At 43.9% G+C, this 278,603-nt stretch overlaps 18 protein-coding genes across 28 annotated transcripts; 10 read left to right on the forward strand and 8 right to left on the reverse strand.

Moving 5' to 3' along the window:
* Window positions 1-2,469: 2,469 nt before the first annotated feature.
* On the reverse strand, window positions 2,470-16,487 carry LOC131556903 (glycerol-3-phosphate acyltransferase 3-like). Of its 2 annotated transcripts, none has more exons than XM_058803823.1 (12): window positions 16,332-16,487; window positions 9,238-9,308; window positions 7,346-7,636; window positions 6,890-6,964; window positions 6,496-6,585; window positions 6,087-6,180; window positions 5,685-5,800; window positions 4,892-4,947; window positions 4,436-4,521; window positions 3,714-3,842; window positions 3,235-3,314; window positions 2,470-2,792 (listed from the first exon to the last, which is right to left on the reverse strand). In XM_058803823.1, the coding sequence occupies exons 1-12, from the start codon at window positions 16,485-16,487 to the stop codon at window positions 2,678-2,680; spliced, it is 1,359 nt and encodes a 452-aa protein (XP_058659806.1). In that variant the 3' UTR covers window positions 2,470-2,677. The 2 variants fall into 2 exon arrangements, with proteins under 2 accessions (XP_058659806.1, XP_058659805.1); XM_058803822.1 differs by having other exon boundaries at window positions 7,346-7,616; window positions 9,236-9,308.
* A 6,884-nt stretch (window positions 16,488-23,371) lies between these two features.
* ABRAXAS1 (abraxas 1, BRCA1 A complex subunit) lies at window positions 23,372-30,435 on the forward strand. Its single transcript, XM_058803642.1, has 9 exons — window positions 23,372-23,462; window positions 24,520-24,610; window positions 25,505-25,541; window positions 25,982-26,048; window positions 26,698-26,891; window positions 27,482-27,601; window positions 27,916-28,000; window positions 28,469-28,577; window positions 28,722-30,435. Exons 1-9 carry the CDS (start codon window positions 23,376-23,378, stop codon window positions 29,147-29,149), a joined length of 1,218 nt encoding a protein of 405 aa, XP_058659625.1. The 5' UTR covers window positions 23,372-23,375; the 3' UTR covers window positions 29,150-30,435.
* Window positions 29,810-32,232, reverse strand: MRPS18C (mitochondrial ribosomal protein S18C). The gene is made up of 6 exons (XM_058803643.1): window positions 32,158-32,232; window positions 31,992-32,053; window positions 30,873-30,956; window positions 30,384-30,441; window positions 30,011-30,070; window positions 29,810-29,929 (listed from the first exon to the last, which is right to left on the reverse strand). Exons 1-6 carry the CDS (start codon window positions 32,207-32,209, stop codon window positions 29,853-29,855), a joined length of 393 nt encoding a protein of 130 aa, XP_058659626.1. The 5' UTR covers window positions 32,210-32,232; the 3' UTR covers window positions 29,810-29,852.
* Window positions 32,233-32,394: 162 nt separating this feature from the next.
* On the forward strand, window positions 32,395-46,904 carry HELQ (helicase, POLQ like). Of its 4 annotated transcripts, none has more exons than XM_058803695.1 (18): window positions 32,395-32,616; window positions 32,982-33,715; window positions 34,063-34,241; window positions 34,786-34,986; window positions 36,026-36,098; window positions 36,592-36,689; window positions 37,245-37,343; window positions 38,013-38,158; window positions 38,810-39,049; window positions 39,718-39,859; window positions 40,161-40,265; window positions 40,776-40,995; window positions 41,727-41,884; window positions 42,260-42,358; window positions 42,700-42,873; window positions 43,426-43,539; window positions 45,185-45,319; window positions 46,708-46,904. In XM_058803695.1, the coding sequence occupies exons 1-18, from the start codon at window positions 32,588-32,590 to the stop codon at window positions 46,792-46,794; spliced, it is 3,033 nt and encodes a 1,010-aa protein (XP_058659678.1). In that variant the 5' UTR covers window positions 32,395-32,587; the 3' UTR covers window positions 46,795-46,904. The 4 variants fall into 4 exon arrangements, 3 of the variants coding, with proteins under 3 accessions (XP_058659678.1, XP_058659677.1, XP_058659679.1); XR_009274662.1 differs by having other exon boundaries at window positions 32,417-32,616; window positions 32,977-33,715; window positions 42,764-42,873; window positions 46,708-46,810; XM_058803694.1 differs by having other exon boundaries at window positions 32,417-32,616; window positions 32,977-33,715.
* Window positions 46,905-53,985: 7,081 nt separating this feature from the next.
* Window positions 53,986-66,573, forward strand: HPSE (heparanase). The gene is made up of 12 exons (XM_058803641.1): window positions 53,986-54,211; window positions 55,652-55,797; window positions 56,800-56,925; window positions 57,659-57,832; window positions 58,276-58,447; window positions 58,959-59,006; window positions 60,386-60,479; window positions 61,115-61,221; window positions 61,737-61,851; window positions 63,482-63,600; window positions 63,734-63,880; window positions 64,616-66,573. The coding sequence occupies exons 1-12, from the start codon at window positions 54,006-54,008 to the stop codon at window positions 64,773-64,775; spliced, it is 1,614 nt and encodes a 537-aa protein (XP_058659624.1). The 5' UTR covers window positions 53,986-54,005; the 3' UTR covers window positions 64,776-66,573.
* Window positions 66,574-69,563: 2,990 nt separating this feature from the next.
* On the forward strand, window positions 69,564-78,753 carry COQ2 (coenzyme Q2, polyprenyltransferase). Its single transcript, XM_058803832.1, has 7 exons — window positions 69,564-69,789; window positions 69,872-70,038; window positions 72,816-72,937; window positions 73,168-73,253; window positions 74,146-74,279; window positions 74,736-74,924; window positions 77,378-78,753. Exons 1-7 carry the CDS (start codon window positions 69,564-69,566, stop codon window positions 77,489-77,491), a joined length of 1,038 nt encoding a protein of 345 aa, XP_058659815.1. The 3' UTR covers window positions 77,492-78,753.
* Window positions 78,754-85,977: 7,224 nt separating this feature from the next.
* On the forward strand, window positions 85,978-89,208 carry LOC131557061 (placenta-specific gene 8 protein-like). Of its 2 annotated transcripts, XM_058804069.1 has the most exons (5): window positions 85,978-86,053; window positions 87,667-87,795; window positions 87,943-88,067; window positions 88,686-88,789; window positions 89,057-89,208. In XM_058804069.1, coding segments are annotated over exons 2-5 (345 nt in total). In that variant the 5' UTR covers window positions 85,978-86,053; window positions 87,667-87,680; the 3' UTR covers window positions 89,058-89,208. The 2 variants fall into 2 exon arrangements, with proteins under 2 accessions (XP_058660052.1, XP_058660051.1); XM_058804068.1 differs by lacking the exon at window positions 89,057-89,208 and having other exon boundaries at window positions 88,686-88,793.
* A 1,132-nt stretch (window positions 89,209-90,340) lies between these two features.
* Window positions 90,341-93,741, forward strand: LOC131557130 (placenta-specific gene 8 protein-like). 3 transcript variants are annotated; one of them, XM_058804180.1, is made up of 5 exons: window positions 90,341-90,353; window positions 92,497-92,644; window positions 92,852-92,976; window positions 93,329-93,432; window positions 93,595-93,741. In XM_058804180.1, coding segments are annotated over exons 2-5 (339 nt in total). In that variant the 5' UTR covers window positions 90,341-90,353; window positions 92,497-92,535; the 3' UTR covers window positions 93,596-93,741. The 3 variants fall into 3 exon arrangements, with proteins under 3 accessions (XP_058660163.1, XP_058660161.1, XP_058660162.1); XM_058804178.1 differs by lacking the exon at window positions 93,595-93,741 and having other exon boundaries at window positions 93,329-93,436; XM_058804179.1 differs by lacking the exons at window positions 90,341-90,353; window positions 93,595-93,741 and adding an exon at window positions 90,358-90,445 and having other exon boundaries at window positions 93,329-93,436.
* A 7,953-nt stretch (window positions 93,742-101,694) lies between these two features.
* Window positions 101,695-120,273, forward strand: ABCG2 (ATP binding cassette subfamily G member 2 (Junior blood group)). The gene is made up of 16 exons (XM_058803565.1): window positions 101,695-101,881; window positions 107,598-107,810; window positions 109,118-109,177; window positions 109,664-109,778; window positions 110,516-110,668; window positions 111,104-111,261; window positions 111,635-111,786; window positions 112,244-112,339; window positions 113,344-113,594; window positions 115,227-115,309; window positions 116,149-116,238; window positions 116,837-116,961; window positions 117,874-118,028; window positions 118,746-118,835; window positions 119,540-119,637; window positions 120,123-120,273. Exons 2-16 carry the CDS (start codon window positions 107,605-107,607, stop codon window positions 120,271-120,273), a joined length of 1,983 nt encoding a protein of 660 aa, XP_058659548.1. The 5' UTR covers window positions 101,695-101,881; window positions 107,598-107,604.
* Window positions 120,274-127,523: 7,250 nt separating this feature from the next.
* PKD2 (polycystin 2, transient receptor potential cation channel) lies at window positions 127,524-149,200 on the reverse strand. Its single transcript, XM_058803352.1, has 15 exons — window positions 148,807-149,200; window positions 143,651-143,764; window positions 140,986-141,119; window positions 140,404-140,654; window positions 139,916-140,140; window positions 138,759-138,987; window positions 137,133-137,303; window positions 136,544-136,725; window positions 135,469-135,589; window positions 133,537-133,635; window positions 133,091-133,212; window positions 132,318-132,435; window positions 131,918-132,081; window positions 130,974-131,121; window positions 127,524-130,219 (listed from the first exon to the last, which is right to left on the reverse strand). The coding sequence occupies exons 1-15, from the start codon at window positions 149,198-149,200 to the stop codon at window positions 129,986-129,988; spliced, it is 2,706 nt and encodes a 901-aa protein (XP_058659335.1). The 3' UTR covers window positions 127,524-129,985.
* A 367-nt stretch (window positions 149,201-149,567) lies between these two features.
* SPP1 (secreted phosphoprotein 1) lies at window positions 149,568-154,579 on the reverse strand. Its single transcript, XM_058803925.1, has 7 exons — window positions 154,457-154,579; window positions 153,173-153,239; window positions 153,023-153,073; window positions 151,547-151,651; window positions 151,351-151,395; window positions 150,829-151,086; window positions 149,568-150,374 (listed from the first exon to the last, which is right to left on the reverse strand). The coding sequence occupies exons 2-7, from the start codon at window positions 153,224-153,226 to the stop codon at window positions 149,847-149,849; spliced, it is 1,041 nt and encodes a 346-aa protein (XP_058659908.1). The 5' UTR covers window positions 153,227-153,239; window positions 154,457-154,579; the 3' UTR covers window positions 149,568-149,846.
* A 33,848-nt stretch (window positions 154,580-188,427) lies between these two features.
* On the reverse strand, window positions 188,428-193,500 carry MEPE (matrix extracellular phosphoglycoprotein). The gene is made up of 5 exons (XM_058804121.1): window positions 193,490-193,500; window positions 192,701-192,772; window positions 191,096-191,149; window positions 190,863-190,955; window positions 188,428-190,762 (listed from the first exon to the last, which is right to left on the reverse strand). The coding sequence occupies exons 2-5, from the start codon at window positions 192,758-192,760 to the stop codon at window positions 188,783-188,785; spliced, it is 2,187 nt and encodes a 728-aa protein (XP_058660104.1). The 5' UTR covers window positions 192,761-192,772; window positions 193,490-193,500; the 3' UTR covers window positions 188,428-188,782.
* A 2,168-nt stretch (window positions 193,501-195,668) lies between these two features.
* IBSP (integrin binding sialoprotein) lies at window positions 195,669-200,552 on the reverse strand. Of its 3 annotated transcripts, none has more exons than XM_058804089.1 (7): window positions 200,517-200,552; window positions 199,376-199,449; window positions 199,247-199,297; window positions 199,056-199,127; window positions 198,818-198,871; window positions 196,758-196,859; window positions 195,669-196,462 (listed from the first exon to the last, which is right to left on the reverse strand). In XM_058804089.1, the coding sequence occupies exons 2-7, from the start codon at window positions 199,427-199,429 to the stop codon at window positions 195,896-195,898; spliced, it is 900 nt and encodes a 299-aa protein (XP_058660072.1). In that variant the 5' UTR covers window positions 199,430-199,449; window positions 200,517-200,552; the 3' UTR covers window positions 195,669-195,895. The 3 variants fall into 3 exon arrangements, with proteins under 3 accessions (XP_058660072.1, XP_058660073.1, XP_058660074.1); XM_058804090.1 differs by having other exon boundaries at window positions 199,376-199,440; window positions 200,517-200,549; XM_058804091.1 differs by lacking the exon at window positions 198,818-198,871 and having other exon boundaries at window positions 200,517-200,539.
* Window positions 200,553-209,059: 8,507 nt separating this feature from the next.
* Window positions 209,060-211,910, reverse strand: LOC131557133 (dentin matrix acidic phosphoprotein 1-like). The gene is made up of 4 exons (XM_058804184.1): window positions 211,836-211,910; window positions 211,695-211,736; window positions 210,991-211,245; window positions 209,060-210,844 (listed from the first exon to the last, which is right to left on the reverse strand). Exons 1-4 carry the CDS (start codon window positions 211,887-211,889, stop codon window positions 209,603-209,605), a joined length of 1,593 nt encoding a protein of 530 aa, XP_058660167.1. The 5' UTR covers window positions 211,890-211,910; the 3' UTR covers window positions 209,060-209,602.
* A 15,688-nt stretch (window positions 211,911-227,598) lies between these two features.
* Window positions 227,599-240,474, forward strand: SPARCL1 (SPARC like 1). Its single transcript, XM_058803922.1, has 11 exons — window positions 227,599-227,807; window positions 230,888-231,005; window positions 231,108-231,161; window positions 233,636-234,778; window positions 235,463-235,532; window positions 236,199-236,326; window positions 236,908-237,028; window positions 237,768-237,904; window positions 238,357-238,505; window positions 239,418-239,566; window positions 240,089-240,474. Exons 2-11 carry the CDS (start codon window positions 230,952-230,954, stop codon window positions 240,115-240,117), a joined length of 2,034 nt encoding a protein of 677 aa, XP_058659905.1. The 5' UTR covers window positions 227,599-227,807; window positions 230,888-230,951; the 3' UTR covers window positions 240,118-240,474.
* Window positions 240,475-242,565: 2,091 nt separating this feature from the next.
* NUDT9 (nudix hydrolase 9) lies at window positions 242,566-248,510 on the reverse strand. Its single transcript, XM_058803842.1, has 8 exons — window positions 248,295-248,510; window positions 247,451-247,687; window positions 246,340-246,435; window positions 245,775-245,861; window positions 244,771-244,882; window positions 244,455-244,601; window positions 244,122-244,206; window positions 242,566-243,179 (listed from the first exon to the last, which is right to left on the reverse strand). The coding sequence occupies exons 1-8, from the start codon at window positions 248,393-248,395 to the stop codon at window positions 243,004-243,006; spliced, it is 1,041 nt and encodes a 346-aa protein (XP_058659825.1). The 5' UTR covers window positions 248,396-248,510; the 3' UTR covers window positions 242,566-243,003.
* Window positions 248,511-249,087: 577 nt separating this feature from the next.
* On the forward strand, window positions 249,088-261,055 carry LOC131556570 (17-beta-hydroxysteroid dehydrogenase 13-like). Its single transcript, XM_058803264.1, has 7 exons — window positions 249,088-249,444; window positions 251,275-251,382; window positions 253,219-253,350; window positions 253,988-254,094; window positions 258,394-258,531; window positions 258,793-258,909; window positions 260,326-261,055. The coding sequence occupies exons 1-7, from the start codon at window positions 249,235-249,237 to the stop codon at window positions 260,411-260,413; spliced, it is 900 nt and encodes a 299-aa protein (XP_058659247.1). The 5' UTR covers window positions 249,088-249,234; the 3' UTR covers window positions 260,414-261,055.
* Window positions 261,056-264,440: 3,385 nt separating this feature from the next.
* Window positions 264,441-271,468, forward strand: LOC131556657 (estradiol 17-beta-dehydrogenase 11-like). 2 transcript variants are annotated; one of them, XM_058803429.1, is made up of 8 exons: window positions 264,441-264,734; window positions 265,176-265,313; window positions 266,943-267,050; window positions 268,123-268,254; window positions 268,892-268,998; window positions 269,695-269,832; window positions 270,095-270,211; window positions 270,916-271,468. In XM_058803429.1, exons 1-8 carry the CDS (start codon window positions 264,525-264,527, stop codon window positions 271,001-271,003), a joined length of 1,038 nt encoding a protein of 345 aa, XP_058659412.1. In that variant the 5' UTR covers window positions 264,441-264,524; the 3' UTR covers window positions 271,004-271,468. The 2 variants fall into 2 exon arrangements, with proteins under 2 accessions (XP_058659412.1, XP_058659413.1); XM_058803430.1 differs by lacking the exon at window positions 265,176-265,313 and having other exon boundaries at window positions 264,450-264,734.
* Window positions 271,469-278,603: the final 7,135 nt, after the last annotated feature.

Consider the following 278,603-nt stretch of genomic DNA (forward strand, 5'->3'; position numbering starts at 1 on the left):
TACCAAATGGAGGAGAGAAACTTCTGGGCTTTTTTCCTTTTTAAGGAGACAAAGGATCGTTTGTTCACACTGTCAACAGGGGGCACATTCCTACACTCTAATAGTTGAGAAACCTGGTTCCTGCAAGACCAGTGAAAGATAAGAGGAGGAGTAACACAAGTGCAAGATCCTTGATTGTGAAAAATAAGCTATTTGTCAGCTTCCCACTCATGTTGTGGTCATAAGAACATGTTCTTTTCTACTGTCACCATGCCCTCCTAGTAGAGGGGGAAAACATACTTATCTGTGGAGACCTTCTGGATAATAATCAATTCCTCCATAACCTTGGCAGTCTAAGGGCAATATACAATTTCAGGTAAAAGCAATTGCCAAGGCCTCTGCTGATATATTCTGTATTTCGTTTGCATTTCAAGAGAAAAGAAAGGAGGAGGTGGAATGTAAGTAGAGAAAATAACACCAAAAATCAGAAACACTTACTTAAAGCAGGACAAGACAAAGTAGTCTCTATTTCAAGTCAGACTGGCATTTTTACCAGCAGGTAACAAAGTACACTCCACTTGTAACTGGCATGTTCTTGGGTTCATCACTTGGTTTTATTTCCCCATTCTATATGCAAGTACCCACTTCACAGAGTTTTCACCTTGCTTTGCTAATACAGCCCAAAAATTACTGAGAAAATACTGACAATCCCACCATCCTCTCACAAATGATACATAATACTCATACATTCAGAGGTCTGAGCTTTACTTTTACACAACTTGGAGCCATAACCATAATGATGATCACATATTCCGAGACTCCTCTTGATGAGCTGGAGAAGTGTTGCAGGACAGGAAAAAAAAGGCATATCAATCTCCTAATTTCTTATAGAAGCAGAAAATTTCTCTTCCAGCACTTGTTCTTTATCTCCCCATATTTTCCTGTGTCTGGCACCTTTTTTTGCCTATTCAGTCTCCCATTTTACCTCTGAGAACAAAGAAAGTACAGAGTAGCGCAGGAAGAACGCTCTCAACACTTCTCTTACTGCAGTCTCTGTTAGTAACTCTCAGAAATCAGTCACATAGAAAGACAATCTCCCAGTTTTAAACACTGAAAACATTTGAGAGTTATCAGGATTTCCAATCACATTTCTTCACATTTTTATACCTAGAAAATAAATCAACAGCTTAAACAGCCACAGAAGCACATCTTACTACAGTTGGGAGTAAGTAGACCTGTTCCAAATCAGGAGAGCCTGAGGCAATTTTCCTTACTGCCTGGTGGCTTTCCTTTTAGCCTGCATGGCTAAAAGCTGTGCAAAAGGGCAGATTCTCCTACTGCTTACCCATGACACCAGCACTTAGACTGACTGATTCACCAAAGAAATTCACACACCTGTAGCAATGCCAGGCCTGGCCAAAGAGGAGAGCTCAGTTCTGTGCTACTGTTAGCCCCTCCATGGGATATTGTTTTTCTAGACTCTCTAGGGCTGGGTAGAGTTGTATCTGTGCATCTGTCCCTCTGTATTTGTGCAAATACAAATACATGTATATAGCATGTATTTGTGCTCACCAAGATTGATCCTCTGTCTTTTCTGAGACTTCAGCCAATGGGCTGCTGTCATGTAAACATTATTAACTGTTCTTACCAAGGTCTGTCTTTAGAGCACCTTGGCCAAAACAGCAGCTATTTGTGTGTTTCATTAGGGACATTCAGATGGTTAAAGAAGACTGATCCTTTGATATGAGAGCTACTTACCAGGAGGGCAAATATTTTATAGCAATAAATGCTATAGGAGACTATAGAATATTCCCACTGCCTACTCCTTAAGAGCACTTGCTCTGTTCCTGGAGGTTGGGCTTGTCAGAGGCCAAATCCCCAGCCTTCACACCCAGTGGTAACACAAGCAAGTAGCTATCTAGAAATAACATCAGCAGAGGACAGTGGATGTCACATCATAGGCTTTCTTTAATTTGTGTAATGCACACAAACAGACTCAAAAAGGGATCTAACAAAACCACAAGATATGATTTAAAAACACAGGATATTTTCTGTTACACTGTCCTTGGCTGTGATTAATTTACCTCAGCTTCACACACCCAGACATCAGGGACATGATGCCCTGGACACTGTTCTGCTCTTTGTCATAGCAGAAAATATTCTACAATGCCATCCCTGGTCTTGTGACATGGAGGAGAAAGCCTCTGCTTTTTCCCTCTGACATAAAACACTTCCTCTCCAACATGCAATTCAGAAAACATATTTTGGTGAAATGCTTCATGTCTTTTGACATCAGGAGATCTATCTCTAGAGCAACATGGTTACTGTGGCTCACAGGAGCATTGCTAGGCTAAGTCGCTGAGAGAGTCTAGCAGTACGGGGGTGATTTATTATAAGTAACCATTTAAGTCCTCAAGGTATTGCAAATATTTTAAAGTCATACTTTAATGAACATAATTAATTTTACTGTAGATTCTTCTCAGCATCAGGGAGAACTTTATTAGCATATTTTATGTTTTCCTGTTTATAAAATTAGAGTACTTTGCTTTAAATAAGGATATTTCTTTATTGTTTCCCTGCTGTGTCACATGCAAAATATCTTATGGGAACAGAAGGAAAACACGTTTGGCTTAATATAAAGCCAGTCTATTTTCTGGTAGAGATAAGTCATGGAAAAATGAGATAAAATAAATAGCATTTAACAAACATTTCCGTTTCCCACAGATCCATTTTCTATTACTATCTGGCAATATTTTTTCTGTTGCTCTTCCTTGAAAGACTCTTTGACCTTTTTCCTTTTCAGTCCTCCATCCCTGAAAGATACAGAAAAGAAACAGCCTTAAACTCACTTCAGGGACAAAGCAGAAAAACTTTACTATATTTAGACTATGTAGTCAAAGCAGTTTCCACTCTTAATGTTGACATCTGTAAGACAATGCTAAGTGATTTATACTGCCAAGATTTACAACACCACAATGCCCTTCTTTTAACCCAGCATTTAACAGGCAAGTAATTAATTTTCACCTAATACTGCCTGCTGTCTAAACCCACCTGTCAGCTCTGTTTCTCTCTATCTGCTATATTATTCTAATTATTCTAATGTAATTGTTCAAGTAATAAAGTAACATTTTCTGAATCAGAGTCAGTAAGGGTGGTGGACTACAGTGTAAACAAAGCAGGTTTTAAAGGATTCCATGCTAATATTTCAGAATACAGAGCACCTTTAAAAACAATTCCAGAGGTGTTGCTTCTTACCAAGGAAGCACAGACATTCCTGCCCGAGCAGCAATGACAGCCTTGACTCTGTCAGCAAAGTGAACAGCATCTTCTTCTTCCTGAAAAAAAAATATATGCATTAATTGCTTTACAACAGACATTTTCTCTGTGCCTCACTTAAATAGATAGGTTTTGTCAGAGAGCAGGCAGTAGGATTTATGAGCCAAATGTAAGCAGTTCCAGCTGATCCTGGTTTGCCAGTCTGGTACCAAAAAGAACTACATGGGAGGCTCTCTGGTTTCTGGGACAGCCTCAAACAACACACAGCCTGAAGTCCCAGGTCTGGCCAGAGCAAGGGATGCATCCTAGATAAATCCAGCACTTGGATTGTAGTGTTGCTTCCTAGCCTCTGTCCATTAAGTTATCAATAAGGATTCAGAGCACCTTGTGTAGTAATGCACACCTCCTTCCAGACAGTATTTCACAAGCACTTTCAAAACATACAAAAGTGTAAGAACCTCTTTGACCATCGGTGGCAGGTACCACACATTGCAGACAATAGCCCAGCTGGTTAACACATTAAAACCATAGGTCATAATGGAATGCTTTGTGCTGTTCCAGAAGGCATCTCCAAAGCGGGGGTCATACTGGAAGACAAGAAGAATAAGCTGCCTTGGTTTAAATCACATAAATGGCTCTTTTTTTTTTTTTTTTGGCCACAAAGTCACAATTCAACTTATTAAATAACGGGCAAATCTAATCACACCTCCTGAAAGCATCAGTAAATTCAGAGTAAAGTTCCAACATTTATTACAAGTTTCTAACAGTTAGCATTTACAAGCAATGCATGATGTCAAACTGTAACAGACCTGCAACACAACTGTAGCAAAAGATTTATTCAAAATGTAAAATCTTGTCATCTGCATATATGCTGACTACAAAGGTTTCCTTGACAATGCTCACACCAGTTTTAAGAACTTACATAAGATCAGGTAACATTATAGTGCCAGAAAAAGTAACTAATATTTCCAGATCTAGAGTGACCTGGCTAAAGCTATTCAGAATGACTTGAAAGTACCAAGAAAACTGCCCTTATCCTCAGAGCACATAAGAGCCAGGACAGAAATTACACGTTTCCCAAACCACAAGTTTCTGTCTCTCAGGGCTTATTCAGTACTCCCTGATGTGAGAAGCATTTGCAACCAATCCTTCCATGTTCAGAAAAGTGCAGTTACAGTACCTTGATTGCTACTGGATGGATGGTCCCTCCTACCTCAAAGCTCCCCTTCTTAAACATCATTACAGATGTGTTGTTAATGCAGGTGCCTGGTCAGAATTAAAATAGATGAAGGGCTTAATCCACTCTGAGAAAAGTATCAGGAAATTAATCCTAAACTGTCTTAAGGAGACTTAGTTCTTAAAGAAGAAAGTAAGCTTTAGTTCTTAAAGAAGAAAGTAAGCTTTAGTTCTGGAACATAATCTCAGAGCCCTGTATGTCTTCATTCTCTTATATGCTAAAGCAAATAAACTGTCATAAAACTGTTGTAAAATACTAGAACCTGACCTTTAATATCTCGTAAGAACTAATTAATTCTACAGACTAAAAACAACCACAGTTCTAAAGACTGGATATAATAAACTGCACTCAATGGCAAGAAGTGAGATGAGCAAAAAAATCAATACAGTTGATTCTTACCTTCTGGGAAAATTAAAATGGGTAACTTGGCCTTATCTGCAATGTGTTCTCTAAGTCTGTGGGGAGAAAACAAAATTTCAATGTATACTTCATATTTGTTTTGTTCAAGAGTCTAAACATTCATTACCTCTCACATAGGACAAGAAAAGCCCTTGCCCAATTGCCTTTCACCCTGTCAGTTGCCTCATCTGGAATATGTTCTGGTTTCAGGCCTTTATCTCAGTATCTCTTGAATTTAAAAAGTAGATTTTCTACAAAGCTCTATGAAGTTCCATTTTAACCAGAGAATGGTGGTTCTTGAAGCATGTGAAAATAACTTCCCAGATTCCAGCTATGAATGCAGTCAAACATTTTTTAGACTGAAAGATATTCCAAATTTCTAGTTTTCCTGCTTTCTAGGTTCCCAACATCAGTTTTACATGTATTTAAGGATTCCCCACGTTTATTTGACAGGTCACTATCTTACTATATTTGCTGCATCACTTAAAACCACAAATATCGCCACTAAGCAGATTACTGACACTAAGATCGGTCATTTTCCAAGACAACTGTCTTTCCTACAACTCAAAAGCATGGAGCTCCTCTTTGGCCTGCATTAAAGGACAAAATCAAACCACCATACATTAAAAAAAAAACAACCAAAAAAACCCAAAAAACCAAAACCAAAACAAAGCAAAACAAAACCAAACCAACCCAACCCAACAACAAAAAAAGATGATGACAAAAAATGGCAACACTGATGACAAATTACCACACCTGACCAGACAATGAAGCAAACACCTCACTACCTTACTTTTTCCTCACCAGGTGACGGTCTTTCATTTCTGAGCGTTCAAACAAGACATGCTGAGAGGTTCTCATGCAAGATTTTTGAATAAGTCCCATAAGCCCTCCGTGTACCTGGCCAACCTGCAAGTCCAAAAGAAACTTGTTACAAAGCAAACACACACACACACTTAAATGATTAAATTCTAAACACAAATGCAAACATTTCCAAGCTTATTGACAAATTATACCAATCCCCTTGGTCATGCATGTGCACACACCTGCTTGCATCTAGTTTTTTTCAGTTCAGAATGTGAGTTTGAATGCTGTCAAATCCCAAATATTCTATAAGGAAGTTCACCCTCTTACCCAATGCTCCATCTATGGACATCTCAACATTACTGATATTTACCAACTGTCTTGCTCATACCAAGGAATAGCATCCATCACTGGCCAGGATTAGGACATCCAATGGAGATGTGTGGTTGGCTACACAGATGCCTCCTTTCTGTGGTTTGTTTTCCCTGCAATGACAACCATAAAAGTAATTAATGTTTATTTTCCAGACTACAATCCCAGTCAGGTGGCAAGCACTATCTAAGTGTCTGAAGAGTACTACATCATCTACACACACCCTGCCAATACACAGCAGGAAACACAGGAGGGCATGTGAACATCCTGAGAGAGTCTGGATGATCCAAACAGCTTTTTGGATCAAGTTGTACCATCACCAAGTATCCAGGCAGTAATGGAATAAGAATCCTGCTCCAAAACTTGAGATGTTAAATACTGCAAGAAACAAACTCCAGACTAATAAAGGGCAAGGTGGCAGCACTCACCTGTTATGGAAATGAACAAGGCCACTCAGACATCGGACACCTAAGGTGGCACATATCATCTGGACCTGGTTGCTCAGCCAGCCTTTAACTCTAAAAGAAATGAAGCCATAAATACATTTCTAGTTCTATGGAGCCACACATGCAATGTAAACTCTCTGAGTTATCCCAAATTGCTGTTACTACAAAGACCATACTAAGGTTCACACTGCATGTCTGCTTCCAGATGCCATTGCCATAACTTTCTCTCACAACACTCTATAATTTTACAGGAGAGAAAAAGTCAGCCCGTGATAGTCCACATCAATCCTCTGGACTTCAGCAGACTGTTCCAACTACTAGTTCAAATCCTTAAAGAAATACAGAAGAACTGAAAGAGCCCTCAGCAAATACCTACCTGCCATTTGGAAACTGTCCCACTACAGTAGTGGCCAACACCAGCAACAGGATGCTGAAAACAGACAAGCAGATGCTACAAAGTAAAACAATCTTAATTAAATGCCAAGAAGCAAAACTGGAGGAGTAAGCAAGAAGGTTTTCTTACTTGGCTCTTTAATCCATTTCACAATGCTTCCTTCCAGCATTTAATAGCATCTAACTAGCAACAAACTACTTGCTAACCCGCACAAACCCCTTAATCCAGCTTTGCTGGATTTTAAATGCAAATTAATTACTAATAAAACATATGTAACATGAGAAATTTACTTTTTTTTTAAGGGATATTTGAGTTTAGTTGGCTTCTTGGAAAGGTCATGCCAGATTCTCCTTCCTCCACTAGCCAAGAGTATATTATTTCACACCTTCTGTAAAAAGTACTGTGAAATAGGATCCCAGCAAATCCTGTGTGGCTCACCGGAAAGGCAGCAGGAGGCAATACCGAATTAGGATGCCAGTGACCCACACAGCAGCCAGTTTCCAGCTGACATGATGCAGGTTGGCATTGGTTCTGCTGAGGAGATTCCAGGACAGCAGCTCCTCAGAGGAGAACCGTTGAGTGACTTCATCCTCTGCAACTGCCTCACAGCCCTTCTTGGAGAAGTACATGACATCAGCAAGGCTGAAACATCCTCGGCATCGGCCCACAACCTCCTTCTCCATGGGAGTCTCATCTCTCTGGATGATCCCTGCATGAGGAAATGAGCCCTTCTTCCACAAGGTGAAATGAACAACATGGATTCCAAAGAGAATATCAAGAAATACATATGCTTTTTAGAAACAGCTCTCCTACTCAAGCACAATAATGCATTGCTATGCCTTATTGATGTACTGACAGTTCATTCCACAAGTTACTTCTCTAAATGCGGGGGGTGTATATATGGGAAAATATATGTCCAATTGTGTCAGGAACCCACGCATTACCGAGGAAACCATGGGCCACAGCAACTACGTCCAGATATGGACAGCAATCCTATGCCATATATCGCCCCTAAGTTGCTGAGGAAGAAGAAAAGGATTCTGATCAAGCTGCAAATAAAACCTTGACCACAGCACCTACTTCATTATTATTTACCAAACAACATAGGCACTCAGACCTAGAAATATATACACTGCCAAAACAGCAGATCCCTTCTGGTGCCTTGACTCAAATTCAGGCAGAGTTTGTATGATTGTTCTTGCTGATGTTGATTAGCTTTATTGTTTCCCAGCTGTAAAAAACACCTTCCTCTGCATTTTTTTTCTTAGAACCTTCTATCTCCCCCCATCCCTTCTCTGCTTAGAGTCACTTCCCTACCAAAAAACTTGAAAGTGCCTGGGTTTCTCCCCTCCCAGACACACAAAGCATTACACAGACACATTGTGCAGGAATAATAACAACACATTCTTGCTCTGCTATTTGTAAAATCACACCCCACAGGACAGCAATGCAGCAAGTCTGCTGAGGTCACTCTGAGACCAGATTCTCATCTGGCTGGTTACAGTGACTAAAATTCTGTTGGTTCATACCAGCTAACACTTGGCTTTTTTGTTTGCCTCCCCCACATCTTTTTTGTTTTTTTTTTTTTTTTCTTTTTGATGGGGTATATTGGATGACATTAAATATGCATGATAAAAATACATTAATTTATCTTGATCAACCTACCTCCCCCTGAACAGAATCACAAAGTTTTCCTCCATCTGCACTTCAGTAAAACCTTCAACTCCCAGGAAATCATCAGAACAGAAAATTATTAGCTGACAAACCAAGCAGCCTACATGACTAATCACTAAAAATGGCACTACAAGTAAAAAGATAACTATGAGAACTTAACTCTTTGATCAAAGAAGGAAGGAAAAGTAGTTGGGAAAAAAATTATTTGGATTTTATCCTCATGTCTAGAAAAGAGTACAAATTCTATCTGTGATCCATGGGATGCTGTAACTCTTTTATTTGCGAGCTTGGACTTTTTGGGTGCTAGGAGTTACAAGAAGCAAAAGATAACTATGCAGAGCCATGTCAGGCACAAAGAACACTAATTTATCCCAATCCAGTAAAGAGAGAGCTGATGGAGCCCAAAAGCAAAAAACACTTATGAAAACAGGGATGCTTCCCAAATGCTTATCAGCAATGTCTTTCTATATCCACACTAGTCTCTAATTCCTTTTATTTACAAAACTCAGAGATTAGATATTTTATAACATGCTTATGTAGGTTTATAGCTTCAATGGATATTTGCTCATCAAACTCCTTTCTAAGTAAGATTGTTAAATAGCTGCCTTTTTACAAGATAAATAGTGCTGTGTCCCCTTCATCCAGAGATCTTACCAGTGGAGATTAAATTTTCAAGTGCCATCGCCTTCTGCTTTTTTACTCCCTCCTCAATCTGCAGGGTGGCCCACTGTTCCCAAAACAAGAAAAGTAGATGATGATGGTTTTCATTTCATCATTTCCAGACATTCTGCAATTACCTCAGGTGAATTGTCTGAGCCTCTTTTACCCCTGCCAGGTCTAGGATTTTCATTTTTCAAACTCAGCCTGAAGCGTGCCCTTCAGACCTCCTGTTTCATTTGTTACACAGACTACCTTCTGCCATTTCCAGGAAAAATTGTTTGGCTCAAACTGCTTTTCAGGACACAGGCAGTTGTTTTTTTTTTTCTGTAGGTCCAACAAATTACTGAGCTACCTATGAAACTCTATAAGATCCAATATACCCAAAACTCTATCTTCTCTAGTTAGCTGCAGGCAATAAGATTATACAAAATAATATCAGACATTAGAGGTATGCCAGAAAAATAGACCTGAAAATTTGATTTTAAAGAATAAAAGAGATGAATTCATTTTGAGGGCATTCAAGTGGTTTCTGCTGATAGAAAACAGAGCTGGCAACATTGTGTATCGATAGTATTTCAGAAGAGCAGCTGTGGTAACAAGCTTTCACCCTTCCCTGTATTCATTTTTTTGGGCTAAACCATTTCTTCTCCTTGCATAGAGCATCATAAAACTCTCCATTAGCAAAATCAAATATAAAATTATGCCTGAGTTTTGAAGTTTTCCTAGTTTTGAATGTTTTCATCATACATACATAGACATATAAATAGTAGCTCCCATGAGTACTAAAATCTGGCTGTATTTCTGTCAAGGTACCTGCCCTAACAAAGGGCATAGGAGGCTTGAGTGTAGGCTCTGCTCATTATTAAAGGCTCAGTAACCCACTCAGTTTATGCCTTCACCTGCTATTAAAGGTTCCCATCTACAATACATAAGGATCCATCTGTTTCATATAAACTCTTGCTAAACAGTGTATTTCCCTCTAGCTATGTGCAGCCACACAAGTCGCCACAAGGCTGATCTCAAACAGTCTTCACTACATTACAACATGTCTCATGTGCAAACATCAACCAGCTTTTTGCCACCCTTAAGTTTTGCATGCTCTTTCTGTAGCTATCAAAATTAAGTCAGTAACGAAATCAAAATGGACACTTTGCCTTCACATATCTAGGATATTTTAGTTACCCGTAACTGACCTTTTTTTTTTTTACCAGCCATCATAAAAGAAAAGAAAAAAGTGAAGGCAGAATAGGCTTTAATGTAGTATTTTAAACTCCATACAAACCTTCTTTAGTAACACCATAAATCAAACAACCTCCCCAAAAAAGAAATTTAAAAACCTACACCACAGAGCATCATCTTTTCTATACTTCCCAATTATTCTCCTGAAAAGGTCAACAGGAACATCATCTCTCAATCTTTTGCAACACAAGGAGAGTCATTCAGAATGGTGGAGCCAGGTGGAACCAGGGGATGTCATGAAAACAGCAGCCCACACACTGAGAAATGAAAGAACATACAGAACAGGTACAGGAACGTTGCAAAAGAGAGTAAGTAATGGCAAATTTAACCTCTTTACAAAATACTGCTGGTCCTCATCTCTTCCCCAACATCCTTTAGGATAGTTGCATGGCATTAGGGAAGAAAAAATATAAAACATAAAATATTTGAAACTGACAAATAAAGCCTTCTGCCTTAGTCTGTGCTTTCCTGTTTCCTGTCTACCACCCTTATCTTGCCTATCATTGTCCTCCTACATAAAAAGCACCTGTCAGCTGGCCAGGACTGCCAGAAATGAGCTTGCTCATACTGTCTTGAAGGATCTGGAATACCTCCAGGAGGCTGGCTTTTAATGCCCAGACAGAAAAAGGGTGACAGTCACTGACCAAGCTGGCTCCAAAAATACATGTTAATTAATCTAAATGAGCAAGACATGTCAAAACCCACAAAAATTTACAAAGCTTACTAGTAAATTATAAAATCTTGCCTCCTAGCACAGAGAAAGAGTGAGGCAAAAGTGGCAGACTTAAACTAAATAGTCAAGGCTATAAAGGCAGCGTCCCAGAAAGATGAAGAAGAGCTTTCAAAGGCTGAACAGTTACACAGGGCTCATTAGCTTGGGAAAGAGCTGGCTGAGATGGCTGAGACAGGCATCTGCAAAGTCTGGACTGGCACAGAGGAGTTGCTTAAGGAGCACTTATCCATTTTCTCTTCTACTACAAGACTGAGGCTTACCATGGGAAAGCTTTGGGCAGAGTATGTGAGTATGAAAAAAGGCAATATATTTCCACAAGCCATCATGGGACATGAAATTCTCCTAACTCATGGCTTGGCATGGGAGACTGAAGAACAAGCAGCGAGGAGGGAACACAGCTGTAGAGTCACCCAGGCCTTAGGCTTTCAGTCCAGCCATTGAATTGACACCTGTCAAAGCCATCTGTCTGGGTCAAACTCTGGACTGACTAACTCTGCAGTGGCTACTGTGCTGTTCTGCCTTTGGTAGCATCTGTGTGTAGAATTTGTTTTCCAAAATGAAGTAAGGCTTTGTGATCACCTTTGTATTGCACAGTATTGAGACAGAGCTGTCACGCTGTTCTCTGTTGCAAAACAGTAATGAAAGGATGTTTTAAATACCTTACAAAAAAACCCACAGATGTTGCAACTAACACAGAATTTAAGTATTAAATGTAGCAACTTCATTCCTACACCTGCTGACTGAATGATAACTCAGATGTTGTGCTTTCCCTCACTCCCATTTCTGAGGTGATGAGGATACCAAGTCCAAACACCCAATGGCTGATCCCACCTGAAATACTCAATACTTGACAGGTTAACTCCAACAGTGCAACAGTAATTTGTTTGAGCTTTCTGTAATTTCATTCTAAATAAAATGAGGGTGCCCAATACTGCTTTATGTTAATTACTGCCTTCACAGGACATGACATGAAAGACAATGTGGAATGTTCATTTCCTGAAATCTCATATCTTGCACGATTTTTCCTCCTTTTTTGCTTTTGTATTGAGTACAGCTCAATCCTCCGTCTTTCCATACTAAGTAATAATTCAGTTTTGCCTCTCTTCCCATATTTTACTACCTCTTCTCCCATATTCTCACAAAAGGTTTTTCTAATCACTCATTACATGAACTTTTCTCAATCTTTTCCTCATGTGTGACAAAAGCTCATGGGCAATTCTTCCATGTAAAGTCTTCCACTACAGTGTCAAAGAGAAGCTTGGTAGGTTTTCAGCATGAACTAAAATCACCATCTAAGATCAAGCACTTGTGACCTCTTCACTCAACAGTGGTTTCTGCCTGGCATTATTTCCCCTTGCCCATTACAAACATGAACACAGATCAAATAGTGTGAGTGTTACACTCAGTGTCTGAGATGATCTGACTGTCCACCCTCAGGCTGAGAAAAGGACTCACAAATCTCCTGGCTGCTCCATGGGGACTGATGAAATGGGTTGAGAAGGGGTTGTTTGGGATAAAAGCACTGATATATAATTTGTTTGGGTTTTGATGGAGAGGCCAGCAAGGATAGCCATGTATTTAAAAGCACAGCAGTGCAAGTTTTCACCAGCTGAAGCGTCAACAACATCCGCCATGCTCCAGTAGGAGTTCACAGCATACGAGCTACCTCCATGTACAAGTGAGCTCTCAATGCAAAAACTACTCACAACTTTTAGATGGCTGATTTCTTTTTCTCTAGAAGCAGCAATGCTCCAATTTCATACAGAAGTTCAGATCTTGTAGAACTCCAGAACATTTCTTGGCAAATAGAGCTACAGCTGTTTAACGTGTTTCTTTGACTCTTCACAGGGCTCTGAGAGCATGGCATAGATTTCATCCTAGCAAATGCATCTTCTTTTGCAAACACTAGAGTAACATTCCTGGAACAGCTTTGCTAATATCCTCATTTCCAACAAACCCCAGGATGGACAAAGCTCAGAGAAAAGACATTATTTACAAATAAAAGTTTACAAGCATATGTGAAAGAATAACCCTAACAACACCCAAACCACGTTCACCTTTATAATTTCTATAAATACTTGAAGGATAATTTAAGGGTAATAATAAGAAAAATTATGGGCTAATATATATGCAATTGAGAAATTACTGTATTGGAGGTCTTTTGCTATTATATTATCCATATGTCCTAAAAAAAAAAAACAAAACCCAACAAAATCCAAACAAAAACCCAACCACAAAAAGCACCTGCAAACAAAAACAGTCACCCCAAATTTTCAAACCTTGAATCTTGCTTTTATAAAATGATTTATTTTCTTTCTAAAATAACAAGTATCTAGATTCCTTGATGGAAAAGCAGCAGAAGGTAAAAATTATTTCCATGCATGATTACATTTTCCCCATTTATTCCAATCACCACTCATAGTGCTACAACACTTCAGTGAAGTCAACAAATCAAAGTGACTTATCTCATCATATGCCACCATTACTCATTGCTTAGTGATAGATCTGAAAATCTGAGTTTTATTCTGAAACACCCTTTTTGCTCCAAACAAATTAAGTAAGGTCTAAAGATACATTTTCTTTGAAAACAAAATTTAATTTTTTTTTTTTACTTTGAAGTCCTTGATTTCAGTCTCCACTCTTCTATTTTTCTCGAGTTGCCAAACATGGAGGAAAATAAAACATAATTTTCCTCTGCTCAGCTGTAAGAAACAGATATAAAAAACTCCTCAGGCGAGAATGTTTCTATTAATTTTGCTGGTCTACATAACAGACTAAGTAAAATGCAACACAATGGAGTGACCAGCCATAGTGCTCAAGGTTGGATTTTTGCTGCAGCATCACCCAGTTCTTTGGCACTCCCTCGAGCAGTGACATTCCTGCAATATAGACAGCAGTGTGCTAATACATGACTAAGCATCTTCAGCATTTCCAGCTCAGCTCCCTGGGAAGGCATCCTGTTGCACCATTCCAGAGGACAACAGGAACCACAGATGGTCTCTGTGCATTATCCCATGATCAATATTGCAGGAACACAACATCACAGCTAGAAACCAGCCAATACCTCTCCAGGGTTTCAATGTCAGATTTTTCGTATCTCAAACAAGCCTGCCATAAAGCTGTCTTATCTCAAGCTGCAATTTTAGCTGTATTCTGGTGAAAAAGCCCCAGGACTCCAAGAATAGGCTCAGCAGTTCCATGCACAAGCTTTAACCCAGAGTTTTCCAGTCCTACCCTTTCTTCCTAAGAGCCTAGTGTGCCACATTACAAGCAAAGGGGACCTAACACGCCCTCCATTCTTTCTCCCTCTCATTTTCCACCAAGATAGCTCTTAACTACTTTTGTGGCTCAATGAGAAGCATTTGACAATACTTCAAAGAAAACCACTGGAATTAATTGTAAGATGAAAACAGCAGAAACTTTTCTTTTGCCCACAGGACAATTAGGGAACAACTTTGAACAAAAGAACAAAATGAGCCAGCCTAAATAGCAGTGCATGGAGTTGTGCTGCTCCTGTTATTAGCTGCTGTGGCAGCAGGGAACGAGACACAAAAGGCTATAGCTGATCGCATAACAATTAACTTATTTATTTTTCAGTACATTGATCCTCCACATTGTGAGCACTGAATTATCACTAATAACCTGTTACAAAAAGTGTGGAGAGAAAAATACTTCAAGTGCTTTACCAAAGAGAAGTACCTTCCTACATAAAACACACACTGAGTGGGTCAAACATCTCTTGGAGTTGGGAAATGCACAGGGAAAAAAGAAACCTAGAAATTATTTTGATGTCCACCAACTGCAGCAGCGAAGTTGTCTAAAGACAGGTTTGATATTAGAGAAACTCTTAATTAGGGATTTAATTAGCATACCACTGTCTGATTAAAAAATATTTCACATATAAAGGCCAATATTACATACAGCCACCACAAGCAGTCATTGCCCACTGACATCAGTATCTGAAAAAAATAACTAACCCCTAAATTTTGTAGTCATCTGCACTATGCTAAATGATGTTCAGACAGCTGAAGACAGACACTGCTCAAGAGCTCCTAATCAGTATTAAAACAAACAAACAACCCTCCCCAAACAACAACAAACAAAAGAGAACATAAAGATAAGACAGAACTGGCAAGGTAAGACAGTCATGATATTAACTGTATCACACTGTTACAGACATGTTCTACTGCAAAATTACTGCAGATTATTCCAAGGGCTTAATAATAATAGCAAAAATAATAGTAACATGTTTCCTACCACAAGTAGAAAGTAAATTCACAGAAAGCAGGTTTATGCCAGAAGCACAAAGTCAATCTACTGGAAAATGGAAATGTTTACTGTTCAATATGATGAATTCACAGCACCTACTTCTGGCTAGTAATGGATATGAAACACCAAACTTGAAAAACTAAATGAGATTCTGGCTTACAAAAAGCCCCAGAAACCTTTTATTGATAGAAACAGGATCAGAATCTCAGCCATTATCTGTTTATCTCTAGAAAAATTCCACTTTTAGAAGGTTGCACACAGATTCCTTTAAGTCTTGTACAGCAGAACTTGTAACTGCTGGATCCCCCAGATTTATAACTGCGTGAAGCAAACACACAGAATCGGTGTTCTTACCTGGAATATTAATTCCATGCAATTAAAACAATCCAAACAAAACCACTGAAACTTCCATACATCTAAAATACACATTTTTATTACTTACCAACTCCACAAACTAATAGATCTTTTTCTTTATACTTCACTTGTCATGAGTATTCTACTTGCATGAAGCATTCTAACAAGCATGAACTAGAAGAAAATACCATGGAATCTCTACTTTAACCAAAAAAAACCTCAAACCAGAAGCAATGATAAGTCAGCACATAACCAGATACCATTAAAGATACCCCTCAAAAGATTATCATATGAAATAAAGCTGCAAATAACACATGCAAGTTAATGGATTTTGTTCTCTTCTGAGTTTTATGGCATTTGATATAAATGCCATAAAAGTCAGAAGAAAAGGTATGTGTTTGCTACAGAACATGCTTAATAAAAATTTTATTTTTATTTTTTATTAAACATATCCTGTAGCAAACATACACCTTTTGAACTCACATCTCAACTTACCTCTAACATTTTAATTACAATTTTCACATAGCAATGACAAATCCCCAGTGACACTCGAAATATCGAAGGCAACCAAACGAATGCCACAAACAAAAAAATCCAGACAGACAAAATCTTGCCTTCTGCAAGGCCATGACCTTCTCTATTTTCTTCCATGTTTGCCCCTCCAAAATGACAATCAGCTGCCTTTCTGAGAATATATGCTCATCTGTAGTGGAGAATCTAGCAAGCTTCAAGAGACAGAGGCAAAGAAAAATGACACATTCTAAGAGCCAAAGCTGTCTCTAAGAGAAGGCTGTTGCTCACTGAAGACTGACACTACTGATACTCTCAATGATAAAAGTAATTTCTACCCTTTGTCGCGCCCTAACTCCACCCACTTCCTTGTAATTGATAAGCGTTTGCTCACCAGGGGAGAAGAAAGAAAAAAACATGATAAGTAATAATATATGTTAGATAATTAGATGCTGCCAATAAGGAACCTTGTCAATGTGACAACCGGTTTTCACAGGGTGTCCTGCCAATAAATTACAATACAGAACTAGGTGGGTGTGTTTTTCAGACTGCCTAAAATCTTCTCTTATTCATACACATGAAGCATTTCTCCAACTGATGTTTGCACAAATCTGTGACTTATTCACTCAGATTTTCTATTTCATGGTGAGATAACTGGCTTGGTTTGGTATTTGAACAAATGAATGAAAGAGAAGCTTGACATGCAAGTCGGGCTTTTTCTATTTTATTTTGTTTTTTAATAACACATTTGAAATGAAGATGCAAGTTTCAGCAGGCAAGGACTGACAAGACAATAAACCTGCTCCCTCCACTCTATCAGAAATTCACCAAAAAAGCCTGTATTACAGGGTTACAAAATACACTGTGGTGAAGTAACAAGTCATCTATCTTTGGACATATTCAACTACAGAATTGAAATGCAATAGACAATCCTGTTTCTCCTTCTAGCCTATCAAATTTCAATAATTTAATTCAGTATTTTTTAGAAATACCCAGCTCAACCCCTTACAGCCACCCTTCTCTTGTCTTTTTGCACGCATCACAGATGATATAAAGGTGAATAACTCTAGAACCTCAGGGAAGCCCACCAGATTCTTGTTTATAATCTTCCCACAGAATAAATGAACCAGCCTTGGTGGAAAGAGGATTTAGGGCACAACTTCCAAGACAGTGACGTGCTGGTCCACAAAAGATTTTCCCTTTGCCAATACATTGGTGTGTTTGTCTGAAGCCGGGGCTGTCCTTTTAAAATATTCCCATCCCCAAACACCGTTGCTTGGTTTGTGTTGTGAAGCAGCTAGATTCCTTATAAATGGAAGCAGATGCAAAGATCCTGTGTAAAATGTGCATCCAACACTGTCCAGGCAGGAAGAGAAGCACAGATGTCAGAGGGGGCTGCACCACCTCTAATTTACTCCACACACCCAGGCACCGGACTCCTGACACTCACAAGCCCATGTGAATCCATGGCACACTTCTTGTACCACATAGTGAGTCTAGTAGCTTCTGTACCTCCAGATTTGCTGCTGCATGATATCCCTCAGGTCTTTCAAATCACATTGCAATCTTTTCCAGCAATATAACTTCTCTTTTGCATCTTTTCATTACTTAGCTTCCTCACCTTTCTCTCCCCTTGCTGGCCGCCTTCTGAGCCTTCTGTATCCTCTACAAAACCTCACTGGTTTGTTTTTAAAGTGTTTCTGCCTTCCCAATGCTCTTTCTCCCAGTGACAACGTTAAGCCCCTCACTCTCCACCCTGCTGCTGCCAGGTACACCATTCACCACTATTTCTTATCTGCCCTGCCAAAAGGCTTCTCTAGGAACAAAGCTCCACTGTCAAACAGCTTCGGTCACCCATTTCTCTTTAGCTACTATTCCTTATTCTCCTTTCTGGTCTCTTCCTCAAGTGGCTTGCCCACCTCACACACATTCCCTAGCAGGGCCTGTGGAGAGCTGGAGGAGAGGGCGTTGATCCACCTGGCAGCACTTGTGAACAGCTGCCATCAGCCTCGGCACAGGGGATCGGTATGCACAGAGCCTAGGTGCTAAAAAGCCCGTGGGCGGGAGGGTGGAGGTAATTTCTGGGACCTGATTTGAAGCAGGAAAGGGGGGCAAAATGAAGTATTGCAAGGAACAGGAAGATGTGACGACTCACTTGGTGGGATGCCTCAGCAGCAAGTTTAGGCACACACAAGACAGATAATTTCTTATAAGCATAAAGACAGACTTGCCTAGCCTGGGTGGGAGGAAGAAATTTCCTCTCCTGGATAAGGTAGAGTTGTTTTTCATTCTGTGAAACCATATAAAGAAAGAACTGAAGAGTTTCTATTTGCCTCTGTTGAGGTGGACAAACCATCCAGCCCAAAGGTACTACAAGATCCATATGGCCAAGGCTCTTCTTACAATTACTTTTTGCTTTATCCACTTTGTACCTCCTGAAATAATAAAAACCATTTTGATGTTCTTACTACTCTGTTGCCATTGATGTCACATGGTTTGGAGAGAAAAAGAAGCAAACACACAAACAAAAAAACTGCACCTCAACCACCCAAATTGGGAATGACACCAAAATCAAGGAGATTCTGCACATCTACGTAGTAACAGTATGGAATAAAAATTGTAATTCAATGGAAAATTGTCCCAAAACCCACTACAGAATAAATCTGAGTACTAGAACTTGTCCAGTCATGACCAAGGAGTTTAATTTTGTTAAATTTCTGCCAAAAATGGCTGCTGAAGGTTCTAAAGCATCCTTCTGCTCTTGAGACCATAAGCATAAAAACAACTGAGACATGATGGTCTAAGCACTGTATGTCTTAATCCAAAACACTTAAGACTGCTATAGAAGTGAATATGGATTTGAATTTTATCTCTGCCCTGAATGAAGGTCATGAACTTGCTCACAATGTGAAGAAGAAAGGAAATTCTTTATTTCTTCAGGCAATTCATAACATATTTTCCTATTTTTGGTCTGAAATTTGGCATAGCTTTTTGTACCCCATCACAGTAATTGATGATGATGATGATGACATTATTGATATTATTATTATTGTTGTTGTTGTTGTTAATTCAGAAGAGCCATGGAATGTCATTTTTATCAAACTCCAATGTGAATAGATATGCATCCAACACTAAGCTGAGTAACCACAGTTTGTAATGTGGCTACATAAATTTCCTCAGCAAAATAATTTCTTTCAGAATTAGTTCTGCCATCCACTGACTAAACAGAGATTCTGCACGTCAGTCTTCTGCCCTTTTTATCCCTCTTACCAAGAGCTAGCCTGCTGCAATCACATCAGTTTAGAAGCTGTGAGAGAGGCTTTATCCAGAAGAGGGAAAGTATTGCAAATAATGAAATAAACATGCAGCAACAGAATGTAGCAGTGATTTGTAAGGTCCAGTAAATAACAGGTGATGAATTTATACCAAATAATCACAAGCACTTTTTTATGATGAAGTACTCCATATGTTAGGAAAAGCCACCAGAAAACATGCTGTCCATTTGGAAGAATGGAACCCAACTTAGAAGAAAGTAATGTGGGTGACACAGGAAGAATCCAAGAGCAAAGCTCCCTTTAATTTAATGAATCTCAAATTGACACCCACAAGCATAACAAATTCACTTGAAACAATTTCTGGTCTCCTACGGAAATGACAAGGATATGGAATGGGCATCAGCTGACTACTCCAGGTTCTAGATCCCTTGAGGTCATCCTACTAATTTCATATTGCAAAACATTGCCTATTGCCTAACTGCCAATTGTAGTCAGGGGAACTGGAATTATGACCCATTTATTTTTCCAGTGCAAGAAGAAGCAAACACAGCACTGACCTGTGTCTATTTGTAGTGCCTCACATGGAAGGGTTAAATCAGGTATAGACAGACCTTTCCTGCACAGGAGTCAGCTTTTAAGCAGGTTCAAATATACTGTGAACAGATTAAAAACTGCAGTGGGAAGTGATAGCTTTCAAGGAGTGCTACTATGGTTTTGCCTTCCCTCTGATACACAAGGGGAACACAGCCTGGAAAAAACACTTGCCATGGTCTTCAAAAAGAAGGAATCACATAGTCACATAAATTTTGGCAACCACTCTTTCCACTTCCTTCCTGTCCAACACTAACCATTGCAGTGACTCCAAAGGGATGTCAGGGGAGAGTTTCCAGCCTGCCTTTCTTGTAACGCCTTTCTTATCAGAGCAGCCAAACATCACATGTCCCCAGCAGATACTGCTCCAAAGCAGCACTGGCACATTAGCTCCAGCCAGGTGCTGCTTCAGATGCTGAAGTAACACACTCCTTAAAGATTAACAAAGAGGTATTTGTACCTGAGGCAAGTGACAATGATCATGACTGTCAATCAAGGTCAACCTGCTATCACTTGATCCTTTTTTTAGGAAATATGCAGGGTATAATTTTTACCGTTTGGAGTAGCAACATTGTCCAAAGCTGCTTGCAGCCAGTATACAGAGGTACATCCTGACATTGCCATTAGGCACGGAAAGTTGGCATTATTGCTAAAATTACTCTTCTGACACCAGTTGTAGGGCTTCCTGGCATTTCTCTGTGAGTTTTGCCATGCTACAAAGCAGAATGATCTATTTAGAAAAGCCTTGTAAGTCAATGACACAGAGTCAGACAGCAAACCTGGGCTGATTTACCAGCATCACTTAACATCCAAGGATACCAGGATAATGTTTTTCAGGATAAGAAAGTGTTCAAACAGGACTGATCAGAACATTCTACACCCCAGTAATTCGGCTGAATGTACTCAGAATGAAAACTACTAAGAACATCTCTTTTTTCAACTAAACTTTAACCAGCTATAACAACAACAAAAAGCCTTTATTAGTTTTGCTTATGTCTTCTCAATGTTTCAACCCCACATTCATCAAACTCCTTACCTGATTGCTACTCAAGGGCGAAATAATCTCTGGTAGTTTTGTTTTGATATTTATCATGACTGAAGTTCATGCTTTACATGTGGAAAATTCTCCAGAAGGCCAGAATAACCTTAGAGGTAACTATTGCATAGCAAGCAGTGTCAGGTGCAATATTTATTAATGGAAAACACACTGTCTTCATGCACTGAAGTGAAAATATGTGCTCTTCTGCATTCTCACTCTGAGCTATGTCTGCTACTCTTTAGGTCTCTGTAGATTCCATCTATGCCACTAAACAGGAGTATGTTTATATCTGACCACAGTAATGCTAGTTATGCTTTACCTTAGGCCATCAACAGATTAATTATGAAAACACTGAAGAAGTATCTTTAAGTACTGTATCACTCACACTAGGATGCCTGTAACAAATTTAGCTCTGACTACAGAAGCATTATTGTTTTCATACAAGATAAATTCAACAATTACAGAAAGCAATTGTATCCTGTGGCTTACAACAGGCTTGAGTCTTTGCATCTCAAAACAGGGAAATCTACTACTGTTATGATTACATTTGTATGCCTCAGCAATGTATAAATACCCACAGATGTGTAGGCATTGCATGGCTGTCAATACCTACCTCATGTATTGTCCGTATTAATCTTGTATGTGGTTTGTGTTTAATTGACACTGAATGCAATAAACTAATTTGTCAATGCCTAAAACTTATTGCACTGATTAAATACATACAATTTTCTCCCAGCTCTGGCTTAGGAGTGACAGCAAGCACAACACAGGGTCATTTGGGAGAATTCCTGAACTGAGTGAGCATTTTTTATCCACTTTCAACATTTTCTCCCCAAACAGCTCTAGAAGTTTGTTATATCATCTGTTCTTGATGCCTCTACTACAGCAACATGGTCTATAATGGAATCTTTTGCTGTAATATATCCCTTTAGATGTGTTGTACTTGTTACCCATTTGTTTAACACTACATGGTTTGCATTGCAAGAAATGCATGCTAGCTCTTCCCCATCAACCTTGCCCATCATTCTGTACTATCTAGAGACTTGTCATCCCCTTATTCAGAGATCCAGATCATTTATGACTGTGCTGAAAAATGAAAGTCTTACCTGGTCCCTCTCTCTACTGTAACAATAGTTCAAAATCATAACAGTTTTCCCTTCTAAACACTAGCATCATTCACATATATTTCAAATAATACTTAAAGAATTTTATTTAAATATAAATATGCCAGAACTCCTTCTAAATCTTGCAAAAAAAAAATTAAGGGAAAAGAAACCACACTGAAAATATTCATTTTATAGGCAACAAAAAAAAAAAAAAGTGTGAGACCTAAAAAGCATGGAAATACCTCTTGAAAGACCAGAAGGTCCATACATCCTATTTCAAGAGTCAGGAAATTAACGTCTAAGGCTAAGATTGTGCTTACCTATAGTCCTGATGAGTGATGAAATCAAACACTTGCTCTCCTGAAGTAAAGGAGTAAAACCCCTGCAGCCTTTAGACCAGACCTCTGATCACATTTTAAAGAATGTTGTCACTTGTAACTCTCTCTTCCTGAAATTGTTTTCTAGGACTTTCTTCTGGCTGATATGTCAGGAACACCTGCTATAATGGGGGGAAAAAATGTTAGTACGAGTATTAAAATAAGTAAAATGTGACAACTCAAAATACAAAACATGCATTCTGCAAACAGTCTACATCTGAGGAAGAAGTGGTACAATTTGCTGCTGTCAGACCATTATTTAGCATTATCATTTTATTACCTCTTTATCACATTTTATTAGGTCATTAACTCAGAAGACTCTCCCCACATTCTCAAAGAGCGCAGTGCATAGACATACAGCTGTATGTCCTGTTTCGAAAGGCACAGCCTTGGTATTAAATGTACCTTCTTGCTGACTAGGCTTGAAAGCAGACAAAGATCAAACCTCGGAATATCTTCTCTCAAGAACCTTTTCCCAACTCGGCATTTTGCAGCAGAGGAGCGATGCCGGGCCCTGCCGCGGGGCCGCGCTCCCTGAGGCTCGGGCTGAGGCAGCCGGGCCCGGGCCCGGCGCTGCCGCCGGCCGCCGCTGGGGGCTCCCGTCCCCCCGCCCGCCCGCGGCCCGTCCCGCCATTGCTGGCATGGAAGGCGAGAGCACCTCGGCCCTGCTCTCGGGCTTCGTGTTCGGCGCCCTCACCTTCCAGCACCTCAGCACCGACTCGGACACGGTGGGTGCCGAGGGAGGGCCGGTCCGGGTCGGTGGGAGAGGAGGGAGGGGCGGGCCGCCCCCGCCGCGCTGCCGCCGGGCCTCCCCCGCCCGGCCCTGTCGGGAGAGCGCCCGGCGGTCTTTTTGTGTGCGAGCGGCGGAGAAACGCGGGTGTTCCGTGCTCGAACGGGGCGAGGGGCGGCTGCAGCGCCATGTCCGCCCCGGCTGGGGCCGAGCGCAGCGCTGGCCGGGCCGCCCGGCCCCAGCTCAGCGGGCAGCATCGCCCGGCCGCGGACTGCCCGGGAGCATCGCAAACCGACCGGGACACAGGACTGCCTCGCTGAGGATTCCTTCCTAACTGCGGGCCAGTACTGAAAAATGAGCCAGAACCCACTCTGTTAAAATTAAAAAATGGAAAAAAGTTCGTTTTGACAGCATTTTTCCTCTCCTGAAGACAGCGCTCACACTTGCTATTAAAGAAAATCATGATAGAATATGCTGAGTTGGAAGGGACCTACAAAGACCATGTAGTCCAACTTTTGGCCCCGCACAGGACACTAAGAATCCCACCACATGTCTATGAGAGTGCTGTCCAAATGCTTCTGGAACTCTGCTAGGCTTTGGTGCTGTGATCATTTCCATTGGGAGCCTGTTCCACTGCTCTAACATCTTCTGGGGGAAAAGCCTTATTCTGATATCCAACCTCAACCTCCCCCAACTCAGCTTCATACCGTTCCCTCGGGTCCTGTCACCGCCGACAGAGGGAAGAAATCGATGTCTGAAGCTCCGCGTCTCCTCTTGAGGCAGCTGTAGAATGCAATGAGGTCTCCCCCCACTCTCCTCCAGGCTGAACAGACGACGTGACCTCGGCCACTCCTGCTCTGGCTTCCCCTCTGGACCCTCCACTATCTTTGCAGCCCTCTCTTGGACACGTTCTAATAGCTTTGTAATTTTCTTACATTGTGGCACCCAAAACTGCACACAGGACAGGGGGTGAGGCCGCACCAGCACCACGAGCAAGAGTGTCTGTTCAATGTTACTGTTAATGAGGTTTTTTTTCTCTCTCTTCCCCTCTAAAGGAAGGTTTTCTCCTTGGAGATGTGAAAGGTGAAGCCAAGAACAGCATCACAGACTCACAAATGGATGATGTTGAAGTTGTTTATACAATCGGTTAGTGTGTCCACATTTTTCATAGCCTGCTTGGTTTTGGGCAGTAAATGACAGCTTTCAGTTTTGAGGGACAGCAATCTACAGCAAGATCAAAGCTCCAAGATCCTACATGGTTTGCTGATATATTTAAAAAAAAAAAAAAAAAACCAAAAAAAAAACCAAACTGAAAACACACGGAAGGGTTATTTTGTAACATTTCAACTACTAAAAAGATTACAATTTTACTGCAGAAAACATAGTAATTTAAAAGAAATAATAGTTCCTAGTTCCTTGGATGGCTACTCTTTGCCAAATATCATGGTACATTAAACATAACGTAGGGTTTACACCCTTGTCTTGGCTACATCACAAACTCTTCTGGACGACTGTTGCCCTGGAAAAGCTTTGTCTATCAGTGGTGTGAACTGAAATGTATTAGCATCTATTACCTCATTTGGAGCTTATAAAATTATGTGTGTGAAGGCTGCAAGCTCTTTAATAATTTCACTAAGCAGGTGCCAGATGTATCTTTTGTTATCATCTTGATGTGATTGGTGTTGATGTGCATTGAATAACTCAAGTGAAATCCTTCATACTACATATTTCTCCTTCACTCAGCAGAAGGAGAAAAATACAAAGCACCCAGATTGATTTTTCAGTTGACATAATAGAAAAGTATACAAAAAATACAGTTTATATGAGTGGGTCCCTATACTTTTGACAAAATTAATTAGAATATATTTTAAAATATTTTCTTTCTTCACCTTATTTAATTGTATGTTAATACATTCAATTTTAAGAAATTATGTAAAATTATTTTTTAGTCCTTCTATGAGTTTCATGCTGATCATAGCATGCAGAAGAATATACATCTTGAGCTGATGAACCCAGAGTAATGTTACTTTCTCTTTCCAGACATACAGAAGCATATTCCATGCTACCAGTTGTTCAGGTAAGAATCTCAAGGAAACAGATATTGAAAAGTTAAAATTAACCCTAACCTGAACTCTTCAAGTGTTCAACTTACATTGTCTAAGAAAATCACCCAGCTGTAACTATAGTAGCCATATCAACCTCTTGGAATTACAGATGCAAAATGCCTTATGCTATTCCTATTTTGGTTTTTTATGTCTTTTTTTTTTTTTTTTAATGTTTGTCTATGCATATAGAAATAGAGATAAAGCATATTGCACCTTCTGGTGATCTATGATACCATATAATCTACAGAACAATGTCAACACACTGAAAAAAACCCACCATTCCATACATTCTAACCCCTCACCCTTAATAGTATTAATTTAATTTTTTTTTAAAGTGAGATGATTCTCAGCATGGTAAAGTTATTTTTCCAGTCTAATTTCTTCCCCTCTAATTGTCTTAATTTTCTTGTAGCTTTTATAATTCTGCAGGAGAACTGAATGAACTTGCCCTGAAGAAAATATTATCAGGCTGTAAGAAGGTATTTTATTCTTAAATTTAAACCATACTGAGGAGCTCACTCAAATTTTGGAGGCTGTTCTGGATACCTCTTGCATCAAGGTTTTTTCTTTTCTCATTTTAAACCTTTTATAGTCCCACATGCTGCTGGTCAAGGCAGCTACATCCTTTTCCTCCATAAAAAAACAGTTTAGCTTATCTTTGACTAGGATTTGCCTACATATGTGTCACAACTTTATTTTGAATTATTAATTTCTCAAGTGAACACTTCAAGGATCCCAAAGGAATTGCACCAGTTTCCACCTTAAGATCAGTTGAGGTCAGCTCACAAGTGGTTAAGGACCACTACATCAAAAAGAACTAAACTTTTTTCCACAGAACAGTTTTACAAGGGGAAAGTAAAAGCTGAAAACAAACAGCGAAACAGAAGAAAGCTTGCAGTTTCACCTTCAACTTAGGCTATGAAACAGACAAATTCAACACGTGGTTTTGAAGGAAAGAAGATGGGAAATAAGCTTAGAAGTTTTAAAGGTTTCAAGTTAACTAATTGCTTGACTATGCACCTACTAGCAAACAATTCAGACATGACTTTGCACTGGATGAAACTTACTTCAGTGACACACAGGGACATCATGATTCAACAGTAACTGTGAATTTTCTTCTGCCTGCAGAGTGTAATAGGATGGTACAAATTCAGACGTAATACAGACCAGACCATGACATTCCGGGAAAGAGTTCTTCATAAAAACCTGCAGTCACACCTATCAAATCAGGGGCTTGTATTCCTCCTTTTAACCTCTAGTGTGATGACAGAAAGTTGTTCTACGTACAGACTGGAACATGCTCTGCATCGGCCTCAGGAAGGGTAATGTCTATAGCATGTGCTAAAACTTGAAAGTTTCTCTACTTTGTTGCAATTGACTCAGTAACACTGTATATTTTACCTTTGAAACTTACACTTTTAATAAGATTGTTCCTTATGTTGCCACAGCCCAGTTGAAAGTTTACCCTGGAATTCTATTCTGGGATTGCCCTTTTTATCTACAGTGCCAGCATCACCAAGCAGACACTGTCAGTTTATTTACACACATAAGCTACACCTGATCAAATTGCTTTGTGTACAGGACCTCAACCATACATGGTGTTCATCAAAACATTTAAATTGGTGTTAACTTTTATCTTCAGAGAGATTCTGCTCGCAGGCTAGGCTTAGCAAGCAAATGTTGAATTAGTGTGTGCTGTAGTCAGAAAGAGGGGGAATTATGGGCATTGCTCAGCTTCTGATTGCTCTTGGAGTTTGCCTTTAGTCTTATCTGTACATGATGTAATACATTTAGCAAGGATTAACCATACTGTAACCCTTCCATTGGATCCTGAATGGCCAAAAATATTTAACTTTCAATGAAACATCTCTGGATATTAATAGATCATGTTTTCATACTTATGCATTTTAAGACTTTTCCAGAAAGTTCCTTTGGTGGTCACCAACCTGGGCATGGCAGAACAGCAAGGTTACAGAACAGTGTCCGGTTCCTGTGTATCCTCTGGTTTTGTGAGAGCCATGAGACAACACAGGTACAATACATGTTGTATTTACTGACACCTGTAGCTTCCCACTACCAAAACTGCACTTTCTTTTTTATAAAAGCATTTAAATGCTTTGCAAATGTTATAGTCATACTCTGTTTCACTTGACCTGTTTTCTACAATTACTTACCATTCCAGCATACTGGGAAATTAATTCAGTCACATATTTTGCCAGGAGCTGTCTGTCTCAACACAGGCATCTGGCATTGAAACACAAAATGCTTCTTTACTCACTAAAGCTCCTACTAAGCAAGCACTGGAATCACTAGCTTGCAATTGTACTGTTCTACTCCTGGTCACAGGTCAGAATTCTTCCATGAAGATGGGTCCCTACAGGAGGTTCATAAGATAAATGAGATGTACGCCACCTTGCAGGAGGAACTGAAGGTAAGCCAGGCAGGCCTGCTTACCTTCATCAGTTCTACAAAACCAAGGCAGCCAAGGGCTACACATTTTGCACTGCATGAGAAAACAAAGCTAATCTGAAAGGTCAGCAAGTTCTACTTACTGCACTGCACACCACATTCTCAAAGCTGAGTATTTAATTTCCCATTTGAGTATAGTACAACGTTTAATCTTCAAGTCCATGAATAAATTCTCACAAGAGGATTATTTTGAAGGAGTACTCTCTGTAGTTTGTTAGATCTCCTTTGCCTAGATGGGATCAAATAAAACATCTTGCACCTGGTTCAACACAAGGTTTAAGTTATCTGACAGATCCACCTCTAAACCATTACTTAAGCTTTTTACTCTATGTCCAACTTAACCATGAGTACCTTCAAGGATTGTTGAACAATTTTAAAGTCAGCTACTGTGAATACTGTTAATCTGATCAACATGCTCTTCTCCTTGCAGAAAATATGCATTACAGTAGAAGTCAGTGAACGATCTGTAGAGAAACTCTTAGCAGAGGTGAGCCAATTAAAAGAAGAAATAAAGAGGAAAAAGCAACAAAATTGTTCAGGTAAGTCAACCAAATATGATGCAAGCCTTGCCCTTCCAAGTTGACTCAAGTGGCAGAAGCAGAAAACACCTCTGAACCTGAGGCAGCCAAAACACCAGAGGTGCAAGAGGTTCTGCAACTCTGACTTTGATTTTTTTTCCTCAGGAGAAGACAAAAACCACCCAGTGGAGCCAAAGGAGAATGTTCTCCTTTGCCAGGCACTACAAACATTTTTCCCCAATTCCAGACTTCAGACGTGCATTGTTTCTTTCAAAGGCCAACAGATATCCAAGAACTGCTGTAACACAGACCATCACATTAATGTCATGGACAAACTGACTCTCATGGTAGAGGAAAGAGACTTCACTGAAGCTGAAACAAGGCACCTAAACAAGCGTAAGGGCAGGGAGACCACATCAGTTTCAAAGTCATTCAAGAAGTCCAGATCATTGCAGCTTCACCAAGAACCACTTCAAGACCAAGAGGACAGTGACCAGGAAAGGAAGCTTACATTGAGTAGCACTGAAACAGACGAGGATGTGTTTGAAAAAAACAGAGATGCAAAGGAATACCCACACTCTCCCACTTTCTGATCTGTCAGATGACTTCATGCCAAAAGCTACTGCTGGTGTACTCCAGTGATGTATCAATCTCTAGCACTGCAAGGATGTATGTAACAGGGCATTTTTGCAGGTTGTTTTTTGTTGGTTTTTTTTTCCCAGTGCACAAATTCTGTTCAGCATAAAGATAAATCCAAGACGACATTCCCTCGCTTTGCCTTCCAGAGTTCCATGTGTCTTCTCTCTCTCAGGGTTCAAAGCCTATGCTACAGGATGCTATCAGTGAGATAAGCATGTCATATGCTGCCTCAAAGTGATACAACTTCAAGCTGCTGGTGAAGAAACAGTGCTACCTACCCTCCTGATGCAGGGAGCATCAAATGAACACGTTACAGAATCAGCTGTCTACATGAACTGCCACCATTTAAATACATTATCCTCAGGAAACCAGTGCTTGTTTACTTCTCCACATCTTACAACCCAGCAAGGGGAAGAACAGCCACCTGAGCTTCAGCAAGACTGGTGAGCAGAGGAAGGGGTCCACATAGCTGCCAGTTTCTATTATTGCTTTAATCTTCCTTCAGACAATAACTTTCAGAGACTTCATGAAGAAAAATAAAAGAATGACTGACATCCACCCCTCAGTCAACCACACATTATGCTAGCAAACCACATTTCCAGCAAACAAGTACATAAACATGAAAAACAGTTTTATTGTTTATTTCTGTACAGTATATCACTCTGGATACTTGATGTTACATAGCTTGGGGTCTGTGAGAAATTGGGGGTTCTTAAACATAACTGGCATAAATCCTGTTAAAAAAAAAAGATGGAGGTGTTCTTAGTAGAAAAGTAGTCTTGAGTTAGAAAACTCAAAAGCAAAATCATACTTACCAAATACATGAGCTCTTTTAATGGCTTTTGTAATTTCCTTCTGCTTCTTGTTGCACAAGCCTAAAGAGATGAATTATTTTCAACACTAAGCAAGTCATTAGAGCGTAAAAGGCATGTTAGTGACAATTCCCCCTAGCTTTGATTAAGTCCTTCTAGAAAAATGCATGTGTGCTTTTACTGTTAAATACAAAATGCATACAATTAAAGGATATTTTAATTCCTTGATGCAGGCTACTAAGTCAGGGAAATACTCTTAAAAAATGTATGGAGGTGGGACTGGTTACTTTCAGAAAGACTGCTGATGCACAGTTACTTAGACTCACAAAAATATTATTATTGCCCTGTATATGATTTAATTTAATACTTCACATACCTGTGATATGTCTGCCATAAATGGAGCCAGTATATGGAGAAACAAACTGGGAAAGAAGCTAGTTAAATTAAGAAAAATCAAAGTCAGTTAAAGAAATTTTCTTTGGAGCTTTGTGTTACTACTTGTACTCTATTTTTCATTTTTTTCATCTGTTTTTTTCAAAATTCAGTTCTACCTGAAGAAAAAAGTACAGCTTGGAGCTAGACAGTATTTTCTATGCTTCCATGCTTTGTGGCAGCTGAATTGTAACCAAGGACTCCATTTGTTAAACAGCAAAGTTGTAACACACAGTGAGTAGATTAAGCATCTTAGCATAACTACATTATTTGGCCCTTGACCTACACACATTCTTACTCATAAGTTTTAAACCCCTCCACATATGAATGGATTTTATAATTATTTTTCTTAATCACTTTGGACTTACTATACACACATTTAAAAACAGTAAACCAGTTCCCTTCATCCAAGGACAGCAATTTTAAAACTCACCTGCACATTCTTATAGTCCACATTTATTCCACATAAGACACATCTCTTTGGAGGGTCTTTGTAGGGGTTCTCCATTTGTATGGGCTGAAATCAGAGAATGATTAACTTCTGTAAGTTTCACATGAAAACAGAGAACATTTGTTACTTTTAATCCTTTAATCAATATTTGTCTTGAAACTAGAAGAGATATTTAGTGCACCACTGAACTTTTCAATAACTTTATAAACTCACTTCTTGGTACCTCGCAACTTCAAAGACTTCTCACAAATAAACAGCCTTTTATATTTTAGTAGCAACGACACCAGCAACTCTATTAAATCATTCTACTTTTAGTCAAAATCTGCAGAAGCTGGTAAAAATGTAGTTCTGTCTGACAAGTCACAAGAATCTTTTTTTAAAAAATAATTTCACGGCAAATGGCCTGAGGAAGTTTCCATGTGCTCACACACATTTTAAAGAGAGAGATTTAGAAATACTTCCCAAGGAGCCTCCTTGGGAGGTATTTCTGAATAGCCTCTTCAAGCTTCAGAATACACCCAGCACAAATTACAAGATATGAAAGGTGATTTTTCACTTTGCACAGAGTCACAGAACAGTCAGTGTTGGAAGGGACCCGTGGAGATCATCCCAGTACAACCCCCTGCCAGCGCAGGGTCACCTGCAGCAGGTGACACAGGAACACCTCCAGGTGGGGTTGGAATGTCTCTATAGAGAGGGAGTCCGTGTCCTCAGTGGGCAGCCTGTTCCAGGGCTCTGCTGCCCTCAGTGTAGAAAAGAAGTTTTCCCTCATGCTGAGGTGAAACTTCTTGTGGTTTTAGTTCATGGCCACTGGTCCTTGTCCTGTTGCCGGCTCCACGTCCGAGCTACTGAGCAATCAGGTTTAACGGGCTCTCATTAAGATACTGAAAAACACATTCGTGGGGCCTGAACTCCCAGCGCCTGCTGACCTCCCCTGCGCTGCGCTCCCCACAATGCACTCGGGATCTGATGAGCCCCGAGCTACTCAGCGACCAGAGCAAAGCGTTCCCAGCACCGCTGGTGTCTTGTGGAGGGGGAGCAGCGGGGGAGCAGCGGGGGAGCAGCGGGATAGCAGGGCGGAACAGGTCGGGGACGCCTCACCTGGTCCGAGCGCTCAGGCTGCCCTTCATGCTGCAGGCGGCGCGGTCGCACCCACAGCTCCGCTGCAAGGGAGAGCGACAAGGTTAGTGACTGCACGGCGCGACAGCCCGCACACGCGACCGGCCCCGCGACCGCCCGACACAGAGGGGGAGCGGGAGGGACGCACCGAGAGCCAGGCGCGGCCAGCGTGCCCGCGCTGCCACGGCCTGCGCCGCCATGACACCCGCACCGCGCCGCCGCTTCCGCCTGCGCGTCACCGCCGCCGGCCCCCGCTGGCCAATAGCAGCGCGGTCTGCCCGACTCGGGGCAGGCGATTGGCGGCAGCCCGGCCACGTGCTACCCGCGGCGGGTTGTTACCCGCAGTCCCCGCTCCCGCCATGGTGGCTGTGCCTCCGTGGGGCGGCCCCGCGGTCCCGCTCCGTGTCCTGCCGGGGCCGTGAGGGTCCCACGCGGCCCCCGCGCAGCCCCGGCCATGGCGGAGCCCAGGCTCGCCGTGCGCAGGAAGAGCCGCTCCAGCTCGGAGCGCAAGCGGAGCCGGGCCCCGGTGCAGCCCGTTGCCGCTAGCTCGCCGGTGGCCCGCAAGAGACCGAGCTCCGATGGCGAGGGACCCCCGGCGGAGGCGCTGGTAGGGGATGGCGGGATCCTGGGGCTGGTGGCGGGGCGGGGCAGCTCCTCTGGGGGGATGGTGTGCGTCGGGAAAGGTCGTATTTTGTGTGAGAGGATATGATGCCGTCTGGCTTTTGCTTTAAAAATTCATCTCTCTGTGCACATATTCTCCTGCTTGTAGGTTAGCTGTTTCACTTAGTCAAGGCATTTCTTCAGAACCTAAGCTGGGTTTTCCTCACAGACGACATCACACAAAATGCTCTTGTGTTAACCTGGGGCAGACTTAAGCGCCTTGGCTCTGATGTTTGCCCTCTGCGTGTTATTCTGCCTTCTGTGGCGTGGCCTCAGGGTGTCAGTAACTCCTGTTTCGTTTTTGCAGTGCAGCAATGACAGCGAGGAGGATATGTTTGGTGACTACGACAGCTTCTATGGAAACGATTCCTTGATCGCTCAAGTGGACGATGTTGAACACAAGTACCTGCAGGATGAAAACATGGATGTGAAAGCAGCTGGAGAGGTTGTACCTGGGAACCTTCAGTCAGGAGTTCACCAGGAAGAGCAGGATAACTTCTCTGCTTCACAAAATGTGGTTGTCCTTAAAAGTGACAAAGAGGGTGCCTGCCAAATGCAGGACAGTGACCCAGCTGATGGCAATCAAAAATTAACTGAGTCTATTTTAGATGACTTGCCATCATCACAACTCCTGTATTTTGAAAAAATGGATGAACTTTCTTCTGCTTCCAGAACATCTCCACTCCCAAAAGGGAGAGATGAACGTGTGGATTCTTTCTCGGACAAAATCAGAGACCCATTGTCTTTTTGTGCTGGTGCTGAACACAGGAACAGACCTATCGATTCTTCCTCACACTCCAAGTGTGTTTTATTTAAATCTGAGAGTCTCAAAGATCACCTGAAAAGTGCTATGACTGGAAATGCCAGAGCCCAGACTCTGCAGGTCTCCAAGACCAAGCAGCTCAAAGAAGCTGTTTTATCTGAAGAGATTTTTGTGGCTAGGAAAGCTATTGAATCTTCTTCTCTTGATATAGGCCCTTTTTATGGATTACCTAGCAAGGTTAAAGATTTATTCAGACAACTTCGAGGGATTGAAACACTTTATGGTAGTGTAACCATTGGTCTGTTGGAAAAAACAAAAAAAAGAACTGCTAGTGGAGTATTGTCAGTTTCACCCATTATACTGTAAAAATATTTAAGGTAATGCTTAACATAAACCACATTGGCAAGTAGTTGTCCTGTTTTAGGAAGTGGCTGTTTTGGTGTTTTGGATGGATGGTATCCATCTGGGTTACAGAATAGTTTAGAAGTGACCATCACTGAAAGCTTTAAGTGCTTTTTTGAGGAAAAGCTCTCAAGGGCTAAGCTCAGAGTGTTCTGAATGAAACACAGGCATTTTCATGTTAACTAACATTCCCCTGGGGTTGCTGATAGTTCCATTTTCATTTTGCAGAGTGGCAGCATGATTGCCTAATGTTAGAATCCCTACAGCAAAGGAAGAACTTGATATACTCATTGCCAACTGGTGGTGGAAAAACTCTTGTAGCTGAAATAATAATTCTCCAGGAATTGCTCTGCAGGCAGAAGGATGTTCTGATGATCCTGCCATATGTTGCCATTGTCCAAGAAAAGGTCTGGATACAGTGTTTCTGGCACTGCATTTTTTGATATAAGTCTTTCGTGATAGCTTTGTTTACTTGCTCATGTGCCTGGTTTGCAGTAAGGTTTTTATGAATGTATGGTGGGAAGTGAGTGACCTTCTAAATGCTGCTCTGAGGGTCATTAATTTTGGAATGGAACAGACACAAATTATGAGGTGAAGGTACTGAGTTATGAAGTAAAGGGTGCTGAATTTTGAAATAATGGCTTTTTGGGATGTTTTCTTTAGTTTGTGCAGCCTAAGAACTGTGCTGCCCAGCTTGCTGAAGAAGTGATCTTGAAATAAAAATGTATTTTGGTATAAAGGGAAAGTTAGTTTTAGAGAACAGATGAAACCCAGCTGTAATATGTGTAGACAGTTCAATTTTGTAGCTGGAGTAGATAATCTTAGCTAATATGTTTCACTAATTCAAGCAGCTGATTGTGGTATGGCTTGGCTGTTCTGTTGAGTTGTTGAGGCGGATCTGCAATCCAAAATGAGCATGAATTTGTTCTCTAATTGATTTTTCTTTTGTAGGTTAGGGGTTTGTCGAGTTTTGGGATAGAATTGGGTTTCCTGGTTGAAGAATATGCAGGAAGTAAAGGAAGATTTCCACCAATCAAAAGGAGAGTAAAGAAATCTCTTTATATTGCTACAATAGAAAAAGGACATGCTCTGGTGAACTCCTTAATTGAAACAGAAAGAATCGATGACCTCGGCCTGGTTGTGGTGGATGAGGTAGGCCACAAGATGTGCTCCAGTTTATCAGGTGCAAGTGCTTTTAGGGTTCTAAGCAGCAATTATTTAGGAAGGAGCAGTTCTTTGCCTGTTTGGTTTTGCTTAGAGTATTCATCATGAAAATTACTTTTATTTTCTGTGTTCTGAATTGGCCCATAATTCTATTATTTTGAAAATTGTTGTTTGCTCTTTTCTTAATGAAGCATTTATTGCTTTTTCAGAGTAATAGATTTATATTGAGAAATCTACTGTGGGAGTCGTTGATGGTGAATTCCTGCATAACTACTTGTCATTTAGAAGTCTCCAATGGGTTGAAATAAAGCATAAATAATTTTAATTTTATGGAATGTACTTTATGAAGCCTAGACCTTAACTCATAGATGTGAAGCCATGCAACTTTGTGTCTGGCAGTAATGACCCAGTGAAACATTGACAAAAATGACAAATACCAAGTAACATTTGGCTGTGAGATTTGCCTTATGCAGTGCTGGGGCTGAGTTGCACTACCCAGGATTATTGTGGGGTCGAGTAACATGTATAATGTCTAATGGGGATTTTAATTCCTGGAGTTCTTCAGCCTGACTGGCTATATTTTAGCACTGTAGCTTCTAAACAGAGGGCAGCTGAAGCACTAACTTCTGTTTTTTCTAGAAGCTGGCTGCTAGGAATGTTTTTACTTTAAGTGTTGCTTAAACCACATTTTGTTTAAAATTGCCTCAGTCTGGTGAATACAAAGATCTCCACACTGACTGTTTACTGTCAGGAGTTAACTGTGTCAGTTGTGGTCTAATTAAATGGAAGGTAAATCTTGTTGTCTATATTTCCCCACGAGTCTCTTGTTCTGTGATCCCTAAATGCTTTTTAAGTGAGGTAATACATCTGAACCTAACAATCCAAATTTAAACAAGGGATATCTTTAGGAAGTCCAACAAAAACAGTTCTGTAGTATTTCTTTATATCTATATATTTTCGTGGTTTTTTAAGGAATACTCTCAACTCATTAGCATTCTTGCCTTTTCTTTTTCCTTTCTGTCCACAGCTGCATATGCTCGGGGCGGGAAGTCGAGGAGCAGTACTGGAAATTACTCTGGCGAAAATTCTTTACACCAGTAGTAAGCCATGGCTACAGTTAATGTCATTAACATTTTGTAGTTGTGGCCTCCTAGAGACGTGACTCTCACTTTCTGGATTTGTGCTGTTTTGGCTGCTTTTGAAAAACATGGCATGACTCCATGTATTAACAGCATTTACTCATTGACGTGTTAATTGACCCTCTAACGATGTTAGGGTGTTTTTGAAGCTCTTTTGATACTTCTCTGTGAAATCCTGGGTGTTGTCAAATGTCTTCCATTTATTTGTAGGAGTCCTTTAGGCATGCAATTAAATGCTTCTTTTTTTACATTTAAGTCTCAGTTACTATTTTGTAACTTTAATATTATTTCTTAGTTAGTTAGTATTTCTTTAGTAGTGGCCTTTCCCTTCAAACCAGCTACTTTGGCATTTTGGAAAGATTGATGGTGAAGGAGTCTCATGACTTAGATACTGAACAGAAGTGTTAAAAATTGGCAATGTGACAATAAATTCATTTCAACTTCTGTTTTACAGAAAAGACACAGATCATTGGCATGAGTGCAACGTTAAATAATGTTGGAGACCTGCAGAAGTTCCTGCAAGCAGAGTACTACACAAATAATTTTAGACCGGTCAGTATACAAGATACCAGGAACTAGTAAAGAAGATATTTGCCTTTAAAATCATAGTAAATCTGTTTAGAATTGTATCACACCTTTTGTGCTTAATTGTACAGTATAAGGCCTGCTATTGCTCTCTAATTGCTAACAATGCAGTAAATAGCACCATGCACTTCTAAATACACAAATGCAATAACCTTTGTAATGCTGTGCTAAGGCATTTGCTTCTTTTTAACCTAAGCAATTCCTAAATTGCAGCTACTGTGCTGAGTCCATTTGGTATAACTAGAATATGTAGTGCTGGTTCTTGTATGCTGTCAGGACAACATGGTTTATAAATAATTAATGGGATACAATTGTGAAATTCTTCAATATGATTCCATGGTTTATCAAGGTAAATAATCAAAACAATTAAGTTCTCTTAAAAATTCTAAAGTGTATGCTTATGTGCAAGTATGTGTATGACATGTGATGCTTAGAGAAATCTGTATCTGTACATCAGTAATAGCTTTAGAGAAAACTGAGTAATTTAACTAAAGTTTCTCTTTGTGGTTTCTACCTTGCTAGGTAGAATTAAAGGAGTACATAAAGATACGAGACACCATTTATGCAGTTGACAGCAAAACAGAAAATGGCTTTACTTTTTCACATCTCCTTAATTTCAAGGTAAAAACAAAGTGCTTATAGTTTCTTAGAACTGTTGTGAAATGCATTCTTTACACTGATTTGCTTACAGGGCTTTTACTAGAGAAATTACTTAAACATGATAATTCAGTTGTGTTACCCATGAGAAAGAAGGGGTAGGCTTTGGGAATAAAAAAAAACAGCCTTAAAATACTGAATGCTTAACTTGATTTGCACTTCTTTTTGACTCTTCAAGGCAGAGGTTTCTTCAGTATTTTGGCCTGCAAAAAGTAATGTGTTTGAGTATTCCAGATACTCAATGTTTTTTGTTTGGGGGTACAGTTGATCACTCTTGGGCAAAACTGAAGGAAGATACCTTTTAGGGTTTTGCCAGCTTACTACTGCCTTGTAGGGATTCTTTCAACCTTTACAAAGGAAAATGTGTCTAATGGTAGACTGTATCTCAAGTGTTGCTAAAAGAAAATGAAGTATTAAGGGAAAAAGCAAAGAATTTGATACGTATATCCATGCATCCCTCAAGTTAGATGTCTTTCAAGTGAGGATTGGGAGAAAAGCTTATCCTACAACTTCTTGGAATTACATTACATTAAATCCAATGGGAGTATTCAAGCAATGGTTGAGAACAAGTGTTGAATATTTAGATTACTTAATTCCTAGGTTTAAATATTTGTCAATCTGTGCTTATTACAGTATTCTAGTAATCTGGAGAAAGCAGATCCTGACCACATCATTGTGCTCGTTACTGAAGTTATTCCTAAATATTCCTGTCTAATCTTTTGTCCCACTAAAAAGAATTGTGAAAATGTGGCTTCAATGGTGTGCAAGTACCTCAAGAAGTAAGTTTCTATTTTTTTTTTAATTATATGTGAAATAATTGCTTACAACTTAGGGTTTATTGTCATCTAGCTTGCAAGTGTTTTTCCCTGGTGATTAGAACTAAATGCTTTGAACACGGAGTCATAAATTTGCTAACTGCATAAGTGATAGCAAACTGCAAAAGACTTATTAAATAAATTTTTTTTAAAGTTCTTACTTTTGTACCAAAACAGTTGAAAAAGGTGATTGCCAGAGGGAAAAAAAAAATAAAGAAAAGAAGGAAAAACATACTAAATTAATCTAACTATGTCCCTTTGGCACTGGTTTCTGGAAGCTTAGAAAACAAACATTTGGTATTTGGTCATGTGCTTTGGTAGTCAGTTGAATATCTCTGTTCCCATACCCACTTTGGAAATCTGAGTTGTAAAATCTAAAGCAGCCAGTATTTGATCTCTTCTGCGTCTGTGTTTCCAAACAAGGAAGGCTCTATTGCAACTAAATCAGCCTCCTGTGTATTGCTGGAAAGTTAGTGGAAATAACTATTTCTTCAACTTAGATGTTAGAGAAATGAATGATGAACAGAATGAGGCAGTAAGCATGTCTCTTGGTTTTTATTTTCTTTTTGATTAATGATTGGTCAAAGTCTAAAGAAATGCTTTTCCTCCTCCAAGAGAATTTAGAGCTCACAAGGAGAAAGAAAAACAAGATCTCATCGAGAACCTGAAGAGTATTGGAAATGGAACTGTCTGTCCTGTTTTGAAGCAAACAATCCCTTTTGGTATTGCCTATCACCATAGTGGCCTTACAAATGATGAAAGAAAAAGCATAGAGGAAGCTTATTCTGCAGGTGTCCTGTGTCTGCTGGCTTGCACAGCCACTCTAGCTGCTGGAGTGAACCTACCAGCTAGGAGGTTAGTAGCCAAAAGTTTTGCATTGATTTTTGCTTTGTAAAAAAAAATTCTTTACTAAGTTGGAAATCTTAGCACTATTTAAAGTGTGTTTGTGCTTTTACCAGCAAATTGGAAATATAAAGGATGTCGTGTTCAATTTGGGACACAAGACTGCAGCATTCTTGTAGGAACTGTGAATCAGTAGGAAGTACCTCAGAGTATATCACTGAAGAGCACTTGTGTAAATGGATTAAGGAAGTTTTGATAAACTGAAAAATGTTGTAATACTTTTAGTAATGTTATTCAAAAGAACAGTGATTTCTTTAGATATTCTCCCAGGAGCAGTGTTTAAATGGTAAAATAAACCTTTTCTGAGGATTTGCAGTTGGAATGTGTTTTAAAACAAAAATGTGTTATCTTTTCATATGCAAGTTCTGATGATAGGGCTGCTGTACTCTGTGTGACCAAAGATTGCTTGCTAAGAATCCACTTCTGTGGGCACATTTAATGCACCTTAAATGGTTTAAGGCTTTACAATTGATTTACACATCTGTCCAAAGAGCTGCATTTGATTTTTATTAGTTATGAGGTAAGGGGCCTATATAAACAATGAATTTGAATTCATAACATTTTATTGCTGCTTTAGTAATTTGAATGTAAAGCATAACTTATTCAAGATGTCTTTGCAGGGTGATTCTCAGAGCTCCTTATGTTGGCAATGACTTCCTGAAGAAGAGCCAGTATAAGCAAATGATTGGCAGGGCTGGTCGAGCTGGTATTGACAGTGCTGGAGAAAGTATTCTCATAGTGCAAGAAAAAGACAAACACTTGGTAATTTTTACAAAGCTGTTGGTAATTGAAATTGCTGAGTTAAGATGGTGGAATAAACAGGAGGAGCCAAGCTGCCTAGCTCAATTTTTGTTCACCTCTTAAAACTTTAAGTATTTGATTTATGCAATAATACCTTTAAACTTCCTTTATGTGGCTTGTTTTCAGATGGGAACTGTAAACTTTTGATGTTTACCCTTATTTTCTTTATAAGGTGAATCATGCATGTCAGTTTGATTTTTTGAAAGTATAAAATTAATGCATGACTATTCCTCTGTACTAATGTATTCCTTGCCCCTTTTAGGTTCAGGATTTAGTTCACAGTCCTTTGGAGAACTGCTACAGCAATCTTCTGCTGGAGCTGACCAAGGGAATCCAGAGCCTGTTGTTGTCTTTGGTTGGACTGAAGGTATCTGTTAACTCTTCTCTGTGAGTAACTTAAGTGCTTGGAAAAGCTAAGAAAATGTTACCTGTTGATCCTGTAGGAAAAGACAGACAGCTTAAACATTCAGGCTTGCAAGTTCAGAAAAGCTTTAATCAAATTTTTGTGCTAATCTGATTAGATCTTCTCATTTAACTCAATAAGTAATCATCTAACACAATGATTACCTTGTGTGTAAAAGTAAAAATTATATCTGTCTTATTATAAAATAGAATATTAATATTTCTATTTCTGATACTTGGTTCAAAATACAAATAGAAACAGTGGAAACAAGTTAACATGATGCAGTTGCTAGAATAGTAGAACAAATGGAGAGCAGTCCATCAGATCCGCCACTGTGAATCTATCATTCTGTTTGTTGGGATATATTCTATAGAAACACAAGCTCTTTCTTTATTCAGTAATTTTTTCCTATGTCTTATTAAACATGTGAAATTATACCTTTAAATATGCTAATCATTTCCCAAACTGCTGCAGATAGCAGTTACCTGTGAGGAAGTGGACAATTTTGTGTGCTATACATTGCTGGGTGTTCAGCAGCAGCTGCTGTCTAAAGAGAAGAGCCTCTCAGAGATAATTCAAGATGGGCTGGAAAATCTAATAGAAAAAGGACTCCTAAAAGGAAGAATATCTGAGAAAGACCACAATTCCAAATCTACACTGACAATCACACCCTTGGGTAAAGCTGTATATAAGGGTATGGTTTTTTTTTATTCTTATTATTAAACTGCAATGAAAAATAAGTTGTCAAGAAAGAGTTTTACTACATGATGTAGACTGAAAATGGGAGTGAAGCAGCATATAACTGAAAGTGATGTGAATGAAGTGTGATAATATTAATCCCACTGGGAACAAAACCAAAACTGTACCCCTAAAAAAAAAATCATTTAAATAATTGATTTAGTGTTATAATTGAAGAGGCTCAGGACCTTGTTTTACAATTAATTGTTATGAACAGGTTATTGTAAACAGAAGGATTTCTTGGAAAGCTTAAGAGGGAAAGGGAGCATATGACATGTAGACCAATTGTAACAAAAATATATCAGGAAGTTCTGTTTTCCTATCGTATCATAAATATTTTGGGGTGTGGAATGTAGTTGAAATAGGAGGAGTCTGAAGGGTTCCTTCAATCTACAAAATTATTGTAGGATTTCAGTAAAGCCAAGACATTTCACAAGCACTCCAAAACCACACAGAATGAACACACATGGAAATAGGTGATTGCCTTTCCTCAGCTTTGCTTCACTACTCATGTTAGGTTAGAACAGTAATTCAGGTTACAGATATTTCTCTCCAGTTCAGATGGCATAACAAGCTTTTGTGGAAGGTAAAGACAATACTGATTCTATGTTAAAATGTACTTTATACTTTATAAATTGTGTGCCTGTTTATAAATGTGCTTATTCTTACCCTGTGTGCTTATTCTAGGCTCAATAGACTTGGCATACTGCAATATTCTGTACCGAGACTTGAAAAAGGGTTTGCAGGGGCTGGTTCTCGAGAGCAATCTTCATCTCCTGTATCTGTCAACTCCCTATGATATGACTTCTACTTGTAGCCCAGATTGGATGATATACTTGAGACAGGTGAGAAATTGCTAGCAAACATCCATTGGGGCATTCGGTAATCCTGTGTATTAAATTTCCAGGGGGTTTGTACACATAGGACATGAAGTGAGGTAACAATCTGATAGCAAATATGCTGGGTTTTTTTTACTGGGGGTGCACTAAAATCTGTTTAATTCTGTTAAAATGAGGCATTCAGAGGTGGACAGTTACAGATAAATCAGACAAGTAGGCAAAGAAGCCTCAGAGCTGCCTGTGACTGGTGACTGTAGTACTACTCTACAGATTCTATAGAGATATTGAAAAACATTGTTGCACTGTGAACAATGTACTTGTGTTTTCTATGATATTAAAAGAACTAAATATCTGAAAATTCTTTATAAAATTTTATTTTAGTTTAACCAGCTAAGTGCAGCAGAGCAAAAAGTAGCAGATATTGTGGGAGTACCTGAAAGCTTTATTACAAAAAAGGCTTCTGGTCAAGCTGTCAGAAAGGTAGGTTGGCAATTTCTCATACCTAAGATGACAGTTTAGTAATTTCATTTGATTATTTGCAAATTCCAGATTATTTTTCTGTTAGTGTTATTTATTGCTGTTCTGATTATTAAAAGCTTTTTCAACCATTTCCTAAAAACCCTGTAACCTTATGGATTCCAACATTAAAGTTCTTTTAATCTCATTGGTTGGTTTCCTTAATGTTTTTAATGTCTTTGTGCATAGTATAGAAATGTTTTAAAGCTGTGAAGGGAGTAGAGATGAAGTGATTTGCCTTGTAGTACTAACAGAACATCTGCAGTGTGATACTGGCTCTGAATTCTAGCTTGTCTTATTCCTAGAATGTGGACAATGCTGTGGTGAACAGGTTCTACCTGACATTTGTCCTTTATTCCCTCCTGAAAGAGACCAATGTATGGAGTGTTTCAGAGAAATTTAACCTGTCCCGGGGATATGTGCAAAATCTCCTCAGTTCTGCAGCTTCCTTTGCATCCTGCCTTCTACATTTCTGTGAGGTACTGTGTTAAAAGAATTTCAATAAATTCTCTGTGGCTTGGTTTTGCAAAATCTGGAGTTTTGTTATCTTACTTTAGAACTGAATACACAGGTGTGGTATTTCACCTTTCCTGTGCAAAAACGTTTCTTCACCTTTCCTGTGCAAAAACGTTTCTTCACCTTTCCTATTCTATGTTATTTTTTCTGTTATTTTTTCTGTTGAGCAAAGCTTAACATTGTCATACAACGACACTTCTGATAGTAAAAGCAAGCTTTATGCACTGAGAATGTGAAAATATACAAATTGTACAGGGCATTGATCACTGCTAGTGCTGTTGGTGAAATAACTGAAATAATTTATTGCTTAGCCTTCAGAATTGTCCCACGTTTGGGATGTTCAGCTGAAGGATGCTGAATACACCTCTGCAGCTCTCTGAAAGGATGACTTAGAGAGATAATAGTGCTTCCCTCATCTAAAAGACAAATATTTACTTTTTGCCTTAGTAGAGTTTTGTCATATTTCCCAAATACAGAACTTAAGAGCTGATTTTTAGCAATCTTTGTCTCTGCAGGAATTGGAAGAATTATGGGTTTATAAAGCCCTGCTGACAGAGCTTACCAAGCAGTTGACATACTGTGTTAAGACAGAACTCATCCCTCTGATGGAGGTAGCAGGGGTTCTAGAGGTCAGTAAACTTGGCTCGATTAAACTTTTCAAGTTAACTTGTGTGCTAAATGTTACTGTGCCTTTCAAGGGTATCTGGAAAACAAAGTAATTTGTTACTGGGAATTCAGCATAATGCAGGTATTCCACAACAGTCTGGAGGTTGGGGGAAAAAGTGATCTGTTTAGGAAATGGGAGCTGGGGCCTAAGGTTTTCTTCTGGCTTCTGCCACAGCAACTATGAAAATACTGTATTTGGACAATAATTTAGCTGTACACTCAGTTGAAAGCTGGAGTCCTGTGTTTTGGCCACAATAACCCCCTGCACTGTTATAGGCTGGGAACAGTGTGGCTGGACAGTGCCCAGGCAGAAAGGGACCTGGGAGTACTGGTCCACAACAGACTGAACGTGAGCCAGCTCTGAAGGCCAAGGGCATCCTGGCCTGTGTCAGGAACAGTGTGGCCAGCAGGAGCAGGGAGGTCATTCTTCCTCTGCACTTTGCACTGGTGAGGCCACACCTTGAGTGCTGTGTCCAGTTCAGGTCCCTCAGTTTGGGAAGGGCGCCGACTCGCTTGAGTGTGTCCAGAGGAGGCAATGAGGCTTCAGAGGGGCTGGGAACACAACCCCTGTGAGGAACAACTGAGGGAGCTGGGGGTGTTTAGCCTGGAAAAAAAGAGACTCAGAGGTGATCTTATCACTCTACAACTTCAGAAAGGTGGCTGTGCTCGGGTGGGGTTGGTCTCTTTCTCCAGGCAGCAACTGACAGAACGAGAGGATGCAGTCTCAAGCTGGATCAAGGGAAATACAGGCTGGATATTGGGAAGAAGTTTTTTACAGAAAGGGTGATAAAGTTCTGGAATGGTCTGTCCAGGGAGTTGGTGGAGTCACCATCCCTAGATATGTTTAAGAAAAGACTGGATGTGGCACTCAGCGCCATGGTTTAATTGAGGTGTTAGGGCATGGGCTGGATTTGATGATCTTTAAGGTGTCTTCCAACCCAGTCATTCTGTGGAGAACAGAGTCCAGGTTTCTCTTGTGGTAAGGATTCTTCAGTTCCTGGGAGTAAGGAGGAATAAGAATTTACATATTTAAGTTAGAAGATCCTTACAGAAATATGCAAAGTCATGTTGGGACTGCATGTATTTTAAAGAAGAAATTTAACTAGTCTCTGAATCAAAGACTCCTATTAAAACAAAAGCTCTTTTGGGACTTCAGTCCAAGGTTCCACTCCTAGCAAAATGATCTAACTTACTTATCCAGCATATTGTAGAATCAGTTTGTCAGAAAACCATTGAATTTAGTGGCAGTGAGGTTTTAATCTGACAAGCCAAACAAGACAGATGCCTCCAAAGAATGCGGGACTGTCGCTCCTGTCAGTGACAGTGAATGCAGAAAACATGGCCACAAGAGAAGCATTGGTATCATCTAGGCTCAGAGGAAATAAAGGCAAATGGATTCATAAGAGGTGGATAAGATTGCTAGGGTGGTAAATCTTAGTGGCAAACCTGTGCTTTTAGGCTATAAAGATTCTCAGTGAGTATTCAGGTTAGAAAAAGAGAATTGGATTGATATGCAGAATGAAATGTTGGAGATTGGTGCAGAGATTGGCACTTACCAGTAATTCCCATTTCCTGTTCTGATAATCTAACACAATTTTGTACTTTCAGGCACGAGCAAAACAGCTTTACAACGCAGGGTACAAAACTTTAGCACACTTGGCTAATGCAAATCCAGAAACTTTGGTGAGGATGATTGAGCACTTGTCGCAACGTCAAGCCAAACAAATAATTTCATCTGCAAAGGTGAGTTAGAAACAAAGCTATAAAAACCTGCTTCAGAACTCCAGTATGTCAAAAATGGATTTTGAACGACACTAAAAGGGAGGAAGGATTTAGTTTAGTAGTAAAGGCATTAGTGGACATTTGTGATCCAAATGCTGATATGTACTAAGAACAATCTGTTGTGTACAGCCAAGTGCTGCTTTTCAGAGGGGAAGCAAAGGGCAAGAATGTGTGACAGATTGTCTGATACTTGAAATGCTCTGTTCTGCCAGTATCTCAGGACTTACCTTACAGAAGTTCTAGTGGTAATTATGACAAAAGAATAGGATTTGTAGGGTTGTAGAAATGCAACGAGGTGCAGGATTAACTTCACCTATTTAGGTTGCTTTTGTCATGCCCTTTTATTCTTTCCTGTCTTTTCCATTTTGAATATGCAAGTTCTGTAACAAACACTGAGTTGTGTCTAAACAAAAACTGCAGGAAGTATTTTATCAAGGGATGGTATTCTCTCTCTATCTCCATTCATCATTTGCTGTTGCAATAGTATTGGCTTCATGTTTGAGTCTACTAAAAGAGCAAGCTCATGGTGAAGTAAGGGAATGTCCAGAATAAAAGGATGAGTGATTGGTGTAAAAATAAGGCAGTCAAAGTTTTGGTTTGCACATTCTCATGAAGTAAATGTACCAGCTTTGAGGGTTGTGTACTTTAAAGGTCATGTTCAGATAATGTTGTAGGCTCCTTGCTGCTTTTTTTATTTGCTGCTATGGGAGCCAAAAGAAAGGGACATATGCAGATTGCTTATCTACATCAAGGACAAATCTAGCAATCTACCCTACTCTCCTGCTCAGATACTAAATTCATGGAGTTTTCTCTAACTGGGAAGTTAGAAGAGTGCTTGAATGGGGTCCTGTTCCTCTCCATGCCAGCAACAAACAGTCCAGGGCAGTGGATTAAACAACTGCTAATATTGGGAGTCCTGTATGTCTGGTGTAAAATGCTGTAGTAAGAAATTTCAAATCAAGGAAGAAGTCAGCTCGGCAGGCACAACTTAAAAATGTTTATTCTAACATGGAAAATGAATGTCTAAGGTAAAAAATGTTCCTTAACAGTTCCAGACAAAACTGTTCATATTCTGTAAAACTGGTGTATTATGTGGTGGCAGAATCCAGAAAACCATTTGTGTGCTGTATGAATTTTTGTGTGACTGCTTTCTATATGGGTGTCAACTAATTAACAAAAAAATGCTGGCTCCTTGAGGCAAAGCTGCTGTCCTGGGAGGAGCAGCAGCAGTCTTTTACAGACCCAGGTGCAAGTTTGGAAGGAAATGTTGGTGTTTTAATCTAAGTGCTATAGCTAATACTTGTATTTGTTTTCTAATTTTTGTTTTTCTCTGTGTTTTCCTGTTGTAGATGCTGCTGAGTGAAAAAGCTGAGGCTTTACAGGAAGAAGTTGAAGAACTCTTAAAAGTGCCAACAGATATCCCAGGGACCCACTGATTGTCATGGAAAAACTAACTAATCCAAAATTCAGATATTTTTATAGTTTTTAACTCTCCTGTTTAAAGCTGCTGTAATTTAATAAATATTTAATATCTTTTGTATACCACAATTTTGAGTGATTTCTGAATTCAGAAGTTGACTGTTGTAAACAAGGTGTCCTGACAAGGGCAGGAATGATGCATCTGACTCCATCTTATCAGAAGGCTAATTTATTACTTTATTCTACTATATTATATTAAAGAATACTATACTATACTAAAGATTACAGAAAGGATACTTACTGAATGCTAAAACGATAATAATAAAAACTCATGACTCTTTCCAGAGTCCCAACACAGCTTGGCCCTGATTGGCCAAGGAGTCAAAACAACTCACACCAGAGTCTAATCAGGCAATCACCTTTGGGTAAACCATCTCCAGACACATTCCACAGAGCACAACACAGGAGAAGCAAATGAAATAAGAATTGTTTTCCTTTTCTCTGAGGCCTCTTAGCTGCCTTTCAGCTTCCCAGGAGAAAAACCCTGGGCGAAGGAATTTTTTCAGAGAATGTGAATGCCACAATTGGCTTCATTTCAAGGTTTTGATTGTGAACTTCTTGAGCAATAGGACAGAATCATCTTCATTCCTGGTTTTAGATATAGCCCTAGGAGTGCTTTGGGAATTGGACTGACTGCTTTGTGTGTACTTCTGCTGGGAGCTTATGCTCACAGCTGACTTAAATAATATCTTTAGATATTCCCTTTAGGACACCTGCATTTGAGTGAGCTACCCAGAAATGCCTGCTTGCAGGATTCTCTGTACTCTAAGTGTAGCTAATGGAAGGAGCTGCAATTCATAACAAAGAAGTTGTCCCAGAGTTGTGCAAGGAATCATAAATGATGCCTAGTTTAAGCCTTTTTAAAAAATGCAGATATCAAATTCATATTCAGCCTCTGGCAATTCCCTGAGATAATTCTTTCAGGATGCCTTTGAAGCAATCTTCCAAACAGAAGGTTTACTTTTCTAAAGTTTTTAATTTCTTGCTTAAATGTGAAGACTAAATAAAGATGAGGTCTTAAAGAACTGAAGTTTGAGAAGCCCTGTTAAGTTCTGAGAGTCCATGAGCATGTGTCAGTCACCCTAGTCAGGATTTTTAAAGGCATCTGAACCTGATTTGCTCCAGCAAAATGTTAGGCTTCATTAAAGTAGTTTTGAACCTACTTTAGAACCTACAGTAGCCTGAACCTTCCTCAGTTGTGACATGGTAAACTTCTAAGCTGCTGTGTAGCACTTGACAATGGCCTGCACATTAAGACGGACTTGAAAGCTGGGGCAGCCTGATGTGGTCAATTACAGAATCATAGACTGATTTGGGTTGGAAGAAACCTTAAAATCATCTCATTCCAAACCCTCTGCCATAGGCAGGGACATTTCCACTGGACCAGGTTGTTGAAAGCCTCACCCAGCCTGGCCTTGAACACAGGCACGGGGCATCCACAGCTCCCTCGGGCACCCAGTGCCAGTGCTTCATCACCCTCACAGTAAGGAACTTCTTCCTAATATCCAATCTAAATATCTCTTCTTCTGGTTTAAATCCATTCCATCTTGTCCTATCACTATCTACCCCTCTAAAAAGTCTCTCTCCCTCATTTATTGTAACACCTGGAGTCTTCTCTGTGCTGAACAACCCCAGCCCTCTCAGCCTGTGTTCACAGGAGAGGTCCTCCACCCCTCTGAGCATCTCCATGGCTACCTCTGAACCTGCTCCAACAGTGTGTCCATGGCTTTCTTGTGCTGAGAAGCCCAGATCTGGATGCAGTGTTCCAGGTGGGTCTCATGAGGGCCTGAAAGTAGTTTTGAATTATGGTAGCCAGTGTAGCAGCACACCTAAGCATGGCATTTCTGTGTAAAATTTGGTCTCTTCTCAGTAAAGGAAAAATAAGATAAACCTTGGTTAAACTGGGGAGTTGATAGGTTAATTATGTTGTGGCTCTAGAAATAAACAGAAAGGTTTTTAAATCCAGTGAGGATGTTAGATGTTGAATGCTTGATAGACAGTGGTCATGGTGAAAAACTGTTGAAAATGCTAATATTCTACTGCTCATTCTGTTGTTGCATTAGAGAAATCATAGGTAACAAATGAATAAATTCTTTATAAACCTTTATTTGGCATAAACATGCCTCTAAACCAATACTTGTGATATTTCATAGTGGCTTGCATGGTTTGAATAAATGCAATATTTGACTGCATTCGGTATTAAACCAGGTCAGGAATTTAAAACCAGCACTTGTTAGAGGGAATGTGATTCATTTCCACTGGTACACTGAGTGCCCACAGGGGAATCCTGTTACTGATATTGGATTTGGAAACATGAAAAAATGTGAAGTTGGTCCTCAAGAGCAGAAGCAATATTTGCCATGACTTCAGGCTATATCTAAATCTATCTCTTAATGACCTGCCTTTTAATTAAGATCTATTTTTGACCAAATGATAGATAACATTAAATTCTCTATTGGTTTGTGTTACATTCGAAAGACAGATGATGCTCACTCCAGCATAACAGCGAATACATATCTAGCAGGAGATGTAGTACCCACATAATAAAACACAACTACCTTAGAGGGTTATTGGTACTTGATGGGGCTTTTCCAAAGTTTGGTACAGTTTTGTGTGGATTTGATGGAGGAATGAACCCTAGGAAGTTACTATAAAATTATTCACTCTGAGTACTGAGTTACTGCAATAACAGATGTTATGGAAATAATCCATTAATTGCTGCATCTATTACAGAATAGTTAATGAGCCAGTAACATCTGTCACAATTCTTTGCATATTTGTACTTTTGTGCTAATTAAAGTGTACATTTTATGTATTTACATAGCAGAGGGTAACAGCAGCAAAATATTATTCCTGCCACTTGCTAGTGCACCCTCACACTATACATGACTGTAATGTCCAGCACTGCTACAAGATCAGGTTTTGATGAGATACACTTTTAGAAAAAAGTTAACTATTCCCTACAAATGTTAGAGCTCCCATGAAAATGGTAGGAAAAGCTGGTTTGAAACAAGAGAGTGGTTTTAAATCTGCATAAAGCTGGTCTGGAAAGAAAAAGAAGTTTGCAATTGCTGTCTCTGCTGTTCTCTTCACACAGACTGTGCTCTGCCTTGATGGATGAGTGCAATTCCCTTAAGGCTTTATCTGTGACCTTAGAGAGGATCAGAAATTAAATGAAGCTGCACTAATTTGCTCTGAAACTTTGCTATATGTAGCTTGTCTTATTTTCCTGAAATCAAGCTTATCAGGCAAAGCAGTACATGTATTTCATACTGCTTGTTTTAATGTGATTAAATACTTTTCATATAGAGCTTTCTTACCTGGACTTTTCCCCTGGGTGGAGATGGGAGAAGAGAAAAAAGGGTAAAATACAACAGATGCTGCTCATGGTATTTTTGTACTGCCAGATGATGCTCAGTGCTTCAGTGGGCTGATTTATATAACACTCAGGTGTTGGAATCAATATGCATTAGTTTGGTAAGTGTCTGTCATGGGTGAATGTGCTATCAGAAAACTTATGCTGAGGATGGATTCAAGATATTTTGGAAAGCAAATATTTCTCACTTGCTTCAATGGGATGTTTGTATCCTAAGGCCTATGTTAAAGGAAAAGAAGCAATATTGATGAATTTATCTTATTTCCATGTGATATAATTGTAGATGCTTCAAAGCTAAGTAGGTCATAAAAATATGCTCTGTTGGATGTTCCTGCCAATGTCTTCATAACCCACAGTAAATTGGATGAGAGCTATTGTGTGTGCAAGTCTGTTCAGGTGCAGAGAAATGTTCTGACCTAAAACCTCAGAGTGTATTTCTTAGCCTTTATTTCTATTCACTCCACTTTCCAGCTTGCCCACATAGACCAGTTCTTGTGTTTGTGTGATTCCCTTTCTTCCTCTGTCTCCCTGGAAGGACTTAGTAAGAGAGTCAGGCTTAGGATAAGGTTTAGCTGTTAATTTTCATAGTGTGAATGAGACCTATTGTGTTCCTATGTTCTGAAAAGCCATTTCCATATGAGTTAGTCCTGCCTAGCTCTCACTTTGTCCTTCCTTTTAAAGCTTCATTTCATCTCTGTGTGCATATCAAAGAAAACTGCTAAAATCTAGACCCAAGGTGTCATTTCCATCTCTGACTAAACAGGGTGTGCCATCTCAGACTCCCAAAACCATCTGAGTTCAGAAATAAAACCAGCAGGGAGTACTGAGAGCTGTATTCTGTGTCAGGACAAGGCCTGGCTGCAGGCTTGGGGCAGGGAGGAAGGATAGCTCACAAAACCACTCTGATAGGCATCTCTGCTTTTACAGTTTCCATGCTTTCTTGGCATCAGCTTAGCCTTAATTTCATCTTCCTGAGGCTTCTTACATAGAAACAGAGCAGCATCCTGACACAGGTCAGCTCTGTTCATCTGCCCAAACATCTGTGTCACAAGAATTGTTTGTCTTTTGCAAAGGCAGTTCTTCCCTTCTGAATTCCCTTAATATACAGTTAATATGTCAGTTATTGGTGCTTGCCCAGGAACAGCAGAGGTGCCCCTGCTAGCAATAGCACATTGCTGCTGCTGCTGTTAGACAGTTGAAATTCCTGGAAGGTTTTTAGCTCTTTCTAGTTATGAAAGTCTAGTCACCACAGGGTGTCTAATGGCGTTACTGGGAGAAGCAGAACCGTCTGATAGGACCTGCAAGACCAAAGCATTTGAATGTCACAAGGCAGGGGATAGGTTTTGTGTGAAATGAGGAAGAGGGATCGGACACTTATTTGGAGCTGGCTCCAAGTAACACTCAAGTGGGCTTAAGCCTAGTCCTAGTTCTTAAGTGCTCCCCTTGTAGTTCACAGGGCATTGCTCAAATTCTGCTGATTTCCTGATTTCCATAAGTCCAAATACATCTATACTGGGCTCCTCTACACTGCAATACTTAAAAATGTGTATAAAACTATGTGAAAAATGCCCAGGCAAAAGCTGCTACTTTTCATTTAGTACCTTAAGCTAATGCTGAAATGCATTGTTTTCCAGCAACAAGGTTTCACAGGCTGCTCAAAACACAACACATGCCAGACTTCACGTACACACATCTGTACACAGCAACTGATCCCAAAACATAGCCTTGACCATTTGAAATACACACCTTGTGCCTTTGCTGTGGAAGGGCACCGTGCAGTAGTAAGTCACCCAAAATGTGTCCTCTCAAAGAAGAACATGAAGGAAATAAAGGCAGAAGTAGGGAATTCCAACAGAAAGAAATTGTGCACAGGCTACCCCTTGCCTGACAGCTCCTGACCTTTCCTCCTGCACCTGTGGCAACAACCTTAGCTAGAATTGCAGCAATGATTTTTTCACACACTGAACTACATTCTTGTATCCTTAGTTTACCCATGGGGCGGTGTAGTTTGTTTGGTGCTCCAGTCATCAGCTGATAGATGAGTTATTCCTCTGGCAGATAGTCACCCCAGCCCTTCCTGGGGTGTAGCCATATAATTGGTGCTGCACTCCCAAAATGGGAAGCATTACCCCAACTGAGACAGAAGTGTCACTGATGCTTCCTTTTTGGCAGGGCCGTGGATGAGCTTATCAAAAGCAGAGTTAATTTAGTCAAGTTCTTCTAGTTCCGGACCAGAGTTACTTAATAGTACAAAAATGTAGAGCAAGCAGGAACAGGAAGGGCCAGGCAGGCCAAGCACTTGAGCCACAGATTAATGCCCCAACTTCGGTGTGTATGGGAAGCACTGCACCTGAATAAAGTAACAGATTCACAGCCTGTTCCAGCAGACGGCCATTTTCAAAACAAACTTCCTAAGAAATATGGATGGTTCAGGACTAATTGGTGTAGGTGGGAAATGTAGTGGTGGTGTTAAATGTAGTTGTTTAAAAATTCTGCCAATGTTTCAGTAGTGCACATAGAAACTTAGAAATATTCTTGTAACCCAGGAAGCAATTTGTATTCTGGGTTGCATCAAAGGGAGAGTGGGCAGTAGGTCAGGGGAGGTGACTGTCCTCCTCTACTCCAGACTCCATCTCTGGTACTGCATCCAGCCCAGGGCCCCCCAGACAAGAAGAATTTGGATCTGTTAGGAAGCCACAAAGGTGATCAGGGGGCTGGAACAACTCTCCTTTGAAGAGAAGCTGAGAGAGCTGGGGTTGTTCAGCCTGGAGAGGAGAAGGCTCTAGGCAATTTCCAGTACCTGAAGGGATGACAAGAGAGCTGGAGAAGGACTTTTTACAAGGGCATGGAATGCTAGGACAAGAGAGGAATGGCCTTAAGCTGAAGGAGGGTCAGTTTAGGCTCGATGTTACAAAGAAATTCTTTACTGTGAGGGTGGTGATGCACAGGCAAAGGTTGCCCAGAGAAGCTGTGTGCACCTCATCCCTGGAAGTGTTCGAGGCCAGGCTGGATGGGGCTTTGAGCAACCTGGTCTAGTGGGAGGCATCCCTGTCCATGGTGTAGGGTTTGGAACAACCCAAGCCATTCCATGCCACTAAGCCATACCTGCTCCATGGCTGCAGCTGGCTCTTCCCTGACAGGCCTCCCCGGCAAGGTCAGCTGCTGCCAGAGAAGGAGTTTTGGTACAGACTGGACTCTGCAGGGAGCACCTAGAGGGCAGACCCAGAGCCTGCCTGAAACCTTTTGGTAACAGCAATTCCAAATTTCATACCTCTGCAATTAGGACAAGCACTTGTTCCAACAGTAAGGACTGTTGCAACAGTCAGGTTTCAGCCTGACAGGGCTCTGTGCTGCTGGCAGTCGGTGTCCCGCAGTGAAGGCCTCAGACGGGGTTCCAGGCTGACATCCCAGCCCTGCAGAGGCAGCGTTCAGTGCTGGTGACATTTTCCAGACCGCTGGCTGTACACGGAAATGCCCAGGGCGGCCCGGGCATGGCGGGATGTTGGAGGAGCGGCTGCAAGGCTGCGAAGGTGCGAGCAGGCAAGGAGCCGGCTGTAAACGCAGGTTCATTTTGCAATGGCTGAGGCGTTTGGGTAACACCGGCTGTCGGGCGTCTTGCTGCTCATTTGAGGCTCGAAGATGCTGCTGGAGCTCTTCCAGAGGGTGAGGAAGGTCCTGCTCACGCCAACGCGGTTCCTCCCGGTGGGGAGCGGAGCGCTGCAGCTCCGGGCCCGCCCTCCGAGCTCCTCGGGGTGGTGCCGGCGGTGTCGGCGCGGCGGGCCGGGAGCGGGGATGCTGCTGCCGCCGCTGCTGCCGCCGCTGCTGCCGCTCCTGCTGCTGCCGCTCCTGCTGCTGCCGGCGCTGGCCCAGGGACACCGACCGGCTGTGCTGCGGCTGGGGCTCCGGGACAGCCCCCGAGCCGAGGTGAGCCCGGCTTTCCTCTCCCTCACCCTGGATGCCAGCCTCGCCCGGGACCCGCGCTATGTCGCCTTGCTCAGGTGAGTCGCCTGTCGCCCAGCTGGGCAAAGGAGAAAGGGTCCTCGTGGGGAGGAGCGGGACATGCCGGCAAAGGCGCTGCGGAGCGAGCCGGGGGGAACGGGGAGTCTCTCACCCCTAGAAATGGAGTCGGGGACAGGCTGCTGGATCCCGGCTGCTTCGGGCTCACTAATTCCCTCCTCCCGGGGCAGAAGGCGGTGCCTTCCCCAGGTGCGAGCCGCGCCGGCTCGCTTGTGCTCGGGAAAGCAGGGGCTGGCATGGGGGGATGCAGGGAAAGCTCAGCTCGAGAATGAGCCTGGTAGAGGAGCTGCTTTGCCAGCAGAAAAAAAGGAGAAGGAAACGGACGGAATTGCGGTTGTTTGCATGGAGGCTTCGGGGTGTCCTTATCGCCCTCCGCAAGCACCGGAAAGGAGGCTGTAGTGAGGTGTGGGTCAGTCTCTTCCAGCTGACAGCTGACTGGAAGAGAGGAAACGGCCTCCGTTGTATCAGGGGGCTTCAGACTGGATATTAAGAAAAAATTCTTCACTGAGAGGGTAATCATGCATTGGAACAGGCTGCGCAGGGAAGCAGATGGTGAAATCACCATCCATGAAAGTGTTCAAAAAACGTGTGGATCCTCCAGTCCTGCTTTCCCACTACTTGCACGTTTTTGTCCTCACTGCGCTGGTGAGAAAGGTGTCACCAGCTTTACTGGAAAGTGCTCAGGTCTCCAACATCCAGCCCCATCCTCACACCCTGGGGTTCAGCCTGAGGCCAGCCCTGCCACCATGAGGAGCAGGAAGTACTTGGTGGCCTCTAATCTGCTGTTTGTCACCACGGAGCAGATAGCACCTAACATGCAAAGTGCCCTCCAAAGCCTTGTGGCTTCTTCCCCCAGAGAAGGCTGCCTGTCGGTGCTGCACATCCTGTATGGAATGTGAGCAGGTCACAGTTATGTTCTTTGGTACACCTGCTTTGATAGAGGTAACACCTGTCCCAGCAGGTACTCTCAGTCTCCCTAGGGTACAAAGGCAAGTGCTTTGGCAGCTGTGATGGAAGCTGGGGCTGATGATGTAAAGTCAGTCTTGCGCTCAAATTCTCCCAGGACATTTATGTTGGTGTTGCACAAACAAAACCAAAAAATCTAGGGAAGGAGGATGTTTAGGATGAAAAAAAACAAGATTGTTTTAAAGTTTTGCCTTATTTGCCCCCCAGGGTTTGTTCCCTCAGGTATGCTCTCCCCTTGTTGCCCATTAGAGCTCTGCTGGCTCACTTGGCCATCAGCATCCCTTTTGTACAGTGCAGAGGGCTGGAATGCAGTAAGCCATCAGGAATTCCTTGAGGCTACTGGGTAGCCCCAGGTCACCTACTGCAGCATGTTCCTCAAAGTGCTTGCCATGTTTACCCTCTACACAGTCTGCATAAATATAGTGGTTTCCTAATTCTTGGCATTCCCTCCACAGCAATTCCAAGCTGCGTGCCCTGGCAACGGCCCTGTCCCCAGGTTTCCTGAGGTTTGGTGGCACTGAGACAGACTTTCTTATCTTTGATCCCAACAAGGATTCAACCTCAGAAGAAAAAATCCTCTGGGAATTTCAGGCACAGCAAGGTAAAGTGGGCATCAACTTGTCAGACTTGAAACCATCCTAGGTTTTGGAGGGTCTTTGACACAGGCTGAGGATGCTGCCAGGGCACAGCAGCAGCACTGGGGACCCTCCACAGTCTCAGTATTGCTATCATCCATGGAGAGATCTGTGGACCTTCAGCATGGTTTGTGGGAAGAGCTGTGCCAGCTGTGGGAAATTGAGAAAGGATGTAGGGGAACCTGTATCCTCTCTGGCATCTCCTGAGACTCTCCCTTTGCTGCCCTGTGCTCCCTGCAGCAATCTTGGGAGCTCCCTCACTGTGTGGAAGAGGGTCAAGTTCAGCTCAGAAACTGTGGCTTCATTATGAAAATTAAGGAACAGATGTTCTGTTTCTTCTCAGAAATAACCTGAGGAGAACAGAGTGTTCAATCTCTCTCCCAAAACCAGAGAGCTTGGCTGGAGGTGCAGCCTTGCTCTCCTGTTGCTTTGACAGGGAAAATGCAAACCTGATGAAGCCCTGTCAACTGCTTGAGCTTGGTATTTTCTCTTTGAACTTAGCAAGAGTGTCAAGAGGTGTTTCAAATGAAAAAAAAATCCTGTATATTCCTGTGGCACATAGCATAATTGTGCAATCCTACATTACTGTATGGCCAGTGATGCTCAGTTTTGAAGTCAAGTGGTACTTTCACCTCATAGCACTTTGCTAAGTAGCCACTTCCTGTGACTCTGGCTCATGCCTTCTTCTCTGGTCATGGCCTGTTCCTGGTTTGCATGCCAAGAAAAAAGCTTTGAAGGAAATGTGTCTTATGGCTCCTGTCAGTGAGCCGTGTGGGGAAGTCAGCACTTTCCCCTGCATGAGATGGCCAGTGCAGGAAGGATTGCCCTGCCCCTGCCACACCATTGCATGCCAGGCTGGCTCATCTGCTCCTCAAGCATCACAGCCCATGCTTTGTCAGCTCACTGGAACAAGGGTTTGCTGGCTGTTGAGCTGAGGAGTTAATTCCTATCAACCTTCTGTCCTGCAGAGGCTTGTGGCTCGAGGCCTGCATTTGCTGCTGTTGAGAAGGTGCTGCTGGCCCAATGGCCCAGCCAAGAGAAGATGATTCTTGCCGAACAGAACCGGAAAAAGCACAAAAACACCACCATTACAAGTAAGACTTAAAAAGGGGGATGCAGTTCTCTGCCCCATGGTAAAAGAGGGAAGAGGAGCTGAAACCACTGAAAAAGAAATATTTCACCCACTTCGAAAAATATTCAGAGAAATCTTTTTCTACTGTTTGCCATCCCACCTTTAATAGCATTCAGCTGCAGGGGTTGGGTGTGACAGTGGTCACAAGGGTTTTGAGGTGAAGAGAGAGGTGAGAATGTTGATTCCATTATCAGAAGGTTTGATTTATTATTTTATGATATATATACTACATTATAACTATACTGAAAAGAAATAGAAGGAAAAGTTCTCAGAAGGCTAGCTAAGCTAAGAATAGAAAAGAATGAATAACAAAGATCTGTGTCCCAGACAGAGAGCGAGAGCCAGCTCTGCCATGAGTGGTCAGTAAATCCAAACATCCACACGAGACCAATCAAGGATCCACCTGTTGCATTCCACAGCAACAGATAATCATTGTTTACATTTGGTTGCTGAAACTGCAGCTTCTCAGAAGGGAGAAAAATCCCAAGAAAGGATTTTTCACAAAAGACGTCTGTGACAGTTGGGAGGTTCTCAAAGCTTGCAAGATGTGCAGTGAGGCCTGACCTCTTCTGTCTGACTGGAAAAGTTTGTCACATCTGCAGCATCAGGCCAAATAAATACAGGCAGTAAAGGTTGTTACTTGGCCAGAGCTCAGCTACCTTAAGATAAACACCCCTCCTTTCTCCTCTATGCAGAAAATACACTGGATATTCTCTACAGCTTTGCAAACTGCTCAGGGTTTCACCTGATCTTTGGACTCAATGCCTTGCTGCGGAAAGGTGGCTTGCAGTGGGACAGCTCGAATGCCCAGGCGCTGCTGGACTACTGTGCTTCCCAGAGGTACAACATCTCCTGGGAACTTGGGAATGGTAAGTGCTTGTTGGCCAGACCAGCCATCACCTAGAAAAGTAGGGGTGGGCTAGTAACTTTGGATATTTTGGATGATGGCACATCAAGGCACGGTGATGTTTTATAAAGAGACATTAAGGTCTTAATTTTCAGGGGGATTTTACAGAAAGGCAAAATGAATGAGCAAATTGAGATGATTTTGCTGCTCCTATCAGGGCTTTGAGATGAGGTGAACAATCCCCCACAAGGTGCAGGATGTCACCTATGGCTGGGACAGAGTCCTGGAGAGCAGCATGCTGAACCCCCCAAGCTTTTGGTTTCATGCTCACCTTCAAATATCTCACTCACACTATGCCAGATCAGGTGAAGCCTTAGGGAACTGGTGCTTCCCACGTGGATGGAACTGCCCTAATTTGTGCCCCAGAAATAGAGAGGGGTGTTGATGTGCATGTGTCTTCCTCAGAGCCCAACAGCTTCAGGAAGAAATCTGGCATCCACATTGATGGCTTCCAGCTGGGGCAAGATTTCATTCACTTACGCCAACTGCTGAATAACTATGCCCTCTATCAGCATGCCAAGCTCTACGGCCCTGATGTTGGGCAGCCCCGAAAGCACACGCGGAGACTGCTCAGAAGGTAGGAGTGTGAGCTTCCAGCAGCATTCCCTGCAGTGGGGCAGCTGTGGAGAATTGTGGCTTGTCTGCCCCTATATGCAGGAGGCATGAAGAGGCTTTAAGGCAGGGGTTGAACAATTTTTTTTACCTTGACAGATGACAATTATAATTTTACCTGCATGCTTGAGTTCAAGGCCTGAATACTCAGCCAGTTAAACTCAGCTGCTGGAAGTACATCAGTGATCCACACATTTTCCCATTGAGTACTGGCTCTAGGGTTATGCTAACAAGGGCTTTTTAGCCTGAAAAACACCCACATGTTATACAAAGGTCAATTCATCCTCCCAGCAACCTGCTGAGGAAGCCAGGCTGCCCAAAGCCTGCTTAAAAGCCATGGCAAGCCTGGCCCCCAGCATTCACCATCAGTACTGCCAGCTGTGGGGAGAGGGGAGGGCTGTGCATGGTGTTGCACTAGTGGGAGTAATGACTGGTAATACTAATCCCCTTTCCTCCACCATTCCCTCTGCTTGCAGCTTCCTGAAATCGGGAGGGAAGGTGATCGACTCTGTCACATGGCACCAGTAAGTACCATTTGGATGCCACTGTCACTCTGATTACTGCCTCATTTTCTTTAAAAAATGTCAATTTGAACAGAGTTATCAGTCTCAACAGAAAAGAGGGGGGTGAAATGCCCCTTTTTGCAGTTTCTCAGGGGCCTCTCCACAAAGTTCTGTGTTCAGAAAGGAGATGAATTGAGGGAGCACATGACAGAGATGCTGAAGCCTCCAAAGGGTCTACTTGGTGCAGAGACCCAAAAGCAGTGGTAGGTGTTTGTCACAGGGAATGCAACATGTGCAAGATGATAATTTTGTTTCCTCTATTTATATCTAGTTGATTTAAAGAAAAAGCCCTGTAGGTCTGGCTGACCCCTGTCCATGGAGAATTGCCAGCAGCTCCTCCTGCTCCCTTGAGTTTGCTCTTGGAGTAATTTCAGGCTCTGTGTGGGTAACTCACGCTCAGATCCCACACACAGTGCAAATAGCACTGGCACCCGGCCCTTTCCTCCTGTGCAGCGACTTTGATTGGTAGGTTTAAAGTGCTCACGGCAACAGTGGAGTAAACTGGCCTCAGGGCCATGAACTCCACAAGTTTGAAAGTCATTTCCATGTGAAGGCAGTTTTCTTTAAAGAGTCAAATGCAGGACATGACATGCAGCAGTCAGACAACAGTGAGAAAAGATGTACACACTCATTTTTTATATATATGTATACATACATCAATTATCTATGCATTTTCAGCTGCTAGAAAGGCATGAAACATGTCCTTTCCCCTTCCTGGGCTGCTGTTAACTCATTTAGGATTATCAGGTTTTAGCTTCCTCTTGTGGCTGGAAGGCTTCAGCTGTTTTTGGTCAGACTGAGTGAGAGCAGGATGAACTGCAAAAACCACCATTCCAATTTTTTTGGACAAATAAGACTTAAAAGCTCTTCTGCTCATGGTGGAGGGCACCATTTATGCCATAGGGATGCCCATATTTCAGCTCCCTCCAACTGGCCAAAATATTCCAGCAGATGGACAGATGCTGTAAGCTGATATTTTTAATATATAACTTGATAGAGTACAGCAAGTAATCACATAGACTCCTCAACAGGAGAAGACTTACAGAAGCTGGCTCTTGGTAATGTTTTCCTTATTCTTAATAAATAGAGGCAAACAAACCTATTACTTCTGCTGGTGGAAATTTCTGTGATATCCTTACTCCACTGAAGTAATTATATCTTGAAGTGCCTTAAATACAAGTGACAGACCTACACATTTGGAAACAAAAAATTAAAAAGCACTGGACAGAAAAATCATGCTGTGGATAAATGTACCAATCAACTGAATACTTTCAGTGGTGTTTTGTACCACTGGTGGTATTACTCCCTAATTTTGTCTATGTTTTTTCCCTGATTTTCAGTTACTATGTGAATGGACAGAGCGCAACAAGGGGGGATTTCTTGAGCCCTGAAGTGTTGGACTCCTTTGCCACAGCCATATATGAAGTCCTGGAGGTGCCTCGTCCTGTTCAATCATTCCCATGTTCAGTTTCCAGGGGGTTAACAGAATCCAAAATAAAGCACTACTTCTTACTAGCAATAGACAGGGATACTCAAAGCTTGAGTTATGCTGGCATTGTATATAAAAAAAATAAAATTAAAAGTAATGATACCAAAAATAAGCTCCAACAGTTTGCTATGCAGCAAACATGATGCCAGGTGCATCACACACCTACAACATTCTCATTTATTGATAGAGTAACTACTCAGGGATGTAATTTATAGTTATCCCATCCCCCCCAATGTTTTTGGGGGGATTTTTGTTTGTTTTTTTTTTTCGGAGGTCCTGACAGCATTATAACTTAGAATATAGCACTACTCAGCACAAGAGGAACTATGGGACCTGAATTTTAGTGATGTTTGTCCTGTTTTACATGGGTAACAAGTTTGGGGTTTTTTCAGGGGGGAATGTAAATCTACTTCTAGTCCTTTCGATCCAAATTTCTGTGACATTCCATCTCAGAGCGTTATCCCTTAAATGTAAACATCCTAAGTAAGCCTTTGGCTAAAACACAAAATATTTTTAATTTCAGTAGCCAAAAAATTAACTGTCGTCTCTTTGTCTTCTTTCCTAATGCCACGCTGGCCAGATTGTTGGTCAGACTGTGCCGGACAAGAAGGTGTGGCTGGGAGAGACGAGCTCTGCCTATGGAGGAGGAGCTCCCAGATTGTCTAACACCTATGTTGCTGGTTTTATGTGAGTACTGGGTCTCAGATGTGGGGAAATAATGTATTTTGACAGCTGAATGGGGCTGCCCCACAGGAAGAATGTGGCCTCCTCAGGCTGCCTGGGGATGAGTGTGGGCAGTTTTTTTCCATCCTATAAGACATGATGACTTTTTATCAGGGTGTGGTGGGCCAGCAAGTCAAAGTCTGATAATGACAGACAACCTTGTTGTTAGTGTGATGATTTCTCTCAGCCTTCAGACCCTCGGCCAGTTCAGGAGAACCTGCTGTCACTCCTTGTTTCCACCACCTACAAACAGGGGAATGGAGCAACTGTTCCCATCAACTTGGACTTCAAGAGGTGGACTGAAATTATTTTTTCATGTAACCAATGCAAGACTTGAAATTAGTTGTGTGCTTTTAAGGAAGTCATCATCACTCACTAAGTTATGTTTTCCCGCTTCCCGATCTGGTTTGAGAGGGGCAACAGAGTACTGGTGAGGTCAGCACTTTCATCTGCATGATATTTGCCTCATTTTTTGGCAGGTGGTTGGACAAACTCGGGCTTTCAGCCAGGCAGGGGATTGATGTGGTAATGAGACAGGTTTTCTTCGGGGCAGGGACCTATCACCTGGTGGACGCCAACTTTGAGCCTTTGCCGGTATGTGAACAGCCCCTGGATGCACCTCTGCACAGGCAGCTCTGGGTGTGGAGGGGCAGGTCAGCTATTTTAACAGCATCTTCTTTTGCTTGGATGGCCACAGGTATCCTTGCACCTTAAGCTATCTCATGTTGCACTACAGGTTAATGTACTATTACATATATATGTATGCACACTAGATATTCACTCCAGCTGCAGGGGGGCAGCCAGTCTTCAGCACAGCAGAAACTGATTTGTGGGACACAATGCTCTGGTTTGTACATAGAAGCTCCTGGATCTCACAAGGTTTTTCTGGATGGCCTGTTTTGGTTTGACTACTCCTCAGCTGAGTGATGTGTAGTTTATAAACAGAAGGGAAAAGAGATATTAAAATCAATTATATTCCATGTGAAAACCAGGCCACTGTGAAGTCAACACTCAAGTGTTATAGGTCATGAGCATATTCATCCTACAGTTGTGGCTGAGGGATAATTAAATTGAAATATACATTTAGTATAGTTTTATTTATTAGGAAATATACTTTGCTGTGATGAAATTTCATTATGTGAACTACACATTGTTCTTGCAGAAGCGACACATTTCTTTGTACTACTAGCACTTAGAATGGGGTGAGAGGACAGCATTTTCCTTTTTAGCTTTCCTCTCATTTTTCTGCTTCCAAATTGTGATTTTCACTGGTGGTCGTAGAGCCAGCCTAAAAGAAAACCCAGCATACAGGGATTTTCCATCCTACTTGCTCAGCTGCTTCCTATGCCAGAGGCTGCATCATCAGGCCTGTGACTTTGGGCTTTTCATTCCCTCATTAAAATAGATTTAATTTGGACTGAAACTGTGTGCCCTTTTCCTCACCTACAGACAGTACAGATGTTAACCAAGCCAATAATGCTTCAGAGGCAGGGAAATCCAAGCCCATCTGTAGTTAGCACAGAAATGAGGAAGCACATCAGTGTCAGAAGGCTACATTTCCTTGCAGAGGGATTCAGAATGAAGGCTGATAGCAAAAGTAATTTCCTGGGCTTTTGGTGAGTCAGAGGAGAAACACAATAGTTTTCCTCCTAAGAAGACCTCAAAGACCAACAAACAAGCTGGGAGAAGCTCTCTGAAAGCAGGAAAGACCTGGAAAAAATGAGTCTGCACTGGTCATTGCCCTGCTCTGAGGCATAATCCTGGAGTGTCAGAGTGATTTGTGACTCAGATTTAGAAGTCAATCCTGATACCTGTTCAGAAGTACAATGTTAAAGGGGTCAAAGTTTAGGAGTTTCTTCCTGGTGTTGCACTTGTGCCTTAGGTACAAGCTTTCATGCAGGAAGGGCAGCTTGCACTCCTGCACTCGGTCCCAAGGTTCTCTGTACCCTGCAGAAGGGCATTTCCAAAGCACAATCTCTCCCTGACAGAGCTCTGAGAGTTCCTTATGAAGGGGAAACTGTGTCTAAGGCACCTTCTAAACACAGCTGCTCACAGGCAGGGCTTCCCTTTTAGCTGTGGTGTGTGAATTTAAGTAGATGTGAAAAGCTTGGTAAAGCAAAAAGCTATGGAGAAAACCCCTTGACATGAGCTTCAAAATTAAGGTTAGATGTGTGGAGCACCTGGCATGTACACAATTTTTTCCATGTGTTTTTGTGCCTCCCAGGACTACTGGCTCTCACTGCTCTACAAGAAGCTGGTGGGTACCAAGGTGCTGCAGGTCAGCCTGGCAGGAGCCAACAAGAGGAAGCTCCGTGTCTACCTCCACTGCACAAGCAGCCTCAAGTAAGCCTCCAGAAAGGGCGAAATAGCCTGGAAACTGAGCCCGTGGCCACCCCCGGGCCAACAAATGCCCTTTGGGACACTGCAAGGTCACACATCATTCTGATCCCCACCATCACCTTCTCTTGCCTTGCAGCCCAAAGTACAGAGAAGGGGATGTGACACTGTTTGCTTTAAACCTCTACAACGTCACCCAACATTTGGAGCTACCAGATTACCTATCGAGCAAGCATGTGGATCAGTACCTCTTACTTCCTCATGGCAAAGAGAATATTCTTTCCAGGTAAGTTGCAATTCCTCCAGTCCCTGAGGAAAGACTGTGAGTAAGCTTAGATGGTCTTTAAAACCTCACCTTATTCAATTTGCAAGGGGAAAGAAGAGGTTACCATCTGGGGTTTTTTCAGTAAGATCCGACTTCTGTTAAATCAGATCTCTAAACTCAGGCTGCTGAAAGCTTACTAAGTTATAAGGACATTTACTTGATGTTAATTTGGAAGTTTATCCTAGCAGGTGTCAGTGTTCTGGACCAGCTGCTAAAGTCTTGTTTTGTTTTGGTTGGTTTTTGTTTTGTTTTTTTTTGCACAAGCACAGGTATATTGCTTTCCCAAGTGCCAGCTCCTGATTTACAGCAACATGTTCAGACTTTGTATGAGGGTGGGATCTTTTTGATGTCATTGTTAATGCATCCACAGGGAAAAGATCTGCTCTGTGGGCAAAAAAGAATATTAATATTTTCAGAAGAAAAAGCAATTTAAATTTGTACTTTTCAAAGTCTGTCTACCTCTTGACCTCACTGGAAGAGAAAGAAATGTACTTTTAGATGTGCTTGTGCTACCTCTCTGAAGGAGTCCCTGTAGTGGGAGTGCTGCAGATGTCTGTGTGTGTGTGTACACACACATTCAAGGGAAGTTTGGTTTGGCTTTGGGCTGAGTTAATGTTTACACTTAGGCCCAGGGCAGCTTGTACTCGATGGCAAACAGAGCACAGCTGCCCAAACAGCTTCTCTGTCCCTCTGCAGGTCCATTGAGCTGAACGGCCACGTGCTGCGGATGCTGGATGATGAAACACTGCCAGAGCTTGTGGAAAAGCCCCTTGGTCCTGGCGGACTGCTTGGCCTTCCAGCCTTCTCCTACGGCTTTTATGTTATCAAAAATGCCAAAGCTATTGCTTGCATTTAAGTGGTCAACACACACACTCAGGATAAATGTAAAGCATTTGCCTAGTAGGAAATTCTAATCCTAGAAATTCACATTTAATTCTGGTAAGGGATGCAAATGTTGCAGCACTAGCACAACTGTTAGCTGGGGAAGACTAAGGTCCCACTGGGTAACTGGTACAAGGAAGATTCCAGGAGAATTATCCAGGTAGAATAAGACCAGGCAGGTGCTGGTTTTGCTCTTAATCTAGTCTGTCACTGTGCTTGAGCGTGGAACCCTTCTCAACACCACGCAGGGAGCTTCTCACACTACCTGGGGCTCTGCCTACCCAGGCACTGCAACCTCCCCTCTCCCTCTCCTTTTGGCAAGCACAGCTCCTAAAGCAGTTTCTTCAAAAGCTTGCCTTTAGAAAGGATAAGCAGAGTTTTATTTGAGCTGTACAGCTGTGACCTCACACTATGTGGGGAAATCTGAGAGGGGGTTGTGGTTGCTGAGGGTGTCTTGGGGTGGAAAGTCTGGACACACAAAGCAAACCAAGGTCAGGGTGCTTGCAGGGGCAAAGGCCTTGCAGAGACACCAGATCCTCTATTAGATTTGGGGGAACAATACACATTTTTCTCAAGCTAGGATTGTTCAGTCACAAGATGGAGCTGTGGCTCTGTGCTTTCCAAAGGCAAGTTGTTGATGCAGGAAATGCAGGCTGCTCCTGTAGGGTGATCAAACTCTGCCATCACACACTTCTTCCCTGCATGAAAAGGAGAGGAGCCCAGCAGGCCCTTGCAATAACCCTCTGTGCTCAGGAGGCTGCACAGTGAGTGCTCATGACCCTTCAGCCTGCACCACTCTGCAGGCACTTGAGCTGGAAAGGACTTTCCTGAACCTGTGCACAGGTAAAGCTCTCAAACTCTCTCTGCTTCACACTCCCTAATGCACCCAGGTCTCTTTTGTCTTGGGGAAATGGGATAGGAAAGGTGCTGAGGAAACCACTCACCCCTCAACCACCAGAGTTGCTATAGAGCATCCTGGGGACAGAAGTGCCCAGTCAGGCTGACATCCTTCCTACTGGAAAAACAGCACTTTTGGACAGAAATCAGTGTTGGTGGTGGCTTTTCTCCCCAGCTGAGCCTTCCCCACGCACACCCTGTTGCAGGTGGCTGTGCCAGCAATAGCTCCCTGTGGCACACAGGCTGCTGGTCCCCAGGGCAACAAAAAGCCAAGGCCAGTAGTTGGGGCCTCCTGCATATATTTATTTGCATCTACTTTTCTTGAAGGTATGTAGCCCACACCACTCTCAATGCCTTATATTTATGAGCACAGCAGGGAAGAACAACCCCACACTACTGTACCTCCTTTTTAAGTTTTAAAAAGATGCTACTAGCTACATGGGGTTTAATGCAGGGCAGGGAACCCTTTTTAACAAGATGACTTTCAAAGCTGATGTACTTTTGTAGCTGTGATGAAAACCTGCACACTGAAAAGGTTGTACTTGAGTTCAGTGTGTCAAAGGAGTGTGTGCATCCATGGAGCAGATGCATTCCGTGAAGGGTTATATATCAGGGGATAACATAGATCAGAAACCAGGAAGGCTGAGTTTGTTTACATTGTTTAAGTTCCATAACAGAAGCAAAGAGAGTCTAAGATGGAAAGTCTTACATGCAGTCAACATAAAGTTAATAATATATTATTATTATTATTATTGTAAAAATGTAAGTTGCAACTAAAACATCAAAGTTATTTGCCTGGTAGCTTCTTTTTAGAACTTTTCTAAAAATTTTGTTTATTCCAATGCTTATGAGTTTTGTATTTGAAGATTTTAATTAAAGCAATTTATACCAACTTTTGGCAATCTTAATTTTTTTTAAGACTCCTTTTTGACATACTGATAGCAGGACACTCCCTAGTTTTCTTTTGGTATAACTACCCGTGCTTCTTTTTATTATCAATAAGAGTACCCAAGTACACAAAAATGAAAGAAATCCTACACAGGTTTGTGTGTTTCAATCGTGTTTGCCAAGCAGCTCAGAAGCCCTCCGCCCAACGTGACTCAGATGTGATACATGTGCTGCTGACTGGCACACAGGAACTATCAGGAGGGGCCCGGGATGTTTGCATATGCAAATGACAGCTGCTGCCAACCGTGTCTCCTCTCTGAGCCCTGTTCTTGGTGGTGGGGTAGGGAGGGGAGGTTTGATTTACAGCTCAGTAAATCAAAAACCTTGCTCTTTACAAAGTGTTGCACATCAAGCTAATAGCCACTGTTAGCTCTATACAAACAGAGCTCGAGGGACAAAAGTGCAGGGAATGGGAAAGATGCTGGATCCCAGCACTCCAAGGAAGCCATGGTCTGAAACAGATGAACATCACCCTCACAGGACCAGTGCCTGCCCCACCCTTATCTCTGGGGCTTTTATTCCTCTGTGAATGTCATAAACCTCGGGGGATTGAATACACTGTGTACACTTATTTGAGAACAGGGAGAATCATATTTCACACTCATTCCAATTCACTTTTGCCCTTTTGACTCTTGAGGTCAGATTACTTACATTGAATCTCCTGGAAGGTGGAGTAAGTTGCATCACACTTTGGAGCAGGGGATCATTTGGTGTATGTGAAAATAAGGAAACTGATAACCACCTTAGAGTCAGGGACATTTTGGCCATCAACTCAGATTTCAGCTAACAAGACAGCAGGGCTTTATTAGTCTGAAATGAGCTATTCCCTCGATTATCTTTCAGTGAAGGCCCAGGCCACTTTATTATGAATGTAAATACAGCAGCAGTAACTGTAAAAGTTTACTTTGTAAAAGTTTACTGCTCTACTTCCCCGAGCTCCTTAAAATTTTTCTGCAGACAGTCCAGGGTTTCCTTGCCACTTCACACATATAAAAACCCCAAAGCAGTGTCTACAGAGGACATCCAGCTGATGACAATGAGCATCCACTTTCCTACACACATGGCAGGCAGATAGGCTGTGGGAATTCATTGCCAGGACTCACTATTCAATCACACCTCAGGTACTTGTCTGTGACTGAATAAAGCCCATGATGACTTTCTCAGCATGATATGGAACCTAGATTATTAGCTACTCTTCACCAGAGCTGAGCAGTTCTCTCCTTTATGGTCCTGTGCAAATCGTTTTACAGCTGTGGAGTACTGCTCATTAAAACAATAAAACAATGGCAAAACGTTGGCAAAACATTAAAGTCACTTCTCCATTGCATTCATATTTCACTTCTTCCTGCTAGTCAGCATCTTGGGAAATCAAAGTTCAAAATGGTTTCCATTGTTTTCTACCAGTGTGTGAGTCATTCAAGCTGAAGGAAGTGTGTAATGCAGAAGAATTTATACTCTAGAGGGACAATGAACTCCCCAAGGAATCTTTTAGCAGCAGATCTGAGGACACACACACTGAAACCATGCCATGAAAAGCAAAGGTTTTATGGTTCTCTGCTCTCTGGTTTGTGCAATAACTCATAAGTTGGTGTTATGACCCTGAAGGTGAGGTAACAGGTGATGTTCTTGTTAATGGGGTAGAGAAGAGTGAAATGACACATGAATGACCAGTGTTTATATATAGCAGGTTTAGTTTAGAACTATGGAAAGGAGGTATGCAGCCGTTTCAGATATTATCTATAGAAATATAACCATAGAAAATATAAAGATAGAATTTAAGAAAATATATAAAGAAAAGAAAGGACAAGACAGACAGTGGGAAGATATGAAGGGAATGAGAAGAATGTGTCTTTACAAACAAACTGTGAGCATGCCTGTAGGAAAAGCTAGATGCTGATAGGTGAAAGAAGCAACGGGAGTAACCATAAATTTCAGACAGAGACTTTCTCATCTAAGGCTGTATTAAAATCCTGGACTTGGAGATACAAAGAAAAGGCGGGGGTGGGTATGTGTGTGTGTGGGTGTGTGTGTATATTAGAAGGGGATATGTATGAGGTGATTCGGGCAGCCGGTACCTCCCAAGTACCTCAGTCAATGGGGAAAGGAAGAGGGTCATGCGGCCGGGAAAATAGGATTAAAAGAAAGCTACGTCCTCCAAAAACTTGAGAGATGCCACGGGAATGCCCATGGCCTCTCCCTTTTTTTTTGGAATAAAGTCAGAGGACTTCTCTGTCTCCTTTTTGGACATAAACCTCCAGTGCTGTGAATTTTTCTGCACAGATACCACCTGTGGACCCAGCAACAAGACTTAATCGATGCATTGAATTTTCATATGCGATGATCGCAGTCTTGATCCATCAGGGGTGGGGGAAGCCCCTGAAACATGAAGTTCAATGGGTTAATACACAATCCAGTTCAGGTGGGAATGCTCAGGTACCTCCCCTGTTGCTAAGCGAAGGTGGGCTTGTTACGGGCACCCGGGCTGTTCCTGTGCTGGTCTGAGATTTCCCAACACACATCCCAAGCCCTCTCCTCCTCCCGTCCGGCTCGGGGAGCGCAAACCCGGCCTCCGCCAAGGGCGCGCTGCTTTCGGAACCCGCTGGGTGTGGGAGTCATTAACCCCCAGCATTTCAGTCCCTCACACAGACGGTGGGAGAACTGAGTGAACGAGGAGAAGATACACAAAGGCCACATGGGAAATGTGATTTTTTTTCTTTTTTAATTACCTACGGTGAGGAAAGGTCTTGGAGATGACACGAATGTTAAGAACGATCACGTTAATAAGTTTCGAGGACGAGGATTTCCCGGAGAACGCACTAACCCCGCCCCGCCTCAGCCCCGGCGCGGTGTGCCCGGGGTCGCCGCGCATGCGCAGCGCCGCGAGACTCCGTCCCGCCGGCAGCGGGGCGGCGCTAAGATGGCGGCGGCGCTGCTGGCGCGGTGGTGCCGGGGTGTCTCCGGGCTCCGGGACACACTCGGGCTCCGCGCCGCCCGCCTGCCCCTCGCCGCCGCCCCGCCGCTGCTGCTCCGCCGCCTCGCCGCGCCCCCGGGGCCGCGCAGCTTCTCGGCGGCCGAGCTGGTGCGCGCCGCGCCGGCCCCGCTGCAGCCGTACTTGCGGCTCATGCGGCTGCACCAGCCCGCCGGTGAGCGCGGCGGGGAGGGCCGGGGCCGCCCGTGGCCTCCCGCTCCCCGCTGAGCCCGCCCGCGGGTTTTGTCTCCCCGCAGGGACGTGGCTGCTCTACCTGCCGTGCACCTGGAGCATCGGGCTGGCGGCCGCGCCCGGCTGCCTGCCGGACTGGCACATGCTGTCGCTGTTCGGCGTGGGAGCCGTGCTCATGCGAGGGGCCGGCTGCACCATCAATGACATGTGGGACCGCGACTATGACAGACAGGTAGCGAAACGCGGGGCCAGGCCGCTCACAGTGTGCAGTGACACGACAAGCGGGCGTGGCTTCAAATTGAAATAGTAGGTTTAGATTAGATATTAGGAATAAGTTCTTCACTCTGAGGATGGTGAGGCATTGGAGTAGGTTGCCCGGAGAAGTTTTAGGTGGCCCATCGCTGAAAGTGTTCAAGGCCAAGTTAGATGGGGTGTAAGTAACCTGGTCTAGTAAAAAGTGTCTATGCCCACAACACGAGGGTTGGAATGAGGTGATCTTTAAGGTCCCCGTCCAACCCAAGCCCTTCTGTGATTCAGAGAACTGAGCATGCACCCATTCATCTCCATGTCACAGAATCAACAGAATTTTTAGGGTTAGAAGGGATCTCGGGAGATGATCTAGCTCAATCCCCTTGCCAAGGCCAGCTCATCTACCGCAGGTTACACAGGAGCACATCCAAATGGATTTTGAATGTCTCCAGGGAGAGAAACTCCACTTAACACATGCTGTTTTTTCTCAGCCATGCACCAAGGGTTCTGAAGGCACTGAAATATGTTAACATCACTAGTGATTCCTTGATGAGTGCAGGCTCCAGCTTCTGGAATTTCTCCATGTTTCTGTCTGAGATGCATGCAATTAATTTGTTTACATTTCCTCCAAAACCAGTAGAAAGTATTTTTTTCTTTGTCTAGGACTGTAGTAAGTCTTCTAGAATACTCACTCACCTCTGTGTAAGATAAAATACATGCTGTTGTTTGCTTTAGGCAGTACTTGAACAAGTTTATTTTTCAACCTTGTTTTGCACCACAGAACAAATCAAGTAACACTTTTTTGCTACACTTGCTAGTGACAATCTATCCAAGAATTACTTCCCCCACCCCTAATTTTAGGAGCAGGATTTCCTTTTATTGTTGTATTGTTAATTTTGGCTGTTCACAGTATCATGCCCAGCCCTGAGCTAATCTCCTTCTATTATGTTGTATGTTTTCAATTTATCATCTCCCATTTGTTCAGAAGAGGGAAATAAGTAAAAGGCAGTGCCCAGTGTGAGATTCTAAAACGTGCACAGGTTCCAGCTTGGAGGGGAACATCCTGATGATGCTGTTTACTCCTCCTGTTTTTTTTTTTTTTTTCCTGTATTGTTCCTGTGGTTTTGGAGTTTTGAGTTTTGGCCCTACAAGACACAGACTAATGAGCCAATCCAGTATGTGGAGTTCTTAGTATGGCACTTGTGTTTGTGCTGTTGGGAAGGCAGGGAATCAGAATGGGGTTTATGGAAGCTTTGGATGGTTTAGGGTTTGGAAGGTGTTAACAACTACATATGCTAAACAGATTTGATGTGAGGATGTGATAAGTAAGAAACGAATTTCAATATAATGGTTTAATTTGTGCATTATGTGATGTGGTCAGATAGAAAGTTTTAAAAATTGCCTTCGCAGCTTTTTCTGGGGTACCTTAAAAGGCTTCCTTCAGCACAGGTGCTATAAAGGCCAGGCCAGCAGCAGGAGTTGGTTGGTGTAGGTGATGGTGTGTCACAGACATCTTTTGTGAAAAATCTTTTTTTTAGGATTTTTCCTCTTTCTGAGAAGCTGTGGCCTCAGCAACAAAATGTAAACAATGGTTATCTGCTGCTGTGGAATGCAACAAGTAGATCCGTGATTGGTCTCATGTGAATGTTTTGATTTACTGACCACTCACGGCAGAGCTGTTCTTGCTTTCTGCCTAGACACAGAACTTTGTTGATTCTTTCCTTTTCTATTCTTAGCATAGCAAGCTTCTGAGAACCTTTCTCTATTCTTTTAGTGTAGTCATAATGTAATACATATCATAAAATAATAAATCAAGCCTTCTAAACATGAGGTCAACATTCTCGTCTCCTCTTCATCCTGAAAAACCCTTGCAAGCCCTGTAATAATGGTGGTTTGGGGTTTAGATTTTGTGTTACTGATTATTTGGGACATATTTTCTTTAAGTGAAGGATCCCATGTTTGGTTGCACTGTGCAGTGGAATTGGTCACAGCTGTGTTAAGTGCATGTTTACTGCTCCAGAAGCAGTATTTGATATTAGCATAGCCTGATGGCAGAGGGGAGAACAAGCTAAAAGGGTTTATTTAAATTCACATTATTCAAGCATAGGTAAGATACTTTTTATGTACAGAATATTCTGTAAAAGTTGGCTTTTGAACCTCATTGAATAGACTTGACACCATTTTCATCAAAATGCACAATTTCATGGAATTGTTAGGTTGAAAGGCACCTCTGGAGATCATCCAGTCCAACCTGGCAAGGCAGGGTCACCTGGAGCAGGTGACACAGGAACATGTTCAGGTGGGGTTTGGAATGTCTCCAGAGAGGGACCCTCCACAATTTCCCTGGGCAGCCTGTTCCAGGGCTCTGCCACGCTCAGTGTAGAGAAGTTCTTGCTCATGTTGAGGTGAAATTCAGTCATTTGGTGTTCTTTTGGTGTTGGTAATCTTTGGCAAGTATTCACCATTCATTTAGTTTAACTTTTTTCTGACACTTGTTTCTTTCTTCAGTTTAGCTTGTATGATTTCTTGCTCCATACAGAATTTCTAAATTCCACTGTATCCCAGTTGGGATTAAATGTCTTTTTGCAGCTGTTAACTCCACATCAATGGGACTGGATTCTGAAAATGCCATTAGAGAGAAACAAAAGCAAACAACAGAATTAGGACTTTTTCATTTCGCTTCAGAAAATAGGAAAAAAACATTGTAAATTGTCCATCAGTTACAGATGTACCTAGTGGTAATATTATTTCCATTTTTAGGTTGCAAGGACAGCAAGCAGACCCCTGGCAGCTGGAGATATCTCCACTTTCCAGTCCTTGGTTTTTCTCGGGGGACAGCTCAGCCTGGCACTGTGTGTGCTTCTGTGTCTGAATTACTACAGGTGATGTATGAGTTATCTTTTGGTTTGTAAAGTCTGCTTCTTGGTCCTGAGTTAAGCACAGAGATTTTGAGTAGAAAAGGTGTTGGGGTCAGAGGGAGGATGTTATTAGTCATGGAATTGTAATTGAAAGGAAAGAATTAGATCAGTACCATGTACAGCTCCTGCAGTGCTGCACTACATCTACTGATCTTTAGCCTGGCAAACAATAATTCTCTTGGTACTTTTTACAGTATCATTCTGGGAGCATCCTCTTTATTCCTTGTGATCACCTACCCTCTGATGAAGAGAATAACATACTGGCCACAGCTGGTTTTAGGTGAGATGGAAAGATTTTTTCTCTTTTTTTAATTTCAGATGTAGTTTTTGGGGTGTTTTACAAGTTTGTACTTGAGCTTTAGCAATCTGACTTATTATAACTTTATATCAAAATAGAAATACCTTACAGACAAAGCTCTGTTGTGCCACAAGCTTCTTAATTCGTGACAGCCCCTGGCATTGATGTGTGGTTTTGGGGTTGGATTTTTTTTGTTATTAGAAATTAGTTCCTTGTTTTGATGCAGTGATAGGAGGTAGGAGAGTAGGGTGGAAATAAACATTTTGTCATTTGAGAGTGAGCTGTAGTTTTGCAGTTATTTCAAAACCCTTCTTAAATACAGATTTGTCTGTACAGCATTTCAGTCTTCAGCTTCTAAAATTACTCCTGAACAGATACTGATGGTGCTTGTCTTTTGGGTTGAGCTACTAAAATATACCTGTGCATATTGGCTCTCACATTCCAGCTGTCTTCAGCTTCGATTTTGACCAAAAATTGTCATTTTCAGGCTAGAAGTACCATAGTTGGCTGCTGTGTACTGTTTTGCAGCCAGTTATCCTGACATGTTTTGTTACACTGACACCTGAGCATTTCACCTTCAGACCTGTTGTTAGAGTATTCTAGAATAGTTCTGTGCAAATGTTTCCCTACACTAATGAAGTCATACTCAAATTAGGGAAAAATGTGTGGCATATGTAATTTTTCTTGCATGTCCAGAGTATTAAATGTCAAATTATTTATATTTATTACCTGCCTGAAGATAAGTGGTAGAAAAATAGAGATGTTGATATTATACAAAAGGCTGCTGATATGATACACTCTCAGATAAATTGTATTTAATTGCTGCTGGCATTCTTGTAACTTCCATTTTTTAAAATTCTCTTAATGTTTTTAGGATTTACATTTAATTGGGGAGCCCTTCTTGGCTGGTCTGCCATCAAAGGGTCATGTGAGTGGTCTGTGTGTTTGCCCTTGTACTTTGCTGGAGTCATGTGGACACTGGTGTACGACACCATTTATGCACATCAGGTAGGGTGACAGTGAAACCTTCCAGATACCCGTGTTTAAACACACAAGTTTGTGTGTTTTGTTTACAAATTTGTTGTCAAACAGCAGAACTAACCTCTTGCAGTTCTTCACCTGCAGCTGAGCTGAAGCAGCCCCAAAGAAGTCCCAGCCCTTCAAATTTTTATTGCTGTTTGCCAAGGTTTTACAAGTCAGGTGGAAAGATGGAAGTACAATACCCTTTGTGCTCTTATGCTTTTGTGTTGTGGAAATATTTTTGACATTGGTATTAACTCCTGGCTGCTAAACAGCTCTAAGGCCAGCCTTCTAGTTTAAATTTTAGTGTGGGGACCTACAACTGCCCTTAAATTGGGCTCCTAGTAAGAAGCATAGAAAATGTAAGCAAGTCCTTCATTTTTATTTTTCTTATGAAGTGGCATTGGATTATGGATTTTGTGGTAATTCATCTTTTCATTCCAGGATAAGAGGGATGACATCATGATTGGTGTGAAGTCAACTGCACTGCATTTCAAGAAAGACACAAAGCAGTGGCTCAGTGGCTTCAGCCTGGCAATGCTCCTGAGTTTGTGTGTGACAGGGGTGAATTGCAACCAAACCCTCCCATATTACTCGGCTGTGGCTGCCGTAGGGGCTCACCTGGCACACCAGGTTTGATGGATTTATTCATACTTTTTCCATGAGGAAGTTCTTACTAACAAGTCAGAGGGCTTTTCAACTCCTATCAATTAATGAGCTACCCATGAAAAGCAGTTCCTGTAAAGAGAACTAAAGTCTTCTGACAATAAGCTTGGTCTTCTGAAGTACCTTTTGCAGACCTTTTGATTGAGGAGACCTTCAGTCCTGACCACAAACAGTGGAGCACTGAGTTTCAGTTTGTTTGTAACCAAGAGAAGCACCACACATTAAGCTGTGATCTCAAGGAAAGGGTTTTCTTCTCACTGCCAGCAGCAGCTGCTGCTAGATCCACCTCAATGTGCTGCAAAATACTGTGATGTTGACTGCTCTGATTCAGTTCTTGCAGTGTCTGGCACACATAATAGCAGATGTTAGCATTATAATTTTATGTTAATTGACAGTTCTAAAGAGTTCTCTTAAAAGCAGAGAACAATCCAATTCAGTCTTGTAGTTGCATTCATTTAGAAATTTTTATGAATAACAGAAAGAAAGAGATTAGCTTTGTCAGTAAAGGATGCAGATAGAATCTTGTTATCTTGTTATTTCTGAATCCTAACAACTGTGTTACACAGTGTTGTAGTAGGTGACAAGTCAGTCTATTCAAAAATTAATTGCTGGTTTTGATAGGTAAGTGATGGCAGAGTATTGTGTATTGCAAGTAGTAAAACCATTACTAGTCTGAGAAGTTAAATTTGGAATGGTGATGTGGAACTTTTTATAAAGCACATTGATCATAATGTTGCATTTTAGTGGGTGGAGCTCATGCAGGTAATGGATATTAAACATATCAGTGGGTAAGAGAATCCTTGTGGTGATGTAGTCTGGCACTCAGCCACTGTTTTCATAGTGACTGTGCTTGGAAATGTATGAGGAAAAGAATCCTATGTCCTCTGCATGATCATTTACAGTTTGAATTGTCAGAGAGCCTTTGTGCTGTTGTTTTGTCCTAAATGAGAACCACTTTTAAGGATCTTTGTAAGTGAGGATGCAGACTAATGAGTATAAATGATGGGAGATTCACAATTGTGTGGACTGCCAAAGTCAAAAGAGCAGAACTGTTCTGTGTACCACAGAGTAGCTTCTTTTTGAGGAATTATTTTAGTATAGTCCTGCTTAAATATTTTTATGCTTATCTTCTTGTTCAAGATTTCTGATTGTGTCTTTAACTGAGTTTAGAAAGCTGAGTAAGATGCTTGAGGATCAGGATTTCCAAGATTTCCTCGATTCACTGAATTTTTTCTGGCTGAGGCAGAAAAATTTGGTCATGATGATATCAAATTGTATCACTCTCAAGAGGTGTGCCAGTAGAAAAATAACATCTTCTACTTTCCATGTGTTTCTGAAAGAATAGCTTAGCTGCTGTTTAGTTTAATTTGCCAGTTCAGTGTTTCAAGTTCCTAGTGTCTGAGGAGCTGACAGGTTCTTAAGGGCGTGGATCACATCATATTTGAGAAGCTTGTGAAGAGTTTTTTTTATTATTTGACCAGGACCCAGCCCTGTTTTCTCTCTACAGCCACAAATGAAGCAGATCTCCTGGCAAAGGTTTCACTTCTTTCAGTCAAATACTTCTTTCTATTTTAACTTTTTCAAAGGCTGAAGTGCAAAGTTTGAGGTTTTTAGGGCTCCTTCTCTGTTTATCCTTTCAGTCATTTTGCTCAACATTTCCTCTTGTTATTGTGCTCAAGACTTCTGCACCAAATTTTGATTTTGGGAATATTTTTTCAGTAAATTTGCTCTTGCTGTACCTTGTGAGTTGGGATTTTTTTGTTGTTGTTTTTTTTTTCCCCACTTTTATTTGTGACGCACAGCAGAGAGCTGCCATGTGGGTAAGCCAGGCCTTCTGGCTGCTATTGCAGGTGTCCTGGTCCTTGTTTGGAAGGGAATTGCATGGACTTGGCTAAGAGCAACTGGACTGAAACCAGCCCTGTGTGGCAAGGCAGGCTCTGGCACTTGCTCTGGTTCACTGCTGGCTCTCCAGTGCCTTGTCTCTGCTGAAACATAGCACAACACCTTGTAGCAGAGATGGAAAAGTGCATTCATTTTTATTTAAAGTTACATTGAAGAATTAGGTGGCAACCTAATGAGGAAAATCTCAAAACTTATTTACATACCCAGATATTTTTGTACTTTTAAGTGTCAATCCAGACACACCAGTAACTGGGCTTCCATTGAGATGGTCTGGGAATCATGTTCTTATGAGATCCTTGACTTTTCTGCTGTATGTTGAAAAAAATCTGTCAAACACAGATGCCAGTCATGCAAAAAAAAAATTAAACATCGAGTATTCCTGTTTCTTGTGTAGTTAAGGGTAGACTTTAGAGCTTAAGAATAATTTTTTGAAGTTGCAGATAATTTTGTGATGTGTAAGATATTTATGAATCTGTAGAATAATAGTAATCCTTTAATGTTATACTGTACTTTTGCAGATTTACACTTTGGACATAGACAAGCCTGAAGACTGTTGGAAAAAATTTGCTTCAAATCGTACTGTAGGAATTCTGCTCTTCATAGGGATTGTGCTTGGAAATCTGTGGAAATGAAAAGGCTTAAATGCAAAAAGCCTTCAGAAAACAGATAGTTGAAATCACTATACTGATATTTTAGTCTAACTGAAGTGTAGATACTGTAAGAAGGAAAACACTTGTAATATAAATATAGCTGCTTTATATTGTTTATTTATAAAAGCTGGTGGAAACATTCTTATTTCTGAAATCATGCAATTTTGATAATTTGATAATAAAATTGGAAGTTTTGGTTATCTGGGAATAACTTCAATCTGCGTAGAAGCTCCAAAAAGTGAGCTCCAAAAAGCTCTGCTGGTCCTGTGTAGTAGCAGCAAACTTCTGTCAAGCTCTGGAGACTGTGAACCCAAGATTTTATATGAAACAGGTGTCTCTTAGTGACAGCACGGGTAAAAATGCAAAATTATTTCCGGATGTAAATAAATTTGTCTGTACAAATGTATGTATGTTTGATGGTCTGATTTATTACAAAGGTAATTTTGAGTTTGAGTTGGAGCTTGCTTCATGGAAGAGTTGCAATGACTGTTTTCCTTCTGGGATGTCTAGAAACTGTCAGGACTCTAAATGTGTGAGGTCCACAGTAAGGAGTCAGTAGAGAAGTATTTAAGAAGATTTTCTGCTCTTACTGTGATTGCTGCAGCAGGTGCTTTCCATGTGAAAAGGACAGGCTTCTGCAAAGTTGCCTGCACAGAGTGAGCTAAGCTTGTTTGTCAAGAGTGATTTGAACACACTCTAAGGACTGAAAACAAAAACAGAGAAGCCCAGAGCTGTTGCCAAATGTGTGTGAGGAGTGGTTGACTGTGGGCTACAAGTTCATCTGTCAATGCAAACTGTTGACGTTTATTTTAATTCCGCTTGTTTTGACTTATGCCACCAGTCTTATTTGTAGTCTTACAGGAAAAACCTCTTTCTAGGGGAACGCCTAGAAACAGTAAAAATAGCAAGTGCAGGCTAACTAAGTGGTCCTTGCACAGAAGTTGTTCTTAAATAGGGTTTGTATTTGTGGGGTGGAGAAAGTATTAAGTTGAAGAAAAGAGTTTAATAATGAAAAACCATAAGCTTCTGATCAGTTTTGTAACATAGCTGCATTTTGTAGAGGGAGAATTTTGATGCATCCAACTTGAAGTTGAACTTTGTTTATTAGCCATTTACTAGTAATTAAAAAGTCTTGTAACTAGTATGGATCAGTTTCAGTAGTGTTACTTTAGTGAGGTCGTGGCAAAAGTTATTAATCTGTTTTTAACACACTGAAGCATCTTTAAGTAGCTCATAATTGGGAAGAGCTCACATTTTGTCATGTGTTTGTACCTTCTGGTGTCCTTTGTCTGATGACTGCTTGTCACAAGTGTTTGTCTTAAAATGAGAAGAGGAAAAAGGTGTCACTAAATAGAGTGTAAATTAAAGTTTCAAAACAGTCTTCATGTCCAGAACTTGAAAATCACTTCATATTTTCTTTGTGAGTTTTCCAAATTCATCTTAATTTCATTTCACACAGGTAAGACATAGCTGTATTTTAGGTTCATTGCCTGTAAAACAGAAAGATTTAGGTTCCAGGCTGTAATCTGAGGATATTAAATTCATTAAAAACTTTTGATTAACACAAGGAAATAATTTTTCAAGTGCAAAAGAGGTAAAGGCTACTAAGCATGTTAGTTGCATGAGCATTTTATGATTAATGCACAGAAATTAATAATTTTTAAGTGCAAAAGAGATAAAGGCTGAGCTGCCTCCTGGCTAAAACCTGCCTGTTTGGATCTGTTGGCAGATATATGTACATCTCCTCCCTTCATTCCCAAGGTGTTCTATTCCAAATCTTCACTAAGATGCTCTCTGCTGTAATTTGATGCAGTTTCTTAAAAAATTTTCAAATACCCTGTCTCTAAGCATCAGCTTTTATTAGTGTGTTTTTGCAGAACTAAACAACATCCTCTGGAAGTTTCTTCTCCACTATCATTGCCTTTCTCCCACATGTCCTTTCCCAAGTATTCCTCCACAGGATGGTGAGATAACAAATGCTTTTTTCCAGCAACAGAAAGGTCAAATGTCCCAAACTGAAACACTGCTCAGTGAAACAGAAAGTTCTGTACCAACATCAGCCCTTGCCTGTGTGTTGCACTTTGTAGAAGGGTGTATCAAAGCAACACCAGCTCTTTGTCCAGGATTAGCCCTATAGAGGTAAGGGATCTCCTGCAAGGATAAAGGGAGAGGTTGCCAAGGCATTGGAAACCTGCAGGGTGGGGCTGGATCTTTGCCTTAGAAGCCTGTTTTGTACAGTGGCACACGGGAGCTCTCACACTCCCCTTTCCCAGGGAGAAGACTTGTCAGAGGAGGGTCAGCCAAGGCAAACTCTGCCTGGGTTCTGCTATTAGTATTTCCTGGTAAATATAAAGGTGTTGATGGGGCAGGTCAGGGTTTTCCCTCCCTCTGTTCCCAAGCAAGTGCTGCAGGAGCTGTGCTGTGTGAACAGCTGCAGTGCCTGTGCCAGCCGGTCTGGCTGCTAGGGAGCCTGGCAACACCATGGCAGTGGGTCAGGCATCTCACCAGCCACGGGTGACATGATCTGGAAATAAAAGGCACTCCTTTTCTGTTTCCACTTTGGCAAAAGCTAGCAGAGGGCCATTAATTAATTTCTAAACACTTCACAGTGCAAATACCAGGAGAGAGGCTCTGTTTGAGCTTCGAAAGAAATAATGTGCATCTTAGCTGGCCATGGATAATGAGAACTTTAGGTACTAGCTGAAGGCTCCTGGTGTACTGAAGAGGTGATTTTGCTTTTCCTGCAATGCCTTCCTGCCTTTTGTGATGGAGGCAAAAGGCCAGAGCAAATTTTAATGCAGTGTGCTAGATGCAGTACAAGAATTACAAAAGAAATAGAAAAAAAACTTCATTGGTTTTACAGCATTTTTCTTTGCCTGGATAGTGGTGTTTAAAAAAAAAACCATAAAAAATACCACTTCCAGGCAGCTGTACAGAAGTGATTCTGTCTGAATAAAGCAGAAAGAGGCCTAATACACTTAAAAGAAACAGAAAAAAAGCAACAACAAAAGAACAGTGTTCATGCCAAGTTCAATGCTTCTAACAATACAGCTGTATTTTTGGGAGTGGAAGTTCCCATCCTAATGCAAAACAAAATCCAAAGCCACCCCTGACTTCTTATGCCTGCAAAACACAGTTCCTCTAAATTGCAGAGCTTGTCTGTGACAGGTACAGTAACAAGGAAGTACACCTAATAGAAAATAAAATAAATAAATAAAATATACCTAATATAAAATAAGTTGCATCAACTGCATAAAGAACAGAACCAAGCCTGTAAGAGTTTGTAAGGGCAGTGGGGGAAAGCAGTGGTCTGCCCATTCCACAGGACCTTACTTTTTTCCTGCACTGTTGTCAAAGCATTCACAGAGTTCAGCTCTGAATGTAAAGAATCTCACTTTCTGCAACTCCCTGAAAGGACCTTGTGGCCAGGTGGGAGTTGGTCTCATCTCCCAGGTAATAAGTGACAGGAGGAGAGGAAACGGCCTCAAGTTACACCCGGGGAGGTTTAAACTGGATATAAATTCCTTTGCTGAAATGGTGGTCATACATGGGAACAGGCAAGTGGTGGAATCACCATCTCTGGAAGTGTTCAAAAGGTGTGAGGCTGTGGGGCTAGGGGACATGGTGCTGAACACGGCAGTGCTGCATTAGTGGCTGGACTCAATGATCTTAGAGGTATTTTCCAACATAAACGTTTTTCTGTGATTTGATATCGAAGTGGAATAATTCTATCTTCATGTTATCAGGGGTGCTCAACCTCACAAGCAGCAGCACATACATAACACCAGGGGACTGCTTTGTGGAGAAACTTCAACACTGGTGAAACCACTGTTTGCTGTTCAGTGTTCACTTCAGCACTGTGAAATCACACCACTTAGTAGAAAAACCTGTGTGCATTTTTTGTTGCCTGTCACGCTGCAGCACAGCCAAATATTTGTCAAACAGATTTTCAGCTTCATCAGAGCTTATTTTCCCCAAATTCTGTCATGCTATAAATCACTTTTTCAGGGAATATGTATAAATGGAAATAAAAGTACTTGAGAGGAAAATGGAGGAAAGCACAGACTTATGTACACCATAAGATGTGTTATTGTTGTGCTTTTAAGCATTTGCTGGAAGGCACCTTGAATTTATTTGCTTAGAGTTTGCGTGATCCCTTTTTCCCCTGCACTTCTGCATGCATGACAGCGCCCAGTGGGTGCAGCAAGGCAGTAAAAGAAGGATTTGGCAGACCATGTTTAAGTGTCACTTTGACTGTGTTTGTTAGATAGGGGTGGGAGTTTCCTGCCTCTCTCCTTCTTGGGAGGAAAGCCCAGGGCAGAAAGCCAAGGCCATGTATGCACAAGTGGTCCCTGGAGCTGGTGGGGCTGAGGTTGCTCTTGGCTAGGTAAAGGGCAGGCTGGAGGTCCGGTGTGCAGTGCATGCCTCCTTTCCCAGGTGACAGGTGATAAACTTTTGGTTGCTCAGCCCCAAGCAGGACTCTGTCACCTACACAGCTCCTTCCCTTATTGTGGCTTTTTCTGATGAATATGACCTCCACATCAGGACCACTGCTAGCAGCACCTGGGGACAGCTGCTGGTGGGTTTTTTCTCCTGCGCTGGGTAGGATGGGGGAAGTGTTCCCTCAGTCCTCCCTGAGTCTCAGCTCAGCTGTGAGATGATATGCTGCCAGGGGACATCTTGGGACATGCGCACAGGGAAACCATCCCCATGCGGCAGGTGCAGAGGCAGTGAGTGTTGTTGTCTGCTGTCTTTGGGATTTGCTTGAGAAATCAGTGGCAGGAAGGGAAACAAGAGGCAAAAAATTGCCTTCAAGATTTGAGCTGCTCAGTGCTGATTTATATATGACATGTTAAGTCAGAAAAATGGAAGTTAAACTGCTGGGGAGCTTCCATCAGAGGTTATAACCTACCCTTCCATTGGGGTGAGCAATGTTGGGTCATGAGACTGTCATAGAGAAGCAAAGCTCTCCTTTGAGGGGCACTTGCAGTCATGCACATGCAGCAGGTGTGGAGCCATACAGCTTCCCCATCTTGCACATCATCTCTCTGGGTTCAGCTCTCTCAATACCTTCTCCCCTTCTCCCATCTGTCTTAAGAAACATTATTATTATTAAGTATAAAGGCCTTTTTTAATCTACAATACAATTTATTCTGCTAAATAACATCAATACATTAAAAAATACATTTCACCTGTCAAACACCATTGCAAAGTGTGTTGGACGTCCTTTTGCTAATACCTTGGTTAATGCTGGATTAATTTCATGATGCATCCTGTGTGGCTGTTCACTTCACTCCTGCTCAGGTGTTAAAGAAAGGACACCCCGTGTGGCAAACTCAAGGGACAGCAGAAGGGAAGGTCCATCGTCCCCTGCATTGCCCTGGAGGCAGCTGTCAGCTTGGGATAAAACTGCCATAGAAAAGGCAAAGAGCACATGTCCAAGCTGGAAATTAGCCATGGGCCAGCTTACTCCAGAAAGCCTCTGGAGCTGACCCAAGAGCAGCTGAACTGCGGAGGTTCTCCTGCTTCTCACCATTCTGTGGGGATGGGGATGGGTACAGGAAGATCCACGCTTGCACCCTCTGATAGTTCTGCTTGTGTGCAGGTGCAACTCAGTGAGATTTAGGCGGTTAATGAAGCAGCAGACTACAAAGTGTGTAAGTTGGACTGATCTGTTTGTAACAAGAGGATTGACTTGTTGATTTTTACTTTAGTTGTTTTTTACCTTGTGAGCTCCTGAGGTAAAGCTTGATTCCCACAGGGCATTATCCTGTAAGTCTGAGTGACCTGGAGAAAGAGTGGCACCACTGAGAGCATGAAAAGGTAGCAAGCCACAGGAAGCAGAAGCTCAGCTACAAGATGTGTGATGTCTTTCTCACACAAGATGTGTGAAACATCTCGTGACAAACCATTGCTAGTGCTAGCATGCAATTGTTGAGGGATTTGAAACCACTTTTAGGTGTGACCAGCTGTGGCTAAGAGCTGCTGTGAAGCTGGTGGTACCTTTGGCCCTGGATGTGAGCTCTTCACTGTGTGCTGGACTTTATGTTTCGGTGCCTGTGGTACAGGGGTTCAGCCCCTTGCCCAGAGGGCACTGCACACTCCCAGCCATAGCATCAATTCCTCTCTGATCAGCCACCCAAGACTCTCTCTACTGTGTGCAGTGTTCCTGGCATGGCAGAGATGAGGGATGTGCAGACATGGGAGCAGCTCTCTGCTTGTACCAACTGCAATGGCTTCAGTGTTGGTGAGATGTGCAACTGACCCTCAGCTATATTTCTAAGGGCTGTGAAAATTTCCCCTTGCACTTTCTCAGCTCCATTCTCCTGCAGCTTTTACCATTGCAGGAACTTCCCTTCTACCTGAGCCATTTCAAGCTGTGGGAAGAGAGCGAGGTTTGTGGGTAACATGTTCTTCCATTGAAGCTGTGGAGACGTCTAGAAAAAAGGTGAAGTTTCTGATTCAGAAGACCTTCTCCATGTCTGAAACAGAGCTGTCTCTGGAAAGGACTGGTGGGATCAGAGCTTTGGAGAGAGGCCCCCAGGCACCCTCCTGTGCCAGACAGCCCCCCTGACCTGCACACCAATGGGATTCATGGACCCTCTGTGAATGAACACACCTCTTACCACTGAAGACACCTTAGCTTGTGTAAATAGTACAAGGCAGCGTGCTGGGGAAAGTGGCTTTGTTCATTTGTGGTCATGTTTGAAGGTTGGACTTCTTTTAAGTGGTACAGAGAACAAGCACAAACTTTTACGTGTGAGAGGGCCAAACTGGAACACATAAATTTCTGCTTGTAGCTGCTCCATAAAATAGAGATAGACTGTGTAATCCATACTTTGTCCTTTGCAGAGAAAGCAAAAAGGTATTAAGGGAGATTTTTTTTTCATCTGTGCTCCTGAATCTTCATCAGTATTGCCTTTACTGTAGTACATGTTAAATTGGTGAATATTAATTTCAGTGGAATTTTTCCATTGTCTTCTTAGAAATAAAAATGGAATGGCTTGGTTTGGAAGGGACTTTAAATATCATCTAGTTTCAAACCCCATGCTGTGGGCAGGGATGCTTTCCACTAGAGCACATTACTCAAAGCCCCATCCAACCTGGCCTTGAACATTTCCAGGGATGGGGCATCCACAGCTTTGCTGGGCAACCTATTCTAATGCCTCACCACCCTAACAATGAAGAATTTCTTCATAATACAGACTAAACCTACCCTTTTCCAGTTCAAAGCAACTCCCCCTTGCCCTGTCACTACATGCCCTTGTGAAAAGTCCCTCTCCAGCTCCCTTGTAGCTCCCTTTAGGTATTGGGAGGTGCTCTGAGGTCTCTCTGGAGCTTTTCCTTCTTACCACCTAAAAAACCTGACTGCATTTCAACTTGTTGTTTCCCTCCTCCCCAGCAGACTCCTGACCATGAGCCTCATCCAGCCTGCTGCTGGGATGTCAGGCATCTCCTCCTCTAGGGAGAATCTGCTGATCCACAACTTTTTGCAAACCTCAGTTTTCATAGCCTATTGCAATGTTCTTACAAAGAACACCAACTGTGTATGAGCCAGCCAGGGAGTGGCCAGGCAACCCCATTGTAAAAAGCAGGGACAGACACAGAAACTTTGGAGCTGCTGGACGCCAAGGGAAGCATTTCAAGACACATCTCTCTGTTTTCTCAGCAGCACTACTGGTGCTTCCCATACCCATAAAGCCTTCCCATAAAGCACCCTAAGTCCCAGCCTGCTGACAAAGCTGCCATACTGAAGTTTAGCCCAAACTTCTCCTTTCCCCATTCTTCATGAGGATGAGAGAGAAGGGAATCTCAGCATCAGCACTTCCCATGGGATGCATTGAGCTTGACTTGCTCCCGAGAAACACCACCCAGACCCTCTCTGGGATCTCTGCATGCTGTGTGCATCCTGCTGGGAAACAAAAAGTGCTGTCCTAGTGCCACAGATTCTCCACAAAATTTGGAAGTGCATCCAAAACTGTCTTGCATGGGGCATGAGTGGTTATGTATTTGGGGCATGTTAGTGTAGAAACTGTAATATTAGTGTCTTATGAAGTGAAATTTATGTGCGTATAGTAATTGCTCAGTTAATTTTACTGTAGTGGCTGGGCTACATGGCCTGTGACAAGCACTTAAGGAATCAGCCTAATTATTATGGAAAGCCTCCCCATGTAGGATGTGTTTTCTAAGAAATGAAAACCTATATGTCTGTTCTGATAAAAGTACATTATTCAGAACTGCTCTTCCCTGAGCAGCAACATCATGTGGGCAAAGTTAAGGGAACAAGACAATAAGCATGCAAATATTTTTTTTAAAAAAAGAAATAATTAATCTTGGGAAAAGGAAAAATAAATTACTGTGTTCTGCATTTTTAAAGTCTGTGGTTGTAAGGACAGGGAACAGCTCCTGACCTCCCCCTTCAAGTTACCTCCCACTTGTGTGTTTTTTTACTACTGGCTGCCAATAACATCTGAGGGAGTTAGTTTAGTTTCATCTTTACCAGAGCCTCTTTGTGCAGGGAGAGGAGGCAAGGCTGCTCACCAGGTTAGTTCTCTAAAAGCATGGAAATATTACTAACTTGTTAGCCTGGGAAGAGTGGAATAATAGTGTCAAAGTAGGGTTTTTTTTTTCTTTTTTCCTGCTTAACACAAAATATAAATCAAACTATATGGCAAATCCTACTGGTGGGGCGGGGGGGGAGGGGGATGGGATTTAAAAAGCTGTGCGCAAAAGCTGGATTATGGAGAGTTTACCTTTGCTTACTGCTTTCTGATGCTAACACAATTGTATAAATGTGTTAAAGGAATCTGATTGGTACTCAATACTCTCTGTTTAAACTGAGCTGCCCTGCCAGAAGTTTGGATATTGATGGGTTTTGATACCTGCTCTCTCCATGTGCTTGCTTGTCCCTTCAATGGCTTGTGCTGTTGGTGGCAAGAGCAGCTATGCTTCAAACTCTTCATTATTGTTTGCAGCTAGGAGAGGAGAAAATAGGTGAATAATACTTGTGTGGTGGCACTGCTGTTGCCAGGCAGAGGGAAGCTGTGGGTTGGCAGAGGTGTTGCACTTCCCTCTGGGCACACACCTGATACTACCCCCAGCTGCACTCCTGCAGGGCTTACAGACTGGTGTGTGCTGCCAGCTGAAGCCATGAGTGGGATTTCTGGAGAAAGAAAGTGCTTATGGAGAAAAAAAGTGCTTCCCCTCCCCCAGCATCACTCCTTCATTTCAGTTTCTATTCTGGCTTCTGAGCTCAGAAGCAATGGGATGAGGAGGAGGAGGAGGAAGAGGAGGAAGAGGAAGAGGCTGACCACCCAGTAGGGTGGGTCTGCCTTTGTCAAACTGCTGTTTCTAAGACATAAAATAAATCCACTCAATTTACAGAAAAGAAGGCACAACAAATGTGAGCAGGCAGTCTATCTTATCTCAGAGAACCTCACCCAAGCCCAAACTTTCTTAGACTTGTTACCTAGAAAAGCTTTGTGCTTTTTTACTTGGCTTGGGAATTAGAAGCAGAAAGAAATTGCTCTTGTTTCTATTCTTACTATTATCATTATAATCATCATCATTATTATTATTTTAGATCTGAGGTTTACTGATTTTCAAGGTTTACTTGCTTGCTTAACCACATAAGGCAAGGAGAATGTTTCAGACTTTGGACATTGATTTTCTCCCTTTGTGGCTCCATACATCAGGAAACTGGAGATACGAGTTTTCTATACTACTCTTTTGTGTGTACCTGGCTTTGTTATGAGGAAATGAGCCCACAGCTGCTTCCCACATACCCTGTGCCCATGCTGTGTAAAATACACCAAGTTCAACAACTGGAATGCCCAAGTCACTCCCTTTAGCTTGGGTTCACTGCCCAGTTCAGCACGAGGGGAATGAGTCATGTCTAAGCACTAGCAAAGCCTTTATGGAGTGGAGTGGAGAACGTGAGTGATGCTATTTTGAAGGCTGGATAAAATGGCAGATAATGTGAAAACCTTGAACAGATAGAAATGCAGGCAAGATGTGGTTATGCTCTATGCCCTCCAGTGGCAGCAAGGGAGCTGGGCAGAAGGAGGCCTGCTGAAGGGTGGTAGCCACCAGTTTGGTTGGAGGTTCAGACCAAACACGGGTTTTTCACTGACTCTCCTGTTTCCTGTCTCTTTCAGAAGAGGGCCTGGGAATGGCTGCCCCAACCGTAGTGACGATCCAGCCCCAATTCGGTGGGGCCATGTCGTCTGTCTCCAGGTGCACGTGGCAGACAGGCCTGATGGACTGCTGCTCCGACTGTGGCGTCTGTGAGTGCCTTGGACACGCTTTCCGTGTCCCTGCTGCCTCTGTGGTGGTGCCACAGCGCAGCCCGGCAGCCTGGCTCTCCCAGCTGCTCTGGCGGCTCCAGGCCGGCAGGCAGAGCCTCAGCCAGGGCCGTTTTCTTCCCCTGCCAGGCTGCTGCGGGATGTTCTGCTTCCCCTGCCTGGCATGCCAGGTGGCTGGGGACATGAACGAGTGCTGCCTGTGTGGGACCAGCGTGGCCATGAGGACCCTGTACCGCACCAGATACAACATCCCGGTCAGTGCTGAGCCTGCCCCTCACCCACTGCGGGCCTGAAGGACAGGGCGCCCCAAGGCCCCTCTCTCTGCGCTTGAGGGAGGGGCTCAGGACAGCAGGGATTGCCACTCCCCCTGCTTTTCCCATTCTTATCCATCTCAGCGCTGCTTCTGTCTTGGAGCTTTGATTGAGATAACTGTGGGCTGAATAAAGAATAGGTGAAGCTGATAAATAGGTTACATGGATAAAGATCCATGATCAGGTCTGGGAGAACAGTGGACCGTGCCTATGTGAGGGTGTTTCTTCCTGCAAGGGAGGTGGTTGCTGCCATCGCAAGGGCAAACCATAGGGTCCCAAGTTCACTTTCCCCACATTGTCTCTTCCTGTGAACGTTTTTTCTTCCCAGTCTGAACGTCAGAAGTCAAAAGATAAGCTGTTATCTGCAGCTTGCACAAAGGGCTCCTTCCTTCCTTTCTGTGGTTCCTGGGGTTTGCCAGCCCAAGGCTTCAGTGTTTTCTACTCAGGATGCTGCAGCCTGCTGAGAAGAAAAGAGTACTTGACCTAGAATGCGATTAAATTTTCTTGGCTGGAACGTGGTCTCTGGGAAGCCTCTGTCCCTAACCTGTGTCTCCCTAACAGGGGTCCATTTGCTCTGACTACTGTGTCACCCTGTGGTGCACTGTTTGCTCTGTTTGCCAAATGAAGAGAGACATCAACCGCAGGAGGGAGCTTGGCATATTCTGGTAAGCCAGGGATGGTGGTGCTCGTCCATAAAGCTGCTGTCACACACACGCAGGTCGCTTCCCAGAGCCTCTCCTGCCAACATCTTGACACCAGACCAAGTTTGCTGCAGTGGGAAAATGGCCATGGACAGTTGGCCAGAGTGACATGTCCTGAAGCAAAATGTCACCGGGGACCTTATGCAGGGTGGAGGGAGGAGGACTGGGGTGATACACAGAGTGTGGTGAGGCACATCTCAGTCCTGACACTCCTCTCCCATCCTGTTGCAGAGGCTGCCATCCTCGCTGCATCCTTGGAGCTGCTGCAAGCAGGAGTCACCACTGCTCTGACTGTTGGGAAATGCACCATGTGGAGCTTGCCTTGACTGCATTTGATTTTCCCTACTTAACTGCAGAAATAAAGTTTTGAATTTGTCTTCCTACCTCTGTGTGTGTCACTCTTGCACCACCTGAGAGCACCAATCCTTCTCCTGCTCCATCCATCTCAGCAGCCCTTTGTGTAGCTGAGATTTCCCTGTGCCTGCTGCAGAGAGAGATTTTCACTAGTATTTTGTTATTGGATCAGCTATTAGAAAGGATATTTAATACATCGAAGGAGTCAGTGTTGCTCATCCAAGTTTTAAAATTTGGGAAAATGACTACTGCTGCAGGGCAGAGCTGGGTCTTCCTGCAGCCAAGTGACCTCTGCTGTTGGTGAGTGATGCTTTCTGAATAGAAAGGCAGGGGGTACCTGGCACCAGCTCACCTTGATGTTGAAGAGATATGGACCCTGAGCATGAATTCCTCCACACCTGCAATAAAAAACCTGTCTGGGTTGTGGGTTATCTGCGTCCTCTCTAGGTACAAATGGTGCCATCTTCCTGCATGGCATTACACTGCCCATCTGTCTGCACTGGGCTGTGAGCCCTGCATTCCCACCCTGAAGGTGGAGGTTGCATCCACCCTCTCTCCATCAATCTCAAGAGAAATGCTAAAGGACTTTTGATCCCTGAAAATATCTCCCAGCTTCATTCTTTAAGGAGAATATGATTTTTTTTTGTCCCCACTCTACCTTCCCCTTTACCACAAAACATTTTATGGGTAAGTAGCGGCTCTGTCCATGCTGAGGGGTGGATGTGTGTGATGGCACTCCCAACTGCTTAAACCCAGATGGCTCAGATGGATGATCCCTGGCAATGCAGAAAAATGCATTTTTAGCCTGAGGAAGGCCACCCCTGTGTCACCCAGTGCAGTTACAGACAGTTCTTGCAGATGCTCGGGTTTGACAAAGGAATGGTCCTGCCCCTCCAACAGCACATGGCTTAGGGCAGCACAGGAGCCTGGCAACAAACTGCCCTTCTTGGAAAACCTCTCCCACCAGGGCTCTGGGCCTGGAGAACAACTGGGTGGGGAGAGGTGAGGGCTGGCAGTAGGAATGCAGCAGGGAAGCTGCCATTGTGCAGAGCTGCACCTAAGCTACCTTTTGCTCTGTTAGTCAGAGGGAGCAGAGGTCACTTGCCAGAGCACATATAAAGCATGAGAACCAGGAAAAGGACACGTCTCTGCTGGGACAAGGACAGCTTGGAAAGTACGTGTGGCATGGCTTTGCTTTGGTCTGGTACAGAAACTGCTTGTGGCTGAAGTGGTGATGCTGGGCAAGGGGAAAGGGTGGAAGAAAAGGTGAGGTTTTCTACCTGGAAAGCTGCTTCAGGGTTAACTACAGTGTGGTGGGTGCTGCTGAAGGCATCTTGACAGATGTGGGGAACAGAGGTGGAGGACAGCAGTTTTTGCACTGTGTTGCTCACATAGTGCACTGTATTTGTGCACACACAGTGCCCATAGATACAGCTTTATGACCTTGGCTGTTGGTGAAATGAAGCTGCATGCACCTCAGGATGCTTTTGCCCCCATCAGTCATTCCAGCACGGCTGGTGATGCCATGGGGGTGTGAATTGTGAAATTGTGATACATTTTTTTGTGCTAGGCCTGGCCCATCTCTCAGTAGCTGAGTGTATGGCAGAGGTTTCTCCTTGCTGCTGCCTGCACTGCACTGCAGCCACCACCTGTGCAGGGATGTGGTGTGCTCGTACCTGGGGAGGGGAAGAAGAAGCCTGACTGGAGGAATCCTGTCCCTAAAATTTCTCTTGATGCTGCTGCTGCTGCTGCTCCTGTGCACAATTCTCCCTGTGGTCCTGCCTGCTGCTGAACATCCCTGTCCCTGCATGGGAGCCCCATGCTGGGCTCACCCCTGCACAGCCTGTCCAGGGTCTGTCTCCTCTCCTGCCCCTCCTGGTTCTTCTTAAATCATTGTGTGCAAGGCTTCCTGAAGGGGCTGCTGATTTGGTGTGCTGGGAGGTGTTACATTGGCTGCAGCGGGGATGGGAATCACCTGAGATCTCACGGATGAACAAACAGGGACAGCTGGCCAAGGCAGGGCCAGGAGGTGACCGGAAAGGGACGATGGATGCAGTGTCCCCTGCTGCACTCACAGGTGTCTCAGGTGGGGACAGCCTAGCCATGCTTCCACTGCCTCTTCCTGGGACTGCCAGGAACAGGGGCTCAACCTACAGCAACAGGCTGTTTCTGACAGCTGGGATGTGTCTGTTTTGCTGGGGAGTCACAGGAGCTTCCAGCAGAGCCAGCAACCCTTTGCCACCTGTTGCCATTAGTCAGTGCAAATGCAGTGCCACAGCTGGTGCCACTCTGATTTGAGTAATGAGCTCAATGGCACAGTCTGAGTGCTGGGCATAGTAATTGTTCCACGCCATTTCTTGTGTCATTTAATACTTAACTTTGTGTAACTGTGCAATTCTGGTGTGAAAACAATCCTCTTAGAGTCTTAACAAAGTGGTGCTGAGCTTGGGCAAAGGGCAGGGGAAGTGTCTGCACGGGAGTTCTGTGGGAGAATCCTCAAATTTTTTTTTGTTTGTTTGTTTTAATTAAAGCTCCAAAACCAAAACTGAGAGTGGCAGAAGCTGGTCCTGTGCCTTGCAGGGGTGGCAGGGAGGGAAGGGGCCCCTGATGGAGGTGCAGGTGGAGTTGTTACTTTGGTCAAGTGATTTTGGGGATGGTACTGTGAAGTAGGAGCTTTTCTGCTCTCAGAGAACACAGCCCATTGCTGAGGAAGGATGGGATGGAGAAGAACTCCACAGGCCATGGTGACCCCACAAGACTGAGGAGGAGGAGGATGACGTGTTGGCACAGACAGTTCAGTGGAGGAGGGATAGGAACTGGTGGCAGGACTCCTGAGAGCTTGGGGAGACCAGAACTGAGCAGTAGTAACTTTGGGAGACTGTGATCATAAACAAAACAAAACAAACCCCCCAAAACCTGCCCAAAATGCAGACAATTTTACACAGATATTTTTATGTGATTTTATGCAGACAATGATGAAAGATGACCTGGAGATGAAAAGACTAGTTTGAGGTATTGAAGCGCTGCAGTTCTGAAGCAGAGGGACCTTTGTTTTTACAGACGTTTTACTTAGGATATGTGCTGTGTATAGGATGATGTGCTGCTGCCTTTGGTGGAAAACTGGTTTTAGAGAGGGCTTTCCTTCAGAGGGTAGTGGCAGCTTCTGGCAGAGCTGTGTACCCCCCCTTTGTGGTGAGAGGGGCATTACCCTGGCAGTGGGGACTCCCCAAGGAGCTCTCTCTGAATGCAGCAGCCTGAGCAAGACGCCCACTTCAGAAACACCTGCAGCATGTTCTTCTGATGGCTTTTCTTTCCAGACCACCAACTGCCTGGAGGGACCTGAGCCCGTGCTGGCAATGGCCTCTCGAACTGTGATTACAGTCCAACCCCAGTTTTCAGCTGCCCAACAGCCTGTTGGGGAGTGGCAAACAGGGCTGCTGGACTGCTGCTCCGATTGCGGTGTATGTGAGTACATACAGAGCCCTCATCCCTGCTGATGCTTGTGATGTGTTTCCTGCTCCTCCTGCAGCATTACCCTGCCACAAACCCCACTCCCATGGGTCCTGCAGGCAGAGCAGCTCTTGCCTGATGTCAGGAGCCACAGCTCTCAGCTGGGTTTTCCCCCTCTGTATTTGCACCCATTGGCCAAGTCCACGTCTCACTGTCCCACAGGTCTCTGTGGGATGTTCTGCTTCTTCTGCCTGAACTGCCAGGTGGCTGGGGACATGGACGAGTGCTGCCTGTGCGGCTCTAGTGTGGCCATGAGGACCCTGTACCGCACCAGATACAACATCCCAGTGAGTGACCAGCTTGGGGGCCCGTCCCCACAGCAACAACAGCCACGGGATGGGTACTGAACTGGGGGCTCAAGGAAGGAGAAAGGGGTGCCCAAGGGGAAGGGCAGACACGAGGAGTTGCATGAGCATCCCAGCTGGCCAGGAGTCAGGGACATATCTGCCTCAGCACTGTGAGCTGGAGGTAATCCCAGCACATGCTACTTCATCCCAGTTCTTGCTGGATATGAGCAGCAGGATGCTGCAGGGCCCAAGTGAGCTCCCATGGGGTGCTGACAGTGTAAAATAGGAAGGCTGAAAGGTTTAACGCTTGGTGTGGGAAGGGGTTTTCCATGCAATGTCCCTTGCTCCACAGGGCTCCATCCTGCGAGACTTTTGCTCCATCTGGTGTTGCACCCCGTGTGCGCTCTGCCAGCTGAAGAGAGACATCAACCGCAGGAGGGCAATGGGCATATTCTGGTAACTGGGGGTGCTGGCACTGCTCTGTCACTGCTGCACAGCACCAGTGCCTTCCCGGGGTCTCCCTTTCCTCTGGCACCTGACTCCAGACACAGGGCTGCAGCAGTGCCAGAGCAGTAATGGCTGAGTAAAGGGTGGTCCTGCTCTCCTATCCCCTTGCAGATGCTGCTGTCTTCAGTGCACCCTGTGGAATCGCTGCAGGCAGGAGCTCCTGCTGCCCTGGATGTTTGGATGTGCACCATGAGGAGTTTGCCTTCACTGTGCTCGATCCCCTTTTCTCTTGGTAAAGCCAGCAATAAAAGCACTGTCTGTCTTCCTGCCTGTGTGTTGTTATTTATGTCCCTGTGTCTTTCTGCAGCATCAGAATTAGTGCTGTACTTTTCTAGGCTGTGTGGCCAGAGGCATGATGAGGTTGTCAGGTAAATGAGGCTTTCTCTTGCCCACCCACACTGGAATGAGGCCAGACCACAAAATTCAATGAGGGAAGATAAAACAAATGCCAAATCTGCTATGGGAGCAACTTCTCTGTGGACACCACCAATGTGCAGAGCTGGTGACAGCATTGCCCTCTGCTCAGAGAGGCCTCAGAGCACTGAACCCATCCCTATGGATGCCTGGACCGTCCCCAGCACCAAGACACAAGTGGGGAGTGGTGGTGGTACTGTGGGATTCCCAGTCACTCTGCTTTCCCCACACAAACATTGTGAAGCGACCATCCCACGGGAATGGCTTCTCTGTGGGTCAGACCCCTGCAGCTCGTGGGTGTTGGGTGGAAGACCTGGGACTTGGGGGCGCGAAGGTTTATCCATTGCCTACCATGGTGACAAACAGAGAAGAAGCAAGTCTGGGACTGGGGTTGTTCTGGCTCAGATTGGTTTAAAATTTATTGGTTTGAGCAGAGAAAGGTGGGGCTTTGCCCAGAGAGGGCTGCAGGGGGCCCGGAGTCTCTGTCAAATCTGTGCGTCTGTGCTGGCACCTGCAGGACAGGACGGGAATTTATTCAAAAATACCTTTTCCACTGGCCTATTCTCACCGTCACAGCTCCCGCTGCATTTGCCGCGGGTGCGAAGGGGCGAGGCTGTGCCGCTGCTGGCACCGTGTCCGTGTGTGCTCGCACACGTAAACGTGCACAGAGGAGCAGGGGAAAGCGGCTGTGCCGTGGTGCCAGCCGCAGCCGGGAGCTGGCAGTGTGCCTGCTGTGGGAACTGATGTCACAGGCCTGCTGGGCCCCCTCTGCTCCCTCCTGGCTGCTGGTCCCAAATCCCTGTGCACCCTGCCAGCCAGCAGAGCAGGGCTGAGGGCCGGCTCTGAGCCCCAGTACACAGCACATGCAGCTGCCTGGTTTGAGGGGCCGGATCAGTGACAGCCCTGCTGCTGCTGCAGGAGCCCACGAGAGTGCTGAGAGCACCCAAGATCCAGGACTTCTAAGCCACTCTGCCAGGAGTGCTGAGCTCCCCTTTCCAGTGTGTCCCCAAAACGGGACTCCCTGACTGACAAATGCTCCCTGTCCCCATCTCTCCTCCCACGGTGATGGCTGTTTTGGGCTTCCCTGACAGTCATTCCTGCTTGGCATCCTTCTACGCCCGTCCTTGATCATGGAGTCTCCTCCCCAGGTCTCTCTCCTCAATTGCATGCAGAGGTTGGTCCATCGGGATCAGGGACAAAGCCATGAACCTCCACAATTCCCATGTCCTACACCCCCAGCCAGAAGCATCCAGGAGGCTGCTGAGCAGACGCGAGGACGCAGAGGTTTTGTTTCTGTGAATTTCTTTATTAGAAGTAACTACAAATGACCACTACTAAAGCGAGTCTGTACTTAAGATCACTCACCTGTATTCATTATTTAGGGTCCCACCAGCATGACCCTCGCCAAGGTGCTGCCAGCAGCGGGCAGGAAGGAAAAGCCTCTTGTCGCAGGTGCTCCGCATCACGGAGTCCTAAAGCCCAAAGCCGCACCTGCCCGGATCCACCTGTAGCCAATAAGAACAGTGTTATAAAATAGTGGATTGGTGGGATCTGGAGTCAGATGGCTGCTGCAAGGACCAGGAACAGTCAGTGATTAGAGGAGCTGTCTGTGAGAAACATCGAGGGGGTATGAAACTCTGGTGATATGGAATGCTTGCACTATAATGATAACAGAACTCTTGATATATAAGATAACAGAGGACAGCCCATGTGGCACCTGGGTGACAAACACCCTGGCTCCAGTTGATAGACACCCCAGCTAGTTTGGATTAGGGATGCTCCTGTTTCTCACAGCTCTGACTGATAAATGCTCCAGCTGCTTAAAGCTCAAGGTATTTGATGCTCTAAGTGATTTCAACTCCTGCATCCTCCAGATAACAGTTCTGGCTGCTCTGCTGTTGAGGTACAAGATGCTCTTGCCAGCAGACCTTCTCCCCAAGTGTTAGGGACACCTGGGTTTCTCTTGAGTTTCAGGTCATTCCAGATCCTGGATATGGTATGCTAATTGCAGGCAATGGGTGTTCCACCTCGGGTTATTTGAAACCCTGAGCTATTTTGGCTCCAGCACACACCAGAGGAGAGGTGCTCCCACTGCTTCCAGAGGCAGAAATTAAGTTGGGGGATGTTTGCAAACAGTCTGAAGGGCTCCCAGAAGTGGGAGACAGGCTGTCTCACAAAGCACACTGATAAGGTTGGAAAGGCCTCCAAGACTGAGTCCTGCTATCAACCTAACACTGCCATGTTCACCACTAAACCACAGCCCCAAGTGCCACATCTACACATTTTGTTAACATTTCCAGGGCTGGTGATTCCACCACTTGGGCAGCTTGTTCCAATGCCTGACCATTCTTTCCATGAAGATATTTCTCTTAATATCCAATCTAAAGCTCCCCTAGCACAACTTGAGGACATTTCCTTTCATTTCCTTTCATCCTGTCACTTGTTTACCTGGAAGAAGAGATTGATCCCCACTTCTCTACAAACTCCTTCCAGGTAGTTGTAGAGAGCAATAAGGTCTCTCCTGAGCCTCCTTTTTTCCAGGCTAAACATCCCCAGCTCTGCACTGATCCCACAGGGACACGAGATGATGTAGTGGGGTATGTCCCTGAGCATCAGATCAGACACTCTCCTCTCTTCAAGGCTAATGCAGTGTGAGTATTAATGTAGTGGATGGTGGTAAAAGCACAACTAATGCAAGCCTCTCCTGATACCCTTTCCTACATTTCCAGGGTGGTTCTCTATGTTTTCAAGAAGCTCTTTTGCTGTTCCTTCATTTTTGGTGCAGAGCAGTGGTGGTGCTGCCTGCATGAACTACAGGGAAATAAACCAGACCACCAAGTTTCACATCCCACACTGTTACTAATGGACAAAATCGATACTATTTCTTTTCTTCCCCAAGGCCTGGCCCCTCAGCAGGTTTGTGTTTCAGGATTCTGTGCAGTGTGAGCGGGGACATCAATGTCAGTCACCAGAGGGCACCAGGGAAGAAGGATGCTGAGAGTTCCTCTTGTTTCTCTGCTTTGCAGTTCAGCACATGAAGGAGGGACAGTTCTTCAGCACTGCCCTGCTGCTTCTGCTGTTTGTCCACAGGCAATTTCACCATGACAAAGCATCTGTTCCAGCCAAAGATCACAACAATTTAGCAGTGAGAAAGAAATATCTCAGTCACTGCTATGTATTAGAACAGATATGAATGGGTGTAAAAACTCTGAGGGTATCTATAAAGTTGTCCTTGTCCTTTGCTTGTGTTCAGGACATTTCACAGAGGGTGCAGTGCTTGACATTGGGGTGCTTTAACTCCCTCCCTGGGACTTGCTGTCTCAAAGAAATCAGAGAGCTGGGGAGGAAAACATGACTGCAGACATGGAAACATGCTAGAAGAATCTGGTGCTAGCAACTTAAGAGACTGTTGTGTTCACTGAGAGGAAACAGAGGTCTTAGATATCTCCCAGGTGTGTTAATTCTCAACTAAGCCAGGTTTTGGCCTGCAAAGCAAGGCAGAGTCAAAACACCTGTAAGACAAAGCAAGGTTGTGAAGGATTATAGCTCTAAGCCTAAATTCAGGAGGTTGGAACACATCAGGGAAATGCAGCTCACTCTGAGCAACAGGGAACCTGCTAGGAAATCTCCCATTCAAGTGAAATATGTGATGTTAACATCACAGTGATTTAACAGGTACTTTTCTGGGGCACAGTTTAAGCCATTTGTTATGGGAATGTTAAACAACCTGCATATCACATGCATGAAACATCTAAGGCAAAAAAGCATAGTTTATTTTTGACTCTAATATTTACAGATTTTTAAAAGTGACCATGGATTGGAGGATGTAGTTGCCACTTCTCCAGCTACACTGGTCAAACCAAGAGTTTATCAAATTTCTCCTCCTCCAGAAAGGAATGCAAAACAATCATTATTTACATGAAATGTGCGTGAGAAATTTCATTACAAAAATGTAAACATCAGAAGGCCTAGAAGAACTTAGAAGAACAGGGTGACATCTGAGAGGTTTGACACCAAGCTGGAAATACAGCGCAGTATCATGCCAGCCTGATCTGCAGCTCAGGAGAATTCCTGGTAAGCATCATGTTGAGCAACATTTGACTCAATGTCTACATCCATTCCTTGAGGTTTGTCACCTTTAATCTTTCAACAGCAATTACTCATACAAGGTGTGTTTCCTTCTCCTTGTAATAAAATTTTACGATGTTTTTAAGCGTTGCCTGGCAGTGTTGAGGTGAAAGCTCCATTCATTCCAAACAAAGAAGGGGCACAGCTCAGGACACACCTTGGCTGGTGTTGCTGCTGTGCAGATTTACCCTTTTATTTTGGTTAATGGACAGCTGGTGGTGACCTTCAGCCAGATTTAATATTTAAACAGAACATGCAAGCTGCTTGGAGGGACTGTCTGATAAGGTGATACCTCACTTACGTTGTATTTAACATCTCAGGGTTTATGTGTTGTGGACTGACTAAAGCTCTCATGCATGTTATGGATGTGCCTCACATGTGACCAAGCACAAAACAGAAGTGTGAAAGGTTGAACTCCATATTGAAACAGTTGCTAACCTTGAGTAATCCTGTGATATACCACAGGTTTGCCCAAAGATAGATGAGGGAAAATTTATGATAACTTCTTGTGCATTGTCTGACAAATAAGCACGTGGGGCAGGCATGACCTTGGAAACAGTAAGATAGAAAAAAATTTATTAGGGTAGGATTCATTACTGAGTTTTGCACTCCTGAGGGCACAGGTTTCAAGCCCTGCAGCAATATGTGAACCTTGATCCTTGTGGGAGCCCCGAAGCAGCAAAGCTGATGAGGTGCCAAAGTGTGCTCTGTCTCTCCCTAATGAAATATGTAATCTTATCTCTGAGGAATCATGTTCCTACAATGCATTCCTTTTATTGCTTATTTGAATGTGAATGGCTCTGGGCTATCTTTATACAGGACCACTAAAAATCCTAGCAGCTACCAGAGTTGATAACGCAGTCCCTTCAGACTGTCTATACATGTGTCCTATACATGTGTCTAAGAGAAAAAACTTCCCTGTGAAGTTAAATTGCTCCTGGCCAGCTGCTGAAACTGCAGGAAGGCAGAACTCCTTTCACTCGATGTTTCAGACTCTAATGCATGCATCAGTTGGGGCTTTCCTTCTCTGGAGTCTGCTCCACTCCTGAAGACAGGAGCAACTGTGAATTGATGGATTCAGAAACAATCTCAAGGATACCTGTGCCCACAATTAAAAAAAGAAACCAAGTCATATTGGCTCTTAAAAGCAGAGCAAATACCTGTGCAAACAAAATAACCACAGTTTTTCATCTCCTTTTGTTGTTGGGTTGGTTGGTTGGTTGGTTTAAGCTGGAGCACCAGTCATCCTGAGAGCAGCACTCACCTCTCTCTGCATCCTGTGCAAGTGCTCTGGTTTTTCCTAGCTCATGGAAGAATATCCTGAGTTGGAAGGGACCCAAGAAGGATCATAAAGTCCAACTCTTGGCCCATCATAGGACAGTCACAAGAACCACACCATGTACCTAAGGGTATTGCCCAAAATCTTCTTGAACCCTGTCAGGCTTGGAGCTGTGACCACTTCCCTAGGGAGCCTTTCCAGCACCCAACCCCCCTCTGAATGAAGAAACTTTTTTTCTAATACCCAACCTAAACCTCTCCTGACACAACTTCAAGCCATTCCCCAGGGTCCTGTCATCGTCACCACAGAGAAGAGGTCAGTGTCTGCCCTTCCTCTTCCTCTCACAACGAAGCTGTAACTGCAATGGGGTCTCTCCTCAGCTTCCTCTTCTCCAGGCCAAACAGACCAAGTGACCTCAGCCACTCCTGGTATGGCTGCCCCTCAAAGCCCTTCACCATCTTTATTGCCCCCCTTTGGATGCTCTCTATAGTTCATACTTTCCTATATATTGGTGCCCCAAACTGCCCCCAGCACTCGAGGTGAGGCTGCCCCAGAGCAGAGCAGAGCAGGACAATCCCCTCCCTTGCCCAGCTGGTGATGCTGTGCCTGATGCCCCCCAGGACAGGGCTGGCCCTCCTGTCTGCCAGGGCACTGACTCACATTCAACTTTCCATCAACCAGCACTCCCAGGGCCCTTTGCAGAGTGCTGCTCTCCAGCCTCTCATTCCCCAGCCTGTCCATACACCCAGGGTTGCCCTGTCCCAACAACAGGGCAAAATACAGCACTTGTGTTTAAAGTTCATGTGGTTGGTGATTTCCCAGTCCTCCAGCTTGTCAAGGTCTCTCTGCAGGGCTTTCTAGGGAGTCAACAGCTCATCCCACTGTAGCAACTTATTTCACCTTTGAGTCCTTCATCCAAGCTGCCTGGGGAAAGGCCAGATCTGATACTACAAATTGTCTGCTAAGGTTTCCAGCCCAGGCTGCAGATACACTCTCCCTGAAAAAGATAGCAGTATTTCTGCACCTCCTTGGAGACACGTGCACCTTCCCAAATGCCACTGGGACTATGCAATGATTTCACTAGCTGGTGACATGCTTCTAAGTCTTATATAAATACAGTAGAGAGTTAATTATTATAAAGTCATTGATAAAAGAAAGACCAAAGTCTCAGAAGCATGGTTCATGAACAATTATATACTTACCTATCCCAGGTTACAGCTATATGAAAAGATCTTGCTCTGTGGTGTTTGGTCCAGGAGAGCTCTTATGGGCGGCCTTGATATTTAATAATTAGTGATGAGTCTTGCTAGGAAAAAGAGATTATTTAAAAAATCATGATTTTAAATGGAAACCATCCATAACGTGTACTCTTCTGTGTCATCTCCCAAGGAGAAAGATTGTTACTCCATGGGGTCATGCATTTGTCAAAGCTCTGGCAGAGCCCTCATGTGGTACAGTGCCAACAGAACTGAAGGAGTTCCTTCAGTATTCCCCAGAGTTTGTCCAAAATCATCTTTGGGGTTATTGGAAGCTACATCTGTCCTGGAAAGAAAAATTGCATCAGGGAGCACGTAGGAGAAGAGGTATACCTGTCAGTGATCCTGCTCCCCGTTAGCACAGCTCCTGGAAATCTGTGGCTGATGCTGCCCAGTAACCTCAGCTGGGGACAAGTGCTCCTACTTTGTATAACAAGGGCTGCCTTACCTTTGGTTCTTTCATCAATGTCATACCCACACACTGTGAAAACCCCACTCTGATGGGCTCAGAAAAGCCTTTGCATTTTTGCAGCAATTCAGAACTGAAGGAAAACGTATCTGTCTCCAGGATACTGGGCAAGAAGATATCACAGCCAGCTAGCTGAGCGTTGTCTGACATGCCGTGCTGGGATTCATCCCACCCTGCCGGCTTTGCCAGCCCTGTTCTTGGCTGCAAGCCTAGGGCAGGTGGGGATGCTCTCCTTCACTGACAGTGTCCCCCCGTGGGCGCGGGTGGGTTGTGGCAGCTGCCGAGTTGCTCAGCTGAAAGGACAAAAGGTGGAAGCGGGGCTCGCCCCGGCCCTGCCCTCCCCACGAAGGGAGAGGGTGGAGACTCGCGGGGTGATGGAGCACAGGGTACCCAGCTGCCGGCCCGTCCTGCAGCAGATGTGAGATGTGCGTGGCACTGCCCAGCCCTGCACGCCGAGCGAGCCTCGGAGCTGCGCCTCGGAGCTGTGCCGCGGAGCTGTGCCTCGGAGCTGTGCCGCGGAGCTGCGCCGCGGAGCTGCGCCGCGGAGCTGTCTCACGGAGCTGTGCCGCGGAGCTGTGCCGCGGAGCTGTCTCACGGAGCTGCGCCGCGGAGCTGTCTCACGGAGTTGTGCCGCGGAGCTGTCTCACGGAGCTGTGCCGCGGAGCTGTCTCACGGAGTTGTGCCGCGGAGCTGTCTCACGGAGCTGCGCCGCGGAGCTGTCTCACGGAGCTGTCTCACGGAGCTGCGCCGCGGAGCTGCGCCTCGCTCCTCCCTTGCCCGGATCCTGCATCCCTCGCAGCGCCTCTGCCGCCTCCTCGGCAGCCCCGCGGCGCCGACCCGGACCTGCTGCTGGTGAGTGGATCAGGGGCAGCAGCTCAGCCCTTTCACTCAGGCAGGTTTAGCTCCACGTGGTGGCTTGCTCCCTCGTCCATGAATTGCTTGCACTGCCATTGCTGTGGGATAATATTCAGCAGCTGGTCTTCTCCAACACCCAAGGAAACCGCAGCAAAACGCTCACCTGCCTTCTCCCAACTTTTCAAGGGATTTTGCTGGGAAGGCAAAAAATTCAATGAAAACATGCTTTATAAAAGTGGGGGTGCGGAAGCTTCAAGGCATAAATTAAAACCAGTAAAAAGGTGAAAAATTAGAAAATTTTGCTGGAGCTGCCATTCTCCGTGCTCCCTCATGCACGTTAACATTTGTGCTCTTTTCGTTGAAGGTAGATTACAAATCCGTGGTAAATAGGCTGGCAATTAATTTACAGATTGCCTCAATCGCATTATCCTCATTTACTCAAACGGTTTTAATTTCCTGCACATGTTCCTGAGAAAGAGGAATTTATGGTCCTGCCCCCTTTGCATCCCCACAGCCATTCTCCGGTCAGTCACATCCCTGGAAATGGCTAGAGAAGGAGGGGAGAAAAGGTTCTGTGAATTTATATATATTGAAAGGTTACAGCTTCTCTGAATTTATATATGTCTCAAAAGTCCAAAATGCACATACAGTACTGTTTCAGCTTGCAGGCTGCAAGACCTAACTTTGTAACCACTAAAAATAAGAGAAATAATAGCACACTTAACTGCGGTTTCTCTGGCATGTTCAAATATCCAGAAAAAACAAAAAGACTGTTTTTAAAAAGGGTTTAGAGCATCTTCCTTTAGAAAATTATGCTGAAAGCTGCTTTGGTCTCTAAAACTCTTCCTCCTTAAGTAACTTCAACACTTATTCTCTATAGAGATAAAATCTATTGAGTATCTACTTGGATTTTTTAAAATGCACATCTGAATTTTGTTATTTATAATTTTACTAGCCCTCCTATAGTATTGTTCTATTGTATTTATAACAATACTATTGTATAGTATTGTTCTTTATTGTGGGGTTTTTTTTCTGTTTGAAATGCAAAACCCCTGGTGCCAAAAGCTTTGCAGGAAGACTGACAGGAATAAATGTTCCTTATTTTGTTATATAGACAATGTATCTTGAAGAACACAAATACATTTACTGAAACTGTTTGAAAGACTCTACTTTGCTGTGGAGTCAATCATGTTTGAATCAACTGAACTTTGTAGCACATTTTGTTATTGTTTGATGGTTTTGTTTAGCTCCCTTTTTTGTGTGTAGGAAAATATGAAACTTTGTACTTTACAAGTCTCAGAAGAATACTCAGGAAAATGACTGTACTGAGACATTAATTTTACCTGTATTGAAACAGCGGGCAAAGAGGTTTCTTGGTTGTTTTAAAGAAAGTAGTTTCATTTTGCCACTAATCAAAGGTTAAATCTCTAGATCCAGTACTTTGTCTCCTGGCAAAATTTTTTGAGACTACATATCTCTGAAGAAAATTATTTTCTATTTGACCTGAGCTGAAATTATGCGGAAATCAGTGGCAATAGAAATATTTCAAAACTATTTGGCAAAACAAACAAAATTTGCAAAATTTCCAGAGAGTTTATAAATTTTTAATTCTGCTGATGCCAAGTGTACTATACTCATGGCTGATACGATGAGAATATGAAACATTTATTGAGATTAAAAAATACTTCTGAATACAGCAGAAAGTATATGTTGTTATAGAATCTCCTGCTCATATCTGATCTAAAGTAAATATTTGTAAGCCAATGGCAATGAAATCTGAGAAACTTAATCTAAAATTTGCATAGAAATTGATTTGATTAACATTCATCTTGGTTGTTTCTTTGTCCTGTAAGTGTTCTGACTTAAAATGTTTCATGGCTGTTTGCCACATTAAACTTAAATAACTATTTTTTAACAGATAGAATCTGCAATATTTTAAAGATTCAATTTCTGAGACGTGGTTGCAAACAGCTGGCAATTACATTAGCTGTGAAGGAGCAGGACCCTCTGTTCCTCTGGTGAAGTTTATTGCTAGATCAGAAATGGGAAGGCTGTTTTGTGAAATACCAAACGGATTATCTCACTGCAACTTTTTACACCGCAGCAAAAAAGAGGCATCCAAAAAAGCAAAGCAAATCCAATGCCTGATTTTAGCATGAGTGTGTATTCTCTACTGTTTGCACTTCATCTTCTCCGAGCACACTGTTAGCTGAGATCCAAATGGCCGCTCCCAGAGGCTTCCACGGATCCCCCAGGCAGAGCCACAGCTGACCCAATCTCATGTTGATGCCAGACCTGCTCTGAGGGACAAGCAGGAGTTTGGGACTTCCCCAGGCCCCTTCCCACCAGAGGTGTGACGGCGGTCACAAGGGTCTTGAGGTGAAGAGAGAGGCGAGAATGTTGACCTCATGTTCAGAAGGCTTGATTTATTATTTTATTATATATATAATACATTGTAACTAAACTAAAAAGAAATGGAAGGAAAGGTTCTCAGAAGCTAGCTAAGCTAAGAATAGAAAAGAATGAATAACAAAGATCTGTGTCTCGGCAGAGAGGGAGAGCAGCTCTGCTGTGAGTGGTCAGTAAATCAAAACATCCACAGGAGACCAATCACAGATCCATCTGTTGTATTCCACAGCAGCAGATAACCATTGTTTACATTTGTTGCTGAAACTTCTCAGCTTCAGCAGGAAAAATCCTAACAAAAGGATTTTAATGAAAAGATGTCTGTGACACAGAGGGAAGAAGAATGTCCAGAGCCCTGTCATCCTGCCAGACCAAGGAGTTGCTGTGGTGGAGATCTTGCAGTGGTTATGTCCCTTTCAGAAGAGAGCAGGCAACACAGATTTTATACAGCAGAAATAACCACACCAGCTCTAAGTGAATGAGCATTCTGCATTTTTTTTCTGCAATAAATTTTAGTAGCTCTGAAAGTGTGAAATGCTATTTTCAGTATTAATGTAGCATTTGAAATAGGTGGAGTTTTTTACTTTGATAAATGGCATGTCCTCAACAATACACGTTTTTTTTCCTGAAGGAAGGAACAGAACACAGGTAAATCCATGTACCAGGCGTTCTACCTGCTGCACCCCACCCTGTCCCTGCAAGTGGCACAAGCACCCTGCAGCCAGGAAGGGCTGTGACAACTTAAACCTGAGATCCAGTGAGACCTGAATCCAACCTCTGCTCACAGCTCCCTGTAGTTAATGTTTTCCCCAGGGACAATAGCAAAGAATGTTGTTTTTCTCTGGAAATTTGAGTTATCAAGCCTTCCTGAACTGGAAGTTTCCTGCTGACAGCTGTATTAAATAGCCGTTTAGAGACTGTTTGCTATGGATATACGTAATTCTTCCCATACCTGATTTAATTATATAGCTTCTACACACATTTTTGCAAGGAAGTGTACAACCTCATCCTATCTTGATTGATGGACTAAATTTGACTACAACAGACTGTCTGTTCTTAGGAACAACACTGTAAAAGCAGCAGGATCCTTCAATTGTGAAAGCAGTTTCTGATTCTCTGCTTATTGTCTACCTGTCTAGTTCAATCTGGAAAAATTAATTTCTTCAATTGCTAAAAAATTGTTTGATTCCTGAAGGGCATTTCAGAAATTTCAGTGCAAGTACTGAGCTAGGTTTTTATGCTGGTCTTTGGAAAAAAAAGACCAAAAACCAACGAAATCAAATTAAACAAAGAAAAATGTAACCATTCTGTTGATTATGTCTGAGGTCAAACTCTACCTCATTTTTTTTTCTCATTTGGTCATAATGCCGCATCTGTAATACTGAAATATTAAGGTGAGCAAAAAATGTGATCAAGGAAAATACTGATCGAAATACTTTGTATATGTAATGATATATCCAGGTCACAGTCACACTGTCTCCTGACTTCTGCACTCTGTGCTGCTGGGTTATCCAACAGCTCAAGGGATTTTCTAATGCCTACATGTGGTGTTGCCCCTGTGGTTGTGTATTTGGCACCTAGATCAGCAAATATCTGCTCAGCACTAGGTGAGACTTTAAGTGACAAGTTCCCTCTGCAGCTCTGAATGCACATCTCCAATTTACCAAAGCATCCTTTCAAAGGCAGTGATTGATGTCCAGACAGATTAACCTAGAAACTGCAGGAAAAATAGCCATGTAAAGTTACCTGTCCTCCTCCAGGCAGGTAAATCTCTGGCACCAGTGAGAGTGTATGCAGTTTTTCAGTGAAAGGCCTCTATATTTTAAATGTTGCACATTTGATTGATGGTCAACTTATTCAAAATGCATTTTAGCTAAAATTAAAGCTAGATCCACTGTAATTACATTTCAAACAGGGTTTCTTTGCACTGGGCCAAGATTACTGGCTACTAAAGCATTAAGACCTTATATTTTTGTCAGCACAGAAGACTGCAGCTTTTCAGAAGAGGCAGTCTTGGGCTAGTTTTGAGATAGTACCACTGGGAGACAGATGAACCAGCCTTTATGTGGAGATAGGCCGGTTGCTGAATGTTGAGCTTCCAGAGGTTTCACTGTGCTGATAGCCACCAAGGAGAGTTCAGCTGTCTGTCAAGCACCCTGAGCAAACTGACAAGATAAGGGCTTGCATTTGGGCTTTTATATGACCATATGAGCCCGTTAGATTAAATGGCCTTTTTTTCCCCAGCGCTCTTTTTATTGACAGCTCTCAAATTCTTTCAGCATGTCTGAAATTCTGTCATAATTTGCCTCCTTTCTTGCTGTAAGCAGTGTAACTATGCTGAGGGAGAGGACTGGTCACCCCAGAGCTCCCCGCTGATCACCTTCCCTCTTGATTCCCGGGAACTATTGCATTGTTAACTTTTCCCATAGTGATATTTAAAGTAACTAGACTCTGATGAGTCAATATGTTATACAGAAAGGCCAGACTCTACCTCTCCCCAAGATGACCCTTAAGGTGGAGCAAAGGGGACAAAGGTCTGCGTGCACAGGGACAGCCAGGGATGCTCCACTGTGCAAGTGGATGGCTCACAGGCAGAAGCCTGGCCAATGAGAGAGGTGAGATAACTTTAATTATTCCACAACTACCTTCTCACATGGAAAGCAAACCCCAGGAAGAGAATTACTTGGCAGCAGTGTCAGTTTCCATGTTGCTATATCCTTCCCAAAATTATCTAGATTAATAGAACAGTTGCTACCTGTGGCCAGGTGCTGCTGCTGAGGGGTAGTTGGAGGGGGAGGATTCTGTGGGATAGGATTCTGGGGTTGTGCTGGGGCAGACACAGCCCCTTCCAGCTGCTGAGGCAAAGCTGAGGCTGTCAGGGATGCTGATAAAGCTTCTCTGGAAACGTAAGAAAGGGCAAAGGATGTTGTTCAGCAACTGCTAGAGAGGAGTGAGAAAATGTGGGAGAAACAGACCCTAGAGAAGGAAGTCCAGGTGCCAGAGCAGATATTCACCTCAGAAGGCAGCTGGGTGGGCAGCTGAGGTCTCCCAAGTTCAGCCCACCCTGCAGACCATCAGGGTGGAGGGAAACTCTTCTACCTCGCTGCCTCTGGCAGACCCTCATCAGCTTTGTGTCATCTCCAGGTCTGAGCCCACCAGACCGAACCTTCCTATCCAAAAGAGATACTCCTAGATGGACCTCTTGCAGGCCCACCATGGGCCCCGTGCCAAACACTGAGCCCAAAACACACACACCTTTCCTCTTCATACCGAATCAAATCTTCTCTTTCCTGTGTTTCATGTCCAGAGGAAAGATGGCAGAAGACCAGCCACACCTGTGTATTCAGATGTCAGAATCTGGTACAAATGGCATTCCCAGTAAAACGCAGCCCTTGCCAGATTTGGCTGGCAGGGCAGGAAGCGTGCTTACCTTCCACAACATCTGCTACCATGTGAAGACAAAGACTGGGTTCCCGTGTTTCCGAAAAACCACCCAAAAACAAGTTTTGAAAGATGTCAAGTACGTATTTAAACATCCCATTAGAGTACCTGTAAGTTTTATTTCTGTCCGGAGAGTTGACTTCACTCATGTCACTGAGCCATACAGCACAACATGCAGACCAAGGTTTAGAAAAATTATTTATATGTGTGGTTGCTTTGTGTTTGCTGTCAGCTGTGCTTAAGCCCAGGTGCTCAGTCCCTGGGCTGAGCCTGTACATAGAGAGCACACTTCCTTTGGCCCTGGGCGTACATCTGCCTGGCTCCTACAGCACTGGGCACACCAGCCAGCTCTGCTTGCTCTCCACTGCCTGGCAATCCTCCCACTGTGCCAGGGTGCTCAGCTGAGATACCAGCAGCCTGTCCTTTGTGGTTGTCTCCTTCCCTTAGGTGGCCTTGGGAAAGGTTAATTTTTTGGGGGGTTAAATTTAAAACATTTAACACATTAATATTAGTGAGGGTTAGGTTAACTTTAAGAGATGCAAAGGTTTCTGGAGTTTTGGCATTTTTTTTGAGTTGTTTTGCCTTTTTTTCCCCAACAGTGAGCACTACTGCAGTAAAGCAGTCATGTCCCTATGGTCTTTGTTCAATAATCAGTGAATAAACTTGCCCATTCACAGCTCAGTAGTTAAACTCAGTGCAAGGCATTGGCATACAATATGCCATTCCAAGTCACCCATGACTTTCAGCTCCCTAACTCCAATTTCTATCATAAATATTTGCCCTTTTTTGTAGCTCTGTCTATCCTACTCTTTGCCCAGGGAATTTCCACGAAACATGAGCTCTTAAAGGCTTTATTGCTTTCCTCAAAAGCCATATGTTGTGGTACCTCAGTTGACTAACATGGGTCATTTGTGACATTTGCCATCTGGCTTTTGAGTTTCATGGGGCTTTAATGTCAGATAAAGAGAAACTATCTATTACATTTTAAGCACAGACAAATCCCTAGTTTGTTCTGACTACAGGGACTATTATTCTCTCTGTTGAGAGAATAAATCCTTTAGAACTGAGTATGGTTAAAACAAGTGTGTGCTTCTCTTGTAGAGACCCATGTGGTAAAAATACATGTACAGATTTTGCTACATTTTAGTCATGTTTCTGTTCTGTCTTATTATATGATTATTAGTTTTTCTTGAATTAAGAATAAAAAGTTAAGGTGAAGTCTGATCTTAAATACTGCTTGTGATTAGGCAGCTTCATTAATTCCAAAATTATTTGGCATGCAGAAAGTAGTTGTACGGATAAATTACACTGGTCTACCAGTTGAAACAGGCAAAGAAATAACCTCACCCTAACTATTAGGTAAAACTTATCCATTTTGTCTTACAGTGGCATCATGAAACCAGGATTGAATGCAATTTTGGGACCCACTGGCAGTGGTAAATCTTCGTAAGTGCCCCCTTCACTCTCCACAGAAATTGCACCAAGGAGAAAGTGAAATTGTACACATTTAAACAGTAGTGGTCTTCTCTTTCAGAGAAAAATTGAGTTTTTATTTAGGGCTGTGTAAGTCTCACTGTTTTCTGAGAAATACTTGAATTCCAAAAGACAGATTATATGAGAAAGGTGAAATTCAGTTTTAGTCCACAGTTTACTGATAGTCACTCCTTACATACCATTCTGCTAATGTGTAACCAGCTTGAGGATAAACTCAAATTATTGACAAAATGGACATGGACCTGCATGGATCTCATTTCCTTAGGAAACCAGGACAAAAGAAACTCAGTCCTTGAAAGTTGCTGGGGGTTTTCTAGATTGCAGAAATTGAATTTGATCTGCTTTTATGTAGCTGTTCTTTCCATGAGCTGGGTTTGAAGTTCAGAGAGCTTTGCCTCCTGTACATTCATCTGACAAAGTAACCAACTTTTCCTTTAGGCTACTGGACATTTTGGCTGCAAGGAAGGATCCCCATGGACTCTCTGGTGACATTTTGATCAATGGAGCTCCTCAGCCCGCCAACTTTAAATGTACCTCTGGCTATGTAGTACAGGTAAGTAATTTTTATCTGTGGATTCTATTGTAAGAAGTTGCTGCTTTGTTGCAAATACCTTGCCTTCATCCAAGAATCAATGAAAACTCCTTAAAATTATGTCAACATGTTACAGAAAGGTGGTCTCTCAAACCACATGTAAATCTCAACTTCCCACAACTGGCAGGTTCCCTTTGCAAGAGACAAGCAAATGGTATCTTAAAACCTCCCCTCTGTCCTCCTTTGACCAAACAAGTTTGGATGCTGAACACCATCGCCCTAACCCACATGGACCCAACCTCTCTTTACCTTCCCTCTTTTCTCCCTCTTCTCACCTGCGGTGGGCTGAGGCTGCACGGGCACACGCACTGTGAGAATGACCTGAGCTGTAGCTGATCCCTAAGTCCCTTCAGCCCCTGAGTCTCTCCCTCAACACCTCCAAAACACTGAATAAGGTAAGAATACATAAGGGACTGTTTTCAATATTTGCCTGTTTATGTATTTTGATATCATGCATGATGGACACTGTTCCGATGTGGCATTGCTTTATGAATTACGGCAAATATAATTACGTGCATGAAATCCAAACTCTTCCATGACACGGGCATTGAAGATGCACCTTACTGCATGTTCTGGCTGCTGCTGCTGTCCCTCTGCATGCAAGGACAGCATAAAACACAGGTAGATACAGTTCTCAGAGGAATAAATAGAAACTGCTGAGCAACCACCAAGTATCTACCCCTTTTTTTTAAATGAAGGATGATGTGGTCATGGGAACCCTGACTGTAAGAGAAAATCTGAAGTTCTCAGCGGCACTCCGCTTGCCAAAGTCAGTGAAGGAGCATGAGAAAAATGAACGAGTGAATCAGATCATCAAGGAACTGGGTTTGAGCAAAGTTGCAGATTCCAAGGTAAGGCCTGTAAACATGTTACTTAAAATGTAGTAAGTGGTTTATTAATTAACCAAATGAGTCATCATGGCAGATTTAAAAAAAAAAAAAGTCAATTTCAACAGGATGTTTCAGCAATAAAATAATTAGTGACATTTCTGTATGGAGACTTGTACAGACTACGCTGATGCTGCCATATGGTACTACATTGCAGGTAAAAAGAAAGGCAGAGGCAAAGGTGAAAGGGAAAGTTAGTGGTTGGAGAAAAAGACAAGACCTCAAGTAATGCTAACATTAAGAACAAGGATGTGTGTAAGATAACATTTACATCTGCTTCTGAGTGTAGAGCCAGAATTTCTCACAACTCTTCCCAGATACTGCCATGTGGGTACACTACTGTTTGTTGAAGGATTTCTCCTTGGGCCAAACAAGACAAGTTTCTTGGTTTTTTATTAGGTTGGTACCCAGTTCACTCGTGGGGTGTCTGGAGGAGAGCGAAAAAGGACCAATATTGGGATGGAGCTCATCACGGATCCTGCCATCTTGTTCTTGGATGAGCCAACCACGGGACTTGATTCCAGCACTGCTAATGCTGTCCTACTGCTGCTGAAAAGGTGGTGGCCTTAGAAACAGCTTCCTGTTCTCAGCACTCCGCTTTGCTAGACTTCAGTTGTATTTGACTTGAATTACAGTTCAAATGAGCAAACAGGGAATTCAGACATGTAATTATTTACCAGTGAGCCAAGGATGTGAACAGAGTAGGAAAAAAACTGAATGAATTCTCTCTCTCCAAAGTGTGAATTCTTTTCTCATACAGACACTGTAAATACGACCTAAATATTTTTTCATTTTTTTTTCTTTCTTCTTCCTTCTCTGGCATGCCAAGTTAATCAGACTTCATCAAGACTTAACTGAACTTTCAAATGCTCTTATCGAAACACTGAATCAACTTGCAAAGCTGACATCTCTGTCATTCTTCACATTCAGGATGTCAAAACAAGGAAGGACAATCATCTTCTCCATCCACCAGCCTCGGTACTCCATATTCCGACTGTTTGACAGCTTGACACTGCTGGCTGCAGGGAGAGTGCTGTTCCATGGGCCAGCCCAGCACGCCATCGAGTACTTTCAGTCCATTGGTGAGCACTACTTCCAGCAGGGCCAACCTTTGGTTTGCACCAACTTGAGTGCAATGCCCATAGCTCTGGGCCGGAATTGGACACGGTGTGTCCAAGCAGGTCCAGTATTTTAACAGGCTTCTCTGGGTGTTTCTCCTCTTGGCCCACATGTGGATTTGGGTGAGCTCTTCCTGGTACATCTTAATTAGAGGAAGCCTGGGCTAGGGCTGGGAAGAGCACGGGGCTAGCTGTCACCTCGCTTTTGCTGATGGTGCTGCTTGGCAGTGCCGCTCATCCCTCTAGAAAGTGTGGACTTCCCAAAGGCTGCCATGCTTTGGGGCAGGCTGCTCCATGGCAGGATGTGCGGCTGTGCTCTTGACAGCCAAGCACGGTCCTTGGCCAGTCACACAACCCCACGCAGGGTTCAAAACGCTGTCAGCACAGTGTCAGTGTCACCACAATGTCAATGTCACCACAGGCTACCAGTGCGAGCCCTACAACAACCCCGCCGATTTTTTCCTGGACGTCATCAATGGAGACTCCACTGCTGTGGCAATGAGCAAGGCTGATGACAGTAACACAGGTATGAAACCCATAGCTGAGTCAAGTTATCCTCACATGTGTGGGAATGGGGATTTTAAAAACTGTTTTGGTAACTCTCAGCACACAGAAATAACTTCTTTCATCTTCAAGGCAAACCAGCTGAAATCCTGCAGAAGCACAGATGATAAACCAGGATAATTGTTCCAGTTAAGGACGTAATTTGATGCAGTTATGACTTGACTATTTTACCTAATGTAACAACTTTTCAGTTAGGAAATTACTGTTTTCCTTCCTCTGAGCAGGATGGGAAGGGGTAGACATAGGGTACCACTGCTCATCTGATGTTTCTCTGAAGTTGTGCTAAGGCAGAAATGATCCCCAAACTAACAAATCAGCTCTCACCTATCTTTTTGGAGCAAGCTTTCTCATACTTTTCTGCTGCCACTCAGTAATAGCATACTGTCTTTTCACAGGAGTGAAAAGGCAAAGGAAGTAATGAATATGCTGAGTGCCCAAGCACATTTTCACTATACCTTTACCAAAGGAGCAGCCATCATTTTACAAAAGTGCTCTGATCAGGGTCTAGCAAATATTATAGCTGGCAGACATGACACATTACATCTGTCATTGCAAAAGCTCACACTATACCACAGTTAAGAAAAAAAGGAGGTCTAGTTGAAATTTATATATGACCAAAGTGGACACATGCAGGATTACCTGGATCTAAAAGTCTGGAAAGCCCAGGATTGTGTCAATATCTTTGAAACAGATCACTTACAGAAGCCTCTGGGGACAAAGGGGATGTAAAAATCACTTTTTGATTAAAAGCAATGTTGCAACTCCATGGGCAGACAAGGGTTTGCCTTGTCAGAGAGCAGAGAGGCTGCTGCTGCTTGTGGGACAGGTTGCACAGGCAAACACAGATTTTTTATCGTATTTATGCCAACTCTTTTGAACTGTCCTATGGGACTGAGTGCAGTGAATCACTGGAACTATGTGTACATCTTAATTCTTCTGGTTTTTTAACCTTTCCAGCAGAGAGAACTGAAGAATGCTCTGAATATGATAAGACCTTGGCTGAGCAATTAGCAGAAAAATACTCCAACTCTGCCTACTACCGAGAAACAAAAGCACATTTAGAGAGCATTTCTTCAGGAAACAAGAAGAAAACCAAACCACTTTTCCAGCAAATCACATATGCCAATTCCTTCCTCCACCAGCTGAAATGGGTGTCCAGGCGCACATTTAAAAACCTGATAGGAAACCCTCAGGCTTCCATAGCTCAGGTAAGGCTATTTGTATCTATGGTTTTGTGATATACGTTGAATTTCTTTGGGTACTGGAGTATTAGATAAGTCACAGGGATGGTTTTGCCTCTTGATATCTTGACTGCAGTAAGCATCTGAAGAAAGAGTGCTCAGGGTCTAGGAGTCTGGGCATAAAAGGTGTTCTGAATGCTCCCAAATGTGGGACTGCTCAGTAATTAATTTTGGACTACTGAAAGGCTTTGGGAGGTAAGACCTGTCCTAGCAGGGTATTCTGCTGCTCCCAGTCAGGAGCACATTATGTCCCAAGAAGTTTCACACGTTTGCTCGAGAGCATTCTTCAGATTTGACTCTAATTGCCCAGGCTTGGCACTGTGGGGTTTGGCCTCAAATCCTCTCCCCTGCCAGGAAAAGTTAACAGACTGTGTTTGTGTACTTCATTAAACTTCAGCACAAAACTAAGTGCTGGCAGTTGGCTCAAGTGCAAAAATTTTTTTGCAGCCCTGTAATGTGTGTGCTGTTTGGTTATTTGACTGTTCACATTGGTGATGATGTCTTCTGGACAAGGTGTCATGAAGTCCACAATGGGGTTCAGCACCCACCATGAAAGATAATCACTGGCTCTGTCAGTGCTGCTTTTTCTGAAGGATCAGAACCAAAAGTGTTAACTCCTTCAGAGTTGCACATTGATTTCAAAATGAAGAAAGTTCAGCTGGTGTCTGCAGAGTGACTAATCCTCAGGAATCCCCTAATTCAGGGGCCAAACTCTGCAGCCACAGCGTCACAAAAACTCCCACTGCAATTCTCAGCAATTGGGAGGGGCCAATAGAAAAGTTAGCCTGTAGCCAGGGGTATAAATTAGCTTCATCACGTTTTATATAATGAGGGAATTATATAATGAGGGCTGGTGTGGAGGTCAGAAGGCTTTGAGTACGTGTGTGTGCCTGTAGGTTGATATTATGGGGATCCTTAATTGCTTTGTAAAAGCTTGACCTTGTGACAAGAATTGGACTCTCAAGAACCTCCTTCATAGCCCAAGGTTAATGGTCCTGACTTGTTTCTCACAATCTTTTTTATCTCCCCACTCTCATCAGGGGTGGATTTGTTCAGCATTCTTTGAGGGGTCCATGCCTCATTAAGCCTTTTTTTCATTAATCTGCTCCAAATTGGTCTTAACATGATCCCTGCTTTCCTCTGCAACTGGCTTGGGAGCTGAATTATCCCTGACATTTGCTCCTTTCGGCGGGATCTTAGCAAGAGAAGGTACCAAGGATCAAGTACTTTATGGTGTTAAGACTCTTGCATTGCTCAGGCTTAAAAGTGACAGAACTGCCTGATACCATTGTTTTCCTGAGATTTTTTTTGTCATTTGCATTTAGCATTTAAAAACTGTGATGCACCCACTTCAGTCTTTTAAGTAAGTCCTGTTATCTCTGCTATTTAAATAGTTACAGACTGCAAATATCAGCATATTTGTAGCCCTGTTGTAGCATCTCATTAAAAACAATCCCATGGGGAAGATGTATGATAGAGCCCAGAGCTCCACACTGTGGAGCATGAGACTAAACTGTCATCCTCGTCCTGGCAGTCAGGAAAACCTTTGAAGCAATGAAAATGATACCTCCCCTCCTCTTTTCTCTTTTTCCCATTTAGCTTGGTATTACAGCTCTTCTGGGACTGGTTGTAGGTGCCATCTTCTTTGGGCTTGAGGAGAACTCTGCTGGACTACAGAACAGGTCAGTCAGTCTAGGCAATGGATATTTGAAAACTTGATAAAGCTCCCTTCAAAGGAGCTTAATACCTCTTGAAAGCAAATGCTTCCCTTCACATCAGTAAGGCCAAGCCTGTGTGACTTGGAAGTGAGGATGTGATTTTGTTCCTCTAGCAAGGTCCCTACAGAAGTGAGGGTGTTAAAATATACAGACTTGTGGCTACATAAACCTAGGTAACTAAAGTTGTAATCTTGCAACTGTTTCTACTCACACACTTGAATTTACCAGCAGTAAGAGATTTTCAAATTATGCTGCTCTATGTATCATTTTGACAGCTGTATGACCTGGCCTGACCTGACACATGAGTTTGCCACTATGAAACCTCTGGGTTCTTAATCCCATAAGACTTCATAGCATTTGTTTAAAAACAACCCAGTTTTAAATTGAGTAGGAAGTGCCTTAAATTTTTGTGGAAAAGGTGAAAAGTACTTCTCACACTCTTTATTTTGTTCCTCTCTGTTTGCAGCAGACAAATGCTTCACCTTTAATGTGTCAGGAAATTACATCAAGGAAAAAACCAAACCACAACCCCTCAAAAGAAACCTCAGTTGATTTTCTATATTTTGGCTGCATCAGAGAATGTGCTATCATTGCATGCCAAAAACAAATAATGACTGTACCACATCTATGTCAGGCTTGTTACAGATTCAGGCTCATAGCCAAGAGTTTTCCATGGATTTTGGGATAGAAGGTCAAACATTACTAAACTTCATGAACTGCACGTGGATTTATGTACTCTGTTGTGGAAACCCTACATTCACATCCCATTTTAAATAACAGCTCACTGTTTTGGTATTTTGCAGAGTGGGTGCAATGTTCTTTCTGACCACCAACCAGTGTTTCAGCAGTGTCTCAGCTCTTGAACTCTTTGTTGTAGAAAAGAAGATATTTATGTAAGTAAAGCATACAAAAAAGATACCAGACTCTGCTGTTAGACTGTGAGTTTTTCTGACATGCCGTAAATGTCATTTAAGTACAGTTAGTGCAGAATTTTCAAATTATTTCAATGAAAGTGCTCATTGCAAATATACTCTCTTAGTCTATCAGTGAGTTGTCTGCAAACCCCTCAAAAGGTACCTGTGATTACGACTGGCTCAGAGTGTAATATTATTGACACAGTTGGTAAAAACCCCTTGAATACTCAATGTTGGCATTGATTAATAATGTGTGACTTGCTAGTGAGGGCAATAAATGTCATCTAACTGGATTCTTTAAAACTATGCTGTATAAAATATGAAAATTATTCAAACTTTACACTCTGTCTTGATGACATGAGACATAAATTTACTAAAAATTATGTGCACAAATACACTTGCATATGAAAATGTCACCAGTTCTGTACTGTATAGGCTTACTGGACAGCTGCATTATAGCCCAAGTATAAAAGATTTTCTTCTAGTTTGAGCTAGAATACATTTGTCAAGGGGTGAAAATCAAACTGGTTTTTAATGGTTAAATTTGTAGTGCGCTGTACCTATCTCTGTGTTCCAGGCATGAATATATCAGTGGGTACTACAGAACGTCTGCATACTTCATAGCAAAGCTAATGGCTGATTTAATACCCATAAGGACCATGCCCAGCATCATCTTCACCTGCATAGTTTACTTCATGCTAGGCAAGTATGGTCTCCTACAGTCTCACTGCAACCCTCCCAATAAATCATGGCATGTGCATCTTACAGATGTGTATGTATACACAGATGTTTATATAAGCTAAATCCCTACACTGGCATGGCATTGGCTACTGAGCTTACTGTTAGCACTCCATGTTGTTTTCTACAGAAAAGACACAAAGATTAAAACATTCATCAGAGAATCTGTGACATGTCTCATCTTCACTGTCCTTAGAAGGAAGCCCTAATGTTTACAACATTGCTTTGATTTATTCCTTTTCATCTATGGCCTTCTTGGCTTCTGATGACTCTTACAAGATACTTTTCTGAACCTTGCAAGAATACCTAAAAGAAAAGGTTTTATTTTAAGATCTTAATACTGTGTGAATTAATACCAGTTTGTTGGCTTTGGTCTGAGTTTTTACCCTAAGGAATAGGAAACAAGGCCACATCAGCAAGAGGCTCTCAAACTGTGAAACTGGAGAGGAACAGACCTTGCTACTGAATCCATAACCACCTCAAAGCTGCTAGGTTTTTTAGGAGAGCTCTCTGCTGGAAACTAGTGAAATGATGTACAGCTGCCTCTCATGGAAGTGCACTGGAAGTTTCCCCTTTGATGGACAACTTGCAGCCACTTTGGATGTGTGAAGTACAGTACTTCCACACATTCTACTACCTTCAGTCTTACTGCAGTTTTGGGCATACTACTTATTCATCCTCTCTTCCACTGTCAAGACAGACACATAGGGCTGTCACAGGCACCACAGCAGTCTTGGGTCACAGTGACACAGCCTGTGCTGGCAGACAAGATGTAATTTGAAAGCAGGACACACTAGGAAAATCACGATAGTGTTCAGGTTATGGCAGAGCTTTCAGCAGGATCATTCTGAAGCCCTTCTTGTTCTGATCTTTAAGGTTTGAAACCAACAGCAGAAGCCTTCTTTATAATGATGTTCACTCTTATGATGGTGTCCTACACAGCCACTTCCATGGCACTTGCCATTGCAGCAGGGCAGAGCGTGGTCACTATAGCCAACCTACTCTCGACTGTTGCATTTGTTTTTATGATTGTGAGTAGCACTTTTCAGTTCTCTAGTCTGGGTCATGAAATCCCAGAAATGCTGAAATCCAGAAATCCTACTAGCATGGAGTTCAGCTAAATTCTGCAAAAATCTGTTGGGGCTAACATATCCTGTTTTGTTCTGGTTTGAGTATCCTGATGCTGTGGGGTGGAATATTTCTCCTTTGAAAGAATAAGAAGTGAGGGGCTGGAGGCCTGGTTATGAGGAGGGGAGTGGTTCCTCTGACTTCTTCTCTGGGCTCTAGCAGACAGAAAACTGCCTGGAAAGTAGGAAAGCCCCTTAGGGCTACATTTCATCCTCTCTCCCTTAACTTTGTGAAAAGCAAATGTGTCTGGCTGAGAGCATGATGTGCAGCCCCCTGTTTTCTCAGACCGCTAGCCCAGCTGTCCTCCCCAGCTGCAGGGCCCACCTTGGGCATGTTAAACTGGGCAACACACAGCCACAGTCAGGAGATTGGCACTTATGATGAGGCAGAGCTGAACCTACAGCCAAAATCCACATTGCCTCAGACTCAGGGCACACAGGCAAAACCCAGAGCAGTTCCACACTGAGGAGCAGCAGAGAGTTCACATGAACCTATGTGGGACCCCTAGACAGGAAGCATGTGGGAAGAGCTAGAGAAGGAGCCATGATAAAAGTGTGTAATTTGTAATCTGGTTTATTTTCTTTTTGTTATGGCTTTTTTTTGGTAAACATTGCCTCTAGATTTTCTCTGGGTTGCTGGTCAATCTCACAAGCGTCATGGCCTGGCTCTCTTGGCTCAAATACTTTAGCATCCCTCGCTATGGAATGACAGTAAGTGCTCTGATTTCCTGCATACAAACCTGGAAATGGTTGGCTAGAAAGGAATGTCTTGAACCGTGGTAATGAAATCTTCACACTTGGTGGCCTAACGAGGAAAAGGAAAGCTAATTAGGTACAACAACCTTGGAGTATTGTGCAGTGTCTTGAAACAAGAAGGGCTTCTCATCAACTAGCACCAATTGCTGTTGAGAAGAGCGCATTTCAATAATTTGGAAATACCTCATATGAGAGACACAACTACTACATTCACTGGACTTCGGGTAGCAGAAATGTTTCAAAGTAAAGAACAATGTCATCCCCACCCAAAGAAGTAAAAATCTCCTATTTGTCTTTTCCATCAATCAAACAAAACCTTGCTAAAGCTTTTCTCCTAATTTGCAAAAATTTAAGTCAGAGTGATGTTTTGCAGAGAAATTTGGGCTTTACTGTGCTTGTGCAGAAATAGCCTGGCCTGGGAGAAGGGGTAAAGCCTGTTGTGGTGCATGCTTTACTAGGCGTGTACAGGCTATGTACATCCCTCTCTTAAAAGAAAAAAAAGAACTCTGCTACTTTGCTAAAAAATGAGGATTTGGCCAATATAATAGTGATACCAGCACATTTTTAGGATGACTTTAATTGCATTATTTCTCATCTTGTTAATGTATCACTCCTTTACCTACTAATTTCTGTTGTCATTGTTTCTTTTATTTTAAAAGGCTTTACAGATCAATGAGTTGCCTGGTCTGAACTTCTGTGGCAGCAGTAACAGCACAGTGTTAAACAGTGGCGGTAGCTATCGAGAGACAGGCCAGATGTAAGTATTGTGGTACACTGAAATGAATCCCACCATCAGCAGCCTTAGAAGTCCTAGAACATCAGTCTGAGTATCAGAGATACTCACTGATGATCAGAGAATCTGTGAGCTTTTACATGGAAAAGAAACCTTTGATTGGATTCTACTGCATGGAACATTCTGCTTGTTGGCATATTTAGTATTTATGACACTAGAAATACCTCGTATTATGCTTCTTACCTTTCTTCAAACTGTATTTAGTGAGAGCTATGCACACACACACACAATTGTAAACCCTCACAAAATCCACTTCAGCTTCCTATGTGAAACTGGAGCTACAAGAAAAGTGAATTTACGATGGAAAATTAACCACTGACATAGAGCTGGTGCTTGCCCAGCCTGCTACACACATGCAACCACATTACAACTTCTAGAGATCTTCCTAGATCGTGCTGAGTGGGTTATCAAGTGACTAAGCTTATCAATGTGTGTGCATTAATCTGCAGGCCATGTACTGGAGAGGAGTATCTGGAGAGTCAAGGCATCGATATGAGCACCTGGGGGCTGTGGCAGAACCACCTGGCTCTGGCCTGCATGACACTCATCTTCCTCACCATCGCCTACCTCAAACTGCACTTCATGAAGAAGTTCTCTTAAAACCAGAGGGAAAGGCGCAATTCCCACTGATCAGCAGTTTGCTGAACGGATTGTGCAACTGACTTGATTATTTTTAAGGAGACATTTCTTTGTACTTTTATTATTACCCAAGTCAACAACATGAATGCCATCCTTGTATATTAAATACTTGCTGTTAATTTACTCTGTCAAAATGTTTAGCATGGCTCACTCCTCTGTGCCACAGAGGAAAAGAAAAAGTGTACAGCTGTTCATTTCCTCAAGAGACTGAATCAGTCTTTCTGCATATTCTAGCTATGATCTTGTCAAACACTATATCTAATATTTAGTGGCTTAACCTGAAATAAATAGTTCCATACTTTAATTAGCACCTACCTTCACCAGGAAGAAATTAGGTCTAAAATGATGCTTATCAGGACACCAACACAATCTCAGCTGCTTATGTGGTCACAGGATATGTGAGACAGGGACAAAATTCCTTTAATCCCAGTGCCTTTTTCTATTTGGGAATCATTACTGCGCTAGAATGTACTTATTGATGCCATCAAGCCTTTCTTGCCTCAGTCAAGTATAGAAGCACTGTGCTTTTAAATAAAGGTGTTGTTCTTACACGGCCAGTTCCCATGATGCTTTCCTGAAATTTGTATCTCCTCTGCAAAATTGCAAGTCATCTTCACTGTCCCATTAGTGCTGCTATCAAGAGTAGTTCTTAGTAATTTTTATGGGGACCAATTTCAAGTGCATGACTAAACAGGATGGCAGCACCTTTGTAAAAGTCCATAGATTGGAGCAATCACTTCCTGGCAGGCCAGTGTTTCCCTGGCCATGTGCAGCAATGCTAACACATCTCTTTTTTATCTGCAGAGTTATGCATAGTAAATGCATAATGATGCACAGTAGACAACTTTACAGCTCTTTCCTGGGTTGTTACTGTTCATCTTGTTGCTCCTGCAGTGTTTGCCCCAGCTTGCATAGGCCACAAAAAAAACCTTACAGGACCTCGTTTCTGTAAGAGATTTAGAAACTTGGAATACCCCGAACGGGAAGGGACCACAAGGATCAGTGAGTCCAACTCCTGGTCCTGCACAGGACATCCCCAGAGGTCACACCCTGTGCCTGAGAGCATTGTCCAAACACTTCTTGAACTCTGTCAGGCTTGGTGCTGTGACCACTTCCCTGGGGAGACTGTTCCAGTGCCCAAACACCCTGTGGGTGAGGAACCTTTTCCTGATACTCTGTCTAAAACTTCCCTGACACAGCTTCAGGCCATTCCCTCTGGGTTCTGTCATTGTCTCCCCAGAGAAGAGATCGGGGCCTGCCCCTCCTCTTCCTCTCATGCTGTGGATGTTGTGGACTGAGTTGGGGCATCCCCTCAAGTCTCTTCTTTTCCAGGCTGAACAGACCAAATGACCTCAGCTACTCCCCACGACTTCCCCTCCAGATCCTCCACACTCTCAAGGCCTCTCTACCTTCAGTTACACCACTCCTTGAGAATGGGCAGCTTACATATGTTGTAAATTTAACATCTCCATACATATGACATTAGGATTCACTAATTATTGTATTGCATTGTTGGTAAGATGTCATGCTGCCGGGGAAAATAAAAGCTTCAGAGCACAAAAAATTGGCAGAGTGTGTTCTGTACCTTTAGCTTAGCCCTTTTTAAGCCAAAGGAAGCAGTGAGGAGATAAGAGTTATGTTGTTATTAAAAACAAAAATACAGGAACTCCTGTCCTGGAGTACCAGGTCCTGGTACTACAAAGAAATGAAAGCGGAATTTTTGCTTTTGGAAAAGAGAAAATCATCCCAGATTTTAAAATGTAGAAATCTACAGTTGATTGAATTGCAGCTGGTCCTTGTAATTTCAACAAGTTATAAGCATGATCACACAGACTGTGTTCCAGTCATAAAAGAAAATTATTTCTGTATATAGCAGTGGCTTCTGAGAAAGGAAATGATCAAACTAAGTTGAACTACTCACATTTTGAACAGGCTTTGACACCTTATTGCACAGATAATATTTACCACAAAACTCCTATACTTTTCTTGCTTTCTACTACTTATTTCAGCAGCTGGTCATCCATAAGAATGTATTTACATAAAAGAAATGTTTCTTCCAGTACTTTCCAATACTTTATTCTGTAAACTTGTAAAATTCTGTACCTCAGTTGCATGGACAGAAATTACAGTAGTAGTAACGTCAGACTTCTCTCTCACACTACAGGCTTTAAATTAAGATTTTATTTTTCTCTTTTTGTCCAGCACCGCACATGACATGTTCTAGTGAAAGGCGCCCCTGCCCATGGCAAGGGGTTGGCAATAGGCAATCTTTAAAGTCCCTTCTAAATCCAAAATTCTATTATTCTATGATATATCTGGTTCTCCCCTTTAGTTTGGGGCAGATCAGGACAAATACAATTATAGATTAGTACAACTACAACTTCTTGCACAAGGCAGGAGACACATCATTCCTACCATTACTCAAAGGTATATTTTGCAAGCAGTGCAAGCAGAGGGGGAGAGACAATCAAGAGAACGGAAATGAGTCCAGAGTCCCCGAGGTCAGAAGGCTTTGAGTGGTGTGTGTGTGTGCCTGTAGGTTGATATTATGGAGATCCTTAATTGCTTTGTAAAAGCTTGACCTTGTGACAAGAATTGGACTCTCAAGAACCTCCTTCATAGCCCAAGGTTAATGGTCCTGACTTGTTTCTCACAATCTTTTTTATCTCCCCACTCTCATCAGGGGTGGATTTGTCCAGCATTCTTTTAGGGGTCCATGCCTCATTAAGCCTTTTTTTCATTAATCTGCTCCAAATTGGTCTTAAAATGATCCCTGCTTTCCACTGCAACTGGCTTGGGAGCTGAATTATCCCTGACATTTGCTCCTTTCGGCAGGATCTTAGCAAGAGAAGGTAACAGGATTAAGTAGTTTAGGGTGTTAAGACCCATGTATTGCTCAGGCTTAAAAGTGACAGAACTGCCTGATACCATTGTTTTCCTGAGATTTTTTTGTCATTTGCATTTAGCATTTAAAAACTGTAATGTACAGAACTTAATGATTCTGATTATATCACTAACTCAACTGAAAATGTGTTTTCATGTATAAAAATTCCTCTTTAGTTTTCGTACACTTTGACAGCAAGTGATTTAATCTGTACTCTTGGAAACTATATAAGACTTACTTTTATTTAGGTTGTAGAGTACTCAATCTAGTCGAAGATTTTTCTTTACATCCTCTGTCTGAACAACTTCAATTAAAATAAATCACAAGCTGAGGGTTGATACTTTCTAAAGAGATATTAAACTAATTTATTTCAATTAGTTTAAATGAAACTTTATGATAATAATCTTAAAAGATACCACTTTTAAATTTTATTTGCTTTCAGTACAGAAACTAAGGTTTTGATATTTTCTGTGCCAGTAACTGGAAGTAATTGCTTTTTCCTTGTAGTGCATGTTCATGAAGGCAAGAATAGATAGCAAACGGGCTAGATACAGCTAATATATCACCCAGTTGAAGTGGTCATGTCCCAGGAAGAATATTCAAAACTTACACAGATTTAGAATGCCATTATTCAGAGCTCTATATTTATTTATTAAGAAGAAGAAAAAATAAACTGCAGCCTAATCCTAAGAGCAGCCTAAGGAGTAAACCTGTATTAATTGAGAGCTTTTAATATGCAGAAGGGCACTGGCAAAACTGAAATCACTGGTATTCAATTCTACCCATTCTATTCAATTCAATTCTTCTTCTTTGTGCTAAAAATATTTAATTATCAATAATTAAAATTGTTGGAACAATTCTTCTGGAATAAAGAATTGTTTCAGTGAATTTTGAAGCAGGTTAGTAAGCTTGGAGGCAGAGCAGTATGAATGGCTTTTGATGAGGAGGCAGAAGGCTAGACAGCATGGAAAATACACATAACCAGGACAACTGAATGACATAGGCTGCTGACTTTTCAAATGACGCATGTAAAAGGCCCATTACACTGACTTGGGGATTGTTACTTATTTTTCACAGTGTATCAAGGGTTTATAAATTGTATTTGTTCAAAAGCAAAGATTTAACAAGTGTCTGACTGCTTGCTGACCCTCTCATTCTCACCATGGGCCCTCATGTTCTACTGATGAAGCCACTACCACTGTCTGGATGCTTTGGGCTGCATAAAAAAATGTCATCATCTTTCTTGACTTCTGTGCTGGTGGATAAAATAAGAGCCTTGTAGGCTGCATACTAACCACCTGTGAGGAAAAACATTTGTTTCATTTGGGTTTTCCACAGGCATTGAGAAATGTACTTGTAGGTTAGCACTCCTCTAAAACAGAGAACAAATCAATAAAAAGGTTTGTAGTTCTGTGTTTTTGCAGTACAGAGCAAGAACTGGGAAAAAACACCATAAAGGACAGAAAGAATTTATGTCAGGTGGACACTAGAAGCTGTCAAACAATAATGATAATGAATATATCCACTGAAAAGGAAGAAAGAAAACAATTAGGATAGCAACATCAGAATGATCCCTGTTATGGATTTGTAATTACTTCAGTTTGCAAATTTTCTCTGGGATGCTGTTATACACTACAAGTATTCAAACTTTTATTTCCTGGATAAAAATTTTCAGTATTCCTTGCTACAGTGCCAGGTTTTCTGCACACTTCATACAAATGTTCTTCTAAAAGAGAACATCATAATTTAGAAAATTGAAAAAAAAAGATGAATAGCTTTCTCATATTAACTGGTGAATGCCATTTTTATAAGCATCAACTTGCTGTCTCTTGAACATTCAGGGAAGTGAAAGTGCTCACTTTGTGTTCAGCTGTGGTTTTTTACACAAAAGCTACATAGCAGGAGGAGAGAGTATATAATCTGATAATGTAAATAGCAGCAATGCCAACCAAGGCTCCTGGCGTTGCTCCCCTGGATATTCCATGTGACACACTTCTATTTGCTAAATAATCTGTGATTATGGTTCTTACAGACATGAACAACTTCTTTCAACATAAATATTTCCCTTCTTTTTTAAAAAAAATTAGTTCTCCTGTCAGGTAGATCTTATTTTCATCTTCCTGTGCCATAAAAAAAGGGAGAAGTATCCTGAATGTAAATGCTTTTCCTCTCCCAATTGACATCTCCCTCCTCTTCTTGCTGGACATGAAATTACAATCAGTTAAGACAGTTAAAGCCCTTGTCAAACCTGTTTCAAATAACTAAGCCAGGAAACACAGCTGGCCTTTATTACACAGCTGTGGCATCACAGGAACACTGAGAGAGATGGAAATTTCTTTCCAGTGCTTGCCAGCTCTGCCTTCCTGCAGCACAAGGTTTCTCGTGGCTGCATCCTCTGCACACAGACATCTGAAACTGAGGAGCTGGGGAACTCAGTCTGACAGCATCCACCTCGGCTCCAGGAAAAGCTAGTAGCAGTACAGAAGTGTGGTTACCTCAGACCTTGGAATGAATTGGTAATTTCAGGTTTAGCCTGAAAGGAGCATTCTTCTCCTTTGAGTGTTTCTCGGAGTCTACATCACATCACTCTCCATGCAGCAGCGAAAAGCAGCAGCCTGAGCAGCACACACAGGCATTTTTGACAGTGTTAGGTTTTTATTTTGAAAACACCTCTACTGTGACTTCCCAGAAAACAAAGCCTAACTTTTCTCACTGGAAATTATTTTTTTCAAAACTAGAAGTCTTAAAACCTGAACAGGAGTTAAAACAAATTCTAACTCTGAAAGAGATGAATATTGTTGATTTGTTTTTCATGAGTAATTCCTTAATGAGCACTGTGTCCCCTGTGAGTCTCTGCTAATCTTTAACTCTTTCCATGACTTTGCAAATGAATGAAATTACTGGTCTCAACTTTTGGCAAAATGTCACCAGCAAAACTGTGGCTGATAAAAGCTGTCACGATCCTTTGGCAATCTTACTGCATTGACTACTAATGGCTTTTTGAAAACCACACAAACCCAGTACACTCCCTCACATCTCAAAACCCTTCTTGCTCCCTTCCTGGTACCCCACTGCTGCTAGGCCTGCTCCAAAACACCTGAACATCTGGCTGTAGGATCTGCTCTCACATTTCATCCAAATTCAGGCCTGTTACAGAAGGCACAAGTTTGCTGCTCTTTGCATCCTGGGATGCAGTTTCAGTCTCCCTGACTATTCCTTGGAGTAGAAACAAAGCAGAAGAGCTGCCAGAATCTCCAATCCAAGGAAAATCCAGGGTTTTAGCATTACTGGTGATTAGGCAGCATGTCTGTAGCAGCCCTTTGATCCAAGCTGGAAGCAGCTGAGTGTGTGCTAAGGCATCCGTGTGAGGTGACACAAATAAAACACAACTCTTTGAATGCCAGTCTGTCACCTGAACCATTAAGCTGTCACTCCACCTTTCTGTACCTATTTTGCATGATCAGTGCTTAAAACCTGGAAGTCCTTGTTATACAAGTGACAATTTCTTGCAGGCTTTTAATCATAAAGGTTCTCTTTTCCTCAGTTTTTTGACGAACTTTTTCTTCTTGTTTGGATTTACTGGAGAAGAATCTTGGACTATACAAGACATCCAAGTAATGCCTGTGGACATGGAAGAATTACTCCAAAAAGCTCTTATTTCAAATATGCACCTCAAACTGCACTTCCTGAAGAAATCTTCCAAAATCAGCAATATTACAGCATACACACAATATTAAATAAATAAATAGATAAATCAATAAAGTTCCCACTCCCCACATGTGACTTTCATAGTGCATTGACTAAAGGCTTAATATACTTAATAAATTCAGTATGCATGTATTTCACTAAAGATTGAGATGTATTCACATTAATAATTCCATTTTCATTAATTAATTAATTAAACAGCTGTCCAGAGAGAACCATGGGTTTTACATGACAGCCTGGGTTTTCCAAGCTCTATTCAAAGCCTCTAGATGCTGTAGTATTCTCTCCTGAAAGAAGGCGGGGGGAAGGGGGAATAGAGAAAAAAAATACTTAAATTACCCAGCAATTAATGAAGAGACAGTTACTAGTAGTGGGAGCTGCTACCTGAAGAACAGAAAGCAGATCTGTGCATTTGCAGAAACACAGATTTGAAATAAAGTGCTAAAAAAAAAGGACTGCTTGGGCAATGAATCAGCAGGATCAGCCCAGTCCACTGTGTTCATTTACACCCTCTACTCCCTTTATTAGGTAATCTGAGAATAAGATATGAGCTAAAAGAAACACAAATGAAATGCAGGATTCTTCATGCTCCATTATAAACAAACCAAGTATAGGCACAATATTTGCTTTGTAGATTATATAAAATGTTTATTAGGAAATAAAGTGCTCATTCTTGATCATTGTAGAAGACTTGCATAATTAACAGCTTCCAAATAAGACCAAACACTGTACATTACTATGCATAACTGTACCTTTGTAGTAAGTGACAAAGATATTATAATCTAAAACTGAAAAATGCATCAATAAAATGTTTGTAACATTTATCAAGCGGCAATGCACTTACTGCAAGGCCCACTGTCCACGCACATGGGTACTCCATGAAAACTTATTGCACTTCAAGATGAAGTTTGTTATCAAGTAACGACATGTTACAAAAATATACCCCAAAAAATACAGCTATTAATGCAAACAATTTCATAATAAACATATAGTACAAATGAAAGGTGAACTGAGTGACTGAATTTACATTTTGAAAGACATATTTTGGATATGAACATAAAGACAAGGCTCTGTATATTTAAATTGCTTTGGTATAGTATTTTCTATTTTCTTGCACACCCAATGGCCATGAATACAGCTGGTGTTTCTCTTTGGTCTGTTTACAGTCAGAAATGCAGTTCAACACTGAAAAGCTTCCCTCAGAAAGGTTTCTGAGGTGTAAAATCCTTCAATCAAGGCAAGTGAGAGCTTAATCTGAATGCCCTCACCCTGCACAAATGGCCTACCCCCACTGTGCTGTGCACTGTTTTTGCAGGTTCATGAGGACTCTTGTGAAAGGGTATGAATTCCTTCCCAATACAGGACCAAATAACCCACACAAGAACCACAACCTGCTCTCCTACTTAATTCTGTTCCCAAGACACAGCTACTAAAAAATTCCAGTACTGAATTTCGTCCTCTTCCAGCTTACATTAATTAGGTTTCTGTGCATATGGTTTCTCATAAAATCAAAAATGGAAAGGTGTGAATTCTATTTAGTTTTAGCAAGTTCCCTGGTGAGAGGAAAGGCATTCCACACATCCAGGCAATGCCATTGCAAGAAGGTATGGAACATGGAAGCTTTGCCTGGGCAGCACTCCCACAAGAATGAAGAGATACCAACTGCTTGTTGAAACAGAAGGCACCAACATAACACATGCCACTTAGACTCTGTTAAACTGGCCTTTTCTCCTCTGCATATGCTACTAATAGCTAAGATGAGGTTGATTATGTAGCTTCCCATTATCTTTTTCACCAGCTCAGTCTTTAAACACCAGAACACTGCCATCTTCAGGAAAAAAGCACAACTGACAGCCTTCCTCCTAAACCAGCATTCCACACATGGAGACACATTCCTAGGCCAAACTGCAGACACTGCCTCGGTGCTCTCTACAGGAAACCATCAGAATTTCAACGTTGCATGTCCTTTCAAAAATAAAGCTTCTATGACACAGAGCAGAGGGAATACTAAAAATGCTAAAAACAAGTGATTGTGATACAAACACCTTCCCAAAGGAATCCTGTGCTGCACCTCAGCAGAGAAGTCTATGTAGAAATGTAGCTAACCATTTCACAAGCAGTTTAGTTAAATGTAAATACAGACCACATAGTTGAGATGTGATTAGAACTTCACATGGCACAAGATCAGATTTTCCCAACTGTCAGAAACTTCTCTGCCCCTTTCCCTGTCACACCCAAGGAAAACTCAGTGGTTTTCAATTTTGTGTGCTTTTAAATAATGTATCTTCTGCAAAGTAGCTGTACTTATCTAAGAACCTCTGGAATGTTTATCCCAGAAACACATTAAAAGATAGCATTAAAAAATGGGCACTTTGCAACTTAGCTGAAAATTATTATGTTAGTTGGGTGAAGAGTATTTCTTGCTAAATGCTACTTATAAGGCATTCAGTTTCTACCACAGAATGATGCAATTTACATTTGTACAAACTAAGTGCACTTTCTTCTGCTTAAAGAAATGTACCTCTCAAAACAGGAAAAAAATCTTTTAAATTAAGTAAAATACTAAGTACACAAGAATAACTCAGAAAGACAAGTAGAAACTCCTATTTTTTAAAAAAGTGCCCTTTTATCTGCCAGCTGTTATAATGAATAAGACAAACTGATGCCATATTATTTTAAAATTTGCTTTTGAAGGCCTTTAAAAATTGTACATTCCAAGAGGAAGCAGAAAATTAATAGCCTCTTATTATGTCAGCTACTGCACATTATTTTGTCTGAAGCTTGCTGCCCTCGTGCAATTGTTCCCAATAACAGTTTTATGGAATCAGATTTCTGTCCTGGTAGATGTTTTCCCACTTGCTATCCATTCAGTTTCCAGCATTTTTGTTTCCAAGGGTGACACTCTCACTGCTGGCACTACAAATGGCTTATGCAGGCCTGAAAATGATTTATGGAGTGAATATTTACTTTTACCCACCAGTGCAAGATGTCCTTAGGGGTCTGCTCAGAGCGATCCCCTCGTGCTGGGGAATTTGCTGACTGAATACTGACCTGAAACATGTGGGATCCCCTACAAAGCTGAAGCTACACATGGATGTTGCTGCCCCCATTTCCTGCTCCTGCATCAACCCCGTCTGACTGGGAGGAGGATGGCCGCGAGCTCCGGGAGCGCGGCTGGCCACTCGGTCCCAGCGGCGTTCCCAGCCGGTGGCTCATTTGGGAGCCCGTGTCATCCGACTCCCAGCGCTCCAGCTCCTCTCGCACCAGCTGCTCCATCTGCTCCCTGTGGATTTCACTGCTCCGGCCCAGTCTCTCATCCTAAACACATTAAAAGGCACAAGCTGGAAGTGCAGCTTCCAAACTGAAGTCTAGGCAAAACTCTATACAACCACAAGAAATTCTTATACCACTTGAGTACTTCCATAGGCTAATGGGGATACAGCTCCCACAGCAAACTGTTTTATTTCCAGGGATGAAATTAAATGCTCAGTTTGCCACCTAGGAAAGCACAACTTATGTTCCACCTGACAGATTTTAGCATCTACAGAAATAACACATTTCTCCCACTGGCCATTTCCAAAGGGCCCTCAAGGAAAGAGAGAGTGAAAGGGGAAGCAGCAGAAGTCAGGTCACCCTCGTGACAGAAGTGACCTCCCCCACCTGCCACACACAGTCCCAGAACAACAAAGGAGAATAAGAGCAGACTGGACTGGATCCCATAGACTCTAACATATTAGTCCACAAAAAATATTGTATTAATCCCAACAGACACCAAGGATTGGAGGAGCTGCTTCAGCAACTACTGCTGTCCAGATCACAGGTTTAAATGGTGACACAGGGCTGCTGTAAAACATGTTGACATATCAGAATCTTGAATCATGATCCCAAAATTTCATGTTTTAAATTTCATGTTTTCCTAACACCTAACTGAAATCACTCACCTACTGCCAAAGCAACCACCTCCTCTTTACAACCACTCCTTCAATCCTGCCAAGCCAGGCAGTAGGAGGAACTGCCAACAGAAAGGAAGACATTCAGGTTGTGACCAGATCACAGAGAGTGAGTTTCTTACCTCTGTCACTCCATCTAACAGCCTTCCCAACACATCTCTTCTTTTCAGCTTGGCCCTCTCCATGGCTTCCAGCTTCACGATAACAGCATCAATCTTGGAGACAATACTGCCAATGGAATGTTCCATGCGATCCACCCGCCTCATGAGCCTGGGGGCAACAAGTGGGAGCTTCAGTGGCTCGGACACTGCCCAGACAGCACTGTTCTAGCATGTCAACACCAGGGCAGACAAGGATGAGACATCACTGTTATCCAAACACGCCTCTGACTTCCCACAAACCTACCAGCCAGGAGGGATAAGGCATCCCAGAGCAAGAAAGTAAAACAGGAGCAAAGCACATGGGGGAAAAAAGTACATCTTGCACTCTGCTTTCACTGCTCTTAGGGCATCATCATGGAAATTTGTTGGTTCCAGTTATATAATTCTTTATTCAGCCAGTGTTGCTGTAATTAATTAATATGGAGATCTATCACTTCGGACAAAATACACACTCATGAGTAACTTAAATCTTATTAGAAACAACCATTAAAGCTCTCACTGAACTTAAAATAAACTCAAGGGTTTACTACTTAAAAAAACCACAAAAGTATTTTCTGGCATTATTGTAACATAACCCTTTTGTCTGACTTTTCAGTGACAAGGTTTTAAGGACAGGGGATTTGTTGCTGGTTTTTTTTTTTTTTTTTGTTTATTCTGATTTTCTATATTCTAACCAACTCCCATGAGGCTCTCTAAGGCACTTCCAGTTCAGATATTATTTGAAAGCTACTAAAAGGAGTGATTTATACACAACAAAATCCTAACACTTGCTTTTATAAATAATTTGAATAATATCAAGGAGAGAATACTATATAACCCAAAGAAGAAAACCCACAATAAAAAAAACAAACAAACAAACCAAAACCCAACATGCAGATTTGTCCCCCTCAGAAGGACAAACTTACACTTGGAACTCTTCATAGGAAACCCCACTGGAGCTGCTGCCCCTCCTCCTGGAGCTGTGTCCACTGTCTTCATCCTCATCCTCCTCAGAGTCGTCCAAGCTCCGGGGGAAGCTGCGGCTGCTCAGAGGACGTGGTAGAGAGCTCCTATCCAGATCCAGATCCTCCTTTGTGAAAACACAAGCCAGACAGAGAGAGAGAGAAGATGTTAAAACCCTTCACCTGTACATGGGGGATGGTGGTGTCAAGGTCAAAGAGCTCCTGTCCTCTATCAGTTTCAGCCAGCCAGGAATGACAGCAAAAGTGAAGGGAGACAAGAAGATTTTTCTGAGGCAGGAAACCAGCGCAGGGAGCAGACTGGCAGACAATGCTGACAGCATCCCACTCCTAATGCTGAGCTCACCCTCTCTTTCTCCAGGTCATCTCTCATCTGCTGATGTTCATGCTCTGTCAATTCCTGGTCCCCATCCTGATCATATTTGGTAAATATTGCTTCAATCTCTGCATCCGTGTGCCCCTTCCTGAAAAGGCAGTAAAAGCAGTTCCTTCACTTTCCATTTTTCAGATGCTGAAAGAACTCTGTGTATTAGAAAACATTTCACTTCAAATAGACTTTCATCCTCAAGACAAAGACATCCCATTGTTGCCTACAGATTCACAACACTGATAAAAACCCCTCAGTCCTTATTCTTCATTAGTTAAAGCATCAGTCTTCCTGACATTTCTCCTTCACAACTCCCTTCTATATCTCCTTGATTTGTACCCTTGCCTTGGACTCCCGACTGTTCACAAACTCCTGCAGCAGTCTGACAGAAACATTACCATTTCCTCAAAGGTCTCTGAGGAAATGGTAATGTTTCTATCATTTCTGAGGAGAAACGGTAATGTTTCTGAGGAAATGGTAATGTTTCTGTCATTTCTGAGGAGGTTTCTGAGGAGAAATCTCTTCCTCAGAGATTTCTGTGTTGTTCTTCCCAAAACACAGAAGTTCAAGGAGGTTGGGCCCCAGAGCCCCAAAAACCTTTCTCTGATATGTGATGCCATAATGCAGAGAAAAACACTCTGGTGTGTGTCTTTATCCACATTAGTGTGCTTCTGCTAGAGGAAAATCACATCACAAAGTTAACATCACAAGTCCCTGGGGATACTATTCAAGATAAGTAACAACTCCCTTACCCTTTGAGATCCTGCCGGAGTTCATCAAAATTGAGTTTTCCTCCACCTTGTCTCAGACTTTCTGAAATGTCATCAACAGTAGTTTTCTTCAATTTAAGTTTGATCATGGCTTTGTTGTAGCCCTAAAAGAGAAAGTAAAATTCTGTTGTTTCTCACGAAACGAGATTCCTAATAAGTATATTGATTACAGAAATCAGCTACTGTATAATCTCATTCAGTGTGTTCAGTGTGATCATTCAAGGCAAAGTCTCAGATGACTGAAATACATTGTGATGGGAAGTTTTCACTAATTTTATTTACACTCAGCTCAGATTAATTTATTTTAACTGAGATGTGTACTCTCACTAGCTGCTGCCAGCTTTACTTTGTACAGTTTATATAGTATTTTATGAAATAAATTCAGATGTGATGAATAAGATGTCAAACAAACAAAGCATTACATTTACCTTCCTGATAAGGTCAGACAATTCCATTTCTGCCTTCTGCTGTGCCATATCTGATTTGACTTCAGAGTAGGTGTCATTGATAATGGCCAAAAACATGTTCTGTTCATAAGAGAAAACAAATATGTTGAAATTTCAAATTTCAACAGGACTAAGCCCTACTACTCCTATGACCTTGTTGTGCAGACCTTAACATAGATTTTGTTTCAAAAGGCCAGAAGAAAATGGTGATCTGTTTAAAATGAAACTAACATCCAGAGCTTGATATTGAAATATGATGTGCTGCAGTATAACAAATTTTAATCAACATCACTGGTTATTAACATAACTGGAGAATTCCTTTCCAGAGACAGTTCACAGCTACATACAGCAGTGGCAGTAAACCCTGCAAAGCAAAGCTTACATAGGTAACAGCTGTGAATTAATCCAGGCAAAAGGGCTGGCAACAAAAATGCCTGAGGAATCAAGTTAACTACTCATCCTGTAATAATCAGCACAAAACAAATGTTCTTATCTATTTACAGCTCTGCTTACATTTCAAACTAAAGATAAAATCAAAAAGCTTAAAATCAGGCACTTGGCATTTATGGCACCAGCTCTGGAAAGAGCTCTTTCTGGTACAGAGAAAGGAGAAAATATTGGTCTCACTAACTCTGTGCCAAGCATGTAACTTAATCAAACTATGCTCTCGTTGCTGAAGGGCTCCTGCTAGACATGGAGTAAACATGACTGAATTACAAATTGCATATTCAAGAAGAGTTACTCAATTTACTGGCATGCTCAATGTAGAAAGGCGATGTTATCCTCTGTTTCCTAATGGACTTTTAAAACATGCTTTTGGACAATCTTTCAGCACTGTATCCTTATGCATTCATGCCCAACACCAGAGAAGTAAGAGGTAACTTGACAATTCACTGTTGTGCTGTTTTCTGCTGCTATTTTGCCCAGCTTTAAGAGTTGGTACTTTCTGCTCATCTTCCCTAACTGAATTTCCAGGTCTCAGAGTGGTTTGAAGGGACTTGCACCAACATTTCATTCAGACAAAATGATATTAAAAACCACACAAATTATAGTGAGTATTTTGGATAACCTGCTCTGACTTCACCTTTCAGTGCTTTTCTGTTGCCCCTTAGAAAAAAGAGATTTCTTTCCCTTGCTGGACACTAGATTGTTCCTCTGGAACACTTTAGGTGCTACAAAGCAAACAGGAAACCTGCTTCATGTGAACCTTTGGCACATAGTGACATATTTGTTATTTTCCCATTGAATCCTGGTCCATCTCACCAAACACTTAAATTCCTCACAAAAGATTTAAAATTCTCTGCATCCCTACCAGTGAACTTCATCCAAGATGAAGTATTTTCCCACAAATAAAATCTGAATGCCATTCCTCCTCATCTCAAACAGTAACAAAAAGCTGCACTAAGTTTGAGGGTCACTAAATAACACTAAAAATTATGATGATACAGGACTGCTGAAGAACCATGCTCTTGCAGCAGGCAAAGCTGTGTGTGGCATGCAGGAACAAAGCTGTTGTAAACCCAGCCAGCCACACATTAGAGCAATTTATGAATCAAGAGACTGCATGGAACAGTACAGGTACTTTTCACCAAAAGAGACAGCCTTGCTGTATCTGCCTACCAGGCAATATTCAGATTTTAGAAATAAAATTAATAATAATAATAAATTAAAAATGTGGATCACTACATGAGAATGACAAAAAATATACTATGCAAATCAATTTTAAATGAGGAAAAACAGTGTAAAAGAGTATAGTGAGGAAAGAGTGTAGTGACCAGCATGTAGCAGTCAGGCCCCTTCATGGGCCATACACTCATCATTATCAAAAAAGCCCCAAAAGTAGCAGGAGGAATCAAAGGACAAGTGATGCAAAAGCAGCCACTGACACACCCCATATAAACAAAGTGTACATACCAAAAGAATGAAGAACATAAAGAACACAAATGTAGTGAAATAAACAGGTCCCAAAATTCGATTAGCTTCTTCAACCTCTGTGAAGTTGAAGTCTCCCAAAATGATGCGGAATTGAGTAAATCTTAAAAAACAAAACACATCCAGGAGTTGGAGAAAGTATTACTGGAGCTGTGTGAGGATTCTCAAACTATTTTATTCTAGCAGTGGGACTGACAGGCTGCAGAGAGATCTGCAATCTTGTAACACTTTATCAGGGTCTGCAAAAACAATTCATCAAGCACATCTTATAGGCATAACCCAACTCACAGTCAGGTGCACGCACAGAACAAAGCCATGGGGGTTATTTCTCCTTTTTGGTCACAACAGGAAGCAGAACAAACTAACAATTACTACTGTGAAGCTCTTAGATCCAGTCCCATCTTCCTCACACACATACAACCCCAACCCTCTCCCTCTAAGCTGGAAGAAGCTTGGCAATTTATGGCACCACAAGCATATTTCCAGTTCCTTCACTTCTCTGCAAGAAACTCCTTGCTACACTGCCCCAGTGTAAGGGAGCAGAGGAAATCAGTGACTGAACAACCTACTAATTTCCTCAGTTACAATCAGGTTGTGTTGCACCAAATCGATCAAGGAAAAATTGATCAGCAATCCTATATTAAGTCCTCTCTCTCTCTCCTGGATTCCAGATGCTTAAAAATTTTGTGGTTGTCTAAGATGGACTCTGAGTCAAGCAACTATGAACACTATCAGGAACACAACCTTATTATGCATCCAGTACTTCAATAAGCATTTAACCACTGAACATGGAGTCATTGCTTTGTCTAGGAATGTAACCAACCCCTATAAAAATCATATCACACCAACCCAGCCCTGCCATTTTTAGTTTACTGCTCTGACAGCAATAATACAGAGATTAAAATGCAATAAAAATGTGTTTGCTACCAGGTTATATCAACAGCAGTGTGCCTGCAGCTTATCTGCTTAGATGGACATCACAGGATTTGCCTCTGATAAAGTAACTGATTCACCAACGCACCAAAATCTTCTTTCCATTTTTTATACCCGTACTTACATGCAATCTTGGAAAGTGCTGAAGTCATCAATTTGAGTGCCAAAGACAAGATAGGCCAACTGAGCATATGCTAAGAAAATAATAAAAAACATAATGGCAAAGCCAATTACATCCTTGACACAGCGAGACATTGTGGTGGATAACTGACTCATCGTTCTGTTGAAGTTAACAAATTTGAAAAGCTGTTAAAAGAAAAAAAAAAAACAAAGAAAAAAGATTAAAAGAGAAGGAAGACAATTTCTTAACATAATTGCTCTTTTACATAAGATGTCCTGAACATGGCTAGAGACAAAGCAATACCCAGTAAGAATTACTGACTTATCAATTGAGGAATAATAAAAAAATTTCTTAACATGTCTGCTGACAAAACACAAGGACTGACTACTTTTTCTAGACCTAAACAAGAGCTGACTACACCTGTGGCAAATTACAACTTAGCTTTTCATCTGCAAGAAGTTACCACTGCTCTGACTTTCTCACATGATTGACTTTGAGAGAAACATGAGCAAACCTCAAATAATGTGTCTCATGAAACTCAGAATACTGCTTACATTCTAACGGTAGAATAAAGATGTGTGTCTTGAATTACCTTAATCCAGACAAAAAACACTGTGACTGCAGCAATGTTGTTAAACTGCATTTGCCAATATGCTAAGGGTTCAAAATTGGGGAATGAGTTCTGATCTTCCAGCAGCTTCTTCAGGAGCATATCGACAGCTGATGTCCTATAGATGTTAATTCCTATAGCTACCACAGACAGCTGAGGACAAAAGAAACACACAAATTTACAAAAAGTAATTAGGGCTTTAAAACAACATGTTTGAGACATCTACGTCAGATAAAATTAAGATATGTGGAACTTCATGCATTTCACAATAAAACCATTATAGTCCTGGACTACAGACAAATAGTCTGGGAGTAAGAAGATTTAAAAGTAATTTCCTTGCCACTGTTTGTGAACAACAAGATGACAGTGGCAGCTAGCAGTATTACATAAGTGATGTTGTCGCAGAGAAGAAAATGTAAGGAATTCAAACAGACAAAGGTGAAAAAGAACACAGAACAGAAAGACAGCAGTAGCCAAAAAGGTACTACAGTTTCTCCAGAGCACAGACTGAGCAGTACTGCCCAGAACAAGCAACAGCAGAGAAGCTGCAGTTTTACCACAGAGGTTTCTTGCTTTCACTTCTGCAAATGTTCTGTTCATTACTGTAAGTGAACACTTCACCACAAATGGAGAGTCATAAGTACATAATCCTACATTTAAACAATGCCCCTCAGGCAACGCATAAACACAGAATTCTGACCTCTTGTGTGATCTGAATTTTACACTCACAGTGTAAAATTTACACTCTTCACTGACTGTAATAGCAAAGCATTTTTTTCCCTGCCCAACCTTTAAGTGTAAAAATCAGCACACAGTTCATGTAAACATCCTCCTAAGCAGCCCTTCATTTACAAAGCACTATGATGCAAGTAATATTTCCCTGGATTACAAATACTGGCTTCAAGACTTGAAGCCTTTGATTAATCCAAGCCTGAAGATATAAAACAAGTACAGGACTGGAACTGTTTCAGCATTTCTGGCTTTGTACACTTTTGGTAAGCACAGCTTGATCTGAGTCTAGAGAGAATTACATTATGCAGCTTTATATCCAAAGCTCATATTTTCTGGCACACTAAGATTACTAATGTGCAACACTGTCCACTTAACCCAGACAGCTGCTAGCACTATACAATTCTGAGGCACTTCTTCAAACTTGGTATTAGCTGGTGAGTATTTAATACCAAGATAAATCTCCTTGTGGTTCTTTGCAAACATATTCAAATCCAAGTCCCATTCCTTGAAATGTAAATCACTTCTTTAAAGCAGATGATTTTCTTATTTGAAAGCCAATAGTCTATACCAGATATGTAGAAGGGAGGGCAAGTTTGTCACCTTCAGTAAAAGTCTGTATAAACAAAAACCACAAATGCATGATGGACAAATACTCTAACTTTGCACCAGGCTGAAAGCACTGAAGACAGAACAACCAACTTTGTGAAACACAGACTAAAATTGTCATATTCAGACTGAATACCCTAATAGTCTGGAAGTATCCTTCCTAATGATGGTCCTGTACTTTAAAACCACAACAGGAACACTGAGTAATTCATGTCTCCCACAAAGTGCACTCTAGAAAGCAGTTTTAGCCTGATTACAAAGATTACTCACCACAATAATAAGGATATCAAGGCAATTCCAAACACTTCTGAAGTAGCGCAGTCCATGAATGCGAATTTCTAAGACCTCTTCCACCATATAATACAGAACAAAAAGACAGAAGGACATTTCACAGGCTGCCAGGAAAAAATCAAAAGTGGAGATGTAATGAATCAGCCTCACAGGCTGAAAGTGCCAAGATGTAACCAGGCCTCCAGTGGCTGGAAACTCTATTAGCAACCTGCATTTAAAAAAAGGCAAAGAAAAAAAGAATTTAATTTAACAAGAACTGATGAAAAGCACTACTAAAAGACACTTGGGTTTATTTGTACAATTATCTAAATAATAGAAACAAACCCATATATGATTCCAATTTTTCACACCACACAAAAGTTGTAAACGTGACCACACTCACTTTTGACTAAAACTCAAAGCCTTTCAGGAACAGTGGGGAAACAGAGACTGAAAGATTTGTTTTCATTTCTGCCTGTTTCATTCTGTCTGAACCAAAGGCTGATGCTCTACACCCATGTATTTACTTGAATATGCTAACTCTCTAGAAAGGTCTCCTGCAAACTGCACCCAAGGCATGGTGGCACCAGGAAAGCTGGGACAGACTCCATGAGGAGCCTCACTTCTTTGACAGGGAGGTATGGCACTTCAGCTGTCTGTCTCTTTTACACAAAACATACACTCACCTATGTGGGATTCACATTCTCTGAACCTGAGAGAAGCAGTGAGAGAAGCAGAGAAAAGAATGATCAAAACAATTCTTATCTCATTCGCTGCTCCTGTGTTGTGCCAAAGCAGAATGCAATATGGAGATTGTTTACCCAAAGTGATGGGGTTTTGTTTCCTTGGCCTATCAGGGCCAAGCACATAGGCAGACTGTCAGTCAGCAGACAGTCACAAGATTCTGTGCAGTTGGGTGCTTGCGCAGATTCAGTTTAGATGTAATATAGTGCAATATAATATAGAATAATATAGTATAATAAATTAATTAATTAATTAGTTTTCTGATATCCATGGAGGAGTCCTCATCATTTCTCCTGGACTTCAGGCAAAAATATCACCCATACACCTATGTCCCCAAAACAAAGCCATCACAAGAAAACCCCAGTCTACAACCCACACTGTGCAACTGAACACTGTGGTGATTCTGTTCATACCTGATCACGCAGAACAGGTTGATGTTTGCATTGTACACAGAGAAATCAATGAAGGCTGCTCTGGTCCCTCTGTCCAGCCACAGGTTCTCCTTCAGGCTTGCAATCTGCAGAGCTGTCACTTCTCTGGTCCTCGAGAGGTCTTGGTAATAACCAGCCCCACTGTACGTGGCAATCAAGCCCCAGTGGCTGCTGCCATTCAAATCCTTCTCATTGGTGTATGTCCAGCTAGTACAGAAATGAAAGAGAGCACATTGGTCTTTCCACTTTCAACTTACAATTAATAAAACAGACACCAACCAAACCTGACCAAAAAACATGCATTAGCTATTAAATATACTTTAATTCAGAGGGTCCTTGCTACAAAGTTTTGATGTAACCTCTGAGAAAGAAGTTACAAAGTTCCTTTGACTAACACTGTAAAATTAAGATAGAAAACTGGGTGACTAGTATATAAAAAATGAGTGTGTATCTACAGGAATGCTACGTACGCAGTTCCATTCCGGAGCCCAAAAGGAGCAGTATCTTCATTAGCTACAGAATAGACATCATAGCAGTCTTTGATTTCCTCCTTTAAATCTTCAGGTATGGAGCAGGAACCATTTCTGACTTTCAGCTGTCGAATGCGAGGCACTCCTAGGAGCAGGTTCTCATAATAAATGAAGCTTTTGTTTTCTGCCATGGTTTTGTTGTTGTACCACATTTCCCAGTAAAGACCATCCAGCAAAGGGCCTTCTGTGAACTGGGGAGGATGACAGCACTGTTTTTGTAGCTCTTCATTCCACAGAAGTGTTAGAATTGCAGTTAATAATTTCTCTGACATAAGACTTTACTGTTACCTGCCCTCCAAAGACATCCCACAGGCCCTACCCTGCCCCACCAACATTATTTGAGCTCTAAATTTTCACATATTAAAGGCCTACTTTGTTCCATAGCTTTGACATTGTGCACATAGATTTTCATGCACAAGTCTGACCACGTTAGGAAATAAGATTCTAAAGGTAAAATTTAAGGTTCATGACAGTACCAGTGAACCACAGCAACAGAGATATAAAAACTTGGGTTTAGATTACCTTCCAGAAGTCATCCATTGTGGACAAAGTTTTGAAATCAGTTTTCTCCGTTTTTGACACAGGTGTTTCCAGGAAGAGCTGTGACATAACCCTTGTATAATAGTACATACTGGAACTCACTGTCCCATAAGTCACTGCAGAAGGTTTGGTAAGGAGTGAGAGATAAAGGAATGAAAGAAGGAGGGGGAAAAAAACCAACAAAAGCCTTTATTTGTTTTGAATGCATCAAGTTGAATTTGTACAGATTTTGTAGCGGAACTATTAAGCTCCAAAACAAAATCCACACCAAGCAGCATTTATCTGTCAACTGTGATTAAAATACAAAAAGTAGTGAAGGTAGACTGGTCAACCAATTTGTAATATTCTCTTCTCCTTTCCACATCTCATTCTATCATTAATGCTTCTACCAAAGTAAACCTCAAGGAAAAAAAGGCACAATTCAGCAGCCTGAAGAGAGGCTGGCAGGGCCTTTTAGGTGGCTTGTGCTACCCAAGGCATGCATGGAGAACTGGCACAAATGGCACAAAGACCTCAGGACAACTATGCTCTGCTTGAGCAGATAATGACAGTCAACCAGGATACTGCAGGGCACTGGGAATGACATGGATTAAGCAATGAACGTCCAGTACAGATGTGCAGTGCCTTTAAGAGAAACTCCCCACAGAAAATAAATGACTGTATTTCCTCACACAGGGCCAAAGGTATGGCTGAGGGCCACAGAGCATAAATTATAAAATTATGTACAAAACTAAGATGGGTTGAGGAAACAGTCTTTGGCATGGGTATTTATGGGGAACTGATAAAGGAGCCTGATATCCTAGGCCTGATCAAGCAGAAACCTTGGGAGAGACAAACACAGATAAATTCTCCCTGGGCAAGAAGTGAGCAAGAAACATGTTGTGAAACATTTGTGATAAAATAATGTTACCAGGTGATGTGATGTGATGTCATGTCATGAAGAATATGTAACCAATGGGAAATTGTTACCAAAAATAGAACCTTAATGAAGTGCCATACCAGTAAAATCATATATAAATGCCTTGTATTCTCAATAAAATTGGCTTCTGATCCAAGCTCAGATGCTCCTGTCTCTCCATTGCCAATAGGTATTGTTACCACCTGTAAATACTTGAACCACTCTGTGGCTAAAACTCAGAGGAATCTGAAAGATTAGGCCTACACTGAACAATTACTGTCAGTTTTGATAATTGTTTAAAATTTATAACTTTTTTTTTCCCTTAACAACCAGAGAGCAAAAACTATTTTTAACAGAGTTCTGCTGTGCACATGGATGGAATATATCACGTGACTGTGCAATACCTGGATTCTCTCTAAACATTACTCTCCAAACAATAAGAGAACAAGAAATGCTCACAGCATTTAGCCTGCACTGGGAAGCACTCTCCTAGGGCATGCCAAGCCACAGACCAGACTGACCTTCTGTTATTGCTTATGTGTAAAATAAAAAGGATACTTAAAAAATACTAATAAGTTAGCAATATCTCCAGATATTTAACACACTACATTTTTCCTTTATTCTGTTAGCAAAAATCTTTTTCTGTAGCAAAACAAACAGTTAACAGCCTGTTAAGAGCCAAACTTCTCCTGCTGAAACAAATTTCACTTTAAAGCAGACCCCTCACTGCAACAATTCTCCTGGGGCTACAGTGTGCCAGCGACAAGAATCCTTGCACTGCTTTGTTCATAAACCTGCTCTAAGCACTCTTAAATTACTCAGGAAGGAAAAAAACATGATATTTCATATATAAACATGCCTGCAGTACAACATCAAAACAGTTGTGTCAATAGTATAAAATTGGGGCTTTTTAGTAATTCTGTTATGTTCAAGCAGAGCAGACTTGCTCTCAGAGACAGTCTATCAGTGCAGTTTTGCCTTTGCTTTTGCTTTTCCACTCTGAGACTCCCTCTCACAAAAATTTAAAACATCATTTTGTTATATTAAAACCGATCATAAAAGGCAACTCAAGAGTCATCACCAGCATTTCAGCCATTTAGGGCAGAACTGCTCACACTAAAAACTGGAGACTTGAAACATACTGGCTTTCTAAAGATACACTAACTTAATGTGCACATTTTGTTGGTTTTCTCCCTAGCAAACAAATAAAACAGATATTTTGTAACTCCACAAGAAGTTCTTTCTTGCATTGTAAAAGTAATGTTACTATGTTCTGTGCCCTTTATTGTTATGATACTTCATATGGTATCAAGACAACAAATGGCACAAACCACAGAAGTCTCCAGCTGTGATCTGTATATAATCTTGCTGACGAACTTCAAATGTTCAATTCAATTATTTGTCCTGGATGGCTAACTCTTCCTCTTCATTTACCATTTCTTCTCAGTGATTGCAAAAAGTGTAGCAGAAGTATTACACTGCAATGTGGTACTACAATAAAAAAATGCTGTCTAAAAACAAAGAATAAGTCTACTATCATCCTGCCTGAAAATTCTAAGTTTGTTAAGATGCAGAAAGTTGTAGTATTTTCAGTCTCAAGCAACAGCCCATGTGCAGAAAAAAGAGAAATATTTGATTCCAAGTATTTGCCTACCTGTCTATTAATTCTCCCACATCAAACAACCTCCTTTCTGGAATGACACAAGCAGGTAGTACAGAACTGATGCACTGGTGCTGGATAGTACTTACAGACACACAGGACCACGAGGAAAACCATGTACGTGATCAGCTCCCGTAAAATACTTTTCAGGTACTGCTCTCTGCTGGTGTTGCTCTCTTCCATGAGTCTTGTTCCCCACAGACCTTAAAAGGAAAAATATATATATAATGATGTGCACGGATGTCTGGTACAGTTACACAGGTGACATAGTAAGTGGTGTTGAAAGCTTAACCTTTGTCATTGCTGCAAGTTCTTCTATGGATTTTAAGTTTAAGAAAGAGGAGTTTTGTTGCAGACAGAATGGGGCCTGAGGCAGTATCAACTATCAATGAGATACCATAATAATTTAGGAACAGTTCAGCAGAACTCTAGCAGAAATGCAGAAATAATGTTGCTTAGAACCACATGGTATAAAAACAGATACAAGCATACAGAGACATGCACAGACAGCCATCCTTCAAGAAATGGAAATGCAGTGCTTTGGTATGTTATCTTTTAAACATGCAAATCATTGTTCAATGAATGAAAATGCACATTCATTCTTGAGCCTTTAGAAGCAGTCTTAATTTTCTACATGAAAGGAGGATACTTGAGTCAAATTTATTTTTAAAACACCGTATGATAACCTTCCTCTCTCAGATAGGCAAGAGACACAGCAGGGATGTTGGTGAGCATTTCTGGATGGTTTCTTTCCCTGCACAACAAAGAGTTATCAATTAAACATCAGTAGCAGCCTAAATGAGCAACTGCTGTACAGTCTAGCTGTCAGCTTGAGCAACTGCATCAGCTGAACTCTCTCTGCCTGGTCTTCATTCCATATAATGCTTGACATTCCCAAAAAGACAGGGAGAGAAGCTATTAAACTTTGGTGATCTCTTCCAAGTGGGCAACAAAAAAGCAAAAGAATCTTTTAAATAGACTCTTTTAAAAGGAACAACCACCTCAAAACAAAATGCAGTTAGCAATCACCATCCCTATTTCCCATGTCTAGTACAGAGTAGAAAAAAAGCTGGGAACAGCTGCTGTTGCTCAGACTGCTCCCTTCATGGAGCTTCTCCTCATTTAAACCTAAAGCAAGGCAATTTGACCTCAGTTTCTGATCAGTGAAAAAGCATTTAAAACTAAAAATTCACTCCTACAGAACTGCAGTAAACTTCCATCCTTTGCAGGTGTTTTAAACAGCTAACCTTTCAAAACATCCTTTACCTTCATAGTAGATGGAAATGTAGTAACCTCAAACTCCCTAGGAAAATCCTGGGTCCATCAAACATACCACAGTAATTTGAAATGGAACAGTAACAAGGGACAGCCAAAATGCATTATAAACCTGACAATGAAGCATGAGTTCAGTCAATCTGCAAGCACTGCTGCAAGGCTAAGACAATGGGCTAAGCTGCCAGCTGCAGACCTTTGTTTGCTAACAGAGATGGGAATAAGGAAGCTCTGACCACTACCTGCATAAATGAGAAAAAAATGTCTTAGATGTTTCTTGAAGCCTTTCAGCTACCACATTTTTAAGTTGTGACATAAACCTGGAAACCTCTCTTGCATGGGCACAGCAAGCACTAACAGTTTAAGCATTAATCTCTGTTCACATGGTTTAATTGGTAACTTAGGGCCTTCCCTAGTGTCAGCCCCCAAATAGGAGAGCTTTTCCAAAGCTGTTCTTTAAGGTCCAGTTTAAAAATGTGCAGAAAAAAGACTGCAACTTTACTACACTGAATGCCAAATCCTCCCCATTAGGTCATTCTGAAGACAAAAACACAAATCCAAGAACATTTACTGCGTCACTAATAATAATAACTCAATAAATTCAGCCTCTAGCACAGCACTACGTTGCACTAGCAACCTTCATAATAAAGGCAGGAAGACATTATGGAAGAGAGGAGGAAAAGGCTGGAAAAGGCAGTGAGCTAAGCCGGTGAGAAAGCCAAGTCCCGGCTGTCAGCAATTACTCACCAATAAGATATGTGGTGAGCAGAAGCAGAAAGTTTCCAAACTCAAACTCTGTCATATTAGACTGCTATTAGGAATCAAGGCAGCAAAGAACAGAAAGTTACAGCAAAGAAAAAATCCAACTAAACAGTACCAGGGATCACACAATGATTTTTGTGTTAAATGAGCTAGCTTTGAGCTTTCATTAGCTGTAACATTTTTGCAATATAAATATTATTCCCCTTTTTCTCTTGTTACAATATTGATTTAGATGCATCAAACATAGTAGAGGTAAGCAGTGCTGGATTTGACATTTGCTGCAAACAACAAACCTGTTTTGTTTTCCTATATACATTTGCTATTCATCAACTTTTTGACATAATCTGTGTATTTTTATCAAATAAATCTGCAACTAGCAGTTGCTCATACTCATTCTGTATGTAGCAGTCTTCATGGAAGTACCAATTAATGAGTGACTGGGATGGGTATTTTGTACCTTTATATAGCAATAACTAAGAAAATCTTTCAAGAAATGCCCAACACACATCAGTGATGACACACATGTGGACATGGCAGCACTGGGTGACCAAGCACAGCTCTACAAGGCAGGATTACCTTTCCAGGCTGGCTCTGGAAATACACCTTGTTTTTACCCATCAAAACTTCTGGCAACTTCCTCCTTAAGAGAGTAGAATAATCAGTCCCTCTTGTCTCAGCATCTGGGATATTTGCTGAAGAGATCTGTAAAACCAGAGGAACTAAAGGCACTTCACAAACATTCATGTTAGAATCTGAACAGAATCCACATAAAGAAGAACCTCAACTACTGATAGTCAGTTCTATTCACTTAGCAACTCCTGTTACAGCAATTACCAAAATCCCAATACTTTAAATCCTCTCTGCCTTTTTCTTTCATAACTCATGGCAAGTAAAGTGCAATCTGTCATTGAACATCCTTCAATACTAAGTGGCATCTTTTTTGCCATGGTGACTCTATCACTTGTGATATCCAAAGGATTGTTCCCTCTGGTTGAATTCTGTCTAGTGAGATGCAATTCTATTAAATAAATCTATGCCAACCTTCCTGTAGTCCTTGAAATAAAACTGAATGCAGTTTTATTTCAAGGACTTGAAGGTCTTTATTTGAAGACATTTCCAGTCTTCAAAGATACTCATGGACATCCACGGAATATCTAAAGAACCGTGGAGTATTCTTTCCCACAGTAAACCCGCAGTGATCCTTCAAGTGCCCAATAATAATGTCAGGCTTGCAATCAGCCCCTTTAAACTGTGCAGCACAGGGATCACATCCTTCAGATAAGGTGTTTCCTATTCCACAGAAGTACAGCACCCTGCAGCACCTCCACAGCACCAAAGGCTCACCCAGACATTTACTGTGCCCAGGAATTTATGGCAACATTCTCATCAAAGAGCCAGAAAAGGATCTGTCGACTACAGTAACTTTAGCTACACTTGCCTACAGAAGGAGGTCAGGAATCACCAGAAACTGTTTTCAGTACTACTGCACAAATCACAACAGAGATGGAACAGGAGCAACACCTGCCAGGTCACCACCAGGTGACTCACATTCGCCTCATGTACAAACATTGCTGTTTTTCACCACAGCTGAAAACATGCACAGGAGGCTCCTTCTTGGCAACAACTAAGGTGAAGGGAGCATCTGAAGGATAAAAACTTTGTAAAACTTTTTATAAAAGTACTCTGCTTTCTACATGTGAAGCAGCTCTTTTCCTAGGAAATTACACATCTCAGCAATGGACTAAAACAAACACTCTACTGGAGACTCCAAACAGCACAGTGCCAATTCATGCCCAACACAATTATTACTGGTAGTTCTTCCTGGTTATTCTGGTTTCTTGCTATGAAGTGACTTGGGTCATTGAACGTGGTTCCAATAAAACCTGCTAAAAAGAAAACATGCTCTCTTCCATAATCTCTGCAAGTCTGACTTGCATACCACTAAGATATTGCAATGGTCAAGAGGTATTTCTTTCGGTGCAATACAGCCAAAGCTAGAGAAATCATTACAGCAAATAATCTTTGAATGCCCATGAAAATCAGAGAAGGCACAAATCCTTCCTTATAGTCAAGCTTGTTTTCATAGTTCCACTGATGCCGTGGCAGCCAGTAACAGCAGTACGATCTACTATCTTCAGAAAATCCACATTTCGGAAGAAGAATCTTTATTTTCTAAATATGGTTTACTTTTTCTGCAGCTTTATAACTATAAAGATTTACCCGACACTTAAACCGATGCTCTGTTTAAAATCCTTGTACTTTGAAGCTGACATTTTAAGCTTCTCTGAAAAGAAAGGAAGGTTTTCAATGTGTTCTCACAACCTTAAATCCAAAGGACTCCCCATCCAGCATTCTCTCTGCTGCTGTCAAATCAGCCCAAGGCCAGATCAGCAGGAAGTTACTGCAGTAAGCTTTAAACGACACCTCAAATGTTCACATGATATGTGCTCAGTTTTGCTTCCAACTCTGTCCCTGGTCAACAGCTGTGTGGCAGCAGACAGCACTTGACTGTAAAGGGCAGCACCAAGGCACTGTACAATACTGCAGAAAAAGAAAAGTGATTCAAACACCCTCCCAGCAGCCCACTGTAAGTATCCTACCCCATCCTAACCACTTCTATAGAATGGGGTTTTGCTGAAAATGAAGCACAAGCATTCTGCCCCAACCTTCCAAAGACCTGGTGGTGGGGCAGAAAGCCAAGGTTGGAAAAGACCTCTGGAGACCATCACGTCCAACCTATGACCCAACATCACCATGACAATTTGACCATGGCATCGAGTACCACATCTAGTCTTTCCTTACACGCCTCCAGAGACAATGACTCCACCACCTCCCTGGGCAGTCCACTCCAATGCCACCTTTTCTGTGAAGAAACTCATCCTAATGTCCAACCTAAACTTCCCCTGTGCAGGAGTGTGGCACACGGAAAGCAGCCAGGAGCAAGACCTGGGAGGCAGAGAGGTGGGGAAAGGAAGGAGCGAGATGGGGGTGCGTCTGCGTGTGCTGGGGCCATAACCGGGACGGGGATCGGAAGACAGATGTGCACGAAGAGATGGGGACATAGAGGCACAGGATGGAAAAGGACACGGGCAGAGGAAAAGGAGCACTGCAGGCAACTACAGAGGAGAGACTACAAACAACTCTACAGGAAGCGGCACCCGCGCCTGAGGAGCCGGGGCAGGGTGCGGGGCGCGGCCCGGGGCGCTCTCACCTCGCAGTCTCCGCGCCAGGCGCTTGGCCCAGGCCGCCCTGCGGGGCGCGGCTCCGTCGGGCAGCCCCGAGAGGCGGCCCGGCCCCTCGGCCCCGCCGCGCCCCGCGGGGCCCCGCCGCGCCCGCCGCCCGCCGCCCGCCGGGCCCCCGGTGCCGCTGCCCAGCGACGACGCGGCTCCGCTGCCCCACTCCACGTCCATCTCCAGCACCGGCCCCGCCGCCGCCGCCGCCGCGTCCTCCTCAGGCTCGAAGCCCGGGTTGTCCCGGCTCCAGGCCTGCCGCGAGCAGACGGAGAGCGGCGGCGATGGCGGGCAGGAGCCGGCCCGCGCCGCCTGCCCCAGCCGCTCCAGCTCCAGCTGCTCCCGGCCGCGCCGGCAGCCGCCGCCGCCCGCCATGGGCCCCGCCGCTGCCGCCCCTTCCCCGCCCTCTGGCGGAAAGCCCGCGGTGCGGAGGGAGATGTAGGCCCCCCGGCTGGCGGCGGGAGCGGCGGCCGGGACCTCCTTCCCACCGTTCTTCTCCTCCTCCCACGCCTCCCTCCGCTCTCCAGGACAGCCCCGGACCGCCCGTGCGGTAACGGGGCAGGGCCGGCGCTGGGTGTTTGCAGTCCCGCTCATCCTCGGCGAAAGTACGAGGAGGCCTCGCGAAGAGGTTGTACTGGTTAAATTTGTGAGGAACAGCCATTTCACATCATTTTAAGAAGAAGTATTAAAGCTCCCCCGGCTCGGTCCAAGCCCCAGTGAACAGTAATGCAAGTACAGGGTTTTGAGGTTTTATTGAATTCCATTTACAGCAAAACACCGCTCGGCAGCGCAGAGAGCAGCGGGTCCGAGGGGCGACGCTCTCCCGCCGTGTCCCACCGTGTCCCACCGCGTCCCACCGCCTCCGCCGGCACAGCCCCAGGGGCCACGGACCGCCCCGAACCCCAAAAGCCACCACGCGAACTACATTAAGAAACAGTGCCCCGAAATGAAGAATGAAGCTACTCCCTGCTCCCCTTAGGTAGAGATTGGAAAAGAAGGGAAAAATTATTTTTATCTCCTTTTAAAGGGTGACTTCGTTGCTTTCGATGCTGTGACGATCTTGAGAATCCTCGGCACTTTCCAGCGTTTGGCTGCTGATATGGTCAGAGAGCTCCGCTGACACGCGGTCCCGGCTCTCCCTGCTTTCCACACTCGGGTGGCTCTCCCTGCTTTCCACACTCGAGTGGCTGTCCCTTCTCTCCCTGCTTTCCACACTCGGATGGCTGTCCCTTCTCTCCCTGCTTTCCACACTCGGATGGCTCTCCCTGCTTTCCACACTCGAGAGGCTGTCCCCTCTCATACCAGACTTGCTACTGTCCCCTTCTGCCTCGTGGCTGTCGGATTTGGGCCTGCTGTCGTTTTCCAAGCTCCGGTCATGCGGGTGGCTGTCCTGCTCGCTGCTGTCCCGCCCGTGGCTCCGGTCAGACCACACCACACTGCTGGCGTGCTTCCTCAGGGACCTGCGGGAAGCAGGATCCTCCCGGGAGACAGAGTGCTGGCTCTCTGCATCCATGTCGCTCTCATCTTCCTCAGTCGCATCATAAATGAGCTGTGTTAGAGAGCAGAATAAGAGCCATTGTCACCCCTGAGGAACTGTTTCATCAAGTGCTGCACTAATGCAGGCTGCTTGGACTGCAGGGATGCTCAAAGCCTGCGTGATGAACCTCTGCCTGGAGCTACTCTGATGTTTTATGGAGTTACATGAACCTTTCATATGAGAAACTCTCATTTGCTCCTGGCCTCAGATTTCATGTGTGCAAGTAAATTGTGACAGTGCAAACTGCAGTTTGGCACAGCTTGCATCAGCAAGCTGCCCTCCTGCCCTAGTGCATTGGCAGTCATCAAGACCCCTGATCTGTGGTACCCAGAGAAAGGAAATGCATTCCTTCACTTATGCCTACTTTCCCCATATCAGTTTTTAAAACCAACCCCTATGAAATGCCCATTTTCAAGTTCACTCCCCATTTCCAAGAACATGGGCACCACTGGTCAGTGCTATTCACCTTTTTCATGGCTTTGCGGAGTTTGATAGACTTCAACAGTGCAGCTTTTGCCCTCATCCTGTAGGCCACACTGTCACCTCTGCCAGCATTGTCTCCTCGGGTGAAAGGGAAAGTGGGGAATGGTTCAGTTACTGGAATGTCCGTGGGGAAAATCGTGACAACCTCTTCAGATTCATCCGTGTCATTGGAATCATTGTCATCGTCATCATCATCATCATCCATGTCTTCATGGCTCTTGCTTGACACATCAGGAAAGGGCTGGAAAACATTTATTACACATCAGGCAAATGAACATGGATGTGAGAGGGGCAGACTGGTACCTGTCCTATGGGCCCAGGGCACAGGCACTGTTGAGGAGCTATGTGCAAGCACTGCACTGAGTTCACCTCCCCCTGCCTGGAGCTTTCTTTTGTTTTGGAAGATGTTACTGCAAGAACCGCACCTGAGTGAGGAAAATGAGAGCTGCTTCACACTGGCTGCCCTACAGCATTCAACAGACATGTTGTCCTTCAAAACACTTACCAGTTGTTCTGGGACATCCACACTTTCTTCTGAAGAGTAAAGGGTCTGAAAGCAACACAAAGCTCAATGTTAGGACACAAAGGCACATACAGTAGAGCTGATCAGCATGTTGACTATTCTTTAAGTGCTTAATCCTAACTTGCAAATATTGGCATGGAAAGATGCTCTGCTTTCTCTTCCAGTTAAGTGTCTGTACCTGCTGAGATGATGCCAGGTCACTCTGTGGGTGCTGCTGACTCTCCTGAGACTGAGAATTCACATAGTCATTGTGGTACTTATGCAAGTGATGGCCCCTGGAGTCCTTAAAGAGAAAATAAAAAGGAGGGGTTAATCCTCTAAGGAGCAGGGAAAACTGCTGCATCCCATCCTGTTCTTTCAGGCAGATGTGGCATCTGCAGTACCTAGTCCTTCTGTATGGGATGTGTCCTCAGCTGTTCATTGCAGTAGGAAGAGGACTCAGAGCAAGCCATCATCCCAGATGAGCATTGATAGATAAGATAGAGAGATGTGCCTCTCTCACTGGCAGAGCCTGGGCAAATTCAGATCAGTTTCTCCAGCTTGTTTTCATTAAGTAGAATTTGGAGTTATATCTAACAATCATTGCTTCTTCTAATTCTTAAGCCCTTTCTGCAGGGAGATTTATCTCCCACTTCATAAAGACTCTAAACTAAATGCAGTAGTTGGTTCTCAGAGCCAAGAATTGATTTTACAAGGGTAACAGCTAGCAATAGGGAATGATTTAAAGAGCTATATAACAAGACTAAATGCAGTTCACTTACATCACTCAAAAAAATAAATAGGATATTGGATTAAGGCACTCCTCCAACACCAAATAGTGATCCACACTAACAAATATGGGTTATAGTAATTTTGCCATACTGCAGTGTTGGAGAATTTTGCTCAGAAATGGCTTATAGAGTTTTGTTCAGACATACCATAATCATATACAGCTGATGGAAAAGTAAAAGGCAGCTGTGAGGAGCAAATTCTCACAGCCTGTTTCTGTAAACAACAAAAGTTCTCAGGCACGTTTATGTAAACAGCAGAGGTTCTCAGGTTGTTTTTAATAACAAGTAAATATCTTGTCCTTGGCTGGTTTGGGAAAGCAAAAGTTGACAAACATGGAGGCCTTGAGAACTTTCATTACAGGGTGAGAAAATAAATATTGGATTCAATAACAAACCACAGGTATTGAAAACAAAAGGAAGGGTTAATGTGTAGTCTGTGACCTATGATGAGCTCGGATTTTGCAATATGCATGAGCTTAATTAACACCACTATAAAAGTGTGTAAGTGAGATCAATAAATTGGAGTTCGATGCTGATCAACAAGGATGGGTCGTCTCCCCTCACTTTCAACACTGCAGTCTCTTTCTCCTTTTAATTAACAGCTAACACATTTTTCATTAAAAAAAAAGATTTCCAGTGCTGGTCTGGAGATAGAACTAATGAAAGTCCACAACCAAGACACATGACACAGGAAAAAGTCTGTGGACATCAGTGGCTCTCTGCTTTAAAACTAGCTCATAACAGCCAGGTAAGGACACGTTCTGCAAGCATCTACAATCATAGAACAGGTACCATAAAATGTGTTTTGGAGGAAAACAAACAACAAAACAAAAATCAAAAAGTACTTATCAAAGAAAATTAACAGAAAGACAAAATGAGCTTACATATTTTTCTTTGGAGCTGGAAGAAATGGCATGCTGCTTGGATTGAATCACCTTGAAGGGAAAAAAGAGAAAAAACATTGATCAGTGCTTCTCGCTGATGTGCAAAGAAAATAATGCAAGTACTGGGGATAGTGATTGTGATTTACTCACTGGCCATGCAGCTGTGATGCTGATAAGGCATAAACACAGAACTACCACCTTCATTGCGATATTTTACCTAGAAAATATTTTGGAACAGTAAGTCAAGAAAGTAAAATACCCCAAAAAACGATAGGCTTTTCCTTTATCTTTGTATACTTCACTATGCCAAGACCAGGTCCCTGCTATGGATTCAACTTGCCCATGCTAATTTTATTTCTTCTATCCTCTGTCACCACCTCCCACCTACCTTGTAATGATTTAGTAACTCAAAAAGCTCCAGGAATTTTGAAACTGAATGCTAAAAAGAGCTGAGCAGTGGTGAGAAAAACCACACTGAAAAGGTGAACTGACCCCTGCTGTCTACTGACTTGCATAGGCAAAGGAAAAACTCTGTGAAAAACTGTTATAAATACCAGCTTTTTCAGTCATTTAACACGATTGTTTTGAAAAAGAGGCAGGTTAAGGCAAAGAATTTGTATTGTCTTGTCAGCTATTTTGAAACTAGTTTTTAGGGTTATTAACTTGAGTTGCTGAGTAAAGTCAGTTTACATGAACATAAACTGCTTTTATTTATAGATCTCCATTTCCCCATCCAGAAGTTAGAACAAAATAACCTGTGTTTCCAAACAAGAGATTAGGTGAAATAGCTGCTCCAATAGCAATTTAATAAAGAACTGATTCCTGCTGAAATTAGGAGAGCTACAGTAAACTTCAGTGCTTACTGACCAGTTCCCAGAATAAGGAAAATCGCTGAGAATTCAAACCAATTTACTGATGAACAAGAGTCATTCAAAATTTTGGTAAATCACAGCAGAAAAGAAAGCTGCTTGGGACATTTAAATGCATTAGTAAAGGCTGGCCCTGAGAACAGGGCACTCTATTAGAGGTATTGCAATTTCAAGTTTCACAGAGAAATGTATCCCATTCACTGTCACCCATCAACTCAGGATTGTGCAGCACAAACCGTGAGCCTGCCAGGAGAAACAGGACACTGGCAGGCAGTGATTACATGAGGAAGAAAGCTTTCTGTGTTTCTGGTGCATGATTCAGTGGCAGGATTTTCAGTAACCTTCTCCCAACATCTATCAGTGCACAAATTTAAAATTGTGATTATTTGCAATACCTGGCATTGCTAAACAACCTTGGTCCTATAAAAGCACCCCTTTTTCCACAGAGAAATATCAAACATCCCTGCTCAGTGAAGCAGTTTTCAAAGTTCTGCTCAGTGTTTCCTAGGCAAAAGCTGCAGATGGACTGGGACATGTCAGGTGAAAAAGAAAAAAAAAAAATTACCTTTTTTGGTGCTGAAGGAGTCAGCCACAACAAGAGCACTCTCAGTGATCCCAGCAGCAGCTCCAGACAGTTGGCTCCCAGCAGCTCTGGCTTTCTCCCTCGTCCCCTGCTGCCTGACATCTCTGAGCTCTGGGAATTTAAACTCTGTCCCAAGCACAGCCACCAATCCCTGTGTGGTGGAAAAAGATGAGGTCATGAGGCTCGTGGCCACCGTCCTGCCTACGTTCTCCTACACTTCCTCTTTGGCTTTGTGGTTTTTGAAGCAAACAAAAACCATTCTAAGGTTGAAACATTACTTATGAGCGAGATCATTAACCAGCAGGTCTGTTGAATGCACAGTGTTTGTTTGGTATCGTGTAGGAGGGTTTCAGGGCATGCCTGGTTTACTTCTGTAAAAAGCTCAGCTTTCCAGAAATCTTTTGAACACTGTTCTGTAGGGGGTAGAAATGTCTAATGTGTGCTGGAAGAAATAAATCTGAACATAAAATTCACCAAAGATGTGTTAATGTTTCCACAGAACTGTAGACTTTCTCTCCAGGGCATGCATGGTGCTACAGGAATTGCAAAGATGTTGCAGATTATGGCCTTTTGCATTTTTTGGTCTAACTGGATTAAAAAAGAAAATTAAAATTAGTAGTACTAGTTGTCTCAGTAGGCATTCTGCATCCAGCAACTTGTTTGTAAAGATGTACAAGAGCTCTTATTAAAGAAGATTGGTGCATTCTTATAAGGAATTATGAGGAATTCTTACTCCTTTTCTGTTCATTTGTATTCCTTCTGGCTCCTTTCTCAGGTGGTTTGGTCAAGTCATCTGCTACAGCTGTCTCATGCGCCAAATCCATTTCAGAACCCTCTTCGGGGACCAGTTACCAGATATTTTTCAAGTAAAAAAAAAAAAAAAAAGAAGAAAAGAAAGTGCAGATATAGCTCCAGCATGAGCAGTACCATGATTGGCATTGGGAAGCAAAGGACATCATGGGATGAAATTCCATGCCTGCTCTGGAGCAGTGCGTCAGCCCTGCTGATGGGTGACAAACCTATTGTGGCCTCCCTTAGATGTCCATAACTTTGGACTGATTCTGCATCAGCTGGGATGTGCTGGGGGACTCTCAGACCCTCTTCCGTGGGGTGTTTCTCTAAAAGAACAATGAGGAGTCACTCAAACACAGAAAAACATTCCAAACAGCCCTCTTAGAAGGCAGAATATTTGTAACTGTTTCAAGGTGGTTATCTTGCTCCTCATTTGTGGCACCCCACTGGTGTTTGCTGTATCTTTAGCCAAGCAGACAAGAAAGATCTGTTTGTAAAAACTCCTGTTCCCAGTTATCCTGTGCTTACTGGCACTGCTGGGGCATGCTTAAAGACATCAGGAGCAGCATACCCATGCTTGGCTCAGCACCTCCCGGTTACACCATCACACAGACCTAGCTGATTATATTTTTGAGTTGAGATCAGCAACAGCTGGAAGTTCAACTTAGCGTACTTAAGAGAGTGTTCTAATATCCCAGTGAGAGAACTGGATAAAAACATAGTATATAATTAGTAGTTCTGACTGTAAGGATCCACCTTAGCCAGGACCATCCTAGCTTTTCTTTTTGAAGCTATATGACCATTGTCATAACATAACTCAGGAAAGACTTTTCAACCAAAAAAGCCTTCAGCAACTAGGATTTCAGCATGAAGATCTTATGCAGATTTAGACAGATCTACCATCTCCCATTATATCTGCAGCTCAGTGCTGCTGAAAACTAGTTTGCTGAAGGCCTTGAATGCAGATACAGGACTCCAGCTGGAAGTGGGTGCTCTTTGGAAGTGTTGATTTGAGCATCAGGTGGTAGCCAATACTTACTTAGTTACTAAGAGGGCTTCAAAAGGCCACTGCTGTTGACTCCAGGGAACCCCAAGCCAGGCCCTTAGGTGGCCAAGTACATTTTGTCCCAAACACCAGTCCTGACCATCAGCAAAAAACTACTTTGGTCTGACAGAGCAAAAATGGAGACAGTGAAGCCAGTGGCTCACACCACTGCATGTGGGACTGGGTGTGCTGTGTCCTGCTCTCCTGTCCACACCCTGAATTAAATTTTAAGCCTGAAAAACCCACTTTCCCTACAAGTCTTTCATCAAGAGACACAGAACTGAAAAACAACATTATGCTCAAAGATCCTCTAGAGCTGCTGTTTGGCCAAAACCAACACTTGCAATCTGCATAATGGTGTATTACTGTGTATCAGACCATCAGGAAAATCCGTATTATGTAAACAACCTGTTTCACCAAGTTCAGCAGCAGTTATCAGTTGTGCTGATGGAGCCATTAGAAACAGAGCCTTCTTGCAGTTTGTTACAGATGTTCCTGTACAGGTCAATTATTAATGTGGCACCTCAAGGCAAATGTTTTGCAAGAACATGAAACGCTTGTCTCCCAGCAGAGTCTCTGTGTGACCCCCAGGGAGCTGTTTCTGGCAAACAACTGGTGTTTCCAGTCTGCTGGGAGATTACAGTGTTTTTGAGTATGTTGCCAAACATACTACACAATCCATTATACGGTATATTTTGTAAGAGCTAAGGAGCAGCAAGGATGTTTTGCAGTAATCCAGAAGCAGGATGAGAAGCCATGGCTATTACTAAATGTCTTCATTTTATGCAAGATTAGCCTGTACATAGCTATAGTAAATTTAGCACTTGTCTCATGCCTATCATTATGTGGTTATTCCTCCTGTAAATCATCTAGCTGAGAAATCCTTTGCCTTGGTAGGATTTGTGCTTCTTTTGGTGAAAGCAGGGAGCTTTCACCATTTTCACTTCCCACATTAAAATCCATAGTTCTGGAGAGAACTCTTGTCTGCTGATGGCACAGCAGAAGCAGCTTGCTTGAATTTGTACAGGTGGAAGGGTATATGATTCTGGTTGTGAAGATCTGTCAGGGTCTGTGCAGAGCATGACCCTGGCTGTGATTTGTTGCTATGTAGGTGACATTTTCTACTTGTCTGTCCTGTCGAACAAAGCTTTTGACCACAATTCCTTCCATCCTGGGCTATATTGGTAACATGTGGTTAGGCTGTCATTTTGTGCTGTCAAGAAGCTGTATCAGTGCCTCCCTGAGCAACCTCCAACACCTACCTAAGATCCTGAACTAGGACATCAGTGTGATGCCCAGCAATACCTCTGGCTGGCTTGGGAAATCCCAGCCTCCCTGCAGTGACCTGTAGTGGTCAGTCAGCTTTCAAGACAGCTGGCTTTTGTTGAATTTTGTTCATCAAAAAACAAGTCTGGAGGTGAACATGAACAAAGACTAGATGGCAAAGACTAAGGCTGGAAGAGAGAGGCTATTTTCTTTGGTATCATTAAGAATGCTGTCAAATACTGTTTTGCAATTAGAATATCTCCAAGAAAGGCAGACTTAGTAAAGATAGGTTTCTGTGAAAGACAGATGAAAAGCAATATTGCTACCATAAAATGCTCTTTGGAAACTCAGTGTATTAACCAATATACCTCCCAAAGCCATTACATTTTCTTAATTAAACCTTCAATAGTGAGGAAAAGCTTACCTACAGCAGTGGGTAGACTTAAAACAAAGCCTTCTGCCTCTTAAATAGACCACATAGACCACCACAGTGTTTGTGTCTGGGCCCAGGAGAATATTTGGTACGCAGTAGAGATATGGGTCAGATCTGTTTGATAAAGCAATTACAACAGAGATTTTCTCCTTACACGTGCGAACAGGGCACCCTGATAACAAATGCTTTGCAGCACAGCTGTATATCTCTTCCTTTGTACCACTTGGAGCAATTAAAGTCACTTTCCCAGAGTCAGCCCTACCAGTTCCTTGAGGAGTTGCAGAACCAGGCACAACACCGACCTAGAGCTAGAGTAGGTGATAAATTGGCACAGACTTTCTGGGAAACGACCCCACAGTAGGCTGACAGCATACTAGAAAGTGCCAGTGTCTGACAGATTGCAGTTTTTTGGTCTGTCCTTATCTTCCTCTACTCAAAGAGAGCCCACTCATTTGTCTCTGGCTTCTGGGACTAGTCACTATCTATTCCCATTTTCAAATGGCTTTTTAGGAACAGCTTTGGAAAGTGAAGAAAAAAAATAATATTTGGGAAACTGCCATGCAGCTGAATCTCACAAATCTGGAAGTTAGTCAACCTCAGTCAGATCCCACCTTTCAGAGAGGCAAGTGGGTGCTCCTGAAACAGCATAAATACAGACAAGCTGTCTAGAACTTCTAAAATGAAGCCCCACTGATGTTCCCTCCCTTGACTTTTACAGCAAATTAGAAAAAAAATCCAGATTTTTTTCCCCATTGAAATTCATGTATTTTAATACTCAAGTCCATGTAGCAGGAGAAATTAAACCAGCACAGAAACATTTTGTTATTTTCAGGTCATCAGAGTTACCAGTGTGAAGAGCTAAACACCAGCTTTTCAGTGCTGGGTTTGTGGCTGTGCTTCAGCTCTGAATTGACAGGAGAAGAAATGCATTTGTTTTGACTGGAAAATAACAAACACAATAATAGTCTTAAGTACTCATAGAATCAAGAACGACCAGTGAAAGAATTTATGTGTACACCATGTTTTCCTAACTGTACCATTTCTTAATGTATGTAACCCTCAAAAAGCAATTTTTTGAGAACAGGAGGATGAGACCTTCTAATCTCAGGATGAGAAGGAGCTGAGCTCAGTCTGAAGTCTGAACACTGCTGCAGAGATAATGCTCCAGGATGAAGGAAAGCCTGTGATGTGAGGTGTGTGTGCTTAAATCCTTTATAAGCTCACAAAACAGCAGCCATCGGATTGCCAGCTCAGGGCTCACAGTTTGAGTGCTGAGAGGAATTGGAAAGTAGGAAACAGCTTTACAGAAGATTGCTTCTCAGACAAGTATTGGAAAAACTTTGTGACAAGTTGTTTCCCTCTCTCCGCCTTGCTCAGTTCCCTGTTTCTGATCCTACTGCAAAATTTTCTCCTCCTACTGAGAAAGGACCCTAATGGAAAAATCTGAATATGCAGAATGGATATGGAAAGAACAGCATCCTCTCACTCTGCATTGTGAAACTTGGAAAGTCACAAGATGCCTGTTCTCCCAAGTGCTGGCAGTTTTGGCAGGTCACAACAGGAAAGATTCTGCACACTGTACCCCTCCAGCTGTATCTCCATGAAGCTCTGCTGGCAAAACAGAGAGAAGCCTTTGCGGCAAGAAACAGAGTGGATCACAGCACAGCTGGACAGAGAAGAGGTAGACAGGGAGATGATGGGCCAACTCTTCCATGTGCTGCTCTGTGCATAACTGAGATGAGCGTGACAGAGTCCTGACTGCATCCTGGGAATCCTTATCACACAGCAGCCTTGATTTTGCATTCCACGCTTACCATGTTGAGCTCATGTCATGTTTCCATACCCAGCCACACAAGGATCACAGCACAAGGAGCAGAGTCCAAAAAAGCTTGCTACCAAACCCAGAGCCCAACCTTTGGCAAGACACACTTTCTGAGTGGCTCCTGGAAGAGGCCAGTGCAAAACAGATAATTTGGAGAGGTGCCAGGTGTTGCACAACCCAGGATTCCATCCTGCATATCTGTGGCTATCTGTACACAAGGCATCTTTTCTGCAGAAGGCTGGAGCATGTGCTGCTTGCATGTTGTGACCCTGTCAACAAACCTGACCTCAGGTACAGGCTTGGCTACATATCAGAATCCTGTCAGATTTCACACGGCTTCAGCTTCTGCTGTGAGCAGTTTTCTTAACTCTCAGCCCAGGGCCACTGTGGTCTGAGGTGGGCCGGGGGCAGAACTGAGTCAGTGTGAAAGCAAACATGTCCCAGGCACTGCGCCCCAGGCTGTGCGGGCCCTGTGGTGGAGTGGGAGGAAAAACCCATCTGTGGGCCTGGTGAAGGGAAATTAAAGAGTTGGGGACTGGGCTTAGGGAGGAAGTTGTTTGGCCAAGAAGCTGATTTGTTTTTGTGGGGGAACCAAAAATCAGCAGGCCGGGGTCAAGGCCTCTCCCATCTCGACTGAATAATGGAGACATTCCCCACAGCCTGCTCAGCCTGGAGGTGATAAGGCTATTTTCCCACAAAGCCTATGCAGGCAGGAGCTCTGCAGGAGCTATCCTCTCCACTGCAGCAAGGAATCACTTTGGCTCTGGCTTGGAAAGCCAGAACATATCCTGCATGTCAGTACACTTCTTTGAATTGGTATTGGTGGGGCCGCCACCTCTTACAGCAAGCAATAAAAGTGCCAATAGAGAAATCCCTCAGACCCAGCAATTTCTCCTCATGTTAAGCATACTACATTTTTTAAACTTGAAAGGGTTTTTAATGAAATTTGAAGTAATAACTCATACCTGACAGATATTACCATCAGCAAATCAAAGGGGATGTTTCCTTAAACATGTAATTTTTCAAGAAAATAGGATAAATTTATAGACTGAATAGTTCAGATACAAGCGTCTGAGACTGAATAGTTCAGATACAAATGTCTGGGGAAAAAGGTTTCTTCTCATTAAGCACAGAAGCACAAATACATTTGGCAAATCCCTGCTCTCCCTCCTTGCTTACCAGCTCTCTTTGGAAGAGAGCTGCTATTTTGGAAATACACAGTTGAGAGATAATCACATCCAGATTTAGGAAATAACATTTTGCACATAATTCATACTGGCTACCTAGACAGATTGTTGGTTGAGTGTGTAGCTATAAATTTGGCAGAATAAATGGCAAACTGTGGTTGGCATATGGAGGCAAAGCAGGATGCAAACTGCAGCTATACATTAACTAGAGGAAAGAGAAGCCTAAGAAACTGAGTTAAGCAGCAGGATCTGAATCAAACAATAAGAAGGGGCAGCTGTCAGGGCAAATTACTTTTCAGGAGGATATGCAGCATCAGAGGTCTTTGCATTAGGAAGAACATTACCAGTCAATAAATAACACTGCTGTTTTCTTCACTGAGTCTTGTTTGTCACAAAGAAGTCAAATGACTTCTCCTCACCCATGGAAAATGTGAACACGGTGGATGACGGGCAATTTTGGGAAGGAACATCCATTCTGTATGGAGAAACTTGATTTGCTGCACCCAAAATAACTGCTGTTGAAGCACAGACTAGATCTCATCTCAGCAATTGATTAGGCAAAAGGAGAAAGCTCAACTGCTGGCTGCAACTGAGTTGGTCTCACCTCAGACAGCAGGGCAGCAACAGGGCAGTGACACGTGGGCTGTGCCAGGCTGGAGAACACAGATCTCAGGGTGCAGGTTGTCACCAGATAACTCTGTGCCCTCTGCAGAGCTGAAAAGCATTTTTTATGCACCCAGCTCCTGAAGGGAGCACTATAGGAACTCTGTACCTTCATTGGCACCACATCCCACAGGAGTTTGCCACATGCCTGACACATCCTACCTCTGCTTTACCCTAAAAGTGCAGGCAAGGGCATATTACACAGCTACATTATCCAGGCTCCCTAAACCTGGCCACTGAAAAATCAACAGCAAAGGAGTGCTGCATCACAGAAACTCCCACTGAGATTATTCCTAGTCTTCTGATTCAGGCTTAAGTAAAGACAGGAAGAGGAAGGCTTAATTTCAACAAATGTTCATGGTCATGGAGGTCTCTTTTCCTCTCCCCCAGGCAAAGAAGCCAGGCTGAGACACTGAATTTGTGTATATACCCCCCAATACCTACTGGAATTTGTAGATATACCTTCCAGTCTCTTGGGTCAGCAGATTCATTCATCCTACCTATTTTTTAGGTAGCTGCTCTCCTGAGAGAGAGAGCAGTGTGACAGTCCCATTGGACACAGATTTTTACAAGAGGAAAGGCAGGACCAAGTCTCAGAGCAAGAGCAATAGAAGATGGATTGTCCAGGGAATATTATCCATGACTCTCTTTTGGGCAGTGCCAGCAGTGTCATTGTTGGGGTGTAACACTGCTGCTTCACAGGCAAGTTACAAGCCACCCTCAGTGGCTTGTTTGGGGTCTTAAGATGGTAGGAATAATGTAGATTTTCCAATAACAATTAAAAACCAGTAGCATCTAAATAATTAGAAATGCAAACTACCACAGCAAGATTTTTTTTTTTAAGTAGCCTTTCATTCATCTTCCTGTCTACCATACCTGCCCTTCCCACACTGATGTTATAGCATGTGACTTCAATAATTTTCAGCAAAAATAACATTAAGTATGGCTCTGGTCTTGCAAAGCTGCTGTATGGGCACAAGCTTTCTCTTAGAGATCAAATAGTTATCAGGTCCTGTTACTGAGTAGACTATTAAACATACTGTTTTTAAAGCCAGGCCACTCTAAATCTTGATGTAAAAATAATTTGCTCATTTTGTTTATCTTCTCCTGGCTGCCTACTGTTAACAAATGAGATGAGGCATAGATGCCTAAGAGATATTAAAAGCTCTCTCTGAACTCCAGTTGTACTAGCATTTCTCTTAATACATTGATTTCCCTTCTTTATCACCACAGATATCAAGGAAAAATACAGAGGCAAAATAGAAAACAAACAAAAAATAAACCCAGCCAAGTAATTGCATTCATTGGCTGTAGGTTTTAAATCTCTTTCTCCAGCAGGAAGTCTTCTCCATAGACTCCAGTGAAGAGCAGCTCTGTTTACACATACAGAGGAGGCAGAGAAGGAGAGAGGCTCTTTTAATTACATGGGCTTCACAAATGCTGCAGATTGAACTCTTAGAGAGCAGGGCTGCTCCCCTTTCACAAAGATAAGGCCTATTGACAAATTAGCCCATCTGCTTCTTCCCTGATTAGCAATTAAAGGGGGCATAGGCAAGCCTATGGCCTCCCTTGTTCCATAGTCAAACAGCTGCAGAGCTGTCCAGGTGTCCAGGTCAGTACCAGGAGATCTTTCCTGGAAAGCCAACAACTCTCCCAGGCCTGGACTGGTAATACAGACAGACTTGAAAGGTCAATTACCACAGTGTACAGATGATACAAACCAGAGGATGAGACTCTGTGGATTTTAAAAGCTTAAACAGGCCACCTTTTACTCTGACCCCCCTGCACACATCAGACTGAAGGACAAACTTCACATTCTACTGAGCTTATCAGCTTGCATTTGCCCAAATGTAGTTATTCCTCCTGCACTGGAGTTGTTCTGTTGTTAAAGCTACTCTCCACACAGTCATGTTGATGAGCAGCAGCTATACCACCCAGCTGTAACTCCAAGAATTAAATTAAGCACAGGCCTTCGGATTTCCCCTTGTTTTTTGTGGCCAGAGAAGAGATTAGATTATTGGGGTGATTTACACAATTCAGCCACATATAAACACAGCAGATTGGCTCACAATTATCAGTTCTATTCCAGTCCCTGGTATTCACAAGTTATATTCTGATTTTAACAGAGATCAGCCTGATGGCAATGCTGGTGAAGTTTTGCCAGCATCATTATGCTCACAGCTGGGAAAGCCTCCCCAGAGCACTGGCTTCTCACCTTGATCCAGTTTCAGATTTTACTGCCCAAGAAGTCTGTTTCACTGCATGGCAAACCTATCTGTGACTTCTAGGGAAACAGGATCTTCCCCAGCTCCCTTAGGCTACATGCACACCTCCTGAGATCTCCTGGCTTTTTGGAAATAATATTTCTTCTCCCAGTGATCAACTCTGAAAAACAGCAGGATGTCAAATTACCTGAACCACTGATGCAAAATGAATTGGAAGCACATGGGTATTAAAAATATTTAGAAATTACAATATTTCTCCGCATCTTTCTTAATGCAATACAATGTACTCTCATTGCTCTTTCTTCTGCAAAAGCTTTTCTCAACTTCCTAAGAGCACCTTGTCTTCCAGCAGGAGCAATTCTTGTGCAGGTTTTCCTGCTCTTACTCTCCAGAAAATCTTTTTGATGGCACAGGCCCTACTCTAATAAGCAGCAAGGTGGAAATTGGGCTCTCCAATGAAAACAGCTATTGGTTTATTTGTTTGGGTTTTTATTTCGACATAGTAATCTCCCTGCAGGCGCTCTAGGAAAGCACAAGAGAAATGTTTCTTCTGCGAAATGTAATTAACATGGTTTTCTTCCTGTTGCAAAGTATAATTACAAATATAGACTGACACACAAGAATGAGGTTATTTTGGGTGATGGTTTTGTGCAGCAAAATACTGTGACTAGTTCGGTTTGTCAAACAGAAGACGGGGCAGATGTCTCTTTCCTTTCCTGTTTAAGCCAGTGGTCTGGGAAGGGCTGCCATAACCTATAATGATGGTCAGCTCACGCAAAGAAACTTGCTTCCCCCAGTCTATAAATGCAGTTTTCTGAAGGCTGAACATATGCCAGAATATGCATGTGCTTTGTGATCCTGTGTGACATGGCAAACCCTGGTCTGATTTCAAGTTGTGTTAAAACTTACATAAAAATGCCTCAGTTCTGACAAACCTGCTGCCTCTCAATACCTGAGGGGAGCCTACAAGAAATCTGGAGAACTCAAGAAATCTGGAGACTAACTCTACAAGGGTAGAGGGCAAAGAGGGAATGGCTTTAAACTGACAGAGGGCAGATTTAAATTGGCTGTTAGGAAGAAATTCTTTACTGTAAGGGTGGTGAGGAACTGGCATAGTTTGACCAGAGAAACTGTGGGAGCCCCATTCCAGCAAGTGTTTAAGGCCAGGTTGAAGGGGGCTCTGAGCAACCTGGCCTAGTGGAATGTGTCCCTGCACATGGCAGGAGGATTGAAATTAGATGACCTTCAAGGAGCCTTCCAACTCAAACTATTCTATGATTCTATATACTTTCTCACACATAACTCAAACAAGGATGTGGGATATCCTTTCAAAGTCAAAGAAATGAGCGAGACTTTCCTCTGAAAAAGCATTTCCTAAGAACCTGACCAAACGTGGGATCATCTTCACATTTCACTGTGTGTTTGCACTTGCTCTTCAGGTGGCAAAGCACTTAAACTTGTACACAGCTGAGCCCCAAGAGCTTTTGAGAGCAGTGGAGTGTGGCACAGTGGGACTGGATGGCTGCAGCCCAGGGAAGCAGTGGTGAGTCACCTCCTGCCTGGAGGTCACTTTATCCAGATGGGCAATTCCCTGCAACGTGTCCCCACATGCAAAACATATAATCCAAGACGGAAACAGGGGACTGAAATAACAAATGGTTTACTTTCTCCAGCTCTCCACACCAGGTCAATCATTAAACGTAAGTGAGAAATTACATTCCATCAGCACAAACCCTCTCTAGCAGAAGTAGGAATTTGTGTACTGAATTTGTTTGGATGTGGGCTCTACAGTCATTACTATAAATCTTTTTTGAGCCAGTGTACCTTAAAAAAACATCAGCTGCTTTCTCTCTTATCTTCTTTATTCACTGCAGGAATATACAATTGTCCTCCATCCATAAGACAAGACACTGCAGCACAAGTGGCCTGGCTGAATAAACCACTGGGAAAAACAGGCATCAAATTTGCACCCTGAGGAACTGCAGACCAGTCAGTCCCCCCTCAGTGCCTGGAAAGACCCTGGAGCACGTCCTCCTGGAAACTGTGCTAAAGAACATGGAAAACAAGGAAGGTGATTAGTGACAGCAAATGTGGCCTCACTAAGGGCAAATCATGCCTGACATATTTGGTGCCGTTCCACAAATGGGATTACAGTGTTGATGGATAAAGGAAGAGTGACTGAAATCATCTATCTGGACTTGTTCAAAGCATTTGACACTGTCCTGCACAACGTCCTTGTTTCTAAACTGGAGAGGTGTGGTTTTGATGTCTAGATCACTCAGTGGATAAAGAAGTGACTGGATGGCAGAATGCAAAGTTACAATCCACAGCTCATTGTCCACCTGGATACCAGGGATGAGTGGTGTCCCTCGGGGGTCAGTTTGGATGGGTATTGTTAAACACTTTTGTGGCACACAAGGACAACAGGATTGAGTACAGAGTCAGCAAGGTTGATGACACCACAAAGCTGTGTTGTGCAATAGGCACACTGGAGGGAAGGGATGCCATTCAGAGGGACCTGGACAGACTTGAAATGTGGAATCTTACGAAGCTCTACAAGGCCAAGTGCAAAGTCTGCATCCAAAGCAGTGTGGCCAGGTCAGGAAAGGGGATTCTGCCCCTCCACTTCACTCTGCTGAGACCCCACCTGGAGTGTTCCATCCAGCCCTGGGATCCCCAACATGAGATGGACATGGAGTTTTTGGAGGGGGTCCAGAGGAGGTCACAAAGATGATCAGAGCACTGGAGCACCTCTCCTGTGAAGACAGGCTGAGAGAGATGGGGTTATTTAGGATGGAGAAGACTCAACTCCAGAGAAACCTTATAGCACCTCCCAGTATCTAAAGGGGGCTGCAGGAGAGCTGGAGAAAGACATTTTACTAGAGACAAAAAGAACAAGAGGGAAGTGGCTTTAAACTGTCAGAGGGCAGGTTTAGATTAGATATTAGTTAAAAATTGTCTACAGTAAACGTAATGAGACACTGGAGCAGGTTGATCAGAGAAACTTTGGAATCCCCATCTAATTGTACAAGACCAGGCTGTATGAGGCTCTGAGCAACCTCGTCTAGTGAAATGTGTCCCTGCCCCTGGCAGGGGATTGGAACAAGATGGTCTTTAAGGTCCCTTTCCACCCAAACCATTCTGTGATTCTGAGTTAGAAGGCTTTAGGAGCACACATGACTAAGCACAAGTGGTATATTCACACAGCATACACTTTTAAAATTAATTTTCTAGATATCAGAAGATAGCTGGTTATCTACCAGAAAGTGCCCTCATCCTGCTGGGAAGGTGAGTTCAGAAGGGGAGTTGGAAGGATATTTTGATTCCCAGGTGATTGCACAAAGGCCACTTCACAAATCCTGAAGATTTTCTTGAATCAAATTCCTGCTAAAAACCAGGAATCCAAAAACTGTCGCCAGTGTTTCACAATATTTTGGCCTATTCAGTCTGATGACTTGCTCTGTCACATACAGAGAACATAATGAACATAACATTCCCAGCTACAGCTCAGCAAGGATTTCCCAGACTTCTGACCCTTCCAGCAAGCTTTTAGAACCCAATTATTCTTCAGGCTCTGTCTGTGAAACCTGTGAAAGGATTCATCTATGAAAACCCAGGACCTTGGTGGCCTGGGTGGTCCTTGTCTGGGCAAGTGGATAATGCAGGCAAGCAGGTGCAAAGGAGTGTGAGGGTGCCAGGCACAGCTTGGATTTAGCATCCATCTGATACTGACAGTGGTCACTGGGACTGCCACGAGCTCACATCCATACAAAGTTCTCCTCATAGCCTGTCATAGGGTACAGAAAGACTTCTTAAGGAAAAACAAGCAGGAAAAGACACAGAGAATTTGTCAGGCCAATCACCGAGGGGACATGAGTTAAGCAAAGCATTCTGTGCATTGTGTACAATGGTTCTGCCTCATGCACCCCCATCCACAGGCTCTGTTGGCTTGTAGCTTCTTGCAGATGCCCATCTCTCAGACCAAACACCTGCAGGCTTTGGAGAGCCAGCCTGACTCTCAGAAGGAGCTGAGGTCCAAATTTCCTCTTCTTGTTTCAAACACAAGGAAATGCACATGAATTCTGAGCAACTTGAGAGGTGTGACAGACTGCTTTGTTTCAGTACCATGTAAAACTTTTAAACTGGAATTTTCCAGCAGCATTCCAGTGCCAGACTAAAGATTTCTGAATCATGTTCTGCCTGTCACATCAGCAAGGTATGTCAGACCCTGCAGCAAGGGACTGAGCTCTGTGCTGCTCACTGAAATGAGAGCAGGGTCCAGCCTGAGCAGTGCTCTGCTTGTAAAAAAGAGGGGGTGAAACTTCCACCAGTCACTAGACAACATCTCTCCAGTTCAAGCTTTGCCTTTCTGGGGACCTTTAGTGGCAGCTTTCCATTGCAAGACAGAAGAGCCCCAAGTAAAAGTATTTCTCGGGCACACAAATATGGAATATCCAACAGTGTCAGAAGAACACAAGTAGCTATCAGTACATGCTTTTAAATGAACTGAATTGAATTATATCAGCATTTTGCTAGAGACTGTACTGAAAACTAATTCCTGTATGGTTTCTGCAAGAAGGGGAGGCAAACAGAGCAAGCCATGACAAATACCTTGACAAACCCCCCCTTTGTGCCTGCCATGCTGACACATCAGTGGCCCTTGCAGCAGGCTCTGGAAATACAAATCCTGAGTGCAGAAAGAGTAAGAAACAACATCACCATTGCCCTTCTGATACAAGTCACACCAAGGGATTGCTTAGTGGAAGTGGAGGATTAAAGAGAAAGCAAGCAAGCTAAATACGAAGAGCACATCACAGTAGATGTTCACACTAGTTCTAGACTATCACCTGTGCGCAGTCAGCTGTCCTACACTGAGCTGTTTACAGCCTTAGGGCTTTACCTGCTCTGGAAAATGTTAGCTTTTGACCTGTGCCCTTATATTTCTTATATCTCTGAGCCCTTAAAAACCTTTCTATGGTCCTCATGGCTATTGGAATTCTTCTGCAAACCCTGAGAAGCAGAATAGCTGTTTTGAAAACAGTCTGATTCCACAAGTCCATGCCAAAGCCCTGCACAGCTCTGCCTCCTGAGCCCAGCAGCCCTAGGAAGGGGTCTCCTTCCCTTCCCCTCTACAGGGCCCTGGATAAGGCTCTAACATGAAGCTGTGTACTGGTCAGTTGGTCCCTGACAGCATGGTCTTTGAAACCATGGAGAGAAACCAAGGCTGACACCAGCTGCTCCTGAGGCTTTTGTACCATGGGTTCAAAGGATTTTATTGCTGTCATTAAAAGTCAAGTGATTTAATTTCACTGGTGTCCTAATGCATACCTTGTGAACTAAATCTCATTTTCTAGTTAGCCATGAACTATCAGACTATTCATGCCTTTAAACAAGCAGGACTTCCAGGGATTAAGTGTAGTGCAGAGTTTGCTATGCCAAGCCCACTGCTAGCACCTTCCCTTCCTGTCAGGTGTGCCAGAGCGGCCTGCCCAGACAGCATGACCCAGGATAGTGTCTGACCACAGACCTCAGTCCCTGGGTGTTGGGAAATTTAGGTGACTAGAGAATGGAAAAGTACAAAGCTGTGGCTAATTCCAAGTCCTGCACCTGCTAGATAGTGTGTCCTTGGGTCTAGCTGTAGTATAATAACAAATAGTGAGACATGAGAAAAGAGAGATGTAACCCCTAAGGAATGAGGAAGAGTTGATGGTATAGTTTAACCAATAGATCGCTTGGCTTACAGAATATTCATAAACCTATTACTTGCTGTATAAGTGTTTGATGCTTTCTTTAATAAATTGGACCTGTGATGAAACAGCTGGTGTCCTGGTCCCCTTCCTACGGCACCTGGGGCATCAGCCCTTTGATTTTCCCTTCAGAAGCAGATGCCACAGCCAATGCAGAAAGTTACATTTTCTCCCCAGCCACAAAACTCCTCCGGATGACACAGACGCCCTGCTGTTTCCTTGTGCCTGTGTGGAGAAACACAAGTCCACACCTCAACAAACACCTCCACCTCCCAACTCAGGGGAGGTTTCTCTAGCTCTGAAAACCCAGGCCTGGGCAGTGTTTGAGCTGCATGGAGAAAGGACACAGATCAGTTTTTCCAGTGATGATAGCAATGCTTTGCTCTTTTCTGGGATATGGCTTTCTAAGTGGCCCAGAGCCAGGCAGCACTAAGTAAGCAATAGCAAAGGTATAACATAATTTCTGTTAAAAACCTACTCCTGGCTCTGCAAACAGGAAGCTAAAACTTCCTTACATTCCTCAAGCACACCTCCACAAAGCCCCTTTAGTGGGACACACTGGTTAGGGCAGGCAGGACCACACGGAGGCAAAGGAAAGCATACAGGGCTTACAGGGAGGTTGTGCAGGGTGGAAACAGGGAGTGAGACATCCTCCTCTGATGGGAGAGGGCAAAAACTTGTTAGACCTTGTGTATCACAGCATGTCACCTTAAACACTCTTAAGTACCCCCAACAGCCCCAGCTGGTGACTAAGGGAGAAGGCACACAGGGAGGTTAGAAAAAGGCAGAGTTTCCTGACATGCATTCATTTCCAGGAGCATTTACTCACTGCTGGGAACTGCTGAGAGCAGCAATTGTTCCCCAGTTCTTCCACAGAAAATCCCATCTTGCCCCCAGGCATGTGTCAGAGACTTTTTCCAGTGACCCATGAGAGCTGGGAGGCCACAGCAGACAGTGGGTCCAAAGGAGATGACAAAATCATCATCATCTGATTGTGACTCACCTCAAGTTTTGGGAAATCAGAACATCTCTCCCTGCCTGTTAGTGATTTACACCCAGAATTTATATCCAGAACCTTTGGGTACAGGAAAGGTTTGCAAAACCCAGGGATTTTTCCAAGGGAAACTCATCCTGAAGGGTCCCTAAGGTCGTGGCAAACTTGGCACTGATGCACTTTGATCCTATTCATGAAAGGTGCACTGCCTACCTCTAGACAGGAGATAATGTAATCATTGCCAGACATATGAATTATTTTACCATTTACTAGGAACTAATATTTAAATTCTATTTTACGCATTCATTTTTTTTTATCTTTACTTTTTTTGTTTAATCAAATAATTAAACCATATAAACTCATCCTGAAGGGTCCATGCTCCTCCTGCAGCATGGACCTCCCCCTGCCAAGTGGAGTCAGAACCTGTATGAAGTAACCTACAGGTCTTCAACATCAACTTTCTCATCACCAGTGTAGCAGTTATTTACTTTGTTAAAGGGGACTATTGCACAGCAAGAACCACTCCTTTGCATTAATGATCATTATTCAGAAGCATTAATGATAAACAGGAACAAGGGCAAAAATTTTCCAGGCAAAAAATGAGACTCCCAGATATGCCAAGCCATGGCAGCACTAGGTCTCTTGATGTTCCCCCACAGCCTTCCCTACAGCATCTCCCTTTCCTTTCTGTTCTGGCCCGTTTCAAAAAGCATAAAATTAAGCTTGAAAGCATAAAAGAACCAGATAAAATGAGTAGCAGACTATTGCACAAAACTGATATCCAAGGAATTTCATTAAGGGGTTCCTCGACCTCGTTTGGCTGAGAATTTTGGACAGTCAGAGCAAGGAGCTAGCACCAGTTTACTCAGGTTGGAACACAGAAGGTGAACACTGACAGAGGGCAGAGCAGGAGAAAATGAAGCACCGGGGTGGAAATACATAGTGGAAAAGGCAAAGCTGGAGAAACAGCAGTGGAAAAAAAGGGTTGAGGGGGAAAAGGCCAATAGGTCAGAAAAGCCAGAAGGCTGGGAGGGAGAAGGATTGGAGCACAGGTAACTGAGGAAACTGGACTGGAAAAGGGGGAGAGAAAGCAAAATAATGAATTTAAATCCACTCCATAAGGCTGAGCTGGTCTGTCAGAGGCTGAGCTTAAGCAGAGGGAAAAGCGTGGCCCCAAGTGTCCCTGTCCCCACAGGCCCACACAGCCTTCTGCACAGGTGGCAGTGGTCCCTGCTGGGGTAGGTCTGGCAGTGTCCGTACTCCTGCATCAACTGTGCTCTCATGAGCTTGATTGTTTAATTAATATATTATCCCCAAGTAATCAACTTTGCAAACTCTGCCTTGAAGCTTGGCATGATCCGCACAAAAGCTTTTGAGTGTTGACTGAAATGTTTGTGGCACAAGCCCTGGTGCTCATGCAGTGCTCTGAATTTCCATAGCTTGCCGAAGGATGCCCCTTTATTGCTGGCATGTGCAGCCTATGCTGCCATCAGGACTCCCCTTAAATACATGCCAGCTGCAACTACCTTATCCAATTTCTCTCAAGGTGGAGAGCAGCAGTACTGGCAAAGACAGAGATAAAGAAATGTTGAGAACTTCTGCATCACGATCAACCATTTTAGTGTTTCTGGTGATAAACTCACCTCTCCTTTTTAACAGAGGGCCAATATTTCCTTTAGGTTTCTGCCTGTTGTTTATGCATCTAAAGAACCTTTTCTGGCAGTTTTCAACATCTCTGGCCAACCTAAATTCAAGCTGAGATTTTGTTTTTCTAACAGCATTTCTGCAGTTTTAGTATTAGGAAGAGATGCTTGTCATCAGGGATATGGGATTATGACCTGACCAAGACAAAATGTGTTTAACATCTGATAGCTGATTCACATCACCACTTCTCGCATCCCCTGGTCCTGGCCAGACAATCATTACATGCTTTTGTTAGGTTTCTATATATGCTCTTTTCTGTAAATTTAAAGCGGACCTTCCCTTCCAGTAAATTACAGCTTTGTTTTTGCTTTCAGGCCAGTCTGCTGCACATGTTTTCATGCAGCCCGAGCTGCTTGTGTTTGGCTTTTGCAAGACGCTGACTGCAGAGAAGGTTGAGCAGTTTAGTGGTTGAGTGGCTGGTACAAAAACAAACCTACAGATTTCTGATCCAGAACACCAAAACAACACAGTATAGAGAACCAGCTCAGCTGGGGCCAAGTATACGTGCTATTGCGTTACACACCCCCGGTGTTTATTGACAAAGCAAGCCAAGCTGGGCTGCCACCCCTCCTTAAACATGTACTTTTCATGCCCAGAAATTGTCCTTGGATCGAGTTTCTGGTGGGAGGAGTGTGCAAAGCAGCAGTGCCTGCAGGATCTGTGGCCAGCACATCTTCCCAGAGGTGAAACACGGGTGTGAAGGGCTTGTCCACACTGCTGTGAGATGCCTGAGACAACAGTGGGGGTTGGTTCCTGTGTTGCAGGCAGATTGGGAGCTTCAGAAAAAGTTTATTAAGAGAAGCCCTCCCATTAAGTTGAAAGGTGTGGAAAGAACCCCCTTGCTTTTTGAATTCCTCGAAGAAGAGCTTAGTTTGCAATCCAGTCTTGGGCACCAGACTTTGTCAATGGTATATGTGCAAAAGGTTATACAGGGGTAATTAAGACTTTATGCAACTTTGTCCAGCAGCACAAAGGATGGCAATCCAAATATATTTATAAAAATAAATTGAATTATTCATTTAAATTGGTTGCAATAATATTTTTTAAAGGGCTTAATCAGAGTTATTTACAGCTAGGTAGCTATTACTACTAGTATAGTGCACTGGATTTGAAGCAATATTGAAGTAGTTATAATAAAGCAATTATATTGAAGCAATTATGTCCCTAATCTTACAGGCTTTTTAGAAGCTGAAGAGCTTCATAGAAGCTGGCAGTGCTCCTGTCATTAGCTGGCAATCATCAATGGAACACTGCAACCAGTGACAAAGAGGCAGCTTGGGCCATAAACAAGCTGTCTAGATACAAATGAATTATTCTCAAAGAAAATAGTTGTCTTTGGATGTGTGCACAACCTGCTACTCTTTCAACCTTCAAAGCACTGAAATAATGACATTTTTTAGCAAAACATCCAGTTGTGTCTGTCCTAAGAAACGAAAGTCTTCTCACTCCAAGCAGTGCCTGTTTCCCTTCCTCTATAAAACACATGCTATCACAAGAACTACCAAGCTTATGCCTTTAGCATTTCCCCCCAAAAAATCAGTTACTATACTGTGATGAAAAGAGCAAGCACTTCTGACTCATCAATCCTAGGGTTTTATTTCCACCTGTTAAAAGAAATCTCTGTCTACCAGCAGAATCTAACATAGATGAGCAGACTTGATTATATTTAAATAAATTTAGAATTTATTTGTAATCAAATTCAGAGAAAATGGAACTTTATACAACAAAAACTATATACACATAGAGAAAAAACTCATTATACCACCTATCCCCCCAAATCCATCTGATGCTGTCTTGAAAAATAGAAGTACTTATATATAAATGGGATGATATTGTCCTGGAGTGAGATCTGTCCTGCAGGTTGGGCAAAAGCTGGCAGTCTGAAGGGCAAAAGGCAGGCACTGACTGCAGAAGACATGGCCACACAGTGTTGACAAAATCAGTCGTCCACTTTGCACAATCTGGAAGAAAGGAAATCACAACAGGAAAGAATCTGAGTTAGCTGCTTTACTGGAAGCAGTCAAACAGGACTTGGAGTACCTGCAACGTGTCAGTTACTGCTGAATAATGAGGAACACATAGCTCTGGCAGTGCCTCCTTGGCAAGAGTGTCTCCCTCTATGTACACCAACAAGAAGTAACTTTTAGAGCTCCAAAGCAAGGTCTGTGCTTCAAACCAGCTGCTCACAGCATCCCACATCAGCCAGCTCAGCTTCCCTTGTGCAGCTCCCCTTGTGCCCCATTCCCCACCCACAAAGATGGAAAGATGACAACAGGTGGGTCCTTACCTGTGGGTAAAAATCCATGCAGATCGGACACCTAACAGTACCTGGTGGCCAAGCACTAGAGAGAACAGAACCAAAAAGAACATGCAACTGTTTATGTCACCAGAGTGACACACAAAATGTCACATAATCTCCAGCTGCACTGAGCAGCCACGACTCATTTCCTTTGGAGAACCCTGCATATCCTTAACTCTCTCCGTTTGCTGTATGCAATAATGAGTGTGGGTCTCCCAAAGGAAAGAGCATCTTGGTTGTCATTGAGAGGAGGATGAAGTCAGGCACCCTGCCCTAGGATCTGAAGTACCAGCAGCCTCCAGCACTGGGCAGTCTATGTACAGCAGCATTTATGTCCAACAGGTCATCAATAACAGCTTTGTAACTACAGCATTGAGCTGTCCTCTGGGAATTATTAGTTCTAGAATGGAACAAGGCCTGACACTACAGAGTAACACTGCAGACAGCTCTGGCAAGAAGGACTTTGCTCAGCATTAAGTGCTGCTCTTCAGCCTCACCTAAACAGAGCAGGAAGGCACAAGCTGTAACAGAGCAGCTTGAGATCAAAGGGAAAAATTATGCCTTTTTTATATTAAGTTCTCTCCTATCTTGCCTTCTAGTAATCCAAAGCACACCAGATTTAATAAAGCCTGCACAGAATATGTCCAGCTGCTGCCAAGCCATCAATACCAATGAAAGTATTTCCTTATCTAACAGCACTACTAGAGCCTGGCATGAAAAGAAAATGTAATGTATTGTGAGCTATGGCCTGTGCCTAATCACCCTCTCTTGCTATACTCCCAAACTTGTCTTGAGGGTTGTGTGCAAAGCTTTCCATCTGCTTTGGGCTGCCTTCCTCTCCTAAAGTAAAAATGGTATCATTTGATCATCATGCAGCATGGGATGTGGTCATCACTGGAAGGGGGAAATAAGTATAGTAAGTAAAGGTTTCAAAGGTAAGCCAGCCCACAGCAGTAAAACATAGTCTTGTCTGTATGAAAAACAAAAGGCAAACCTCAATGTCTGGTACATCGTGAGGCATACGTACTCTGAACTCCCAGTTTCATCTTCTGATGAATCCCTTTCTTCAGATTCTGAATCAGTCACAGATACATCATTATCTGTTGCTTCATCCTCATCATCATCACTCAGTGCAGAGGTGTCCAACAGCAGCTGGCTTCTTTGCTGATCACACTCTGCAATTTGATTTCTGTAAGTTAGATCTATTATTTACTCTCTCTCCTTGGAACTACCCTTTAAATGAGTTATTATAAATAGTCTGTAATGGTTCCTATTTGAAATGGACCCTATTCAGCTGGGTTAAAATCAGTCTTAAATAAACTAGTTTCGCTAAATATTGAGGCTGACCTCTTCCACACATTGAGACTATTCTGCTGCAAACCAAAACAAAATTTTTGTTCTGTTCACCCTATGAACAGCTAAAAATGTTACCTGAGTCAGTCTCAGTGTTATAAGTTCCACAGAGTTATACTATTTATGAACAAATCTGCCTTATAAAGGGAAGATCTCTCACACAATTTGTACTAACAAGGTCTGCTGTGGTCCTATGGTGTTAAGGTAACTTGAAAATTATAACACATATAGTTCAAAGGAGATACATTTTTAATGGTCTGGTAACACCTAAAGGGTAAGAACTGCTGTTTGCTTTTTAATTCTCAGAATACACATGCAACAATGATCTCTGCAACTCCCATGTCCATGTAACAATAATCAAGCACTAAGCAATTAAAAATTACAGAAAATGTCACCAAATTAAAGTTCCTTCCTACATAAGTATAAATCAACAACTTATGTTGTGGGGATTTTATACTGTGTTTGATAGCAGCTATCAGACATAGGTGGGATCCATTCTTTGAGACACTGGCCAGAGGCTTTAACACTGTTATTTGCCTTTTGCTAAATGCAGTTTCAATCCCTGGTGTTTGAGATGGTTGGAAAGGACACAGAAAAACTAATAATTATATTTATAACAGTTCCATTATCAACTTTAAAATGTAAACTCACCTTCAATAAGCTTGCATCAGTGCATATGTGAAGAGAGAAAAAAGAAAATACAATTAGATTTTGGTGTGCAGGGTTACATACCACCACCAGCACATCCAAGCAATTACAACAGATCAGATGAAGAGTGCTAGGCTATCGCTCTCTAATTTTGGTTAAGAACATTAAAAGTAGTAGCCAAATAGCTGTTGTCCTGAGAACAAATAAGAGCTTGCTGCTAATTCTCTTCCCACTGCTAGAATAGGATAGAAACAGAGGCAGCTTTAGAACCTCCTGAAAACCCTCCTCCCTCCTCCCATTTCAGCTTCCAAACTGGATGTTGGCTGGAGGTGTTTCTTTCCCTCAATTTTCCCCAAAACAGGAAAATTCATTACTAGATGAACTAAAGAAAAGAAAAAACCAAAACAAACAAACACGCACCAAAAACAAAACAAAAAAACCCAAAAACCAGAACAGGGATTGGGAGGAAAAAATTCCAGTTGTCTGCTCTATGGGCACTAGGCAAATAGAGCTCCAATGTCTGCAATCTGTCAGTAGCTGCTAGAAGAATGAGGAACCCACAGATCTGCCAGTGCCACCTTGGCAGGAGTTTCCCCCTCAGGGTACACCACCAAGAAGTGACTTGGAGGGTCGAGCTCTTTGGAGCTCCAAAGCAAGGGCTGTGCTTCAAGCCAGCTGCCCACAGCATCTCACACTGGCCACATGAGCTGTACAGTGCCCTCTCTGCCCATTCCCCTCCCACAAAACAGAAACTATAACAACACATGGATCCTTACCTCTAAGTACTCATCCACCCAGTCTGGAGAACTAAGAATACCTGATGACCATGCACTAGAGAGAGCACAGCCAGAAAGAACATGCAGCCGTTAATTTCACCACACATTAAGTGTTACTGATACATAGAATGTCAGAAATTAAAACATCCCCTGCTCTGACTTAGCAACACCCCAGCCCAGCAACACAATTATTCCAAAAACTCTTATGTACTGCAAGCAGTTCAGCACATCTCAAGCAATTATGTAAGACACATTCATTAATGACCTGATGAACACAGAAGAAAAATTTCCATTGGATTTTGCTAGGAGTTCTTTTTTTTTTAAAGTAGCTCTCTTCCAGACAGGATATTATATTCTAGGTCTGAAGTTTTTGCATAATATCAAGCAGAACCCAAACTTTGTCAAAAGACTGTTTCTACCCTATGTCAGAAATTAGAGTGTAGAGAGACACTTTATCCCACACATACCTATTGTTGATTCCTCCTTCCTCGTCATCACTTGCCAGTAGCAGGACTGAATTATCATCTGCTCTGGAAACAAGTGGGTGCTGCTGGTTTTGCTCCAGCTGCTGCAATAGGGTAGAAACAGGCAGTTTAGGAGCCACCTGCACACACTCCACCCTGCTCCCCTAGTTCCATGACTGGATTTGGTTTATACATGTTTCTTTTCCTCTTTCACCCCCAAACGGGCAAATTCAGTTGTGAGAGCCACAAACACTTGGTGTTAGATGAACAACTGCTGAAGAAAGGAAAACACAACAGGGACTGGGAATAAAGAATTCCAGTTTGCTTCTCTATGGGCAGCTGGCAAAGAAGACTTGAAATATCCTCAGTCAACTGCTGCTACATAATGAGGAATCCAGAGATTTGGTAGTGCCATCTTGATAAGAGTTTTTCCTTGGTGCAAAATAATGACTTGGAAGGATGTACAGATTGGAGTTTCAAAGCAAGGGCTGCACCTCAAGCCACCTGCCCATTACCAGATGAGTCCCATAGCTCCTCCTCTGCCCCATTCCCCTCCCACAGAAAATAAAAGGAGGGTGACACTGGGATTCTTACCCATAAGAAGCAGTCCTTGTAAAGCACACTTGATAGGGGACCAAAGAGCCTTGTGGTAGAGTGAACAGAACAAGAAAAATATGCAGTCATTATTTTCACCACACAACAAGGGTTACTGATACATAAAATGTCAGAAATTAAGTATTTCCTATTCTGCTCTAGCAACATCCCAGCCCAGCAACAGCCCAGTCCAGCAACACGAGTATTATAAGTACTTTTATGTGCTGCAAACATTTCAACATACCCCAAACCACAGTGTAAGATACAATCAATAATGGCTTCATGAACAGAAAAGTTTCTGATGGATTTTAGGGGTTTGTTTTGTTTTGTTTTTTACTCAGTTCTCTTCCATACAGCCCACTATATTCCAGGTATTAACTTTTTGCACAGGATTAAACAGAACCTAAAATCTTGGCAAAAAGCTGTTGCTGCTCTCTCAGAAATCAGACTTTGGAGAGACACTTTATCTGTCACATACCCATCATCATCTCTCTGGTCTTCATCATCATCACTGGCCAGTAGCACAACTGAATCATCCACTGGTATGGAGAAAAGTGGGTACTCCTCCATGCAGGTGGGTAGAAAGGGTAGCAGCTTAAGAAACATGTTAAAACCCTCCTCCTTGCTCCCCTGCTTCATCCCTATCTGGATTTAGGAAGAGGCAAATCCTTCCCTCTTTCTCTCTAAATTTGCCAAACAGGCAAATTAAGTTGTGTTAGCCATAGAAATTTCCTATCAGTTGCAGAGCTGATGAGAAAAGAAAGCCAGAACAGGGATTGGGAGGAAAAAATTCCAGTTGTCTGCTCTATGGGCACTAGGCAAATAGAGCTCCAATGTCTGCAATCTGTCAGTAGCTGCTAGAAGAATGAGGAACCCACAGATCTGCCAGTGCCACCTTGGCAGGAGTTTCCCCCTCAGGGTACACCACCAAGAAGTGACTTGGAGGGTCGAGCTCTTTGGAGCTCCAAAGCAAGGGCTGTGCTTCAAGCCAGCTGCCCACAGCATCTCACACTGGCCACATGAGCTGTACAGTGCCCTCTCTGCCCATTCCCCTCCCACAAAACAGAAACTATAACAACACATGGATCCTTACCTCTAAGTACTCATCCACCCAGTCTGGAGAACTAAGAATACCTGATGACCATGCACTAGAGAGAGCACAGCCAGAAAGAACATGCAGCCGTTAATTTCACCACACATTAAGTGTTACTGATACATAGAATGTCAGAAATTAAAACATCCCCTGCTCTGACTTAGCAACACCCCAGCCCAGCAACACAATTATTCCAAAAACTCTTATGTACTGCAAGCAGTTCAGCACATCTCAAGCAATTATGTAAGACACATTCATTAATGACCTGATGAACACAGAAGAAAAATTTCCATTGGATTTTGCTAGGAGTTCTTTTTTTTTTAAAGTAGCTCTCTTCCAGACAGGATATTATATTCTAGGTCTGAAGTTTTCACACAGAATTAAGCAGAACCTAGGAATGTGACAAAAAACATCTTTCTACCCTATGTCAGAAATTACACTTTGGGGAGATGCTTTTTCTCTCACGTACCTATCACTATCTCGTGGTTCCACGTCATCATCACTTGCCAGTAGCACAGCTGAATTATCTGCTGCTCTGGAAAGTGGGTGCTGCTGGTTCTGCTCCCATTGCTAGAATGGGTTAGAAACAGAGGTAACTTAGGAATCACATGAACACCTTCCCCCCTGCTCCTCTGTTTCAGTTCCCTGACTGGATTTAGGCTGGAAGTGCTTCTTTCCCTTTTCTACCACAAATGGGCAAGTTCAGCTGTGATAGCCATAAACTCTTTGTATGAGATGAACAACTGCGGAAGAAAAAAACCCACCCCCAAACCCACAATTATTTTTGCAGAATTGGGGTTGGGTAATGCAGATTCTTCCATAAAGTTCAAAACTTTTGCTAGCATCACTGCTGCATGTTTCTGCTTTGCCATGCAAAACTCAGGGAATAAACTACCCTGTGGGCCAGATCTTTGTAAAATAATTCTTAGAGTAAAAAATAGAACTGGATTAATAAACTTTAAATACTTGGAGTAATAAACAGTCAGTACCCCAGCCAGCTACAGTAGTGCTTGGTATCTAAGTGACAGGAGTACCTCAAATCAATGTTGCAGCTCAACACTTTGTATTCGGGAAGTCAAAGGCTTCCTGTCCTCATCTTTCCTTTTTCTTTAAATCACTGGCCTGTATCTTGTGTGTTTCTAGATCAGCTTCAGCTTTAAATTGGCACCTTCTATTCTATTACCCATGATTGCTAAACATTCTCCCCAAGTTTTAGAGCAACAAAAATTTTAAATTACTCTTTAAATCATTCTGCAAGTGATACTCAGAGATGCTGATGCATTCACAGGTACCTTTGGGGTTGACTGAGAGCTATACCTGAAGTAGGTAAGTCAGATCTGTGTTTCAGCCCTGAACATTTGGATGCCAAAAGGCAGGCCTGGCAGCACAAGAGAAAACTAATTTGGCTGTGAGATAAAGAGAAGCTTGTCATTCACTTCTTACCACAATACTGCCAGAATCATTGCCAGTTAGATTGGTGTCTTCAGAGTCAGGAGAGTCAGCTGGGACACCTATGAATTCCTCACCAGCTGAAAACCAGAATGTTAGAATCAACATGAGAAATTGCAGAGGAATGAAATGGGCAGTGCCAGAGGAACAGGCTGAGGTAGGATTCATCTGTCCCCTGGGTCTCTTCTTTTCAGGAATGTGTCCAACATTTCACTTCAGCTTTGCTCTCAACAGTCCACAGGAGAGCAGTGCCAGCCCTGTCCTCTGCAAGAAAGAGTGGCTGAACTCCTCACACAGTTCTGTTGGATGACAGTAGCTTGCAGGAGACAAGATTTATCTAACACAGGGGAATGTTTATCACACAGGAAAAAAACCCAAACCAAAGCTGGAATCATAGCAGGTATCCTGATTTCACAGAACCATACTGTAGAGGTTCCCTTGAGGGATGGGGCACGGCTAATGACAAAGTTTCCTTATCTGCTTCCCAGCTGGGAGATCCCAAACTTAAGTTTTCTAGCCTGTGTAGTGGCAGCTGGGGCAGCTGCCAGCTGCTCAGAATGGACACTAAGGTACTTGAGCAGCACCTTGGACCTTTGCTACACAGTTCATCTCCCACTGGTGCAAATGTATCATAGCAAATGTATCATGTGCTTGCGGGGAGCCTTGCTGTTTACAGATGCCATACTAGGTGCTTCCTAAAATCCCACATTTTCCTTCTTCCCCACTAAAGGGCCTAGAGGCTGCCAAATGAACACATTTGAGTGGACCCCAGCCCTCCAGAAGCAGATTCTGTCCTTACCACGCTCAAAAGAAAGTGTACCACTTTCCTCGAAGTCTACTGGCTCTGGCTCTGAAGCTCCACCTGTGCTGGGAGCCACCAACCTGCTCAGTTTCTGAGCTTGACTGGAATCATCTGCTTCTCCACAGTGCTTTTGCTGATTCTAGGAGGGAGCAAAGCCTTAGCATTTTCCGTGGGCATAAGGGTAACGTGGCCCCCATTTTTGCAACACCAATGAAAGCAGAAGGGTACAGATAACACTCATGAAGAGGCTGGAATGTGCATCACATAGTGCTATGGGTCACTCCTCCCTGAGCACGTCAAGGAAAAGGAGTCGCCCCTGATCTCTTGCCAGCTGTCTCATCAAGAAAAAGCCTATCCCAAAGGCTTGAAAATGAGGAGACTACTTCACAATTTTATCATATCATTGTTCACAGTGTAAGCATTTCTGAAAAATTGCTAGCACCCAGAGAGGTTCAAAATCTTCCATGTCCCAGAACATGAAGTTACATGAAGTCTTAATAGGCTTCTTTTCCCAGGCATTTGCTACAAACTCTTTAAATCCTTTCCAGAAGTACCCCAGACGATGTGTTTTAGGAATAGGATTTGCATTGAGTAGTAAAGTACTCACTGTGCTCATGGTGCTTCATGACCTAAAACCACTGGAAGTGTAAGCGTGACAGGGATCAGAGAAGGATGTCAGAGAAGCTGCAGTGATTGATCCCTTCGATTCCTTTAGGTAGCACACTGCTACAAAACCCTAACTTCTAGGGGTCAGAGGGCTCTTCCAAACCTACCAGAAGAGAAGAGAGGAGATTACCTATCTGGAATACCTGTTCTCTTAAATACCACCCCTGCTCTAGGATTCCCATCCCTGAGTCACCAGTTTCTGTACAAGTTCAGTACTGGAGCCTCAGACACCTGCAGCTGGGCCAGAAGCCCAGAACAGCCCCTCAGTATCAGAAACCTTTTCAAAAGTAATCTACACTTACCTGTGTAGTCAGCCAAGGGTTTTCCTCATAAATGTCAGCAAATCACCTTCTGTTCTCACCAGGGATGGAGAAGATGCACACTACACGGCGGAGACGGACACCTTGCACCTGCTTCCCAGCAGAGCATCCATCAACTGTCTCAACAGACCCCAGGTCACCTGGGCACCCTGGCATGGAATCCCTGTGGCAACGGTTTGGCTGTGGCAACATTCCATTAATGGTAGCAGAAGCCCTCTTTGCACCCTCCTGGTGTCCCAGAATGCTTTGGCATGGAAGGGACCCTAAACATCAGCTGGTTCCAATCTCCTGCCATGGGCAGGGACACCATCCACCACACCAGGGTGTGCAGGACCCTGGCCAGACTGGCCTTCCAGGGAGAGGCATTCCACAGCTCCTTCATGTTTTTTAGTCTGGGGCTGAAAACTGACATGAGACTGTTTTAACTTTAATCCCCAGTAAATAGAAATTTAAACTAAATGAAGAGATTTTTGAGGTTGGGTTGGATTTTTTTCTAAATTGGTGAAAGTCTAATAATTTAGATTCTTTTTTAAAGTCTCAGAAGTCTTGAATTTTTCAGGTGTTCAACTATTTCTCTGCTGAGCATTTCACAAGAAGATTGGGAGGAGATTTGCTCTGCTCCTGGAGACAGCACCTTCCTCTTGAAGCCCTGCTCTGCTATGAAAGGCAACACAGGAAGGAAAGTGAAATTAAAATTCAGTTTTTCTTCTAGCCAGTCTGCCACTGGACCTGCATTCAAAGGGTTGGGCTGGTGCTCCTGAGAGTAACAGTAAACCCATCCCAGCCCTGCTGGATACAGGGATGCTCCTCAGCCCCTGGTCCCATGAGTGCTCTCGGGTGTGGGGAGGATGGTGGAAATTCATCCAGTGCTGTGGATAGCATATGGATATTTTCAGCTCACAACCTAACAGAGGAGGACCATTTCCTAAAATAATTTCTCTGTTGATACAATAGTTGCCCTTAGATAATGGGAAAAGTATTGAGTGGTTAAAGATAGTTGGGGATGACTTTCCCGTTTTTCTCAGTCCTGTGTCTGGAAGTTGAAGCAAAGTCTGGTTTTGGTCATCATACACACATCCTTCATTTCTCATATTCGGTGCCTGGCACAAAGTACTTACTTATTCATATATTAAATATGCATTTGGAATTGATCGAGCACCTTAGCATTTTTATTTCAAGCATTAGATCTCCTTTAGGAATTTTTTTATCTAAAACTCTGCCCTTTGGACCCAACATTTTTGGAAAGCAGGAGTGTTTAAAATGAGATGAAGCATAAATGGATTTATTGGCGTATGAAATATCCCATGTGTAAAGGCAGGGATCCTGTTCACTCACTCTACAGGTACAGCTGAGGTTGGCTGAGTGGGCTCAGCCTTGATTGTATTTTGGGGTGGAATTGGATGGCTTTTAGCAGGAATGTGTCAACAGGGATAAGGGAGGAGGGAGCACTGAGGAAAAGGAGGGTCAGCTTTCAGTAAGTCAAACATTTGAAGGCTGTCAGGCTTGATCTTCCTCATCATTGGTGGATGATGGGAGCAGGAGGCTGGGAGATTTTATTGTGAGGCCCAACACTTTTTTAATTAAAGCCACCATTGAAAATATTCATCACTTGGTGGTGGGAGGGAGATAATTGCAGGGAAGCTGAAAAGGTGACATACCTATTTTATCTCCTCCCATGCAGGCCAGTTTTGAAGCAAGGTGTAAAATCTCTGAAACACCCCCTGCATTCCATTTCATGACAGAAGTTTTTATCTACCAATTTCCCAAACTTAAAAGATTAATTATAGCCAACAGTCTAAGCTGAACCCAGACTGACTGGTTTGGTATATCAATCACCTGGAGGAATAGCATTGGGATTTTCACACAGTGGCTACAGTTTGCCAGGATTTTTTGGCGGGAGAAGTTTTTTCCAGACAACGTCAGAAGTGTGAAAAACCCACAGTTCACTGGCCAGAGATTGTCAGCTCTGTACTCTTGCAAATCATGAGTACCCTGATGATCAGAGCAAGGCCCATAAAGTAATTTAAGAAGGATGAATGTAGTATGGAGTGTTGTTTAACAAAGTATCCAGCTGCGAGGCAATTGCTCCCCAAAGAAACCTTGCAGACCAGTCCGTCTAAAGCTACCACGAGGATGCAGGGAAGTAAGCTAGGATTACCAAAAGAGGCCCCTAACAGATTGTAATATTGGCTAATAATATTTTTTACTTATGTCACTGAGATTTGCATTTTACTCCATGTATCAAAATGTGCCTTTATTGACTATAGTGATGGTTCTGACTTCAGAAAATGTTTTCCAAAATGTTTAAAGGGAAGTGCTGATGGATGGTCTATTAGAGACTGTTCAGAGTAGGTAAAAACATTTTTGAGCCCCCCTGATAATAGGCAGTACTGTGTGGCTTCCTCTGCAGAAATAAACCCCAAGTTTCCTATTGCTGGGGCTGCTTTGCACCCTCTTCAATGTCAATGAGGCAAAGGATGGAGGCTTTGGGGCATCTTCCATTGTCCAAAAACCCGGATGTACTCAGGCCCCCTGCAGTTGCCCAGCCTTGGCTGCCAACTTTGGAGCAGGAAGGCTGAGCACTGGGAGGAAGGGTGTGCTGGGGCTGTGCACAGTATTTCAGTCCTTGTGAGTCCCTGGTCTTTGGTGTAGGATGAAGATGGGTCTCACTGAGTAACTACGGCAGGTGACAAGGAAAATCATTACTGTTCTGCAGCCATGCTCAGTCTCTTTTGAGAGATGCTGCTTTCAGCTGCCCCCTCTGGCTGTCTGCTTTTGCCCTCTTCTGAAAAACCACGGTGTTACATCGGGGAAGGCACTCTTGTCTCTCTGGGAGGTTCCTGCTACCACCTCACAGCCAAGGAAACACCTGGGAAGGGCTATTTGTGATGGGGACCACCTGCCCCGTCCATACAGCCAGCATTGATCTCTGGAGCTGAAAATATACAGTTCAAAACTCCATTCAAATGGTTCCTCAAAGTGCACCATTGGTTTTTAGGCTTCTTTTAAAAAGCATTTTAGCAGTTCTTTACAACCTTGCCGGCCTGAAGCAGGAGTGTGTACCCATACTTGCCTGGTCACATGACAACAATTAACATTCATCAGAGTAGCTGGGATTTTTAGGGACAATTTATGTTTTGTTCTGCACCCTCAGACAGTATATATCACTCTTCACTTGGGTTCGTGCACTTACAAGGTGGGATGAATGACCTTAAATCACTTCAGGGGCAGCCTCTGCTGCCCGAGAGTGAAGAAACACCTGTAGATAAATCACTGCTGCCCTTGATTAAAAAAAAAAAAAAAAACAAAAAAAAAAAAACAAAACAAAAAACTCCATAACACAAGGAACATAATGTAGATGTGTATTTATTAAGTCTAAATTAAATCTTTTCTCAAAAACACGCAGCTCAGCCAAGCCAAAGAGCAAAAGGCCACAGAAGAACCTCTCCCAGGCTTGGTGACTACCTCTAGCTCAGCTGTAAGCTTGCTGTGGGTGTTTGAGCATGACAGGTGGGCAGTGTCACCCTGCCAACCCCCATCCTGCCAGCCCTCATCTGCTCACCCTTCACTGCAAGGAAAAAACAGCTCCCTGCTTTGCTCCAATATCTGGGAAAACCTTTTCCTAGGGAAACTTGCAATTTTTATATTCAGTGGCCTCTTGTGTAGTTTGGCAAGTGAGATTTGAAAGAGCAGGGCCAGGCAGCATTGTGGTGCTGAGCAGGGGGCTCAGGGTGAGCATACCAAAATACTGTATTATCCCAGATGCAGAGCCAGGGTCACAGCACAAAAATTCCAGGTGTTTTTGCAGTGACTGTGCAAGGAGGTAATGCTGGTTTATGCTGGTTTATGCCATTTATACCTGAACTAGCCAGTTTTATACCTGACCTCACCATTCAGGCAGAGGTCCCCAGGACCTCGGGGAAGCGGTGGGATGTCACAGACATCAGTGGGACAAGATGGCAGCAGTGCCCATGCCAGTATCAGGCAGAACTGGGCATCATTCAACAGGCACAAAACATTCCCAGCAACAGGCTTTTTATTCCACTAGATGGTGCCCAGCCCTTGCTTAAGGATGTTGCTTAATCTTGTGGACCTGGTATGGTCAGGACTGAGGATAGAGGGCCCTGGGCGCTGTGCCGGGGCTGCAAACTCCTTAGTTCCAACCCTGTCAGCAGTGAGACCCCAAAATCATGCTCTTCATTTGCCAGGCAATCATGCCGAGCCCTAGACCCCCAGAGCATTGCCGTAGTCCATAAATCCAGGGGTGTGATGTGCCATGGCAAATCTAGGGGTGAGTTATCCAGCCCAGACTGGCAGCAACTCTGCAGCACCTTTTAGTCTGAGCTGGATGGGCCAGCATGGGAGGTCCATGAGCCCTTAGAGGTCCTCTGCATGCTGCCCCAAGCCTGGGAAGCTGCAGGCAAATCCCTGCCACAGGCTGCCTACATCTCCATGTTTCTCCAGCACTGGGACCAAGGTACACAGAGCAGCTTCCCCAGAGAACCAGGGCCTAATGACCTGGTGGGGGACATGGGGGGTACGTGCAATTTTGACTTTTTCTGCTGGAGAGCATGAGCAGTAGCAAAGCAGAGTCCCAAGAGCTGGTGGTAACTGATAGCACCAGTGAGACACAGTGTCCTAGTGTTCCAGCATGAATCAACTATGTATGATCCCTAAGTACTAAGTTGCTGCAAGAAGCTATGGATGTTTCATCCCTGGAAGTGTTCAACGCTAGGTTGTTTGGGACTTGAGCAACCTGGTCTAGAGAGTGGCATCCCTGCCTGTGTCAGGGGAGTTGGAACTAGATGATCTTCATGGTCCCTTCCAACCCAAACCATCCTGTGATTCTGTGTGCCATAACAGGATCTGCCACTTCCCTGCATGCAGGTGTGCAGAGGGCAGGGAAGCAGGTACTCTATGAGTACTTCACTGACATCACGGCTGCTCCTACCTGCTCCTGCCTGCTTCCTGCACAGGCACAGCACTGGTGGTGAGTCCCCTCCACCTGTGCTGAGGCAATACCTCTCCCCTCAAGGCTCAATGCCTCTCCCACTGTGCCGCTCCTAAACACGCCTGTTTTAGCAGCTTCTCAGACAGAAAAAGCAACCTGCAATTGCATAAATAGTGATTAACTTTGATTAACACTGAGGGCATGGCTCCAGTGTGTCGAAGCCCAGCCAGGCCTGTGCGCAGGGGCCAGTGGCAGGAGTGGTGGTGGCACAGTCAGAGTGTTATGGTGCTCCTGGAAGGACAGTGTGGCCAGGAAATGTACCATCAGGAGGGCATGATGGGGGACTTCTTGCTGGGGGAGGTGGATGAACTGAGGGGGAGGATGCTCTGTGGGCCTCCCTAGCAAGCCCAGGGATGCTGGTGGCTCTGGGCAGGATCTGGTATCCCAAGGGAGGGGTGTGTAGGGCTTGTTGGCCAAATTGCAGTCCCACAAGAAATGGCAGGGTCAGGGATGTGCTGGGGCCAGAAATCCCCTTATGCCCAGAGACCAGCCCACCCCCAGCATGCTGCTTGTGGCAGTGACTGCCTGAAGTCCCATTGCAAACACGAGAGTCAGTAGATCCACAGGTACAGAAATGCCTTTATTTCTCCAGTAGGCTGAAGTGAAACTGCGAGGACAGAGGCTTTTTCTCACTGCTTCTTTAGTTGCTTCGCATCAGTGCACAAACATCGCTACCCTATGCCCTGTAGCACAGCTGCTGTTCCCTGGCTGTCCGGCACAGCACACCCGTGCATTCCTGCTGCTGTGCCATGTGCAGCCTCCCCCAGATTAACAGCAGATTGCATGAACCAGTGATTTTTGGCTCCTGGGCTCTGAAGCACTGTGTGCCCCCCAGCAACCTGCCCCTCACCCAGGCAAGAGCAGAGCCCGCAGGGGGGATGCCAAGGGGGAAAACACGGCGAGTTTCCCCCCAGCTCCACCGCTGGAGCCTACCGGGGTGGATACCGGCCACGCCTCAGAGGGGCCCCTGGATCCAGCGGCCTTGGGGGTACCCTGGGGATCCCCACCCTGAGGGCTGCAGTCCCGTCTGTCCGCTCTCGCTGTGGCTGCCCCGGTCCCCCTCGGAGGACTGGCTGCTGTCGGCACTCCCGAGGCCGGGATAGGGGCCGTGGGGGCCGCCGCCCGCCCCGCCAAGGCTGTAAAAGGCCCGCTCACGGACATGGAGCTCGTCAGCACGTTTCACCTGGTCCAGCTGCCGGCTGCGGCCCAGTGTCGCAATGGTGCCCGGCGCCCCAGCCCCCAGCCTCCTGCCATGGTGCCCGGGCAGGCGGCCACCCCCAGCCCCCAGCCCTGCTGTCCCACTCTCTGCGCCTCGCCCCTGCTCCCGGCCCCTGCCTGCTGCCATGCTGCCCGTGGCTTGCCCTGCCTGTGGAGCGGGTCTGGCTCCTGCTTTGGCAGCTTGAGATCTGCCCCCAGCATCGCCATCATAGCCACCGACACTTTTGTGGCCCCCGCTCGACACCCCGCCGCTGGGTTTCCCACTTGGGAATGGTGCTTTGTCCGTCCTGGGTGTCTTGTCCAGCCCTGCTCCCCCTGGATGGACCCTCATCCCTGCCCCGGGCCGTGCCTCCACACGGGAGGGAGTGGAGGTGGCTGTCCCCACTTCCCCACTCCCTCCTCTGCCGAGCACAGTGCCCATGCCTGCCCTGTGACTGCTGGCTGTCACTGACGGGGTGGTGCGGAACGCCTCAGTAAGGGCTGGGCGGATGCTGGCCCCCTTGGCTGGGACTGTGATAGTGGCCTCCACATCACCCCTGTGGTGGGGGGTCGTGGTAGCCACATGGTCTGGCTTCCCCTTGGACTTCTGCCCCTCTTCTCTCACCTCATCATCATCTTTCCCATGGATGCTGGCCACTGTGGGGCTGGTAATGTCACCACTAGTGACTCTCCAGGGAACAGGGGTTGTCAGTCCTCTATCAACACCGATGGTGGTGGCACCTTCCTCATCCTCTCCAGTGAGGCGGCTGTCCCTGAGGCTGCTGGTAACGCTGTCTCCATGGGTTGGGGTGGCTGTGGTGGCCAGTCTTTCAGGCTGCCTGCGGGCAGGCATGCTGTCATCTTCACCTCCACTGGGTGCCACGGTGACATCCAGCCTGAGGGGGGGCCTGCTGCTTCCCACAGATGGGATGCTGTCATTCTCCCTACTTGCTGTGACACCAGCCTGGGTGGTTACCTGCTCCCCCATATGGATGTTGGCCCTCCCAATGAATATGTTTACCTCATCATCCTGGCCTGGAGAGACCTGGGTGAAACCCTTGGCCCTGTCTGTGCTGCCGAGGCCCCCGTGGGTAATGGTTACACTGCCTGAATTGGGGATGTAAGCGTATTCATCCACACCTGCAGCGTCCACTTGGACATCCTCCATCTTCTCAGTGACAGAGGACAAAGCAGTGCCTCCTGTCCCTGTACCCTGCTTAACACTCTCCTGCCCTTGGCCAGAGACAGTGGCCTCTCCGCTGCCCTCATCCCCTGTCCCTCTGGTAGTAGGGGCCCTCCCTGCGGTCACGGCTCCCCCCTCCGGAACCACCCTGGGGACACCATCATCCTTATTCTCACTCCTGACCCTGGACCTGTTCCCCACCACAACCTCACTGGGGTGTTCACCCTGAGGGAGAATGGGAACACCGCCATCACCTTCCACCACCAAATCCAGATCGCCACTGCCCTCTGAGCTGGATGGGGTGGGACCCATGCCACCCCCACTGCCACGCGCGCGCATGCCAGTGCCAGGCTGAGGACTGGGACCATCCCTGCTGATGCCTGGGGTGCTGCGGTTTTCGGGACTGAAGACAATCCCATACTCAATTACTTCACTGCTGCTGTTGTCACTGTGCTCTGGGACTGTCCCTGCTGACCCAGCTGGTGGCTCCCTCCTGGCATTGCCCTCATCCAGCCGGTGGCTGGGGATGATCCTCTGGTGGTCAGCCTCTTCTTTCTGTGTAGTACACACAAGGGAGAGGTCAGGGTGATGGATTGCTGCTAGGGGTACCCCAGGCAGGCCAGAGTCCCACAGTGTCCCCTGGCTCCCTCCTTACCTTTATCTGCGTCTGGTTCCTCCGCGTTGAGAATGAGTAGACATATTTGAAAATGTAGAAGCCATGCTTGGCATTGCAGCTTTTCAGAAATATCTGGTGGGGAAGAAAATAACCAAAACCCACAATTTTCTTATTAATTGCATTGGCAGGAGTTTCCCTTTCTGCGTCTGGCACTGCAGTAGAGTCCCACCAGTACCCACTGAGGCCCCAGGAGGTGGCAGAAGGATACATACCCGGTGTTGTCCCACACAGTTCCCAGCAGCTCTCTCAGGCAGCGGCGGTGGCACCTGTGGGCAGCAAAACACAGGGAAGAGCAGAGGCATCAAACACTGCCTCAGCATACAGGCAGCTGCCAGTGCCAACTGCTGACCACCCACCCTTTCCACCTTCAGGGAAGGGTGGGAAAACTGCATTGATTAGCCACCAAAATCCCAGGCACTAGCTGGGGTGCTGACTTAGAGACAGCAGTAGTAGGAAAGGTCAAAATCCCATTTCCAGGATCAGAAAATTATTGTGAATTTTGCTCCAGCATGATTGTATTGCATGCTAGCTTTCATATGGTGTTGTTGATAAATAACAAATAACCTTTTCCTGGAGACTGCTGCAGAGGATTTTACCACAGAGCATTTTTAATACACAGCATCATTGCTCACAAAGGAATGCTCCAGCTTACTGCTTGGATCTGCCTGTGATGAGTCCGGAGCTGGTTAACTGGTGGAGTTTCCAGTGTTTACTAAGCTGCTGAGCACCAACCTGTGTGTCCCCACAGCTGAGTTTCTGTACATGCTTGCAGGTTTCCAGCTCTCCCTGATTATCCTGGCATCTTTTGGTGCGTATTGGCTAGTGCATCCCTCAGGGCTGGGGAACCTGCTAGTGGGAGCATCCTGTGAGCCTCACAAAGCCATTTCAGGCATCCCTTACATGCCAGAGTGAGAGACAGCCCCGTGGAAGAGAGTCCTCTTTGATTTCAGAAAAATTAGTCTCTGAAACATCCCAAGCCCAGCTGAAGGGGCAGAAACACACCCCAAAGTATTGAATATCCCCAGGTTGTTTCATTGTTTGTGAACAGTGTCAAAGATGGATTACAGCTCTGGTCACACAGCATAGCACTAACTCCCATATGTGCTCCTTTTCAGATGAAAAGCAAATCTGATTTATTGCCTTCCCCTGGGCTGCTCTGCTACAGACCATGTTGTAAGAGCTTGCTCTGTGGGGTAAGAGACACATGGGAGGGGCCATCTCAGGTAGATGGGATTTCCCTCTTCCTTACCCTGACAAAAAAGCAAGCCTCTTCTAGAAGCAGACTTTCACTCTAGCTGTGTATTTAGTAAGCTAAGCAACAGTTATGCAAGACAAAAATGGCTCCTATTATATTCACCTTAGCTTGTTTTTAGTTAAATCTCTCAATATTTCAAATTAGGAGAGCTGGAAAATAATTGTGGGCGCCCCTCTGACCACTGTTCCCCACACAGGTAAGATCAGCATCCTTCCCGCACCTCCCTGCCTGTGACTTCATTCAGGCTAAAAGCACATTTTTGCAGGCCAAAAGCACCAGGCAGACCTCAGATCCACAGAAATCCAGGAGGTACAGCCACCCAGATGGACACTTGTGCAAGTCCCTGATTGCTAAGCTGAAGGAACATGCTCAGCCATCCCAGTGCTAATATATATTTTTTCTTCTGGGGTCACCTCTGCTGTTCACGTTACTTCATTCCCCAAGCACCAGAGGTGGTATACACAACTACAACCTATGTTTTCCCACTGCTGAAAGCATGCCAGGATGCACTGGATAGCACATCTCATGCTTCCAGCAGGAACCCAGGAAAAGCCATACTCACAGGTGTGGCAAGGGCTGTGCTGAGCAGGCACAGGCACAGACAGGCAAGGGAAGTTTGCATCTTGGGCTGCTCCTGGAGGTACAAAGTGAAGCATAGCTGCAGTTAGTATTCCTGGGCCTTGTGGTCCTCAATATTCCTGGTTAGCAGCAACCTAAAAGCTCCTGCTATCCCAAAGCTCCCATGGCAGCAGGGTTTTGCAGCGACCCTGGTTTTTCCCAGGCTTTGTGGTGGCCCTCGGCATTGTCCTGCCTCTTTGCATCCCTCACAACAAGGGCAATGCTCTCACCATGTGCTTAGGGCACAGCCAGCAGCTCCAAGTGGGAGCTCTGACACTGGCTGTTAAAACTGCCTAACTTCCTCTGTCAAGGCAGCTTGGGTGGATATTTGTAATAAATGATCCCCTAAAGTTGCTGCAAGTTAAGCTGTTCATAAATCCCAATTAAGAAAGCAGCAGGCTTTAGGCTTTCACAGCACTGATAAATGGCAGCAGGCAATATCTCCATTGGCCAATTCTCATTTCACCCAACCACCCTTGCCTGGGCTTGCAGGTCCATCCCAGAGACTGAAGCCATACCAGTATTGCTACAGGAAACACCAGAAGGAAATACATGCACAAAGATCAGCAGTACAAAAGCAATGTAAGCTCAAGAGATGTGCACAGCCAAGGATCAGGGTGTCCCCATCCCCACTGTGGCTTGCCCAGAGTGAAAGCAGGAGAATCCCTGCTCAGGGACAGCAGAGCTGAAGGGCTAGGGAGAGACAGGGCAGGAAGCTAGGTGAGAAGATTACCTTTTCCTGTCGGAGGCAGGTCCCACAGGCAGACTGTGGAGCCTGTGCCCACTTTGCTGAAATTTAAAGTTGGCCTCGGGTGCACAGAGCCAATCAGCTCCCGCCCAGGGACATTTGTCAGCTCTGGCAGCACTCACAGATAACCAGGGGGAGTAATTTCCAGCTAAAAATGTGTTTGTGGTAAAAGACAGCTATCAAATGTTCCACCTGGCTGAATAAACAGAAAGCACAGTTTATAAATATCTGTTCTGAAGGCAAAATTGCTCAATGATTAGTGCAGATCAGTGTGGCACACATCCAGCTAGGTTATTGATAAGAGGGTGTGCAGTGGGTCTTGGCTTGCTCACTGTGACCAACGTGGGAAAGCTGGCAGGGCTGCAGACATGGAAGGGCAAGATCCAGAGCCAGGCCTGGTCCTGGCCCTTTGGCACAGAAGGGCAGTGTTGGCCAAACTGAGAGCCTCACCATGCTGTGTCTTCTGACACTTGCTTTTTGGGTTTCAGCCTCAACCGCTCTGAGTTAAACCTGTGCAAGCGCAAAAGAGAGGAAATATGTATGGCAAAAAAGAAAAAAATATGTATGTTTTTCCCTGCACTGCTTGCATAGGTCCCTTTGAGCCCTACTTCATTACAAAGAAGTGCTACAAGGGTGTGGGCCATGTACAAACCCTCCTTCTCTCCACCTATACTTTGGGTGGCATTGCTGGTCACCTACACCCTTGCCAAGAAAGGCTCCCATTGCTCCAGCCAGCCTGGCTCAGGCAGTCACTGTGGAGGTGGTGGCAGCAGCTCCCATCCCACTCTCCATTCTGCCTCAACCCAAACCCTGGGAGCTGGCATAACGCCCACGTTATCACCAGAAATGCTTAAACCATCAGCATCAGCCTCAAGCAGGAACAAATCCTGGAGCCAGCGGAAAACTGGCCCTAGGCACTGGCCAGGGAGTGGCAGTCGGATGTCACCCCACAGGGCAGCCAGCCCACGTGCCTTGGCTCCTAGAGGAGAGCGTTTGCCAGGTGCCTGGGGGGCTGACGCACACAGGGCTGGGCTAAGCGCCCTGTAGGAGCGGGACCTGGCCCCTGGCAGTGCCAGGGCTCTTTGTCCATGCCAGTTTCCTGACGCAGCGGAGCACCCCCCGGGGATGTGGATGATGGAGCTCTCATGTCCCCGCACCAGCCATGAGTGCACGCAGTGCTCCTCAGTGCCACCATAGGGATTTGTCCCCAGGGGTGCCCATGCTGCAGGCAGCACCTACTGCCTCCCCAGAAGCTGCAGCCTGGCTTTGGCAGACAGAAGCAGTTTTGTACAATGGCCAGTGACTTGCTGCTGCAGGAACAGACTTGTTCTGCAGTTGGACCTGCATCAGAAGCTGAACTCAGGTTTCCTTCCTAGGAGTGCAAGAGAAGCATGGTACCTGCCATAAACTGGGAATGAGGGCCATCACTATTCCCAGATGGTGGCATCTGCCTGGAACCCAGTGGGATTTGTTCTATCCCTATCCATAGTGCAGAGCACCAGTTGGCCAGGGACATACTCCTGTTGGGAAGGGACCCTGAGCTGAGGACTCCCAGCTAGGTATCACCATCGCTGATGAAGGAGGGGAGTGGATGCACCACTGTCACTGTGATAGCCCTGGGAATGAGGCTGTGTGACAGGGACATTTTGGGCTGCAGTACTGTTGTTCAAGACACACATCCAAGTTGCCCAGCTCATACCCATATGACTGGTGCAGGGACAAAGCAAAGCCCTCATTACAGGGGTGTGCGTCTAAAGCTAGTGATGCACAGAAAGAGAAATTAGTGGTTTTGCCCTTATTAAAATTGCCTGATGTGTGGTCAGGCCATGGGAGGTGCATTACCAAGGAAAGAAGACGTGATAAAGTTATCACTGCTCACATATTGGAAATTCACATCAACTTTACGTAAAACAAGGCTGTAATCCCACCGCAGTGTCCCTAAGAGCACCCTTTCATTTTTCAGAGGGCACTCTACAGCAGCTTTCCAAGTTATCCTTGCTATTCCTCCCTCCTTTCATGTGCATCTGAGCTGGAATAACAAGATTCAGCCCTAAGCATCATGCAGCCCCTCAGCCCCTCCCCAAGTGCTGCATTCTTCCACTGACCACAGAAAATTTGGCAGCAAACCTTTTGTCACCAACAAGCTCAGTTCAGTTGCTTTATTTCATTTCATTTCATTTCATTTCATTTCATTTCATTTCATTTCATTTCATTTCATTTCATTTCATTTCACTTTGCAAGATACAAAAAAAAGCCTGGGATGGAGCCAGGGATGCAGCCTGTGCATGACAAGCTGCCTGGCATCCCCTCTGGCATGCGGCGGCTCCAGGGAGCCTTGGAATGCACCTTCCTGAGTGGCTGGGGCTGACAGGGACAGCACCAGGGCTGTGCTCACTGGCTGTAGTAGTAATCCTGGCCGTACACGTCATACCCATGCCCTTTGTAGTAGCCGTACTCATCCTCATAGGCGCGGTAGCTGTCCCCACGTGCGTACTCATCCTGTTCCTCGTACCCACCCTCAGTGGTGCCCTCATCCCCCCGGCCATGGTCCCTGGCTGTCACATCATACTCCCACAGCTCCCCAGCTGTGGTGGCATCTGTGGTGACATCTGTGGGTCCCCCATCATCCATAGTGGTCGCCTGTATCAGACCCTCTTCGTTGGTGGTGCTTGCAATGGTGGTAGCTTCAGCTTCTTCCTCCTCCTCTTCTTCCTCTTCTTCTTCCTCCTCCTCTTCCTCCTCTTCCTCAGCTTCACCAGTGCCCTCCTCAGCCGCCGCAGTGCCATTGCCATGAGGTCCAATACTCTCTGTGGTATTGGTGCTTGTGCCGTTGACACCGTTCTCATTCTCATCTACTTCTTCTTCTTCCTCTTCCTCCTCATTCTCATCACTGTCTTCATTTTCAGAGTCTTCCCCCTTGCTGGCAGTTCTCTGCCTGATCCTTTGGCAGTCCTTGCCCTGGCAGAGGGAAGACAGCACAGCATAACTTGAATGTCAGGAGCTTGCAGCTCAATGTGGAAAGGGGAAGGTATGGGCGCAGCTGAGCATTCCCCCACACCTTTCATGGCAGGACTGTCTTTTTGGGGTACCCTTTCCAACCCCAAGTTAATGTCCAGAGCTTTGTCCAGCTATAGGTATTTCCACAGCAACTCCCCAAGCAGAAACAGAGTGCAGGGTATCCCATGGGTACAAGCAAACATGCAATGAACAGCCCCCTCCCCGTGGGTGCTCCCTCTATCTCCCCAAACCGCACCTGCTGGGGGGATGGGATGTCTCCTCCCAGTGCAGCTTGGCAGTCCTCAGGGGCTGCTCCAGCAAGGTGTCCACCTGCCTTGGTTCCAGCATAAAAAGGCCCCTGCAAGGACAGGGACAGACACGGCAGGGGGTCAGCAGCTGGAGTGGAGCGCAGGCTCTCCACAGCGAGAGGGATACGGTGCATCCACACAGAGCATTTGGGCATGGCTCCGAGTTCCCTGCTTTCTCACGGCTCTTGTTCCAGGCTGAAATGTAGAGGCTGCAGCAGGGCAGATGGAGCTGTGCAATTACGTGGTGGTGGCTGGAGTCTGATGTTCCCATTCTGTCTCCAAGTTTTGCTTTGCAAAGCATCTAAAGGTTTTCTTCTGAAGTTACCTCCCAAGTTTCCAGTAAACAAAGAAAGCCACAGGCACACTACACGCGAACACACTGCATGCCATGTGTGGATGGTCAGTGAGATGTGATGGCTCAAAGCCAGGCGTGAGCCCAAACCCCACCAGCAATCAGCCATCAGCAACACTTGGCCCCAGAGATCAGCAGCAGAGCGGGGCTCTCAGTGGGGTGCACAGCTAAAAAAAGGGTAAGGAATAACCCATATACAAACAGAGCCTGAAGCAGACACTGAGGAACTGGTGGGGCAATTCACTCAGGGCCCAGCCTGGGAGGTGGAGCTGGTTGGCACCAGCACATGAGCCCAGCCATGGCAGGGAGGCCTGAGGTCAGTGTCATCGCTGCCCTGGGCAATCTCTGCTGCTCACACGCCAAGACCAAGGACACCTACCCTGGCATTTTGGGCCACCTCAGACCTTGAAATACAGGTGCAGGTGCTGGCAGAGAAAATCCAGGCTGCTCTCCTCTCCAACAGGATAGCCATCAAATTGCACAGTGCAGCCAGCTGTGCCAGTGGAAGTGATGCTCCCTATACAGCAGCTTTTTACAAACTGATATGCTTTATAATGCTTTTTACATAACTGACCTTGGGGCCTTTCTGCATGATTCATCTTGCTGACCACCCTGCCAGTGAAGGCATATCCCTGCATGAGAGCAGCCACTGCTCTGGTGCCCTCAAAATGAAAAGGGCAGACCTAAAGAGCAGCTACATTCATGCATACCAGTTAATTTCTTTCTGAGAAATGAAAGTCAACATTTTGCTGCCCATCCTACTGCTCAAATTTATCCTTAGAGATTGCAGTGGTAGGGGAGAGAAACAGCTAAAATGGGGCAAATTGCAGGGAGGTGCCAGAGCTGGCACAGGGGCCACCCCATGCTATATCCCAATCCCTGACAGGCCCCCGAAGCAGGGTTTAAAACCAGATTTCCTGCTTTCATTAAATAACTTTTTAAAAAGAAAAAAATAAAGGACTTGATTAAGCGTGACACGCAGGATTTTAAGCATACCAGATCCTTATTTCAAAGCACCTATGTGCCTGAGACTGCTGGACTATTTTTGAGCATTTGCAGCCCAATAAGGCACAAAAGATCTTTGTAATCCCTTACATTTAATTTTGGACCTGGGTTGCTCTCACAGCTCCAGAGGTGCCCAAGCTCACACTGATCCAGCAGACAGGAGCAGCTTTACCATCTGACTGATACAAATTTGACTTTCCCAATATAGCATCAGTTTGTGTCACTCCACAAACACACATGCAGAGCATAACTGGGTTTTCCATAGGGGTATTCTCAGTGTTACAGGGGTAACAGATCCTGAAAGATGAAGATTAGAGGAGTTCCTAACAGCACCCTCTTCCTTGTGTGAACCTCCCTGGTTCTGTTCTTTGGCCCATCCTGCTCCTTTCTGATCCACTGGAAATGGAAACCCAGAGAATTTGTCTCAGGGTTGTTTGGTGAAACCCCTGCCCAGGAAGAAAAAGGAAAGCAAAAGGAAAATATCGACAAAAAAAGTAAAATAAGGTCCAGAGTAGAAAATCCAGTTGTATCCAGAGTGCGAGCCTGTGGGAAGTCAGTGACCACAAATGCTGATGAGAAGAGACAACAAAACCAAAGAAAGTTCCCAAATTCCTGTATTTGTTTTGCAGACTGCTGGTTTGCCATACTCACCCCCTCTTCCTCCTCCTCCGAGCCATCCCCCTCTTCCTCAGATGAGTCACTACCCTAAGAGGAAAAACCAAGTTGGAGGAGGGTGGGTGGGTTCCCAGTGGTATCACAAGTACAATGTTCTGTGCCCAGGCCCACAGGCCAAGCCAACAGGGCACAGACCTTGCCCCAGTCTCATTTGGGCTAAAATCTCTGCATTTGGAGGGCAGCAAAGCAGCAGCAACCCCTCGGAACCACCCACCTGGTACCGTCGCTGCGGGGGATACACGTAGATGTATCTGTACAGGTAATGCCGGTGCCGGCTCTTGAAAACCTACCAGGAGAAGGAGGGGGAAAATCCCATCAGTCTGGGGCCTTGGGTACAGGAGCCACCAAAATGCACTCTTCCTCAAGATCAGCCCTGTGTGGGACTAGGCACAGGGGAGACCCTACCGCATTCTCTTCTGAGTCATCCAGCTTGGGTTGCCGCAGCCAGCTCTTGACCTGGGGGAAAGGGTGAGTTGGTACGTGCCCCACACCAGCCCTGGCAAGGCCAGGGGTCCCCCCTCAGCTGGCACTCACCGAGAAGGTGCACGCCATTCCCACCAGGCAGACAAACACCAGGACACTCCTCATGGCTGCTGTCTCTAGGAACACTGAAACACATTGAGGGCTTGCATTTCAGCTAGAAAGCACCAACACCACTCCAAACCATCCACGTGTCTATGTCCACGTGGGTGACTGGGGAGAAGAAAGGCTGACCTCCAGCCTTCCTTGGTGAAGTCACCCAACCCCTCCATAGACCCAATTCTTTCTTTTTTTTCTTTTTTTTTTAAAGATCTGCCTGAACTTCCATTAATACATTTTATTTTTTCTAGAAGCCACCATATACCAGAAAAGCAAGTTTCCCCATGTAGTGAACTCAAAGCTTTCCTGGAGAAGGATAACTTATTCCTGTTTCCCCATTGTCCTTAAGGGAGGGGAGAAAGCCAAGCCCCACTGGAGACACAACAGGAGCAGCTGGGAGCACTGCCCACTGTGGCTGCCCTTCCACAGCTCAAGACCTGCTTGGGCTTTGCCCAGGAAGCAGTTGCTCCTGGGAATTACACCACAGACAGTGTAACCTCACTGAGGAAAAACAAACAAGCAAACAAATAATGGAAGTAATTGACTTCACAGGCTGCCACTGGTAAAAACAGCAGTGGCAAGGCACCAATGCAAAGAGCCCCCCATAGGCACAGCTGGAGGGGATTTAGCTCTAGGCAGGTCTGAGCTGCACACCCAAAGCACCAAAACACAGCCTGCCCTCATGCATCAAGGAGAAAGGAGCACACCCAATCGTTTCCAGCATCACCCCAGCCTTCCCCCAGTGAACAACGCTCCCAGCATCCCCCTGAGCTCAGTCAGGCTTTCTCCTACCCTTCCTCTGCCTAAACCCAGTATCCGCTGGGCTTGTAGGGAATTGTTATTACATTTATCTGTGCTTGAGATTTCCCTAGTTTTGCTTAATTCAGGCTATAAAACAAGTGTCCACAAGTTTCTCTGACCTTGCAGCAAGGGTCTGGATGCTCATCCCCTCCACCCAAGTGCTTCATGAAGCCACAGATCCAGAAAAAGACTAAAAGCAGCACCCCAATCCTGCCAGCAAGCTGACCCTCCCATCTCCCTGCAAAAAGCAGACATCAATGCACAACCCAAGGGAGAAAAGCAGCAGCAAGCTTACCCTGCCCCAGCACTGAGAGCTAACCATGGAGTCAGCCGGCAGAGATTTCCTCCCACTGCTGCCCTGCTGGGATATAAGGCCTGGCTTTGCCCCCCCTAAGCCAGTCACCGCCCTGCCCAGAGTGACGCCAGCTCTCCAGCATGCACCAAAACCCCTCCAAAACTTCAACGCTGGCAGATTTGGTGCACAAACATAGCACCCCACGCTGCTGCCAAACCCAGAGAGGCTTGCCCTGCGCCACTTAATTGAGGGTCTGGCCTCAGATGTGCGGCTGGGAGGCCGAGGGTATAATAACACTCTGGGTTTTAATTAAAATAAATATTGGGAAATATGTTGCTGGGGGGTGTCCACCTCCCTTTTTGAGAAATCCTGTCACTGTTTTTTCAAGTAGACAAAAAGACCGACCTCAAAAGCCCAGCCCCACAGCCACTTGTGCAGAGCCGTTAGACCAAAAAAAAGCTAAATCAAAAAAAAATCCCTCTCCAGGATGCCTGCAGAGGCCTTGGTAAGGGAAGGGAAAGAAAAGGGGACTCAGATACAGGTGTCACTCCATGCCCCTTTGAGAGCCATTTCTGCCACAGTGTTGCTACAAAATGCAGGTCTGCTTTGTTTCTAATGCCCTGCGAACTACGCAGACCCACACAGGGGCCAGCCCAGTCCCCTCCTCTCAAAAATCATGCATTGCTCAGCTGAAATCTGTGTATGTCCCCAGCAAAGCAGAATAACTTCCTGGGAGGGGGGGGGAAATGAAAAACCCCACCCACATGTGCCCTCAAATCACACTGTGCATCTTGGTGACAGGATACAGCAAGTGGATGCTGTCCCCTACACCCACCTCTACAGGGATGTCGTCTCTTCTTTACCTATATTTATCATTTCCTGCTTGGATTTTATCCACCCAGCTCTCCAGTGCACCTCTGCTCCCTCTTTCCCAGATTTTTCTTGTGCTCATCAGCAAAGGCCCCTAAGCTACAGCAGTTCAGGGATTGACTATTCATTCACCAAATGCAACTTTGCTTTCCACAGGAGCAAGGAGAGCTGCAACTCCCACTTGATGCTTTCAGGCCGACAACCCGAGGAGAAGGAAGAGAGGTGCTGAAAAATAAATGCCTTCAGGCAGATCTGTAATCGTCAGCTTAGCCAGTGGTAAAACTATGGTTATTTAGGACAGAAAAATTCACTTTGCCATGAAATGCCTGAGTGTTTCTTCTCAAAACTAGGGGCAAAGCCAGCCTCAGCTACACGCAGGGGAGCCCATCATTGACAGGTTCATGGTGGGGAGCTGATAATTGCTGACGGAGCACTACACACATGAATTGTTTCTGAGGAGGGAGAGGTCCCCCATAGTCCCCCAATGGTCCAACACCCCTGGCAGCAGACCATGCCACATGCCCACCATGCAACCCCCTGGGGCTGCAGGGCACAGCTGCCCCATGGGCTTCAAAGCCCCTTTTGTGACTGTGAAGAGTCCTAATTATAAGGGAGGCCTGTAGCTGGCCGTGGCTTTCAGCTGACGCCTTGTGCCAGGAAAAGCCACGCAAAAAAAACCAACCCAAAAAAACCCCCAAACAAACAAAACAAAACAAAACAAAAAAAAACAACAAAGCAAAACAAAACAAAAACCCACAAAAACACCTCAGCCATGTAGTTCTTCGGTGCCAATGCAGTCTATGACAAAGATAGAGATCAGCATTTGTGAGGATGAGGATTCCCATGTCCCCCCAGCTCCATGGGGCTGGAGCAGCTGGAGGGGCTGCCCTGCTAGGCATTCAGGGCAGAGATAGATAGCCCTGCTTCCCATTGTCCCCTGCTGTCCTAAGCTGCCTGGCCTAGGAAAGCAATGAGCAAAGTGCCTGGCTTTGAGCTTAAAATTTCAGCAGGGCTTGGGAACAGAGAGTCCTGGTGGGAGGTGATTTTTAATGTAATTAAAGGGCTTCTACTCCAGGCTGCTTAAAAAAATTATGGAAAACTGACTATAAAAACACACGTTTCACCCAAGATCCCTAAAAACACCAGGATAATTAACGTGTGCTGAAGTGCCTTGTGCAACCAGCACCTATGTTTAGCTCCTGGAGCGGGTGCTGCCCAGGCAGGCTACCAGCAGCAGCAACCTCAACGGCACCATGGTGGAAAACCAGCCAGGAACTCACCCAGCACATCCTAATGTTTCCATTTGAAATTTATTTTCTATTACTACTTTAAAATCACCACATGGCAGGTGTGGAGCATTGGTCTCAATGCTTTTGCAAGAACTCCGTCCCGCCAAGGTGGCAGGGCTCGGAGTGATCACCCTTTTGTCTGAAAAGAATCTGTTATTAAAAGTGAATGCAGACTTTGAAAGTTTATGAAATGATATCATCTTGCTGGAAACAAAACATAGAACAGCTTATCTGCCTCCAAAGGATGGGGTTTTAACCAAAGTGGTCCAGTGGAAGGCGGGGTTTGCACCAGCCGCTGGCTGCAGCTTTGTGCTGCAGCTTGCACCGAGCAAGGGCACCCTGTACAGTTTGGGTGTACTTACTTGCCTGAGCCCCTGAGGATCTCAGGGTCAGAGTGTCCCTGTCTGGCTCAGGCTGACATGGCTCCTAAGTCCAAATTTAGTTATTATTTTTGCAGAGCAGTAAATGAGCAGAGCAGAGTGCTCCTGCCCTGCCCGGCACTGCAGGGCTGAGGCCACTCCGTCCTATTTCCATGCCCTGAAGCTATTCTGAAAGAAAACCTCAGAGACAAAAATAAGTAAAGAAAACAAAACCAGAAGGACACTTTGAGCATGGTGGGAAGAGACAAAGGTGCTGCTGCAGTCAGGGAAAGGGGCACCCCTGTGTTGCCCTGATTTTTTAATATTTTCTAAGCCTTCTGATCTTTACATTCTTGTAGCAAACTTTCTCACACACTTTCTGTAAATAACTTATTGTTTTGCATTCTTTTATGGAAGAAGAGAAATTTGATAGACTGTTAGTTTGTCCAGTGTCATTGGGGGGGTGGCACTTTCACCCTCCAATCCACTGTCACTTTTAGAAAATGATAAATGCTAAAGTCAGAAAATAAACTTCCCTTTTGTTCTCCTTGAGAGCAGTGGTGTGTGCGCTCATGTTGTTTCGTGTCCTATAGCGACACGCCTGCCATGCAGCTCAGTGGCCAGGGCACCCCCAAAACCTGTATAGGAGGCACCTGAGAGCTTGCCCTGGCTTCCAGCTCTCCTCACATACTGTCAGGGACAGGAGTGTGTGTACCATGGTCACCAGCTGGGGAGAGAAGTGATGAGAAAGAAGAGGGAGCAACAGAATAAGAATAAAGAATGCCTCCCTTTCTCCTTACCTCTCAGAGCACAAACACAAATGCAAACCAGCATCAGCTGCACACACAACTCATTATTCTTTTGCCAACATCCAATTTTAGAATAAAAGTGTGAAGGGAGATTATCTAAAATGCGCCTTGTATCAGTCTCCATTATCAGTACACAATCTTTATATATTGGCCTTCTGCAAGTGAACATTTCACATGATTTTCCTTTTTCTCTGAGCAGAAACCAGAAAAAGGAAATTAATTCTATTTTGTAGCAAAATGCAGGCCAGGAGTAGCTCTGTAATGTGAGCACTTTGAAGCACCCTGAGCTCTGGGAACCAACCCCAGCAAATCACTGAGGCTAGGTTGCAGCATTATCACAAATCCCAGACTTGCCACCACCCAGGCCCTCACGTGTTTGAGCAATATCTGTGTATTGGATCTCCTCTCTTTGTTTGTTTTTCTTTTTTTCAGGAACAACAAACTCCTCATCAGCCAGAGCAAGTTACCAGGTCTGGTCCCCCCAGCTGTCTCTGCCTCCATCCATGTGAGAGCTCTCAAACACATTCTCAGGAGAAAAAGACAAATAACCCTCCCAAAAACTCTTATTTTCAGAAGGCAAGCAGGAAGGTAGCCTCTGTTCATTGCAGAAGTAACAACCAACCCCCTGCACATTCAGCTCAGGAAGTGAGCTCTCTAACAAAGTTAAATCAGTGTCCCTGGACTTGCAGGCATCTGGATGGCATGGAAGCACGCTGCTTCTGTGCTGTTCTGGTGATGGCTCCTACCTCCCTGTCACTGCATACACTGCTCTAACTTGGTAAAACCCCTGAGTATGGCATTAAAAAGGCCCCACTTGCAGCAGAGGCAGTGTGCTGTGTGTATCAGCAGGAACTGCTGCTCTTGAACTGGTTATTTGTTATTGTGTACACACATGAATTGCAGAAGAGTGATGTATGTATCCACACATCACAGAATCACAGAATGCTTTGGATTGGCAGGAACCCTAAATCTCATCTAGTCCCAATCCCCTGCCATGGGCAGGGACACCTCCCACCAGACCAGGTTGCTTAAAGCCCCATCCAAACTGGCCTAAATACATAGAGAAGTACATGCCTCCTGCAAAAAGTACCTTGACACTCAGGCACTCATTTCCCTTTTTTAAAAGGTGTCTTTACAAAGTTTTTACACTGTCATAAAACTAATTTTTGCTCTGCAGGTGAAGCAACACCAGTCTAGGACAGAAAGGGCAGATGTTGCCTTGGCCCCCCAGGTGCAGTTTCAGCCCCTGTGTTCAGTAACCTGATGCCTTCTGCTAAAATACAACAGCTCTTTGCAGCTTTGCATGTCAGGAAACAGGAAAAAACTGAACTGCAAACCACTTGCTCACTCTGAAGGTTTCCACCGTGAATTTGAGGAGTGCAGTATGAGAGGATTTAAGGTTTCCATCATGAGCTGGGGGAATGCAGTACTGGTGGATGCTAACACTTACACTTGTACCATCCTGCGGTGCCTGGCTTCTTGGGGCAGTGCTGGGGGAACCACAAAACTCCCAGGACATGGCTAAGCCAGGGATGGGAAAGTTATTTGCCATCAAAGTGCATGGCAGTAAAGAGAGCTGGAAGAAAAATTTCCTTTGAGCATTCAAAAGGTTTGTAACATTTTGGGGTTTCACTGAGGTCACAGGCTGTTTTCCCACATCTGGCATATTTCTTTTTTTCAGATTGATGGCCTCAGTGATTCCGTCAGAGGTTTTTCCTCCCCATTGAAAAGGGCAGAGAAATGCAATCAAACTCTCCTGGCCACACTGTGTGCTTGGAGAGGAGTGGTTCCCACAACAGAATTACATGCCAGGGGGCACGGACCAGACAACCCCATCAGACCTGAAGGGAGCCTACAAGGAAGAGGAAGAGAAGTTTCCTACAAGGGCATGTAGTGACAAGACAAGGAGAGGATGACTTCAAACTGAGAGAGAGAAGGTTTAGATTCAATACTAGGAAGAAATTCTCTGCTGTGAGGGTGGGGAGGCACTGGAACAGGTTGCTCAGAGAAGCAGTAGGTGCCCCATCCCTGGAAGTGTTCAAGACCAGGTTGGATGGGGCTCTGAGAAACCTGGTCTAATGTCCCTGCCCATGGCAGGGGGGTTGAATTGAGACGGTGTTTAAAGTCCCTTCCAACCAAGATCATTCTGTGATTCTATCAATGTTTCTTTCACAGATATTCCCATTTTGCTAAACACAAACACAGGCCAAGAAAAAGCCTGCAGCCAGCTGTGGAACTCAGATCACCATGCGAAGCCCAGGAAATTTGTCTGCACTGTCAAAAAAGCCACTGCTGGATGGAGAGGTGGCCTGCAAGTGCATGGGTCTCCCTGTTTCTCCCACCAAATCCAGGGGTTGAATAAGTACAGCTTGTATGCTGTGGCTGCCCCAAGTTCAGCTGCCACAGCCAGGCTCAGCACTGCTGCCTCCCACTTCAGCCACCAGCTACTTATTTAAAATAGAATTTTTTCTTCTTAGAATAAAAAAAATAAAATAAAAAATAAAATAAAAAACCATAAAAACCAACACAAGAAACCTTTATTTTAAGGTTATGCAAACTCATGTTTTCAAAAACCCAAATGGATCCAAAAATACCTGCTTTAACCTCCAATGCTGATTTCTGGGTAAATTGCTGCATTCAGCTCTGGAGGCCACCCCCACTGCACAAAGAACGTCATGTGGGTGGATAATAAAAGCATACATTGACGTGGGCATTTTTTATCCCTGCCTAACCCATCAGGAAAACTGAATCTGACAACTTCATCACGTAATCATCCTGAAACTGGAGGCAGGAACATCTCCAGCGATGGCACAGCCTGTGGCTGACCTTCCCAGCTGCTTATCCTGGCAGCCCAGCAGCAAAGAGCAGGAGTTTCCCCCTCCAATGCTCACAGTGCACAGACACATGGCACAAAAACCGAATACATAAACTCCTAAAAATGCTTTTAAATCCTCCCAAAGAGCACCTTTTGGTCACACTCCTTCTGCCCATCCAAAACCTCACCCTGTGAAATCCTGCCCTGCCACATGTCAAGCAGGGTGGTCCTGCTTATACACAGATGAACAGCTGAACAGCATTTGATAGGGACAGTCCAATAACACCAATGTCCCCCAAAACCTTGCAGATGTCCTTGGCAGGTTCTGGGCAAATCCTTGCGTGAGCCCAACATGAGCCGCTCCTCCCTGAGGCCAAGTGGGAGGTTTTCCCAGAGAAGGGCAGTGCCCAGGAGGGATGGTCCCGTGGGAACCTGTCCTGGCAGGACCAGCCAGCAGCAGTCAGCCCTGGCACCGGCTCCCTGGCTTTTGGGGAGCAGCCAGTCAGCGGGAGGCAAGTTTTGGGCGCTGCTGGCCAGGACGCGGCTGTAGGGGCAGCATGTCCCCAGGAACACACAGCCGGATACCCTCGGCCCTGTTGGCAAGGCACTCGTGCCTCCCGCCCACACTAAACCCAAATCAATCCAGTTTTTCTCTCCATGCATGAAGTGAGGAGGACAGGGACATGCAGTCCGCTGCCCCGCTGTGCCAGGCTGCTGTGCACCCCAGCACCACTCCCACAAGGATGAAGATGGACACAGGGTCATCGACAAATTTGCAAGAAGCGGTTTCACCCCTCTCCTGACACGTTTCCACTGTGCTTCTCGCAGGCTGAGCTCACTGCAGAGCTGCACGCCTCTTCCTGGAGGGATCCCGAAAAAACTGCTCCATCCCCACGGCCACCAGCTGTCGCTATGTGACCATCACCTCCGATGGCCCCGGGGTGTGACCCAGCCCTGCGACACAGGCGGCACCAGAGCGTGGCCCTGCCTGGACAGCAGCACCGCTTGCTGGCCGCGGGAGGGCTCCCAGCCCTGCCTGCCCCGCAGCAGCAGCAAACACTCATTGCACTCATTGCTACAACTTTAAACTGCAGCGACAGGGATGTGACCCACACCGAACACAAGATAGCCATTGCTGTCATTCACCCCAGTGGTGGAGCTACACTCCGGAATTTTGGTGCTCATGACCCTGACAGGCATCACTGCCATCACAGTATCCCCAGCTATTCACACAACTGATGCGAGAGGTCCAAAAAATAAGGGCCTCTTATTTTTTGGTCACAGCTGAGGTATTCACAATGAAGTGGGGACTAGTGGGATGAAGGGTCAGGAAAGAGGCTCATTCCCAAGACAGCAGCATGGGGAAGCCACAAATTTCAGAGCTGATCTCATACAGAAGCAGAAAAAGGTTTTCACAGGGTGAATATTAAAACACAATTTCCATAAAAACCACTAGTTGTTCAGTTCCCAGCCTTCAAGTGGTGGAAACAGGCTACAAATTAAGTGTGGTTCTGCTATAAGTAGCAGAAAAAGATTTCATTTTTTTACTGGTTCTTGAATTTGGTACTGCAATGCTCAGACCTGAGACCTGAGAGCTGAAGGGAGTGTACCCACTCACCCTGGCCCCTTGGGGACTGTCCTCTGCAGAGCCACAACTCCATGCTGTAAAACTGCACAGTGACACAACAGCCCAAGCTTCACCTTCAGCATGAAAACCCACATTGTACTGCTTGTTTTGCACATGTGAACAAGGAAGAAGGGCCTGGGTGGCATTTATAATAATGTGATTTTAAATAACATGTCGTTTATTTGCTGATAGGAGGGATAAACCAACCAAAGGTCACACAGAGTAAAACAGGCTTTACTCATGGTAACACCTTTACCTTGCTCACCTGCATCTCTGCTGCAGGGAACTGGTACCAGGCGCCACCATGGGCACACAAAGCCAGTGGACCAGAAGAGTCCTCATGGCCTGGGACACCTTTCCAGCTCCTCAGGAAGAGCAGCACAGCCCTTGCTCACATTGCAGGAGGTGATGGCCCTAATACAGCAAAGCCTCAGCCCCAGCTCACTGGGCTCATCAGCCAGATTTTCCACTCCACTGCGGGTTCACCAAGGGGCAGGGGTGGCCTTTGGGGCACCTGGAAATAGAGGGAGTGGGAACACCCTCAGCTTTTGCTTTCCCCCTCCACCCAGATGCTGTGGCTCTCCACACAAATATCCTGCCCTTTGCTTCCCACTCCTTCTGGTCCAGCCCCAAACTGCAGACCCTGACACACCCAGGAGAAAAAGTCAGCAACACCTCAAACCACACTACAGTGGAGTTTGGTGGTTTTAATAATGATTAAAGAAATCAACAGGGTATATTTCAGCTTTGAAATACAAGTGCAAAAAGGATACAGCATAATGTTTTCTGTACATTTCTTACAAAATAATAAAAATATTACATACATCCCATCCTGAAGTGGTACTTCACACCCTGCTGTGCCCATGCACCACATGTGCACACCAGCTGTAGCTTTTCCTTTTTATGTGCTGGACATAGAGTTAATGGAAAGCGCCAACTGGAGTCTGGGTAGGTAAACACAAGGAATGAACACAGGGACCTGCCCAGCATGCCCCGAAGTGCCAAGCCACCACTGTGCCCCTGGGGCAAGTGGGCAGCATCACCCTGCTGGCCCTCACAGCTCTCAGCTGCTCTCCAGTTTGATACAGAAAATACCCTTTCTTGCTGTGGTTCGGTGTTCTCCCTGTGCCTGGCAAGCCTTTCATTCATTCTCTGTGTAGCATGCTCTGGCCTAGCTCTGGCAAACCTGGCTCCATTTTAACCACAGCATTAACCACTCCATTTTAACCACTTCTTGAGAAGAAGTCAACCAGGCTATATGGCAAATAAATTAACCCCTCCTCCCCTCACACCCCTGCTGAGGTCCCGGGGCACAGGTCAGTACCCATCCTGGCAGTCATTGTCATCATAGTCAGCGGCAGGTCTGCGCCGGAGGGCGCCCAGCTGCCGCTTGTGGGCCCCACTCTCCAGGCTCTGCAGGGAGCTGTCGTCCCCGTGGCTGCTGGACTCTTGGGTGGCATCCTCCTGGGAGTGGCTCTCCACGTCATCCTCATCTTCCTGGGACTCGCTGTTGTCGCTCTCTGTGGACCTGCTGTCCTCACCTGTGTTGTCCTCTGGGCTGCTGTCATCCTCTGGCACCTCTGGGCTCTCAGCTGATGTGCTTGGCACAGAGTCATTGTCATCCTCCTCCGACTCGTCCACAGTTTCCTCTGTGGAATGGCTCTGGTCATCATCATCTTCCCTGGACTTGCTCAGTTCAGTCTCTTCTTCCCTAGACTCACTGTCAGGTGTGGACAGTACACTCCTGTCCTCAGCAGAATCCCAGTCCTCCTGACCTTCCCAGGTCTGACTGTTGCTGTACTCATTCAAGGTTCTCACCACCTCTGGGGTCTCCCCTGGCACTTCATCTGACTGCTCAGCAGTGGTCTCCCTGGACTCACTGTCCTCATCTTCCCTGGAGGGGCTGTCCTCCCCATCCCCATCCTCCCTGGAGTGGCTGGAGCTTTTTTCCTCTGACTGGCTGTCAACAGACTCTTCTGACTGACTGTTGTTCTCCACAGATGGACTGTCTTCTCCAGAGTCACCATCCTCCACCTCGGGGGACCTGCTGTCACCCTCCTCCCAGCGGTGGGAGCCAGCCCCCTGGGCACTCTCCCCACTGTTCCCCAGAGCGTGGGGGCCAGTGTGGCGCATCCTGTAGCTGCTGCCTGGGCCGTCAAAGACAGAGGGATCATCTCCCTGCATGGCTTCGTCCTGGAAGTCATAGCTCTCCTCCTGGCTGCTGCTGCTGGCCCCTCTGTGCCTGTAGGTGTGCCCATAGTTCCTGTAGCGTCGGTGGTCTGCCCCAGTGCTCTCACTGCTGCTGCTGCTGCTGCTGTGCCCCACGCCAGCCCCGGCATCCCCACGGCCAGCATCGTGCTCGTGTTCCCCTGCCCCATCAGCACCAGCCCCATAGGTGGGGCCTTCACCCCTCTCTTCTTGCCCATTGGCATCAAAGGTGTCGTCCCCACTGTCATCCTCCTCATCCAGGAACCCACCACCATGGGAGGGAAACGCGTTGGCTCTGGCACCGTAGTGGTCTCCATTGTCAGCATCTTCAGTGTCACGGGCATCCACCTCCTATGGAGGTGACAAACAGATGAATGCAAAGCCAAGCACAACCTTGACCGATGCCAGCTTTGGGGCCAAGGGAGCTTTCCTGGCAGAACAAAACATTCCTCTCCACTCACTCACTCACTCACTCACTCACTCACTCACTCACTCACCAGGAAACCAAGGTCGTTCCCATTGTGGGCACTCATGTCTTCATGGTCCACCTGGTTCATGTGCTGAGCCTGCCCAACTCGGCCTCCCACATCTTGGCCACTGAGCTCATCCAGCTCCTCATCCACGGCATTCCCACCTGCCAGGTCCCTGACAAGTGCATTGTCCCCTGTCTCTGGATTGGCAGGATGATGTCTGCCATCCCCACCATCTAGGCGGTTGCCCAGCTTGCCAATGTATTCTTCATTTGTGGTATCCTGGAGGCAAAACATGACATGGTGCTTTTGGTTTATTAAACACCAACCACAGTACTTTTACTGCTGCTGCTGCAGGGCCTCACTCCCAAGCCATGCAAGAGCTCAAGTCTTTTCTATTACTTACACCTCAGCCCTTTATTTATTTCTGCAGATACAAAAAAATGGTAGCCACCAGCAAAAGGGCAGCCCAGAAAAGCCCAAGCTGGGCTATTTCAGGGCCAGCACAGCAAAAGGTGTCAGGTGAACTGGGAACTTTTGCAGGGAGGCAAGTCAAAACAGGGTGAAACCAACCCAGCTTGAAAAGACTGAGCAGACAGACAAAGACCCATAGAAGCAGCAGATCCCTCCTAGGTTCCTGGTGCCAGGATGCCTGCCCAGAGCTGGCTCTCCATCCCAGACTTGCTCCCTGAGGGGCTGCTCCCTGTGGGACAGCAGCACCTGTGGCTTACCTCCTGCAGGGCACTGGGGTGGGAGGGTTCATGGCCAGGCACCTAAACACATCCAGGAGACATTTGGTCAGTGATCAGTGTGCCTTGGCGGGGCAAAACCAAGGGGTTTGGGGAGGGAGTGTCAGTCCAGGGGGTACTTACAGGGTAAGCACAGGCCACAGCCCATAGGAGCAGCACCAGGAATGCAGCCCTCATGTCAGTCGTGGTCCCTGCGGCTGCAACAAGGAATGAAATATTTGCAGGCTAGAGCAAAGCCTTTGCATGTGACTCTGGCTGGAATCTGGTCCCACAAAGCCCTCCCAAATCACAGTGCTCAGTCTGGCGTGTCATCAAACAAGCCAGGGATTTGTCCTTGTGCCACCTCCTGGCACCTCCTGCGCAGAAAAGTCCCTTTAGTTTGGGATTTGAAATACCCAGACATGTACTGGCAGATTTTTTGTCTGAGCATCATTAAGGAGCAGGAGAGTTCTCCTGCGTTTCCTGTTCCCATAGTTATGTCACCACTCGGCTGAGCTCAGTGGTTGTGACAGGAGCCTGTGCCTCAGATGGGCAGCACTGTGAGACCATGGGCTGCAGAGCTGCACCTCCCCCTGGAATGGTCCCCACAGCCTCATAAAATCTCCTACTGTTCCAAAGTGGAGCATCCCAATGAGATAACACCACAGAGAGCTGCATCCCCAGAGCCCTCTGGGTGGGCACCCCAGCAGCACTGCTTCCTGGTGGCCAGATAAAGCAGTGGGGGCTTTCCTCCAGCTCTGCTCTCATTTTCCAAGCATTTTCTTTAAGCCCAGCCCAGCACCTCTTCCCTATGGGATACACTAACTACACTGAACATCATCCTGCACCCAAAACATGCTGGAAGGAGCACACTTCTGACTTCTTCCCTGACAAAGCAACACCTACATCCCAGATGATAATCCTCCCGCTTTCAACCAAAACTTGTGAGGAAATCTTCAACCCCTTTTTTCAAACATTGCCATTTTCCCTCCAGGCAATGCCAGATCAACCCAAAGAAACCAAGACCTTTACCTCAAGGTGTGATGCACGCGTCCGTCTCCTGTGGTGCTGGGGAAGGGATGAGCTGGCTGTCTGTGTTGGAATGCTCCAGGCTGTGTGTCCCAGGGTGCCAAGGCAGGCATTTAACTGCTGGTCAGTGCCAACCCCGGGCCGGGGCAGCCAATGGCACCACCGGGCAGCGCTGCTGCACCTGGAGGTGTCACCAGGAACTGGCCTCCCACACTTCCTCTGGCCTCTGCCATGACGCCGGCCCTAAAAAAGCTCCTTGTGGTTGCAGGATGATGGGATGGGAGGGCAGTTAATGACAGACTGTGCTGGCCCTGTGTTTTGACTGCTAAATTTATCCCATTCACACACTTCCCTCCATGACACAGGCAAACAACTACAGCGTCACCCACGCCAAGCATTGGACCCCATCCCAGGGATGATGTCCTCCCAACCTGTGCAACCTAACCTTGGGAGCAGAGTTTGCCCTGTGCCACGGGCCAGGGTGCTGAAACACACAGGGACCATTTCCCTGCCAGGTCTCAGTCCTGTTCTGTACCTTGGGGCAGGAGCACAAAACCACCCTAGAAAGAGAGTACTCATCTTATTTTCATGCCCACACAGGTGCTTTTACCAGGAAGAAGGGAAATACTAAATGGAAGAGTATAGGGAGCATCACACACTCTGCACTGAGTGTAGCATTCCAGTGCTCCTTCCAGCTGCTGGACAGGGAGGAGATGCTACCTCTGCTCTGGAAAACTCAGACCACAATATGTGCCATGGGGACATGGACAGGGTTGCAGCTTTGCTGACATTCACAGGAGATGCTGGCACTGTGAAATAAATGACTGAAGGAAACTTGGGCAGGGTCAGGATTAAGCCAGGGCTCTGTAAACTGCAGGTTATCTGAATTAGCTCAGGCTGTAGAAAACAGCATCCAGATGGCATGCCTCATGCTGGACAGAGCATCTTGTGAAACCAGACATGTTAGTCTGCTGCTGGGTGTAATTTCATCCTCACAATCTCCTGCTGTTCCCCCCTCATTACCAGCCCACAGTCCATGTGTGTCTGTCCTGTGAGGACTACAAGGTGCTGAATGTGATGAGTATAATTTTTCTTCTTCCTCCTGTGCCCCATGCAGGGAGGTGCCAGTGCCACTGTGGCCCCACTGCTTTCCCCACAGCTCCTTAGCCTCAAGATTGTCACCATCAAGCTGCTCATTCCCGTGCCCATACCTTCAGCAGATGTTTTCCCTCTTCTTCCCCACCTGACCCCTGCCACAGATACCATGGGATGTATTTTCCTTTTGACCTGTGTCAAAATTATACCCCTGTCCCCAGCCAGTTATGAGTTCATGTTACCAACCTTTTTTAAGCACCTCCAACAATTACCATGTTTTGTCTTTTATTTTTTTTTATGCCAAACCTGCATTTAACTTAACCCCCAAAGATCTGGTGGTGCCTCACATCCAGGTGCTGCAGTGCAAGAAAGAGATAAACACCAAGCTCTGCATGCCCGGCTCTTTTATAGCACATGTCACCCATTGCCCCACCAGCCACTACCCCAAGGTCACTTCCCTCCTTTGCAAAGGCCCTGAAACACCAGCACGCCCAACAATGCTCACTGACAGCACACTGACCTGACCCACACCCCTGTAATCTCCAATAGCCCTGGCTCCATCGATGAGGTCTGCACCCCAAATCCCTTCCAGAGATCATCCTACAGCATTAGCCAGATTGCCCAAGCAGATCTGCCTGTGTTTTTCAAGGAAAGGAAACCCCAGCCCACATATTGCAACTTTACCATTAACCTTTTAAAGAAAAAATAATATTAAGGATTATTGTTGTTACATCAAAGGTGAGAGATGGATTGAGGAGGGGAGCAGCAGCTGTCTGTTGGGTGTTTTGAATGACACTGGGCATTTCCACAAGCCCTACCCTACCAAGATGCTCAGGCCCTGGAAGGAAGATGGGGAAGCCTGGCCAGGATACAGTTTGCACCCTCAGACTACCAGGGAGTATGTGGCCAAGTCAGAAACTAGAAAACTGGCTGGGCTGGTATGAAGATGCAAGAATATCACTCCTCTGTTTGACAGTCTGGACTGTGTAGGGTTCATGAGAACAGAGGAAAGAAATGAGTGCAGACAGCAGGAGGAATAAGAGACACCAAAGCCAAAGGACTAGCTGGCACTACAGCCAGCCAGCTGGCGGAGGAAGAACAGAACCCTGCTCTCGTCCACTGATCAGCTCAGCATCAAAAACTCAAGAACTAAATAGTGTTGAAAAAAACACTGTTTTCTCTTTTTTTTTTTTTTTCCAGTCCACAGTACTTTAATAATATTAATGTTGCTGATGCACTTCTCTCCTGAGTAGACTTAAGGATTTTGACAGCAGCATCAAAAGGAAAATGATCAATGAATGAGGGGAGTAGGGAAGACTAAGATGAGAGCAGGACCCAAAGCACACATCCTCAGCACTCAACCAAACACTCAGCACCACCTCCTACCTACCTTATGGTCAGATCCAAATCCAAATCCCTTTCCCCCACACTTTCTGGTGACAGGTGTTATAAAACAGATTCATTTTGTTACCTGAGTAAACATTGCCTGCCATTCACAGCATTAACATGACACAGAGCCCGGTAGCTAATGATGACATTTTAGGTGTTTGAAGAGCAACACTGATATTCCAACTCCTTCTGGGAGCAAGTCCCATAGCTGCAAATGCTGTGATTTGGAACTACCAGCATGTTTGTCACAATACAGAGCCATGCACAGGCTTGATTTCTTCTAAGCCTCTAAAATTTGCTACTTCTCCTTGCTGGAAAAGAACACCTCACAGGAACCTGAGTCCAGGGGGCCCTGAAATACAGACACACACAAGGCACCTGCTCATGCTAGACCTCTGCATAAAACCAACAGCCCTCTCCCCTGGCATCCTGTCAGCACAGGAGAAGGATCATTAACCCTATTCCATGTCCACCATGGAGTTTCCTCTACAGACAGATAAAAAAGGCACTTCAAAGGCACCAGTCATTTGCTCTGTTTCAGGCACCTATTTCAGACATCACAGATTGTTTAAAGTCTCTGTGATGCTGTCAAGGGGAGCTGCCAACCTTATCCCACTCACAAGATGCACCATGCCCTTTCCCAAAACCTATGCAACCTGTGCCAGCCTCACACTCTATATATGTCTATTTATAGCATTTTTCTACCATCCTGCTCTGAGCAATGAGCTCCAGCAAAACCAGCATATCACCCCGATGGTCTGTTGGGACAAAGTCCCACAGGTGTTGTACCTGCTCTGTGCCACTTTTGCCAAAGCAAAACACATGGAGCATTAACTGCTATCCACATCATGCACACTGCAGCCGAAGCTCATGGCTGGACAAGTGCTTTGTGCCATCCCTCCCAGATGTGTGTGACTGGATTTTCAGGTTCTATAAATCTATATTCATCCATCAACTTGGCTGAATTCACTGATTTGAGGCTGTGACTTCATCAGGTATGGATAAGGATGTCTCATTTCTGCCTGCCCACTTTCAGATCCAACACACCTTCCTGCACACAGGCACTGCTGCATCTTGCTGCCCTCAGTCAAAACAAGGGCAGAGACCAATGCTCAGCTCTGCCTCACAGCAGGGACCTGTTCTGACAGTGCTGGCACAGCCACCAGGTAGCTCCAGTGACACTGGGCTGTCAATAGCTGAGCACTGACAGCAGTAATCATAGAGACACTGGAGGGCAATTACAGCTCCTAACATCTCACTCAGAGTACAATATCTTTTACAATCACTTCTTGCTCACAATTCAACCCCTTGGGAGGTCGGAGCAGTAAGTGTTTGTCAATCACAAGCTGGAAGTGGAACAATAATGCAGTCTAATATGAAAAGCTTTCTGCAGCTTTCACCCTGTGCTTGCTCAGGGGCAGCCTTGCCCCTGATCACATCAGTGAACTGCTCAGGGTGACATAGGGGCAGTTGTGCTGTTTGTGCAGGTCGGGTATGTGTCTGTCTCCTGAGTCACAGCATCCTGATTCCTTGCTGGAGGGGAAAAAAACATCAGAAGGAAACGACTGGTGGAAATGATTGTATGACTGTAGGCACTGCAGGAGTGCAAACAGGTAATGTGGAGGCACAAGGTGCCCAGAGGGAGCAGAGAAGCCAGGACAGGGGGGCAGCTCGAGGGATGAAGATGTCTGTATGGAGAGCCAGACCCTCCTGGAGAGCAGTCAGGAGTCCTCTGATTCCTGTACTGTCATTATGGCTCACTCGGGCTAAATTTGTTGCTGCTCAGTGTATCTGGACAGGAAGCGCTACCACAGTCCCCTGGGAGCCTGGAAAAACTGACACCATCAGTGCAGCTCTGAGAAAGAGAAGCAAGAGATCATCAGCAATTTGGCTCATACCTCCAAGGACATTTGAATCTTAAAAATCCTAATAACTTCAAAAAAATAATATAAGGAACCAAAAAAAAAAAAAAAAAAAAAAAAAAAAAAAAAAAAAAAGAAACCAAACACAAAAAAGAAAAAAAAAAAAAACAAAAAACAAAAAACCAAAAAAACACCACCACCAAAAAATACCAAACCTGAAACCCCTCAAAACAACTCACAGAGCCAGAGAAGTCTCAACTAATACAACCTCAGAAAATAAAAGCATAGCACATCACACATCTGGTGACTTTCATTTGGCTCACAATCTAACTTTTTATTAACAATTATTATGTGAGTGCTGTACTCACATCTTCCACAATATTCCATATTGCACAAAGGTCTATGGAACAAAAATCCCATAGAAGTTACTCTATACAGGAATCTGCATGCCTATGATAAACTTCTTTTCAGCAAGAAACAAGTATTAAATCCAAGGAGATGTTTTTTCTTGGTTTTCCGTGGTTCCTAAAAAGGTCATTAAATACTGTGGGGAGGGGCAGGCCAAGCTTAAGCAGTATAAGCGTGTTCTGAATATCAGAGCAACAAAGAAAAATCTGGAATTGCTTACTGGATGTTGTTTTCCTGAAAACAGTATGTGGGATTGCTGGTGACAAACCTGTATCAGCATTCAGCCAGCAGCCAAAACGCTGGTGTGCACTTCCCAGGGAAGCTGGGCACAGCTGACTCCAGCACCTTAAAATACAGCCAGGGAACATCACCATGGCAACTGACAGCAGCCACCCCTGATCCTGAGGCAGGGATCTGCATTTCTGCTCCACTTTCACAGGGACTGCAGTAGGAATTGAAGCTGATTGCTTTTAACACCTACATTTATGAGATCTTCAACTTATTCCCTCAGTAGTCAATCCACCCAATTTAGATACCAGTCACAAAGGCTGGATCCAGCCTTCACTCTTCCATGATGACTTTAACACTCTTCATTGTTTGATTTACCGATAAACAAAACTTCCTAACCATTCCCCCAGCCCCCCCAGGTTGTTCTTTGTAATTTCATACCAATCACCTTCAATGAGCAGTTGTAAATGACAGATGAATTCTTACACAACTCATTCACACTCTGTTAAACTTCCAGTAGAATTCAATGGTATACCTCAAAGCAGCTGCATATGTGTGATTGCACATGACAGTCAATACCTTTTGACTCAGTCTAGTTCCTCTTCACTATTCCTGCTGGAATACTCTCTCATTACTGGTGGTTTTTTTCTGAACACTGAATGCACAAAAGATTATTGCACAAGAGATTAGGAGCAGAAATCTTTAAAAAAAGCTTATAAGAAATGAATACTGGGTAAGCATTGACTCTCGTGCACAGAATTTGATTTTGCATAACCAGTCACAAACAAAAATATGTGAAAATATGTTTGATATGCAAGCTGGGAAAACTGATGCAAACAAATGAGAGCAAGGTGCTGAATGGGGAAGCACGGTTTAGAACATGTGCTGCCTCTTCCCTACCTGCATGGTCCCAGAGCAGGAGCAGGAATACAAAGCTCCCCTCCAACTTTTTTTAGTAACTTCAGGGCTTCAGTTATTGACAAAACCTTTCCTGAGGGTTTCTAGTATTTCTGACTCCTGACATATCTGCAAATTCCAGCACTGTCTGCTCCAGTCACGTACGTAACTGTGCTGTGGGGGCAGCCCTGCTCTGCCCAGATGTAATTACATGGTACACTTTGTGGCTTTCTACGAGGAAGTAGCATCACCACCTCTGTCTTCCACCAGGCTCCTCCCCAGAACCAACCCAAATGGGAATGCAAAGCCATGAAAGGACTTCCTTTGTCTGTCCAACCACACAGGATCACTGGAAGTATCACCCCAGCTTATGTGCCAGGGCATCCTTTTACCTTCAGCAGGGTCCTGGCACTCCTTATTGAAGAAATCAGGCCAGAATCACAAAAGCTGATCCATCTCATCCATAATCCTCTCAGCACTGTGGGCTTAAGCACTTCACTACCCAGCCCACGCTCAAATCTTGCCCATGCCCACAGGCATCATCTCTTCACATGACTAATGTGCTCCAGCAGGTAAGCTCAAATCTTTCCGTTCCCTCCAACTGAAAAATAAATAGAATAAAGGGAGGTTTCAGTTTGATTCACTTCCCCCCTTTCTTTTTCCTTTCAACAAAACCAAAACCCAAAACAAAGCCGTGTGAGCTAGCTGAGCATTAGTGCACTCAAAGAGGCATCATCAAACCCCACTCAGGTTGTGATATTTTCCAGAAAAGCCACTTCCCATTGACAAACCCAGCCCTTGTTGTGCTGTACCAGGACAGCCCCACCGCCAACAAGGGGCTAATAGTCATGATTCCATCACAGTGGTGCAGTACAGGGAAATGCTCCATGATGGAGGTGTGGGATGCAGCACAGGGGGGCTGACATGTGGGAGCAAGAGCTGGGCGTGGGCTAGGCACTGCAGACCCCAGAGTGATGCACAGCTCACCAGAACTTGGGCTGAAACTTCTGCCTTTGGGGATAACAAAGAAACTAGAAAATATATAGCATTATGGAGAATTTTAAATGTAGAAATATTCCAAGCTATTATCCTTTCCTTTTCTGTAATGATTAGATCCTGAAATGGTGGCCATGGAGATCTTGCTCTACACAATGTGGGGTGCTGCTGACAGGCTGTTCTTTAATGGCTGTGGACCTCAGGAGATGAATTTCTGGGACAAAGCAGGCAACAGCCAGGGATCTCTACAAGGTGACGCTTCCACACAAGTGCTTGGCTTGCTCCCAGTTTGGGTCCTGCTTCCTTCTGAGCACAGGGAGACAGGCACCCATGCCCACACATGGGGAGAAGGTACAGCATACTTTTCCTTCCCACTACCTCATCCCATGGCAAAACTATAATTTTATTCCTCTCTCCTCAGCTATTTTTTGATTTCTCAGCACTGAAATTAGCATAACTCATACAGACAGGAAGTTGTTGCTACAGCACTAGAGAAGGGTGCTTGGAAATGAACACCAGTCTTTGATCACCCATCTCATTGCCCCTCTGCTCCCCTCTCCCCAGTACAAATCCAGTGCCCTGAGTGACCCCAAACAGGCATTAGAACTGCAGTGAAAGCCACCAGCCACTCCACCACAGATATTTATCTCCCCTCAGTGTCCCGTTCCCTTCTTGTTTAGTAAATTTTGTTTTGATATAAACACCTCTTCAAATACCTTTCCCATCAGAAAACTGAAACGTGCTGCTTGTGGATTGCCTTCTAAAACTGCTCTCATCAGGTCATTCACAAGTGGTATTTTTAAACCCCTGGCTGGCTGAACAACAGACATTACAGACATTACAGACATTACAGACATTACACCCACTCACCCACAGCCCAGTTTCTGTCTTTTGAGAGGCTGTGAGACATCACATATGCAGATGGCAGGTTTGATAGCAGCCTGACCTTTGTGCTGGAATGAATAACTCACTCTCCTCAGTATTTCTATTTGAGGAACAGGCAGTCGCATGGAGTTGAGGATGCACAAAGCAAGGTGAAAAACCTGAGGGAAGAGGGGGGCAATCACCCAGAAAATGGGGACACAATGCCATGGGGAGGGTACCAAAAGCCTCCTGTGCTCTGAAAATCCTAAAAGCAACTTTCTGATTCAGGGAAATGCCTAGCTGCCCATAGCCAAGCCAAAATACCCCAAGGGCTGCTGTCCCCAAGCTCCCAGGGGCGAGGGAAGCTCTCTGAAATGCTTACTGGGAAGCAGAGTAAGAAAGGCCAAGGAGCAGGAAAGGCTCGTTAGCTGCACAAAATCACACTTGGGTTTTTCTGATTCCTGAGGAAGACAGGCCCAGCATTAGAGCTGAAACAAGTCACACACTTTAAGGAATATCAGCAGAACCAGGAGCATGAGAGGAGAGGATGACACTCCATGCTAAGACCATGCTGTTCCTGAAATAATAAGGAACAGATTAATTGCAGTCTTTCATAATCCTTGTCTCTTTATGGACCAAGGCTTTCTGCTTGTCATAGAATCTTAGGTTGGCAAAGACCTCAGCAATCATCAAGTCCAACCTGTGACCAAATACCACCATGCCAACCAGACCATGGCACCAAGTGCCACATCCATTCCTTCCATAAACAGCTCCAGTGATGGTGACTCCACCATGTCCCTGGGCAGCCCACTCCAATGTCCAATCACCCTTTATTGTGAGTAAATTCTTCCTAATTTACAACCTAAACCTCCCCTGGCACAGCTGGAGGCAGTCTTCTTGTCCTGTCACTGCTTGCTGGGGAGAAGACACTGCCCCCCACCTGGCTATACCCTCCTTTCAGGCAGTTGTTGAGACTGATAAGGTTTCCCTTGAGCCTCCTTTTTTCCAGGCTAAACACCCCCAGCTCCCTCAGCCATTCCTCAACAGACTTGTGCTCCAGACCCTTCACCAGCTTCACTGCCTTTCTGTCACCACCAAAGATCACAGCACTCATTAAATAAACAACCTTGACAAACTCCATTGTGTGTATTGACACTTTTTACATCAGATTCCCCATCACAAGTGGACTTGGCTTTTCCCCTGCTTACATTTGCTTCATGGTGCTCCCAAACAGCTGCAGACTTGCTTCACAGGGCAGTCAGGTTGGAAATCCAATTAAATGGCACCCATGCATCCCCTATCCTAAGATTTAAACCCATCTACATGGGCAGTTTTAAGGAAAGTGCTCAGCAGAACACCAGAAACAAGGAAGATGAGCCACAATGAGCAGTCCTAGCTGTGTTACACTTCCCCAAAAGCCTCCAGCCATGCTGTGCATCTGAAACGATTGAGTGAAATAACAACCTGCTCATGAGACACACGTGGAGATTGAACAGCCTCCACAGTGTGTTTTCAGCAGTATTGCTCTTAAAATCCTCACACTGAACTTAATCTGTTTGGGTCATTATTAAAGCAAATGCACACTACAACTATAAACATAAAGCACATCTCTAAAGCCCCAAAGAACAGAAGGGTATAGATAAGATCTTTTCAAGTTTGAGCCCTGTCTACCTCTTGCTGGCTTAAGGACTCTTCCTGCTCCTTTTCACTCCTCTTTTTAACAATTTGGTCAAGAAAATGGTTTCAACAATTTAGACCATTAGCTGAGTCTGTCTGGCTGAAGGGCAAAAATAGACATCTTTCAGTCTGAGCTTTAAAATAGCTCCTCCCCAATGGGACTCAAATGTTCCCCGACTGGGCAAGATGTTTATTTCTCTCCCTCCTTTTTAAACATATAATTTCATCCTATGCAGGCACTGTGGTCAAGCATGACACAGTCCAGAGCAGCAGCTCTCAGGAGAGAGGGATGGGAGTCTCTAACACGCTGACTGCATCACAGACAGAGCCTGATATAGCAGCAGCACAGGGGCGGCCGTGCTGGAGCCTGGGCCCTGTTTGGAGCTGCTTTCTGCACACCAGGAAGCATGACTCATTCCATACATCCAGGGAACAGGAGCTCTGCCTGGAACTTCTTGTCTTCCCAGGCATCATGAAAATCACAGACAGAACTGCATCCCATACAGCATTTAACACAGGTAGAATAAGAAATACAAAGCCGCAACAGGGTTTTGACTAACTGAGACTGCTGAAGGGTTGGAAAATTCAGGGGAATAAAAAAATTGGAATGTGAAAGTAGGCAGAACTACTGCTGCATGGAATAAAACACTGGTGAGGGAGGGCTCCTGGATTAGAGCAAAAGAGAAATTGCAACCACATCATCTGTATGCAAGAGAACCTGATTTTAGATGCAGAACTGACCAAGTAGTAGGCCACAAAAAGAACAAATAGGAAGACCTTTAACTTCACATCTCTGTGATTTTTTAAAAGCTTTTAATGATAAGCCACACTTTGTGAGATTTTCACTGTAAAGTTCTTGGGAGATAACTAAGTTTCAATATACTCATCAGCAGCTCATATGCATTCATTATTATGGTCCAGAGATGCTTGCTAATCTTAAAAGGACTCCGGGCATTTCCTTTGGAGTCAAAAAAAAAGACGGTAGAGAAGGGCAGCCTTTAGAGTAAAATAAACTCTGCCAAAAATTCATTTCCCAGAATATAAAAAGCTTAATTCCAAATTCAGCACAAGAAGCCTCCAGAAGGAACTCAAGCTTTCTTTCTTGTGAGTAAAGAGAAAAGGAGTAATATACTAATATTGCTTAGTCCAGGGGTTATAACTTATATTTGTCTATGTACACATCTATATATTATATTTACTATATTTACTATAATTATCAGTGACTTTTTTTTGGTAGATATGTTAATTTAGAAAGAAATGTATGCAAAAATACTTGGGCAAACTTCCTGGCCAGAATCACTATTGTAAGATACCTAAAGAGCCACAACTGATATTCTCCCTCCTCCCCAAAAATAAAGCATAGAAGGCCCCCACCTCCAGTATTCCTTTGATGTGGCACAACTGAACAGACTTGGTCAGAGGCATCAACTCCCTCCTACCCCCAGCACTGTCTCCAACCAATTTTTCTACCTTTCTCAAGAAAACTAAACTCCCCATGAAATGCCTCTATGGTCCACATGAACCCTATAAATTACTTCCAGTAGGAAAGGACAAGCAGTACTTGCCAACATTTCCAATGGGAGTTGCTACAAGTTGTGATCTTTTGAGAATCTAAATAGTTCATACAGTTATCTAAATAGTTCATACAATTATCTAAATGAAGGCCATTTCATCAGCTCATGAAAGGCTTCAGATGCACCTTTTGTAAAGGAAGTTACACCGAGATTTCCCTAAATTTCCCGATCACTTATTTAATGGCTAAGAGGCAGCCAGGGATGTGCTCAGAGCCCTCTCAACACCACCTGGCAGACTGTGACCTTCGCCACCTGGAACTCCACAGCACGCATGTACCAGCACTGACTGCAATCAGACTCAAACTGTTTCATGTCTGACTGTTGTATTGCGGTTCATTTTGCTGTTTTTTTCCTCTGTAGTAAAAAGAGAAAACACATAGACACACAGCTAGGTACTATATCATTGATATAATAGCCAGTATATGTGCACGGTTTCTTTATCTACACTAAAACACTGGCGTTCCACCTTGCTTACACACCTTTTCATTTAGGGGTAAAGCATATTTGATGGAACAGCCAAACTTTATTTGTAAATCAGAATGAGCACTGATGTCGCAGACATCTTTTTATGAAAATCCTTTCTTAGGATTTTTTCTTCATGAGAAGCTGAGAGGCTCCAGGAACAAAATGTAAACAATGGTTATGTTGGAAAAGAAATGAAATTTAGCAAAATATTTAATTATAGTGAGTTGTGTGTGAACTGGTTTGTTAAAAAGTAGTTTTGTAGCCGTTGAAAGTGTGTAGGGTTTTGTGTGTTACCTAGCAGGTAGTCTTAGAGATTTAATAAATAATTAAACTAGTGCAAGAAGGTAAGAATGCTAAACTGTCTAGAGGCAGCATACAATGCTCTTAGAATAAGATAAGCAGAGGATTAATGATCTTATTTGTGAACCAAGGAATGTATCACAAGGGGTCTGTGACCAGGCAAGGGGAACGGGGAAACTGTTCCTTAGAGACTTTGTTGTGAATCGCATGTATAAGAGGGAAGCACCCATACGCGAATTCAGGGGCTCGGACTTTGGGACGTGAGTCCCCCAGTTCCCCGGGCCCTTAATAAAGCACCCACAAAACTTATCCAAGTTTTGTGTCATTTATCAATCGGGCAACAGTTATCTGCTGCTGTGGAATGCATCAGGTGCATCTGTGATTGGCCCATCTTGGATGTTTACAATTAATGGCCAACCACAGCCCAGTTAGCTTGGACTCTCTGTCCGAGACACAGACCTTTGTTATTCATTCCTTTCTATTCTTAGCTTAGCCACCCTTCTGAGATGAAACTTTTCCTTCTATTCTTTACTATAGTTATAATATAATATATATCATAAAATAATAAATCAAGCCTTCTGAAATGTGGATTCAGATCTACGTCTCTTCCCTCATCCTGAAAACCCCTGTGAACACTGTCACACACTGATGTTAAAATTTACTTTTCATTTTAAAAACCTGGAAGTTGAAGCCTGGTGAGTGGTCTGGAAGCCAATGGCTCAACACCACTCTCTTGTGGGCAGAAATATGAACCCTCTGGCAGGACTGAGCATGCAAAAGGGCAGACAGCTCCAATAAAAACATGTCTTTTGAGCCTAATCCACAGTCAATTTGACCCACAGATCATTGCTGCCAGAGACAGGGACATTAATAAATATAACACAAAATCCTCTGAGGTTTTGCTCTTCTTCCTTTGTTTAAAGTGTCTGTCTAGCAGCTGCCACAGTGAGACAGATAAATCAAATTTTTTCACCGCCCTGTACTCCTCGGTTTTCTTTCTTCTATGTTTAATCTTTATTGTTTGCTGCATATCCTCCCTTTCACTTGGCTCAGCAGCTGCTTGCCTCCCCTCTTCCCCCCATACTTCACCTCGATAGCCCAGCACCTCTTTCTGGTTAGGGAATTACTAATCCACCACTGGAAAGGTTTCCAGAAAGCACACTGCCTGACACAAAGGGACTGGCTGAGGACTGCAGCACTAGGACTGATGGCTCCAAGACAAGCCCAGACCTCTCAGCGACATCAGAAAACAACCAGAGATGTTCTCAGTGAAGCATTTTGTCATCAAAGGTAAAGATTGAAAATTTTGCTTAATGAAGTATTTTGTAAATATGCAACAGCTCTGATAAGCAATAATTCCTCAATATCCTCCAAACCAAAATGTTTCCTCCCCACTGTCCTGTAAGTCCTAAGAAAGCTGTTTAAATGCAGAATCAGGCAAAGCCTACAAATCACATACAGTTTTCCAATAATAACCTTCAGACTCCTACAAACTTCCACTTCAAGTTTCTGCACAATTCTTCAGAGTCTGGCACTTTTTTTCTGTGAATTAAGAACTTCAAGGCAAGGTTAATAGCCATTATCAGAAAATCTTATGACAAAAAGAGTTAATATATTTATATATTAATATATAATATTACCATATAATATATTACCATAAAATTAACATTGCTGTACTTGTCCTAATTTCTGGGTTGCCACCTGAACAGTTTTCTTTTATCAGCTGAGAGTCCATCCATATCTCAAACACTGAAAAATCACAGCAAAGCCACTTATCTTTGATAACCCAGTTATCAAAGCTGATAATGGTAATCTGATGGTACAGCACAAAGAGTTTTGAATAGATAAAACCAATCATCTTTTCAGCATGCACAACAAAAGAAAAAACAAACAGGAAGTTCTGAAATAATGCCCACTCCTTTCAGGCACCGACTGGCTGACAGACAAGCAGAATTTCAACTCCAATAGGCATGGATTAGTTTCCAGGCAGAGAAGCAGAGATAAAAGGGAAAAGGATTTAAAGAATTTCTCATGGACTTTTGTCAAAGGGGTTTTTTTTCTGCTTGGTGTACAGAGTGAGGGCTTAGCTCTGATTTCAGGCTCTTTTGGTTTTTTAAAAAAATTTTTTGTTAACTATAAACTTCACAGTTGGCCACATAAAACATAGTAAATTTTTGTACATTTCTCACTCTATTTTTTCTAATCAACACCCATTGTCTATTGCCATTTTGGGTGAACAGAAGAGAAGCCAGTAAAACTGTAACTTTAAAAAGAACCAATTAAAATATTATCTAAAGGGACTGAATTTTCAGCATTTGCATTACAGTTCTTACCATTCACACACTTTATCTCATTTTGCTTCAACCTCTCTTCCAATCATGTCAACACAATATGTAAAGTGCCCTCCTTAGGAAGAAAGGATATTGGCAGAATGTGGAATTTTAGACTGGTTTGCTGCCTTTATCACTGGAAGTGCTTTTGCTCTTACATTGGTGCATTCCCTCCACTATTTCTGGACAACTTCCCAGAAAACACTCCAGTTCAGGTGGAGCATTTTATGGAATAATGAGATGACAAAAAAAAAAAAAAAGAATAAAGAATAAACTTATTAATGCTTGCAGAACCAGAAGCCACAAAGCCTCTGCTGCAGAGGCTCATGGAGGATTGCACACTCCTCACCAGCTCGCTCTGATGGCAGACAGGCAGCACAGCCATAGCAACAGCTTCCAAACAGCAAACTCCTCAGTTATGCAAGAGCCTCCAACCAATTCTGGGTTTTACATACCTAATTTAGAATTTCTACCTTTTTGCAGGCTCACTCGCACCATGTGCAGCATACTGAAACAGCACTGGGCAGTTCAGCAGGGGCTGGCATCCCCTGTGTTCCACTTTTCCAGCCAACATTGTGGCTGCCCCAGCAGATCCCTTGGTTCAGCGCTTCTGGGAGCAGCTGAGGCAGCAGAAACTCTTGCACCCACTCCCTTTGGCTCCCCTCCCTGCAAATCACTGAATATGTCCTTCCCACACAGCCGCTGAGCTCCGCTGGCCCAGAGCCCGTGACACTGAATTGTCTTTCTGATTCAATAATCCAGCAGAATTCCACCAGCCCACTGCCCCCACCTCGCCCCATGGAAGCCTAGGATTCCTTGTTCAACCAAGACCCAAAGAGTACCATCCTCCTTCACTGACACTTGCAGCACAAGGCACATGGTGGGAAGGTCTGTTCCAGACACCAAAACACATCTCAGGAAAAGCAGCAACATTTTGCAAGGCTCAAGGATTTCTGGTACATCAGTGGCAGGCCAAGAAGGAGCACCTCTTCTACTGCTATGGTACTGTTTCTTCTTTATTCTTAATTAAAACTTTAGAATGTTTTATATCTAACCTTCTGCAATTTTTTCCACTGACTACAAAAGAGCTGAAGCTTTCATAGAGTGTCATCTGTTTTAAGGATAACACATTTCAGATGTTTATGTCTAGAACAGAAAATTACCTTTATAAGAGAAAATAATGTGTAGTTTCTGTGTTTAGGAATACAACCCTTATCTTACCACTGGAATAATTATTTTACCAGTGATCCTGCAAAGCAATAAAGCATTATGGCCAACAAGAGCCAAGAAAAGCACACACCTCCTTTGGAGCCATACAGTGGTCCAGCTGAAAGCCACGGTGCGACCTAATTTCCCTTCAACAGTTTCTTGAAATATCAGTTCAGGAACCTTAGTCCAATAGACAAGACCAAAAAAACAGATTCACTTTCTTTTCTCATGTTGGAAAAGAAAGAGAGAGAAATGCTGGCTGGTCTTGGAGGAACCTTTCAAAAACGTGTTGGTAGACCTAGTGAAAACATGTACCAAACAGGGAACCCTTGAAAGAAATGCAGGATCTGGGAGAAGACAAAACCCACCAACTAATATCAAAATAATTCTGCATAATAAGTAAGTCTCATTTTGATCCTCCTCAAATTAAATCAAAGCAGCTCATTGTGACTTGATCTGGTCTTAAATTACAGACAGCTCTTGTTAAAAAATAAAAAATAAACAAAGAAAAAAACCAATTAAAAAAAAAAACCCAAACCTCTAAAAACTAAAGATCTAACAAGATCTACACAAGCATTAAATAAAATGAAATGGTAGAAAGGAAACATAAGAGATTAAACAAGTACAGTAAGTTAATGTGAATGGTTTGTTAAAAATTGTTTTAACTTGTCCTGAAATACTTTTGGTTTGGTTTTGATCTTATTGCAGCCAGCCATCAAGGACTTATGTCCAATGGCTTTTGCAGCTGTAAAACTGGCAGCATCAGAGGGATCAATTCTCACTATCAGGTATTTACTGGTACAGAATGAGTGAAATAATTTTAATGCTTTAAATTTTTTTTCCTTTTTGTGATCTCTTCTTTTACTCAGATCAGAAATCTGCCTCAAAATCTGCCTATGAGTTTTATGTGTGTGCACACATGAACCAGCTTCTACATGTATAATGTGCTCATGCTCTCACAAGGGGCTTTTGAGACAGATCTGGAGACAGGAATGTGCTATAACAGTTGTAATTTAAAAGTATCACACTTATGGTTTTATTAAAGATTCATGTAATTGATTAGTATTTCAAGTGACTGCTGACTCTATTAAAATGGCAGCCTGTAGCCTCCATGCCATGCAAACCCAGCATCCCTTGTCAGCATTGCTTGCTCAATAACCCAAGATGAAGTATAGTTAAATTACTCATTTCTTGGTCAAAAACCCCATTGTATACAAGAAATTTTCCTATTCACCTTTTGGCTAGGTCTTGCTACAAATTCTCCTGCAGAGTATAATGATTTCATTTTCCCAGAGAGATGTCTCCCTGCTCATATTTTTTAAAAAAGTTTCTTGTGTAATTGTTCCTTTCTGACAGTTGTATTAAACTTATGTGTTACAAAAGATTAACTTCCAAATATGTCCTAGGAAAGAATTTTTAAAAGCAAAGCAAGAATGAAGAGCCTTCCCACTTAGTGTAAAAAATATCATCTCACAATCCATCATAGGACACTCCAATCAGTGTGGTCAGGCTTCCCTAATAATTTAATACTTATTCAGGACTAAATACTTAATTCAAGCCTTATACTTCCTATGGGCTGCTGCAGGCTTGCTGTTAAAAAGAAAATACAAAAGCCCTGTCCTGCCACCTTAACTCAGATTTATTCCAACTAGTTTTTGATTATTTGAGCAAAGGTGGTAGAGGCAACATTTACAGATAGAGACAAGCCAAATTATAAAATTGCAATTATAAATAAAACACAACATGGAGAACTTTTCATTTATAACTCTCAAACTAGTTTACCAAAACAAATATGACAAATGAGAGTTTTATAAAAGGAAACTCAGTTAAGTGACATGCCCAGGTCTGTGTTGCTCACCAGCAACAGAAAGAAATGGAAATCAAGCCTACCTGACATTCAAATCCTTCTTTCCTCAGTCACTTGCAAGGCCTTCAAAAAGCACAGTATGCAGTTTTTAGGGCTTTACATGAAGTTGGATTATTGCCCTGCATTTCTGACAAGTTGCCTGCATAATCCTCAGTCTAACCATACTTGCCCTGATCTGGAGTGACTGCCCATATCCAGCCCAGTGAGGCATTTTGCATGTGCTCATTATTGGCTTTTGTTGTATTCTGCCTTTCCCTCTGAAAACATCTTGGACAACTAACTGTGAATGCCAAAGAGATAATAGATAATTAGTCGAGAGGTAATTTGGAGACTAACTGCAAGGAAAAATGGACTGCATACAAGATATGCCCCACTAATGAGTATTTTGATCTTCATTGAGGAAAGATAATTACATTAAACACTCTTTAGCAGAGGGATCTTTCAAAAGTGTACACTTTGGGTGACAATTTCCAAGAAAACACAGAAGCAGGACTGCACCCCTTCTTCCAGCAGCCTGGGCAGCACTTCTGAGCTTGGAGACCTGCTGAGCAGAATTTCACCACCTAATTCTTCCTACCAGACACAGAGGGGAGCAGCCAAGAGACACCTCAGCTGCAGAGGTGCCACAAGCAGGCACTGCCTCACTTTGTTGCCTTCAATTAAAAGAGGCATTTTTCACAAAGTGGTATCTCATAGGGGTGGAAAGTACTTACCACTGTCTGTAAGTATTTAAATACTTAACCTATGTCCGTTCACAGCTCTGCCTTTCAGGAACACCCACCTGGAGATTGTGAACACAGCCTGTACCTTCATCACTGTCAAAGAACTGAGACTAAAGTGTCCTCTAGTTAAGCCGGTCTCACATATGAGTTTGCAGGATACTGTGTAACAATTTTGTGGGTCTCTAGCCTTCACAATTTAAGGGAACCACTACATTGCTTCCATCAGATATTTGTAGGTCATTATACCCAAATCCTAACTTGTTTTGTTTTCATGTTTCTTGCAGAAAGGAAACCTCTAAGCTCTACCCCTGTACCATCAACTATTGTCCTCTACAAGATCTGGAAAACATGAAGGCTGTAGCCCTCTTCATTTGTCTTGTAGGACCAGTTTTTGCTATTTCAGTAAGTCCTCACCAGGCTATTATTATCAGGCACTTAATTTCCTATTCTGAGAATATCCTATGCTTATGGATGTGCAGATATTCATATATTTGTCTTTTTTAGACCCATCCTGTAAACCACAAGCTCAGAACTCACAGACAGAAAACTCCAGAAAAGGTACTCTTGTTCTTTAAACAATAAGAAGTAACTTACTTTATTAATCCTAAATATAAAAACACATTACCACATACATACTGCTTGGCAAATTGATTTATGTTAAAAAACTTTAGGCCCTCTCACCTCAAGAATTAGTGCAAGTATCTCATTCCTTGCATATTAACAATTGCAAACAGGACAAAATCTAAAGCTCAAAATGGAAGTCTTACTTATTGAGAAAATTATCTTAAATGAATCCCCACATATCATCATTGCCCATATTTGCACAAATAATAAGCTCCAGTGACAAAATTGTTGTTATCACAGCTCCAGTATAGGAGGAGGATGAAATCCTCAATTTATCACACCAGGGGATCACATGCAGTCTCAAATATGTAAGAATTTTAGCCACCATATGTTTCACTATTCATGGTGCAGAGCATTGGACACAGCTTGTCCTGGCAGAGTAATCTGCGGCTGACAGGCCAGATGCCCTGATGGCAATGAGACAGAGGATTGCACCAGCCCTCCCTATGCCACATATGTGTGCTAATGATGATGCCCATACTTTTGCATTCATGGCTGACTCAAATAAAAATTCCTGTTTATTGCACTGAGCCTTTGTGATACAGACACAAATGGATCTTGTCTCCAAGCCACTGGGGGTTTCAGAACTACTAAACTCATATCATGCTCTGTAGTAAGAGATTCAAAATCCCAACTCTTATGCTAACCATTTAAAATTTTTTTAATTATAAACTATATCCCACTCTATACAGTTTTCCAGATACATTTCATGTCAATCTGGATCATGCTCTGCACTATGAAAACAAAAAAAATTAACTTTTCCTAATGAAGCATCCAGCAGCAGAAATGGTACAAAGATTAGTTTGCAGCCTACAGCTCTCTACCAGAAATAATACACATAAGACACATCAAAGCAAAACCTTGCAATAGCCAATGAATCATCAGTTCCAAGTGTGTGCATCATCTACCAAAAGCCAGCTCTCCCCCACAGTATCTAATCACAGATAGTGATAAAATTTGCCCAGGTTCCTTCACGAGTGCTTGAGTTCTAAGAGCTGATTTTACCCAGGGGACAAAGGTATAACAGGAAGCAGCACCCGGAAGCTGTATCCAGGCACATCTCTGCAGAACCGGTGCAGGACAAGGCTTCCTGTCAAGACATGAGCCAAATCTTTCTCAAACTGCTACTTCAAGCACAGGTACCCACAACAGAAAATCTTAAAGACTGTTTGGCCTTGTGTTTTCTGAACCTGTAGAACTTTGGAAAAGCTCCAGTGAATTTCTGTTATATTCTGTTAGACTCTGTTAGATTCTGTTAGACATACAGTCTTCCCCTGAAAAAGTTAGAGTTGGAATTGATACAGTGAATATAGTTCCCTGAGCTATTTCCACATCAGCAAGGACACCAGGCAAAAGACAAAACAGTAAAACATTAAGATACCACTTTGACATTAGGAAATAGGATATAGCTGATCTACCAGAATCAAATTAATATATTCAATCTTACCTTCAAAAATAAAATAAATGCTTGTGAGTAGAGTGCTTGTTTCCAAGCAGTCAAACTAAAGGAAAAAAGCTATTCCAGCAACTTGGATGGACCAAGTGAGAAGGACCATTCTTCCCAAATTAAACCCCCCAAAAGCTTTAAGAAATATCAGCATCAGGTGCTACATTCTTGTAAGCAGTAGGCAACACTGAACATCCATAGGTGTTGTTCAGAAACACACACAGCAGCAGAAAGGCAATTGCTCCAGCAAGACCTGACAGTCATTTCAGTACCTGCTTTCTCCTCAGCATTTGAACCATTTCCACTGAAGGTACCACTTCTGCTATTGTCTTGACAGAATAAGAAAAAAAAGGCACTCAAACATCTATTGTTGATTTTATATTTGTCACCACACACGATAGTTCTTGGTGACTTCAGCCAGGAAGTAATGATAGATTGGACTCAAAGTAGATTTATATGTGGATTATAAAATCATTGCAGGGCACTTCTCAGGAATTACTACCATGACACCTTGTGAGAGGTGCTCTCTTTTCATCTGCTCCTCTTTTCCAAGGTCCCTTATTTTTCCCTTATCTGTGCAGGAAGTTATGTTTCACATCCCCGTTCTCTGAGCTAAGTGATAATTACTGCAGCCTACAAGTGCCTATGGTTATGACTAAAATACTAATTAAGCATTCTGAGATTTCACAACACACCCATATGCATCTCTCTCTGAAACAGAGTTGGATAGACCTCTCCAGAAACTCCATCAATAGAAGAAGGGACAGATAAACAGATTTTCTGAGAAAGAGAAGGCACATCAGCTGTGAATGTCGTGCCCTAGGCTAGTTTAAGAGGAGCACATACAAAGAAAACAAATAAAGCCAGTGCCATGCTTTGCAATACAAGGCAAAAATAACACTGCATCAGCTTCAAATAAATCCTAAGATTTATTAATCTGCTATTTAAATTTTTTTTAAAGAGTGAATATATTCATCCAGAAGCTTCAAAGGAAGAGAACACAGGGTATGTAGATGAGGATGATTTGCTGCCCACTCCCAGAAACTTAAAACCAGGCTCTGAAGACAGGGATGGGCCCCAGACCATGAGGAAGCAAGAAAGAACTGGGAGCAAGCATCAAGTGAAAAACAGCCTGAAAAGCATCGATTTCCTTGCACTGCACAATAAACTAGGTTTGGCTTCAGATACCCAGGACAGTGACTCTGGGAGCAGCGGCAGAGAACAGTCCAGCTCTGAGCACAACCAGCTCAGGAACCATGAGAAACATGGGAACACAGCAAACCAACACCTTCCAGGCCACACAGAACACCCAGTGGGTGCTTTCAGCCTTGAGCATGAGCATAACATGGGGAAATATAACAAAAATGCTGTTGGCCTGTCTGAAAAAAACAGTGAAAGTGATGATGAGGAAAGCATGGAAGAAGAGGATGAGAAATGGGGTGAAGAAACAGATTACAGAGACACAAAACACAAAGACCATCAGACACATCAAGGTGACCAATACAAAAGACAGGAACATGAGAACAGCATGCAATTAGATGATGAACTGAGAGATTCCAGACAACTAACCTGGAAAACCAAGAGACACAGCAAGAAATTTAACCTAGAGGAAGAAGAGAGGGAGAACAGGAAGAAGTCCTATGAAGAAGAAATCCCCTTCTCTCAAAAAACCCATAATGAATATCAGGATGGCAAACAGCAAAGTCAAGAGAGAAACTACCATATTCAAGTGAACTACCAGAGTGATCATGACACAGTGGGGAAAACACAAGATAGGGAAGACAGTAATGATGATGACAGTCATGACAGTGGTGGTGAGGAATATCTCAGCAATACCTGGAAAGAAACAGCCTATGAGGAAGAGGAGAGAATCCAGAGTAATGACCAGGAGAGCACCAGTACCGAGCCTGGAGGGGAAGGAACCATTGAAGATGACACTGCAGTTCACAGAGAGACTGAGGATTACCAAGTTGTCAAAATTAAAGACCTTGCTCACTCTGAACAGGATTACTATGCTCATGAGCCACCCAATTCTGACAACAAGCAGCAACTGAAAATGAGTAGCTCCATTCAGAACATGAATTCAATGGACAGTGAAGATAAGGTAAATTATCTTTGAAATAAAACTTGAGTACTACAAAAAGGGGGAGAGGAACCAGTTCTAAATTTAAATTCCTGATTATTGAAATGACCTGTTGGAGAAAAACAGGTGACTTATTAATATGCAGAAGTCTCATCTCCCTTTATACTCACTGTTCCTCTGGGTCATGCTGCGTCACTGCATCCAGAGCACTAAGGTGAATTGGACTAGAAAGGAAGTGAACACCATTCACATAAGAGCTCCAGACCCAGTGGGGTGTGTAATGAAACACACAAATAAATACAGATACACAGATGAAAAACCTGAAACCCAGTCTCCAGCTTACTAGGCCAGCCTGTTCACTCATCTCTCACAAAGATTTTAAATGATACTACACAAAAGTGAACAGCTTGGAAAGGCAGGACTAGAGTCAATAGAATAATTATAAGAAACTCAGGCCTTACTGAGTTCCCATTTCTCTCTCTCTCTCTCTCTCTCCACCTCTTACTCTATTTTTCCCCCAAATAACAAGAGCATGGTAATACTACCAGAGGCTTTATGCTCTTCTCACAGGTTTTGCATAGCAAAACAGAGCAAACTGTGCCTCAGTCAGCTCTGTATTTGGACCTGAAAAAAAATTAGGCCAAGTATTTTTTTTCTTCCCAAGATTTACCACAACTTTCTGCTTATGCCTCTGTGACTGTGCAGGTTAAGACTACAGACAGTTCCCATGGTGAGATGGAAAGTGCCAGCAGCAGGAATGAGGAGGCTCTCATTGGTAAGCCCCAAGCAAAGCTGTCATGTAACTCCCAACTCTCTGCCACTGGGGAACCTGCTGGTCTGTATTTCTTTTCTGCCTTTTGCAGCACAGGATTTCATGTGACTGAACTGGGCTTGTGCCTAATCCTGTGTTCCCAGAGAACCCCTTCCACACTCCCTTGGATTTAGTAATTTGTTAGTGAAAAACATTTGTAGGCAGTGCACAAACTTTTGTGTTAGTGATACAGAAATGGGGCTTACCTTGCACTGAGAGCTTTCAGTTTCAGAACAGTAGCTTGAATTCAAGTAGGAGCGGGACAAAGGCCAGTGCTTGATTCAGCAAAGACAGATGGGATATGTTTCACCAAAGGAAGTTGGTTGTCTGGAGGTGAATGTCTGAATGTCAGCCCCTACAGAACAAACAGCTTTTTCTAAAAAAAATTAGTAATTTCCCCATCCAATTCAAATCTGGGACTGCTAGAAGTCTCACAAAAAATTCTCATTTAAAGTGTGGCTTGTTTTATTCAATACAAGATCCAGCTTCATAACAAACTTAAAAATGCAAAATTAAAAATGCATTTGAACTTCTTGGTGAATACTAGGCTGTTTTGCTTTGGCTCTCAGTAGTATCTGACAAACACTTGGCTTTATCCCATCACCTCTAATAGTCCCTCTTTCCTGCTAGGACTGCCAGACGCATGTCGGAACTTCCACTGCAAAAGAGGCAAAGTCTGTCATGCAGACAAACAAGGGAAACCCCACTGCATTTGCCAAGATCCTGCTGCTTGCCCTCCCACCAAAGACTATGAGCATGTGAGTATTTCACCCAGTGCACAGGACTGGGAAAAGCCTAAAGGGCTTGTGAACCTAAAGGGTTCACAAGATAACATATTCCCCTGCTATTATTTAGCATGGTTCTACCCTAAAAAGCATGCAAGTGAGTTTGAGTGATTCCAGTAATTGAAAAATTAAGTATAAAGCACACAAACTCACTGAGTGTGGTTTGAGAGCAGTATGAACCCATGTAACTACAGAGTGACTGACTTGCTTCACTCAGTCTCAGGGATTCTACCTTTTCCCTGTCACTAAAAATTCTATGTATCCATTTGGTATTTTAGAGCACATGCTTAGTACACATCCAGTGAAATAATCCCACAGCATCTCAGAGGCTATATTACAACCATAGAACTAAACTGAAGTGTTGCATAACTGGGCATGCAAGTACAGACAACTAGTCCTCATGAGGGCATACAACAACAACTAATTCCAATACTACTGATCACACGCACTCCGTTAGTATTCACCACGTTAATGATGTTTTATTACTGTAATGCCTCTGAGTGACAAGGATTTTTCTCAACACAGTGGTGGGGTGGTGGTTTTCCTTTCTCTAGGTTTGTGGTACGGATAACAAGACTTATGATGGCACATGTCAGCTCTTTGGCACCAAATGTCAACTGGAAGGGACAAAAATAGGACGCCAACTGCACCTAGACTATATGGGCTCCTGCAAATGTAAGCTTCTTTTCCTTTGAAGAATTCAGCTCTGTATAAAGAGTCAGTAGTTTAACACATCTGCCAGCCCTAAATCACCCTTCTTCCTGTGATCTGCCACTTGTGCATCAATTATCTGCTAATTAAGGTCTTCAATGTTTAAAAATTATCTGAAACCCAGACATCTCTCCTGTGCTTACACCAATTTTTTGTTGACCTTATCTTCCCCCTGCACTGCCTTATATGTTCCTATTGCTATAGCCTTTGAAGATTTTTGTAAATTCTTGACCAGTTAATAAATTTTCATTTATTAACTCTCAAACCCCCATGGAAAACAAAAAACTAAAAAACATCAACCAAACTTAGATGCAAAATGTAGAAGTCAGGATCTAAAAGCCAGAACTGATTTCCAACCTCTTTGACTGCTGCATATGGCAGGAGGAAAGTGCATTCCCAGCCAGAATATTCCTTTGCTGTCAAAAACTCTATTTTCATGCAACTGACTGATTAGAGCTTCACTGCACAATTATGCTCAAAAGCTGCACAGATATATAAAGGTTGTGGTTTGCACAACTGGTTAAGCACGTGCACTAAAAAAATTGTAGATTTTTAATTGAACACATTAGGTACATTCAAAATTTTATGTATTAACAGCTCCATCAATTCTAATTTTTACTGGAAGTAGATCTCAAATCTCAGAAATGCTCAAATGGGGGCTTAACAGATGACTTGTTAACAAAAGCTTTTCTCTTTGGCACAGACATCCCCCCCTGTACTGATTATGAAGTGGATCAGTTTCCCCTCCGTATGCGAGACTGGCTTAAGAACATCCTTATTCAATTTTATGAACGTGACCTGAACACTTCTGGGATTCTAACTGAAAAGCAAAGGAATAAGGTCAGCAATCCTTGTCAAATAAGACCATGCAGTTATAGGGACTAGCCCAGAACATCTCATACGAAATGGCATCAATTAGACGACTTCTAAGATGGCTTATTTCCCCCAAAACAAGAGTTGCTTGCCTCAGGACAGAAGATGGGATAAAACTGGTTTAATCTCCTAACAAGCTGAGGCTACTGCCCCCCTTAGCTGAGTTTGACAATTAAACCATAAGAATTTCACTTCCTTTCTAGTTACTGCCAAAGGTGACACAGACAGCAGCAAAAATGTCGTGGACTACTAAGGCAAGCTTTTCATGCTACATATGGTCACCAACACTAAAACACATTTCCCTAGGGATATTTTATTATCAAGTTTCATTTCTCCAAAACACCTTCTTGCCAGATAGCTCTCTTCAAGACAGATCTTCAACCTGAAACAAAAAATAACAATTTCTGTGTTGAGCTCAGGTAAAAAAGATCTATCAGAACGACAAGCGCCTTGGGGCTGGTGACCACCCGGTTGAGCTGCTCCTGCATGACTTTGAGAAAAATTACCACATGTATGTGTATCCTGTGCACTGGCAGTTTCACCAGCTTGACCAGCACCCTGTTGACAGGTAAAAAAATATATATGGCTCAGTTCTGATTTGCTGATTAAACTCAGGCTAGTTTACTTTTCTACACACCTCAAGGGATTCTCTACATACAGAACCAGTCCCTTAGCTGTTAGAAGCCATTATCACCCCCTGTCTAACACAGAACTTTTTCTCTCATTGTTTTCCTGATCATATCCTAGGTCAGAATCTGCTATCCTCTTGCCTTGCACAATCAAGTATTACACTGTAAGTTCTACAGTGTCTTAATACCTATTAATGCTCTCAGCCAGGAAGAAGTCCTGTTATACTGAAGCTAAGAGAAACAGGCTAAGTACAAAGGACAGAGCCCTGGCAGCAAAAGTGAGGTATCCATAATTTTCAACTAACACCACAGAGGTCTCTCAGTTTAAGGAGCACATATAGTCACAGTCCAGAGGAAACTTCCACCTTCTGAGAACATAACTCATATTTCAAGGTTTTGGTCATATCAACCAGTGATGGAATCTGTATTTCCAAGTTCAGACCTTCAATATCTCAGGACAATCACACTTACTGTTTTAGAACATTTAGAACACAGTTAAGCACTTTGCAAACTTGATATCCTGAGGATTAACAGCAAAACTCCACAAGCGATGAGTTGTGAGCAAGTTGCTCCTGTCAGTACCTGTAATTACTACAAAAGTAATACTTGTTGTAGGAAAAAAGATGTTGGCAAACAAACATTCAGCAAAAGCATTTTAGTTCATCAGATATTAGACATCTTTATCATGACCTGGGACACATTCACTATTGTTGCGGAAGCACCGCAACAAAATCCACTGGAGCATCTCTGATAAAGCCATCATTGCTGTCTTGTAGCATCTTAGATCAGCTTTGATAATCCTGCTGATTTATGAAGGAAATGCAGCTCTCCGTACCTGTCCTTTCTTTCAGATTATTAACACACTCGGAGCTTGCACCCTTGAGAGCCTCCCTTGTTCCCATGGAACACTGCATTACCCGTTTCTTCCTAGAGTGCGATGGAGACAAGGACAAACTCATTGCTTTGAAGGAATGGTGTCACTGCTTTGGGATTAAGGAAGGTAAACCTAAAAGAATAGGCAGATGTACCTGACAGAATGTTCCTGCCAAGAACATTACTCAGATCTCAAAGTAAGGCAAAGAAATTGTGAGCAGAAGCCCATGGCTACAGTGCCAAGAGGAATACAGAGCACTAATAACAAGCCTGCAAAAGGTCAAGAGGGTTAACAACGTAGCACAGGTTAATCCCAGAAGAGTTATGGGACAGAGGGCATTTGGCCAAACAAGCAGACTGAACAAATGTGTTTAAAATCCTACTAGAAAGTCCCTAATTTAAGTGGAGGCTGATTCTGGTCAGAAGTCAGATACATGGAACCTTTGCTCTTCCCAGAATTTTTCCAGCTCTTCTGATAACACTTTATCAGCCATGAAGGATGAAAGCTGCAAGGAGTTATCTTAGTACATGTATACTTGTGCCAGTGATTGCTCATTCATAGCATCAGTCACTTTATTGACAGTGATACAGCATAAAACTGTCTCTTCAGCATAAAATGTTAATAATGTTTTCTTCTTCTTTGTTGCAGAGGACATAAATGAAAATCTCCTTTTCTGAGCCCAGCTGAACAGACTCCCACTACTGTACTAAAATTGATGAATCCTGCTTACTTTTGTAATTAACAGCTTAACAGCCTTCAAGAAAATGGTGGAATGAGGTTCACTGAACTCTTATCAAACAACCCAAGTGCAGAAAATTCCTACATTCATTAACAGCAGAAAAGTTTAACTACTTCATAGCTAAAAAACAGTGTTGCCCCCCCACATGTATCCATGATCTTTCTGAACCAATAAATACTACTAACCTAATGACTATGCTGTTCACAAAACTCTTCAGTAGAATTATAGAATGTAGATGTTATCACCCACTGAAATGGGATCTGTTTCCTTTATTTACTGTATTGTCACCTTAACACGCTGCATAGAAGTGTCAAATAAAATAGAAGTCTATTGGAGATATGGGTTTCATCACAACTTTGTTGAAGAAAATTGTTTTTCTTGCACCTTTGCCCATCTTTTGCTCTCCTCAAGAGAGGCACAATTTAAGCATAAAAAAACTCAGGACAGGATAAGATTATTCCTGAATCCTCATAAATTTGTGATTTTAAGGTAAGCACTTCACTGAAAACATTCCGGACATATTCTGCTTTAAGGAAAAAGCCCCAAATGCTATTCCCACAAAGGATCAGCAAACACCTTTCACCTGTACCATGTCATGTCTCCAAAAAAAAGAAGATGGGAGTGAGAAATACTATTTTGGTAGCTTAAATAGTGGAAGTCCCATCCTCTCTGCTAATTTGCTCTTGAACCAGCAAAGGCTGATAATCGTAGTCCAGTGCCAGGCTGATGCCCTGGGATACAATGAATTAAGCTAGCTGTGATTATTTTCAACACAATGACTTCTTACACAAACCAGAGATTACTTCCTAGCACTGCCATTTTTTTTCCATAATCCTGACTTGTTGCTCACTTCACATTCTGCAACATTACACAGCAGTGTAAATAACTCAGCCTGGACAGCATGTACAAAAGCACATTCTCTATGCTAGTTCCATTTGGAAAAGATCCTTTCCCTGGGATGTCAAATATCTTGGAAGAGAAAGTAATTTTGACAGCACTTTTCCAGCCTGGCTGCAGCCACCTGCTTATTTGCTCTGTCTTTTGTTTACCCCACACAGGGTTGGGTGGCAAAAACACAGCTCTCAAACTGCAAGTACACTGCCAGTACACAGCTGGCCTCAAAAGGTAATGACTTTAACCCACAAATGCCCATTTCTTCAGGAAAAAGAATTTATGCTGTCTCTAGTTTGCAGCTTTAGTACTCTCAGTATTATCACCCGAGTACTCCTCCAGCATCACTACAGTCAGAATATCTACAGTGAAAAAATAAACAACAAATACTCTTTTCATAACACATTTCCGCTACCAAGCATGTCGATCCTCTAAGGATTGGTAGCGGTTGTTACAAAAAAAACCTGCAGTTTTTATCAGCTGAGAAGTAAACTAATAACCCAAAACATCTGAAGAAGTGATGATTCATAACATTTTGTGGTTTTCTGATGCAAGACAGATATTAAAAATTGTATATAGAGACTGCAGATCCACATCCCCTAACTCTCTAAGAAGGGTCTGCTCTTATGGATCATGCTTTCAAAATCCAACTACGCTGCTGGGAGTCTACTCTGCATAGTGCAGCACATCACAGAAGAAAACAGATGGGCAGGAAGATGTGAGCAAGGATTGAAAGAAAAATTAATACCTTTTGACACTACCTTTTCCTTTGAAAAGAACACTAATAACTCTGCAAGATTCCCAGGGTTTCCTGCATAAACACCCATAACTCCTCCAGGTTTCACTAGCTAATTGGGAGGCAGGGGTAGGGTTGAAAAGGAGAAAGTCCTAAACACATTAATTAGTTAAGCAGGATGTGGATAAAGTCTCAACAGTGCATGAGTGTGTCACAGTATTGTTACACGAGGTAATTCCAGACCATGACATTTATCACCAACTCACTTCAACCCATGGATCAAAATTCCTGAAGTCCTCAGGTCTCAACATCAACTTTCAGCTGTCACTGTCACCAACTCCTGACACCAGTACACAATTAACAGCAATTGATTAAAAACACAGAGAGAAATGTCAGCAACTGTTGTGCAGCCCCTGTTAGCAGCACAAATGCTACAGAAAGCCCCCATCAGCCTCCAGACTGCAAGTTATTCACATCACCTGTATGGTAAGAAACCAGCACAATTTACAAGATTATATTTCAAGGTTGCTCTTTCCAGTGATTCTGTTGATGATGCAGTCTCCACAACAGCTGTACTGTACCCCACAAGCCGTGAGAAGAAAAGGAACCACAAAATTCAGCTCCTCAAATCAGTCACAACTTCTCTGACACAGAGGCACAGTCACACATTCAGATGTGAATCCCAGCCACACTGTAAACTAAAAAGTAATTGAAAGTGAAAACTAATCACTCAAAGTACAAAATCCCTGCAAAGATATGTTAAGTGAAATGACTCAGAAAAGAAATTTCACTTTATTATGCAGCACTTAAGTCATTATTCAGGTTATCCTACAAGTCTCTCATTCCTTAGGGATTCATATTCCTGGAAAGGAATCAGTGCAAAAATAAAGAGCCTGTGAACTACCACCAGTTAGAATGCCAGTGCTGTCATGCAGATCTGCAGACATTATGAAACAGCTGCAAATAATGAAGCCAAGAAAGCAAAGCAAGAGCTCCACATTCTTCTCATTTCACACTAGCTAAGAAATCAAAAGAAGCAATCTGAAGTCTCTGAAAAAGCCTCTGTTTATCACTGTCCAGTGTTTCTCCTGGTTTCAAGGAGAATTTCACAGAATTTTCACTGAGGATGACAAGGACATCTGTTTCAAGGCTGGAAAACATATTCTCCTTTCAGAGTCTGTCAGTTCCCAGTTTCCATCACTCGTGGCACTCAGAGCCAGGATCCTCACTCCAGTGGGCTCCCTGTTTCTCAGTCACCAGCTTGATGAAGTAGCTGTGACTCGCATACAGCTCAAGCTTCTCACTGATGTCAACCCACTTCACCACTCCAGCATCATCACCTGCTTCCAGAGGCAAGTTATCCATTGTCTCACCTGTTCACAAAATGAGAGTTAGAACACGCTATTGCATCTTTTCTTCCTGCCCTTTCCCCTCTCACATTCTGTTAGTTCTGCCTTTCCAATGCTCCTTCACAGGCAGCAACCTTCAAAAGCTTCTCAGAGAAAAAACAACTCAATCTCTCACTGAATCTCTGCCAAAACCTTTTTCAGACTTGCACTATTTTAAGGCAAATCGGAACGGCAGAAATGGTCTTAACACCCTGTCATCGTTCCTAGGATATCACCAGCAGCATGAAAAGTTACTGGAAACCATCATGACAACATGTACTTATCACCCAAGTTTAGCCAATACATCTGCCTGGATTTTTGCTTGTTTGCTTAATATTTGGCTGCTCCTTTTCTCACATACTATTCTACAGGACAAACTGAATTCTAAAACTTATATACGCTTATGAAAAAGAATTGAAATTTTACTGAAGGCCCCAAAATAAAAAATACTAGTTTTTAAAAAGGGGATGCCTTTGCTTCTGAATTGCTTTTTTTCTCCAAGTTTTCACTCTGTTTTTAAAAAGGATCTCAGGACTTCATAAACAACAACCAAGGAAATGCTTTTCTCTTCTGTATTGGAAACAGAGGCCAAAGATACACTATCTTTACTTCGGGGGACAAATAAATTTGGGACCAGTGACATGTGAAACTTGACAACTGGCACCCACTATCCCAAATTCAGTGGAAATGTCATTGCATGAAGTCTCTGGCTTGAACACACCAGAAACATCTAGGTAGATTGATTTATCTTACAGGTGAAAAATGGGAGTCCAAGGTAACAGATCAATTTAAGAATCTAGTCCCATATTTTACACCTGACTTTCATGCTCCCCTGATTTCACTGCCATTCTCAGCTCAACAACAGCCCCAATTTCAAACCAACATATGGAGTAAAAGGCAACTAAGAGCGTGCCTGGAGATATTTACCTGTTTCATCATGATAGTTCACAGCCTCTGTCTCCATCCAGGCATTATCAGTGTTACGAGGGTCATCCACATATCCTCTGTACACCTATAAGGGCCCGAACAAACCAGAACCAGCTCAGTGTCAAAACAAACAAGGTGGAATCAGTCATACTTTTTTTCTTTCCTTCTGAGACATTTGCCCTTACAGAGTTTTCGACAGTCCCTTCAATTCCCTACACCCCAAGAAGAGGCGCATCACAACATATTTTCATTTCACTGCACTTCTTCAGGTTTTATACAGCTATGAGTTACATGCACAGCTCAAAAGGCTACCACAAGAGACACAGAGCTCACCACAAAGTGTTCCTGGCTGAACAGCTTCTGGAGCTGCTTCTCCAATTTTGCTTTCTCCTCAGGAGATTTCTGCAGAGAGTTCAAGGCCTCCTCCTCAAATTCTCTCCTCAGTGTAGCAGTGATCTTTTCCCCTGGATCCACCATTCCCTTGGATGGGGGGAAACAAACAAACAAAACAATGCTATCCCTCAGACTCTACACATTTTAACTCCTAGCTCTTAGTATATTACACCCACTTGCATCACACATGTGCCATATCTGTCTCATGGCTTCACCAGCAGGGAAATGCCAGCTGCCTCTGAAGCTTTGTCCTTACCCCTGGAATGGCCCACTCCCCACAGTCTCTCCTCTTGATGGCTACAAACTGCAAGATGTTCTTGCCAGAAACTGGATGAGCAACTTTATTGCCACTTCCATCCCTTTTCCACCTGCAGAAAATGATAAACAAGAATATGTTTTGCTGCTTCCTGACACCTGGGCCTGAGAGAGGAAGAGCAAGGCACTGCAATCTGTGTGGGGACAAAAAAAGCAGAGAATGAACAGCTGAGGCAACCAACAAGTGCCATCCAGCAGGATAGCAACCAAGGATGGAACAATGAGGGTTTTCCTCAGCCAAAAGGGCAGAAAATGGCCATGAGGTATGTTTCTGCAGCCAGGCTGGTGGCAGCAGCTCCTCTGAAAGCTCTCCAACTGCACTTGTCATAATTCATACTAAGAGGATGAGAATGTTTCTGCTGGAACAAAATGGTCACACAAACTGCAGCAGCACCAGGATAAAGCCACAAGCAGTCACCATCACCTTCAGCAAAGAACTAAGAACTACCAATAGGCAGAGCAAAAATCTGTCTAAAAAAAAAAATTAAAAGAAATAAATAAATTTTTTAAAAATTCCAGCATTCACTTTCAAGGAAGCACTTCAGTAGCATTGGCATCCTTCAGGGAAAGGGAAGGAGTGAAATGCATCAGGATGATTTTCCACAATGTTTCTGTCTTCGGCATGGCACCCTCTAACTCTCACTTCTGTTAACCACAAAATCTTTTCTGAATACTTTGTGTAAAATGGTTAGCATGTACACACACATCCTGCTGAAAAAGCACATCAAAACAAAGCATACAGTGAAAAAAGAGCATCCTAATCCTACCTCCTCCTGTCATAGACTAAGTCAAGTTAGTATTTCTTACATTAACAAAAGCAGAATGGGCTTACAAACAGAAAAAATGGCCATGAAAACTAATACCTTGCCCAGAGAAGCAGAGAAGAAGTGAAATGCATGGGTTTTTTCTCTAGAGCAGGGTACCTTGCAGTTACCCGCCCCTTACCTGGTTACAACAGGATCAGCAGCATGGTTTGGTCCCCAGCGCCCTAACAATCCTCGGCCAGTGAGGCCAGTCCTTCCCACTGGATTGCTGAAACAAATGCCACAGTACATGACTCATGTAGTCCTGAACTGGTTCCAACTGGAAATTAAGCCCAGCCACACCCAGCTCCTCTGACCTCTGAGGACCAGCTGAAACAAAAAGGAGTTTATTTTCTGCTAAATTTCCAATTAAATGTGTTTATTCCCCACATTCAAAACATTCTACAAAAAAAAGAAAAACCAAACAAAAAACCCAACTGAAACAAACTCAAAAAAACACACATCAAGATTAAATAACAAAAAAGGGAAGGACAGCAACACATATTTTGTGTAAAAGCACATACATGCTTTAAAGGGTGAGAGACACAACACGTTCTTCTCATTCACCAACTCAGATTCTCAAAATAGATTCCATTTTTCTCTCTTGGCTTTGTCCTAGTAGGTACCATGTATTGGAACTGACGGACCTGTAAGAGCACTGAAACTGCACCACTAAAATGAATACACAAACAAAACCCCACACTCACCGGGGTCTCCCATTTTCGACCACATACAAGCCATTCAGACTCTTCCTCTCCACTTCTCCATCTCTCTCATTGAATTTGGGAGAAAAACCTTCATCACTGTGCAGCGAATAAGAATTTAACAGAGACAAATTACAAAACACAAAAGCTTGTATGCCAGCCATCAGACCAGCAGCACCCCTTTGAGTGTGGATGAGCAGTTTTTACTAGAACTGGAGTTGCAGGCCCTCCCTTTTCTAAAGGAGGCTATGAAGTCCTAAGCTTTTCTGATTACAGACCCTCTGTATTTAGCTCTGCAGGCAAAAGTGCAGAACTAAAGTATTTAATATTGCATCTCTCTCAATCTTCACTTAGACAAAGTGTTTCAAAAGTGTTTTTGTTAAGATTAGAGGTGTAGAATCACAGAATCCTTTTGGTTGGAAAAGACACCTAAAATCACCAAGTTCAATGCAGCACTGCCAAGCCCACTACTAAACCATGCCCCCATGTGCCACATCCAAATATCTTTTAAATGCCTCCAGGGAAAGTGATTTCACCAGTTCCCTAGGCAACCTGTTCCAGTGCCTGATAAACTTCTTGGAGAAGAAATTTTTCATAATATCCAATCTAAACCTCCCCTGGCACAACATGAGGCTATTTCCTCTTGTCTTATCCCTTGTTACTCGAGACAGAAGAACTGACACCTACATTGTTACACAGTCACAACCTTTCACATTTCCTGAGTCAGAGCGCTCCCTTAAAAAACTACAATTACACTTTCTTTTTTCATGTTGCATCCCAACCATAAATAAACAAACAAGTGTATCACTAAAATGTTCTTCCAAATTCTTAAAGAGAATTAAATTTTTATTTGGCTCACAACACAGAGAAACATGTGCACAGCATCAATAGCTGTCCATTATTCTAATCTCAATCATCAGCTCAGTAAAATCATGCATCAAAAACCTTCACAACAATCCAAAGTACTCAGTTCTCTAACTACCACTTTCCTAAATCTTAATTTTCACACATCACTGTAGAATTACACATCACTTAGGATGATCTTGTTAACTCAATTCATGATTATTTCCTCCTTTCATGTTCTCAGGGGAAAAGAGCCACCATTTCTACTCACTTGATTTGGGGGTCTGCCCAATTGGGTCTGGCCAAAACAGACTTTGCAGTGTACTCCACAGGATTATAATCTTCCCACTCAGTCAGCCAGCCCACTTTATCTTCAGGAACTTGGCTACGCTCAATGTGTGATCCTGGATATGGGGAGGTGAGAGCTTTTCTGTGGTGGAACTTCACATTATAGCTGTTGAACATGTTTGCAGGATGAAGACGGGACCAACAGCTAGCAGATAAATTACTAAAAGAAAAATAACATCTCAATTCATTATATTTTAACATGCTCTTTAATCCCCAGTCTTTAAAGTACAATACAGCAAGTGGAATAGACTCAGGTCTTTCACAGAATCAATTAAGTTGGAAAAAACCTTTGAGATCATTATGCCAAACTATGAACAAATACCGTCGTGTCACCTCGACCATGGTACTGGTGACACGACCATGGTACAAGCACCATGGTCGTGCTTGTACCATGTCTTTCCTTGAACACCTCTGGGGATGGTGATCCCACCACCTCCCTGCGCAGCCCATTCCAACGTCTAATGGAATTAGAAGAAAGTCCTCCTAATATTCAACTCACGAAATGCCTGAAGTTCACAACAAAAACCTTTAACAGAGACGTGGGAAAGGGCAAACCCGCTCTTGTATTTTCCGTTACATCACTTTTAAGGGACAGCTCCGCTTGCCTTTCCCCCAGAGGGACACCCTGCGGGACACCGCACACTCCGGCCAAGCGGCAGCTCCGGGATCTCGGCCGAGCTGCTCCCGGCGGAACGGGCCGCCGACCGCGGGCAGCGACACCGGGACGCGATCCGGGCTCCCACGGCCACCGCCACAGCCCGCCGTACCTGTGGGCGGGGCGGCGCTGGGCAGCGCCCCGGGCCCTCAGCAGGACGGAGAACGAGAGCACGATCACCACCCGAGGCAGAGCACCGGCCGGCAGCGGCATCGGCCCCGCCGCGCCGGCACCGCCAGCGATCCCGCCTCCGCCTCAGCCCCGGGGCCGGGCCGGGGCCGGGCCGGGGCGCTGGGCCTGCGATACGAGGCTGCCCGCTGCAGGATGCCTCCCCTTGATCCCGCCCCTTGGTCCAGCTTCGTGCCGCCCCGCGCTTGTACAAACTGGCCCCGCATTGGCGGGAGAGGCATCAGGGGCAGCGCCCGGTGCCGGCTCTGGCTGGGGCGGAGCTCCGTGCCCAGGGCAGCCCCGCAGTGCCGGGATGTGCGCTGGCACTCAGGAGAGGGTCGGTGACACAGCCGTGTTTGGCTGCCGCTGGGCAGCGCTCCCACAGCATCACTGCTGTGTCCCCAGCATTCCCAGCCATACCAGTGAGCAAGATCCTGGACGGGAACACAACCAGGTCAGCTGACCCAAACCTCAGACATAAAACATAAGGAAGGGAATGGATGGCATTCGTTATTTACAGTGCTTGCCTTCCGGAGAGACCGATGTGCATGCGGAAGCCCTGCTTCCCGCGGGGAAATAGAAAATAACCTTTTCTCTTCTATATCTTTTACTTTAATCAACTACCTTATCCCAAGGTACGAGTATCCATTTCCCATGTTATTGTCCCTCCCCTGTGGAACCCGGAAGAGGAACCGACAGCGCGGTTCGGGGCGCGGCCGGGCCCCCACACGCCCACGGCCTTGCACCGCCCACGGACACGCCCCCGCCCTCAGCCACGCTCTGATTGGGCGCCGAACCCCGGGGCGTGGCCTCGGCAGGCTGTGGGGCGGGCGGCGCTGCTGGCTCCAGCGCAGTTCGGTCCTCAAAACAGCCCCAGGAAAACAATGAATCTATTTCTGGAGCTTCTCCTGTTCCTGGCCACGCTTCTCTATTCCTACCTGGAGGCTTTTGTGAAGCTGTTCGTGCCTGTGAGGAGAAAGTCTCTCGCCGGGGAGCTGGTGCTCATCACGGGCGCTGGCCATGGCGTCGGGCGAGCGACCGCCTTGGAGTTCGTCAAGCGCCAGAGCAGGCTGGTCCTGTGGGACATCAACAAGGTAATGGACACACTCATGTCCTCGCTCCGTATGACCTCCGAGTCCACGGGGCATTTAGGCGCGTAAGAAGGGCAGCACCACATCGCGTCCTCATCGCCCAGCCCCTTCCAGCCCGCTCCCATCGGCTCCCGCTCGGCTCCTCCGGCTGGGATGCCGAGCGCCAGGAGAGGATTTGGCCCCGCTTGCAGCAGAGCATGTGGGGCTCTGGTCCCACAGTCCCTCGGTGCCACTCGGGAGGGAGCAGGCAACAGCCGGCAGAGCCCCTGCGACAGGGAAAGGAGTGCTCGGGAAGCTGCTGGTGCAGCTGCTGCCTGGGCTGGCAGAGAAAGCCCGCTGATACCAGAAGGCTGTTTGCAAAGAGCAGCAGGTCTGCCTTCATTTGTTCTCTCTGTAGCCTCGGGTGTTTTGTGTGCAATGCTGGGAGATGTGTTTTCTCTGCAGTCTCAGCAGCAGCAGCATCCCTGTGCCGGGCTGTATGTGAGCCCGGCTGCCCTTTGGGCAGCTGCACGCGTAGGTGGCATCTCTCTAAATGTTTACACCGGCCCAAGCTCTTTATTTCAGATTATTTGAATGGAATGGAAAAACCGTGGCAAGTGGAAGACGGGCAGATACAAACATGCAGCCTGGCATTCTGAAGGAATCCAGGCCAAGTGCTGGGTGTAGGTGCAACAGGGTGGGTGAGAGGCTGGGTTTTCTGTTTCTGACACGCTGGGTCAGCAAAGGAGTTCATCATGAAGCTGCAAAACAGAACCTAGCCTTCCACAAACAAAAATACATCAAACCTGAGACAAGCTGTGTGAGAGGATGGATAAACAGGGAAGATAGTGTTGAACATTTTCAGTGTCTGTTAATGGTACCCATTATGCCTAAGACCAGACTTTGGAGGGCTGGAAGGAGGCATGGCACCGCTGCAGTGCATGCAGGGCTGCAATGAAACAGAAAATTGTTGATGTTCACTGGATGGAATGGAGAGATTTAGGTATAAATTTAGTAGCGAGCGACACCTGGCTTTAGAGATGGGAAGTAGATTGTAAGCGTGGGTGTCAGCACAAACTGAAACACAGTATCAAGGGAGGCTGTGGATTCCAGAGAATTTAGGAGTATGCTCCTCCAACCCAAGTGCCTTGACAAGGGCTCCTTCTTGGGGGCTCTCAGCATTAAACAGCAGCTGATGCTGAGGACAGCTGCCCAGTCACCCCAACAGAGGCACTGCTGACCCAGGCTATTTATGACCTAGAGCTTTTCACTGCACAGGTTCCACTGGCATGGCCTTCTGGCACCTGGGAACAGGTATACAACAAAGTCACTTCTGCTTTGGCTTAACGAGTTGATGTAATGACTTCAGGGAGCTTCTGACCTGTGTGTATCAAAGGTCATTCAGAAATTAAAATTTTTGTACATTGTGAACTGTGGAGGGCATCTCTCTTCTCACACCCAGCATGTAAATACAGAAACACATAGAGCCAGTGTGTCAGGGTGCCAGCCAGGCCTGTATTTTACAAGCTGTTTACACTCACAGTGCTGTCTGCTGTGCTGTGATAGGCAGCCTGTGCCCCCTTTCTGCAGCCTTGCTCTGTCTGCCTTACCAAGCCAAACTCACTCTTGTTGCCACCCTGCCTTTCTGGCTGTCACTACATGCGGATCCTAAATTTCCAGCTGGAATGCCTGTCCTCTCAGCAAAACCATCTACAGCTCTTTCCCTGGGTGGCTGTGAACTGTTCAGGGGCTGGGCAGTGCTTGCTCAATCCAGGAACATCTTCAGCCTCTGCTGCTCAGCTGTGCTGAGGGGACAGCTGTGCACAGCTGTGTCTTTCTCTCTGCCTCTTCCAGCACGGCGTTGAGGAGACGGCAGCAGAATGCCAGAAGCTGGGAGCCACTGTTCAAACCTTCGTGGTAGACTGCAGCAAACGGGAGGAGATCTACAGCGCTGCAGACAAGGTGGGGCAGTCTCCTTGTGACAGGCCCCCACCCGGGTAATAATTAGCATTGACTCCATGATTCACAGAAGGCTGATCAATCTCTTTGTTATATTATTATAATTATTAAGAAACCCATTGCTTTTATAGACAGGTATGATTCAGTTAGACCTAATTTGTCCTCCAATGTGATGGTGTTCACAGGGGTTTTTGGATGAGGGAAGAGACAAGGATCTGACTTTGTTTCAGAAGACTTGATTTATTATTTTATGATATATATTACATTAAAACTATACTAAAAGAGTAGAAGAAAGGATTTAATCAGAAGGCTAGCTAAGAATAGCAAAAGAATGATAACAAAGACTTCGTCTTGGACTCTCTTTCCGAGCCAGCTGGGGTGTGATTGGCCATTAATTAGAAACAACCAACATGGACCAATCAAAGATCCACCTGTTGCATTCCACAGAAGCAGATAATCAGTGCTTGTATTTTGTTCCTGAGGCCTCTCAGCTTCTCAGGAGGAAAAATCATAATGAAAGGATTTTTCATAAAAGACGTCTGCGACACTCCAATCCAAACACCATCACTATTGGCTAATTAAGGCACCACCCTTTGGTAAACAAATCTCAGTAACACATTCCACATGTTCACGATACCAGGTCCAGCAAGTGAAGATAAGAATTGTTTCACATTCTTTTCTTGCATCTTCTCACAGTCTTCCCCAGAAAGGCATGGGAAAGTTATTTGTTGCTCTCTGTGGCCAGAGAGCTGCTGCCACAGGGCAGCAGGGGCATGGCCAAAGGCTGTCCCAACCATGCTTGATTTCCAGAGAAGGCAGGAAAACTAGAGAAGATGTGTTGCACACAAATCCTGCAAGCCCCTGGAAGTTCTCCATTCCTCGTTGCTCTCTGGACACAGAGTGCTGTAGCATTTCCAAGATCACAGCCAGTCTCATCCTGTTTGGGAGGCTCCAGCATATCACATCCTCTTGCCAAGTTTGCTCTCTAGGGTTGCAGCCTCGGAAGGAACATAGCGCTGAGAACATATGAAACACTTTATTGGAATGGCTGTGGTCCAGCTGCCTCAAAACAGTCTGTACCTCTGTGGTCCCAAGGGTTGGACAATACTCTTTTCCTGGCCCAGAGATCGAGCAACTGAGAGGCATCTTAAGAACTTTTATTCCATTTTCAGTCTGATGAGAAGGGTGAGACAATACAGATGTTATAATTCACACCATCACAATCAGAAGCCAACTATTTCCTAATTACAATACACTATAAGCCTTTCTTGACCTATCAGCTTTTTGCCACACCATGCTGTAGATGCTTTAAAGTCCATCATCTAAAACTACCCCTCGTGGGTCCCAATACAATGCAAGATTCATAGTTCTGTTTATCCAAAGTATCTAGTCTTATTTGCAAGGCCATCTTTTGAAGCTTTTTTCTAGCTCCATTTCTGTCTCAACAATATCTGTCCTATCCCATGGCGTTTCTAAGTCAGCATTTCTTGTCTCGGTTTGCATACGGATGCATACTGTGAGCACCTTCTGTCAGGCCCTGAGAACTCTCTACAAATCCTTTTCCCACATCAATTGTGACTACATGGTCCAAACTGTGCACAGTTTGTGGAACACAATAAATACTGACATTAATGAATGGGGAAGAATCATATCTAAACCAGATCCCATAGCTCTACTGCCATGTTCCTGCCACATCTGGAAATGTGGCATGATCTACCTCTCCCTTGAAGATGCAATGTTAACAATTTAACCATGGTTCATCTTCCCCATCCTTACTTTTTTTTTTTCCCTCTCCTGAGTGACAGACACAATTTTGGGCTTTTGTTTTCTCTCTAAAAGGTGAAGAAGGATATTGGGGATGTGACTGTCCTGGTGAACAATGCTGGTGTGATTACAGCTGCCGACTTTCTCTCAACTCAGGACCACCAGATAGAAAGGATGTTTGAAGTCAACATTCTGGGCCACATGTGGGTAAGGGCAACCACCATCTGTATATACAGTTGTTTGGGAGTGTCAATGAGGATGCATATTTAGACCAACCATGATTAGCAGTGAAATTACCAAATGAACTGTTACAGCACAGGGCACCCAAGCAGACTATGTGCTGGGAAACTGGAATGGCTTCTTGCTGATGTGAGCTGGCTGCCGACAGCCTCACCTGCAGCATGCACAGAAGGCCTCTGTCAGAGGTGTTGTGGGGCTGACAGGGTGGGAGGGCTTCAGCAGGACTTGTTTGTGGCAGAAGAAAAGAGAAGCCACAGATTGACAAGTGGTTTATTGTTCATGTGCTGGGGTGAGACCCTGCCAGCATTTCTGCTGACACCTGAAACCTTAAAAGCAGCAAAGGAAAGATGTGAAAACCATTTCCTGTTTATGGCCAACTGCTGCAGCCTTTGGAGAGCAGGTTGCCAGCTGCACCACTGGTCAGAGAGCAGGTATCCCTGTGGCTCTGGAATCTGAGGTGCTGTGCAGATCAGAGCTTTAGGGAGAGCTTTGGCCATGTGGGGAATAACTCTGAGAGTCAGTGCTGAGTATGCCTAAGAAAACCATGTTCTTTTCCTCCTTCCTGCCCCCTGCAATTTGCCTCTTGTTTTAAATGACTTCCAAGACCACGAGAGCTTTCCTGCCAGTCATGATGAACAACAACTATGGGCACATTGTCACCGTGGCTTCAGCAGCAGGTCATTTTGTGACTCCTTTCATGGTGGCATATTGGTAAGTCATTTTGAAATCAGCTTGCTTAGTTTTTAAAATTTTTAATTGCATCTTTTCTATCAGGAAGTACCAAGTAATTGGCTCTGACTGAATTGTTAGCAATGTCTGTACGAAAGAATAGTCATGTAACACATCTACTAATGAAAGACTCTCCTGTTTTCTCTCCCCACCAATGCAGACTTTTGCTTAATAAAAAAGGTATCTTCTTCCCTTCTCCTTCTTAGAATGTATTTATTCTGTGATTTCTTGTAATGTTGTCAAGTAAACCCGTACTGAGGAGCTTTTGATCTTTTTACCATTGTGGCATTGACTGTAGAGTGTAAAATAGTATCATAGAATCATCAGGGTTGGAAGAGACCTTTAAGATCATCCAGTCCAACCATCCAGGCAATACTGCCACTGTAAGGCCCTAAACCACATCATCCAGTAAAAAAGCAGGTGTTGAATGGTGGGTGCTGCTGCCTATTATCAGTTCCCAACAAACCTCTCCTGTAGAAAAGCAGTTTGGGTTAACGTTCAGGCAGTGCAGTCCGATCCCTACACAACACTCACCACAGCTGGCTCAGTGAGAGAGGCAAGAAAGGCTCTTTTTTGCAAGCTTTTATTCCAGCAGAGCATGGCCGAAGGGGACCCAGCGACACAGCACAACCACACGCTCTTTCTGCACCTGGTGCAGCAGCTTAAGAAGGGAAAGGCGTGGGGGGGCAGAGCTAAAAGCAGGGCAAAGGGGATTGGTCTCTAGAGGAGGGGGGCTGGCCACCAGTGGTAGCAAGCCAGTGAGGGGACAGGGAAAGGGGAAACCAGGGGAAGTCCATGTGGGAGTCTGTCTTTTCCCAGCAGGAGGATTACTCTGTGGTAGTTAGTCACCACCATTGCCAGGGCAGAGGACTTGGGAATTGACTGAGAGGAGAGAGTTCATGGGATGCTACAACCCAGTGCCAGATCCAAATACCTCTTAAACATCTGCAGAATGGTGACTGCCCCACCTGCCTGAGGAACCTATTCCAGTGCCTGATCACCCTAATAGTGAGAAGATTTTTTTCTAATATCTCATCTGAATTTCTCCTGTCTCAGTTTAAAACCATTTCCTCTATTCCTCTTACCGCGGGCATGGCAGAGGAGACTGACCCTACCTCCATCCAACCCTCTTTCAGGGAGTTGTAGACAGCCATGAGGCCTGAGCCTACTCTTGTCCTGACTAAACAAACCCAGCTCCCTTAGCCATTCCCCTAAGACATGTTTTACAGACCCTTCCGGAGCCTTGTTTCTCTTCTCTGGACACTCTGGAGCTCCTCAATGTCCTTTTTAAGTGAGAGGCCCAGAACTGGACACAGCGCTCGAGGTATGGCCTTACCAGGGCCCAGTGCAGGAACAGCCACTTCTCTGTCCTGCTGGCTGACCCAGGCCAGGGTGCCATCAGCCCTCTTGGCCACATGGGCACACTGGCTCAGGTTCAGCTGCTGTCAGCCAGCACCCCAGGTGTCCCTTTCTGTCCCCAGCCATTCCTCACCCAGTCTGTATCACTGCATGGCTCAGGTGCAGAACCTGACACTTCACCTTCTTGAGCTTCCTGCAGCTGTGTCCTCAGCCCACTGATGGAGTCTGTCCAGGTCTCCAGCAGAGCCTTCCATCCCCTGAGCACATCAGCTCAGTGTCTTCTGCACAATTACTGAGGGTGCACTTGATCCCCGTGTCCAGACCATCCACAAAGATGTTAAACAGGACAAGCCCCAGGTGGAGCCCTGGGGACACCACTGGTGACCAACTGCCCAAAGGATTTATCTCCATTCACCACAGCACTCTGGGCCCAGCCATCCAGCCAGATTTTTACCCATTGAAGACTCCACCCACCCAAGCTGCAAGCACTCAGTTTTTCTAGGAGGATGCTGTGGCAGATGGTGTCAAACACTTTACTGAAGTCTAGATAGACCCTGGACAGACATCCACAGCCTTCCCCTCATCTACTAGGTGGGCCACTTTTTCATACAAGGAGATCAGGTAGGTCAAGTAGGACCTTCCTTTCAAAAATCCATGTTGGCTGGGCTTGATCCCCTGGTTGTCCTGTGTGTGCCTTGAAATGGTACTCAGGATGATCTCTTCCATAACCTTGCCCACAACCAAGGTTAAGCTTACAGGCCTGCAATTCTCTGGACAATCCTTCCAACCTTTTGGATGGGTATTACATTTGCTAACTGCCAGACAGATGAAACTTGTCCAGTTAATTAGGACTGCTGGTAGGTGATTGAAAATGGTTTGGCAAGTTTTTTCAACAGTTCCCTCATTACTCTGGCATGGATCCCATCAAAGGTCATAGATTTTTGAGTGTCAAGTTGGCACAGCAGATCACTAACCATCTCCTCCTGGATTATGAGCCCTTCCCTCAGCTCTCTGTCACTAACTCCCAGCTCTGGGAGCTGAGAATCCTGAGGGACAACTGGACAATATTAAAGACTGAGACAAAGAATGTATGAAGTTCCTCTGCCTGTTCCTCATCCGCTGTTGTTACACTACCTTCTGCATTCAACAAATGATGGAAACATTCCTTGACCCTCCTTTTGCTGTATTTATAGAAAACTTTTTTGTTGTCTCCAAGGCCAAGTTCTAGTTGGGCTTTGGTCCTTCTGATCTTCTCCCTACATGACCTTGCAACATCTTTATAGTCCTCCCAAGTTATCTGACCCTCCATCTGGAAAGAATAAATTGGTTTTTTACCCCAGAGTTCCAGCCTAAGTTCTCTGTTTAACCAGGCTGGTCTTTTTTCCCTGACCACTTGTCTTTCAACTATATGGAGATGGGCTGCTCTTGAATATTTCACAATTTCTTTTTAAAGTGTATCCAGCCTTCCTGGACCCCTTTACCCTTCAGGACTTCTTTACCCTTCTGTCAATCAGTGTCCTAAACAAGGCCAAGATCTGCCCACCAGAATCCAAGGTGGAAGTTCTGGTGCCCCTCTTTACTTCACTCACTATTGAAAACTCTGACATTTCGTGGTCCCTTTGCCCAAGACTGCCACCAACTACCACATCAACCAGTCCTTTGTTCACAAACAACAGGTCTACCAGGGCACCTCTTCCAGTAGGTTCTCTTACCAGCTATGTTAGGAGTTTGTCTTCCAAACACTCCAGGAACCTCCTAGGCTGCTTCCTCTCTGCTGTGTTGTATTTCCAGCAGACATTTGGCAAGTTGAAGGGCTGGAAACCATGAGGCTTCTGCCAGCTGCTTGCAGAGCACCTCATCTGCCTGTTTGTCCTGGCTGGGTGTCCTATAACAGCCTCCCACCATGAGGTCCTCCCTGCTGACCTTCCCCCCGACCTTCTGCCATCATGACATCAAATTGCTTTTCTCCTTGAAAGGTGTCAGGAAAATCACAGTGCAGGCACAAAAACCCATTAGACTGTGTGTTGCCATCCTGCATCACATCAAGTCTTCCATAATGGCAGCTCCAGCTGCAGCAGTCTTCCCCAGGAACACTCCTTCTTAGAACAATCTTTTCCCAGGAATACTCCTTCTTAGAGAGTCACTCACTTCAGCCAGGAATTTTACTGGGATTATGCTGCCAAATCCATAGCAGTCAATAAACTGATTCTGTGGTTTTCCTTTTTTGGAGTTGATTCAAACCTCAGGCCCATACCTATTTCCACGGCAGGTTGTTCTTCAGTTCTGCTTGCATAATGCTTCTCTATTTCAAAAGTCACACAAAATTGTTACAAGATGCTCCTGTGTGGTACAATAAACAGTAGCAGGTTAATCTCCATTTGTACCCTGCTCATCTTTCCTAATTTTGGAGATTCAGGCTGCATTACTTTTAGGAATCTTCTCTCATGTGAAAAAACAAGATGTCCATGGATTGATGCGCTTCAGTTGCAGTTTTCTAAGAATTCCTAACGTTTGTCTGTCTGTTTGCAGCTAAAGTGCCCTTTTTTGAGATACCTGCTGTGCATTGCACAATTAATCCACAAGTTTCAATATCTAATCCACCACTACATTCTGGCACAGGCACAGTTAGAATAGTCCCTGCCCTGTCTCTCAGATGGATTTTATTATTTGGAGGGGTTTGTCTCCACATAGCAAGGAGCAGAAAGAGGGGTAGAGGGATAGAGAGCCCATAGTGAAAATAAGGGGTATGGGTTAGGATACAAGGTAGAGCAGAGGTGCACCAGTCCTCACCCCTCCCCTAGCCATTACCTTAAACAGCACCTGAGCAACTAAGAGGCAGATGATGGTTTAGGCCGTTTGCAGTGGTAGAAAGGTGGAAATAGGATTTCTGCCTTCTCATTTGTACTTCCTCCCTTTCTGCAGCTCAAGCAAGTTTGCTGCAGTTGGATTTCATAAAGCTCTGACAGAGGAGCTGTCTGCCCTTGGAAAGGATGGAATCAAAACAACGTGCCTTTGTCCTGTTTTTATAAACACTGGATTTGTCAAAAACCCCAGTACAAGGTAACTCTCAATACTCTGCATTCCTGCCTTTCCTTCTTTGCATTAAGGCACTGCATATTATCCCCAGCTTTAGGCCTCTGTTCCAGCTGGCTGTATAACAACAGTTTGTATCATTAACTAAAGAAAGTCTGCAATGTCCTTTAACCCATGTAATTGTTGCATTTGAATTACCTGAGTTTGTACATTTGTGAAGCCTCCCAGATGACCTGGTACCACTCCTTTTTATCACTGCAGCTCTTACCTGTTTGCTTTCCTGTGTAGGCTTGGAAAGATTTTGGAGATTGAAGAAGTTGTACAGGCTTTGATGGAAGGAATAGTGACCAACCAGAAAATGGTTTTCGTTCCACCACAGCTAAACATTGCTTTGCTTTCTGAAATGTAAGTACAAAGCAAAATTAAACAATGGATGTGGAAACAACAATACTACCTGAGTATACAAGGTTCAAACTTGTAACCTCTGAGTCAGCAGAAGTTCCAGAAAGAGCTGAGGACCTGCTGCTTAGTAGTGTTTGTTTCTTTATGTCAGCACTGAGGGCACAGAGGCTGAGAACATTGCTTCAAAAGGACCGTACTGCTCTCTGTATGTAAAGCAAGATTTATCCTCCCATACAACTTAATTATCCAGTGCAGCTGCTCTTTTGAGGAGGTGTTTTTACCAGAGCTCCAGTTCCAAATCTGGAATTTCCATCTTACCAACTTAGTTAGATTCTCCGTTAAATCCTATAGTATCTCATGAAACACTTGGTAGCTTCTTGTTTGCTAAACCAAACACCAGACAGCGGTAAAAATATTTTAAATCCTTTTGCAACCCCAAGAACTGCTTGTTGAGAGTGCAAGTCTGCAGAAGCATAGGCAAGTCAAAACTGATGCTGTCAAAGCACTTAGAATAACTTTGCTTTTTTGGTCATAATTTAGGACAGGGAAATAAAGAGACAAAGCTCTTTAAAAGGAGGAATCTTAGGAGTGAAAACTGCACTTCAGTTTTAAAATCTCATCCTTCCACAGGCCTACTGCTTTTCAGAGCATGACATGTAATACTTATCTACATCTGTACAATATTAAAACTTCCTGGTTCCTGCAGCAATACTGTAGTTCACATACTGCCCACAGATACTTGGCATTGGAACTGTCCTAAAAGGCCAAGAGTAGACTTTAATTAGTCAGAGATTGGTGGGAGCTATGGAAGTAATGCCCAGTTTAACACATAGCCTCAGTTTATATGTGTGCATGCATTCTGCTGCCAGACTGCTGCCGGCAAACTATTTACAATCACGAACAGAGATGGAGCAAATTTGGACTAGTGACATGAGCTATTTATTCAGCACATTAGTCTCAGTATATTGTTAGGATAATGGAGACAGGATGTTAACAGCTTGCTGATTTACAGGAAATGTTAAGGAGGTGTTGTATTATAGTACAGCATAAAAGTATTTTAGCTTAGATTTTAGCTAATTACACATAGAGTAAAACATATTGACAAGAATTCTATCTAATTGTATGAAACACATGTACTGGTAGTTAAAACAAAAACTGGTTCATAAGAGATAAAGCACAGGGATCTTAAAGTCTACTGTTATTTGTCACGTCTGCTCTACTACTTAGAAAACTTTTTTGCTATATGTACAATGCTAACAAAACTTCTGCCTGACACTTGCTCTTTTTACCATTTTCTCAAAACCCTCTAACTTTATGAATCCCAGCACCAGACCAGCTCTTCCCTCACCTGCAGTGACATTTTTTCCCATCATTTAACTTTCTATCCCACTTTTAATTTCATGTTACTGTCTCTTTCAGGGTGTTTCCAGAGCGTGCCCTGAACCTTCTGAAGAAGATGACCACTCCAAAGTTTGATGCAGTCATTGGGCAGAGAAGCACACGGTGAAAAGCAAGAATTGATTCTCATTTCCCAGAGTCACCAGTGAAAAGAGAATATGTGCTGAGCGTAGTTCAGCTGCCTGGATTCAAAACAGAGCTCAAGCAGGGGCTTCCAGGCCACCATTCCCAGGCACACCTAAGGGCTTATCCCACACCTGCAGCTGGAACACAGCTGTATAACAGGGTGTAATAATAGCAGGCTGCATAATAGCAAAGCAGTGATGCAGCTCTAGAAGGGCTGCTTTCAATGTATATTCCATCACATTTGTCTCATTGTGCTGGGGCAGGCAGGATGCCCAAAAGCCCATGTTTGGGACAACACACCTCCTTAATTGAGTGCAAAGATATTGCCTGAGAACATGTTAATCTGGACTCATCCCTGAGCAAAAGCATCTTGCAAGAAGCAATTTATAGAGGAGGTGGGTGGCCTGTTTCATCTCACTTAATAATTTTAAATTTAAAAAATGTGCTCTAATGAACACTTAGAGTTTCGTGTGCGTTTATAATGAGCATTATTGAATTAATTATTTGTATTACTGAAATAATACAGCCTTATTTGTAATGTAATGCCTAATTACAACATTTATCAATTATGCATTAGCAACACCAAAACTCCATATTGCAAATAAATACATTTTTCTAACCCAAAGGTGTCTCTCAGCAATGGAAGTGGTATCCAGGTGCAGTACCAGTGGAGCACATGCTGCAGTGCTGAAAGGATCAGCCAGAGTCTGCCAAACACCAGCCCAGGCTGCAGGGATGAGGCAGTCCCCAGGCACACGGGGAAGCCACATCAGGACCAGTGAGGTACAGGGCCAGGCAGTGAAACCCATGCAGGGGCCAGGGCTTAAAGGTGGTGCCAGGGCAGGGGGTGCAGGGGGAGGCTCCAGACGAGCCTGCACACAGCTCCTCATCACAAGCCAGGGGCCTGCTCTGATGGCACAGGAGGTGAAATCCCTGAAGGTCTTTGGCCTGGGGTCCAAGAGAGCAGCAGCTGCTGGCACATGGGTCAAAGACCTCTCCAGAGCACAGAGGATCTGTGCACCCACTTGTGCAATTCCTGCTGCAGGCACTGCTGGCCCCCAGCCATCCCAGGCAGGCCTGAATGCGCTGCCACCTTCAGCACAGTTGGAATCTGTCCTGTTCACCTGAGCCTTTCAAGCTGTTGAGTAAACAGATTCTTCAGAAAAGGGAGAGCCCTTACCACCCAGCCCCTCCTGCTCTTAGCTGGCAACAGGTAGAAGCACTGTTGACAGCTTAAATAACACACAACTGTTTTCCTTTTGGCTCATGGAATATTCATGTAACAGGACACTTCTTAGCTTCAGTTCTTGTGATTCACAGTGCAAGATTCCCGTAGCTGAGACAGGAATGGAAAAAAGGGGGTTCAGAAAAATTCAGGACATTAAAAAAAAAGGTTATAAGCCAATCAAAGAATACTTAGGCATGTTTTTCATTTAAAAACCAAGCCAAAAAGAAACAGGGCTGCATCCTTGCTTCTTTTTGAGGTGCATATTGCCCTCTTGCTACCATGACTATCCTGTAGCATGTGAGACACTTGAAGCCACATCTGTGTAGCTTTTTGATCATGTTTTGATCACTTTTGCCTATTCTTACCTAGTGAGGACTCAAAAAGTCTAAAACTACAGATGCTTCAAAAGTTCAACAGATCTGTCAGAGCAAGCAGCATACCAACCAAAATGTTTGCACTTAACACTCACTGGAACATAAGAGCTAAATCAGTACTTTACAGATTTGCAGGTACTTACCTGTTGTCTCTTGTATGGCTGGCAAGCATTCTTAAATTCCCACCCAGCTTATTTTCTCTTTCTACCCACCTTCTGCATTTCTTCTGTTTCATGACTTGACTTCTTGCTCAAAGGAGTCACAGTCCAGTGACTCCACAGAAAAAAGCTTAAAAAGACCCTGAAGAAAAGTCAACATTGGATGACTTTGGCCCTTTTCTTAGACTAGGGAAGGACTGGCTTCAGTAGGAGACATCAGACAAGATGCTTGCCTTCTCCTGGAAGCCAAAAATTGGAACAAAAGTTTATCCAGGGGATGACAGTGCTCTTCTGCAGAGTCTGTTTCTTAGCACACTTGCTCCTAAGGAAGGGGAGACTGTAGTGATTCCTGCTTTGCCAGATCTAGTCCAGGGTCTCAGAGCCCAGAGGAATTACTGGGCAAGGCAACTTGTGCAGTACTCCGTGTGTGGCTGTGGTTCTGTTCTGTGTCTTCTATGGCTGCAAATCTCGTGCTTGGCATGAGGAAACATATGCAAAAGCAAGGATTTCAGCTTTCATCTCCTGAACACCAGGGACAGAATTGAGGCACCAAGCCTCCCAGGCTCCTCAGTTCCCTTTCTGGCCACAACACTCAACTGGAGCTTAGCCCAAACTCTGGTCATGCATGGGCGCCCAGCAGGAGTCCATGTGAGTGTGTTTCATGCAGCCACCTACAGCTAAGTCCCAAATTTGAAGAGTGGTACCTCACACCCTGGCCTAAGGACTCCTTAGGAGTCAGGTTAGTGACTCTGGCCCCGTGCTTTGCCTCCTGCTGAGATGTCTCTTGTGCTTCCATGCCCTCCCTGCCTCCTCTTCCTTTGCCCCAGCACTGACTGGAGCCCTGTGCCAGGAAAAGGACAGCACCACTGAGCTGTGCAATTGGAGTCTGGCCCAAATGCTGATGTGTTAATTAAGCAGAGAACTAGGTTCCAAGAGAAAAATAGGATGCACCTAGCTCAAAATCTCTCTGCTGGAACTGACCCAGTCTCCCACAGACATGGTGAGCTGCAACCAAGCCACCAGGGCAAAAATAATACTTTTTAAAAACTGTGGTATTAACTGGATGCGATTTTTGTCAGTTGTTAGATGTTTGTGAACCCTTCACTCTTCCCCAAGCAGCTCAAAAACATCCTTAAATAAAATGATGAACATGACTGTGATACATCAGATTTTCTAACTGAAAAGTAAAGGAGTAAGGTTAGCAATCTTTTCCAGGAAAGGCCATGAGTTACATTGACAGAGGTGAAGAAACACCTGAAAGTACTTTTCTCCTATTTCCTATAAGCATTCCTGTTCTGCTTAAGGCTCTGGATACTCCATTATATACAAGTGAGCCCAAGTGTGAGTTGTGTGATTTAGACTAAATAAAAATATTCCAATGCATGCAATTTAATGCCATTTTTCAAAGGACTTATGGAAACTAAGCAGCTGCAGCATAAGATGGAAGGTCTCAGTATGGATAACTAAATAAAAGACATAGTAAGACAAACAGCTAGGCAAGAGCTCACCTGTGGAGTTCCAGAAGTTGAAAGGACTTGTCTCATTCAGCTTTCCTTAAGGGACATGGCAGAGGATGGTGGGGGACAAAGCCTGCTGACCAGGCAGGCTTTGCAGAGATGCAATGGAAAGAGGGACCATGAAGAAAACTGCTCAAGGACCTTATGGCACTGAGCGACTTGACAGGTGCAAAGCTCAAAAATTGAAAAGAATTTACAATACAGAGTAGAATGGACCTTCAAGATGCTTCTGTCAGTAAACTGGATGAGCAATTTTATTGCCCCTTCCATCCATTTTCCACCTGCAGCAAATGACAAACAAGAACATGTTTTCTGCTTCCTTTATGCAGGGGCCTGAGAGAGGAACAGGTAGGCACTGCCACCTGTGTGGGGACAAACAAAGCAGAGAATGAACAGTTGGGACAACTGACAGATCAAAACCAAGGGCAGAACACAGAGGGGCTCGCACTGCTCTATCGTCTCTGTTTTCCTTAGCCAAGAGGGCAGAAAACGCCCTAAAAGCCACATTTCTTTATCCACGTCCGGTACGTCCTGTTAGCTGCAGGGCGGCCGTGGTTCTGCGAGGGCAGGTTGGGGTGCAGACTACAGCTCCTCTGCACCGCTCACCCAGCGCCACCGCAGGGCCACCAGCACAGGGACACCGGGAGCTCAGCTTGGGAGAGCGGGGCGGAGCAGCCGCCGGTGCTGGGGTGGATCCTGCGGGAGTGACGGGACCCGCGGCGCGCCCGGAGCCGGCAGCGGGTAAATCAACAACCTGCGGGCCCCTACAAAAGGGAGTAAAGTTCAGTTCGGTCCTCGAAAGAGCTCCAGGAGAACAATGAATCTGTTTCTGGAGCTTCTCCTGTTCCTGGCCACGCTTCTCTATTCCTACCTGGAGGCTTTTGTGAAGCTGTTCGTGCCTGTGAGGAGAAAGTCTCTCGCCGGGGAGCTGGTGCTCATCACGGGCGCTGGCCATGGCGTCGGGCGAGCGACCGCCTTGGAGTTCGCCAAGCGCCAGAGCAGGCTGGTCCTGTGGGACATCAACAAGGTAATGGACACACTCATGTCCTCGCTCCGTATGACCTCCGAGTCCACGGGGCATTTAGGCGCGTAAGAAGGGCAGCACCACATCGCGTCCTCATCGCCCAGCCCCTTCCAGCCCGCTCCCATCGGCTCCCGCTCGGCTCCTCCGGCTGGGATGCCGAGCGCCAGGAGAGGATTTGGCCCCGCTTGCAGCAGAGCATGTGGGGCTCTGGTCCCACAGTCCCTCGGTGCCACTCGGGAGGGAGCAGGCAACAGCCGGCAGAGCCCCTGCGACAGGGAAAGGAGTGCTCGGGAAGCTGCTGGTGCAGCTGCTGCCTGGGCTGGCAGAGAAAGCCCGCTGATACCAGAAGGCTGTTTGCAAAGAGCAGCAGGTCTGCCTTCATTTGCTCTCTCTGTAGCCTCGGGTGTTTTGTGTGCAATGCTGGGAGATGTGTTTTCTCTGCAGTCTCAGCAGCAGCAGCATCCCTGTGCCGGGCTGTATGTGAGCCCGGCTGCCCTCTGGGCAGCTGCACGCGTAAAGGACTTTGGCAAGTGGAGGATGGGCAGATGCAAACATGCTGCATGGTATTCAGAAGGAATCAAGGTAAACTGCTGGGTGTAGGTGCAACAGGGTGGGTGAAAGGCTGGGCTTTCTGTTTCTGACGCATTGGGTCAGCAAAGAAGCTAATTGTGTTATCCTGAAGCTGCAAAACAGACCCCAGCACAGGCCCCCACTGGCATGGCCTTCTGGCACCTGGGGACAAGACAACAGCAAAATAATTTCTGCTCTGGTTAGTGAGCTGATACAGTAACAGAAGGAAGCTTCTGTTCTGTGTGTGTCAAGTGCAATCCTGTAAGGAAAGTCTCTTTGCACTGTGAACAGTTGTGGTGCATTGACCTTGGTTGCATGCCAGGTGCCCACCAAGCTGCTCTATCATCCCCTCTTCTCAGATGGACTGGATAGAGGAAATAACGTGAGAAATGATGACTTGTAGGATGAAATAAAGCAGTTTGCTAAAGCGAAGCTGAAAGGTTGTGTGCACAGAAGCAAAGAGAAAAAAAATGTCTCTACTTCCCGTCAGCAAGAGATGATCACCCACATCCTGGCGAGTGCTTACTCTGGAAGGCAAACATTGTAAATACCAGATGCCCCTCCTCTTCTTCCTCTTTTTCTTGGCTTTTATATCTGAGCTGTCATATGATATGGAATTTCTCTTTGGTCAGTTTTGCTCTGCTTTCCTGCTTGTGTCCCCTCCCAGGCTCTACTGATGGGGCGGGGAATGTTGGGAACACAGCCATGATGCTGCCTCAGCACTGCTCCGCAGCAACCAAAAAACGGGTGTGTTATCAACCCCTTCCTAGCAACTAGTGCAAAGTACAGCACTGTGAGGATGCTATGGGGAAATGAATTCTATCTCAGCCAGACCCAATACAAGTGTGGCTCTTCTCACACCCAGCATGTGAGTACAGAAATGCATAGAGCCACCTTGGGGTGTCAGCCAGGCCTGTGTTGCAAGAGCTCTGTTTACACTCACAGTGCTGACTGCTGTGCTGTGATAGGCACTGCGTGTCCTCTTTTTGCTGCTACGTGTGCCTCACCAAGCCAAATTCACTCTTGATGCCACATTCCTAAGGCTAAGAGAAATGGGATTGTTCAGCCTGGAAAACAGATGGCTTTGGAGTGACTTAATTGAAACCTTCCAGTATGTGAAGGGGGCTTACAAAAAGATTGATAGAGAGTATATCCAAGAGCATGTAGTGACAGGACAGAGAGAAATGGCTTCAAACTGAAAGAGATGAGGATAGGTTGGATATTAGGAAAAAATTCTTTAATGTGAGGATGGTAAGGTACTAAAACAGGTTGCCCAGAGAATTTAGAGATGCCTCATCCCTTGAAATATTCAAGGCCAGATTGAATAGAGAACTTGATCTAGTGTCCTGCCCATTGCAAGGGAAAGTTGGAACTATATAGTCTTTAAGATCCTTTCCAACACAAACCATTTCAAGATTCTGTGATTTCCTTTCTGGTAATCACTCTACAAAGGTCCAAAATTTCCAACTGGAATGCCTATTCTTTCAACAACCCCACCTGTAGCTCTTTCCCTGGGTAGCTATGAACTGTTCAGGGGCTGGGCAGTGGTTGTTCAATCCAGGAACATCTTCAGCCTCTGCTGCTCAGCCGTGCTGAGGGGACAGCTGTGCACAGCTGTGTCTTTCTCTTTGCCTCTTCCAGCACGGCGTTGAGGAGACGGCAGCAGAATGCCAGAAGCTGGGAGCCACTGTTCAAACCTTCGTGGTGGACTGCAGCAAACGGGAGGAGATCTACAGCGCTGCAGACAAGGTGGGGCAGCAGGGGCATGGCCAAAGGCTTTCCCAACCATGCTTGATTTCCAGAGAAGGCAGGAAATCTGTTTGTTGCACACAAATCCTGCAAACCCCTGGAAGCTCTCCATTCCTCGTTGCTCTCTGGACACAGAGTGCTGTAGCATTTCCAAGATCACAGCCAGTCTCATCCTGTTTGGGAGGCTCCAGCATATCACATCCTCTTGCCAAGTTTGCTCTCTAGGGTTGCAGCCTCGGAAGGAACATAGCGCTGAGAACATATGAAACATTTTATTGGAATGGCTGTGGTCCAGCTGCCTCAAAACAGTCTGTACCTCTGTGGTCCCAAGGGTTGGACAACACCCTTTTCCTGGCCCAGAGATCGAGCAACTGAGAGGCATCTTAAGAACTTTTATTCCATTTTCAGTCTGATGAGAAGGGTGAGACAATACAGATGTTATAATTCACACCATCACAATCAGAAGCCAACTATTTCCTAATTACAATACACTATAAGCCTTTCTTGACCGATCAGCTTTTTGCCACACCATGCTGTAGATGCCTTAAAGTCAATCATCTGAAACTACCCCTCATGGGTCCCAATACAATGCAAGATTCATAGTTCTATTTCTCCAAAGTATCTAGTCTTATTTGCAAGGCCATCTTTTGAAGCTTTTTTCTAGCTCCATTTCTGTCTCAACAATATCTGTCCTATCCCATGGCGTTTCTAAGTCAGCATTTCTTGTCTCGGTTTGCATACGGATGCATACTGTGAGCACCTTCTGTCAGGCCCTGAGAACTCTCTACAAATCCTTTTCCCACACCAATTGTGACTACACGGTCCAAACTGTGCACAGTTTGTAGAACACAATAAATACTGACATTAATGAATGGGGAAGAATCAGATCTAAACCAGATCCCATGGCTCTACTGCCATGTTCCTGCCACATCTGGAAATGTGGCATGACCTCCCTCTCCCTTGAAGATGCAATGTTAAGAATTTAACTATGGTTCATCTTCCCCACCTTTACTTTTTTTTTTCCCTCCTGAGTGACAGACACAATTTTGGGCTTTTGTTTTCTCTCTAAAAGGTGAAGAAGGATATTGGGGATGTGACTGTCCTGGTGAACAATGCTGGTGTGATTACAGCAGCTGACTTTCTCTCGACTCAGGACCACCAGATAGAAAGGATGTTTGAAGTCAACATTCTGGGCCACATGTGGGTAAGGGCCACCACCATCTATATACACACTTGTTTGGGAGTGTCAATGAGGATGCATATTTAAACCAACCATGATTAGCAGTGAAATTACCAAATGAACTGTTACAGCACAGGGCACCCAAGCAGGCTGTGTGCTGGGAAACTGGAATGGCTTCTTGCTGATGTGAGCTGGCTGCCGACAGCCTCACCTGCAGCACACACAGAAGGCCTCTGTCAGAGGTGTTGTGGGGCTGACAGGGTGGGAGGGCTTCAGCAGGACTTGTTTGTGGCAGAAGAAAAGAGAAGCCACAGATTGACAAGTGGTTTATTGTTCATGTGCTGGGGTGAGACCCTGCCAGCATTTCTGCTGACACCTGAAACCTTAAAAGCAGCAAAGGAAAGATGTGAAAACCATTTCCTGTTTATGGCCAACTGCTGCAGCCTTTGGAGAGCAGGTTGCCAGCTGCACCACTGGTCAGAGAGCAGGTATCCCTGTGGCTCTGGAATCTGAGGTGCTGTGCAGATCAGAGCTTTAGGGAAAGCTTTGGCCACGTGGGGAATAACTCTGAGAGTCAGTGCTGAGTATGCCTAAGAAAACCATGTTCTTTTCCTCCTTGCTGTTCCCTGCATTTTGCCTCTTGTTTTAAATGACTTCCAAGACCACAAGAGCTTTCCTACCAGTCATGATGAACAACAACTATGGGCACATTGTCACCGTGGCTTCAGCAGCAGGTCATTTTGTGGTTCCTTTCATGGTGGCATATTGGTAAGTCATTTTGTAATCAGCTTGCTTCATTTTTAAAATTTTTAATTGCATCTTTTCCATCAGGAAGTACCAAGTAATTGGCTCTGACTGAATTGTTAGCAATATTTGTATGAAAGAATAGTCATGTGATATCTATTTTCTTTGGAATTCATTGAAACTTAAGGCCCACACCTATTTCCGTGGCAGGTCGTTCCTCCTCTACATTTTTCTTGCATGATATCCCACTATTTCAAAGCACATACAGTTGATTTGAGATGCTCCTGTGTGATACAATAAGTAGTCAGAGGTTAATCTCCATTTCTACCCTGCCCATCCTTCCTAATTTCAGACATTCATGATGCATTCCTTCCAAGAATCTTCTCTCATGGGAAAAATTTGATGTGCATCAATTGACACATGCTAGTTAATGTTTTCTAAGATCTCCTGATGTTTTCATCTCTGCTTTGTTTGCCTGTTCATACCCTGTCTGCTTTCCACAATTACTCCACAAATTTCAATATCTTATCCAGCACTACAATCTAGCACACAGAAAGTTAATATAATCCTTGCTCTGCCTCTCAGCTGGATTATATTATTTGGATCTTTTTGCATCCTACCCTGTACTGTATGTTGTATGATGGTTTAGGCCGTTTGCAGTGGTAGAAAGGTGGAAATAGGATTTCTGCCTTCTCATTTGTACTTCCTCCCTTTCTGCAGCTCAAGCAAGTTTGCTGCAGTTGGATTTCATAAAGCTCTGACAGAGGAGCTGTCTGCCCTTGGAAAGGATGGAATCAAAACAACGTGCCTTTGTCCTGTTTTTATAAACACTGGATTTGTCAAAAACCCCAGTACAAGGTAACTCTCAATACTCTGCATTCCTGCCTTTCCTTCTTTGCATTAAGGCACTGCATATTATCCCCAGCTTTAGGCCTCTGTTCCAGCTGGCTGTATAACAACAGTTTGTATCATTAACTAAAGAAGGTCTGCAATGTGATTTTAACCCATGTAATTGTTGCATTTGAATGACCTGCATTTGTACATTTGTGAAGCCTCCTAGATCACCTGGTACCACTCCTTTTTATCACTGCAGCTCTTACCTGTTTGCTTTCCTGTGTAGGCTTGGAAAGATTTTGGAGATTGAAGAAGTCGTACAGGCTTTGATGGAAGGAATAGTGACCAACCAGAAAATGGTTTTCGTTCCATCAAATCAGAGCATAGCTTTACTGCTTGAAAGGTGAGTAGAGCCAAAAATGTATCAACTGTAACCTGCTGAGTGTACCCTCAAACTTGTAAAATCTGATTCAAGATAAATTGTATTTTAGAACATATCACAAGGTCTTTAATAATGCAGTGGCTCTGTCTAGTGACAACAGCAGATACCATCTTGAGATTTTGTTGAGCCCTCTCACAGGCCTTTGCATTGAACCACTTGCTGCAGCTGACTGGTGTCAGTGCAGAGCTTCACTGCTCTACAGGCCACTACATTCTCTGAAACAGCAGCCCTAGCATAGCCCCAGAATGAGATGAGGACCTGACTGTTTGTTTCTCCATGTCAACACCAAAAATTCAGGCCACTGAGGCTGGAAAATTTGCTTTTAAAGGGCTCTGTTGCAAAGAGAAAGCAAATACTTGTGTCTCTGTTCAATATGAAAACTTTCTGGATTCTGCAGAAATATTGCAGCCTGAATCATGGTTGGTACATCCCTGTCCTGGAATTGTCATTAAAAATGATGGGTGGGATTTTGAGTTAAAACTTGTCAGAGATTGACAAGTTCTACATGTCCTTAGGAAATAATGCCCAGTTTAATACATAGTCTCAGTTCATGTGTGTGCATGCATTCTCCTGCCAGACCAGCTCTTCCCTTACCTGCAGTGACACTTTTTCTCATAATTTAAGTTTCTATCCCACTTTTATTTTCGTGTTACTGTCTCTTCCAGGGTGTTTCCAGAACGTGCCCTGAACCTTCTGAAGAAGATTTCTGAAGTCAAGTTTGATGCAATCATTGGGCAGAGAAGCACGCAGTGAAAAGCAAGAATTGATTCCCATTTTCCTGTGAAAAGAGAACATGTGCTGAGCATAGTTCAGCTGCCTGCATTCAAAACAGAGCTCAGGCAGGTGCTTCCAGGCCACCATTCCCAGGCACACCTAAGGGCTTATCCCACACCTGCAGCTGGAATCACAGGGAGTGTTAGCAAAGCAGTGATGCAGCTCTAGAAGGGCTGTTTGAATGTACATCCCATCACCTTTGTCTCATTGTGCTGAGGAAGGCAGGAATTCCCACAAAGGTGGGTAGTCTGTTTTCACCTCAATTTATATTGTTGAATTATAAAACGCTCTAAAGAACATTGAATTTCCCCTATTTTTGTAGGAAATAACTGAAATAATACAGATCTATATGTAATATACCTAATTACATTGATTATCAATTATGCATTTGTACCATCAATATGCCTTTATATGAATAAATGCATATAAGTTCTTTAACACAGACCACAGTGTCTCCTGGCAGTGAAAATCATAATCGCATCCTAGAGATGCATTTAAGGTACAGTATCAAGGAATACAGAATACACCTTTCCCTGTATCATTGCTCACACTGCTCCTGTGCACTTTCCAGACATCTTTAAAACACCTTCTCGTGAAAACAGTGCAGAATTTCTCTACAAATGACTGGGTGCCACAAGTGCAGCCCACAAAGGTGCCAGGGCCAAGGCTAGGGCAGGGGGTGCAGGGGGAGGCTCCAGACGAGCCTGCACACAGCTCCTCATCACAAGCCAGGGGCCTGCTCTGATGGCACAGGAGGTGAAATCCCTGAAGGTCTTTGGCCTGGGGTCCAAGAGAGCAGCAGCTGCTGGCACATGGGTCAAAGACCTCTCCAGAGCACAGAGGATCTGTGCACCCACTTGTGCAATTCCTGCTGCAGGCACTGCTGGCCCCCAGCCATCCCAGGCAGGCCTGAATGCGCCGCCACCTTTGGCACAGTTGGAATCTGTCCTGTTCACCTGAGCCTTTCAAGCTGTTCAGTAAACCAAGGCTCCTTTTCTTCAGAAAAGGGAGAGCCCTTACCACCCAGCCCCTCCTGCTCTTAGTGGGCAACAGGTAAATGTTTTGTTGCCATCAGCACAAATAGTTGCTAGATGAGCTAAATGACAAAAAAGGAAACAAAAATAGTTTCCTTTTTGCTCATGGAACATTCATGTAACATGACACTCAGGGTGAGTGAAGCTCAAGTTCCCAGCTTTGGATATTTTGCTTCATAGAGAAAGTGAAAATAAAAGAAAGAAAAGGTAAGCAAATTTCTGAGAGTGTTAGATGTGGTTAGTATTTAAAACCAGGACCCTCCAACCCCCAAAGCATTTGAGAGAAGCATGCTTTGAGTCCTGAAGGATAAAGGAGTACAATTTCCATGCATTTTCTGTAAGCTATTTTGTAAGTTTGTTTTCCCTGCTTCAGTGGCATCCCCCAAATCTGAGTAGAGTGACTTAGTGACTTTTGTCTACTCTGAAAGAAGTTTATTTTTCCTTCCTTCTGTTTGAACTACATACTCAGCTCTTTCTGAGAGAACAGGTCTGTCACAAATCAGAGCTACTTGCTCTTCTCCATGTTGCTTGAGTTTCCATGTACTTATTCTTATGTACTTGGCATAAAGAAGCATATGCAAAAGCAAGAATTTCAGCCTTCATCTCCTGAACACCAGTGACAGAATGGAGGCACCACTTCTCTTTCTGGCCACAACACTCAACTGGATCTTAGCCCAAACTCTGGTCATGCATGGGCACCCAGCAGGAATCCATGTGAGTGTGTTTCATGCAGCCACCTACAGCTAAGTCCCAAATTTGAAGAGTGGTACCTCACACCCTGGCCTAAGGACTCCTTAGGAGTCAGGTTAGTGACTCTGGCCCCGTGCTTTGCCTCCTGCTGAGATGTCTCTTGTGCTTCCATGCCCTCCCTGCCTCCTCTTCCTTTGCCCCAGCACTGACTGGAGCCCTGTGCCAGGAAAAGGACAGCACCACTGAGCTGTGCAATTGGAGTCTGGCCCAAATGCTGATGTGTTAATTAAGCAGAGAACTAGGTTCCAAGGGAAAAATAGGAAGAGCCTAATTCTTAATCTTTGTGCTGGAGTCAGTGTAGTCTCCCTCAGACATGATGAGCAACAGCTCAGTTAAAAGCCCCATGATGTTGGCTAGAGGTCTATGGAGCACCTTCCTCAGCTCTTCCAGCTGTTCTGCTTTTAAAAAGCACAGGAGAGTGAGGGTCCCAGAGGGATTTCATGTGCCAGGTGCACTGTGTACTCCCTGAGGGGCTGCTGCCAGCAGGGTGGGACTGCCTTGCCAGGTGACAGGGGCTCTGGTCCCTAAAGCAAGAGGCGTAAAGATGAACTGCTTACAGAATTTCTAATGGCATGGACTACAAGTCCCCACAGCACTGCCACCTGGACTGTCTCTAGCCAGGTCTGAGGGTACTTCTTTGGAGACTGGCTCTGCCACATTTTTCCAAAGTCCTTGAATCCTACTCAGAATGTTGGGAGAATCAGCTCAACCTGTGTTTCTTGGCACAAACCTAGGCCACTTACAAGAGAAAATCAGGGCTGTACTTCTCAGTGCCACTGTCTGCTAGCACCCAGGCCCCAGTGTCATTACTAGGACACTACTTTTTAATGCTTGCAGGTAGTAACAGTATGCATAAAAATCCAGGCAATTTTAGGCAGCAGTTCAGAACATGGATTTCTAAATGCACAGAATCTCCTGAACCCAGCAGTTCAGGATGGGTTTTTGTATTGTTTTGTGGTTTTTTACTACTTCTCCACTGTAATTAAGCATCTGAGATCACTGGTGGTTCAGAGTGTTGCAAAACTCTGTGCAAAATTCTGACTCAACTTTTTGGTACCTTCAATCTCTCAGATTCTTTAATTCTGCATCTATTATCTGACCATGCATTTTTTCCTTTTTCCAAGCAGGTCCCTTGCTTTGTTTGAGCTCATCATCAAGAGAATTGTAGGATTGTAGCTTTACTGCAAAACTTCTACCAGAATATGAATAAGCTTACATTTATCCAAGAAGACAGGTGCTTCTAAGATTAAACTTATTCTTGTGCAAACTATTTCCTCTCTTTGTTCTCAGCCTTTTAATGTTCATAGCTGGTAGCTGACCGTTTTCTAAATCATCACATTCAAAATGATTTTTAAGAAACATTCTAGTTAAACTGGTGCTGCAACAGGAAGATACAGTCAGTGCTCAAAAATAATCTGGTGACAATAGTTGTCAGCGATGGCGAGAGACAGGGAGACTGATTCAGAGACTGATTTTATTGTGGGATATATATGCTTATATACTATTTAGGGAGATTAGTAACGTGTACTGCAATGATTAGGTTAAAATTACATACACAAATTTTTGCATATAGCAATGTCTCTTGCTTGCAGAGTTTAATGAGATTTTCTTTTTCTGGTTAGCCTGTCTGATTTAATCTTCTTGCAATCTAGATCTCATTTTCAAAGTTCTGTTTGCTTTTGCCAGGGCATCCTGTTATCAAATCTCTTATGTTAACCAGGTCCAAAGTCCATCATCTGTCTTGTGTCCCCCCCAAACACTGCCAAATAGTGGCAGTATTGTTATATAAAGGAGTTCCAGACACTCATGTTCACCAGTGCCTCCCAGCTTGCTAATAATGAGGTAATCTCTAATGCGAGGAAAACTCAAAACCTGAGCAGGAGCTTGCACTAGTCCTTTGATGGCCACATTGCTTTTCCATAATGAGGTGCTGCTGCTTCCCTCTGCAGTGCTGACCTGGAATACAGTACGTAAGGACTTTTTTGAGCATTATAGAACCGGTACCTGCATTCTAGAGGAGGTGAAAAATTGAAAATCGTGCAATAGCTGACTTTAATATTATGCAGATGTGGTGATCTGCATTTATTTTCTTTCAGTGATTTCTGTGTAGTTACACTGGAATTATACTGGCAAAAGACAAGATTCAAGTTTCTCTGGTATGAAAAACAAGGAAGGGGAAAAAGCAAGTATTTATGTGTAGTTCAGTTCTCTAAATCCTCAAAGGATGCATGTGCTGTTAACACCAGTTCTGGCTGCACAGCCTAATCATTAATGTTACCTTCCCAGCTGAACATCTGCTCATGTGGCACATTTCCACTTCCATCCTCCTCTCTCTCTTAGACATTAAATTGTACCAAAAGCCCTTTTAAACACAAGTACAATTTTAAGGGGATTTTAATGAACTTGTCTGGAAGGAGGTTACATCGTGATTTAGAGCAAGCAATGTAGTATGGGCCAGAAAAAGCTAAAAAAAAAATAGATTAATTAGTTATGATATAAAATTTTGTTGCCAAACCAAAATTATTTCTATATCTTTTATTTTAAAGACAGCAAGCAAGCAGCACTGGGTGGCCAGGGAGTCACCACTCCACTCCACTCACAGCACACCCAGTGCTGCTTGCTTGCTTTCTTTAAAATAAAAGATATAGAAATAAAATTCAGTTTGGCTATTGAAATATTATATCAGTTATTTTCTTAGAAGTACCCTTTTAGGTCACTCAGAGCTATGGTCAGTTCTGGTGCAAAAAAAACCAAACCCAACCAACAAAAATCAATCAGGATACTGATTAACAGAGACACAGTTACAGCTAACAGCTTCTGAGATACTGAGATTTTCTGCACAGTACTATGGAGACACCTTGGAAAGGAGACTCCTTTTACATGGGTGAGTTGTAATGGACATGACACTAGGAATGGGTGACTGAGAATCATTAAAATGCATCATTTTAGGAACACAGTTTATAGTCACTGTTCACATGTTCATTTTCTAGATAAAGAAATCCTGACTCACAAGGATTTTTGCCTAATCCATATGGTTAATCAGTAACCAATTTAGGGGCAGGAGAGTTTGTAGTTCATTTCATGCTCTCTCTCCTTAGGAGCAGGGAAGAGAGAAGAGGGAAGAAACATGCCAGACAGGGGTGTACTCTCCTTCAGCAGGATGACAAAAGTTGATGTAAGCCTCAGGCCTATAGATAAAGAAGTGGCAGCACAGATTTTTCAGATGGTTGTTTTTCAAGACATGGATTATTTCAGTTTTGCCCTGTCACACACAACACATCTGATGCCTTGGAGGTCATGAAACTTGGGACTCTCCATGCGCAGTTACATTAAACACTGACCTTCCCAAGTGCTTAAAAACATAATATGGATCACAGGCAGACAAATCCTAAAGCATGATCCTCAATACTCTAAAGGCCATTTTAGATAATGCCTGTGCTGTGCAGTGCTGAGCTACCTCAGTGCTAGCTCAAAGGCACTAAGAAAAAGATGGTTTTGTTGTATGTATAGCCCCATGATTACCTGCTACCTTGGAGCCTGGCAGTGGGTATGGCTGTGTTAGTGCAGTTGTGGACTAAGAAGTTTGGGGAAAGGACTGTTCTTCATCCAGCAGCTAACACAGGATCTCTGGAAGATTCAAGTAACATGGTGCAAAGCTATACCCAGTGCATGACACCTTCTTGGCAAGACACAGCTACCTGGCACGGATTTTCTCTTTGAAGCTTCCTCAAGGAAGGTGTTGATGCTCCTGTGGGTTTTCACCTTGTAGACATATCTGTCTCATGCTGATGTAGCTGATATTAGCACACAAAGCCACAGTCACTCAACACCTAAAGATCTTTTTCACTCAAGGTTATGTCCTGTCCCTCAGCTGCCAAGTTATGATTTGTCTTTTGGACCAAGTGAACTTCCTTTTTGTCCCTCTGAAACAGCTGAAAAAAACAAAACAAAACCACACACACACACACACACAAATCCAGCTATATAAGTTGTATCTTTTTATTTTCTTTTGAGAATTGTTACTATCAGGGAATAGCAATATTTTAAAATTTGTTGCCTTTAGAGTAGGAAGAAAAACTACTGAAGTTTTACAGGTCTCTACAATTGCTAATCCAAAAAGCTTCTACAATTTTAAACTCAAGGCTTTAAGAGAATCCAGACAAATACTTATTTTACATTTACTAAGAGAACAGAGGTAAAGCATTTACCAGAACAGTCACAATAGATCACCAGAAATTCAGCCTCAAAGTCGGCTGACATCCAGGAAAATGTAACCTATTTCTGTCACCAGGGATTATATCTTGCCCCTATAAAGCACTGCTTGTGAGGAGTTAGTAGATGCATATATCTGAATGTATGTGTGAGCAGGAGCAGCACTATGCCAAGCACCACAATGGCAGTAAAACCAAACAATGGCACCTTTGTGGGTTGAAGGCCTGATCAAACTATGATTTAAGTCAATCAGAGCCTTTTTGGTGGTTTCCAGGAGCATTGGATTAGAGACACAATATATTAGAAGCAGTATCACTAACTCTCAAAGCCAGAAATAAGAGCACAAAGTTCCTCATTTAGAACAGCAGTCTGCCCACTGATGACTTCTACCTTTTCACAGACCTTGCTTCAATCCCCAACACTTGTCTGAGAAAGCTGGAAGATAATATTTCCTCCCTTGGCACTTCTTAGGTGTCAGGCTTTCATCTTGAAGACAACCAGTCTGGGGAAGTAAAGCAGCTGCCAGGCTGGGCACTGTGGGTGTATGATGTAGAAACTCTGAGGCCAATAGGGAATATAAGCGTACACTGTGATAGAAGGGGAGGAGAAATCTGCAAAACACAAGTCTGTACAGGTCACTTTGTCTGATTCCAGCCTTCTGGAAACTCTACCTGGACAGCAACATCTCTGCCACATACATCCAGGTTAGTACCTTTCAAAAACATGGATGAACTTAAGGAGGATTGCTTGAGATTTTTATGTTCAGGAAAAAAACAACCAAAAAAACAACCAAACAAACCAGAAAAAATGCATCGCTGAACAGGAATTTTCTGAGATTTATGCAAAACCTAAATGTGCTGGCTTGATCACAACTAGTGCAATTTTTTGATAAACACGTCACATAATCAATTCAGCTGTTTGCCACTGAATTTTCACTGCCTCTGGCCTTTATGGAATAAAAGGCACAGGGGTGTGGAATAACAACCCAAACCCATCAGATATATTTGAGATAATAACAATGATCCCCATATTTTCAGGGACAGTGTTCTGTCTCTTTGTCAAACAGACCACCTCAAACAGAAGTGTTATTTAGTTAGACATTTTTGCCTTTAAAGATTCCCAAATAGACGTGCATCTCCTCCTAAAAACGGTATATGTGTTCTCTGTGTGGAACTGCAAAGCTCCAGCAACTCATTCTCAGATAAATAGGGATTTATAAAACACCTTCCTGCCTTTCAGCAGAATTGTGTTAGATTCAGGAAAAAAGGAAATCCTAGAATTATTATGCACATTTGACATCCAGTGGGAGTCCAGCTTTCAGCTCTGCAGTATGGAATTGGGAAATCTATTGGGCTCTTAATCCATGGGGCTGGAGGTGACTGGCATTTTCACTTGGCAAGCTGTGCTTGCTTTTATGCAAGGAAGACTCCACACTCCCCAGGGCATCTATTTCTTTCTTAAGGTCTTTCTTTGGTTCTAACAGCATGCAAAATTTTCCTGGCCAATTCTTTTCAAGTTCTGAAGTCAAGCTTTGACCAAATGGGACCAAGGTTTACACTTATTACTCCACAGGCAGAGAAAGA

Source organism: Ammospiza caudacuta, chromosome 4 (genome assembly GCF_027887145.1).
Source record: "Ammospiza caudacuta isolate bAmmCau1 chromosome 4, bAmmCau1.pri, whole genome shotgun sequence".
NCBI lineage: Eukaryota > Metazoa > Chordata > Aves > Passeriformes > Passerellidae > Ammospiza > Ammospiza caudacuta.

Coding starts and splice junctions, on each gene's coding strand:
- MEPE (XM_058804121.1), bottom strand. CDS start 192,760: ATGCAAACTTCCCTTGCCTGTCTGTGCCTGTGCCTGCTCAGCACAGCC. Junction 191,150..192,700: donor GCACAGCCCTTGCCACACCT/GTGAGTATGGCT, acceptor TGCTGCCCACAG/GTGCCACCGCCGCTGCCTGA. Junction 190,956..191,095: donor ACTGTGTGGGACAACACCGG/GTATGTATCCTT, acceptor CTTCCCCACCAG/ATATTTCTGAAAAGCTGCAA.
- LOC131556657 (XM_058803429.1), top strand. CDS start 264,525: ATGAATCTGTTTCTGGAGCTTCTCCTGTTCCTGGCCACGCTTCTCTAT. Junction 264,735..265,175: donor TCCTGTGGGACATCAACAAG/GTAATGGACACA, acceptor TTTTCTCTGCAG/TCTCAGCAGCAGCAGCATCC. Junction 268,255..268,891: donor ACATTCTGGGCCACATGTGG/GTAAGGGCCACC, acceptor ATGACTTCCAAG/ACCACAAGAGCTTTCCTACC.
- HELQ (XM_058803694.1), top strand. CDS start 32,464: ATGGCGGAGCCCAGGCTCGCCGTGCGCAGGAAGAGCCGCTCCAGCTCG. Junction 32,617..32,976: donor GACCCCCGGCGGAGGCGCTG/GTAGGGGATGGC, acceptor TCGTTTTTGCAG/TGCAGCAATGACAGCGAGGA. Junction 36,690..37,244: donor ACACAAATAATTTTAGACCG/GTCAGTATACAA, acceptor CTACCTTGCTAG/GTAGAATTAAAGGAGTACAT.
- COQ2 (XM_058803832.1), top strand. CDS start 69,564: ATGGCGGCGGCGCTGCTGGCGCGGTGGTGCCGGGGTGTCTCCGGGCTC. Junction 74,280..74,735: donor ACACCATTTATGCACATCAG/GTAGGGTGACAG, acceptor TTTTCATTCCAG/GATAAGAGGGATGACATCAT. Junction 74,925..77,377: donor GGGCTCACCTGGCACACCAG/GTTTGATGGATT, acceptor GTACTTTTGCAG/ATTTACACTTTGGACATAGA.
- MRPS18C (XM_058803643.1), bottom strand. CDS start 32,209: ATGGCGGCGCAGGCCGTGGCAGCGCGGGCACGCTGGCCGCGCCTGGCT. Junction 32,054..32,157: donor CTGGCCGCGCCTGGCTCTCG/GTGCGTCCCTCC, acceptor TCTCCCTTGCAG/CGGAGCTGTGGGTGCGACCG. Junction 30,957..31,991: donor AGCCTGAGCGCTCGGACCAG/GTGAGGCGTCCC, acceptor CTCTGATTTCAG/CCCATACAAATGGAGAACCC.
- PKD2 (XM_058803352.1), bottom strand. CDS start 149,200: ATGGCGGGCGGCGGCGGCTGCCGGCGCGGCCGGGAGCAGCTGGAGCTG. Junction 140,655..140,985: donor CAATGGATGACTTCTGGAAG/GTAATCTAAACC, acceptor CATCCTCCCCAG/TTCACAGAAGGCCCTTTGCT. Junction 138,988..139,915: donor AACCTGTTCTGCGTGATCAG/GTATGAACAGAA, acceptor TTTTAAATGCAG/GTTGCTAATAGAGTTTCCAG.
- ABCG2 (XM_058803565.1), top strand. CDS start 107,605: ATGGCAGAAGACCAGCCACACCTGTGTATTCAGATGTCAGAATCTGGT. Junction 110,669..111,103: donor GCAAAGTTGCAGATTCCAAG/GTAAGGCCTGTA, acceptor GTTTTTTATTAG/GTTGGTACCCAGTTCACTCG. Junction 118,836..119,539: donor TCCCTCGCTATGGAATGACA/GTAAGTGCTCTG, acceptor TTATTTTAAAAG/GCTTTACAGATCAATGAGTT.
- LOC131557130 (XM_058804178.1), top strand. CDS start 92,536: ATGGCCTCTCGAACTGTGATTACAGTCCAACCCCAGTTTTCAGCTGCC. Junction 92,645..92,851: donor CTGCTCCGATTGCGGTGTAT/GTGAGTACATAC, acceptor ACTGTCCCACAG/GTCTCTGTGGGATGTTCTGC. Junction 92,977..93,328: donor GCACCAGATACAACATCCCA/GTGAGTGACCAG, acceptor CTTGCTCCACAG/GGCTCCATCCTGCGAGACTT.
- LOC131556903 (XM_058803823.1), bottom strand. CDS start 16,487: ATGGAAGAAAATAGAGAAGGTCATGGCCTTGCAGAAGGCAAGATTTTG. Junction 5,801..6,086: donor GTGATGGATGCTATTCCTTG/GTATGAGCAAGA, acceptor TTGGACTTGCAG/GTTGGCCAGGTACACGGAGG. Junction 4,522..4,891: donor CATTTTAATTTTCCCAGAAG/GTAAGAATCAAC, acceptor AATTCTGACCAG/GCACCTGCATTAACAACACA.
- HPSE (XM_058803641.1), top strand. CDS start 54,006: ATGCTGCTGCCGCCGCTGCTGCCGCCGCTGCTGCCGCTCCTGCTGCTG. Junction 54,212..55,651: donor CGCTATGTCGCCTTGCTCAG/GTGAGTCGCCTG, acceptor TTCCCTCCACAG/CAATTCCAAGCTGCGTGCCC. Junction 57,833..58,275: donor CTCCTGGGAACTTGGGAATG/GTAAGTGCTTGT, acceptor TGTCTTCCTCAG/AGCCCAACAGCTTCAGGAAG.
- LOC131556570 (XM_058803264.1), top strand. CDS start 249,235: ATGAATCTATTTCTGGAGCTTCTCCTGTTCCTGGCCACGCTTCTCTAT. Junction 251,383..253,218: donor TCTACAGCGCTGCAGACAAG/GTGGGGCAGTCT, acceptor TCTCTCTAAAAG/GTGAAGAAGGATATTGGGGA. Junction 258,532..258,792: donor GTCAAAAACCCCAGTACAAG/GTAACTCTCAAT, acceptor TTTCCTGTGTAG/GCTTGGAAAGATTTTGGAGA.
- IBSP (XM_058804089.1), bottom strand. CDS start 199,429: ATGAGGAGTGTCCTGGTGTTTGTCTGCCTGGTGGGAATGGCGTGCACC. Junction 198,872..199,055: donor CCCCGCAGCGACGGTACCAG/GTGGGTGGTTCC, acceptor TTTTCCTCTTAG/GGTAGTGACTCATCTGAGGA. Junction 196,860..198,817: donor CGGAGGAGGAGGAAGAGGGG/GTGAGTATGGCA, acceptor CTGTCCTTGCAG/GGGCCTTTTTATGCTGGAAC.
- NUDT9 (XM_058803842.1), bottom strand. CDS start 248,395: ATGCCGCTGCCGGCCGGTGCTCTGCCTCGGGTGGTGATCGTGCTCTCG. Junction 246,436..247,450: donor TGGGCAGACCCCCAAATCAA/GTGAGTAGAAAT, acceptor TTCGCTGCACAG/TGATGAAGGTTTTTCTCCCA. Junction 243,180..244,121: donor GAACTATCATGATGAAACAG/GTAAATATCTCC, acceptor TTTTGTGAACAG/GTGAGACAATGGATAACTTG.
- LOC131557133 (XM_058804184.1), bottom strand. CDS start 211,889: ATGAGGGCTGCATTCCTGGTGCTGCTCCTATGGGCTGTGGCCTGTGCT. Junction 211,737..211,835: donor CTGTGGCCTGTGCTTACCCT/GTAAGTACCCCC, acceptor GGATGTGTTTAG/GTGCCTGGCCATGAACCCTC. Junction 210,845..210,990: donor GGAACGACCTTGGTTTCCTG/GTGAGTGAGTGA, acceptor TCACCTCCATAG/GAGGTGGATGCCCGTGACAC.
- SPARCL1 (XM_058803922.1), top strand. CDS start 230,952: ATGAAGGCTGTAGCCCTCTTCATTTGTCTTGTAGGACCAGTTTTTGCT. Junction 231,006..231,107: donor GACCAGTTTTTGCTATTTCA/GTAAGTCCTCAC, acceptor TGTCTTTTTTAG/ACCCATCCTGTAAACCACAA. Junction 237,905..238,356: donor CTGAAAAGCAAAGGAATAAG/GTCAGCAATCCT, acceptor TGTTGAGCTCAG/GTAAAAAAGATCTATCAGAA.
- SPP1 (XM_058803925.1), bottom strand. CDS start 153,226: ATGAAGGTGGTAGTTCTGTGTTTATGCCTTATCAGCATCACAGCTGCA. Junction 153,074..153,172: donor GCATCACAGCTGCATGGCCA/GTGAGTAAATCA, acceptor TTTCCCTTCAAG/GTGATTCAATCCAAGCAGCA. Junction 150,375..150,828: donor TCCGCAAAGCCATGAAAAAG/GTGAATAGCACT, acceptor TCTCTAACACAG/CTCATTTATGATGCGACTGA.
- ABRAXAS1 (XM_058803642.1), top strand. CDS start 23,376: ATGGAAGGCGAGAGCACCTCGGCCCTGCTCTCGGGCTTCGTGTTCGGC. Junction 24,611..25,504: donor TGAAGTTGTTTATACAATCG/GTTAGTGTGTCC, acceptor TTCTCTTTCCAG/ACATACAGAAGCATATTCCA. Junction 26,892..27,481: donor CTGCATCGGCCTCAGGAAGG/GTAATGTCTATA, acceptor ATGCATTTTAAG/ACTTTTCCAGAAAGTTCCTT.
- LOC131557061 (XM_058804068.1), top strand. CDS start 87,681: ATGGCTGCCCCAACCGTAGTGACGATCCAGCCCCAATTCGGTGGGGCC. Junction 87,796..87,942: donor CTGCTCCGACTGTGGCGTCT/GTGAGTGCCTTG, acceptor TTCCCCTGCCAG/GCTGCTGCGGGATGTTCTGC. Junction 88,068..88,685: donor GCACCAGATACAACATCCCG/GTCAGTGCTGAG, acceptor TCTCCCTAACAG/GGGTCCATTTGCTCTGACTA.